At 43.6% G+C, this 288358-nt stretch overlaps 6 protein-coding genes and 2 non-coding genes across 11 annotated transcripts in view; 7 read left to right on the plus strand and 1 right to left on the minus strand.

The window, feature by feature from the left end:
* Positions 1-6200, minus strand: part of maff (v-maf avian musculoaponeurotic fibrosarcoma oncogene homolog F) — a 7457-nt gene extending 1257 nt beyond the window's left edge. The window contains exons 1-3 of the mRNA XM_029699219.1: positions 5996-6200; positions 1080-1166; positions 1-969 (exon numbers count right to left, since the gene is read on the minus strand). The exon at positions 1-969 is cut by the window's left edge and continues 1257 nt beyond it. Of these exons, the coding sequence (XP_029555079.1) occupies positions 526-969; positions 1080-1112 (477 nt within the window). The 5' untranslated portion in view covers positions 1113-1166; positions 5996-6200 and the 3' untranslated portion in view covers positions 1-525. The remainder of the gene's footprint in view (positions 970-1079; positions 1167-5995) is intronic.
* A 784-nt stretch (positions 6201-6984) lies between these two features.
* On the plus strand, positions 6985-9458 carry tomm22 (translocase of outer mitochondrial membrane 22 homolog (yeast)). The gene is made up of 4 exons (XM_029699220.1): positions 6985-7074; positions 7576-7694; positions 7815-7932; positions 8242-9458. The coding sequence occupies exons 1-4, from the start codon at positions 6985-6987 to the stop codon at positions 8314-8316; spliced, it is 402 nt and encodes a 133-aa protein (XP_029555080.1). The 3' UTR covers positions 8317-9458.
* A 6294-nt stretch (positions 9459-15752) lies between these two features.
* On the plus strand, positions 15753-17743 carry LOC115152701 (meiotic recombination protein DMC1/LIM15 homolog). Its single transcript, XM_075074239.1, is given in 9 exon segments — positions 15753-15756; positions 15906-15978; positions 16168-16259; positions 16549-16622; positions 16824-16839; positions 16842-16937; positions 17111-17171; positions 17301-17416; positions 17573-17743. Coding segments are annotated over 9 exon segments (603 nt in total). The 3' UTR covers positions 17644-17743.
* A 172-nt stretch (positions 17744-17915) lies between these two features.
* gspt1 (G1 to S phase transition 1) lies at positions 17916-39233 on the plus strand. Its single transcript, XM_029699221.1, has 14 exons — positions 17916-18320; positions 18657-18698; positions 21551-21820; positions 21954-21987; positions 22167-22244; positions 22365-22545; positions 22878-23032; positions 31482-31622; positions 33677-33770; positions 35325-35405; positions 36258-36431; positions 37987-38076; positions 38277-38445; positions 38592-39233. The coding sequence occupies exons 1-14, from the start codon at positions 18122-18124 to the stop codon at positions 38642-38644; spliced, it is 1761 nt and encodes a 586-aa protein (XP_029555081.1). The 5' UTR covers positions 17916-18121; the 3' UTR covers positions 38645-39233.
* Positions 39234-39506: 273 nt separating this feature from the next.
* Positions 39507-51578, plus strand: rsl1d1 (ribosomal L1 domain containing 1). 2 transcript variants are annotated; one of them, XM_029699223.1, is made up of 10 exons: positions 39507-39601; positions 40124-40263; positions 40432-40570; positions 46964-47112; positions 47442-47543; positions 47789-47882; positions 48253-48387; positions 50348-50470; positions 51062-51088; positions 51143-51578. In XM_029699223.1, exons 1-10 carry the CDS (start codon positions 39560-39562, stop codon positions 51263-51265), a joined length of 1074 nt encoding a protein of 357 aa, XP_029555083.1. In that variant the 5' UTR covers positions 39507-39559; the 3' UTR covers positions 51266-51578. The 2 variants fall into 2 exon arrangements, with proteins under 2 accessions (XP_029555083.1, XP_029555082.1); XM_029699222.1 differs by having other exon boundaries at positions 51062-51578.
* LOC115153666 (small nucleolar RNA SNORA55) lies at positions 46716-46843 on the plus strand. Its single transcript, XR_003867724.1, has one exon. It is a non-coding gene; the product is annotated as a small nucleolar RNA SNORA55 (small nucleolar RNA).
* Positions 47580-47707, plus strand: LOC115153667 (small nucleolar RNA SNORA55). The gene has a single exon (XR_003867725.1). It is a non-coding gene; the product is annotated as a small nucleolar RNA SNORA55 (small nucleolar RNA).
* A 17507-nt stretch (positions 51579-69085) lies between the features above and the next one.
* Positions 69086-224984, plus strand: LOC115153606 (sorting nexin-29). 3 transcript variants are annotated; one of them, XM_029699225.1, is made up of 21 exons: positions 69086-69595; positions 77469-77533; positions 78112-78164; positions 78244-78368; positions 89672-89852; positions 89962-90032; positions 93399-93668; positions 93845-94223; positions 94409-94527; positions 95585-95672; positions 97671-97759; positions 100771-100834; positions 100997-101113; positions 111294-111382; positions 173967-174073; positions 184919-185035; positions 187771-187826; positions 190827-190908; positions 211890-212030; positions 221650-221789; positions 223169-224984. In XM_029699225.1, the coding sequence occupies exons 1-21, from the start codon at positions 69589-69591 to the stop codon at positions 223296-223298; spliced, it is 2490 nt and encodes an 829-aa protein (XP_029555085.1). In that variant the 5' UTR covers positions 69086-69588; the 3' UTR covers positions 223299-224984. The 3 variants fall into 3 exon arrangements, with proteins under 3 accessions (XP_029555085.1, XP_029555084.1, XP_029555086.1); XM_029699224.1 differs by having other exon boundaries at positions 69087-69595; positions 100985-101113; XM_029699226.1 differs by lacking the exons at positions 69086-69595; positions 77469-77533; positions 78112-78164 and having other exon boundaries at positions 78315-78368; positions 89698-89852; positions 100985-101113.
* Positions 224985-288358: the final 63374 nt, after the last annotated feature.

Genomic DNA, 288358 nt, shown 5'->3' on the forward strand with positions numbered 1-288358 from the left:
AGAAGAAGCGGTGGAAGAGTCTGATTAACCCAGACATTGTGTAGCAGGGCTGCATGCCATACCAGAAGGCAGAGAGCTAGCTGGCTCGGCCTGTTGAGTAGCAGTTACAGAGAGCACCAGCAGCAAGACTGGCTTTGTCCACGGATGGTGTCTGTGTCCCTGTTTTGCACGTCTGTCGTGCTTTAGTTGGATTCGTCAACCGTCGTGTTTCCTTAAGTCCACGCCTGTCTGAGTGTGTGTTGGCTAGGTTTAGAGACTATTTGTCACTGCCTGTGAACACCGTATGTCTGTGTGTGTGTGTGTGTGTGTGTGTGTGTGTGTCATCCAAAGCGCATGAGCTTCATAAGTGCCTATTTGTCCAATTCCTCCAATCCTCCTGCTCTCTCCAAGCGGGCATGTGTCTACCTGTGTGTGTGTGTGTGTGTGAGATATATATATATATATATATATATATATGAGAGCCTGTGTGTGTATATGAGAGGGCATGTACAAGCATTTGTCCGTCCCCAGCCCGGTCGGTTCCTCCTAGGACCCCCCCTGCTCTCTCTGGACGTGGGCCTGTGGCGGGGTCTTCACTATGGTAATGACAGAGGCTGTGTTGAGGCGTGGGGCTGTAGCCAGGAGGTTGCCCCCTCCAGACTCTAACCCACGGGCGAACCTCTGCAGGGCTGCCAGCCTGGCCCCTAGGCCCTCCAGCTCTCTCCTCATCCCTGCGTTCTCCACCCCCAGCCTCTCCACCTCCCTCTGGAGCTCCTTCTTCTGCTGCTCCAGGGCCTCGCGCTGGGACACGCGCTTCACCCGGCAACTGGCAGCGTAGCCGCGGTTCTTCAGAGTGCGCCGGCGCTGCTTGAGCTTCTGGACCTCCTCGCGGGACAGACCCCGCAGGTGCAAGTTGAGCTCCCGTACAGACAGGGACATGAGCTCGCTGTCCGACAACACCGGAACGTTCTCACCACACTCCCGCTTTACCTGGAGAGGGAAGGAGAGTTTTATAATTTTATTTTAGAGAAAGTGCGTGTAAAATGCACTTTAAAATTGAATGAACTCCAAACGTTATCATAAATGTATTCTAATTCTACCTTCAGGGCTTTGCTGCTTCTTTCTGACGTCATGATATGGCTTTATCCTGTGTCTCCGACACCAATAAACACAGATTTATAGACGGTCTACAAGAGAGTGAGGGAAAGGACATGATTACATTTGAAGCATTTGAGAGACATTCATCTAATGAAGTTCATGTGTTACCCTATATACACACACACTACTCAGTGTAGTAGGATATAAAGACATTCCATCTTGGACTGAAGACCTTCCCTTGAAAAAAAAAAACATCCACCACACTTCTGCAGTCTATCATTCAAATGTCTAAGTGGGAGTAAAGTGAGGTTTTGAAAGTTTAAGATTTCTCCCCTGACTGGAATAGTGAAGGGAAGTTAAGTTTATCATGTGCCCATCCCACATTGCTCAAATCAGGTGTTCCCCTCAAACACAAGTAACCACTTCCTAACAATCACAGCAGAACTGAACTAGTATGAATACAGTTATAACCTAACAGATTGGGCATATTGTGCATTTCCAAATGCTCAAACTATGGGGGCTGGGTTCAGTGGCGGTCGGTGCCATTGAAGATGGGGGCGTGCTTTTTTTATGAGCATGGCCTTATTTCTATTACAGCATACTGTCATTCATATTCCATTCACCCAGCTCAATGTAAGAGTGATAGGTTCAGGCTACTACATGATACTCAAATTTTCCCTGTACCCATGAGGTTGCTACAACCTAGTCTATGAATGAAAGTTTACAACGTAGGTGCACAGGTCGTTAGAATTGTGAGTAATCAAGGTGACAGACAGTGACACATTCAATAAACGCCTTGCACACTCATGCCTGCATCTAGCTGATCTAGGGTGTAATCATTAGTCCAACAGTTGCAAACGTGAATTTCTATTTGACAAATTAATCTATTTTAATACCTGTTATGTTCACTTCAGTCTAACTTAAAAAATTTTTTTTACCAGAATCAGCAGAATGAAGACACGATGACACGCAAACAGAGTTCCCTTTCATAGCAGCCACATATACAACGAGCAAAGGGATCATGCTGTTTTTATATCAAATGAAATTATATTTGTCACATACACGTTTAGCAGATGCTATTAAGGGTGTAGCAAAATGCTTGTGTTTCTAGCTCCAACAGTGCAGTAATATCTAACAATTAACAACAATACACACAAGCTAAAAAAGTACAAGAATGGAATTTAGGAATAATTCAATATTAGGATGAGCAATGTTGGAGTGGCATAGACTAAAATAAGGTATAATAGAATACAGTTTATACATGAGATGAGTAAAGCAAAAATATGTAAACATTAACGTGACTAGTGTTCCATTATTAAGTGGCCAGTGATTTCAAGTCTATGTATATGGGGCAGCAGCCTCTAAGGTGCAAGGTTACGTAACTGGGTGGAAGCCACCTAGTGATGGCTATTTAACAGTCGGATGGCCTTGAGATGGACAGAGAGAAGCTGTTTTTCAGTCTCAGCTTTGATGCACCTGTAGCAGGAAGAACAGGCAGTCGCTCAGGTGGTTGTTGTCCTTAATGATCTTTTTGGCCTTCCTGTGATGTCGGGTGCTGTAGGTGTCCTGGAGGGCAGGTAGTTTGGCCCCGGTGACGAGGTGTGCAGACCGCACTACCCTCTGGAGAGCCCTGCGGTTGCGGGCGGTGCAGTTTCTGTACCAGGCGGTGATACAGTCCAACAGGACTCAATTGTGCATCTGTAAAGGTTTGTGAAGGTTCTAGATGCCAAGACAAATTTATTCAGGCTCCTGAGGTTGAAGAGGCGCTGTTGCGCCTTCTTCACCACACTGTCTGTGTGGGTGGACCATTTCAGGTCATCAGTGATGTGTACACCAAGGAACTTGAAGCTTTCCACCTGCTCCACAGCGGTCCCGTCGATGTGGACAGAGGCGTGCTCCCTCTGCTGTTTCCTGAAGTCCACGATCAGCTCCTTTGTTTTGTCGACATTGAGTTAGAGGTTTTTTCCTGGCACCACACTCCCGGGGCCCTCACCTCTCTGTAGGCTGTCTCGGCATTGTTGGTAATCAGGCCTACTACTGTTGTCGTCTGCAAACTTGATGATTGAGTTGGAAGCGTGTGTGGCCACGCAGTCATGAGTAAACATGGAGTACAGGAGGGGGCTGAGCACACACCCTTGTGGGGCCCCTGTGTTGAGGACCCTGTGTTGAGGATCAGCGGAGTGGAGGTGTTGTTTCCTACCTTCACCACCTGGGGGCGCCTGTCAGGAAGTCCAGGAACCAGTTTCAAAAGGCGGGGTTCAGACCCAGGGCCCCAAGCTTAATAAGGGTACTATGATGTTGAATGTTGAGCTATATTCAATGAACATCATTCTTATATAGGTATTCGTCTTGTCCAGGTGGGATAGGGCAGTGTGCAGTGCGATGGCGATTGCATCATCTGTGGATCTATTGGGGGCAGTAAGCAAATTGAAGTGGGTCTAGGGTGTCAGGTATGGTAGAGGTGATATGATTTTTAACTAGCCTCTCAAAGCACTTCATGATGACAGAAGTGAGTGCTACGGGGCAATAGATCAGTTACCCTTGCTTTCTTAGGTACAGCAACAAAGGTGGACATCTTGAAGTGGGGACAGCAGACTGGGATAGGGAGAGATTGAATATGTCCATAAACACTCCAGCCAGCTGGTCTGCGCATGCTCTGAGGACACGGCTAGGGATGCCGTCTGGGCCGGCAGCCTAGCGAGGCATAACACGCGAAAATGTCTGCCATGGAAAAAGGAGAGCCCACAGTCCTTGGTTGCGAGCCACGTCGGTGGCACTGTGTTCTCCTCAAAATGGGCGAAGAGGGTGTTTAGCTTGTCCGGAAGCAAGACGTCAGTGTCCGCGATGTGGCTGGTTTCCCTTTGTAGTCTTGCAACCATCTACGTGCTCTCCTCTTCTCACCTTTCCCCTTCGCTTGTGGACTTCATTGCACATCAGCTGTCTATGGCCAGGCACAAAAACCTTTCCAAGCCAAACCTTCATACCATGACCGCTAACCGTTACACACTGCCAACATCGTTGTCACGCCATTGTCAACATAGCTACTAGAACTGACGCGTAAGTAAACCCGCTTTAATCATGCAGTACAGTGCAGTCAGAAAGCAGTTCAGCAGTTACACCGGCAGGCCCCGGTGACAATAAAATAAAACCAAAAGCTTACCTTGACTTGGAAGAGTTCCACTATTTGATAGCCAGCTAGCTAACATTGCATCCCTCTCTTTTTGAGCTGGGTGTTTGAGTAGGCTAAAACTAGCGAGCTGCATTCGCTTGCTAAGTGAAAGTTAAAATTAAAAAAAATACAACCTCACTTCTTAATTTGGAAGAAATTAATTTGTTCAACTATTGGTCTCTCTATCTTTCAGTCAACTACTCACCACATGTTATGCACTGCAGTGCTAGCTAGCTGTAGCTTTCAGTACTAGATTCATTCTCTGATCTTTTGATTGGGTGGACAACATGCTAGTTCATGCTGCAAGAGCTCTGATCAATTTGGAAGTTGTCATAATTACTGTGTAAGTCTATGGAAGGGGGTGAGAACCATGAGCCTTCTAGGTTGTGTTGAAGTCAATGTACCCAGAGGACAAAGGAAGATAGCTGTCTTCCAGCTACACCATGGTGCTACCCTTGTGCTGCTGAGGCTACTGTAGACCTTCAATGCAACAGTGTGTTTTAAGCAATTATTTGGTGACGTGAATATATGTAGTATAGTTTTATCTAAAAAGGTTAACTTTAATGTTTCCTTTATTTTCACGAAATTCACTGAGGATGATGGTCTTGCCCTTCCTCCTCTAAGGAGCCTCCACTGGCTGGGTTTGGACTCTTCCATGTGAAACTTGGTATTTGGAGGATCTCTTTTACATTTTAATATTTTATCTATTCTGGACAAGTGGCAGCTATGTTTTGAGTGTTATTTTAGAAGTTATTCTTGTGTTTGATGTGGGTTATCACAATCATTAAACAATAAAATCCCCTTCCCCCAATTAGGATAAGGAACGAGATCACAACAAGAACTGGCTAGATGTAAAATAGAATGATGACTCAGCTCTAACATTGACGTCTAGACTGGATTATAATTATTGTTCTAAATAAAGGCTCTGGTGAGTTTATGGTGGATCCCTGACCTTACTGTTTCCCGAAATACGTGGGAAGTGACCTTACACTCAAAAACGTCTGTCCTACCACGAGGCGCCGTTGTAAACCGATGTGACCATTTCATAAAGTCATAGTGATTCAGCAATAAGCTGCCCACCGCTAGTTTCTAACGGGCGACTACACTCTCTCGTCCATGTATTGTGTCAATAAAACCTCACTAAATATTGAACGATACCCGTCTCCTAAATTCTGCATTTAAAGCAGTATTTTGTGCCCAATAGTGTTATAACACAATTCAGTTAACGTTATGACGTTAGTTGTAACGTATAATCCAATTAACCGATAAGCAGAAACACAACGCTATATTTACCTTTCAAATTATATTGATGTTTCATAAGCTAACTTTCATTATTAACAGATTCACATTTAAGATTTGTGCCCATGTAAACATTTAATTCTCAATAGAAATCCACCAATTTCCTTAAACTGGAAGGGAGCTGGCTCAATGCGATAGTAAACACACGGCCATCGCAACTGCGCAGGTCGCCATCCATTTTTTTTCTTAGCAACGATTAAATAACTCCTTTTAATCTTTAAAAATGAGAACCTATACAATGTTATACAAAACACCACATATCGAGAACAATACCCGACATGCATCTAAGATATGTAGATAGTGAATATGTGGTCGTATCATTGTTGCCAAATTGTAGCAATTTTGCAAGGCTAGCTAAACAACATGCTAGTAGCATTAGCCAACAACACGGATTAGCCAATGCTAGCTAGATGGCTGGCTAACTCGAAAAGCAAACAGCTGCCTACTTACTTGTCCTTAGCTGTGTCGTTGGAGAGTACCAACTGCCAGTCTTTGAGAAGTCGACACAATTGTATAAATAAATGTTTAAAAACACGGAGAAAAGTCAAATACTGTGTTCAGTCGAAGTGAGATAAGCGACAAAATGTCAGTCCGCCTTTTCCCGGAGTTACTCTGTTCGTTGGGGTTAGATTCTTTCATTCACAAAAAACACAGTAACAATGACGTAAGCTCGAAGGAATGAGGGTGGATCCCGCCCGCCCCCACAGCGTACGAGCTGGAAGCAAAGGATCGGGATGTAAACAATAAGGAATCCATGAGTCCCAAACTTTTCCATGATGATGACCTGCGTCTCCTTTCATATTCTTATTGATTTTGACAGGCGATGTAGGGAAAAGGAAAATAGATTAGGGAAAAATTACATTCCAAATATATAGTCAGCTGCACACCTAGTGAATGTAGGTGAAAATGACTTTCATGTTTATATAAAGGTGAAAAAAAAGCAACAGCCCTGAAATTACAATTATACTTATATTGTAGAAAGGGAGAGTCTGACTCCTTGCTCCAATACATTGCATTTTGAAATCACAAATGTTGAGGCTCTCTCCTTATAGTGGATTACTAGCCAAAGATCAGCATGCACCATACATAAATACTATAAACGGTATCTTAATATTAAACACAATTTTAAAAATTACAGTTGTTTTGTTGAATCATTAAACACTCTATAAGACATCTCGTACGACAGAGGGCGCCATTTATTTTAGAGTCAGGCAACTGACAAATTTTCCCGTCATCCAACGCACATGTAGCTTACCCGAGTGACCTCAGATTGTCGCAGGACCAATGCACGCCTCTTCTGTCCAACATTTATGCAAGCCGGGGCAAAAGCAATAATTAAACGATAAAACGTTAAATTACTGATTCACCTTTCCACCGATTGAGGTACATTTTGAGTTGCTAATCACACCAGCTGGTAAGAGGCGCGAGAACAGTTTCCCATGGCTGGAATCGAGGAGCTATCACCGGCTGTGGGCCCAGTCGATACCCGGCCCCCAGAAGGCGAGATCGACGAAGATGAAGATGAGGAGGTATTGATGAATGGCAACTTGACACATGTCACCCCGTAACTGTCATGAACGATCATACATACAATTTAATTTGAATGGCTATGCCTATTTAGCTAGTTACATCTGAGGGTCAGTCGTTATGCTAGTAATTGCTCACCGGTGTTAGCATGGTAGCTAGCTAGCGAACTATCACGTGCACAACTAGGATAGCTGTTTTACATGTAACGTTACCTGTACTGTAATTGGCTGTACTTTAAATGTAACTCCATAAACAAATCTAAACAAGATAACTAAGCTAGAAGTCCCATGGTGGGGGCACATACATTGTAGGAATTGTCTAAAACTGTAATTTGTCATTCAGTAATCTGAAGGTTTTCAATAATAGTTAGTACCTCAACAGAGCTGGTTACTTTTTGGACTTGAAAATCCTTAATTAATGTAGTTACTATATACCTCCATTCTCCGTTGGGTCTAAAATAAGCATGTTATCAGTGTTGTAGTAACTTGTCTCCCTCCCCTCAGCTGGATGAGACTTTTATTGAGAGGCTGTGGGGTTTGACTGAGATGTTCCCTGATACACTGCGTTCTGCGGCTGAGGTGACCGTATCAAGCTCAGTCACGATGGCCAAGAAGCTGTACAGGTGAGCGTTCTCCTGAAAACTACAGTAGAGAGGTTTCAGACGTTATCTCATCATGTCTGTTTGTTATTTAACCCCCACCTTTCCCTCTCATCTCACCTCCTGTCGCCATGTCTCTTCCAGTTTCTCCCGCGCTGCCCTGTGGGTGGGCACTACCTCGTTCATGATCCTGGTTCTTCCGGTGGTGTTTGAGACTGAGAGACTACAGCTGGAGCAGCAGCAGCTACAGCAGCAGAGACAGGTACTGTACTATCCCACTGAGAGACCATATTCAGTTCCAAATACACCACTAGCCTCTACCACTATGTCCTAGCTAGGCTCTTGTTCTTCAGAAATTAAAGCAATATGGCTAAAGGTATTAGCATTTCAGACAGTAAGGTGGATATATAATCATATAGCCTATACCTATCCTATACTTTTCAATCTACGTGAAAAGCCTTTGGGGCTTTGATTTGGAATTGGGTAAATCATTATTTCGTTATGTCAGAATCTGCGGTGTTGTCAATTAATAAATTAACTAATGTTTTTGTAATGCCCCTTCCTTGTGTAGATCCTGTTGGGACCCAACGCAGGGATGTCAGGTGGGATGCCAGGGATGATGCCTCCCGCTCCAGTGAAAATGTGATGAAGATGTCACTCAAACAGCCTTAGAGCTTTAACCAACGAGGGGAAAGGGGAGGCTCGGAAGGAGAGAGAGAGACAAAGAAGAGGGAGGAAGAGAATACAAAGCTGCATCTGGTCAGCACACATGCTCATTCCAACATCCAGGATTGGTCATTTAAGGAGGTTAGAGGAGGAGGAGGATGATGTCACGTCCTGGGTGTTGCAATAATGAACGTCCCTCTCGCTGTCTCTCTTACTCAACATCCTGCAGAGACTGACTTCTGAGCACTGTCCTTTTAATTCATTTCTTTTTTTATATGTATAGCGATATAAATATGTATGTGTTCCACAGAGTTTGGACCAGGTAGATAATTGAAGAAATTGGGATATTAGTGCGGTTATAAGAGGTTACCAAGAGTGTGTGTGGTCTGAAGAACAATGTTTTAATGTGGGTGTGTAGCTACATTTGGCCTCAACTATTGTTACCTGCTTGGTTTGGGAATGTGTTCATTCCACTTGTAAGTGGGAAAATCATGGTAGACTAGACATGACTGTCATCATAGATCTGTCATATTCAGTCACAGCTGGTCATTGAGATCGATCTAGTCTGCTGATTTTCGTTGTACCTCTACATCAAGAACAGGCTTACACTAGAGAAGCCAGGTAAGGTGACCATGCCCATTGAGTTGGTGACTTCTTGGAATATGCATCTACTCAGATGCAACAAAAGCCAGCAGGCCAGAAGACTCTGCAAAGACTAAGCCATAGATAGGGTATTATAGTGTTCTTTGTTGTGAGTGTTAAAATTCCCATTGAACAACTGCACAGGGATACCCAATTGAAAAAGTGTTCCTGATCAGAGAATGTCACGTGTTGCTTGAGTCTTGATTTCATTTGGGCATTAAAGCCAATCTATCACAAAATATGCATCACAAAAAGTATATTTTGTTAAGATTCAAACAGCAGTTTCCCTACATACAGTATAAATCTGTAAATATATTATGTCAATGTACACATAGTCCTGTCAGGCCTGAGAGAATGTCAGTTACTTTTCTCTGTTATCACTCCCTATGGAATGTATGGTCTCTTACCTCAGCTTCCAGAGCTAATTCTACGTCTGTGTTTTCGACATGATTGCAGGAATAAAAACACCAACGAAATGGACATTAACGTGTGCTGCTTTGCCTCCTTTACAGTTAACTTGTTTGAAATGATTTACATGTACCTGACTTTCCTCTGAGACATTACATTTGTATACCGTAGTAAAGTACAGGTATCTTAGAGATAAATACTAGAAATTGACTTTGTAACTTGCATCAAGATCAATCACTCCTAAATATTGTTGCTGATGAGAGCAGAGCATGAGAGCATCTCAAGCATACAATTTGACAGTTTACTTGATTGTTGCTGATGGGAGCATCTCGAGTGTAACACTTTTGATTGACAGTTCTCAACTTTCAAACACGAGCGTGATAAAGGACTTCTGTTAAACTTTCCCGCCACCTGAATAATAAATCTCAGGTGGCAAGTAATTTTTCATATTGATAAGCTGAAGGTCATCATCATTAGCTTTGCAACATCATGTCGAAGGAGTGCCTTTTATTTTGACAGCCTGCACATACCCAGTTTGACGCGAGAAGTCCGTTAGACCCGATGACGTGTTTCACCTCATTCGTTTATGCTACGTTCACTTTCTTGTCAAAACTAAGAAACTTCGACATTTCCGACTTGCTAACTGGTTGAAACGTGACACGTGTGTATTAATTACAACCCGTGTGTATTAGTTACAACCAGCAAGTCAGAAATGTCCTAGTTGCCGACAAGCACCCGAACGCGGCATTAGATAGCCAAAGTCGCCATGACGTCGCCTACAAGTGGGGATTTCTATTTTAGAAATTGAATTAATAGAACGGACGACAGCATTTAAAGCAATGATGTCATAATGGGTGGACTGGCGAGTGTACCCATAGGAGCAAATCAGGAATTAAAATCAGGAAATGTACCCATCAATCTGTGATGTGATATTTTGAATCAACTCAACTGACATTACAAAAATTACATTACATTAAATTGCATGAGCCACATCAGCTAGCATCATTTGAATGAACATTCTACATTACCATGGAAATGATTGCATCACAATGGAAACGATTGTCACAATAATAGGCAGCCATTGCCAGTGTACCCATGAGTTTGTCAGCCAAATCGCAAGGGTTAGTGGATCCAAGCCCATTCTATTTCTATGATTTCTTAGAGCTGGCCAGGTTGTAGTTCTAAAACCCGGAAATGAGTGACCTCTGGTTTGTTCAGCCATCCCTAATGGAAGAATGAATTGGAAAATAATAGGCTTTTGTAATAAATGCCCGAAAATAAGATCTGAGGTTAACACAGGCATAAGAGATCTTATACATTTTGTTATATGAGATAAAAGCAGTCAGTTAACATGACCTTTATGAATTATGAAGCCTTTATGTGCTTTATGCATAACCGTGGGAAATAGGGGTGCCGAGGGTGCTGCAGCACCCCCTGAAAAATCTGAATAAAAAAAATAATGAATATAAAATATATATTATTTTTTGAAAAATATATTGTTTCACAAAAGTAGTGCACTGGGCCTTTACTAGCATTAGTGGACCGATATAGAGGTCTGTAGTGCAGGCAAAACATTTTTTTCAACATCTCAGCTTTGGCAAAAAAGGTAGTTGTATAATGAAGAACAATATCTTGCAGGATTCAATAGTTAGAATTGTAAGAGTTGTTGCCCTGACCCTGTTGCTGCGATTGTCATTCAAATAGGATCCAGAGAGAACAAAACCCTGTCTGTCCTCAAACATTTACATCAAAAGGTGCAAAGTTATGGGCAAAGACACAAAACATCCACATCAAATTACATATTTCTTCTTCTTGATCAAATAACATGGAAAACAACCATTTTTTGTGCAGTATTAATTTACCATCCACTTAATGTAAATGTACATTACTGTATTGTACATAGGCTGGTTATCTAGGTTTGTACCTGTAGACTTTCCATCACCATGAAGAAAAACAATGCACAATACAGTAATTGAGTATATTGAGACATCAAGTGGTTTGTGATGATGTGATGATATGATGATGTGGCTAAGTTGGTAGAGCATGGCATTTGCAATGTTAGGGTTGTGGGTTCCATTCCCATGGGGGACCAGTATGAAAATGTATGCACTCACTACTGTAAGTTGCTCTGGATAAGAGCTTCTACCGAAAAGGAATGAATAGACCATTTCAGTTAACACATAGAAATAAGTTGCGTTTGCAAAGTATTTAAAGAAACTAGAAAACATACTGTATATCAAACAAGTATTTTCATATTCCACAAGTATTATCAGATACTACACCGGCTCTAATCGTACTACACTCAGATGCTCGTCGGATGTGTCAGGGCTTGCAAACTATTACAGACTACAAAGGGAAGCACAGCTGAGAGCTGCCCAGTGACACGAGCCTACCAGACGAGCTAAATAACTTCTATGTTCGCTTCGAGGCAAGTAACAGTGAAACATGCATGAGAGCATCAGCTGTTCCGGACGCCTGTGTGATCACGCTCTCCGCAACCGATGTGAGTAAGACCTTTAAATAGGTCAATTAAACAGGTCAACATTCACAAGGCCGCAGGGCCAGACGGATTACCAGGACGTGTACTCCGAGCATGCACTGACCAACTGGCAAGTCTTTACTGACATTTCCAACCTCTCCCTGTCTGAGTCTGTAATACCAATATGTTTTAAGCAGACCACCATTGAAAGGTTGGTCATGGCTCACATCAACACCATTATCCCAAAAACCCTAAACCCACTCCAATTTGCATACCGCCCCAACAGATCCACAGATGATGTAATCTCTATTGCACTCCACACTGCCCTTTCACACATGGACAAAAGGAACACCTACAGTTGAAGTCGGAAGTTTACCTACACCTTAGCCAAATGCATATAAACTCAGTTTTTCACAATTCCTGACATTTAATCCTTGTTTAAATTCCCTGTCTTAGGTCAGTTAGGATCACCACTTTATTTTAAGAATGTGAAATGTCAGAATAATAGTAGAGAGAATGATTTATTTCAGCTTTTATTTCTTTCATCACATTTCCAGTCGGTCAGAAGTTTACATACGCTCAATGAGTATTTGGTAGCATTGCCTTTACATTGTTTAACTTGGGTCAAATGTTTAGGGTAGCCTTCCACAAGCTTCCCACAATAAGTTGGGTGAATTTTTCTATAGGATTGAGGTTAGGGCTTTGTGATGGCCACTCCAATATCTTGACTTTGTTGTCCTTAAGCCATTTTGCCACAACTTTGGAAGTATGCTTGGGGTCATTGTCCATTTGGAAGACCCATTTGCGACCAAGCTTTAACTTCCTGACTGATGTCTTGAGATGTTGCTTCAATATATCCACATAATTTTCCTCCTCATGATGCCATCTATTTTGTGAAGTGCACCAGTCCCTCCTGAAGAAAAGCACCCCCACAACATGATGCTGCCAACCCTGTGCTTAATGGCTGGGATGGTTTTCTTCGGATTGCAAGCCTCCCCCTTTTTCCTCCAAACATAACGATGGTCATTATGGCCAAATAGTTCTATTTTCTTTTCATCAGACCAGAGGACATTTCTCCAAAAAGTATGATCTTTGTCCCCATGTGCAGTTGCAAACCGTAGTCTGGCTTTTTTTTGGCGATTTTGGAGCAGTGGCTTCTTCCTTGCTGAGCGGCCTTTCAGGTTATGTCGATATAGGACTCGTTTTACTGTGGATATAGATACTTTTGTACCTGTTTCCTCCAGCATCTTCACAAGGTTGTTTGCTGTTGTTCTGGGATTGATTTGCACTTTTCGCACAAGTATGTTCATCTCTAGGAGACAGAACGCATCTCCTTCCTGAGTGGTAAGACGGCTGTGTGGTCCCATGGTGTTTATACTTTCATATTATTGTTTGTACAGATGAACGGCCCCTTCAGGCGTTTGGAAATTGCTCCCAAGGATGAACCAGACTCGTGGAGGTCTACAGTTTTTTTTCTGAGGTCTTGGCTGATTTCTTTTGATTTTCCCATGATGTCAAGCAAAGAGGCACTGAGTTTGAAGGTAGGCCTTGAAATACATCCACATGTACACCTCCAATTGACTCAAATTATGTCAATTAGCCTATTTGAATCTTCTAAAGCCATGACATCATTTTCTGGAATTTTTGTAGCTGTTTAAAGGCACAGTCAACTTAGTGTATGTAAACTTCTGAACCACTGGAATTGTGATACAGTGAATTATAGGTGAAATAATCTGTCTGTAAACAATTGTTGGAAAAATGACTTGTGTCATGCACATAGTATGTGTCCTAACCGACTTGCAAAAACTATAGTTTGTTAACAAGAAATTTGTGGAGTGGTTGAAAAACGAGTTTTAATGACTCCAACCTAAGTGTATGTAAACTTCCGACTTCAACTGTATGTGAGAATGCTATTCATTGACTACAGCTCAGCGTTCAACACCACAGTGCCCTTGAAGCTCATCACTAAGCTAAGGACCCTGGGACTAAACACCTCCCTCTGTAACTGGATCCTGGACTTTCTGACGGGCCGGCCCCAGGTGGTAAGGGTAGGTAACAACGCATCCGCCACGCTTATCCTCAACACGGGGGCCCCTCAGGGGTGCTTTCTCAGTCCCCTCCAGTACTCCCTGTTCACTCATGACTGCATGGCCAGGCACGACTCCAACACCATCATTAAGTTTGCCAAATACACAACAGTGGTAGGCCTGATCACTCACTCATCACCACAATGATGAGACAGCCTATAGGGAGGAGGTCAGAGACCTGACCGTGTGATGCAAGGACAACAACCTCTCCCTCAACGTGATCAAGACAAAGGAGATGATTGTAGACTACAGGAAAAGGAGGACCGAGCACGCCCCCATTTTCATGGACAGGGCTGTAGTGGAGCAGGCTGAGAGCTTCAAGTTCCTTGGCATCCACATCACCAACAAACTAACATGGTCCAAGCACACCAAGACAGTCGTGAAGAGGGCACAACAAAACCTATTCCCCCTCAGGAGACTGAAAAGATTTGGCATGGGTCCTCAGATCCTCAAATAGTTTTACAGATGCACCATCGAGAGCATCCTGACGGGTTGTATCACTGCTTGGTATGGCAAATGCTCGGCCTCCGACCGCAAGGCACTACAGAGGGTAGTGCATACGGCCCAGTACATCACCGGGGCCAAGCTTCCTGCCATCCAGGACCTCTATACCAGGCAGTGTCAAAGGAAGGCCCTAAGAATTGTCAAAGACTCCAGCCACCTTAGCCATAGACTGTTCTCTCTGCTACCGCACGGCAAATGGAACCGGAGCGGCAAGTCTAGGTCCAAAAGGCTTTTTAACAGCTTCTACCCCCAAGCCATAAGACTCCTGAACTTGTAATAAAATGGCTACCCAGACTATTTGCATTTGCCCCCCCCCCCTCTTCTACGCTGCTGCTACTCTCTGTTATTATCTATGCATAGTCACCTTAATAACTCTACCAACATGTACATATTACCTCAATTACCTCAACACCGGTGCCCCCGCACATTGACTCTGTACCGGTACCCCCTGTATATAGCCCCGCTATTGTTATTCACTGCTGCTCTTTAATTATTTGTTATTATTATCTCTTACTTTTTTAGGTATTTTATTAAAACTGCACTGTTGGTTAAGTGAGTAAGCATTTCACTGTAAGGTGAATACCTGTTGTATTCGGCGCATGTGACTAATACATTTTGTTTTAGATTAACTGTTTTGTACAGATAATTATTAGACTCAAGTTGCAAATGCTGGTAAACATTCAAATACATTTAGTTATTTTTAAATCACAAAACAAGTTCACTGTGCCTTTACTAGTCCTGTATTAGCGGAACGATATTAGCGGACTGAGTGCGGGAAAACATCTTTCCTCCAAAAACGACAAATTCGCCATTCATTTCCCCCATAGGCTTTGTACAAACAACCATGGTGGAGGTAGTGCTTACAAAAAGACACCATTACTATTTATCTTTATTGGAGAAGCAGTGTTTGCCTATCTTCATACTGCACAGCCACTAGCCATCTCGTAGCTACTACTAGCATAATTTTAGGTTTTTCTTGGTAGAATGGATTGTTGTAGCTAGGAAGTTAGCTACCACTCTTTGATAATCATTGATAACAAACAACATAGCTAATATATTTTTTGGTGATGGTAACTTCCATCTGGCCTAAGTGGTGTGTCAGACACAGTCAGATCAACATGGACTTCAAACTGAGGTTGTTTTGTCATGTTCTTTACCCCCAGGAGTCCTTTTTCCAAGACGTAGACGTCCTACAGAAGCATGGAATTGTGAATATATCTGAAAACAAGGTCAAGGACAGTGGTTAGACAGCCCTGACCCTTGACAGAGTGTATAATATGTTATAGATACTTAGTCATGGGTAGGTAGATAGACCAACTCAAGATTACACCTCAAAACAAGATTATTTTTGGCAGTCCCAGTTAGGTTGTACTGTCTTGGAAGTCAGGTTTCAGAAATGTTCAGATGTTCTTACATTGTCATTTAGTCCGTGTCTCTGTTGTTCTCCAGTCACAGCCCAGCTTCCTGGAGAGGATAGCTACACAGGAGGAAAAGTAATCTTCATCGACACAGAGAACACTTTGTATCCTAATTTACCTGAGCTCTAATCTATAAAGTCAGATTTGCATCAGTCTAAAATCACCCGTACCTTTGCAAGTATTTCTGAGGATACAGGGTCATAAGTATCACAGTGTTTTTTTATTCACATGACTCAGCCAATAGAGTCTCTTATGAAATCCTATGTTTTCCTTAACCTGATGTGACCCTCTAGTCGTCCAGACAGACTGAAGGACATAGCAGACAGGTTCAACGTGGACCATGATGCTGTGCTGGACAATGTGTTATACGCCCGAGCCTACACCAGTAAGACATCTAACTTACTCATTAAACAGTACCTCTCTATCGTTACTGCCTAAACCTGAGAACATATTGTCTGAGGAAAGCTGTTTCACAATGTTCGATAGAAATGTTAAGTATACATTTTGAGTCTGTTGTTTGTACATTTTTTACTGTATACATTTGAGGATGACTTCTGTGTTTTCTAATGGGTACTTATGACATCAGAGGATAAGGCTTTTGTATGGTTTGGACCTTGCATCTTGGATTTACTGTACTGCACTGTATTATGTACCTAATTAGGTTTCAACTTCAGGTGAACACCAGATGGAGCTGTTGGATTTTGTGGTGGCCAAATTCCACGAGGAGGGAGGCATCTTCAAACTTCTGGTATTAAATGAAAATAAAATATAAACAACATCACCTGTCACATTGTTTTATGTTAGTATTTTTTTCTTAGTGTCAACTTCTATCACTGTACTTATCTTTCGGTAACACTTTAGTTAATGTCGACAGATATAATGCATTATTATGTGTAATAAGCATTTATAATGTCTTGTGTCTCTATGTCTTTCCCATTCCTGCCCTCAGATCATAGACTCCATCATGGTCTGTTCCGGGTAGATTTCTCTGGCCGAGGGGAGCTGGCAGAGAGACAACAGAAGCTGGCCCAGATGCTCTCTCGTCTGCAGAAGATCTCTGAAGGTCTGGCCACAACTCTTGCAGATTTTTATGGGAACTATGGAAATAATACATGTACATCGCAGCAGAATAACTCTGCAGAATCTCTTGACTTTTGCGTAAACCTTGGATTGATGGAGATGGGATATTTTTTGTTTTTTAATATTAATATTATATTCATGTCTTCCTCTCCCTAGAGTACAACGTTGCAGTGTTTGTCACCAATCAGATAACTGCAGACCCTGGAGCTGGGATGTCGTAAGTGACTAACCTGATTTAGGGACTAGGGGTCGGTTTGGAATTGGACGGAAACTCACTCACTTGGCTAAAGTTCTAACAGGTTTTGGCCTGTAATTCTGATCTGAGGGTTTCTCTTGTCTCTGTCAGGTTCCAAGCTGATCCCAAAAAGCCGATTGGAGGGCACATCCTGGCGCATGCGTCCACCACACGAATCAGCTTGAGGAAAGGACGTGGAGAGTTGAGAATTGCCAAGATCTTTGACAGGTAATTTGTCTTAAAGTTCACTTACTCAATATATGTTGTTCTCATTATTCCTTAGTAATAAATCATTGTAAAGAAGTGGTCAAATAGTATTTTCTCACCTATAGAGAAAGATCTACCTCCTCTCATAGATTCATTATTTTCCATGGTCTCCTGCTGTCCTGATATGCCTGAGAACGAGGCCACTTTCGCCATCACTCCAGGGGGAATTGCTGATGCCAAAGAGTGAAAGACCCTCATGGATTCACCAGTAGGCAGCTTTTTTCAAATCATAACTGATTTGAATACTTATACTGTTTATCTGTACTATTTAATGTTAGAATTTTTTGTTGTTGAGTTTAGTAAAATAAAGGATGTGTATACTCTGATTAGTATACTGTTATTAATGTTAATATTGACCGGTTTACTGAGTGGAGATAGACAGCTTTACGTTCAACCCCATCTTCCAGAATGCATTGTTCTGTAGTTCCAGGGTTACCCCCTCGAGGAATCCTCCTAGCGGTTCGTTGTGGAACTGTAGGTTTACGTCTCTCTCTCTCTCGTCGGTCTCGTCTCCGTGAGACACCGGCTCACCATATGCCTCCCAAAACAAGACACAGTGAAGCATCGCGAATTATTTTAACATAAGTAGTAAGATAACAGAACGGACATCAAGCCAGTTGCGTTATTCACAGTCAAGCCAGCTAGCTAGCTTAGCTAACTCTGCCATGGACCCGCGAGACACAGCCCCGGATTCGTGGGAGCAGGAGGAGGATGCCGAGGCCCGAGCCGCCGCGGGACTCCAGTCCGCTCTCGCGGCTCTCAACGTCAATGCCAAGCCGTTTGTCCCGAATGTCAACGCGGCGGTGTTTGTACCGACATTCTTTCAAAGCAGCCCCACGGAAATCCCAATATCTGACGGTCACGGTAGGTTAGTGCGTGATGTTGTGGAGTGTTGTAATAACGGGATTTTGACAGCTGCTCTTATTGCCTGGGGTTAGCCAGGTTAGCTACAGTAGCTAGCTAGATAACGTTAGCTATCTTGGGGTTGTAACGTTAGCTAGCAAGCTCACTAGACTAGTGTATGATATTGCTCAACCCTAATGTGACTGTTTTGACATGATGGTGCAACGTTTATAGCTAGGCCTACTGCTCATGATGCTATTATTATTGTTAAGCCATCACCCATACTGGATTCATATTCCAAAAGCTCCAATGTCCATTTAATGCCAATGATAAACGCAACAACTTGTCTCTTCACAGGTGCTGAGCCAGTTGCCAGCATGGAGCTGTCAGAAACAGTTGGTATGTGTTTTGTGTTTATTACTATATTATTATGTAGCTAACTATTCTTCCATCTTTTACTTCCCTTTGCCACTCAGGTGTGTTGCACTTTACACAATGTTATTGTTTTGGACAATCACAGACGGTATCAGATTGTTTGTTAAAGATATGTATCACAGGTGTTTTTTAAAACCTTTAGGTCTCAATCGTTATTTTTTACTTGCAGAAGGTTGCCTTGCCAACTCCCACCCAACTCATTCCAGCAGAGATTACAAATGTCCATCAGTCAGTATTGTCTGCCATACATTCAGACATTGAAACATCTCTTCAGGCCTACTGCTCACTGGGAGGTAGCCTAGGCCTGAAGGCCAGTTCTGGGAGACATGACAAGGTCCAACTGGGAGGATTGGCAGGCTCCCATTCCCTACATGCACATCTATAGCATGATGCAACATCACAGGCCTATGCCTAAAATATACTAGTACATTGGAACACGTGGAAACGGATATGACGTTTGTTAGACTGGTATAACCAAATCGGGCAGTCCAGTTGTTGTATTTTCAGGGAATGTTGCTGTAGAGGTACTATATTGACCAGCCCTATATGTTTTTGACATTTGGCCAGAGAACACTGCCGCTGTGCACATCTACTCAGGTTACATACGCCTGATTTATCTGTTAGTGTGACACCTGGCTGAAACTGTAGCCTGCCAGAGAGGGAGAGAGAGAGAGAGAGAGGACACGAGGGGAACTGAGTTCTGAGTGACTGTTGAAGTTACCTCGTGGGTTTATAGTTCAGAACACAGATGCCGTTTTTGTAATGTGTAGTTTATTTTTTCTGTGGTGTTGCATGCAATGTAAGCATGCCTCTGAGTAGTTGTCATCATGACCTTCTCCAGATTGTGAATGGCAAGTGTTGAGAAGGGAACAGGCATTGTACATGTTTAATTTCATGGATGAGGAGGTGAAGGCCTTGTTTATATGCTGCTATGGGAAGAGTTTTTCTGAAGCACTAATCTGCATCAGTGCTAGATTAACTAGAATTTCTTTAAAGAATTCATTTAAAGTTCAATATACAGTAAAGTTATCTAGCTATCACTACTATCGCTACAAAGCTATATCACTATTAAATAAGGATATTGAACATCCATAGTATACAGTGCCTTCAGTGCCTTCAAGTATTCACACCCCTTGACTTTTTCAACATTTTGTTGTGTTACAGCCTGAAATTAAAATGGATTAAATTGGGATTGTGTGTCACTGGCCTACACACAATACCCTATAATGTCAAAATGGAATTATGTTTTTAGAAATGTTTACAAAGTCATTAAAAATGAAAAGCTGAAATTTCTTGAGTCAATAAGTATTCAACCCTTTTGTTATTGCAAGACTAAAATAAGTTCAGGAGTAAAAATGTGCTTAACAAGTCACATAATAAGTTGCATGGATTCACTCTGTGTGCAATAATAGTGTTTAACATGATTTTTGAATGACTACCTCATCTCTGTACTACATACATTCAATTATTTGTAAGGTCCCTCAGTTGAGCAGTGAATTTCTAACATAGATTCAACCACAAAGACCAGGGAGGTTTTCCAATACATTGCAAAAAAGGGCACCTATTGGTAGATGTTGAAAAAGAAAAGAAGCCAACATTGAATATCCCTTTGAGCATGTTGAAGTTATTAATTACACTTTGGATGGTGTATGAATACATCCAGTCACTTCAAAGATACAGGTGTTCTTCCGAACTCAGTTGCCAGAGAGGAATGAAACCTCTCAGGGATTTTACCATGAGGCCGATGGTGACAGAGTTACAGAGTTTAATGGCTGTGATAGGAAAAAACTGAGGATGGTTCAACAACATTGTAGTTACTCCACAATACTAACCTAAATGACAGAGTGAAAAGAAGGAAGCCTGTACAGAATACAAATATCCCAAAACATGCATCCTGTTTGCAATAAGGCACTAAAGTAAAACTGTAAAAAATGTGGCAAGGAAATTAACTTTATGTCCTGAATATAAAGCGTTATGTTTGAGACAAATCCAACACAACACATCACTCTTCATATTTTCAAGCATGGTGGTGGCTCCATCATGTTATGGGTATGCTTGTCATTGGCAAGTTTTTTTAGGATAAAAATAAATGTAATAGAGCTAAGTGCAGGTAAAATCCTAGAGGCTGGTTTAGTCTGCTTTCCAACAGACACTGGGAGACATATTCACATTTCAGCAGGACAATAGGCCAAATATACATTGGATTTGCTTACCAAGACGACATTGAATGTTCTTGATTGGTCTAGTTACAGTTTTGACTTAAATCGGCTTGAAAATCTATGGCAAGACTGGAAAATGGCTGTCTAGCAATGGACAGCTGTAATCGCTGCAAAAGTGGATTCTAACATGTATTGACTCAGGGGTGTGAATACTTATGTAAATGAGATTGTTAGAATTTCTAAAAACATGTTTTCACTTTGTCATTGTGGGGTATTTTGTGTAGATGGGTGAGAAAAGGTTTGAATTAATTTTGAGTTCAGGCTGTAACACAACACAGTGTGGAATAAGTCAAGGTGTATGAATACTTTCTGAAGGCACTGTAGGTGACCACAACTATGTAATAAGCCAATTTCAGTGTCATAGTGTATGAGGTCAGAGATCAAAGAGCATTGTTTGAAGAGAACGTGCAGTCACCGTGCAGTTCCGCACACAGTTTAGATTAACAGTGTGCCGGTACTCTCCTGTCTGTTCACAAGCTATCTCATATACCCATCATGCACCTGTGAAATCTGCTGGATGTGCGGACTACCTTCAACAAAAGAGCATTGTTTCATGGTCTACATCAGTGGTAAACAAGTGCCGCTTTTGTCCTTTAGCTCCAGTGGAGAACGGAGGAGGGACAGAAGCAGACATGATGGTGGAGGTGGAGACGTGGGAGCAGAAAGAGGAGCCCGGGGAAGGAGAACCAGGAGGAGGGGGAGCCCTGGGAGGAGAGGGGGGTTCCAGTGAGGAGGTGCAGGGAAAGGAGGAGGAGGAGATGATGGAAGAGGAAGAGGAGGAGGAGCTGCCCATGCTCAAAGTAATCCCCCTCCCACCAGACGCCCCGAAGAAGGAGCATGTCAATGTGGTGTTCATCGGGCATGTGGGTGCGTTCCTACTGTATATTAATACCTCATGGTCTTCTTTACTACATAATTTTTTTATTCCTGGACAGAGAGCAAGTGCTGTTAGAAATTGTCTATATTCATTTGGATTGAAGACCAGTTTTCTTTTTTTCAGATGCTGGTAAATCAACTATTGGAGGTCAGATCATGTGAGTAATAACATGGTTATCAATAACTATTCCTAGATTCAGGTTACTGAAGATGGCTTAACATTTTCTTCTACGGTATGATCCATTGCTTGCTACTAATGCCATGGCAATCTAGAAATAAAATGTTCTCTCCTATATTCATCAGATCAGGCAATCTCTGTTTATCTTTCTTATTGGAGGTATTTGACAGGAATGGTGGAGAAAAGAACCCTGGAGAAATATGAAAGAGAAGCCAAAGAAAAGAACAGAGAAACATGGTGAGCTTACCTTCTGGTGTGACTAGATTCAGTTATGTATATGCTTGGAAATAACAAAAATGGCTCTGAAAAACCTTTTCATATGACTTTTTCATCTTGTATCCGTATCTTGCTCGCCAGGTACCTGTCCTGGGCTCTGGACACCAACCAGGAGGAGAGAGACAAGGGGAAGACGGTGGAGGTGGGGAGAGCCTACTTTGAGACAGAGAAAAAGCACTTTACTATCCTGGACGCCCCCGGCCACAAAAGCTTTGTCCCCAACATGATCGGTGGGGCGTCACAGGCTGACCTGGCAGTGCTGGTGAGTTTTCCCAAACAATGCTTAGTGGAAGGCATTTCACTGGCCACTTTTCATATCTGCTGCGTCGAGGCAAAACAGGCCCCTGTGTCCCAGATAGTTGTATTGTTGCCAGTAGACAAGTTGACTGAGACTGCATTTGTTTAGCAATGGATTTTGTATGATAAGAAGAGGACTGACTTAACTATATAATGAGAGAGTATTTTCTAACATGCATTCTAGTCCTGAAAAGTCTACACAGTAGATAATGTACAGTACCTGTTAGGTGTACCCTAGTGTTTATCATTATCTTCTGCACCCTATCCTAGTCTAACGTATCCCTATGTTGTGGTCAGGTGATCTCGGCCAGAAAAGGAGAGTTTGAGACAGGCTTTGAGAAGGGAGGTCAGACACGGGAACACGCCATGCTGGCCAAGACGGCTGGAGTCAAACACCTCATCGTCCTCGTCAACAAGATGGACGACCCCACTGTCAACTGGAGCTTGGAAAGGTCAGTCAGTACAATGTACAGTGCATTCGGAAAGTATTAAGACCCCTTGACTTTGTTCCCATTTTGTTACATTACAGCCTTATTCTAAAATGGATTAAATATATATACTGCTCAAAAAAATAAAGGGAACACTTAAACAACACAATGTAACTCCAAGTCAATCACACTTCTGTGAAATCAAACTGTCCACTTATGAAGCAACACTGATTGACAATAAATTTCACATGCTGTTGTGCAAATGGAATAGACATCAGTTGGAAATTATAGGCAATTAGCAAGACACCCCCAATAAAGGAGTGGTTCTGCAGGTGGGGACCACAGACCACTTCTCAGTTCCTATGCTTCCTGGCTGATGTTTTGGTCACTTTTGAATGCTGGCGGTGCTTTCACTCTAGTGGTAGCATGAGACGGAGTCTACAACCCACACAAGTGGCTCAGGTAGTGCAGCTCATCCAGGATGACACATCAATGCGAGCTGTGGCAAGAAGGTTTGCTGTGTCTGTCAGCGTAGTGTCCAGAGCATGGAGGCGCTACCAGGAGACAGGCCAGTACATCAGGAGATGTGGAGGAGGCCGTAGGAGGGCAACAACCCAGCAGCAGGACCGCTACCTCCGCCTTTGTGCAAGGAGGAGCAGGAGAAGCACTGCCAGAGCCCTGCAAAATGACCTCCAGCAGGCCACAAATGTGCATGTGTCTGCTCAAACGGTCAGAAACAGACTCCATGAGGGTGGTATGAGGGCCCGACGTCCACAGGTGGGGGTTGGGCTTACAGCCCAACACCATGCAGGACGTTTGGCATTTGCCAGAGAACACCAAGATTGGCAAATTCGCCACTGGCGCCCTGTGCTCTTCACAGATGAAAGCAGGTTCACACTGAGCACATGTGACAGACGTGACAGAGTCTGGAGACGCCGTGGAGAACGTTCTGCTGCCTGCAACATCCTCCAGCATGACCGGTTTGGCGGTGGGTCAGTCATGGTGTGGGGTGGCATTTCTTTGGGGGGCCGCACAGCCCTCCATGTGCTCGCCAGAGGTAGCCTGACTGCCATTAGGTACCGAGATGAGATCCTCAGACCCCTTGTGAGACCATATGCTGGTGCGGTTGGCCCTGGGTTCCTCCTAATGCAAGACAATGCTAGACCTCATGTGGCTGGAGTGTGTCAGCAGTTCCTGCAAGAGGAAGGCATTGATGCTATGGACTGGCCCGCCCGTTCCCCAGACCTGAATCCAATTGAGCACATCTGGGACATCATGTCTCGCTCCATCCACCAACGCCACGTTGCACCACAGACTGTTCAGGAGTTGGCGGATGCTTTAGTCCAGGTCTGGGAGGAGATCCCTCAGGAGATCATCCGCCACCTCATCAGGAGCATGCCCAGGCGTTGTATGGAGGTCATACAGGCACGTGGAGGCCACCCACACTACTGAGCCTCATTTTGACTTGTTTTAAGGACATTACATCAAAGTTGGATCAGCCTGTAGTGGGGTTTTCCACTTTAATTTTGAGTGTGACTCCATATCCAGACCTCCATGGGTTGATAAATTGGATTTCCATTGATTATTTTTGTGTGATTTTGTTGTCAGCACATTCAATTATGTAAAGAAAAAAGTATTTAATAAGATTATTTCTTTCATTCAGATCTAGGATGTGTTGTTTAAGTGTTCCCTTTATTTTTTTGAGCAGTATATTTTTAATCAATCTACACAATACCCCAAAATGACAAAGCGAGAACAGGTTTTTAGACATTTTTGCAAATGTATAATAAATGAAAAGATAAATACCTTATTTACATAAGTATTCAGACCCTTTGCTATGACCCTCGAAATTGAGCTCAGGTGAGTCCTGTTTCCATTGATCATCCTTGAGATGTTTCTACAACTTGATTGGAGTACACCTGTGGTAAATTCAATTGATTGGACATGATTTGGAAAGGCACACATCTATCTATATAAGGTCCCACAGTTGACAGTGCATGTCAGAGCAAAACCAAGCCATGAGGTCGAAGGAATTGTCCTTAGAACTCCGAGACAGGATTGTGTCGAGGCACAGATCTAGGGAAGGGTACCAAAATATTTTTGCAGCATTGAAGGTCCCCAAGAACACAGTGGCCTCCATCATTTTTAAATGTAAGAAGTTTGGAACCACCAAGAGTCTTCCTGGAGCTGGCCGTCCGGCCAAACTGAGCAATCGTGGGGAAAGGGCCTTGGTCAGGGAAGTAACCCCAGAAAATCTCAAGTGTTATTACACACAGACAGGAAGAACTATTGGATATTAAAGCGATGTCAATTTACCATAATTACGACCGGGAATACGTCTTTCCTGAAGTGGATCCTTTGTTTGGACTTTCACCCTGGACATGCGATCTTATCCCAGAGGCCGACCCAAAACAACGTGGTCGCAGCAGGAGAGGGAGATGGAGCGGCCTACTGGTTGTCCTGCGTGGCTCAGTTGGTAGAGCATGGTGTTTGCAACGCCAGGGTTGTGGGTTCGATTCCCACGTGGGACCAATACGGAGAAGAAAAAAAAAATGTATGAAATGTATGCATTCACTACTGTAAGTCGCTCTGGATAAGAGTGTCTGCTAAATGACTAAAATGCAAATGGTTGTTCCCTCTGTGACCATTAAAACCTTCCCTAACCAGAAAACGTGGATTGGTGGCAGCATTCGCGCAAAACTGAAAGTGCGAACCACCGCTTTTAATCATGGCAAGGCGACCGGAAACACGACCGAATACAAACAGTACAGCTATTCCCTCCAAGGCAATCAAACAAGCAAAGCATCAGTATAGAGACAAAGTAGAGTCACAATTCAACGGCTCAAACACGAGACGTATGTGGCAAAGTCTACAGTCAATCACGGATTACAAAAAGAAAACCAGCTCCGTTGCGGACACCGACGTCTTGCTCTCAGACAAATGAAACAACTTCTTTGCTCGCTTTGAGGACAATACAGTGCCACTGACACGGCCCGCTACCAAAGCCTGTGGGCTCTCCTTCTCCGTGGCCAACGTGAGTAAAACATTTAAACGTGTTAACCCTCGCAAGCCTGCCGGCCCAGACGGCATCCCTAGCCGCGTCCTCAGAGCATGCGTAGACCAGCTGGCTGGTGTGTTTGAATATGTCTGTAATCTCTCCCTATCCCAGTCTGTTGTCGCCACATGCTTCAAGATGGCCACCATTGTTCCTGTTCCCAAGAAATCTAAGGTAACGGAACTAAATGACTATCGCCCCATTGCACTCACTTCTGTCATCATGAAGTGCTTTGAGAGACTAGTCAAGGATCATATCACCTCCACCCTACCTGATACCCTAGACCCACTCCAATTTGCTTACCGCCCCAATAGGTCCACTGACGATGCAATCGCCTGCACACTGCCCTATCCCATCTGGACAAGAGGAATACCTATGTAAGAATGCTGTTCATTGACTTCAGCTCAGCATTTAACACCATAGTACCATCCAGACTTGTCATTAAGCTCGAGACCCTGGGTCTCAACCCCGCCCTGTGCAACTGGGTCCTGGACTTTCTGACGGGCCTCCCCCAGGTGGTGAAGGTAGGAAACAACATCTCCACCCCGCTAATCCTCAACACTGGGGCCTCACAAGGGTGTGTTCTCAGCCCTCTCCTGTACTCCCTGTTTACCCATGACTGCGTGGCCTTGCACGCTTCCAATTCAATCATCAAGTTTGCAGACGACACTACAGAGGTAGGCTTGATTACCAACAACGACGAGACAGCCTACAGGGAGGAGGTGAGGGCCCTCGGAGTGTGGTGTCAGGAAAATAACCTCTCACTCAACGTCAACAAAACAAAGGAGATGATCGTGGACTTTAGGAAACAGCAGAGGGAGCACCCCCCCATCCACATTAACGGGACAGTAGTGGAGAAGGTGGAAAGTTTTAAGTTCCTGGGCATACACATCACGGAAAAACTGAAATGGTCCACCCACACAGACAGTCTGGTGAAGAAGGCGCAACAGTGGCTCTTCAACCTCAGGAGGCTGAAGAAATTTGGCTTGTCATCTAAAACAACTTTTACAGATGCACAATCGAGAGCATCCTGTCGGGCTGTATCACCGCCTGGTACGGCAATTGCACCGCCCTCAACCGCAAGGCTCTCCAGAGGGTAGTGCGGTCTGCACAATGCATCATCGGGGGCAAACTACCTGCCCTTCAGGACACCTACAGCATCCGATGTCACAGGAAGGCCAAAAGGATCATCAAGGACAACAACCACCCGAGCCACTGCCTGTTCACCCCGTTATCATCCAGAAGGCGAGGTCAGTACAGGTGCATCAAAGCTGGGACCGAGAGACTGAAAAACAGCTTCTATCTCTAGGCCATCAGACTGTTAAACAGAAATCACTAACATAGAGAGGCTGCTGCCAACATACAGACTGAAATCACTGGCCACTTAAATAAAATAATAAAGGTATCACTAGTCACTTTAAATAACGGCACTTTAATAATGTTTACATATCCTACATTACTCATCTCATATGTACAGTTGAAGTCGGAAGTTTACATACACCTTAGCTAAATACATGTAATCTCAGTTTTTCACAATTCCTGACATTTAATCCTTGTAAGAATTCCCTGTCTTAGGTCATTTAGGATCACCACTTTTTTTTAAGAATGTGAAATGTCAGAATAATAGTAGAGAATGTGATTTTTATTTCAGCTTTTATTTCTTTCATCACATTCCCAGTGGGTCAGAAGTTTACATACACTCAATTAGTATTTGGTAGCATTGCCTTTAAATTGTTTAACTTGGGTCAAATGTTTCGGGTAGCCTTCCACAAGCTTCCCACAATAATTTGGGTGAATTTTGGCCTATTCCTCCTGACAGAGCTGGTGTAACTGAGTCAGGTTTGTAAGCCTCCTTGCTCGCTTTTTCAGTTGTTCCCACAAATTTTCTATGGGATTGAGGTCAGGGCTTTGTGATGGCCACTTCAATACCTTGACTTTGTTGTCCTTAAGCCATTTTGCCACAACTTTGGAAGTATGCTTGGGGTCATTATCCATTTGGAAGACCCATTTGCAACCAAGCTTTAACTTCCTGACTGATGTCTTGAGATGTTGCTTCAATATATCCACATAATTTTCCTCCTTATGATGCCATCTATTTTGTGAAGTGCACCAGTCCCTCCTGCAGCAAAGCACCCCCACAACATGATGTTGCCAACCCCGTGTTTCACGGTTGGGATGGTTTTCTTCGGCTTGCAAGCCTACTCCTTTTTCCTCCAAACATAACGATGGTCATTATGACCAAACAGTTAAATTTCTGTTTCATCAGACCAGAGGACATTCCAAGTACGATCTTTGTCCCCATGTGCAGTTGCAAACAGTAGTCTGGCTTTTTTATGGCGGTTTTGGAGCAGTGGCTTCTTCCGTGCTGAGCGGAATTTGGACTTTTACTGTGGATATAGATACTTTTGTACCTGTTTGGACTTTTACTGTGGATATTGATACTTTTGTACCCGTTTCCTCCAGCATCTTTACAGGGTCCTTTGCTGTTGTTCTGGGATTGATTTGCACTTTTCGCACCAAAGTACGTTCATCTCTAGGAGACAGAACGCGTCTCCTTCCTGAGTGGTATGATGGCTGCGTGGTCCCATGGTGTTTATACTTGCGTATTATTGTTTGTACAGATGATCGTGGTACCTTCAGGCGTTTGGAAATTGCTCCCAAGGATGAACCAGACTTGTGAAGGTCTACAGTTTTTTTTCTGAGGTCTTGGCTGATTTCTTTTGATTTTCCCATGATGTCAAGCAAAGAGGCACTGAGTTTGAAGGTAGGCCTTGAAATACATCCACGTGTACACCTCCAATTGACTCAAATTATGTTAATTAACCTATCAGAATCTTACAAAGCCATGACATCATTTTCTGGAATTTTCCAAGCTGTTTAAAGGCACAGTCAACTTAGTGTATGTAAACTTTTGACCCACTGGAATTGTGATACAGGGAATTATAAGTGAAATAATCTGTCTGTAAACAATTGTTGGACAAAATTACTTGTGTCATGCGCAAAGAAGATGTCCTAACCGACTTGCCAAAACTATAGTTTGTTGACAAGAAATTTGTGGTGTGGTTGAAAAACGATTTTTAATGACTCCGACCTAAGTGTATGTAAATTTCTGGCTTCAACTGTATATACTGTATCCTACACCATCTACTGCATCTTGCCTAGGCCGCACGCCATTGCTCATCCATATATTTACATTTTCTTATTCATCCCTTTACATTTGTGTGTATCTGTGTGTATAAGGTAGTTGTTTTGAGTTTGTTAGATTACTTGTTAGATTTTACTGCATTGTCGGAACTAGAACCACAAGCATTTCGCTACACTCGCATTAACAGCTGCTAACCATGTGTATGTGACCAATAACATTTGATTTGAACCAAGAACAAGATGATCACTCTGACAGAGATCCAGAGTTCCTCTGTGGAGATGGGAGAACCTTCCAGAAGGACAACCGTCTCTGCAGCACTCCACCAATGAGCTCTTTATGGTTGAGTGGCCAGACGGAAGCCACTCCTTAGTAAAAGTCACATGACAGCCCGCTTGGAGTTTTCCAAAAGGCAACAAGATTCTCTGGTCTGATGAAACCAAGATTTACCTCTTTGACCTGAATGCCAAGTGTCACGCCTGGAGGAAACCTGGCACCATACCTATGGGGGAGGCATCATCATGCTGTGGGGATGTTATGCCAGCTGCAGGAACTGGAAGACTAGTCAAGACTGAGGGAAAGATGAACAGAGCAAAGTACAGAGAGATCCTTGATAAAATCTGCTCCAGAGCGCTCAGGACCTCAGACTGGGGCGAAGGTTCACCTTTCAACAGGACAACGACCCTAAGCACACAGCCAAGACAACGCAGGAGCGGCCAAGTCTCTGAATGTCCCTGAGTAGCCCAGCCAGAGCCCGGACTTGAACCCGAACGAACATCTTTGGAAAGACCTGAAAATAGCTGTGCAACAATGCTCCCCATCCACCTGACAAAGCTTGAGAGGATCTGCAGAGGAGAATGGAAGAAACTCCCCAAATACAAGTGTGCCAAGCTTGTAGCGTCATACCCAAGAAGACTCGAGGCTGTAATCACTGCTAAAGGTGCTTCAACAAAGTACTGAGTAAGGGGTCTGAATACTTTTGTAAATGTGTTATTTCAATTTTTTTATTTGTAATAAATGTTCAAACATTTCTACAAACCTGTTTTCGCTTTGTCATTATGGGCTATTGTATGTAGATTGATGAGGATTTAAAAAAAGATTTGATCCATTTTAGAATAAGGCTCTAACGTAAAAAAAATGTGGAAGAATTCAAGGGTTCTGAATACTTTCCGAATGCACTGTATATACATGCATCTTGGTAGAGATAGCCAAATGCAGAGTCTACAGTATCCCATCTAATGTGTTGTTTGACCCTGTAACGGCTGTCGTAGAGAGGGGACCAAAGCGCAGCGTGTTGATTGCTCATGATGAATATTTATTTTAACTCAGAAAAATAAAGACAAAATAACAACCCAACAGCCAACAGTTTTGTCATGTAACAGATAACTAAACTTAAAATAACTACCCACAAACACAGGTGGAAAAAAACCCTACTTAAGTATGATCTCCAATTAGAGACAACGAGGACCAGCTGCCTGTAATTGGAGATCATCCCAAAAAACAACATTGAAATTGTCACAACAATCATCGTCTTCAGAAGAAATAGAAAAGTCCTCGTCAGAAAAGATAGACCAATACGCAGCGGAGGTCGTGTTCATCTTTGAATTTAATAAATCTCTAACGTGAACACGATACAAAAAAAAACAATAAACAACGATAGTGCAACAGTTTTACAGGCTACAAAAACACGCAATGCAAAAACAATCTCCCACAAAAGACAAACACACCCTCATATATGGGACTCTCAATCAAAGGCAAATAGACAACACCTGCCTTCAATTGAGAGTCCCAACCCCAATGAACCCAAACATAGAAACAGACACACTAGACTCAACATAGAATTCATGAAACTCAAACAGTGCCCAAAAACCACCGGAATACTAAATCAAATGCCCTTACAACAAAAACACCACCCTGAACCACATAAAACAAATACCCTCTGCCACGTCCTGACCAAACTACAATACCAATTAACCCTTATACTGGCCAGGACGTGACAGAAATAGAAAAACTAGAACCTAAACATAGATATACAAAACCTAGAAAAACACAAAACACCCCCTGTCACGCCCTGACCTACTCTACCATAGAAAATAACATCTTAATATGGTCAGGACGTGACAGACCCTCATGCTGCATGGCTGGTTATGACAGACAGTCATAGAATAGGAAAGATATAAAAATGGAGATTGTGTTCCTCAATTAGTCAACATTGTAACATTGATATTGATATTTAACACAGTAAAATTACCCATCCTCCTCCCTCTCCGCTACAGGTATGAGGAATGTAAAGAGAAGTTGGTGCCATTTCTGAAGAAGGTGGGCTTCAACCCAAAGAAGGACATCTACTTCATGCCTTGCTCTGGGCTGACGGGAGCCAACCTAAAGGAGCCCATAGAGGAGTGCACATGGTACACGTAAGTCAACCTCCCCTCAGTTCTCTGCAGAAAGTACATGTAAGCCAACCTCCCCTCAGTTCTCTGCAGAAAGTACAGGTAAGCCAACCTCCCCCCAGTTCTCTGCAGAAAGTACACGTAAGTCAACCTCCGCTCAGTTCTCTGCAGAAAGTACACGTAAGTCAATCTCCCCTCATATCTCTGCAGAAAGGACAGTTGAAGTCGGAAGTTTACATACACTTAGGTTGGAATCATTAAAACTCGTTTTTCAACCACTCCACAGATTTCTTGTTAACAAGCTATAGTTTTGGCAAGTCGGTTAGGACATCTTCTTTGTGCATGACACAAGTAATTTTGTCCAACAATTGTTTACAGACAGATTATTTCACTTATAATTCCCTGTATCACAATTCCAGTGGGTCAGAAGTTTACATACACTAAGTTGACTGTGGCTATAAACAGCTTGGAAAATTCCAGGAAATTATGTCATGGCTTTAGAAGCTTCTGGTAGACTAATTGATATAATTTGAGTCAATTGGAGGTGTACACGTGGATGTATTTCAAGGCCTACCTTCAAACTCAGTGCCTCTTTGCTTGACATCATGGGAAAATCAAAAGAAATCAGCCAAGACCTCAGAAAACAAGTTGTAGACCTCCACGAGTCTGGTTCATCCTTGGGAGCAATTTCCAAACGCCTGAAGGTACCACGTTCATTTGCATAAACAATAGTACGCAAGTATAAACACCATGCGACCACGCAGCTGTCATACTGCTCAGGAAGGAGACGTGTTCTGTCTCCTAGAGATGAACATACCTTGGTGTGAAAAGTACAAATCAATCCCAGAACAACAGCAAAGGACCTTGTGAAGATGCTGGAGGAAACAGGTACAAAGTATCTATATCCACAGTAAAACGAGTCCAAATATCGACATAACCTGAAAGGCCGCTCAGCAAGGAAGAAGCCACTGCTCCAAATACGCCATGAAAAAGCCAGACTACGGTTTGCAACTGCACATGGGGACAAAGATCATACTTGAAATGTCCTGTGGTCTGATGAAACAAAAATTTAACTGTTTGGCCATAATGACCATCGTTATGTTTGGAGAAAAAAGGGGGAGGCTTGCAAGCCGAAGAACACCATCCCAACCGTGAAGCACGGGGGTGGCAGCATCATGTTGTGGGGGTGCTTTGCTGCAGGAGGTACTGGTGCACTTCACAAAATAGATGGCATCATGAGGAGGAAAATTATGTGGATATATTGAAGCAACATCTCAAGACATCAGTCAGGAAGTTAAAGCTTGGTTGCAAATGGGTCTTCCAAATAGACAATGACTCCAAGCATACTTCCAAAGTTGTGGCAAAATGGCTTAAGGACAACAAAGTCAAGGTATTGAAGTGGCCATCACAAAGCCCTGACCTCAATCATATAGAAAATTTGTGGGCACAACTGGAAAGGCATGTGCGAGCAAGGAGGCTTACAAACCTGACTCAGTTACACCAGCTCTGTCAGGAGGAATGGGCCAAAATTCACCCAACTTATTGTGGGAAGCTTGTGGAAGGCTACCCTAAACATTTGACCCAAGTTAAACAATTTAAAGGCAATGCTACCAAATACTAATTGAGTGCATGTAAACTTCTGACCCACTGGGAACGTGATGAAAGAAATAAAAGCTGAAATAAATCATTCTCTCTACTATTATTCTGACATTTCACATTCTTAAAATAACATGGTGATCCTAACTGACCTAAGACAGGGAATTCTTACTAGGATTAAATGTCAGGAATTGTGAAAAACTGAGTTTAAATGTATTTGGCCAAGGTGTATGTAAACTTCCGACTTCAACTGTACATGAAAGTCAATCCCTTTGTGGGTGCTGAGTGGCGGTTGCTTGTCAAGTCTTTATTTTCATAACAGTCCATCAAATCAATGTATATTTTTTCCTCCTCCACAAAACAGCTTTGCTAACTGCTATGAAGCTATCAAAGTTCTCTCTGTTCCCGTAATAATTGATAATCCATAAATGTATTATTAGAAAGGATAATAATTGATTGTCCCAATTGTTCTTCGTTGCCAGGGGGTTGCCATTCATCCCACATCTGGACAGCCTGCCAAGCTTCAGCAGAATCACAGATGGCCCTGTCAGATTACCCATCGTAGACAAATACAAGGTGAGCTCAACTGCTGTCATGAGTTATCCCAGTTACGTATCTCTAGCTCTGTATTGTACTCAACGGCATAACTTGCATACTTTTTAACCAAGCCATCTTATTCTGTAGTAATTAATAATCCATTATGAATACATTATCTCAGAGTTTGAAAAAGGCTTATGAAATGAATGCTAAAAGACAAAGATAATGCAGCACTGTGCAGCTGCTACACACACGCACATACACATACACACACACACACACACACTGGCCTTCCCACATCACATCCAGATGAGGTCCTCTGTTCCGTTCTGGGTGTCCTTCCAAGCCCTCCCTACTGTAGCCAAGGACAGCAGAGCACAACCATTTTCTCCACAAGATAATTTAGCTTTCTGGCACCGGTTTCACCAGCGGGTGTTTTGGAACAGGTTAGAAGGAAGGAAATTATATTGTATAGCTTTCTCAGCAGGTCTTCCGCACACACACACACCCGCACACACACCCGCACACCCGCACACACACACACACACACACACACACACACACACACACACACACACACACACACACACACACACACACACACACACACACACACACACACTGCTGTGGTTGTGTAAGAGGGGTGTTATGAAACCCAGGAGCTCTAACTAGATCTGCTATTCAGTTGATATAATGGGATTACAGTCCAGTTAATTGGCGGCTGGTTAGGTTGTTAGACTAGCTGGCAGTGGGGATCAACAGCTTAGCGCTAGACGCTAGTACACTCAATGAAGTCATCTTAGGTGGGAGCATAGAAGAGAAAAGAAACAACCATTTTAATTGACTAGACAGAATCCGTTTTTGTTTTTTCATTCATTCAATATAAGTGCTAATTTTCTCTGCTAACCTAGTGTGAGCAGAATCCGTAGTAAACTGCAGTGTCCTTCCTAACCCTTAGTACCACTTCCTTTAACTGAGGGGGGTGCTGATGAGCATTTTTCTCTGCTAATACAGGAGTAATAAAGGCCTATTTCACTAATTTTGTGGATTTAAGCACCATCAGAACCCCTACTTTCCGAGCCAAAAAGGTGAAAGATCTTTCTGTGCCCTTAAGCAAGGCACTTAACCCAAATTGCTCCAGGTTCGCTGTTGATAATGACTGACCCTGGCCGTGACCCCACTCTCCGAGGTTTATAAAAACCTCTTAGATCGGAGCAGAGGATGAGAAAGGAAGCAAAGGATATAGTGTAATAATACAATTTTCTTTAACTTGTAGTAAGTAAGTAGCTTTGAGCCGGAACGGCTCATAGGAGCAGGAGCCTATCTCCTGTTTCTGTAGCGTGAGGCAGCTTGACGTACATGTACAACGCCCCCTGGACAGGACACTCGTCTATCGCAGGACCTTACCCCCAAACTATCTCCTTAATGTTGAGTGCCGAGCAGAGACGCATCGGGTACCATTTTTACAGTCTTTGGTATGACTTGGCCGGGGATCGATCTCCCAATCTCAGGGTGGACACTCTAACCACAAGGCCACTGACTGTAACTGGTAGAATAACCTTTAACCTGGTCTTGGTTGTGCTCTGTGTTCAGGATATGGGCACTGTGATCCTGGGGAAGCTGGAGTCTGGGTTCATTGCCAAAGCCCAGCAGCTGGTCATGATGCCTAACAGGGTAAGGCTGTCCATAGGTCGTTCATCTGTCCTGGAGAGTATACATTACACAAGTGTACAGGAGACCCTTTCACAATTTACATGTACTTTTTAATTCCTTTGGCAGATGCTCTGCAGAAAAACGTCTGCTAAATAATTAAAATGTAAATTGTGAAAGGGACTCCAGACTTCCAACATTACCATGTAGTTCAGGTTTGGATTCCAACATGTACGCATCTGTGTTAAATACTTTACTTCAGGTTCTAATGTTATATTTCCCTTCCCAGCCCCAGTTTATCTTGCCATTTAAGATTACTAATATAATAATTGTTGTATAACATATAGACTGAGTGTACAAAACATTAAGAACACCTTCCTAATATTGATTAGCACCCCCTTTTGCCCTCAGAACAGCCTCAATTCATCGGGGCATGGACTCTACAAGGTGTTGAAAGCGTTCCACAGGGATGCTGGCTCATGTTGATTCCAATGCTTCCCATAGTTGTCAAGTTGGCTGGATGTCCTTTGGGTGGTGGACCATTCTTGATACACACGGGAAACTGTTGAGCGTAAAAACCCAGCAGCTTTGCAGTTCTTGACACTCTCAAACTGGTGCGCCTGGCACCTACTACCATACCCTGTTCAAAGGCACTTAAATCTGTTTTGCCCATTCACCCTCTGAATGGCACACATACACAATCCATGTCTCAATTGTCACAAGGCTTACAAATCCTTCTTTAACCTGTCTCCTCCCCTTCATCTACACTGATTGAAGTGGAATTAGTGACATCAAAAAGGGATAATAGCTTTTGTTTTGTATACTCAGTGTATATACAGCACTATGATACATGTGATGTGTTATCCCCACCCCCAGCACACAGTGGAGGTGCTGAGCCTGCTGTCTGACGAGGTGGAGACAGATGAAGCTGTTCCTGGAGAGAACCTGAAGCTAAGGCTGAAGGGCATCGAGGAGGAGGAGATCCTGCCTGGCTTCATCCTCTGTAACGCTGAGAACCTCTGCCACTCCGGACGCACTTTTGACGCTCAGGTGGGCTACGTTCCTTAGGACATGACTAAGGTCGTTTTAGATCGGTTGGTAGAGCATGGTGCTCGCAACGCCAGGATAGTGGGTTCCATTCCCGGACCACCCGGCCGTAAAATGTACAGTGTATGCACACATAAGTTGCTTTGGATAAAAGTTTCTGCTAAATAAATGGCATATGTTATCATTGTCTAGGATTAGTTTACAAAGATACACTGCATCAGAGAAATGCTAAATGATAGCGATGCTAGGTTGGGTTGACTAAATACAGTTGAAGTCGGAAGTTTACATACACTTAGGTTGGAGTCATTAAAACTCGTTTTTCAACCACTCCACAAATGTCTTGTTAACAAACTATAGTTTTGGCAAGTCGGTTAGGACATCTACTTTGCATGACACAAAGTAATTTTTCCAACAATTGTTTACAGACAGATTATTTCACGTATAATTCACTGTATCACAATTCCAGTGGGCCAGAAGTTTACATACACTAAGTTGACTGTGCCTTTAAACAGCTTGGAAAATTCCAGAAAAGTATGTCATGGCTTTAGAAGCTTCGGATAGGCTAATTTACATAATTTGAGTCAATTGGAGGTGTACACGTGGATGTATTTCAAGGCCTACCTTCAAACTCAGTGCCTCTTTGCTTGACATCATGGGAAAATCAAAAGAAATCAGCCAAGACCTCAGAAAAAAAAACTGTAGACCTCCACGAGTCTGGTTCATCCTTGGGAGCAATTTCCAAACGCCTGAAGGTACCACGATCATCTGCACAAACAATAGTATGCAAGTATAAACACCATGGGACCACGCAGCATCATGTTGTGGGGGTGCTTTGCTGCAGGAGGGACTGGTGCACTTCACAAAATGGATAGCATCATGAGGAGGAAAATTATGTGGATGAATTGAAGCAACATCTCAAGACATCAGTCAGGAAGTTAAAGCTTGGTCGCAAATGGGTCTTCCAAATGGACAATGACCCCAAGCATACTTCCAAAGTTGTGGCAAAATGGCTTAAGGACAACAAAGTCAAGGTATTGGAATGGCCATCAGAAAATCCTGACCTCAATCCTATAGAAAATTTGTGGACAGAACTGAAAAAGCATGTGTGAGCAAGGAGGCCTACAAACCTGACTCGGTTACACCAGCTCTGTCAGGAGGAATGGGCCAAAATTCACCCAACTTATTGTGGGAAGCTTGTGGAAGGCTACCCAAACCGTTTGACCCATGTTAAACCATTTAAAGACAATGCTACCAAATACTAATTGAGTGTATGTAAACTTCTGACCCATTGGGAATGTGATGAAAGAAATAAAAGCTGAAATAAATCATTCAACTATTATTCTGACATTTCACATGCTTAAAATAAAGTGGTGATCCTAACTGACCTAAAACTGAATTTGGATTAAATGGATTAAATGTCAGGAATTTTGAAAAACTGAGTTCAAATGTATTTGGCTAAGGTGTATGTAAACTTCTGACTTCAACTGTATGTAAACTCCAGTACTTGCACCTCTGCTAATTTCTCTGGTGTTTAATTTATTTATTACTTTGTTTTCAGATCGTCATCATTGAGCATAAATCCATCATTTGCCCAGGTTACAACGCAGTCCTACACATCCACACCTGTATTGAAGAAGTACAAATCACAGTGAGTTACTAAGTTACATTAGCTTGTTAACAACTCTTAACCTAATCACAGTGAGTTACTACGTTTCATTAGCTTGTTAACATCTCCTAACCAAACCGGGTCTCTATCCAAGTATAGCCTGCCCACCACAGCTATCTTCTCTGTCAGTGAATAATGTTCATTAGTAAATAAACCTGTATTCAAGTCAATTCTCTCCTCAGGCCTTAATCTGTCTAGTGGACAAGAAGACCGGTGAGAAGAGCAAGACGCGACCTCGCTTTGTCAAACAGGACCAGGTGTGCATCGCCCGGCTACGTTGTGCTGGAACCATCTGCCTCGAGACCTTCAAAGACTTCCCACAGATGGGGAGGTTCACCCTACGAGATGAAGGTTGTGTGTGTGTGTGTGTTCCTGTGGGATTGTTTTATACCATGTTTTGTTTCTATTGATGAATATGAAAAAGCTTTAAACAACAAAACCAGTGCCAAATGGAGTACTAAAGGTTTTTATACGTATGGAATTGTTTCCCTTTTCAGGCAAAACCATTGCTATTGGCAAAGTGCTGAAGCTGGTACCAGAGAAGGACTAATGTGAAGCAGCATGGAATCCTGGGACAGTTGTCATGAAAGAGGAGGAAGCTGCTGACGCCTACCTAGCCAGCCATCCTCTTACATAACACTATCTGTTGAAGACGAGGAGGAGAACAAATCATGTTTGAAAATAAAGAAGAAACTTTAAAAAGTGACTGAATCAGTTTTTATGATGAACAATGTTAATGAAAGACAAGTCCAGTGTGTCAGCTTTCTCATATTGAGAGCTCAGCTATGCCACTAATGTAGCCACTACCCTTTCCCAGGCCAACCTCACTCTGTGCTGGTCCACCTTTTGTTTTGGAAATGGGAATGTATGCGTTGTTACTTTGTTTGGAAAGGAAGGGACTAGCGTTGCATCCGGTTGCATCACGTTTGGACCATAATTAGCTAGTTATACGCATTCAAATCCAAAATATTATACCAAAATGGTAATATTTTGGTTGTAGGTATCGCCATACCAAAATCCTAATCTGGTATGTTCACACGCACACAATCAAACAAACATGGTTCCTGTTGTGAACGTGTGTTGTCATGTTACCAATCAACAATGAAAATAAAGTATCAAACTGAGAGAAAAAAATTAAAGGCTCTGTTTTTCTCCATTTCTTACAATGTTCATTTGGCCTTTCGGAATGGTTTCCACTAGTTATCACAGCCACAAAGTCAAAATTGTTCTTCATTTAAGGTTATGGTTAGGCATAAGGTTAGCAGAGGGGTTGAGGTTAGGGTCAGGTTAAAATCAGATGAAATTTTAGAAATAGGCGGGGTTTATGACTGGCGGTGTTAACTCGTGACCTTTTTGAATTGTCCTCAAACTGTTTGCAAATAAAGTTGGGAAGTTTCAATTACAAGAGTGACGTGGGCCAATCGATATGCGCATGCGTTACCCCGGATAAAACACGTGAAGAAGCATGGCAGACAAATCTGAGGAGTTGGTGCTGGATCGGGTGCAGGTAATGTCTAAAAATCACTTTGATAATGTCTTCTTCAACAAAGTGTAGTTATATGGATGCCAGGAAAAGTGGGGTGATATCAGTAGGTTATGTTTTGTAAGCCACCTTTCTCTGGAGCTAGCAACCAGCTGGATAGCAAGCTAGTTAGCGTTAGCTTGTGCGGTCGGATAGTTCGCAACACGAGGCAAGTCACTTATTTTCTGTAAATTAACTGGGAACGCTGTGAACACTTTCAGAATTGTCTACAACTCCTTCCATTGGTTCTTGGTAAAACTGCCATTGGAAAAATATCGACCCTTTACTAGTCCGACTTTTGTAGGTTAAAAGTGGAAAAGGTTGTAACGTTGGCTAGCTATCGTTCGCTTTCTCACCTGAGCTGACTTGTTCAGGACAATTTGGGTAACTTAGTTAGCAAACCTAATGCGGCTAGTTATTTGCATTTAGTTCATGTCTATTTTAACAAAATTACAGATTAATTTCACTGTTTTTACATTAATTAATAACGTCTCATTGTGTTCCCAGGTAAAGAAGGCAGTTCAAGCACTGCAGGCTTTCCTGAAGACTAAGTCTACCCCAGACTCTCTGCTCCTGGATGAGAGTCAACACCTATCCCTCCTCTTTACACTATGGAAAATTCCCAAGCAGGCCCAGACCATCCGCATGTGAGTCCCTCTGCCAACACTGTCCAGAGCTACAAACCAACATGGTTACATAATACATGCATAGCTATAGACAAATAAATTGAATGTGTAGCCCAAGCAACCCCTTGTCCTGCAGTATAGTGGTGAAACTGTCCAGTAATAACCACAAGTCTTCTGTTTCTCCCTCAGCCCCTTGCCTCATGGCATCCGCACCGACACAGATGAGGTGTGTCTCTTCACCAGAGATGAGCCCAACATGACCCCTGACCAGACCCAGAGGTTCTACAAAAAACTACTGGCTGAGAGAGGTGTCAAGAACGTCACAGAGGTATTACTAACACCACTAATAATATTCATTATTATTGATTGTGTTTGGTTTTCTAGACACCCGAGGGGCTTACCTCATCCTCCTATGCATCTCTTCATCTGATTTACTTTAGTCTGTAGTAGAGGTCGACTGATTAATTGGAATGACCGATTAACTTCTCAGGGCTACGTGGGCCACCCACGGTTCACACTATTCAACAGCCAGTGAAAAATCAGAGCGCCAAATTCAAAACAACAAAATGTCATAATTCAAAGTTCTCAAACATACAACTATTTTACACCATTTTAAAGATAAACCTCTCCTTAATCCAACCACATTGTCCAATTTCAAAAGAGCTTCACGGCGAAAGCATAAAGTTAGATTGTTAGGACAGTGCTAACACAAGAGAAACCACAGCCATTTTCCAAGCAGGAGAGGGGTCACAAACCATAAATACAGCTAAAAGTAAGCACTAACCTTTGATCTTCATCAGATGACACTCCCAGGACTCAATGTTACAAAATACATGCATGTATGTTTTGTTTGATAAAGTTGATATTTATATCCAAAAACCCCATTTTACATTGGTGCATGATGTTCAGAAAATATTTTAACTCAAACTGCTAGTGAATCAGCACAACAATTTACAAAAATATTCATCATAAACGTTGATAAAATATTAAACTTATTCAAAGAATTATAGATAAACATCTCCTGAATGCAACCGCCACTTTGGAGTCATCTAAAATCATAAATAGCATTAAATATTCACTTACCTTTGCTCTTCATCAGAAGGCACTTCCAGGTTTCCCAGGTCCACAAATGTTTTGTTCGATAAAGTCCATAATTTATGTCCAAATAACTCGCGTTCAGTAAACTACGCCAAATGTAGGAAGCGCGCCGAAAATTTCACGACAAAGTCAAAAGTTCTATTTACGTTCGTTGAAACATGTCAAACATTGTATAGCATCAATCTTTAGGGCCTTTTTAACATAACTTAAATAATATTCCAACCGGACGATTCCAATGTCTTGAAAAACGTTATGGAACACAGCTACCTCGTAAATGCGCACCAATGAACTCATGTCATTTTCTAAGTCTCCAACTTCCCGGCCTTCTTGTTCGGTCTGTTCACTGCAAAAGCCTGAAACAAGGTTCTAAAGACTGTTGACCTCTAGTGGAAGCCTTAGGAAGTGCAATGTGAACCCTAAGTCACTGTTAGATAGGCAATGACTTGAAAAGACAACAAGCATCAGATTTCCCACTTCCTGGTTGGATTTTTCTCAGGTTTTTGTCTACCATATGAGTTCTGTTATACTCACAGACATCATTCAAACAGTTTTAGAAACTTCAGTGTTTTCTATCCAAATCTACTAATAATATGCAAATATTTGACTCTGGGCCTGAGTATTAGGCAGTTTACTCTGGGCATGCTTTTCATCCCAAATCAAAAATACTGCCCCCTACACCTTGACAGGTTAATTAGGGCTGATTTCAAGTTTTCATAACAATCGGTATTTTTGGATGTCGATTTGCCAGTTTAAAAAAAAATAAAAAAAATATGTAAAACAATTTTAACTAGGCAAGTCAGTTAACCTCTCTTGGAAGTGGGAAGCTAGGGTTCACACTATTCAACAGCCAGTGAAAAATCAGAGCGCCAAATTCAAAACCACAATGTCATAATTCAAAGTTCTCAAACATACGACTATTTTACACCATTTTAAAGATGCACGTCTCCTTCATGTAACCCCACATTGTCCGATTTCAAAAAGGCTTTACGGCGAAAGCTTAAAGTTAGATTATGTTAGGACAGTTCCAACACAAGAGAAACCACAGCCATTTTCCTAGCAAGGACAGGCGTCACAAACCAGCTAAAATGATGCACTAACCTTTGACGATCTTCATCAGATGACACTCCTAGGACATCATGTTACACAACACATGCATTTTTTGTTCGATCAAGTTCATATTTATATCCAAAAACAGCATTTTACATTGCCGCGTGATGTTCAGAAAATGTTTTGCCTCCAATACTGCCGGTGAATCAGCACAATTTACAAAAATACTCATCAAAAACGTTGATAAAATATTAAACTGTTATTCAAAGAATTATAGATGAACATCTCCTTTATGCAACTGCTGTGACAGATTTAAAAAAAGGTTCACGGGGAAAGCACACTTTGCAATAATCTGAGTACTGCGCTCAAAGACATCAAGCAATACAGATACCTGCCAGTTTGGAGTCATCTAAAATCATAAATAGCAATACCAATGTCTTGGGGGGGGGGGGGGGAAACGTTTTGGAACACAGCTACCCCTCATGTAAACGCGCGCCAATGAACTCATGTGATTTCCTGAGTCAACAACTTCTAACTTCCTCTGTTTGCTCTCTGTTCACCATAGATGCCTCAAACAGCTTTCTAAAGACTGTTGACAGCTAGTGGAAGCCTTAGGAAGTGCAAAATGAACCCTAAGTCACTGTTGGCTAGGCAATGACTTGAAAGGACTACAAGCACCAGATTTCCCACTTCCTGGTTAGATTTTTCTCGTTTTTTTGCCTGCCATATAAGTTCTGTTATACTCACAGAGATCATCATTCGAACAGTTTTAAAAACTTCAGTGTTTTCTATCCAAAACTACTAATAATATGTGTATTCTAGTTCCTGGGCCCGAGTAGTAGGCCGTTTATTTGGGTACGTTTTTCGTCCAGCCGTGAAAATACTGCCCCCTACCCAAGAGGTTAAGAACACATTCTTATTTTCAATGATGGCCTAGGAACGGTGGGTTAACTGCCAATGTTCAGGGGCAGAACGACAGATTTTTTCCTTGTCAGCTCAGGGATTCAATCTTGCAACCTTACAGTTAACTAGTCCAATGATCTAACCACCTGCTTTACATTGCACTCCACGAGGAGCCTGCCTGTTACGCAAATGCAGTAAGAAGCAAAGGTAAGTTGCTAGCTAGCATTAAACTTATCTTAAAAAAAACTAGCAATCATAATCACTAGTTAACTTTCACGGTTGATATTACTAGTTCATTTGGCCTGTCCTGCATTGCATATAATCGCTTAGGTACACGTTGCTCCAACCATAAACATCAATGCCTTTCTTAATCAATACACAAGTGTATATTTTTAAACCTGCATATTTAGTTAATATTGCCTGCTAACATGAATTTCTTTTAACTAGGGAAAATGTGTCACTTGTCTTGCAAACAGAGTCAGGGTATATGCAGCAGTTTGGGCCGCCTGGCTTGTTGCGAACTGTGAAGACTTTTTCTTCCTAACAAAGACAGCTGACTTCGCCAAACGGGGGATGATTTAACAAAAGCGCATTTGCGGGGGAAAAAAGCACTATCATTGCACGAATGTACCTAACCATAAACATCAATGCCTTTCTTAAAATCAATACACAGAATTATATACACTGCTCACAAAAATAAAGGGAACACTTAAACAACACAATGTAACTCCAAGTCAATCACACTTCTGTGAAATTCAATTGTCCACTTAGGAAGCAACACTGATTGACAATACATTTCACATGCTGTTGTGCAAATGGAATAGACAACAAGTGGAAATTATAGGCAATAACCAAGACGCCCCCAATAAAGGAGTGTTCTGCTGGTGGTGACCACAGACCACTTCTCAGTTCCTATGCTTCCTGGCTGATGTTTTTGTCACTTTTGAATGCTGGCGGTGCTTTCACTCTAGTGGTAGCATGAGACGGAGTCTACAACCCACACAAGTGGTGCAGCTCATCCAGGATGGCACATCAATGCGAGCTGTGGCAAAAAGGTTTGCTGTGTCTGTCAGCGTAGTGTCCAGAGCATGGAGGCGCTACCAGGAGACAGGCCAGTACATCAGGAGACAGGCCAGTACATCAGGAGACAGGCCAGTACATCAGGAGACATGGAGGAGGCCGTAGGAGGGCAACAACCCAGCAGCAGGACTGCTACCTCCGCCTTTGTGCAAGGTGAAGCACTGCCAGAGCCCTGCAAAATGACCTCCAGCAGGCCACAAATGTGCATGTGTCTGCTCAAACGATCTGAAACAGACTCCATGAGGGCCATACGTCCACAGGTGGGGGTTGTGCTTACAGCCCAACACCGTGCAGGACGTTTGGCGTTTGCCAGAGAACACCAAGATTGGCAAATTCTTCACAGATGAAAGCAGGTTTACACTGAGCACATGTGACAGACGTGACAGTCTGGAGACGCTGTGGAGAACGTTCTGCTGCCTGCAACATCCTCCAGCATGACCGGTTTGGCGGTGGGTCAGTCGTGGGGTGGCATTTCTTTGGGGGGCCGCACAGCCCTCCATGTGCTCGCCAGAGGTAGCCTGACTGCCATTAGGTACCGAGATGAGATCCTCAGACCCCTTGTGAGACCATATGCTGGTGCGGTTGGCCCTGGGTTCTTCCTAATGCAAGACCATGCTAGACCTCATGTGGCTGGAGTGTGTCAGCAGTTCCTGCAAGAGGAAGGCATTGATGCTATGGACTGGCCGGCCCGTTCCCCAGACCTGAATCCAATTGAGCACATCTGGGACATGTCTCGCTCCATCCACCAACGCCACGTTGCACCACAGACTGTCCAGGAGTTGGCAGATGCTTTAGTCCAGGTCTGGGAGGAGATCCCTCAGGAGACCATCCGCCACCTCATCAGGAGCATGCCCAGGCGTTGTAGGGAGGTCATACAGGCACGTGGAGGCCACACACACTACTGAGCCTCATTTTGACTTGTTTTAAGGACATTACATCAAAGTTGGATCAGCCTGTAGTGTGGTTTTCCACTTTAATTTTGATTGTGACTCCAAATCCAGACCTCCATGGGTTGATAAATTGGATTTCCATTGATTTATATTTGTGATTTTTGTCAGCTCATTCAACTATGTAAAGAAAACAGTATTTAATAAGATTACTTCATTCATTCAGATCTAGGTTGTGTTATTTTAGTGTTCCCTTTAATTTTTGAGCAGTGAATTTTTAAACCTGCATATTTAGCTAAAAGAAATCCAGGTTAGCAGGCAATATTAACCAGGTTAAATTGTGTCACTTCTCTTGAATTCATTGCACGCAGAGTCTATGCAACAGTTTGGGCCGCCTGGCTCGTTGCGAACTAATTTGCCAGAATTAACGTTGAAGGTTGTGCAATGTAGCAGGAATATTTAGACTTAGGGATGTCACCCGTTAGATAAAATACGGAACGGTTCCGTATTTCACTGAAAGGAAACACGTTTTGTTTTCGAGATGATAGTTTCCGGATTCGACCATATTAAGTTAATGACTTAAGGCTTGTATTTCTGTTATTATATTATAATTAAGTCTATGATTTGGTAGAGCAGTCTGACTGAGCGGTGGTAGGCAGCAGCAGGCTCGTAAAGCATTCATTCAAACAGCACTTTTCGTGCTTTTTGCCAGCAGCTCTTCGCTGTGCTTCAAGCATTGCGCTGTTTTATGACTTCAAGCCTATCAACTCCCAAGATTAGGCTGGTGTAGCCGATGTGAAATTGCTAGCTAGTTAGCCGGGTGCGCGCTAATAGTGTTTCAAACGTCACTTGCTCTGAGACTTGGAGTAGTTGTTCCCCTTGCTCTGCGTGGGTAACGCTGCTTCGAGGGTGTCTGTTGTCGATGTGTTCCTGGTTCGAGCCCAGGTAGGAGTGAGGAGAGGGACGGAAGCTATACTGTTACACTGGCAATACTATAAAGTGCCTATAAGAACATCCAGTAGTCAAAGGTATAAGAAATAGTCCTATAATAACGACAACCTGAAACTTCTTACCTGGGAATATTGAAGACTCATGTTAAAAGGAACCACCAGCTTCCATATGTTCTGAGCAAGGAACTGAAATGTTAGCTTTTTTACATGGCACATATTGCACTTTTACTTTCTTCTCCAACACTTTGTTTTTGCATTATTTAAACCAAATTGAACATGTTTCATTATTTGAGGCTAAATATATTTTTATTGATGTATTCTTAAGTTAAAATAAGTGTTCATTCAGTATTGTTGTAATGTCATTATTACAAATAAATAAATAAAAATCGGCCGATTTAATCAGTATCGGCCCTTTTTGGTCCTCCAATAATCGGTATCGGCATTGAAAAATCATAATCGGTCGACCTCTAGTCTGTAGCTAGTGTTTGGTCATCCAATGTGAATAAGTGCACCTCAGCAAACCTTGTCCTCCTGTCTGTGTTGGCCTTGGCCAATGATGGTGCCATAGTGACTCAAAGTATATCCAGATGGACCTCCCTCTCTATTGGAGTCTGTCTCTACAACTTTGACACAGTTACCTACTGTCATACTGTATACGCATGTAATAATGATCAGAGCTTGTCGTTTTTTTTTTTTTATATTGTCCTTTACTTGTTGGTGCATGACTCACCCATGCATATCCCTGTCTTTCTATAGGTGATCCCTTACAAAACGCTGAGGACCGAGTACAAGCCCTTTGAGGCCAAACGAAGGCTGCTGGGGAATTTTGACATGTTCCTGTCAGACGACCGTGTTCGTCGCATGCTGTCCTCACACATTGGCAAGCACTTTTACGAGAGGAAAAAGTACGCTTGTAAATGTTTTATTGGTTGATCAACTTGTCTATTTTAGTCAAATGAAATCTATTTTCACTTATTTTGCATTGGTTCGGAACCTGTTTCACTCTCAGTATGAATTTTGGTTTAAATCCAGTGCTATATGAACCTCATTCCAGTGAGGCAGGGGAGTGGTGTCCTTTTTGTGCCGTCTCCCTGTTCACTCTCTGGGAACATCAACATAGCCCCAAGTGCTGTTCCCTGGCTTTGAAATGCATCAAATCACATAAGTTGAAATGCGCTTTCAAGCTAGCCCTTCTGGCGTTCTAATCTAATGGTGTTTTCTCTCCTCTGCTTAGGGAGCCTTTGTCAGTAAACCTGCAGAGCAAGAAGCTGGCCTTGGACATCCAGCGAACCATCCAGGGAACAACCATCTCCATTTCTAAGAAAGGCTGCTGCTGGTGAGGCCTGCTCCCAGCTTGACTTGATGAATAAGTGCACCCCAGCAAACCCTGTCCTCCTGTCTGTGTTGGCCATGGGCAATGATGGTGCCATAGTGACTCAAAGTATATCCAGACGGCCCTCCCTCTCTATTGGAGTCTGTCTCTACAACTTTGACACAAAATGGCAAGTGTCTAATATTGTTAGTGTTCATAGAATTCATTAATTCACACTGCCTCTTGTATCATGTAATTGATTGTTTTAGCATGGCTCGTGTGGCCCACTCTGGGATGGCTGCAGATGAAATAGCCGAGAATATCGAATCGGCTGTTAGCACCGTTGTGACCAAACTACGCATGGTGAGTTTGCTGCCAGGGATCCTCTTGAGCTCACTAATGACTTGTATCCAGTCACTACAGATATTTACACTTATTATTGTCAGGTATACTCAATGTTAAATGTTTGGGCCCAGTCAAATGCTTTCAAGAACTGTTGTCTGGGGTGAGTTTACTGGGCCTGTATTACTGTGGTACATTAAACCCATGTGCCTCCCACACCCCAACAAAGCAAGGCCTTTGACAAGAGGCCACAATCAGATGCTATACACAGGATGGCAATGCTTTTGGCTGTACCATTAAATGTTTTTCGCAGAAATGAAGTTGACCTAAAAAAGGTATGCGTGAAAGTACATGTTTGAGACTAGATGGCTGCTCTCTTACTGCTTTGCAGAAAGGACCATTGATAAAGATCATCCACCTGAAGAGCCAGTCATCAGTAGCTCTGCCCATCTACACCTCTAACATGAACCACCTGACCCTCTTAGAGGAGACACAGAAACAGGCCCGCGCAGCCATGGATGCCAAGGTAGGAGTGCTACACACAAATGATTGTAAATAGTATTTTAAGATTATAATGTAAGTCATATCTATTTTTGTCAAATTGAATCTTTCAAAGGACTTGTCTTTGCACTGGTTCGGAATCTGGTTCACACAGTATGAATTTTGGTTTTAAATCCAGTGCTATATGAACCTCGTTCCAGTGAGGCAGGGGAGTGGTGTCCTTTATGTGCCGTCTCCCTGTTCACTCTCTGGGAACATCAACATAGCCCCTAGTGCCACATGGACAATGGAGGTCAATTTCGTGTGTGTGTATATGTGTATATGTGTATATATATATATATATATATATATATATATATATATATATATATATATATATATATATATATATATATATATATATATATATTACTGCTCAAAAAAAATAAAGGGACCACTTAATCAACACAATGTAACTCCAAGTCAATCACACTTCTGTGAAATCAAACTGTCCACTTAGGAAGCAACACTGACAATAAATTTCACATGCTGTTGTGCAAGTGGAATAGACAACAGGTGGAAATTATAGGCAATTAGCAAGACACCCCCAATAAAGGAGTGGTTCTGCAGGTGGTAAGCACAGACCACTTCTCAGTTCCTATGCTTCCTGGCTGATGTTTTGGTCACTTTTGAATGCTGGCGGTGCTTTCACTCTAGTGGTAGCATGAGACAGAGTCTACAACACACACAAGTGGCTCAGGTAGTGCAGCTCATCCAGGATGACACATCAATGCGAGCTGTGGCAAGAAGGTTTGCTGTGTCTGTCAGCGTAGTGTCCAGAGCATGGAGGTGCTACCAGGAGACAGACCTGTACATCAGGAGATGTGGAGGCCGTAAAAGGGCAACAACCCAGCAGCAGGACCGCTGCCTCCGCCTTTGTGCAAGGAGCACTGCCAGAGCCCTGCAAAATGACCTCCAGCAGGCCACAAATGTGCATGTGTCTGCTCAAACGGTCAGAAACAGACTCTATGAGGGCCCGACGTCCACAGGTGGGGGTTGTGCTTACAGCCCAACACCGTGCAGGACGTTTGGCATTTGCCAGAGAACACCAAGATTGGCAAATTCGCCACTGGCGCCCTGTGCTCTTCACAGATGAAAGCAGGTTCACACTGAGCACATGTGACAGACGTGACACAGTCTGGAGATGCCGTGGAGAACGTTCTGCTACCTGCAACATCCTCCAGCATGACCGGTGTGGGGTGGCATTTCTTTGGGGGGCCGCACAGCCCTCCATGTGCTCGCCAGAGGTAGCCTGACTGCCATTAGGTACCGAGACGAGATCCTCAGACCCCTTGTGAGACCATATGCTGGTGCGGTTGGCCCTGGGTTCCTCCTAATGCTAGACATGTGGCTGGAGTGTGTCAGCAGTTCCTGCAAGAGGAAGGCATTGATGCTATGGACTGGCCCGCCCGTTCCCCAGACCTGAATCCAATTGAGCACATCTGGGACATCATGTCTCGCACCATCCACTAATGCCACGTTGCACCACAGACTGTCCAGGAGTTGGCGGATGCTTTAGTCCAGGTCTGGGAGGAGATCCCTCAGGAGATCATCCGCCACCTCATCAGGAGCATGCCCAGGCGTTGTAGGGAGGTCATACAGGCACGTGGAGGCCACACACACTACTGAGCCTCATTTTGACTTGTTTTAAGGACATTACATCAAAGTTGGATCAGCCTGTGGTGTGGTTTTCCACTTTAATTTTGAGTGTGACTCCAAATCCAGACCTCCATGGGTTGATAAATTGGATTACCATTGATTATTTTTGTTGTCAGCACATTCAACTATGTAAAGAAAAGTATTTAAGATTATTTCATTCATTCAGATCTAGGATGTGTTATTTTAGTGTTCCCTTTATTTTTTTGAGCAGTGTATATGAGACAGACAGACCCCACATCCTCCTGCTCATAGAGAATACCTATAACATTTTTGTTTGTGAATTCCAGAGAAATTCAAGCAAACAGAAATCTGCTAAGGAACAGAAGTCTACAGAAAGAAACACTGGTACTGAGGAAGAGATTCCACAGCTTGTTCCCATAGTAACACCAAGCAAAAAGGCTAAACTGGAGGTCTGTACCACATGTGTCAAACCAAATGCATTTTAATTAGATTCTATTTTTAGTTGGATCAATTTGTCTTTGTCAAATTACATACTTGCTGACTTGTCTTTGCACTGGTTCGGAATCTGGTTCACTCTATGAATTGTGGTTTAAATCCAGTGCTATATGAACCTCATTCCAGTGAGGCAGGGGAGCAGTTTCCTTTTTGTGCCGTCTCCCTGTTCACTCTCTGGGAACACTGATAGACTGAGGTTAATTGACACTTTGTATCAGTCCATTCTCTCTCTCCTGGCACACCAGAGGTGGAAACAGCTTCCCCCTGAAGCTAGGATAGCAGTCCCTGCCCATCTTCTGAAAACATCAGAATACCAACCTCTACAAACTATCTTAAATAATCTCTCCCCCCCAGCTCTGATTTTACTGATGGCTGTTATTGAAGAAAAATGTACTTTCTATGCATGGTTGTCCAACCTAGCTGTCTTAAAGATGAATGCACTAACTGTAAGTCGCTCTGGATAAAAGCATATGCTAAATGACTAATGTATCTATGGAAGACTCCTCTCAGTACTGTGCTAATTGATTACTCATCTCTGCCTGTAGAAACAGACCAAGAAGGGACTTGAGAAGGCTCCCAACCCGACAGGGGGGAAGAAGGCTCCCAACCCGACAGGGGGGAAGAAGGCTCCCAACCCGACAGGGGGGAAGAAGGCTCCCAACCCGACAGGGGGGAAGAAGGCTCCCAACCCGACAGGGGGGAAGAATGCTATGAAAAGAAAAAGCAAAAGGACCAAGAAGGCTGTTTAAAGGAAAGTGCCTCAATCTTGATGCCTGTTTTGTCTTGACAACTCAATGAACAAAGCGTTCCTCTCCATTAATGTCTGTGTATTACTCCCCCTTTCTCTACATGGAACTCTGACTACATCACACTGATTATAAAGGACTGGTTTATAAATATAGGACTGTTAACATTTCAGTTTGACTTGATCCAAGGACAAACTCAAATGAGCTGCAATTGTCTGTCTGCCTCAAAGGGTTTTGTTTAAAATCATCTTGTGTAAGCTCAACTTGTAAATTAAAAATAAATACTACCAAAGTATGTTGAATTTGTTATACAAAATGGGCTCACTGTCAATATTTAGTGAATATGTAAGATTTGTATGTGATGTAAACCAATTAAATTAGGCTCTTTAGTGTGGTCGCTCTGGATAAGAGCGTCTGCTAAATGACTTAAATGTAAATAGTTCCTGATGCATTATTCTTGAGGTGTGTTTACCATGGTGAACTCAGTCAGAATACAGTAGTCTCAGGTGACGAGGCTATTGTTGAGAGCAGGCCGTGTTTACCTTTCTAATGTCAGACTGGGTTCACTATTGTGCTATTTTCAGACTAGTGGTCTTACTAATGTTTAACATAAATTCTTGAAATATTTCTGTATTATCCATTTGATGCCAAGTCAATTGTTCACTGTCACATGAATTTCAAAGCTGCTGCAGTTTAGTGAGTTGACAATCCACACCTACTAGTGGTCCACATCTGTCTAGTATTGACCCCTCCTCCCTGGGGTGTGGCTAACCGAGTGGTCAGCTTTAGGAACCAAAGAGCTGTCAGGCTCACGTAAGTAGGGAGGCTGCTGTCAGTAAACAGGTAGCCTAGTGGTTAAAAGCATTGGGCCAGTAACAAATGTTGATGTTTTGAATCCTGGGGCCGACTAGGTGAAAAAGCCTGCCCTTGAGGAAAGCGCAACCTTAATTGCTCCTGTAAGTATTCAGTGCATAATATGACATGTCACTCTGGATAAGCGCATCTAGTAAAGACAAAACAATTATATTGCAGAAGAAGTATACATGTTAATTCATGAGGTGAGATGCAAACTGTATTCATCTCGTTCACTTTGAGGAAAATGGCAGTTCCGTAAGGGCAGCTTGTCACTTGAGGGCGGAGTCTGACAAGACGGTCATTGCATCATCCTTATGAGGATGGCGTCGGCCTCCTAGAACAAGATGTGAGGAGAGTCTTGTGTCCAGAACTAGACCCAAACACTCCAGAACCACATTGCTGGGCCTACATCCACAAACCAGCCATGGTGATGGGAGCCCTGATGCTGGGTGCAGTGCTGATCCTCCACTCTGGTGTGAGTATGCCCAACATGCCACTGCCCTGGTCTACCTTTCCGTGAGGAGGATGTGTGTGGTGGAGGGGCTGGTCCTGATACCCGTCATGAAGCGCAAGCAGAGACGGTTGGGTCAGGAGCAGGTCCATCAGCAGTATGTAATGGGCAGGAATTAATTTATCACATTCTGTTGGAATAGTGTGGTTGGATCCTAATTGTCTTTTAAATAATGATATATACTTTTTTTTTAAAGTATTTATTTAGAGACCCTTGGATGTTTTTGAATAGGCTGCATCTCCTGTCAGGTATTCAGCTGCCTTTATTGTTCTCGAGGGAACTTCAGAAAATACCATTCCTTGCCTATTTTAGATGGACCCTAAAATAATTTCTAAATATTTGCATGATAAAGTATCCAAGAAGATGTCTTCAAGCTGTCTTGAAAACCAAAAGTTACAGTACTTAAAAATGTTTTACTGTGCGCTTTCAGCATGTGTCTCTGTGTGCGCACTGTGCTCTCCAACAGACCAAAGGCTTCAGTGCACAACACCTGTGTACCGACCTGAATCCACCACTTTTGGAAATTACATGACTTTCTGGACCTTAAACAACTTTTGAAAATGATTGATTTGTGGACTACAGGAAAAACAGGACCGTGCACAAAGTATATGTCCTAACCGACTTGCAAAAACTATAGTTAACAAGAAATTTGTGGAGTGGTTGAACAATGAGTTTTAATGACTCCAACCTAAGTGTATGTAAACTTCCGACTTCAACTGTATGTGAGAATGCTATTCATTGACTACAGCTCAGCGTTCAACACCACAGTGCCCTTGAAGCTCATCACTAAGCTAAGGACCCTGGGACTAAACACCTCCCTCTGTAATTGGATCCTGGACTTTCTGACGGGCCGGCCCCAGGTGGTAAGGGTAGGTAACAACGCATCCGCCACGCTTATCCTCAACACGGGGGCCCCTCAGGGGTGCTTTCTCAGTCCCCTCCATTACTCCCTGTTCACTCATGACTGCATGGCCAGGCACGACTCCAACCCCATCCTATAGGGAGGAGGTCAGAGACAAGGACAACAACCTCTCCCTCAACGTGATCAAGACAAAGGAGATGATTGTAGACTACAGGAAAAGGAGGACCGAGCACGCCCCCATTTTCATGGATGGGGCTGTAGTGGAGCAGGTTGAGAGCTTCAAGTTCCTTGGCATCTACATCACCAGCAAACTAACATGGTCCAAGCACACTAAGACAGTTGTGAAGAGGGCATGACAAAACCTATTCCCCTCAGGAGACAGAAAAGATTTGGCATGGGTCCTCAGATCCTCAAAAGGTTCTACAGCTGCACCATCGAGAGCATCCTGACTGGTTGCATCACTGCCTGGTATGGCAACTGCTCGGCCTCTGACCGCAAGGCACAACAGAGGGTAGTGCTGCTCTTTAATTACTTCTTACTTCTATTTCTTACTCATATTTTTTTTTAACTGCATTGATGGTTAGGGGCTCGTAAGTAAGCATTTCACTGTTGTATTCACTGCATGTGACTAATAATTTGATTTGACTTCCATTTTCATGACGCAAATATAAGTAAAGGACGTGAAGGTCGTGGAGAGGAGATATCACTGTAAATGCCATTTGGTTTGCGGTCGTCCACGAAATAGTTGGAGTGTTCATATTGTTGACCGGGTGGTTGCAGACATATCCTGCAACGATTTATTCATCTATGCAGGGGCCGTCATAATCATCCTCAGTCTCATTTGGTGGGTGTTCTGGTTGGTGGGGAACATCGAGGTGCAACCAGAGGGACAGGAAGATGGCGTTAACTTGGTCAAACTAAGGAACAAAGGGATCAGCAGTGTTGTCAGGAAGGTGTAAAACAGTTAATAATGATTCCGATGGAACGGGAGGGCCAACAGAGAAGGGCCCTGAACGACGGTTAGAAATGTTACCGCTAACGGGCAGCAAGCACTCTGTACATTAATTATCAGTACACCACATCAGCTCCATCTAATGAACTTACCAGAGAGACACTGAGAATATGATTTGACAGACATAATAATGAAGCAGTCTTGAATAGTGTTCAGTTATAATCAATTATGTATGATGCTATGTATTGGCCATTGAGAGGCTTTGAAGCCACTGGTCAGCCATATTGCAACACAGCCCGGGATCGAACTTGAATCTGTAGTGACGGCTCTAGCATTGTGATGCAGTGCCTTAAAATGTGATGTGCCACTCGGGAGCCCTAAAAATTATACTTAAGGAAAATGTTTTAATATATTTGTTTCATGTTTTATTTGTGTTATTAGCTCACATAAAATACTTTAAAAGAATGCAAGTACTTACAATATGAGTGAAATAGTTTTCCTTCCAAAAATTGTAGTTATGTAAAAAAGCAGCTTTTCTGTATTGGAATGTTGTGGCCATATATCGGTCATAAAAAATCTGAATGCAGGTAGACCGCTGATTAGCCAGCTCATCATCCTCTAGACCTCTGATTTGCCAACACATCTTCCTCAGGAGTATGACATCATACTCTATGAGGAAAGAGCAAGCAATTGTTAAACCTTCTGTTTGAGATACAAGTTTGAGGAGGGTTTGTTTTAAGTGTTTTTTCCCCCCAATTAATGCTTTGCCACAAATACGAGTATAGAATGAGTCAACAACCTTATTTGGGTATGAGTTAACAGAGTTTGAACTTTTAAAAGTTTGATTTTCACTGGATAATTACTTTAAATGTTTGAATTGAATGTAAATCTATATTTACCTACTATGTGTGATGAATAACACCCTCCTGCTGTGAGTATAGTTCCTCTCTCATTCTGAAATCTCACCAGTCTGTGTGTGGCACAAGGACTAATCCCTACATTACTCATTACACTCTAAAAATAAAAATGTTCATGGAGTATCCTTTAGGGGTTCTTGAAGTTGAAACTGTGGGGGAACATCAATAAGTTCCCTCGAAGAAGCCTTTAAAGGTTTAAAGACAATATAAATTGTTTTTGTTGTTGTTGTAGTAATCTCTAAAAAGTATAATGAGAGAGAGAGAGAGACAGCTGCATGTGAGCTCTCACATTTTCCAACATGTTTTTACAAAAATATAGACTTTTTTGGGCAGGGACTTATTCAGGATGCTACAAACCTACAACCTAATTTTGGATAAAATTACCTGGAAGGATTACTACTACCAAGGATTCCTTTTCCCAAGCTATATAGAGGGTGCTCTGGCAAATAAACAGCAGAGACCTGAGGACACCATCCAACCTGGAACTGAAACAGACCAGATACAACTTCACTACAAGACTACAAGAAATATGCTTCCAGAAATAAAAGCTTCTCCCAAGTGGGTGTGTCACCTACTCCCGTTGCCTGCTGCACTGCTGCTTGGTTCCACCTGGCGATGTGTTCACCGTCTGCCCTGGCCTGTCTCCCCCTGTCTGATACAGGTACCCCCACCACACTTCCCCCTCTCTCCTGAGCTATCGCTCGCCTCCAGCACACACGCATTTACATTTACATCATTTAGCAGACGCTCTTATCCAGAGCGACTTACAAATTGGTGCATTCACCTTATGATATCCAGTGGAACAACCACTTTACAATAGTACATCTATATCTTTTTTTTTGGGGGGGGGGGGGTAGAAGGATTACTTAATCCTATCCCAGGTATTCCTTAAAGATGTGGGGTTTCAGGTGTCTCCGGAAGGTGGTGATTGACTCCGCTGTCCTGGCGTCGTGAGGGAGCTTGTTCCACCATTGGGGTGCCAGAGCAGCGAACAGTTTTGACTGGGCTGAGCGGGAACTGTGCTTCCGCAGAGGTAGGGAGGCGAGCAGGCCAGAGGTGGATGAACGCAGTACCCTTCTTTGGGTGTAGGGACTGATCAGAGTCTGAAGGTACGGAGGTGCCGTTCCCCTCACAGCTCCGTAGGCAAGCACCATGGTCTTGTAGCAGATGCGAGCTTCAACTGGAAGCCAGTGGAGTGTGCGGAGGAGCGGGAAGGTTGAACACCAGACGGGCTGCGGCGTTCTGGATGAGTTGTAGGGGTTTGATGGCACAGGCAGGGAGCCCCGCCAACTGCGAGTTGCAGTAATCCAGACGGGAGATGACAAGTGCCTGGATTAGGACCTGCGCCGCTTCCTGTGTGAGGCAGGGTCGTACTCTGCGAATGTTGTAGAGCATGAACCTACAGGATCGGGTCACCACCTTGATGTTAGCGGAGAACTACAGGGTGTTGTCCAGGGTCACGCCAAGGCTCTTAGCACTCTGGGAGGAGGACACAATGGAGTTGTCAACCGTGATGGCGAGATCATGGAAAGGGCAGTCCTTCCCCGGGAGGAAGAGCAGCTCCGTCTTGCCGAGGTTCAGCTTGAGGTGATGATCTGTCATCCACACTGATATGTCTGCCAGAAGGGGGAAAGGAGAAGATTAATTGTGTGTCGTCTGCGTAGCAATGATAGGAAAGACCATGTGAGGATATGACAGAGCCAAGTGACTTGGTGTATTGCGAGAATAGGAGAGGGCCTAGAACTGACCCCTGGGGGACACCAGTGGTGAGAGCACGTGGTGCGGAGACGGATTCTCGCCATGCCACCTGGTAGGAGCGACCTGTCAGGTAGGACGCAATCCAAGAGTGAGCCGCGCCGGAGATGCCCAACTCGGAGAGGGTCGAGAAGAGGATCTGACGGTTCACAGTTGGTGAACCATCACCAACTGATGGTCGCACTGTTGGGGCGAGTGACTCTGCACTTATAAAGTTGTTATAAACTCAGCAAAAAAAGAAACGCCCTCTCACTGTCAACTGTGTTTATTTTCATAACAAGATTCAACAACTGAGACAAACTGAACAAGTTCCACAGACATGTGACTAACAGAAATTGAATAATGTGTCCCTGAACAAAGGGAGGAGGGGGGGTCAAAATCAAAAGTAACAGTATCTGGTGTGTCCACCAGCTGCATTAAAAACTGCAGTTCATCTCCTCCTCATGGACTGCACCAGATTTGCCAGTTCTTGCTGTGAGATGTTACCCCACTCTTCCACCAAGGCACCTGCAAGTTCCTGGACATTTCTGGGGGGAATGGCCCTAGCCCTCACCCTCCGAGCCAACAGGTCCCAGACGTGCTTAATGGGATTGAGATCCGGGCTCTTCGCTGGCCATGGCAGAACACTGACATTCCTGTCTTGCAGGAAATAACGCCCAGGATGAGCCTGAGCCTGCAGGAAGGGTACCACATGAGGGAGGAGGATGTCTTCCCTCTAACACACAGCGTTGAGATTGCCTGCGTGTGATGTTCGGATGTACCGATCCTGTGCAGGTGTTGTTACACGTGGTCTGCCATTGTGAGGATGATCAGCTGTCTGTCCTGTCTCCCTGTAGAGCAGTCTTAGGCGTCTCACAGTACGGACATTGCCATTTATTGCCCTTGCCACATCTGCAGTCTTCATGCCTCCTTGCAGCATGCCTAAGGCACGTTCACACAGATGAGCAGGGACCCTGGGCATCTTTCTTTTGGTGTTTTTCAGAGTCAGTAGAAAGGCCTCTTTTAGTGTCCTAAGTTTTCATAACTGCGACATTAATTGCCTACCGTCTGTAAGCGGTTAGTGTCTTAACGACCGTTCCAGAGGTGTATGTTCATGAATTGTTTATGGTTCATTGAACAAGTATGGAAAACAGTGTTTAAACCCTTTCCAAGTTATTTGGATTTTTAGGAATTATCTTTGAAAGACGGTGTCCTGAAAAAGGGACGTTTTTTTTATATATATATATATATTTAGCTATTTCCCTCATGACTCCTGCATGCTTTGTTGACTATGAACGTTCTTGTTTACCCAACTGTGGGACAGACTGTTTGTTCCCACACTCGGGACTCTGACTCTATTGGCTACACAGACTTTTGGCCTCCCATCCTATTCTAACCACCTCTCGCCGGCTTTGTAGTCATGTTTACTGATGAAATTGCTGTACAATATGACGCACATTCAAACATCATAAATCAACACTGCAGAGCTCTCCCTGTCCTCTGCCGTGCCTTGAATGTATTACTGTTGATGATATCTGGAAATGTGCATGTACACCCTGGCCCATCTACTGTTGCTAGCCCCAATTCTGATTCGTGCTTTGATATCTGCTTCACTGATTTATGCTCTCGTAAAAGCCTGTGTTTTCTGCATGTTAACACTAGAAGCTTATTGCCTAAAAGTAATCAATTTAAAGTGTGGGTTCACAGCTCCAATCCAGATGTGTTGGTCATTACTGAGACGTGGTTAAGGAAGACTGTTGTGAATACTATCGTTACCTTTCTGATTATAACCTTTTTCGGCAAGACAGATCCTCCAAAGGTGGTGGAGCGGCAATCTTTACCAAGGATCACCTTCAGTGCTCGGTTGTCTCCACCAAGTCTGTCCCCAAACAATTTGATTTGCTGGTTTTAAGCAGTAAACTTTCAAATAGCTCTTTGTTGATTGTTGCTGGGTGCTATCGTCCTCCATCAGCACCGGCCTGTACCCTACCTGCCCTAAGCGCTCTCCTGGCACCTTACACTAAGTCTGAGTTTGTCCTGCTAGGTGACCTGAACTCGGACATGTTTAAACCACCTGACCAAGTCCCAAAGCAATGGCTCCCTAAAACTTTCTCAGATTGTTACCAATCCCACAAGGTATGACTCCAGAACACCCAGAAAGGCTACTCTCCTCAATGTTATCCTCACAAATAATCATGATAGATATCAGTCTGGTGTTTTCTGTAATGACCTTAGTGATTGATTACTGTTTTACAGCCTGTGTTTGTAATGGCTGCTCAGTGAAACGACCTGTCCTGATTTGTCATTGACGCTTGCTAAAAAACTTTAATGAGCAAGCCTTCCTTCATGAACTGGCCTCTGTAAAATGGTATAGAATCAGCTTGATCCCCTCTGTTGAAGATGCTTGGACCTTCTTTTTTGATATTTTCAGTGTTATTGTTAACAAACACGCCCCCGTAAAGAAAATGAGATTTAAAAACAGGTTCAGCCCCTGGTTCGACTGTGATCTTGCAGAGTTACCCCACCTCAAGAATTGCATTTGGCGAAAGGCTCGGCAGACGCATACTTAGGCTGACTGGCTCTCGTTCAGGCAAATGAGAAATAAGTGCACTCAGGCTATCCGGAAGGCCAAAATGTGTTACTTTAAGGAGCAGTTCTCTCTCTGTGTGTCTAACCCCAAGAAGTTCTGGAAAACGGCTAAAGACCAGGAGAATAAACCCTCCTCCGTACAGCTGACCATGTCCCTTAATGCTGATGTGGTTGCTACTGACAAGAAGCACATGGCTGAGCTCTTTAATCACCACTTCATTAAGTCAGGATTCTAATTTGACTCTGCCATGTCTCCTTGCCCGTCCAATATTTCCTCATCTCCCACCCCTTCTAATGCGACTAGCCCCAATGCTCCTCCCTCTTTTTCCCCTGCCCAGCTACAAAATTTCTCCCTGCAGGCAGCCACTGAGTACGAGGTGCTAAAGGAACTCCTTAAACTTTACCCTTTAGACCCTTTCTTCTTTAAGGTTGCTGCCCTTATCATCGCCAAGCCTATCTTTGACCTTTTTAACCTGTCTTTCCTCTCTGGGGAGGTTCCCATTGCTTGGAAGGCAGCCACTGTTTGTCCTTTATTTAAAGAGGGAGATCAAGCTGATCCTAACTGTTATAGGCCCGTTTCTGTTTGTCCTGTTTATCAAAAGTGTTGGAAAAACTTGTCAATAATCAACTGACTGGCTTTTTTGATGTCTGTAGTATTCTCTCTGGTATGTAATCTGGTTTCCGCTCAGGTTACGGATGTGTCACTGCAACCTTAAAGGTCCTCAATGATGTCACCATTGCCCTTGATTCTAAGCAATGTTGTGCTGCTATTTTTATTGACTTGGCCAAATCTTTTGATACGGTAGACCATTCCATTCTTGTGGGCCGGCTAAGGAGTATTGGTGTCTCTGAGGGGTCTTTAGCCTGGTTTGCTAACTACTTTACTCAAAGAGTGCAGTGTATAAAGTCAGAACATCTGCTGTCTCGGCCACTGCCTGTCACCAAGGGAGTACCCAAAGGCTCAATCCTAGGCCCCATCTTCTCAATTTACATCAACAACATAGCTCAGGCAGTAGGAACCCTTCTCATCCATTTATATGCAGATGAAACAGTCTTATACTCAGCTGGCCCCTCCCCGGATTTTTTGTTAAACACTCTACAACAAATCTTTCTTAGTGTCCAACAAGCTTTCTCTACTCGTAACCTTGTTCTGAACACCTCGAAAACAAAGGTCATGTGGTTTGGTAAGAAGAATGCCCATTTCCCAACATGTGATTACTACCTCTGAGGGTTTAGAGCTTGAGGTAGTCACCTCATACAAGTACTTGGGAGTATGGCAAGACGGTATACTGTCCTACTCTCAGCACACATCAAAGCTGCAGGCTAAAATTAAATCTAGACTTGGTTTCCTCTATTGTAATCGCTCCTCTTTCACCCCAGCTGCCAAACTAACCCTGATTCAGATGGCCATCCTACCCATGCAAGATTACGGAGATGTAATTTATAGATTGGCAGGTAAGGGTGCTCTCGAGCGGCTAGATGTTCTTTACCAGTCGCCATCAGATTTGCCACCAATGCTCCTTATAGGACACATCATTGCACTCTATACTCCTCTGTACACTGGTCATCTCTGTATACCCGCCGCAAGACCCACTGGTTGATGCTTATTTATAAAACCCTCTTAGGCCTCACTCCCCCCATCTGAGATACCTACTGCAGCCCTCATCCTCCACATACAACACCTGTTCTGCCAGTCACATTCTGTTAAAAGGTCCCCAAAGCACACATATCCCTGAGTCACTCATCTTTTCAGTTCACTACAGCTAGCGACACAAACTGGACAGTTTTATTTCAATCTCTTCATTCAAAGACTCAATCATGGACACTCTTACTGACAGTTGTGGCTGCTTTGCGTGATGTATTCTTGTCTCTACCTTGTTGCCCTTTTGGTGTTATCTGTGCCCAATAATGTCTGTACCATCTTTTGTGCTGCTGCCATGTTGTGTTGCTACCATGTTGTCGTGTTGTGTTTCTACCATGCTGTGTTGCTGCCATGCTATGTTGTTGTCTTAGGTCTCCCTTTATGTAGTGTTGTGGTCTCTCTTGTTGTGATGTGTGTTTTGTCCTACTACAGTGGGGGAAAAAAGTATTTGATCCCCTGCTGATTTTGTACATTTGCCCACTGACAAAGAAATGATCAGTCTATAATTTTAATGGTAGGTTTATTTGAACAGTGAGAGACAGAATAACAACAAAAAAATCCAGAAAAACGCATTTCAAACATTTTAGAAATGATTTGCATTTTAATGAGGGAAATAAGTATTTGACCCCTCTGTAAAACATGACTTAGTACTTGGTGGCAAAACCCTTGTTGGCATTCAGAGGTCAGATGTTTCTTGTAGTTAGCCACCAGGTTTGCACACATCTCAGGAGGGATTTTGTCACACTCCTCTTTGCAGATCTTCTCCAAGTCATTAAGGTTTCGAGGCTGATGTTTGGCAACTCGAACCTTCAGCTCCCTCCACAGATTTTCTATGGGATTAAGGTCTGGAGACTGGCTAGGCCACTCCAGGACCTTAATGTGCTTCTTCTTGAGCCACTCCTTTGTTGTATTGGCCGTGTGTTTTGGGTCATTGTCATGCTGGAATACCCATCCACGACCCATTTTCAATGCCCTGGCTGAGGGAAGGAGGTTCTCACCCAAGATTTGAAGGTCCATGGCCCCGTCCATCATCCCTAGGATGCGGTGAAGTTGTCCTGTCCCCTTTGCAGAAAAACACCCCAAAGCATAATGTTTCCACCTCCATGTTTGATGGTGGGGATGGTGTTCTTGGGGTCATAGGCAGCATTCCTCCTCCTCCAAACACGGCGAGTTGAGTTGATGCCAAAGAGCTCCATTTTGGTCTCATCTGACCACAACACTTTCACCCAGTTGTCCTCTGAATCATTCAGATGTTCATTGACAAACTTCAGACAGGCATGTATATGTGTTTTCTTAAGCAGGGGGACCTTGCGGGCGCTGCAGGATTTCAGTCCTTCACGGCGTAGTGTGTTACCAATTGTTTTCTTGGTGACTATGGTCCCAGCTGCCTTGAGATCATTGACAAGATCCTCCCGTGTAGTTCTGGGCTGATTCCTCACCGTTCTCATGATCATTGCAACTCCATGAGGTGAGATCTTGCATGGAGCCCCAGGCCGAGGGAGATTGACAGTTCTTTTGTGATTCTTCCATTTGCGAATAATCACACCAACTGTTGTCACCTTCTCACCAAGCTGCTTGGCGATGGTCTTGTAGCCCATTGCAGCCTTGTGTAGGTCTACAATCTTGTCCCTGACATCCTTGGAGAGCTCTTTGGTCTTGGCCATGGTGGAGAGTTTGGAATCTGATTGATTGATTGCTTCTGTGGACAGGTGTCTTTTATACAGGTAACAAACTGAGATTAGGAGCACTCCCTTTAAGAGTGTGTTCCTAATCTCAGCTCGTTACCTGTATAAAAGACACCTGGGAGCCAGAAATCTTCTGATTGAGAGGGGGTCAAATACTTATTTCCCTCATTAAAATGCAAATAAATGTCTAACATTTTTGACATGCGTTTTTCTGGGTTTTTTGTTGTTGTTATTCTGTCTCTCACTGTTCAAATAAACCTACCATTAAAATGATAGACTGATCATTTCTTTGTCAGTGGGCAAATGTAGAAAATCAGCAGGGGATCAAATACTTTTTTCCCTTGGCTTTTGTGATAAATTTGAATGAAAAAAAAATAAATAATTGATAATGGTTTTCATACACATACCTTGTAAATATATGGTATATTCATTGAAGAGGTAAGGGAGGAGGATGGTACATATGATCTGCATAACATACCATAACAATTGACATACCTTTGTATGTCTTCTCGTCTGTATACCTGCAGACACAGACACAAAAGTGAGCAGTTGAGTCATCTGCAACCAATACAGCTAGTCTTCAACATATTCTTATAGCCTACAGTACATATTCTTACCTTTGTTGATTGATATCCGTTTAATTGTGTCCATTTTCTATTTTAGAAAGATTTGCACAAATATGGAAAGATAGATGGTATCATCATAAAACAATATCAATTTAGATCATATAAAGGACAAACCTTACCTTTAATTGAGGAGATCTTTACATTTGTCAGTTAAGTGACTGCAACTGCTGTCCTTTCAAATCCAAACATTTCAGTTCGGCAGTTAGGTTCTTGCAAGAACCCCCACCAACTAAGGAGGTTCCTCGATGAACTCCACCTCCTATGGGGTTCTTGGAAGAACCTTTTGGGGGCAATTTTTATTGCCAAGAACCATGAGGTTCTTCAAAGAACTTTGAGGATCTTAGAAGAACCCTTGTTGAACCCCTAATTCTTTGAGTGTATTTACACTCTTAAAACCAGGCCCCCATAACTGCCCAGTCAATCTCACTCACTGAAACTGGAAAGTAAACCATTTTAGATCTTATTCTTGATTGTCTTATATTGTATTGCTATGTCAGAAGGACAGTGTGGATACTATTATGATTGGCTAGTCTAGGAATGTAAACAATTGCATCTTAAATAACATTCACCGCCCAGGGTATGTATAACATACTGTACCCAATGTAAATACAATACTGTTTTTAAATGTCTAACATTTGACAATGAGTCCTGAAAGTCGTTAAAAAGTATAATGCAGATGTATGAATAAACATGAATCATTTAAAATTACTTTTTTAAATAAAATCTGTTCTAGTACTAGGGCTTTGCTCCTGGAGCGCTACCGTCCTGTAGGTTTTCACTCCAACCATAATCTAGCACACCTGATTCTAATAATTAGCTGGATGATAAGCTGAATCAGGTTAGTTACAACGGAGGTGGGATCAAAAACCTACAGGAGTGTAGCTCTCCAGGAACAGGGTTGGAGAGCCCTGTTATACTATAGCATTGTTATAAATATTGGCATTAGAATTGTTATGTGAAACATTGTATTGTTAGCCTTTACACTCAAGAAAAGGAAGCATAGACAAATTCAGCTGGCCCAGTGAATCTGTAAGATATAGTATGAACATTATGGACATATTTCTTTCTGCTGTTACTCTGTCCAGCATCAGAGATCAAAGCCCTTGAGCCATTCAACGTTCGTCTGACCCTGGTCTGGCTGTTTGTGTTCCTGTGTGCTTTTACTACTCTGCTGCAGGTACTGAGGAAGAAGGCATGCAGATGTTTCCCAATGAAAAAAAGTAAGATAGAGCCCAAAGAAGCATAGGGAGGTAAGATGTGGTTATAAAGTGACGGGTTGTTATCAGCAGTCGGGTTACCTGTCTGTCTAGGGCTTTTAAGGATGACCGACCATATTACCGCCACAATGGGCCACGAGTCATGACCGCAGTCAAATTCCACGTGGCCATTTAGTCAGGGTAACTAGGCTTCTCCAAAACTGCACTCGGATGTTGCTGATGGTCACAACAATACACACAAATCTAAAAGTATTATTAAATATTATATTAAGATGAGCAATGGATGCCAGGCTTCCCAAAAAATGTTACAAAAAAATATATAAAAATATAATAACAGTAATCATTGTCTCTCGTCACTTTTTGTTTGATAATTTTCTTTACCTTAGCAAGAAGCTGAATGTATCTCACCAGAGAAAGCATCAGAGTGAGCAAAACAGCACCCCTCTGTCTCTGTGTGTGTAGGCCATCAATCTGATGCTATCTGGTCCAAAAGAGTGGCATTGTAGCCACCAGTAGCATTGAATGCAAGGGAAGCCAGCAAGCATTTGGCCTCCCTTGATAAAGTATAAAATAATGGCCAATCAACATTGAGCTAAACTGAGTGAGCTCAACTGTGAATGGTCCTGGCACACCAACAACAACAAAAAAGTGTCAAGGGAAGCAAGTTTGAATTTGGAGTCACTCCTATCAAATCGCATCGAGAGCGTATGTCATTGACAGAAACAACTTTAATTGTTGCATCTCGTTGTGTTGTTGTCCTCAAGCTAGCTAAAAAGGGTCCCTTTCCTAAATTAGCCATGGATGGAGATAGGGATTTGGACTTGTGGTTTTACTTAATTCTCCGTACTGGCCAATGATTATAACGCCGATTCTGATCCAACCATTAATTCGTACATTATGCCCCTGTCCTGAGAGGATGGAAGTTCAATATGTAGCTAGACGTAGAAGGCTAATGTTAACTAGCTAAAGTTACCCATGAAATGGAGTTAGGTTAGCTGACATGGGCTAGTTGATCTGGACATTTCTGACAAGTCATAAATAGCTCTGTAAGGTATGCAAAGACTAACATGACAAAAGGAACTGATGATACACTACTCAATTTCGAAATAGCACCTTGTGTATTCTACTATTACAACATTCAAGAGTAAGTTTAAAACCAGAGTGAGTTCCTTTAAAATAAATGAATAGTCTCATAGTTCGGAAACCACTGTCCTAAGACAAAAATGTTAAGGGTGTACTGTATGACAGAGTGATAGACCATTTCATCAACATGGAAGCGAGGAGGATGGCATTACCATCTCTCTACAAGTAGGGTGAGTCAACATGTTTTTACTACTTGCATGCACACACACACACACACACACACACACACACAGTAATCAGAAACATGGACAGTCACATCATATTTAGCTTACATAGATTGGACTAAATTGTTTTTGGTATCTTTTAGTTGTCACTGTATTAGACTAAGCATAGGCAGGGTTGCTTTTAGCATGTAAATCTTGGTGGGGCAACAACAACAAAAAAACATGCCCACAATCTGTTAGGGCCTACATAAAGCTGTCCCAACAGCAGAGTCACAACATCTTACCACTGCTATACCTGGCTATCAGCGGAGCCTTGTCTGGCAGCGAAACAGTCCATTCAGCCTAATTTACTGCCTTTTAAAAAAACAAAGCTAATATGGCTGACTTGCTTAAACAAATGTGGTTTCTATTGACAATTGAGATGTAGAAACTATGGCATAAGGGGACGACAAGCAGATAAGAGGCAATCCGTAATTTAGATTAAGACATTAATGAGCGAGTTAGGACGGACATCGTCAATAGAACTATTTGTTCAGCACTTTTGAAATGTACAGCAACAGAATTCAGGACATGGGCCGTTCTTACAGTGTTCTCCCTGTACACCAAGTCAGAACCCTAGGATAAATAAAGGGGGCAATGCATGCTTTCACATTTCACATGATGGGAAATTAGGGATGGCTGTTGTCAGCAGGCACACAGGTGATTGATTCACTGATTTTCCTCTCCATTCATAACAACCTGTGACTATTCTGTGAAGAACTACTCTTTTTCCAACACTTAATTAATGTAATGCATATCCTTGTGACTATACCAAATACATTGCCTAACCCTTATGCTTATATCACTATCAATTAAATTACATTCAAGGGGCTTTATTGGCATAAAGTGAAATAGATCAACAAAAGTAAAATTAACAAAAGTGAACAGTAAATATTACACTCACAAGTTCCCCAAAAAGAAAAACATTTAGTGTCATATTATGTCTATATACAGTGTTGTAGTGATGTGCAAATAGTTAAAGTACAAAGTGAAAATAAATAAATATGGGTTGTATTTACAATGGTGGTTGTTTTTCACTGGTTGCCCTTTTCCTTTGGCAACAGGTCACACATCTTGCTGCTGTTTTTGGCACACTGTGGTATTTCACCCAATAGATATGGGAGTTTATCAAAATTGGATTTATCATGTGTAACTGGTGTCATCGTCATCTCCCAGTGTTCCGACTTCAGGAAGCAGAGTGTCCCAGGACTGAGAGGGTCTCTGATTATGTCCCTGAGCAGACCATGGTTATCATGGGTCAGAACAGCATGACGAGTGGAGCTGAAACCCAGGGGCGGAAATCCCGGTGGGGACACGACCCCCCCATCCTGGGAAAAATATGATTTGTCCCCCCCAATATATCACTGAAACATAACTATGTAATTTAAATAATATTAATAATACGCAATGAAAGCAATTGTGCTGAATATAGACACTTAATAGCGCGTTTTTAAGTTTCAAAAGATTGCGACCCCCCCACCCTTTGCCTCACAATGGTTTGATCCACTGCCAGTTCCTTAGTTGGCAAGGTAACAGAGGGGTCGTATCTACTGTCTGAAAGGCACTCAATGAACGTAACTGACGTGAGGTTAATCTAGTCAATCGCGCACACACACTAGCTGAATATGCAGAGCTAGCGCGCAAATATTAACTATTAAGCTAGCTAGTACCTATTCCATTGATGTGGCCTCGTCAAAGATGGAATCTTTGCTATCGTCAATTTATTCCAAGATCAGCATGCAGATGATGTAAGTTAGTGCAAATTCAGCTATTGTTGGAAGCCAGCCAATATGAAACAAACTATTAAAATTGCAAAAGGTTGCAGCATATGTTGTGTAAATGGTGAACTCATACAGCTGTCAACTCTTGTCATTTTAATCCGTTTCACATTTGCTAGCTACCTTTTAGATCGAAGCCCAAATAGAATGATAAAAGATGATAGAAGCCCATCTCCTACTGTAAATAACCTACACACTGTGTGTGTGTGTAGCCAGCCAGCCAGGTAGAAAAATGGCAGAAAAATAAAAGATGGACATCAGAGTATTTGTCAGTACACCAAAACGCAAAGTAAGAACCCTAGTAGCATAATATCTCAAAGACTAGTTGATAAAATGTTCATAAGAAAGAAATCAAATTCTAATGGAAATGTTTCACAATGATGTCATTAGGCAGAGCAGGCAACAGATGGCACACAGACAGCCGAGTTGGGGACAGATATGCAGGGACAGACTGGCAAAGACAGGGAGTCTCAGGTAAGTTTGTTGAGTCTTTGTTTGGCAACATTATGAAAGGTTCTCAATTTTTTTTACTTGTAAAATAGGAACATAATTGGAAAATGCCATGGATACCCCCACTCTCAACTTAAACTGGTGACTGAACTAAGATTTGTTAAAGGCAATGATATTGCTGTTGTGATTAGTTGTGTAGTTTTGGGTACCGGTAGTTAGGAGTACGGCAAACACCTTATTTCTTTGGTTCCTCAATATACATTTACCATATTACAATGTAGGCTGTGTTACAGCACTACTTTTGGTGTCCCCCTCAGGAATTGCTCTTGAGAAAATGTAATGTAATTGTCCCCTCCAAAGTTGATATCAGATTTCCGCCCCTGCTGGAACCATGATTCTCCAGGAGGGAACATACAGCCAAACTCCAGACTGCAACTCCAGCCCGCCTGTCCCTTCCACTGATGAGGGCACCACTATACTGGTCACAACTAAGACAGTACAGGTCTTTAACCACACGGAGGAAAATACAGAGGGGTTGTGGAGGTCTGGCTTTGCAGCTTGATGTCTCTAGTCTAGAGATCAGACGTGCTCTCTCTCACACACACAGCTTTTCATAAAAAGAGAACAGTCAATGCATACTGTTTTTGAAAACAAGTGAACGTTTAACCCTGATACAGATCCAAATCGCTCCTAACATGTCATATGACAACAGTGTGTCTGGTCATGTGACCTGCAGCGCCGACGTTGTTTCGCTTTGCAGGCAGTGGCACCGAAGTGTCAAAACGAATTCCTTTCATTACAGCTAAACGATTACCAGAGCCACGACAGTCCAGTCGCCGAACCGACCAATGCGGATGGGTTTGTTAGTCAACCATTTTATCTACAAATGTGACTCGGTTAAACTATATAGCGATAAACGGCTACTCGCAGGCCTCTGTAGTTCCAGCCGACCGGAGCAACAGTGGGCCACGGACCGAGGTTGTGTTGATGGGAAGAAGGGAGGGCTGCATCATGGAAGTTGTGCTTTCTGCCACCCAGGGTTCGGTTCGTACAGAATGTGATGAATCGCAATAGAATTCTGGATATCCACCAAGTCGAACCGAAGAGCCATGAACTAGTTTACATGTGGTGTGTCAACAACTAACATACTCGGACTGACAGAATGAACGGTGAGTTGTAGCTAAAAAAAAAAGTACTTTTTGTTCTACCATCACCAGTTGACACCTGGCTTTGGCTTATTGCGCGAATTTTGTCTGATTTACGCACATAGGCCTATTAAAACACTGAGGTTTAGAATGGATGACAAAGCGTCATTATCATGTGAGTTCAGGAAGGCGTGAAGGATATGACTCTTCCCGCGTTTGTCTTGAATTTCCCCATGCAAATCGAATTATTTCTTGACTGCATGACACCATAGATGTCATGAAACAAATTGTTTATCAAAGAAACCCTTCCAATTATAATAGTAAGACTTATTGTATTGCTTCTGAGTCCTGACTAGCCCAAGATGTGTTCTTACAGAGCGTAACGTTACCGTAACTCCTTAAGGTCGAAGGAACTTATTTTCATAGCTACACTGGCTGTGGCAGCCAAATACTCAATTTAAATGTGAATCGATTCTCAGTTGTTGTACGGTTCTAGAAAAATTGCATTCGTATCAAATACATTTCACAAATGTAAAATATACACTTACTGCTTTATCACAGTTGCAGACACGTTTTTTTCTTCAGTGACGTTTCTGGTGGCATCTTCCATTACACACAGGTGTTTCGAGCATGCTAAATAGATGACTTCCATAAACACGCATTGTAACATGGCGATACAGTGCCTGGCAAAAGTATTCATCCCCCTTGGCTTTTTTTCCGATTTTGTTGCATTACAACCTGTAATTTAAATAGATTTTTATTTGAATTTCATGTAATGGACATACACAAATTGGTGAAGTGAAATGAAAAAAATAACTTATTTAGAAAGAAATTATAAACGGAAAAGTGGTGCGTGCATATGTATTCACCCCATTTGCTATGACGCCCCTAATTAAGATCTGGTGCAACCAATTACCTTCAGATGTCACATAATTAGTTAGATTGCACACAGGTGGACTTGAGTGTCACATGATCTGTCACATGGTCTCAGTATATTTACACCTGTTCTGAAAGGCCCCAGAGTCTGTAACACCACTAAGCAAGTGGCACCATGAATACCAAGGAGCTCTCCAAACAGGTCAGGGACAAAGTTGTGGAGAAGTACAGATCAGGGTTGGGTTATAAAAAAATATCAGAAACTTTGAACATCCCACAGAGCACCATTTAAATCCATTATTAAAAAATGGAAAGAATATGGCACCACAACAAACCTGCCAAGAGAGGGCCGCCCACCAAAACTCATGGACCGGGCAAGGAGGGCATTAATCAGAGAGGCAACAAAGAGACCAAAGATAACCCTGAAGGAGCTGCAAAGCTCCACAGCGGAGATTGGAGGATCTGTCCATAGGACCACTTTAAGCCGTACACTCCACAGAGCTGGGCTTTACTGAAGAGTGGCCAGAAAAAAGCCAATGCTTAAAGTGTTTGCCAAAAGGCATGTGGGCGACTCCCCAAACATATGGAAGAAGGTACTCTGGTCAGATGTGACTAAAATTGAGCTTTTTGTCCATCAAGGAAAACGCTATGTCTGGCGCAAACCCAACACCTCTCATCATCCTGAGAACACCAACCCAACAGTGAAGCATGGTGGTGGCAGCATCATGCAGTGGGGATGTTTTTCATTGGCAGGGACTGGGAAACTGGTCAGAATTTAAGGAATGATGGATGGAGCTAAATACAGGGAAATTCTTGAGGGAAACCTGTTTCAGTCTCCCAGAGATTTGAGACTGGGACGTAGGTTCACTTTCCAGCAGGACAATGATCCTAAGCATACTGCTAAAGAAACACTGAAGTGGTTTATGGCGAACATTTTTATTTGTATTTATTTCTTTCACCTTTATTTAACCAGGTAGGCTAGTTGAGAACAAGTTCTCATTTGCAACTGCACCCTGACCAGGATAAAGCATAGCAATTCAACACGTACAACAACACAGAGTTACACATGGAATAAACAAAACATACAGTCAATAATACAGTAGAACAAAAGAAAACAAAAAGTCTATATACAATGAGTGCAAATGAGGCAATAAATAGGCCATGGTGGCGAAGTAATTACAACATAGCAATTAAACACTGGAATGGTAGATGTGCAGAAGATGAATGTGCAAGTAGTAGAGTAGAGGTACTGGGGTGCAAAGGAGCAAGATAAATAAATACAGTATGGGGATGAGGTTGGTAGATGGGCTGTTTACAGATGGGCTGTGTACAGGTGCAGTGATCTGTGAGCTGCTCTGACAGCTAGTGCTTAAAGCTAGTGAGGGAGATATGAGTCTCCAGCTTCAGAGATTTTTGCAGTTCGTTCCAGTCATTTGCAGCAGAGAACTGGAAGGAAAGATGACCAAAGGAGGAATTGGCTTTGGGGGTGACCAGTGAAATATACCTGCTGGAGCGCGTGCTACGAGTGGGTGCTGCTATGGTGACCAGTGAGCTGAGATAAGGCGGGGCTTTACCTAGCAGAGACTTGTAGATAACCTGTAGCCAGTGGGTTTGTCAACGAGTATGAAGCGAGGGCCAACCAACGAGAGCGTACAGGTCGCAATGGTGGGTAGTATATGGAGCTTTGGTGACAAAACGGATGGCACTGTGATAGACTGCATCCAGTTCGTTGAGTAGTGTTGGAGGCTATTTTATAGATGACATCACCGAAGTCGAGGATCGGTAGGATGGTCAGTTTTACGAGGGTATGTTTGGCAGCATGAGTGAAGGATGCTTTGTTGCGATATAGGAAGCCGATTCTAGATTTAATTTTGGATTGGAGATGCTTAATGTGAGTCTGGAAGGAGAGTTTACAGTCTAACCAGACACCCAGGTATTTGTAGTTGTCCAGGTATTCTAAGTCAGAGCCGTCCAGAGTAGTGATGCTGGACAGGTGAGCAGGTGCGGGCAGTGATTGATTGAATAGCATGCATTTAGTTTTACTTGCGTTTAAGAGCAGTTGGAGGCCACGGAAGGAGAGTTGTAATGGCATTGAAGCTCGTCTGGAGGTTAGTTAAGTGTCCAAAGAGGGGCCAGAAGTATGCAGAATGGTGTCGTCTGTGTAGAGGTGGATCAGAGAATCACCAGCAGCAAGAGCAACATCATTGATGTATACAGAGAAGAGAGTCGGCCTGAGAATTGAACCCTATGGCACACCCATAAAGACTGCCAGAGGTCCGGACAACAGGCCCTCACGATTTGACACACTGAACTCTATCAGGGAAGTAGTTGATGAACCCTGCGAGGCAATCATTTGAGAAACCAAGGCTGTCGAGTCTGCCAATAAGAATGTGGTGATTGACAGAGTCGAAAGCCTTGGCCAGGTCGATGAATACGGCTGCACAGTAATGTCTCTTATCGATGGCGGTTATGATGTCGTTTAGGATCTTGAGCGTGGCTGAGATGCACCCATGACCAGCTCTGAAACCAGATTGCATAGCGGAGAGGGTACGGTGGGATTCGAAATGGTCGGTAATCTGTTTTTGTTAACTTGGCTTTAGAAGACCTTAGAAAGACAGGGTAGGATAGATATAGGTCTGTAGCAGTTTGGGTCTAGAGTGTCACCCCCTTTGAAGAGGGGGTGACACTCTAGACAGCAGCTTTCCAATCTTTGGGAATATCAGAAGATACGAAAGAGAGGTTGAACAGGCTAGTAATAGGGGTTGCAACAATTTCGGCAGATAATTTTAGAGAGGGTCCAGATTGTCTAGCCCGGCTGATTTGTATGGGTCCAGATTTTGCAGCTCTTTCAGAACATCAGCTATCTGGATTTGGGTGAAGGAGAAATGGTGGGGGCTTTGGCGGGTTGCTGTGGAGGGTGCCGGGCAGTTGACCGGGGTAGGGGTGGCCAGATGGAAAGCATGGCCAGCCGTAGAGAGATGCTCATTGAAATTCTCAATTATAGTGGATTTATCGGTGCAGTGGGCAGCTGGGAGGGGGTGCTCTTATTCTCCATGGACTTTACAGTGTCCCAGAACTTTTTTGAGTTAGTACTACAGGTTGCAAATTTCTGTTTGAAAAAGCTAGCCTTAGCTTTTCTAACTGCCTGTGTATATTTGTTCCTAACTTCCCTGAAATGTTGCATATCACGGGGGCTATTTGATGCTAATGCAGAACGCCACAGGATGTTTTTGTGCTGGTCAAGGGCAGACAGGTCTGGAGTGAACCAAGGACTATATCTATTCCTAGTTCTACATTTTTTGAGTGGGGCATGCTTATTTAAGATGGTGAGGAAGGCACTTTTAAAGAATAGCCAGGCATCATCTACTGACCGGATGAGGTCAATGTCATTCCAGGATACCCCGGCCAGGTCGACTAGAAAGGCCTGCTCGCTGAAGTGTTTTAGGGAGCGTTTGCCAGTGATGAGGGGTGGTTGTTTGGTCGCAGACCCATTACGGATGCAGGCAAAGAGGCAGTGATCGCTGAGATCTTGATTGAAAACAGCAGAGGTGTATTTGGAGGGCGAGTTAGTTAGGATGACATCTATGAGGGTGCCCGTGTTTACGGATTTGGGGTTGTACCTGGTAGGTTCATTGATAATTTGTGTGAGATTGAGGGCATCAAGTTTAGATTGTGTGATGGCCGGGGTGTTAAGCATGTCCCAGTTTAGGTCACCTAGTAGCACGAGCTCAGAAGATAGATGGGGGCAATCAATTCATATATGGTATTGAGGGCACAGCTGGGGGCAGAGGGGGGTCTATAGCAAGTGGCAACAGTGAGAGACTTGTTTCTGGAAAGGTGAATTTTTAGAAGTAGAAGCTCAAATTGTTTGGGTACAGACTTGGATAGTAATACAGAACTCTGCAGGCTATCTTTGCAGTAGATTGCATCACTGCCCCCTTTGGCAGTTCTATCTTGGTGGAAAATGTTATAGTTAGCGATGGAGATTTCAGGGTTTTTGGTGGTTTTCCTAAGCCAGGATTCAGACACGGCTAAGACATCCGGGCTGGCAGTGTGTGCTAAAGCGGTGAGTAAAACAAACTTAGGGCGTAGGCTTCTAATGTTAACATGCATGAAACCAAGGCTTTTATGGTTACAGAAGTCAACAAATGACAGCACCTGGGTAGTGGGAGTGGAGCTAGGCACTGCAGGACCTCCTCCACATCACCAGAGGAACAGAAGAGAAGTAGGATAAGGGTACGGCTAAAGGCTATACGAACTGGCCGTCTAGCACGTTCGGAACAGAGAGTAAAAGGAGCAGATTTTTAGGCACGATAGCATAGATTCAAGGCATAGTGTACAGACTAAGGTAGGATGTGGGTACATTGGAGGTAAACGTAGGCATTGAGTAATGATGAGAGAGCTATAGTCTCTAGAGACGTTTAAACCAGGTGATGTCATCGCATATGTAGGAGGTGGAACAACATGGTTGGTTAAGGCATATTGAGCAGGGCTGGAGGCTCTACAGTGAAATAAGACTAATCACTAACCAGGACAGTAATATTGATATTAGAGACAGGCATGTGTAGCCAAGTGAACATATGGGTCCAGTGAGTGGTTGGGCTAACTGGGGACATGGCGATTCAGACAGTTAGCAGGCTGGGGCTAAACAAGCTAGCAGTTAGCAGACCGGGGCTGGCAAGCTAGCAGTTAGCAGACCGGGTTAGCAAGCAGTTGGCAGACCGGGGCTAGCATTTACATTACATTTTAGTAATTTACTCTTATCCAGAGCGACTTACAGTAGTGAATGCATACATTTTCATACATTTTTTCCCCCCCCGTAATGGTCCCCCGTGGGAATCGAACCCACAACCCTGGCGTTGCAAACACAATGCTCTACCAACTGAGCCACATGGGACCAGACTGGGGCAAGCAAGTTAGCAGACTGGGGCAAGCAAGCTAGCAGTTAACAGACCGGGGCTAGCAAATTAGCCTTTGGGGGACGTCGCGATGGGGGTAAGTCTGTTTATGCCTCTTCGTGCGGTGACGTCGATAGACCAGTCGTGGAATTAGTAGGGTTCGAAGTAGTTCTAGGTAGCTAGTAGGCCGTGGTTAGCAGAATGGGCCAAGACATTTAAATGTCTTGGAATGGCCTAGTAAAAGACCAGACCTCAATCCAATTGAGAATCTGTGGTATGACTTAGATTGCTGTACTCCAGCAGAAACCATCCAACTTGAAGAAGTTGGAGAAGTTTTGCCTTGAAGAATGGGCAAAAATCCCAGTGGCTAGATGTGCCAAGCTTATAGAGACATACGCCAAGAGACTTGGAGCTGTAATTGCTGCAAAAGGTGTCTACAAAGTATTGACTGGGGGGTGAATAGTTTTATGCACGCTGAAGTTTTTCATTTTGTTGTCTTATTTCTTGCTTGTTTCACAATAAAAAATATTTTGCATCTTCAAGGTGGTAAGCGTGTTGTGTGTGTAAATCCAAATAATACAACCCCCCCCAAAAAATCAATTTTAATTCCAGTTTGTAAGGTAACAAAATAGGAAAAATGCCAAGGGGGTGAATACTTTCGCAGGCCACTGTATGGCTGTGTGGGATCCCTAACCCTTTAAAGGTGTATCAATTTAACCTTTTTGTTTTTAGAAAATTATTTATTGTTGATCTGAAACACCGGGTCCAATGTGTGTTAATGTTCAGACCAAGCGTCGGGGCTCTTAACAAAACACCCCAGTAAAGAAGACGCCTTCCTCCAATCACTTATGTGTAATGGAACTGAGGGCGATGATCAAGGGCTGAGTCCTGACCATCCTCATGTAGCCCATAACTTTCTTCAAACTAAACTCCACTCCACTCCATGGTGAAGGAAGTTTCTGTTGAACTCCACCAACGGAGTGGAGCAGAGACCAGGCTTTGTGGAATCTATCTCTGACTACATAGATTCGCCCAAGGTCAATACTTCACATTTTTTTAATTACATTTTTTTTAAATTATGAAATGCCTACCTTGTACCTATGTTTGTCCTCTGTAGTTGAGTGCCTTTGTTTGCTGAAATCCATGCTTTCCCAATAAACGTTAATCAAATACAACCACTGACTGTTCCCATTAGGGATGCACGATATATCGGTGAACGTATCGGAATCGGACGATATTAGCTAAAAATGCCAACATCAGTATTGGCCCGATGTCTAGTTTAACGCCGATGTGCAAAACCGATGTCAAAGCTGACGTAATGACGGCACATAAAATTTTGCGCTATGTGTGCAACACAGCATTCCTAACCTAGCCTACAATGTCTGCTGTGTGGATTGAGTAGTCAACAAGTGGAGTAGTCATTTGAAAGAGTAAGAACATTTCAGCGAGACAACTCAAAGGAGAAATCCATTAACGCCAATGAATTCCATTGACAATCAACCGTTCTCTGTCGTGGGTGATGTTGGCTTTCCCTGACTGGTCGAGCACCGGTACACATGTTGCCCTACCGGAGTCACTGCTATTAGCTTCACAACATACTATGGAACCCCATTTGTGTCTTTGCGTGTCAAAAAATATATTGACGAGTCAAATAACACAGTTCATTTATAGAATGTTGTGTGTTCTGAATTTGCACATGCAAGCCAAGCGCCACCACTACTATCAGTAGCATTGTCAAAGCTGTACAAAAAAGTTTGCAAACACCGGCCACGAATGATGTTTACAGTACCGCATTGGTAATAAAGCATTATTTGTTTGACCGCAACTTCAGGGGTAGCTAGCTTTAGCTTGGTACCTAGCTAGTACCAATACAACCAGCCTGAAAACAATGACCAGTAGAAACTGCAGTCATTTTCATTATTCATAGCAATGATTTAGGAATCCTTGTAAGTATCATATTTTTCTTTGAACACATCATTGTATACATTTCTGATAAGTTTGGTGAAATTGTGGTACAGCTCTCTGATTTAGCCAGAGATGGCTCTTAGGCCAGAATTCTAAGATGAGTTTCCCAAACTGACAGACAGTCATGTTTGTAAGATTGCCCTCCTTCTCCTCCTCAGGCCCTCAGCAGAACGACGCGAAGAGACAACACCTGCTGGAGCGGCTGCTGGACTCTGTCAAACAGGTGAGGGTTAATCACAGTTAACCCAGAACAGTCTCTCGTAATTGGTCTGCTGATCGATTAAGTTTTGTGTCCATACATGTTAAGAGAAGAGAGGAATCAGGAGCTACACCCTCTCTCTTTGCAAGTTACTGTCCGAATGTCCCCTCCCCTTCCAACATTTTAAAGATGGTAACATCTGCGAAATTCGTGATTTGTCCAAATAACCCAAACGTCGGAACTACTGCTCGTTATCCCACGCATCCCATTCCTTCCAGGTTATGTGAGCCTTCCTGTACGTGACAGGCCAGGTTATGTTATCTTCATTGTTGCATTCCTTTACTATGGATAATCCCCACTGAAGAGGAGTGCATTACAGCTATGGTGAAATGAGTCATATAATCATAAACTGTCGTAATGATATGCTATTACAGTGTAATTCTATGGTTTCTACTGTTTATAAGGCATGATATGATACTGTGCCTATTGTTTTTCTAGCTGGTTTGATGTTGTGGTCTCTAGCTGGCAGGCTCCCATTGAGGAAGTAAATGTGTTGTGTCATTGTAATTTTGATAGCCATGTCATTCTTCATGTCTCTTCAGTGCCAAATCCGCTTTGGAGGAAGAAAGGAGATCGCCTCAGATTCCGACAGCAGGTACCAATGCATTTTAATATTACAAAACTGATATGATTTATTGATGTTGTGTGTGTGATGTATTGTATCTCCCCTGTAGGGTGATCTGTTTGTGTGCCCAGTTTGAGGCTGTCCTCCAGCATGGCTTGAGGAAGAGTAGAGGCCTGGCTCTCACTGCTGCTGCCATAAAGCAGGCTGCAGGCTTCACCAGCAAGACTGAAGCAGGTACAGTCACATGACCTGGAAACAGATTAGTCAGTGATATGTAAAATACACTTTTTCCAGGAGGTACTGGTAATCTTCATCTGCACATTCTTAAAATTAGGTTTGTATTTGGTGTAAAAAAAAATGTTTTATGTAAAGAATGTAGAAAATAAATATGATATATTAAAACAAATATTGGGTCAGAAAAGAGCTATATGACTGAGTCAGACCATTAGAACCACTAGTGACAGCTCAGGGTTACAGACTAATATTAAAAGTTCAAAAGCTGCTCTCACTCAAACCATGAAAAGGAATAACGAAAGGAGGCAGCGATGCAAAAATAATATACTTAATTTAATCCATGCTCAAAAGAATATACAAGGTGAAAGTTCAATGTGCTATGAAAACAAAAAAAGGAGCATGCCAAACATTATCCTGGGAAACTGGAGACCTGAGAAGACTGTACAGTCGTGGCCAAAAGTTTTGAGAATGACACATATTAATTTGAACAAAGTCTGCTGCCTCAGTTTGTATGATGGCAATTTGCATATACTCCAGAATGTTATGAAGAGTGATCAGATGAATTGCAATTAATTGCAAAGTCCCTCTTTGCCATGCAAATTAACTGAATCCCCCAAAAACATTTTCACTGCATTTTAGCCCTGCCACAACAGGACCAGCTGACATCATGTCAGTGATTCTCTCGTTAACACAGGTGTGAGTGTTGACGAGGACAAGGCTGGAGATCACTCTGTCATGCTGATTGAGTTTGAATAACAGACTGGAAGCTTCAAAAGGAGGGTAGTGCTTGGAATCATTGTTCTTCTTCTGTCAACCATGGTTACCTGCAAGGAAACACGTGCCGTCATCATTGCTTTGCACAAAAAGGGCTTCACAGGCAAGGATATTGCTGCCAGTAAGATTGCACCTAAATCAATCATTTATCGGATCATCAAGGACTTCAAGGAGAGCGGTTCAATTGTTGTGAAGAAGGCTTCAGGGCGCCCAAGAAAGTCCAGCAAGCGCCAGGACCGTCTCCTAAAGTTGATTAAGCTGCGGGATTAGGGAACCACCAGTACAGAGCTTGCTCAGGAATGGCAGCAGGCAGGTGTGAGTGCATCTGCACGCACAGTGAGGCGAAGTCTTTTGGAGGATGGCCTGGTGTCAAGAAGGGCAGCAAAGAAGCCACTTCTTTCCAGGAAAAACATCAGGGACAGACTGATATTCTGCAAAAGGTACAGGGATTGGACTGCTGAGGACTGGGGTAAAGTCATCTTCTCTGATGAATCCCCTTTCCGATTGTTTGTGGCATCCGGAAAAAAGCTTATCCGGAAGAAGACAAGGTGAGTGCTACCATCCTAGCATCCTGAGACCATTCATGTGTGGGGTTGCTTCTCGGCCAAGGGAGTGGGCTCACTCACAATTTTGCCTAAGAAAACAGCCATGAATAAAGAATGGTACCAACACATCCTCCGAGAGCAACTTCTCCCAACCATCCAGGAACAGTTTGGTGACGGACAATGCCTTTTCCAGCATGATGGAGCACCTTGCCATAAGGCAAAAGTGATAACTAAGTGGCTCGGTGAACAAAACATCGATATTTTGGGTCCATGGCCAGGAAACACCCCAGACCTGAATCCCATTGAGAACTTGTGGTCAATCCTCAAGAGGCGGGTGGACAAATAAAAACCCACAAATTCTGACAAACTCCAAGCATTGATTATGCAAGAATGGGCTGCCATCAGTCAGGATGTGGCCCAGAAGTTAATTGACAGCATGCCAGGGCGAATTGCAGAGGTCTTGAAAAAGAAAGGTCAACCCTCCAAATATTGACTCTTTGCATTGACTTCATGTAATTGTCAATAAAAGCCTTTGACACTTAGGAAATGCTTGTAATTATACTTCAGTATTCCATAGTCACATTTGACAAAAATATCTAAGGACACTGAAGCAGCAAACTTTGTGGAAATTAATATTTGTGTCATTCTCAAAACTTTTGGCCACGACTGTACTCGCATCACTAGGAGAGAACGGCTGTGACGAGTGTCTACTCTCCACCCAGGAAATAGAGGCTGTGGGACGACTGCTAGAGAAACAAGGTGCAGATGCTGGCTATGAAAACAGAGGGTTATGCAGATTTAGTATTTAGATTTAGTAAAAAACGTGAAGAAATAGAAATCTGCTCTCTCTTTCTGAGGGAAGCCCAGCACCTGTTGGGGTTTCTTAAAATAATCAGTGGTACAATTCCAACAGACAATGACGATTTATTTAGTTAAGTTATACTGCTTTAGTTCGTCCTCTTGCTGGTACTTGGATGACTGAAAAGGTTTTCTTTAAGCTGCAATACATTACTTTTTGGTCAACCTGACCAAATTCACATAGAAATGTGAGTTATAGATCTGTCATTTTAATTGAATGCAAGTCTAAGAAGTGGTAGATTTGTTCTAGGTGTGTTATTTCTATGCTTCCCATTCTTAAGTTTTGTTTTTGCGTGTTTTTGCTTAGCAATGTTATGTTCATTTAGAATGCACACTTTCTTTAACCTAATTGTCAACTTGTGTGGATTATGTATTTGGGATGTTTTCAGAGTATTTTGAACGATTTCAGACAATGCGATTAATCACGATTTAAAAAAAGAACTTGAATTAACTGATTAACTCTAGTTTTATCCAAGGGAGAGAAATTACAATACTTCAAGTTCATAGATACAGTATGATGTAAAGATGATACTTAAAAAATAAACTTTATTGGGCCTCTCCCTTAGCCCGTCCGGTCCTAGTTAACAAAGCCTTGGTGATGATAGAGAGAGAACTCTGGGACACAGCTAACATAATGAGTGTTTAATAAGCCCAGTTCTACACACTGAAATGGGCTGTTAACAGATCTGTGATCTTAATTTGAGCCAGTTTGCTCCAGCAGGAGAATAGTCTTGCAGCAACAGGAAATGCAAATTATTATGTGGATTTTAATTCCTGGATATTTTTGTAGGGGTTGTTACATTTTTTTGTAAGGGAAAATCAAGTCTGAAATTGCAAAGTTCAGAAGCCTTTTTAAACCTCAAAGACACTACAAGTTTTAAATGTCCTGCATTGCAGGAAAGTTCTCCTGCAACAGTGTGATCAAATTAAGATCCTACATCTGTAACACCATTGTTCTAAGGCCATATGGAAATGCTATGCTATAGAGAGACCTCCATAGCAGTTATTCACACTAATTATCAAGCACTTGAAAACTTAGGTGAGGTGTTGGGTGACTCTATCCTCTGGGGTGTTGCTGAGGTCTTGATGAAAAAATGAGGAAAATTAGGAAGCTGTGAAGCACAGCTAATGGTTGAGTTGGATTTACATGGCCCGGTGCCATGGGTGGGCGGAGTTTGCTTATTTTAGACCATTTCATTGGTCCTTAAGTGAAATCTCCACCCACCCAGGGCACCGGGTCATGCAAAATGAACTCCACACATTAGTCAGGGGATGAAAAGGACTGTTTAAAACTCTGCATAGATGGTCTTTTACTGGCTGCTCTCTGACCTTTGACATGGCCTTCAGAAGCTTCAATTGTTATGAAATGGCTTTAATGTTGTGGAGTTTAAAATCATTTCTATCTGTGTTAGAGGATATAAATCTAACTTGGAATTAGCAAGCAGTGAGTGGACATGAACTTTCTTTTTGGTGCATCTCTCTCTCTCTCTTTCTCTTTCTCTCTCTCTCTTTCTCTCTCTTTCTCTCTTTCTCTCTCTCTTTTTCTCTTTCTCTCTTTCTCTCTTTCTCTCCTCTTCTCTTCTCTTCTCTTCTCTTCTCTTCTCTTCTCTTCTCTTCTCTTCTCTTCTCTCACTCAATTCAATTCTTTATTGCCATGGGAAACATATGTTTACATTGCCAAAGCAAGTGAAGTAGATGTGAAATAAAAAATGTACAGTAAACATTACACTCACAGAAGTTCCAAAATAATAAAGACATTTATAATGTCATATTATGTCTATATACAGTGTTGTAACGATGTGCAATAGTTAAAGTACAAAAGGGAAAATAAATATGGGTTGTATTTACAATGGTGTTTGTTCTTCACTGGTTGCCCTTTTCGGCAACAGGTCACAAATCTTGCTGCTGTGATGGCACACTATGGTATTTCACCCAGTGTGTGTGTGTGTGTGTGTGTGTGTGTGTGTGTGTGTGTGTGTATATATATATATATATGGGAGTTTATCAAAATTGGATTTGTTTTCAATTTATTTGTGTATCTGTGTAATCTGAGGGAAATATGTGTCTCTAATATGGTCATACATTTTGGCAGGAGGTTAGGAAGTGCAGCTCAGTTTCCACTTCATTTAGTGGGCAGTGTGCACATAGCCTGTCTTCTCTTGAGAGCCAGGTCTGCCTACTGCGGCCTTTCACAATAGCAAGGCTATGCTGGCTGAGTCTGTATTGTTGTGAATTGTTCAACATTTTATTTTTATTTCACCTTTATTTAACTAGGTAGTCCAGTTGAGAACAAGTTCTCATTTACAACTGCGACCTGGCCAAGATAAAGCAAAGCAGTGCGACAAAAACAACAGAGTTACACATGGTATAAACAAACGTACAGTCAATAACACAATAGAAAAATCTATGTACAGTGTGTGCAAATGTAGTACGATTAAGGAGGTAAGGGAATAAATAGGCCATAGAGGCAAAATAAATATCAATTTAGCATTAACACTGGAGTGATAGATGTGCAGATGATGATGTGCAAGTAGAGATACTGGGGTGCAAAACAAAATAAATAAATAACAATATGGGGATGAGGTAGTTGGGTGGGCTATTTACAGATGGGCTGTGTACAGGTACAGTGATCGGTAATGTGCTCTGACAGCTGATGCTTAAAGTTAGAAAGAGAGATAAGACTCCAGCTTCAGTGATTTTTGCAATTCGTTCCAGTCATTGGCAGCAGAGAGCTGGAAGGAAAGGCGGCCAAAAGAGTAGTTGGCTTTGGGGATGACCACTGAAATATACCTGCTGGAGCGCGTGCTACGGGTGGGTGTTGCTATGGTGCTTTACCTAGCAAAGACTTATAGATGACCTGGAGCCAGTGGGTTTGGCGACGAATATGAAGCGAGGGCCAGCCAATGAGAGCATACAAGTCGCAGTGGTGGGTAGTATATGGGTCTTTGGTGACAAAACGGATGGCACTGTGATAGACTACATCCAATTTGTTGAGTAGAGTGTTGGAGGCTATTTTGTAAATTACATCGCAGAAGTCAAAGATTGGTAGGATAGTCAGTTTTATGAGAGTATGTTTGGCAGCATGAGTGAAGGAGGCTTTGTTGTGAAATAGGAAGCCGATTCTAGATTTAATTTTGTATTGGAGATGCTTAATGTGAGTCTGGAAGGAGAGTTTACAGTCTACTCAGACACCTACGTATTTGTAGTTGTCCACATATTCTAAGTCAGATCCGTCCAGAGTAGTGATGCTCGTTGAGCGGGCTGGTGCGGGCAGCAATCAGTTGAAGAGCATTTATTTAGTTTTACTAGCGTTTAAAATCAGTTGGAGGCCACGGAAGGAGTGTTGTATGGCATTGAAGCTCGTTTTGGAGGTTTGTTAACACAGTGTCCAAAGAAGGTCCAGATGTATACAGAATGGTGTCGTCTGCGTAGAGGTGGATCAGAGAATCAACAGCAGCAAGAGCGTCATCATTGAGATATACAGAGAAAAAGAGTCGCCCCGAGAATTAAACCCTGTGGCACCCCCATAGAGACTGACAGAGGTCCGGACAACAGGTCCTCCGATTTGACACACTGAGTTCTATCTGAGAAGTAGTTGGTGAACCAGGCAAGGCAATCATTTGAGAAACCCAGGCTATTGAGTCTGCCATTAAGAATGCGGTGAATGACCGAGTCGAAAGCCTTGACCAGGTCGATGAAGACGGCTGCACAGTACTGTCTTTTATCGATGGTGGTCCCGATTCTCTAGCCCAGCTGATTTGTAGGTATCCAGATTTTGCAGCTCTTTCGCAACATCAGCTGTTTGGATTTGGGTGAAGGAGAAGTGGGGAGGAATTGGGCAAGTTTCTGCGTGGGGTGCAGAGCTGTTGGCCGGGGTTGGGGTAGCCAGGTGGAAAGCATGGCCAGCTGTAGAAAAATGCTTATTGAAATGATATATTATTGTAGATTTATCTGTGGTGACGGCGTTTCCTAGCCTCAGTGCAGTGGGCAGCTGGGAGGAGGTGCTCTTATTCTCCATGGACATTATAGTGTCCCAAAACTTTTGGGAATTAGTGCTACAGGATGCAAATTTCTGTTTGAAAAAGCTAGCTTTAGCTTTCCTAACTGGTTCCTGACTTCCCTGAAAAGTTGCATATCGCGGGGGCTATTTGATGCTAATGCAGTACGCCACAGGATGTTTTTGTGCTGGTCAAGGGCAGTCAAGTCTGGGCTGAACCAAGGGCTATATCTGTTCTTAGTTCAATTTTTTTTGAATGGGGCATGCTTATTTAAGATGGTGAGGAAAACACTTTTAAAGATTAACCAGGCATCCTCTACTGACGGGATGAGGTTAATATCCTTCTATGATACCCGGGCCAGGTCGATTAGAAAAGCCTGCTCGCTGAAGTGTTTTAGGGAGTGTTTGACAGTGATGAAGGGTGGTTGTTTGATGGCAAACCCATTACGGATGCAGTCAATGAGGTAGAGATCGCTGAGATCCAGAGGTGTATTTAGAGGGCAAGTTGGTCAGGATGATATCTATGAGTGTGTCCATGGTTATGGTCTTAGGGTTGTACCTGGTAGGTTCCTTGATAATTTGTGCATCTAGCTTAGATTGTTAAGCGTATCCCAGTTTAGTTCTCCTAACAGTACGAACTCTGAAGATAGATGGGGGGCAATCAATTCACATATGGTGTCCAGGGCACAGCTGGGGGTTGATGGGGGTCTATAACAAGCGGCAACAGTGAGAGACTTATTTCTGGAAAGGTGGATTTTTAAAAGTAGAAGCACAAACTGTTTGGGAACAGACCTGGATAGCCTGCAGAGTTCTGTCATGCTATCTTTGCAGTAGATTGCAACACCGCCCCCTTTGGCAGTTCTATCTTGGCGGAAAGTGTTGGATGGAAATTTCTGAATTTTTAGTGGCCTTCCTAAACCAGGATTCAGACCCGGCTAGGACATCAGTGTTGGCGGAGTGTGCTAAAGCAGTGAATAAAACTGTGTGAGGAGGCTTCTGATGTTAACATGCATGAAACAAGGCTTTTATGGTTGCAGAAGTCAACAAATGAGAGCGCCTGGGGAATAGGTGTGGTGCTGGAGGCTACAGTGCCTGGGTTAACCTCTACATCACCAGAGGAACAGAGGAGGAGGAGTAGGGTAAGGGTACGGCTAAAGTCTATAAGAACTGGCTGTCTAGTGCTTTGGGAACAGAGAATAAAAGGAGCAGATTTCTGGGCGTGGTAGAAAAGATTCAGGGCATCATTTACAGACAAGGGTATGGTAGGATGTGAGTACAGTGGAGGTAAACCTAGGCATTGAGTGACGATGAGAGCGGTTGTGTCTCTAGAGGCACCAGTTAAGCCAGGTGAGGTATCCACATGTGTGGGGACAAAAGAGCTATCTAAGGCGTGTTGGGCGGGGCTGGGGGCTCTACAGTGAAATAAAACAATAACTAACCTAAACAGCAGTAGACAAGGCATATTGACATTAGGGAGAGGTAGGTGTAGCCGGGTGATCATAGGGTCCAATGAGCAGCAATAGGTGAGTCAGGGAGACGTTCGGTAGTTGCTACTACGCTAGGCGAGCTGGAGACACGGTGATTCAGAAAGCTAGTGGGCCGGGGCTAGCTGATGGGTCTTCGGCAAAGTCGCAACGGAAAAGCCTGTTGAAACCTCCACGGACGGTTACGTCAGCAGACCAGTCGTGATGGATTGGCGGGGCTCCGTGTCGGCATTTAAGGGTTCAGGCCAATTGGCAAAAGAGGTATTGTAGCCCAAGAATTACCTGGTATACCTCTTCGGCTAGCCAGGAGATGGGCATAGCTCGAGGATAGCTCAAGGCTAACTGGTGCTTGCTTCGGGACAGAGGTGTTAGCCAGCATTAGCCACTCAGGTTGCAGCTAGCTAGCTGCGATGATCCGGTGTAATGGTCCAGAGCCTGCGGTAGGAATCCGGTGATGTGGTGGAGAAAAATAAGTACGATATGCTCTGGGTTGATATCGCGCTGTGCGGACTGGCAGGTATTGACCGAGCTGAAGCTGGCTGGTATCCGAGTTAACTGACTACTAGCTAGTTCGCTGGCTAGCTTCTGATGGGGGTTCCAGTTCTACTGTATAAAAATAGCAGATCCGTACCACATTGGGCGAGGTGGATTGCAGGAAAGTATATTCAGTCCAAAAAAAAATTGGAAAATTACTTTTTACACGGGACAAGACAAACACGTTCGACTGCTACACCATCTTTGTTTACTGCACTGTTGGAGCTAGAAACACAAGCATTTCGCTACACCTGCAATACCATCTGCTAAATATGTGTATGTGACCAATAAAATGTGATTTGGTGCTGATGTTTAGGCCGAGGAATGTATAGTTTTTTGTGTGCTCTAGGGCAACGGTGTCAAGATGGAATTTGTATTTGTGGTCCTGGCAACTGGATATTTTTTGGAACACCATTATTTTTTGTCATAGTGACATTTACTGTAAGGGCCCCGGTCTGACAGAATATGTGCAGAAGATCTAGGATGCTGCTGTAGGCCCCCCTTGGTTGTGGACAGAAGCACCAGATCATCAGCAAACAGTAGACATTTGACTTCAGATTCTGAACTCAGCAAAAAAAGAAACGTCACCTTTTCAGGACCCTATCTTTCAAAGATAATTCGTAAAAATCCAGAACATGTTCATAAACAATTCATGAGCATGCACCTTTGGAACGGTCGTTAAGACAGTAACAGCTTACAGACGGTAGGCAGTTAGGGTCACAGTTATGAAAACTTAGGACACTAAAGAGGCCTTTCTACTGACTCTGAAAAACACCAAAAGAAAGATGCCCAGGGTCCCTGTTAATCTGCGTGAACGTACCGTAGTCATGCGGACTGCAGATGTGGCCAGGGCAATAAATTGCAATGTCCGTACTGTGAGACGCCTAAGACGGCGCTACAAGGAGACAGGACGGACAGCTGATCGTCCTCGCAGTGGCAGACCACATGTAACAACACCTGCACAGGATCGGTAGATCCGAACATCACACCTGCGGGACAGGTACAGGATGGCAACAACAACTGCCGAGTTACACCTGGAAATGCACAATCCCTCCATCAGTGCTCAGACTGTCCGCAATAGTCTGAGAGAGGCTGGACTGAGGGCTTGTAGACCTGTTGTAAGGCAGATCCTCACCAGACATCACCGGCAACAACGTCGCCTATGGGCACAAACCCACCGTCGCTGGACCAGACAGGACTGTCAAAAAGTGCTCTTCACTGACGAGTCACGGTTTTGTCTCACCAGGGTGATGGTTGGATTTGCGTTTATTGTCGAAGGAATGAGCATTACACCGAGGCCTGTACTCTGGAGTGGGATCGATTTTGCAGGTGGAGGGTCCGTCATGGTCTGGGGCGGTGTGTCACAGCATCATCGGACTGAGCTTGTCATCGCAGGCAATCTCAACACTGTGCGTTACATGGAAGACATCCTCCTCCCTCCTGTGGTACCCTTCCTGCAGGCTCATCCTGACATGACCCTCCAGCATGACAATACCACCAGCCATACTGCTCGTTCTGTGTGTGATTTCCTGCAAGACAGGGATGTCAGGGTTCTACCTTGGCCAGCGAAGAGCCCGGATCTCTATCCCATTGAGCATGTCTGGGAACTGTTGGATCGGAGGGTGAGGGCTGGGGCCATGCAGGTGCCTTGGTGGAAGAGTGGGGTAACATCTCACAGCAAGAACTGGCAAATCTGGTGCAGTCCATGAGGAGGAGATGTACTGCAGTACTTAATGCAGCTGGTGGCCACACCAGATACTGACTGTTACTTTTGATTTTGACCCCTCCCCCCTCTTTGTTCAGGTACACATTATTCCATTTCTGGTAGTCACATGTCTGTGGAACTTGTTCAGTTTATGTCTCAGTTGTTGAATCTTGTTATGTTCATACAAATATTTACACATGTTAAGTTTGCTGAAAATAAACGCAGTTGGCAGTGAGAGGACGTTTCTTTTTTTGGTTTAGTAGGGTGAGGCCGGGTGCTGCAAACTGTTCTAGTGCCCTCGCCAATTCATTGATTTTGTGTGTGTGTGTGTGTGTGTGTGTGTGTGTGTGTGTGTGTGTGTGTGTGTGTGTGTGTGTGTGTTGAAGAGGGTGGGGCTTAAGCTGCATCCCTGTCTCACCCTGTGGAACGAAACTTGTGTTTTTGCTAATTTTAATCGCACACTTGTTGTTTGTGTACATGGATTTTATAGTGTACATGGATTTTATAGTGTATGTTTTTCCCCCAACACCACTTTCCATCAATTTGTATTGCAGACCTTCATGTGAAATTGAGTCGAGCTTTTTTCAAATCAACAAATCATGAGAAGATTTTGCCTTTGTTTTGGTTTGTTTCTTTGTCCATTTGGGTGTGCAGGGTGAATACGTGGTCTGTCGTACGGTAATTTGGTAAAAAGCCAATTTGACATTTGCTAAGTATATTGTTTTCACTGAGGAAATGTACGAGTCTGCTGTTAATGATAACATTTACAGACCACAAATTCCAATTTGCTATACTAGGAGACAAACTTGACCCCAATCACTACCGTGGGATATTCGTGAACAGCAACCTTGGGAGGATCCTCTGCATTATCAATTACATTGTGCTGATTTCTGATGTGCTGTTCCTTTTTTTCCGTAGTGTATTTCTGTATTGTTTTAGTGATTCACCATAGTGAAGGCATACACGCAGGTTTTCTGGGTCTCTATGTTTTTGGTTGGATAGGTTTCTCAATTTCTTTCTTAGGTTTTTGCATTCTTCATCAAACCATTTGTTTTTGTTTAATTTTTGTAGGTTTTTTGCTTGAATTTATTTATTTTTGATAGGGAAGCTTACAGGTTTTCTACTGCCAAGTTACACCTTCATTATTACAGTGACACGTTTTGTCCAGGAAGTTGTCTAAAAGGGATTGAATTTGTTGTCTAATAGTTTTTTTGGTAGGTTTCCACACTACTTTCCTTTCATCTATAGCATTTCTTAATATTATTCAGTTCCTTTGGCTTTGATGCCTCGTGATTGAGTATTGCTCTGTTCAAGTAGTGTTATTTTGCTGTGATCTAATAGTGGGCTGACTGTGAACGCTCTGAGAGACTCTCTTTTTTTTATTTATTTTTTTATCTTTCGGTCAGAGCTGACGTTCTGGTTCTATGTGAAGGAATATCTGAACCGCCATGAGCTGCAGCGGTTCTACTCCCTGAGACACATCTCCTCTGAGTTGGGCCGCGGCCGAGCCTGGCTCCGCTGTGCCCTCAATGAACACTCACTAGAACGCTACCTACACACGCTGCTTGCAGACCGCATGCGCCCCGGGTAAGTGCGTGTGTATTTATCTTAGGTCAGTGTGTGTGTGTGTGTGTGTGTGTGTGTGTGTGTCTGGACCTTTCCTGGCAGTATAGCTTTTTTTCTTTGTGTTTTCTAGAACCTTCTATGAAGACTGGGCGTTTATTCTGGATGAGGAGCGAGCCAGCATGCTGCCAACCATGGCTGCAGGTGAGCGCATGACTCTGATTCTTGTGGTGAAACTTATTCATATCTCTGCCATTCAGAGAGATGCTTTACAGTAAGCGATGAGTCACAGTTCAGTCACTCATTCCCTGTGTGATGTGAAGAAAAATAGAAACGCAACGTGTAAAGTTTTGGTTTCATCGCACTCTTGCGACTCCTTGTGGTGGGCCGGGTTCCTGCAGGCTGCCTCGGTCATCAGTTGAACAGTGTTTCCTCTGACACATTGGTGCAGCTGGCTTCCGGGTTAAGCAGGCGTTTGTTAAGAAGCGCAGCTTGGCGGGCCATGTTTCGGAGGACGCATGACTCGACCTTTGTCTCTCCCGAGCCCGTTGGGGAGTTGCAGCGATGAGGAAAGATCGGAAGAATAAGGTGGGTAAAAATTACAAGGAAAAAGAGGGCCCCATGGTGGGGTTATGTATGGGAAGGCATAAGCTTCAGAGAACGAACATAATTGCATTTTATCTATGGGAATTTGAATGCACAGAGATACCGTGACGAGCTCTTGAGGCCCATTGTCGTGCCATTCATCCTCTGTCTTCACCTCATGTTTCAGCATGATAATGCACGGTCCCATGTTGTAAGGATTTGTTAACAATTCCTGGAAGATGGCCTGTATACTCACCAGACATGTCACCCATTGGGCAGGTTTGGGATGCTCTGGTTCGATGTGTACATCAGCGTGTTCCAGTTCCCACCAATATCCAGCAATTTCGCACAGCCATTGAAGTGGGACAACATTCCACAGGCCACAATCAACAGCCTGATCAACTCTATGTGAAGGAGTTGTCGTGCTGCATGTGGAAAATGGTGGTCACACCAGATACTGACTGTTTTTTTTATCCATGCCCCTACCTTTTGTTAAGGCAATGGTTCTCAAACTTTAAACATTCAACCTCCAGCTGCGTACCCCCTCTAGCACCAAGGTCTGCGCACTCTCAAGTTGTTTTTTGCCGTCATTGTAAGCCTGCCTCACACACACTATACAATACATTTATTAAACATAAGAATGAGTGAGTTTTTGTCACAACCTGGCTTGTGGGAAGTGACAAAGAGCTCTTATAGGACCAGGGCACAAATAATAATAATAATAATAATAATAATAATAATTTTGCCCTTTTATTTAACCATCTTACATATAAAACCTTAATTGTTTATCGAAAATTGTGAATAACTCACCACAGGTTAATGAGAAGGGTGTGCTTGAAAGGATGCACATAACTCTGCAATGTTGGGTTGTATTGGAGAGGGTCTGTCTTAAATCATTTTCCACACAGTCTGTGCCTGTATTTAGTTTTCATGCTAGTGAGGGCCGAGAATCCACTCTCACATAGGTAAATGGTTGCAAAGGGCATCCGTGTTTTAACAGCGCAATTTGCCAAGGCAGGATACTCTGAGCGCAGCCCAATCCATAAATCTGGCAGTGGCTTCTGATTAAATTCAATTTTCACAGAACCGATTTGTTGCAATTTCGATGAGGCTCTCTTGTTCAGATATCGGTAAGTGGACTGGAGGCAGGTCTTGATAGGGTTAACAAATCCAGTTGTTTGTGTCATTTGTTTCGGGAAAGTACCTGCGTAATTGCGCACCCAACCCACTTAGGTGCATTGCTATATCACATTTGACATTGTCCCTAAGCTTGAGTTCATTTGCACACAAAAAATCATACAGTGATGGAAAGACCTGTGTGTTGTCCTTGTTAATGCAGACAGAGAAGAGCTCCAACATCTTAATTATAGCCTCAATTTTGTCCTGCACATTGAATATTATTGTGGCGAGTCTGTCAGGATTCACCTACCGGTCATGATTTGGGGCTGTACAAATGTTTGATGTACTAGGCATAATCAATTATTCTATATGATATTAATAGAAGGGGAGGGGTTATAGGGTCCTAGACTCTATATATATGAGTTTTAGAATTGGTCCACAGTTGTTTGCTTTCTTTCTCTCTCTTATAAAGAAGACCCATCTTAGAAATGTGTGACTGAGACAGAACTCTGCAGGGGAGTGTGGGAGATAAGAGACTACTCAGACATTCCACAATAAATCAACTTTGGGGAGGGGACATTTTATTGCCTAGCTTTTAGATAAACACTATGTTTATATAGCTATGGATGCAGGGTTTTGGTCTCAGGAGTAAAAAGGTAATGACGTAGTCAGTGACATCACTACGGCGGGACTTCGGTTTAATAAAACAACTTGAGACCTTTTGTTTGATGCAGAACTTACTCGGAAACGTGCGTGCTATGTTCCTGATTGTCAACTTCTGTCTGCAATTGCATTAATAAAGATTTTGAATGATTTAATTAAATATATTGTCATAATGCTAATTTCACCAATGATGATTGACAAGGAGGAAAGGAACAAGTCTCTGTAATCCTAGATTCAGATCATTCAGGCGAGGAAAAAACATCATCCAGATAGGCCAATCGTGTGAGAAACTCGTCATCATGCAAGCGGTCAGACAAGTGAAAATTATGGTCAGTAAAGAAAACATTAAGCTCGTCTCTCAATTAAAAAAAAAATGTGTCAATACTTTGCCCCTTGATAACCAGCGCACTTTGTATGTTGTAAAAGCGTTACATGGTCACTGCATGAGAGTTGAGGGGCCTTGCTTTAACAAATGTAACAATTTTCACTGTAGTGTCCAAAACCTCTTTCAAGCTGTCGGGCATTCCCTTGGCAGCAAGAGCCTCTGCAGTGTACCCAAGTGGCGTCGGGAGCAACTGGTTGCACCCGCGTTACCACTCCACTATGTCTCCCTGTCATGGCTTTTGCGCCATCAGTACAGATACCAGCAGCAGCTACGTTTGTCTACATATGGATCATTAGTGGAATTCCCGCGAGATGTTAATTATTTGACTAGGCTACCTGTATTTGACGTTGTTATTTTGCTGAACTCTAAATGGTTTAATTTTATTTTTGGCAGTGAAACGTGGCCACTCAGGCGAGGGGGGGGGGGGAACTTACCCAAATGTGAAGAAAAAAATAATAAATATATTTTTGTATTAAAAAAAACCCAAATGAACATGTGAATCATATTTTTATTTGGCGTACCCCCGACAGAATTGCAGGTGTAAGCGTACCCCAGTTTGGGAAAACCTGTCTTATGCAGCTGTTGGTCACAGATACCTTATCTCTTTTCCCAGTCATGTGAAATCCATAGATTAGGGCATCATTTATTTCAGTTGACTGATTTCCTAATATGAACTTTAACTCAGTCAAATCTTTGAAATTGTTTAATGTTGTGATTTGATATTTTGGTTGGGAGGAACCAATTCACCTTATCCGCTAGTGCTCTAACTAGGCTGTGCTGTGTGAATGACTTCTAACTAGACCCTCTTTCTCACACAGGACTAAACTCCATCCTGTTTGCCATCAACATCGACAATAAGGACCTAAATGGTGTGATCCGAGCAGGCGGCCCTGCCTCCTCCGTGAGCCACCTCCTGAAGGAGTCCACCCAGGGCATAGGGAGCTTATGGAAGGAGTCTACCCAGGGGGTGAGCACTCTGCTCAGGGAGATCAGCACCGCCACCACTGTGGTGCCAGGCTTCACCCCCACCCACCGCCCTGACGGCTCCACAGACCCACTGCCTGTCCTGCCCCGCAGCGCCTCCGCAGGTAGGGAGGAGAAATTACAATCAACTTGGATACAGAAGGGGGACAGTGGATATAACCAATTATTTATATTCAGTTCTATTCATATTCTTACTAAGGTGATGATGATGGTGATGATGATGATGATAAGCCCAAAAACATGGAGATGAAACTGACTACTTTTTCTCTCTCCTCTCCAGACTCTGGCCTGAGGAAGGAGCGACGGAAGAAAAAGAAAATCACCAACATCATCTCTTTCGATGACAACCTGGATGGGGGAGCAGAGGACGAGGATGAGGAGGTGGGGGGGCGTACTGCCACTCTCAGGAAGAGCACCACTGCTCCTCAGGTCAGTCTGGAGGAGGGCATTGACCCACTGGAGCCCTCCTTCTCCCTCTCGCCTCCCCAGAACGGGATGCCCGAGCCTGGGATAGTCAGCTGGGCCGGGTCTCCTCCTTTCTCCAGGGCTCTGCCAGACTCCAAGATTATTGATAATGATGAGGAGGAGGAGGAAGAGGAGGTGTACAAGATCAGACCACAGCCACAGAGCCCCCTCCATGACAGGGCCAGCACTAACCAGTGAGTAACCATAGAGACTAATGATTACACATAATCTAGCACTTTCTTAACCATACAGTAAGCATGGTGGGAAACTCTTAAACAATGATTGATATAAACAGGTGTACTTGCTGTGGTATATGTATGTATGTGTGTGTGTGTGTGTGTGTGTGTGTGTGTGTGTGTGTGTGTGTGTGTGTGTACAGAGTGGTAGTGGGGAGCCTATCCAGTGTGTCCACGTGTAGCCCTCTGCAGGCCATGACTGATCATGACAGTTCAAACATCCTCATTGCTGTGGCCTCCAGCCACTCCTACTCTCAGCCAGGTGAGCCAGGCTCCTCTCCTCTGTTTCTCAACCCAGTCCTCTGGGCTCACCAGTCATTTCTTACAGGCTCCTCTCCTCTGTTTCTCAACCCAGTCCTCTGGGCTCACCAGTCATTTCTTACAGGCTCCTCTCCTCTGTTTCTCAACCCAGTCCTCTGGGCTCACCAGTCATTTCTTACAGGCTCCTCTCCTCTGTTTCTCAACCCAGTCCTCTGGGCTCACCAGTCATTTCTTACAGGCTCCTCTCCTCTGTTTCTCAACCCAGTCCTCTGGGCTCACCAGTCATTTCTTACAGGCTCCTCTCCTCTGTTTCTCAACCCAGTCCTCTGGGCTCACCAGTCATTTCTTACAGGCTCCTCTCCTCTGTTTCTCAACCCAGTCCTCTGGGCTCACCAGTCATTTCTTACAGGCTCCTCTCCTCTGTTTCTCAACCCAGTCCTCTGGGCTCACCAGTCATTTCTTACAGGCTCCTCTCCTCTGTTTCTCAACCCAGTCCTCTGGGCTCACCAGTCATTTCTTACACATTCACAGTAGTTTGGTTATAGCGTGTTGGCTCATAGTGTTCATTTTTGGAGATTGTTTGTATAGAAACGGCAGACTGGTGTTAAAAGAGAATAGTGTGCGACGTTACTTAGAGGTAAATATACAGTACCAGTCAAAAGTTTGGACACACCTACTCGTTCAAGGGTTTGTCTTTATTTTTACTATTTTCTACATTGCAGAATAATAGTGAAGACATCAAAGCTATGAAATAAATATATGGAATCATGTAGTAACCACCCTTTGCCTTGATGACAGCTTTGTACACTCTTGCCACTTTTTTGGTTACTACATGATTCCATATGTGTTATTTTACCGTTTTGATGTCTTCACTATTATTCTATAATGTAGAAAATAGTCAAAATAAAGAAAAACCCTGGAATGAGTAGGTGTGTCAACTTTTGACTGGTTCTGTACATTTACTAAGCTTCTGTTGAATATGGGAAGCATATTCTTAAAGCAGACAGATTTGACCCAAAACATTCCTTATCATTGTTTGCACTTTCATTTTGTTTCAGTTGCTTCAGTGGAGGATTCAGCTGCATTTCCTGTACAGACAGATTCCACAGGCGACCACGAGACGACCAGAACCCAGCTGCAGTTCAAGTATGTTGTCAGTCAATTTTACATGCACATGATCTTAACAAGGGAGGGAAGAAAACCGCACTCACTTCAATATTTCATAGTTTTGATTTTAACAAAGCAAATTTGAGGACAAGGCTACCTAAATCCTATCAGCATATTGACTGTAGCACTCGTGCGGGCAATACACTCGATCACTGCTACTCTAACTTCCGCAATGCATGCAAGGCCCTCCCCCACCCTTCCTTCGGCAAATCCAGCCACGACTCCATTTTGCTCCTACTGTCCTACAGGCAGGAACTCAAACAGGATGTACCCGTGACTAGAACTATTCAACGCTGGTCTGACCAATCAGAATCCACGCTTCAAGATTGTTTCGATCACACGGACTGGGAAATGTTCCAGGCAGCCTCAGAATAACATCGATTTATACGCTGATTCCGTGAGTGAGTTTATAAGGAAGTGCATCGGCGACGATTAAATCCTACCCTAACCAGAAACCGTGGATAGATGGCGGTATTCGCTCAACTGAAAGCGCAACCCACTGCATTCAACAATGGAAAGATGACTGGGAATATGGCCGAATATAAACAGTGTTGTTATTCCCTCCAAGGCAATCAAACAAGCAAAATGTCGGTATAAGGACGAAGTGGAGTCGCAATTCAACGGCTCAGACACGAGACGTATGTGGCAGGGTCTACAGGCAATTACGGACAACAAAATGAAGAACCAGCCACATCACGGACACTGACGTCATGCTTCCAGACAAACTAAACACCTTCTTTGTCCGCTTTGAGGATAATACCGTGCCACCGACGTGGCCCGCTACCAAGGACTGCGGGCCCTCCCTCTCCTCCTCCATGGCCGACGTAAGACATTTTAAATGTGTTAACCCTCGCAAGCCTGCCGGCCCAGACAGCATCCCTAGCCGCGTACTCAGAGCATGCGCAGACCAACTGGCTGGTGTGTTTACGGACATATTCAATCTCTCCCTATCCCAGTCTGCTGTCCCTACATGCTTCAAGATGGCCAACATTGTTCCTGTACCCAAGAAGGCAAAGGTAACTGAACTAAATGACTGTCGTCCCGTACACTCACTTCTGTCATCATGAAGTGCTTTGAGAGACTAGTCAAGGATCATATCACCTTACCTGCCACCCTAGACCCACTTCAATTTGCTTACCGCCACAATAGGTCCACAGACGATGCAATCGCCATCACACTGCACACTGCCCTAACCCATCTGGACAAGAGGAATACCTATGTAAGAATGCTGTTCATCAACTACAGCTCAGCATTCAACACCATAGTACCCTCCAAGCTCATCATTAAGCTTGACGACCAGGGTCTCAACCCCGCCCTGTGCAATTGGGCCCTGAACTTTCTGACGGGCCACTCCAGGTGGTGAAGGTAGGAAACATCATCTTCTTTTCGCTGATCCTCAACACTGGTGCCCCACAACGGTGCGTGCTCAGCCCCCTTTGTACTCCCTGTTCACCCATGACTGCGTGGCCAAGCACGCCTCCAACTCAATCATTAAGTTTGCAGACGACAACAGTAGTGGGCTTGATTACCAACAACGACGAGACAGCCTACAGGGAGAAGGTGATCCACTTTAAAAAATGGATCACTATACACACACACACACACAGAGCTTTAATAATACCACTTTAATGTTTACATATCTTGCATTACTCATCTCATGTATATACTGTATATTATACCATCTATTGCATCTTGCCTAAGCTTCTCGGTCATCGCTCATCCATATTTAAATGTACATATTCTTATTCCATCCCTTTACTTAGATTTGTGTGTATTAGGTAGTTGTTGTGGAATTGTTAGATTACGTGTTAGATATTACTGCACTGTCGGAAATAGAAGCACAAGCATTTCGCTACACTCGCATTAACATCTGCTAACCTGTGTATGTGACCAATAAAATTTGATTTCAATAGTCTTGAGAGTTATTGGATGGAGATATGTGCGTAACATTCTCTCTCTCTCTCTGTGGTGTTGCAGCTTGGAGGCCAGCCCGCCGGTCCAGAATGCACCTCTCTCCAGTGTCCTGCCCAGTGCCAACCCCGGTCTACCAGAGTCCATGTCAGTGGGTGAGTGTGTGTGGTATACTATACATGTGTTTTAAGAAGGGAATTCAGTATGATGAGAAATTCAGTATGATGAGAAATTCTTTATTCAACCAGGAGATGGCACTGTTAATTCAGTATCAGTGTGCCCTGTGTGTACTCAAACGGTAGTCTCCAGTTTATAGGACTGAAACAGAACGGTACCCTCAGAAAAGCATGTCTTCTTCGATAGATCTCATTTCTCTACACAACACACCCCAGTCATCCACATTTCTTCCGCTCTATTTTTTTCCAAAACTTCCTGGAATATAAAATACCCTGAACCAGCCAACCGTTTACACGCTGTCTGTGTTTTCGCCTCTAGGACGTGATTTGTGTAATTCTCTAAAGCTTAGCAGAGGTTAGCCCTGCTGATGCTCATATTGATGTTATGTGTTTCCTGTGTGTGGATCTCACCAAGCCTGTAATGTTAGTCAGGGTGTCAGGGCTGGGGATCCAAGTGTGACGGTCTGCCTTTAAGCACTGTGGAAGACCCACAGTCACGTCTATAGTTGTAACTCACGTCTATAGTCAAACACTCAAAAGATTAGCAGCTCTCAAAAGAGGAGTGCTCTGTGTGTGTGTGTGTGTGTGTGTGTGTGTATAGATAGAGAACATTGTGTGCAGTATAATGAACATAAGCCAAGGTCCACCATTATGTTAGTGTCTGCCACACACACACACTATACAGCTCGTTAATGGATCGCCGGTGCTGTTTTCCCTTGGTGAACGCACGGTTGTCGAAATGTTACACATATTTCTGGAGCAGTGATGTGGAGTTGGGAGCTCCACATATAATGGTTCTGTCCTCTCCTCCTCTAGTGCCCATCTTCATCCTCCTCTTCTTCACCTCAACCAGCCACTTGGCCGAGGCTTTGGGTTGTAGACCTACCTTTTGAAACGCGTCCGGGGCCAAAACACGCTCCACTTCTAAGCTTCGTGGCTGTTACTAGCCAACAGCTGATCTGTATAATTTATTTGCTTTTAATTGAGTAAATACTTTGGTATTCATAAGGCCTTGGCACTTGCCACTTTTTCCATAGGCCTACTTCTCCCAGTGCAGTACTATGTATTAGCCTATATCCGTCATGTGAGTAAAGAGCTGTGCTGTGACTGTATGTTGATGAAGTGTATATGTATCTGGGCCGAGGTGCTATTTTAGTAGCCTGTCTGGTCCCTTGCGCAATGTCAAGGCTATTCAACTATGTTCTAACGGGGGCCAGATTTGAAAAAGTTCATTGACAGGGGGGCAAGACATTTTCTTCATGGGATTACTAAAACCGGTATTAAAAAAACAATGCAAAGACACATTTATGATGTTTATAAAGCACTTTTATTCAAATCAAATGTTGCTCTAAGTTCATTTTAAGTGCTTTAAGATTAGCCTAATTCAATGCATACATTTTTTTTAAATAATGGAACACATTTGTACACAGTTGACCTGCATCACATTCATTTATACTTTCCTGTCTGTTTTACAGACATAACTTCATCTTTAGTTTTTTTTTTTTACACACAAACCTTTTATGCATGGCATCTCAGTTGACTAGCTTTTGTGGAGGTCTCTCTCCCCCTGTATCAGTAGAGAACGGGTCCCTATAATAAACTGCACCACCTCTGTAGGGACTTAAACTCATCAAATCTCGTTGCAAAGTTAAACTGAAAGCTATCTAGAAACTCCAACATTACGGGATTGATCTGTGCTGATGATGACTGAATAAAATTGCGCAGTTGTAGGGAAAGGAAGCGTTTTGTTTGAGCTCAAATCAGAGGGGGAAATAACACTTCAATTTCAGTCATGTCAACAACTGTTTTATCTCTCCCTTGTAGTCCCAAAGTGAGTTTGAGTTTATTTGTATTTTTACAGGGACAGTGCACATTTTAATCAACCTTTCAGTAAAAGTGACTCTTTTAGGCAGCCGGGCTAATTTTCAACCGCAGTCCCTGGGCCGGTTATTAAAAACAATCACAATAAAAATATTGATTAACAATGAGCAGTGAGCACATGCAGAGCAACATAGGACAAGCAACACATAGCATGCAGACAGACAGAGCAAAATAGGACAAGTAGCACGCCGACAGACAGAGCAAAATAGGACAAGTAGCACGCCGACAGACAGAGCAACATAGGACAAGTAGCACGCCGACAGACAGAGCAAAATAGGACAAGTAGCACGCCGACAGACAGAGCAACATAGTACAAGCAACACGTAGCACGCCGACAGACAGAGCAAAATATGACAAGCAACACGTAGCACGCCGACAGACAGAGCAAAATAGGACAAGTAGCACGCCGACAGACTGAGCAACATAGGACAAGCAACACGTAGCATGCAGTCACCTCATGGCAGACCTTGTGGATCTGCTGCCGTGGGTTTTTCTGTTTGACTGACGTACTAAGTGGAGGGGGGGGGGCAGGCCATTAGGATCTTGAATACAAGACATGCGTCGGTGTATTGCACAAGATTTTCTCCACTCAGTAGCTCATGCTGTCTGCGGATATAACAGTGATGTCTACTCTATCCAGCACTTTCAGAGCCTGTTGTACACACACTGAATGGGTTTTAATGTTGTACAGCAAGCTTGGGCCCAACCAGTCAAGCAGTATGTTAAGTGGGTGAGTATCAGATTCTCCAATTGAAGAATATTGAAAGAGGGCTCCTTTTTCGTACTAAACATCAGGTTTTTGCATACATTTTACAACATTTACAAAAACTATGTTCAGAATTGATCAAAGGGCCATTCTAAATTGAATAAAAGAGCCCTATCTGGCCCGCGGGCCACCATTTGAGTAGAAGAGTTGGCTACAGGCAGCAGCACATGCAGTATGAAACCAGTTTAGTATTTCATGTATCACTCAGCTCAGTGGCACCGTAGTGGTAGTGATGAGACTTCAATATGAGCTGAGTAAAAGAAATGTGAACAATAACCACTTTTTCAGATGTAGTTTTTGGCATCTGTGTGTTTGTCTGTGTTTAACGGTCTCTCATCCACAGTGGAGCTCCGCCAGGCCATAGTAGCCATGATGAACAGGAAGGATGAGCTGGATGAACACAACATGTGAGTTCCTCTCTCCTAATGTTGATGGTATGAGTTGATCTTTGACATGTTGTGGAATTTAGAGCTATGTGTATATGTATGCAAGTTTTCTGAGACTGTTTTTTGTGATTGTATGGTAACAGTATTGTGTTGTGTCTTCCGGGACACGAGGTCCCTGCGCAGCCTGCTGGATGGGGAGATGGAGCACTCTGCAGGGCTGAGGCAGGAGACAGACGCCCTGAGGAGACGCCTGGATGAGCTGGAGGAGAGACACACAGCCAAGGTCCAGGCTCTGGGCAGGTGGGTGGTGGTGGTTGTTCCCAACGGCAGCTTCCCATGGCTCAGTTGGTTTCCTATCCCTGTGCTACAATAAATCAGCAGATATCACAAAGTGCTTCTACAGAAACCCAGCTTAATACCCCAAAGAGCAAGCAATGCAGATGTTGAAGAACGGTGGCTAGGAAAAACTCCCTAGAAAGGCAGGAACCTAGGAAGAAACCTAGAGGAACCAGGCTCTGAGGGGTGGCCAGTCCTCTTCTGGCTGTGCTGGGTGGAGATTATAAGAGTTCATGGCCATTAAGTCCAGATCGTTCATAGATGACCAGCAGGGTCATATAATAATCACAGTGGTTGTAGAGGGTGCAACAGGTCTGCACCTCAGGAGTAAATGTCAGTTGGCTTTTCATAGCTGAGTATTCAGAGGTAGGGAGAGGGTTGAAAACAGCAGGTCCAGGATAAGGTAAGCATGTCCAGTGGACAGGTCAGGGCTCCTTAGCGCAGGCAGAACAGTGGACCATTGGTGGTTAGAAAAGGAAAAACATGGATCTCAATGGAAACAGTCTTTAGAAGTTCAATATGAGCGAGTGTGTTTTTTGGGTGGCGTCTTAACTTTGAGTTGAGTATGCTGCGAAGTGCCCTTAACATTTGAGCCACTTAGTCACACTTTTTTAGAGTGTTCTATCTTAGCCAGCCCAGTCCTTCTACCTCGCTACACTTTTAAGCCAAACAGGAAACTCCAGCCAGCCACTCACACTCAAATGCTATCCTCCACCCAAATCTGATCAATAGTCTCTAAAAATACTGGAATTGGTAAGTAAGCCCTTTCTTGTGTGTGTCTAACAAAGCCCCGTGGATGTGAGCTGGACTAAGATCCTCTCATAGATTTACCCACATTGATTCATCACAGTGAGAGGAGTGGGTACTGGGCTGGTTAAGACGTAGGCCGCACACTGACTGAGGCAGTGCTTCTGACACGCATGTATGTAACGCTGACTGACTGAGGCAGTGCTTCTGACACGCATGTATGTAACGCTGACTGACTGAGGCAGTGCTTCTGACACGCATGTATGTAACGCTGGCTGACTGAGGCAGTGCTTCTGACACGCATGTATGTAACGCTGACTGACTGAGGCAGTGCTTCTGACACGCATGTATGTAACGCTGACTGACTGAGGCAGTGCTTCTGACGCGCATGTATGTAACGCTGACTGACTGACTGAGGCAGTGCTTCTGACACGCACGTATGTAACGCTGACTGACTGACTGAGGCAGTGCTTCTGACACGCATGTATGTAACGCTGACTGACTGAGGCAGTGCTTCTGACACGCATGTATGTAACGCTGACTGACTGAGGCACATGTTTGCAAGCACACACGGACGCACAGAAAGCCTATTCCCTACCAGCGTGGAGCTCGGGCCGTTCTTCCCGTGATGTGAGCAGAAATGAGATCTCACCCAGGAAGGTGGCTGGGCAGGCGGCCAGGAGAGAGTGGGCCTGGCCAAAGAGACACTGGTCCTCTGCTCGGTTTGGAGGAAACACACACTGAGAGATTATTCTTTCTTCTTACTTGGCACTGAGCGTTTCCTGAAGGTGGTTGAGAATGGGATATTGATGTACTGTAAAGACCCCTCCTAAGGTTTGGCTGGTTTTACTCTAGTTGTTGAGAGGATTTTAGTTGTTTTTGCTGCTTTGTGAAGTCAATTATCTAGCTGTCTCAAGGGGCTACTGTACAGTTGAAGCTCCAACTTTTAACAGTCTTCTACTCTACTCCATCTGCCTACTGTGCTGTGGGCACAGAGGAAGAAGGTTTCTGAAGGGAAAACCACACTAAATGTTTGAAGTATTGTTTGTAGAGCCTCTAAATGGCACTCGGGAGTATTACACGTAGACGTCCTTTATTTTATCCTCTGAGTGTTTTACTGTAATGTTTTCTCTAACTGGGGCAGGTTTATACTCTGTTTTTTACTGTCAAATCCAAATCAAACCTCTGGGACTGCACTCTTCCTGCCTCTTCCTCTCTCTGATATCTTCCTCTCTCAGCTGATTCAATTTCACTAATGGGCATATAGACCGTCCATTTAGACTGAGGTTTTTGGGTGGAATACCCCCATGTTAAACTCCCTCAACGACACATGCCGGTTGTACAATACACAGCAAAGTTAGTGCTGTAGGATGCCTTTGAAACTTTCAGGGATACTTGTAATGTAGAATGATGAGCCCATTATAAAAAGGACTGTCTGGGACATATTCTCCAGTTCCAGTTGTCAGTCTGTATCTGTTCAGGGAATTGAATCTGGACAGATGCTGTAGATTTGGGTGTGGCTTGTGTAAGAACACAGCCCCTACATTATCCTCCTAGGTCGTTCTCTACATTGTCTTTCCTTCAGTGATACCTTCATATTACCCTATAGTACAATAGATGGCTACACCATACTCTCACTGTACAAAACATTAGGAACACCTTTCTAATATTGAGTACCACCCCCCTTTGCCCTCAGAACAGCCTCAATTCATCGGGGCATGGACTCTACAAGGTGTTGAAAGCGTTCCACAGGGATGCTGGTCCATGTTGACTTCAATGCTTCCCATAGTTGTGTCAAGTTGTCTGGATGTTGTTTGGGTGGTGGACCATTCTTGATGCACAGGAAACTGTTGGGCATGAAAAACCCGGCAGCATTGCAGTTCTTGACACGAACCGGTGCGCCTGGCACCTACATCCATACTCCATTCAAAGGCACTCCAATTTTGCCCATTAACCCTCTGAATGGCACACACACACAATCCATGTGTCAAGGTCAGCCTGTGTCGATACAGTGCGATCCGTGTGCACTGTTGGCCAGAGAACTGATCTCTCTGCCTGCCTGCCTGTTCCCTGCCTGCCCTGCTCTGTCTCTCCCATTCTGGTACAGGTGCCCTTGCCACCCTCTCTATCCCCGGAGCTTTGCTCGCCTACATCATACGCAGACATCACTGACTTTTGATTGATCTGTGGTTGGACTATTTGATTAGTGACTCTTAGGGCAATGAACAAATATTTTGCTGTTGTCTACCCTTGGCTTTTACAATGTTGGCGATACTTTTAGAGCCTGTTGCTCTGTGAATGAGGAAATATATGACTGTTTCTCCCTCGAGTTTTGTGAGAAACACCACACTTGCTCCGGAAATGCACGTGAGAACTATGCACATTTCTCCCAAACAATATGGGAGAAATCAGACTCATGCGCTTACATGTCAGGACTGTTCTCTTGGTACTTAACCATGTCTCTGGACTTTACACATCTCCTGAAATATGTGGCGTTAAAGACTCTGGTGACTATGGATTCTCGTTCAAGTGCTGTCTGTAAATCGAAATGTTGTAGCCCTCGATCTAGACTTGCCATTATCTTGCTGCTTCTATTGTCTGGAAATGTGCAATCTAACCCAGGTCCTGATGTTCTTACCCCTGCCCAATTAAGTAGTCAGAGTGGCCTGAAGTTTCTGCATATGAGTGTAAGAAGTCTTCTGCCGAAGCTTGATTTTTGTGGATTTATGGATAAAAACTGCCGACCCTGATGTATTTATGGCTCAAAAAAATCTATTACAGACTAAAATATTGGCATAAATGGTTACAATGTTTTTCGTACAGATCGTAATTCTAAGGGTGGTCAACAGTAGCAGATGGAGGTCTATCACAACAATATTTAAAGATGAGCCAAGGTTTAGGTTCAAAGACAGATATTCAATTGCTTAGGTTTAGTAACAGAAGTCAGAACAACCACCGAGAACTTGTCTTTTACGCTCTCTGGATTGTATTTTCAAATTGTTATCACAGAATGTCAACTCGTGAGTTTGTCCTGATGGGTGATCTGAATCAGGACTGGCTAACATCTTGCTCTGATCATCTCTAAATTCTATGCAATACCTATAATCTCACTCAGATTGTCAACAGTGTAATAACTAGGTTGAATATAAAATGTCCTCTTTTGATTTGACCTTAACCAATACTCCTCATCGTTTTAATGCTTCTGGTATTTTTGCAAATGACATAACTGATCACTGTGCTATTGCCTGTGTGAGATGGTAAAATACCTAAAAAATCTCCAAGTGTCATTACGAAAAGAAACTGGAAACGGTTTGATATTCAAGGTTTTTTACATATTGTATCTAGCATAGAATGGAATTAATCCCTGATGTTGAACTAGCCTTTTCTTACTTCCACAACGCATTCCAGGATGTATGCAATAGGCATGCCCCTTTTAAAAAATTCAGGATTAAGGGCAGAGAGAACCCTTGATTTACTAAGGAACTTACTAAAATCATAAGGAAACTAAATGCTATGTGGGCTAAAGCAAGAGGGTCTGGTTCGGGAGATGATTGGATGGCTTTTAAACGTCTTCAAAATATGGGTGTGGCTATGATCCGTAAATTGAAAGCAGACCACTACCTGAAATATACTTCAGATCATTTAAATAATCCATCCAAATTTTGGCAAGTAGTGAAGGGTTTGCAGTGCAGAAAAGATACACAGCTTCCTAAACAATTGTTGGTAGACACACAGATTGTAACTGAGAGAACCTCTATTCTAAAAGCCTTGAATACTTTTTTAGATGCAGGCAGTTTATTTGAAAAGGTCAAAGGTATAATTGAGCCCCCTATGAATTTACCTGACACCCCTGTGCACTCCTTCACCAGGTTCCCCTTTTCATCCTTCTCTGTTTCAGAAGTATGTAAAGCCCTGAAAGAAATTGATGGAAAATATCCCCCTGATGAACTAGACCCCTGCTTCCTACACCTAGCTGCAGACATCATTGCTCCCCCTTAACATGTATTTTTAACCTCACGCTTGATGTTAAGGAAATCCCCAAGTTATGGAAATCTGCTTTTGTACTGCCTCTCCTGAAAGGTGGAGATCCTTCGCTACTTGACAACTATCGACCCATATCAAAATTGTCTGTACTATCAAAGGTACTGGAGTCCTTAGTTAGTAGGCAGCTAAAGGCCTACTACCAAGAAAACAACATCTTAAATGGAATGAAATCAGGTTTTAGGTCTGGCCACAGCACTGTTTCAGCAACATTGAAGGTTTTAAATTACATCCACTGTGCTCTTGATAAGAAGTTACATTGTGTGTGTGTCTTTATTGATTTGTCGAAGGCATTTGACACCGTGGACCATGCTGTGTTAGTGCAAAGGTTAAAATGTTGTGGAATTACTGGTCATGCTCTAGATAGGTAATTTATAAACCAATCAAATCATACACAATGTGTAATGGTGGATGGTTATAAATAGGAGTCCAGAGAGGTGTGCTCAGGTGTTTTTTGGGGCCCACTGTTGTTCATTTTGGATATCAACAACATTGGGGATCTTATTGAGACAGCGGATGTTCATTTTTATGCAGATGATACTGTTCTTTATTCAAGTGGTAGTAGTTTATCTTTAGCTTTTGAAGATGACCAAAGAGCATTTAACATCATACAACAGAATCTTTATGATTTTAAAGCTGGTTCTAAATTCGGGTAAAACAAAATGCATGGTATTTTCAAATGCCAGGCATGTTAGTAATCATGTCATTGCTACGTTGGCTGGACATACTATAGAGCAAGTTAAAGTGTACAAATATTTTGGTGTGTGGGTTGATGATAAGCTTCACTGTGCATGTAGAGAACTTGATAATGAAGCTCAAGCTGAGAGTAGGTTTTTATTACCGGCATAAGGCTTGATTTTCTTTGGAGGTCAGGAAGGAGCTGGTACGATGTACATTACTGGCGGTTTTAGATGTGTGTGTGCAGTCCTCAACCACTACCCCGAGAGCACTTGATTCAGTGTATCATGCAGCCCTCAGGTTCATTACAAATCAGAAACGTCTAACACATCATTGTGATCTCTACAGCGCTGTTCGCTGGTCGTCATTGACCTTGCGTAGGCTTAAATATTGGTATACACTGATTTATAAGGCCATATTGGGTAAAATGCCATTTTATCTCTGTTCATTTTTTAATCAAGTCGGTAAATAAATATCAATTACGGTCCCATTCTCATTTGCTTCTAACAGTACCAAAAATTAGAACAGGTCATGGTAGAAATAGTTTTAGTCACTCAGCTGGTCCTGAAATTCTCTCCTGAACATTTAAAAATGTGATGATCTAGTCTCATTGGTGGAGTTTAAACACTTGACCGATGTAAATATCATAGAAGAGTGTAATTGTCTTTAGGACAGCTGTTTTTTAGTTGTTGTACTGTATGTGTGTTTATAGTTTTGTTTAATGTTGTGTTAGTGTATGTAAGTTGTTTTGTCTGAAACTTTGTTCCCTCTGCTGCTATTGGACCAGGTCTCTCTAGGAAAAGTGATGTTATCTCAATGAGATACCTGTATAAATAAAAGTAAAATTAAAAAAATATAATGGAAAGAGCAGGTGTTCTTAATGTTTTGTACACTCAGTGTAGCTCTGCTGCATAGACACACTGCCAATAGTTTGCTCTTATTAAATAGATATGCATGTCTGTCTATATGGCATCTCTCTCTGTTTCTACAGTAGGGCTGACCCCATTTAGTCGACTGGTCGATTGTTTGGTCAAAAGGCTGTTGGTTGGTCAACCGAAGTGTCTTTAGTCGAGCAGTCAATTTTAGTCTCATAGCAAAGGGTCTGAATACTTATGTAAATACGTCTTTTTTTTATTCTATTTTTTATTTATTTTTTTACCCTGTTTTCGCTTTGGCATTATGTATGAGGTATTGTGTGTGGATTTGAGGAAAACAATTTTTTTAATCAATTTTAGATTAAGGTTGTAACTTAACTAAATTTGGAAAAAGTCGAGGGTTCTGAATACTTTCAGAATGCACTGTCGGGTACAGCCCTAATATACAGTGCTTTCAGAAAGTATTGAAACCCCTTGACTTTTTACACATTTTGTTGTTACAGGCTGAATTTAATACGGATCAAATGGATTTATTTGATCTTTTTCTCCCCAATTTCGTGATATCCATTTGGTAGGTAGTCTTGTCCCATCGTTGCAACTCCTGTACGGACTCGGGAGAGGCGACGGTCGAGAGCCATGCGTCCTCCACAACATGACCGTGCCAAGACACACTGCTTGCTTAACCCTTAATGTGTCGGAGGAAATACCCTACAGCTGGTGACCGTGTCAGTGTGCATGCTCCCGGCCCGCCACAGGAGTCGCTTGAGCGCGATGGGACAAGGACGTCCAAACCCTCCCCTAACCCAGACGACGCTGGGCCAATTGTGCACTGCCTCTTGAGTCTCCCAGTCATGGCCAGCTGCAACACTAGGATCGAACCCGGATCTGTAGTGACGCCTCTAGCACTGTGATACAGTGCCTTATACCGCTGCGCCACTCAGGAGGCCCAAATGTTGTTATTTTATTTATCTAGGCAAGTCAGTTAAGAACAAATTCTTATTTACAATGACGGCCTACCCCAGCCAAACCTGGATTACGCTGGGCCAATTGTGCTCCGCCTTATGGGACTCCCAATCATGGCCAGTTTTGATACAGCCTGGAATCAAACCTAGGTCGGTAGTGACGCCTCTAGCACTGAGATGCAGTGCCTTAGATTGGTGCGCCACTCTGGAGCCCTGGCCTACACTGGTCTACACAATACTCCATAATAAACTGACCATCCTACCGATCCTCGACTTCGGTGATGTCATCTATAAAATAGCCTCCAACACTACTCAACGAACTGGATGCAGTCTATCACAGTGCCTTCCGTTTTGTCACCAAAGCCCCATATACTACCCACCACTGCGACCTGTATGCTCTCGTTGGTTGGCCCTCGCTTCATACTCGTCGCCAAACCCACTGGCTACAGGTTATCTACAAGTCTCTGCTAGGTAAAGCCCCGCCTTATCTCAGCTCACTGGTCACCATAGCAGCACCCACTCGTAGCATGCGCTCCAGCAGGTATATCTCACTGGTCACCCCCAAAGCCAATTCCTCCTTTGGTCATCTTTCCTTCCAGTTCTCTGCTGCCAATGACTGGAACAAACTGCAAAAATCTCTGAAGCTAGAGACTCATATCTCCCTCACTAGCTTTAAGCACCAGCTGTCAGAGCAGCTCACAGATCACTGCACCTGTACATAGCCCATCTGTAAACAGTCCATCTATCTACCTACTTCATCCCCATACTGTATTTATTTATCTTGCTCCTTTGCACACCAGTATCTCTACTCTACTACTTGCACATTCATCTTCTGCACATCTACCATTCCAGTGTTAAATTGCTATATTGTAATTACTTCGCCACCATGGCCTATTTATTGCCTCATTTGCACTCATTGTATATAGACTTTTTGTTTTCTTTTGTTCTACTGTATTATTGACTGTATGTTTTGTTTATTTCATGTGTAACTCTGTTGTTGTTGTATGTGTCGAATTGCTTTGCTTTATCTTGGCCAGGTCGCAGTTGCAAATGAGAACTTGTTCTCAACTAGCCTAACTGGTTAAATAAAGGTTAAAGAAATAAAAATGTCAGTGGCAAGCCTAAATATTTGTTATGGCAAGCCTAAATATGTTCAGCAGTACAAATGTGCTTAACAATTCACACAAGAAGTTGCATGGACTCACTCTGTGTGCAATAATATTGTTTAACATGATCTCTGTACCGCACACATAATTATCTGCAAGATTCCTCAGTCGAACAGTGAATTTCAAACACAGATTCAACTACAAAGACCAGGGAGGTTTTCCAATGCCTTGCAAAGAAGAGCACCTATAGGTAGATGGGTAAAAATAAATAAAACAGACATTGAATATTCCTTTGAGCATGATGAAGTTATTAATTATATTTTGAATGATGTATCAATACACCCAGTCACTACAAAGATACAGACCTGCTGCCTAATTCAATTGCCGGAGAGGAAGGAAACTGCTCAAGGATTTCACCATGAGGCCAATGGTGACTTTAAAACAGTTAGAGTTTAATGGCTGTGATAGGAGAAACCTGAGGATGGATAAACAACATTATACTAACCTAAATTACAGAGTTAAAAGAAAAACCTTGTTCATTCTTCTGTGGATTTTTTTTATATGGCAGTTGGCAACTAAATTTACGGTGCATTATCGCCATCAACTGGACTGCAGTGTGGACCTCATTCATCTCTCAATCACCCACATGGGTATATGCTTGTAAAAACCAATGAGTAGAGAGGCGGGACTTGCAGCGCATCAAGCCTCTAAAATGGAACCAGGTTCTAAGTTATATTTCAGTGCCTGGCTATGCAGACGCCTGTTGAGACACACCAGCAGTTTGGATGAAATGATTCAATAACATGTACTGTTTGTGAACATTTATTTTGCAACGGTCACGCACGCAACGTGGGTGGTCTGGTTAGTGTGTAAAACAAAAAATATGTAGAAAAGATAAAGGCGCTATATATTTTTAAATAAGATCATCTTTGATAACTAACAGTCGCCAATAAAAACTAGACGGTCAGAGAGAATCTGTTATAGTCACTAAGCATAAGAACACGGTGTAAGCCATGGCAAAATGTGTAGAATTGCAGGAAATTCTGTGGTTAAAATCTTAGGGAAAAACACTGTAACCGCGCGCGTCCACGCGGGAATGCTAACCTGCCTGTTCCGTAGCAGGAGGGCACATTGGGAGTGATCAATGAGGCACACCTGAGCCGTGGAATCCCCTCCCTTGCCTCTGGAACGCCAGACATTTATTACCTTTAATTAAATCGCACCGGAATTGTGTCTCAGCTTGCCAACTCGGATAACAACGGCCCTATCGTCCCTCCGAGAGCTCATCAGCCGGCTTTTTGAGCTCTCCCGTCCCGGGTGTCCTTTGTGGGGTGGAATGGGAGGCGATAAGCAGGGTACAATGAGAGCAGGGAAGGAAGGCAGGGGTTGTTGTTGTTGTTAACAGCACCGTAATTCTCTTAGATTCTGATTTCCCCCCCAAAACCAACAGTAAGCGTCCGCACAGGCCCCGTAAACACACGTACCGCTACACACACACTTCTTCTGAGCATACACACGCTTGTGCCTCCCTTGTGCATAGAGTCTGTAGTGACAGTAAACAATCACATGAAACCTGTAAGGCTGCATGTATAATCCTGCTCCAGAGTTAGGCTGGGGTTTAGAAGGCTGTAAGCCTTGAGGTTTACACACACACTCACACACACACTTACTGGTCCAGTCTGATGCGCTTTCTCTCTCTCTGGGCCTTGATTCTGTTGTGTGTCTGTGTCTGCAGAGAGAACGAGGTCCTCAAGGTCCAGCTGAAGAAATATGTGGGGGCTGTTCAGATGCTGAAGAGAGAGGGGAGCCAGGGCAATGACACCGGTAAGACACCACGCACGCTCGCTCAGTGCTCCATATCTAAACAGGGCAGGAAAAATGTATTCTCTTATGCATGACAAGGTCAGTGTTGAGCCACCACTCAAGGATGTAGTAACTGAATAATAAGCCTGGTTTGAGACATGCCTTTATGAAACATAATTAGTCCCCCCTTTGTTACTTAGTAATTTTGTGGAATTTGGATTAAAGTGGCTTTCTCTCCTGTTGCTTGGGGATATATCCACGCTGTGCAAAGGGTACAGATATAAGACTGTTATATCAAAGGCAAACGGAATGGACATGGCAATTTAGGGAGACAGAATGCCTAATGACATTTTCGGGGTAGAGACTGGTTATCAGTACTGATCTCGGTTTCTGTGGACACTATCTCCCTCCTACATGGTTTTGACTAGATGGGATACAGCTTTTGTCAGATTTGACTTTTCACAGCAAGATGACGCCGTCAGACATGGCAGCTCTGCTTCTAGCACCTAAGCAATGTTGCATTTTTATTTTTGTGTTATATTTCTTACATTATTAGCCCAGAAAGTTTTTTTGTGTTATTACATACAGCCGGAAATAACTTTTGGATATCAGAGTGGCGGTAACTCACCAGCATTACGAACAGGAATACGACTTTCCCGAATTAGAACCTTTGTTCGAACACCCCAGGGCAATTGAACTTATCCCAGAGGCTGCTCCAAGACGCCACTGGCAGAGGAGAGGTATTCGGAGTGGACTTCTAGTCCGACTCAGGAGGCAGGCACACCATCCACCACTTCCGAGTATATTACTTCCTAATGTTCAGTCTCTGGACAATAAAGTAGACGAGCTCAGGGCGAGGATCTCTTTCCAGAGAGACATCAGGGACTGTAACATACTCTGTTTCATGGAATCATGGCTCTCAGGATATACTGTCCCGATCCATACAGCCAGCTGGGTTCTCAGTTCATCGCACAGACATAAATAAAGAACTCACCGGGAAGAAAGGCAGGGATGTATGTTTCATGATTAACTGCTCATGGTGTGATTGTGATAACGTACAGAAATTATTTTATTTACCCAACCTAGAACACTTTACAATCAAATGCTGACCATGTTACCTTCCAAGAGAATTCTCTTCTGTTACAGTCACAGCCGTGTATATTCCCCCTCATGCCGATACCATGACGGCCCTCAAGGAACTACGCTGGACTTTATGCAAACTGGTGACCACATATCCTGAGGCCACGTTTATTGTAGCTGGGGATTTTAACAAAACAAATGAGGAAAAAACGACAAGTTTTATCAACACATTGACTGTAGTACTCAATTAGGAAAACCATTAGATAACTGCTACTCGCCTTTTCAAAACGCCTACAAGGACCTCCCCTGCCCTCCCTTTGGCAAATCAGATCACGACTCCATTTTACTCCTCTCTTGGCTAGATAGCAGCTTTCGCAAAACTGAAAGCGCTAACCAACGCATTTAACCATGGCAAAGTGACTGGGAATATGGTTGAATACAAACAGGGTAGTTATTCCCTCCGTAAGGCAATCAAACAGGCAAACCGTCAGTACAGAGACAAAGTGGAATCGCAATTCAACGGCTCAACCATGAGACGTTTGTGGCAGGGTCTACAAACACTCATGAATTACAAAGGGAAATCCAGCCACGTCCCGGACACCGTCTTGCTCCCAGACAAGCTAAACACCTTTGCCCATTTTGAGGATAACATAGTGCCACCGACGCGAACCGCTCCCAAGGACTGTGGGCTCGTGTTCTCCGTGGCCGACGTGAGTAAGTAATTTAAGCGTGTTAACCCTCGCAAGGCTGCCAGCCCAGACGGCATCCCTAGCTGCGTCCTCAGAGCATGCGCAGACCAGATGGCTGAAGTATTTACAGACATATTCAATCTCTCCCTATGCAAGTATGTGGTCCCCACTTGCTTTAAGATGTCCACCATTGTTCCTGTGTCCAAGAAAGTAAGTGTAACTGAACTAAATGAATATCACCCCGTAGCACTCACTTCTGTCATCATGAAGTGCTTTGAGAGGTTAGTTTAAAGATCATATCATCTCCTTACCTGACACCCTAGACCCACTTCAATTTGCATACCGCCCCAATAGCTCCACAGATGATGCCATCGCACTGCACACCGCCCTATCCCATATGGACAAGAGGAAGACCTACGTCAGAAGGCTGTTCATTGACTATGGCTCAGCCTTCAACACCATAGTACCCTACAAGCTCATCATTAAACTTGGGACCCTGGGTCTCAACCCTGCCTTTTGGAACTGGGTCCTGTACCTCTTGACTGGCGACCCCCAGGTGGTGAAGGTAGGAAACAACACCTCCACTTTGCTGATCCTCAACACAGGGGTCCCACAAGGGTGTGCGCTCAGCCCCCTCCTGTACTCCCTGTTCACCCATGACTGCGTGGGCATGCACGCCTCTAACTCAATCATCAAGTTTGCAGACGACACAACAATAGTAGGCCTGATTACCAACAATTACGAGACAGCCTACAGGGAGGAGGTGAGGGCTCTGGCGGAGTGGTGCCAGGAAAATAACCTCTCCCTCAACGTCAAGAAAATGAAGGCGCTGATCGTGGACTTCAGGAAACAGCAGAGGGAGCACGCCTCTATCCACATCGACGGGACCACAGTAGAAAAGGTGGAAAGCTTCCAGTTCCTCGGCATACACATCACTGACGAACTGAAATGGTCCACCCTCAAAGACAGTGTGGTGAAGAAGGCGCAACAGCGCCTCTTCAACCTCAGGAGGCTGAAGAAATTCAGCTCGGCCCCTAAGACCCTCAAACTTTTACAGCTGCACAATTGAGAGCATCCTGTCGGGCTCTATCACCGCCTGGTACGTAAACTGCAACTGGAGATCTCTCCAGAGGTTGGTACGGTCTGCCCAACGCATCACCAGGGGCAAACATACTGCCCTTCAGGACACCTACAGCCCCCAATGTCACAGGAAGGCCAAAAAGATCATCAAGGACAACAACCACCTGAGCCACGGCCTGTTCACCCTGCTATCATCCAGAAGGCGAGGTCAGTACAGGTGCACTAAAGCAGGGACAGAAGCTGTTTTTCAGTCTCTCAATCTCAAGGCCATCAGACTGTTTAAATAGCCGTCACTAGCCGGCTACCACCCGGCTACTCAACCCTACACCTTAGAGGCTGCTGCCCTATATACATAGACATGGAATCACTGGCCACTTTAATAATCAAACACTAGTCACTTTAATGTTTACATACTGCTTTACTCATCTCATAAACTCACCAAAAAAAGAAACGTCCTCTCACTATCAACTGCGTTTATTTTCAGCAAACTTAACATGTGTAAATATTTGTATGAACATAAGATTCAACAACTGAGACATAAACTGAACAAGTTCCACAGACATATGACTAATAGAAATGGAATAATGTGTCCCTGAACAAAGGGGGGGGGTCAAAATCAAAAGTAACAGTCAGTATCTGTTGTGGCCACCAGCTGCATTAAGCCCTCACCCTCTGATCCAACAGGTCCCAGACGTGCTCAATGGGATTGAGATCCAGGCTCTTTGCTGGCCATGGCAGAACACTGATATTCCTGTCTTGCAGGAAATCACGCACAGAATGAGCAGTATGGCTGGTGGCATTTTCAAGCTGGAGGGTCATGTCAGGATGAGCCTGCAGGAAAGGTACCACATGAGGGATGTCTTCCCTGTAACACACAGCGTTGAGATTGCCTGCGATGACAACAAGCTCAGTCCACTGATGCTGTGACACACTGCCCCAGACCATGACGGACCCTCCACCTCCAAATTGATCCCGCTCCAGAGTACAGGCCTCGGTGTAACGCTCATTCCTTTGACGATAATCGCAAATCCGACCATCACCCCTGGTGAGACAAAACCGCGACTCGTCAGTGAAGAGCACTTTTTGCCGGTCCTGTCTGGTCCAGCGACGGTGGGTTTGTGCCCATAGGTGACGTTGTTGCTGGTGATGTCTGGTGAGGACCTGCCTTACAACAGGTCTACAAGCCCTCAGTCCAGCTGCTCTCAGCCTATTGCAGACAGTCTGAGCACTGATGGAGGGATTGTGCGTTCCTGGTGTAACTCGGGCAGTTGTTGTTGCCATCCTGTACCAGTCCCGCAGGTGTGATGTTCGGATGTACCGATCCGGTGCAGGTGTTGTTACACGTGGTCTGCCACTGCGAGGACGATCAGCTGTCCGTCCTGTCTCCCTGTAGCGCTGTCTTAGGCGTCTCACAGTACGGACATTGCAATTTATTGCCCTGGCCACATCTGCAGTCCTCATGCCTCCTTGCAGCATGCCTAAGGCACGTTCACGCAGCTGAGCAGGGACCCTGGGAATCTTTCTTTTGGTGTTTTCAGAGTCAGTAGAAAGGCCTCTTTAGTGTCCTACGTTTTCATAACTGTGACCTTAATTGCCTACCGTCTGTAAGCTGTTAGTGTCTTAACGACTGTTCCACAGGTGCATGTTCATTAATTGTTTATGGTTCATTGAACAAGCATGGGAAACAATGTTTAAACCCTTTACAATGAAGCTCTGTAAAGTTATTTGGATTTTTAAGAATTATCTTTGAAAGACAGGGTCTTGAAAAAGGAACGTTTCTTTTTTTGCTGAGTTTATCTGTGTGTGAGCAATAACATTTTATTTTATTTGAATTTATGCAGCAGGTTAGGATTATTTAAATAGCAGGTTAGGATATTTAGTTTACGTTAGGAAAAGAGTTTAAAATATTTCTACTTTTGACATTCATTTGAGAAGCTGTATCCCTTCTAGCCATGACCCTCCTACAGCGACAGAGATTCTCCTCAGGTGTCCCACACAGTGTGTGTGGGACACCTGTAAGGCACAGAGATGCCTAGGATATCAGGAGCATTGCTTTTGTGTAAGTGTCAAATATACATGGCCAGGATTGACAGGCACTGTGTGGGACAGCTGTAATTGACAGACCTCCTGCGTGGGGGTAATACTTTTTATTCTAGTTTGTTGGTTTGAATGTATTGGTTGGTTTTAATGCAATGTTTTTTTCTTTGACTTGGCTTCTGGCACTACTTAAGGGGAAACATGCACACAAGGGTTAGAAAAACATCCCAGACACATTGCACCTCATCTCTCAGGTCTCAGTAACGACTCTAGCAGTCAGAGTCGTCAAATCTCCAACATGGATGTTTGTCTATGGTGACACACAGAGCAATGCTCTGGGACACTGACAACATGGAATGATGAATGGATTTCCGGAAGGCTGTAGAATCCTGACAGAGTTTCCACACTAATTAAGGGCCTCTGCACAGCCGCCGCCTTGTGAATTACCCACAATCCTCCTCAGCCTTTCATGGTCCCCAGTGGAGTCAGGCCACACAGTGTACATAGTGACGCTCTTGATGTAAATATCCCAATTTGGCTTTCCCTTGTTCTCTTTCGCCTGTTCTTCTCCCTCTCTTTGTGTATCTGTCTCTGTCTGTCTAAAGTGTAGAAGACAGGCATTCTGAGTCTAAATGATTTCCACCTGCATCCCTTCAGTCCCTATTGCTAATGATGTGCCATACTCCATCAGGCTTTGGTGTTGAGTTGCAGCTGAAAGAGACGACAGGGGAAACACTGAATTGATACACAAGCGCTACAATGCATGCTTTGTTTCATCATGTCCTGTCAACGCTGTTTGCCTGATCATCGCACAGCCTTTTGAAACTCCTCTGATGATACAGCTCAATACAGATGTGATCTTCTGAACGCAGCTCAGGCAGAGACAGGCTACTAACAACCCCTCTGAAACAGCTTTCCGCTCTGGATAAACTCCAACACTGTTTTCTCTTCCCTCCTGCTGATGTCTCGTCTATCCACGTTTGTTTGGATTGTCCCCAGCTGTTGTCGCAGATTGGGGGTGTGTTTGTGTCACGGTGTCTGTGTTATTGCTGTGTGACTGATTGAACGTGGTGTGAAGGGAAAGCACAGCAAACTGTTCCCATGTATATCATTATGTATGGTTATGGGATGAGTCAGCGTATGGTATCATTAGTACGGTGTATATTCTCTTCCGATATACTTCAATTTCTGAGTTTGCAATAAATATGAACACTGTATTTCTATACAGAATGCTTAGCTCGCTGTAGGCTTTAGAGATGCAGCATTTTTGCAGTGATTCCCCAAACTTTCAAGTATCAAATACAATCAAGTAAGCAAAATCCAGTACTAATAAACCGTGAAACGCTGGTCACAAAGGCATGATAAATGGGGGTCAACTTTCTCTGGCTGTAGGTCAGGATTCAAGCTCCTTCATGTAATCTTTTTTATTCTCTCCTTCCTTCCTGTTTACATTTAACACATTCATCTGAAATTCATATTTCCTCCTTTTCTCCGAAATTTGATTCAGGCTCTCTCTGACCCCTGCTAGATTAGTCTAATAAAGCGTCTCACTTCATACACTTTAATACGGCGGTGATTAAAACATGAATCAACACATAGTGGAGTCGTCACTTCTCCTGCTCATTTGACAGACAGACATGCTACCTAATGAGTGAAGCAACCAGCCGCATTTTCCACCTACGCGACTCAGGCTGCCAGAGAAATGTTAATAACACCATGTTACTAATTCATTACACACACACACACTGACGTATTTATCTGTCCTTCCTCAGAGCCGTAGGGTCAGCAGCAGCCGTCGTGGTGTGTGTGTTTGTGTGCGCCCACGTATGTGTAATGGTGTTTATGGTGACCGTCAGCTCCTGGAGGTTGGGATGGGACGAGTGTTTATTAAACAGAAGGTGTGTGTAGGTGAGACTGGGATTTGTGCCATGGAGCCAGTGGTGTTGAGTGTGTGTTTTATGAGTAGGTGTGTGTATCTGGTTTTGCTTGGATAGGTCTTCATCAAACATATAGTTTTTGTATTTGGTAGTTGCGAGAAGAGAGGTGTGAGAGGCTGGTTTATTAAACCAGAAGGTGTGAGCGTTGGGGGTTTGTGAACGTTGGGGGGGGGGGGGGGGGTGTTGTTGTCTGAGCGTTTGGGGGGGTTGTCTGAGCGTTGGAGGGGTGTGACCGAGACTGACGAGCCCAGATGGTCAGCAAGAAGGGGGCGGAGCAGCAGGTCTCATCACTTAATTAACGATCACATCTGACTCATAATGTACTGCACCACCCTACCTGACCAATCTCATTAACCCCTGGTCGGGCCATCCAGCGAAAAATCCTATCGCCATTAGCATAACAATTTTATTTATTATTATTTTTTTTTTCTAATATAGGACTATGTTATATCGTTTTATAGATACACCTCTCCTGAATCGAACCACGTTGTCCGATTTCAAAAAGGCTTTACAGCAAAAGCAAAACATTACATTATGTTAGAGGAGTATATCGTAAAAGTAGCCACATAGCCATTTTCCGACCAACCACATGCATCACAAATAACCAAAAAACAGCTAAATGCAGCACTAACCTTTGACAATCTTCATCAGATGACACACCTAGGACATCATGTTACACAATACATGCATTCCTTTGTTCGATAAAGTTCATATTTATATATAAAAACAGCATTTTACATCGGCGCGTGGCGTTGACTAACTATTTTCCCTCAAATGCATCCGGTGAAACAGCGCTACAATTTACTAAATTACTATTCGAAAACATTTTTAAAATGTAATATTGTCATTCTAAGATTTATAGATAAATATCTCTTGAAAGCACCTGTAATGCCAGATTTAAAAATAACTTTACTGGGTAATCACACTTTGCGATAAAAGGGGATGTGATACTCAGAAAAATAAGCTACCGTTACAGGTCAGCGCCATCTTGGAACAATCGCATATCAAATCTACTCTTGTATACTATTGTCAATAATCCCTTACCTTTGATTATCTTTATCAGAAAGCACTTCCAGGAATCCCAGGTCCACAACAAATGTATTTTCGTTCGAAAAAGTTAATCCTTTACGTCCCAATAGCTTGTTCTTGTTAGCGCGTTCTGAAGGCTGCTCCAAAACTTCCGTCGGCTGCGGGACTTCTCTCTCAACAATTTTTTATTTATTTTTTAATTTAGGTTCGTTCAAACATGTCAAACGTTGTATAACATAAATCTTTAGGGCCTTTTTCAACCAGAGTTCCAATAAGATTCAAGGGGGACGATTGCATTGTGTTTCAAAACGTTTCGAAAGGGGATGGTAGCCAGGGGCGCCGGCGTCATAATGGTGATGGCCCTCTCCGTGTGACCACGTTCCACTGCGTCTCATTCATTCAGTTTTCACAGTAGAAGGCTCAAATCACTTTGTGAAGACTGGGGACATCTAGTGGAAGCAATAGGAAGTGCTCAATGAACCATTGCTCACGGTGTGATTTATAGGCAAGGTGCTGAAGTTGAGTCCGCAATTCAGAATTCCACATCCTGTTACGATCGGTCTCGGGGTTTTGACTGCCATATGAGTTCTGTTATACTCACAGACACCATTCAAACAGTTTTAGAAACTTTAGGGTGTTTTCTATCCACAAGTATTAATTATATGCATATCCTAGCGTCTGAGTTTGAGTAGGAGGCCGTTTTAAAATGGGCACGATTTTTTTTCAAAAATCGCTGTAGCGCCCCCTATCCTAGACGACCGTCAAGAGGTTAAGGGCTTCAGTAAAGGTGAGGGGGCAGAGGGGTTGGCTGAGGGGGAGATGATTGAGAGGAGAGGGCTTCAGGCTTCTGCAGGGAAACACACATGAAGGGATTACATCTGGCTCCAGTCTAGTGTATTAAAAGGGTAGCCAGTCATTTACTACATGACTGCCCAGACTGATAAAACACACAGCTCCCATTGATACTGCAGAGGAGAGGAGGGCCAAACACTATTCACCTATTGCTGCTCTTTTGACCCTATGATCACTCGGCTACACAGCTGATGCCCCCTGTCCTGTTTCAATAACACGGTACTTCATTTTGTTTACCTGTCGGCCCCAGCCTCAAACTCAGGTCCTGTACGTACCTAACTGACCCGCTCTGCCCATTCATCGCCATTTACCCGTTGTTGTCTTAGCTCTCCTGATCAACACCTGTGATTGCATTATGCCTCTCTCTAATGTCAATATGCCTTGTCTACTGCTGTCTCGGCTAGTTCTTATTGTTTTATTTCACTGTATAGCCCTCAGTCCCGCTCAAAATGCCTTCGATAGCTCTTTTGTCCCACCCCACACACATGCGGAGACCTGACCTGGCTAAATGAGAACTTGTTCTCAACTAGCCTACCTGGTTAAATAAAGGTGAAATAAACTGGTGCCTCCAGAGAGGAAACCTCTCTCATCATCACTAAACGCCTAGGTTTACCTCCACTGTACTCACATCCTACCATCCCATTGTCTGTACATTATGCCCTGAGTCTTTTCCACCATGCCCAGAAATCTGTTCCTTTTAATCTCTGTCCCAACGCACTAGACGACCAGTTCTTATTGCCTTTAACCATACCCTTATCCTACTCCTCCTCTGGTGATGTAACCCAGGCCCTGTAGCCCCCAGTTCGACTCCTATTCCCCAGGCGCTATCATTTGTTGACTTCTGTAACCGTAAAAGCCTTGGTTTCATGCATGTTAACATCAGAAGCCTCCTCCCTAAGTTTGTTTTATTCACTGCTTTAGCACACTCCACCAACCCTGATGTCCTAGCCATGTCTGAATCCTGGTTTAGGAAGGCCACTAAAAATTCTGATATTTCCATCCCCAACTACAACATTTTCCGCCAAGATAGAACTGTCAAAGGGGGTGGAGTTGCAATCTACTGCAGAGAGAGCCTGCAGAGTTCTGTCATGCTATCCAGGGCTGTGCCCAAACAGTTTGAGCTTCTACTTTTAAAAATCCACCTTTCCAGAAATAAGTCTCTCACTGTTGACGCTTGTTATAGACCCCCATCAACCCCCAGCTGTGCCCTGGACACCATATGTGAATTGATTGCCCCCCATTTATCTTCAGAGTTTGTATTGATAGGTGACATGAACTGGGATGTGCTTAACATCCCGGCCGTCCTACAATCTAAGCTAGATGCCCTCAATCTCACACAAATTATCAAGGAACCTACCAGGTACAACCCTAAATCCGTAAACATGGGCACCCTCATAGATGTCATCCTAACTAACTCGCCCTCCAAATACACCTCTGCTGTCTTCAACCAGGATCTCAGCGATCACTGCCTCATTTCCTGCATCTGTAATGGGTCCGTGTTCAAACGACCACCCCTCATCACTGTCAAACGCTCCCTAAAACACTTCAGTGAGCAGGTCTTTCTAATCAACCTGGCCCGGGTATCCTGGAAGGATATTGACCTCATTCCGTCAGTAGAGGATGCCTGGTTATTCTTTAAAAGTGCTTTGCTCACCATCTGAAATAAGCATGCCCCATTCCAAAAAATGTGAACTAAGAACAGATATAGCCCTTGGTTCACTCCAGACTTGATTGCCCTTGACCAGCACAAAAACATCCTGTGGCGTACTGCATTAGCATCGAATATCCCCCGCGATATGCAACTTTTCAGGGAAGTTAGGATCCAATATACACAGGCAGTTAGAAAAGCAAAGGCTAGCTTTTTCGAACAGAATTTTGCGTCCTGTAGCACAAACTCCAAAAACTTCTGGGACGCTGTAAAGTCCACGGAGAAGAAGAGCACCTCCTCCCAGCTGCCCACTGCACTGAGGCTAGGAAACACTGTCACCACCGATAAATCTACGATAACCGATAATTTCAATAAGCATTTTTCTATGGCTGGCCATGCTTTCCACCTGGTTACCCCTACCTCGGCCAACAGCTCTGCACCCCCCACAGCAACTTGCCCAAGCCTTTTCTCCTTTTCCCAAATCCAGATAGCTGATGTTGTGAAAGAGCTGCAATATCTGGACCCCTACAAATCAGCTGGGCTAGACAATCTGGACCCTCTCTTTCTAAAATTATTTGCAGCAATTGTTGAAACCCCTATTACTAGCCTGTTCAACGTCTCATTCGTATCGTCTGAGATCCCTAAAGATTGGAAAGCTGCTGCGACACTCAAGACACAAACTGTTACAGACCTATATCTATCCTACCCTGCCTTTCTAAAGTCTTTGACAGATCACCAACCATTTAGAATCCCACCGTACCTTCTCTATTATGCAATCTGGTTTCGGAGCTTGTCATGGGTGCACCTCAGCCACGCTCAAGGTCCTAAATGATATCATAACCGCCATCGAGAGACAATACTGTGCAGCCGTATTCATCGACCTGGCCAAGGCTTTCGACTCTGTCAATCACCACATTCTTATTGGCAGACTCGACAGCCTTGGTTTCTCAAATGATTGCCTCGCCTGGTTCACCAACTACTTCTCAGATAGAGTTCAGTGTGTCAAATCGGAGGGCCTGTTGTCCGGACCTCTGGCAGTCTCTATGGGGGTGCCACAAGGTTCAATTCTCAGACCGACTCTTTTCTCTGTATATATCAATGATGTCGCTCTTGCTGCTGGTGATTCTCTGATCCATCTCTACTCAGATGACACCATTCTGTATACATCTGGCCCTTCTTTGGACACTGTGTTAACAAACCTCCAGACAAGCTTCAATGCCATACAACACTCTTTCCGTGGCCTCCAACTGCTCTTAAATGCAAGTAAAACTAAATGCATGCTCTTCAACCGATTGCTGCCCGCATCCTCCCACCCACCCGTCTAACGTCACTACTCTGGACGATTCTGACTTGTAGAATATGTGGACAATTACAAATACCTAGGTGTCTTGTTAGACTGTAAACTCTCCTTCCAGATTCACATTAAGCATCTCCAATACAAAATTGAATCAGCTTCCTATTTCGCAACAAAGCATCCTTCACTCATGTTGCCAAACATACCCTCGTAAAACTTACTATCCTACCGATCCTTGACTTCGGCGATGTCATTTACAAAATAGCCTCCAACACTCTCAGTGCCATTCATTTTGTCACCAAAGCCCCATATACTACCCACCACTGCGACCTGTATGCTCTCGTTGGCTGGCCCTCGCTTCATATTCATCGCCAAACCCACTGGCCCCAGGTCATCTAAGTCTTTGTTAGGTGAAGCCCCGCCTTATCTCAGCTCACTGGTCACCATAGCATTACCCACCTGTAGCATGCGCTCCAGCAGGTATATTTTACTGGTCATCCCCAAAGCCAACTACTCCTTTGGCTGCCTTCCAATTCTCTGCTGCCAATGACTGGAACGAATTGCAAAAATCTCTGAAGCTGGAAACTCATATCTCCCTCACTAACTTTAAGCAACTACCTCAACCCCATATTGTTATTTATTTATCTTGCTCCTTTGCACCCCAGTGTCTCTACTTGCACATTCATCTTCTGCACATCTATCACTCCAGTGTTTAATTGCTAAATTGTAATTATTTTGCCACTATGGTCTATTTGCCTTACCGCCCTAATCTTACTACATTTGCACACACTCTATATAGATTTTTCTATTGTGTTATTAACTGTTATTAACTGTACATTTGTCTATCCCATGTGTAACTCTGTGCTGTTGTTTTAGTCGCACTGCTTTGCTTTATCTTGGCCAGGCTGCAGTTGTAAATGAGAACTTGTTCTCAACTGGCCTATCTGGTTAAATAAAGGTGAAATAAATGATACAGATGAGGGAAACCGTAGTGTAGACAGGTAGGATCTTTTTTGCTCCACTTGTTTTGTCCTTGTCATAAAGTCACTGGGTGGTGTGTGTGTGTGTGTGTGTGTGTGTGTGTGTGAAGGAACCAATTCAATGGTGCGTTTGTGTGCATGTACTCTGTGTTTGTGTGTCTACTCTGTTTGTTTGTATGTACTCTCGCTGTGTGTGTGTGTGTGTGTGCTCTTTTATTTTTTCATTGAACCTTTAGTTAACTGGGCAAGTCCGTTAAGAACAAATTATTATTTACAATGACGGGGCTGGGATTAGAAATTAAATAAAAAATACATGACAACAACATGGTAGAAACACATCATGGCAACAGCACAACGTTGTAGCAGCACAAAACATGGTACAAACATTATTGGGCGCAGACAACAGCACAAAAGTCAAGAAGGGAGAGACAACAATACATCACGTGAAGCAGCCACAACTGTCAGTAAGAGTGTCCATGATTTGAGTCTTTGAATGAAGAGATGGAGATAAAACTGTCCAGGTAGAGTGTTTTTTGCAGCTCGTTCCAGTCGCTAGCTGCAGTGAACTGAAAAGAGGAGTGACCCAGAGATGTGTGTGTGCTTTGGGGACCTTTAACAGAATGTAACTGGCAGAATGGGTGTTGTATGTGGAGGATGAGGGCTGCAGTAGGTATCTCAGATGGGGGGAGTGAGGCCTAAGAGGCTTTTAATAAATAAGCATCAACCAGTGGGTCTTGCGACGGGTATACAGAGATGACCAGTTTACAGAGGAGTATAGAGTGCAATGATGTGTCCTATAAGGAGCATTGGTGGCAAATCTGATGGCCGAATGGTTAAGAACATCTAGCCACTCGAGAGCACCCTTACCTGCAGATCTATAAATTATGTCTCCGTAATCTAGCATGGGAAGGATGGTCATCTGAATTAGGGTTAGTTTGGCAGCTGGGGTGAAATAGGAACAATTTACGGTAGAGGAAACCAAGTCTAAATGTAACTTTAGCCTGCAGCATTGATATGTTCTGAGAGAAGGACAGTGAACCATCTAGCCATACTCCCATGTACTAGTATGAGGTGACTACCTCAAGCTCTAAACCCTCAGAGGTAGTAATCACATGTTGGGAAATGGGCATTCTTCTTACCAAACCACATGACCTTTGTTTTGGAGGTGTTCAGAACAATGTTTAGAGTAGAGAAAGCTTGTTGGACACTAAGAAAGCTTTGTTGTAGAGCATTTAACATAACATCTGGGGAGGGGCCAGCTGAGTATAAGACTATCATCTGCATATAAATGGATGAGAGAGCTTCCTACTGCCTGCGCTATGTTGAGTAAATTGAGAAGAGCTTGGGGCCTAGGATTGAGCCTTTGGGTACTCCCTTGGTGACAGGCAGTGGCTGAGACAGCAGATGCTCTGACGTTACACACTGCACTCTTTGAGAGAGGTAGTTAGCAAACCAGGCCAAAGACCCCTCAGAGACACCAATACTCCTTAGCCACCCCACAAGAATGGAATGGTCTACCGTATCAAAAGCTTTGGCCAAGTCAAAATAGCAGCACAACATTGCATAGAAACAAGGGCAATGGTGACATCATTGAGGACCTTTAAGGTTGCAGTGACACATCCATAACTTAAGCGGAAACCAGATTGCATACCAGAGAGAATGCTTTAGACTTCAAGAAAGCCAGCCAGTTGATGATGACAAGTTTTTCCATAACTTTTGATAAACATGGCAAATTAGAAATTGGCCTATAACAGTTAAGATCAGCTTGATCTCCCCCTTTAAATAATGGATGCACCGTAGGTGCCTTCCAAGCAATGGGAACCTCCCCAGAGAGGACAGGTTAAAAAGGTCAGAGATGGGCTTGGTGATGATAGGGGCAGCAACCTTAAAGAAGAAAGCGTCTAAACCATCTGACCCAGATGTTTTTTTGGGGTCAAGTGTGTGTGTCTGTCTGCGTGTGTCTTCCAAGACAGTGTTTTAAATCACAGCGACAGCTGAACATTTCAGCCACTTGCAGTCATCTGCCGATCTCAGATTTAAATTCAACTTCAGAGGCCCTTGCACGGTGCCACTGCAAAGCACTCTGGGGCAGCTCGCCAGGTGGTCGGACTTAGTGATGTCACAGAGACGTCAGAGGCTATGCTCGGCTGGGCGGAGACAGTGATCAAAGCTGATTGGTGCTCGCCGTGGCGCCCAACTGGTCCAATACTTGTCACACAGGGACTCAAAGATATGTGATAATGAATTCTTGAAGAGACCATGCTGCTTGCCCCTCCCTGTGGATTCACTTTAGTCTACTTCTAAAGTGATTTAAAGGGAAGGAGTGTGGACACACTTATGATGATGATGATGATGATGGCTATTGCTTAGAGTTGCTTCAAGGCTTATTTGAAGTGCTGTGATTGGCACCGCCTATAAAAGTGGCACTTCAAATATAAAAATCTCCTCCAGCAAATCTCTATGTACCTTTTTGCTTTAAAAAAAATACTTCCTAAAAAGAGTCTTACTCTTAGGAGAATATTTTTCTGTGTGATAACCGTAAGACACCTAAGCATAAATAACTGAGTCTTTCTTTTCATGTGCTCAGAAAGGAAAATGTACTGAACCTGAGCAGAGAGCCCTCTCACTCCCTCTCTCTCACACACACACCCTTTCTCGAGCTCTCACTTTCTCCCCCTCTCTGGTGTGAATCAGAAGTTAATAACAGGATTCGGAGGTGTGGGTCAGGTAGTTAATGACAGGGTTGGGAGGTGTGGGTCAGGTAGTTAATGACGGGGTTGGGAGGTGTGGGTCAGGTAGTTAATGACGGGGTTGGGAGGTGTGGGTCAGGTAGTTAATGACGGGGTTGGGAGGTGTGGGTCAGGTAGTTAATGACGGGGTTGGGAGGTGTGGGTCAGGTAGTTAATGACGGGGTTGGGAGGTGTGGGTCAGGTAGTTAATGACGGGGTTGGGAGGTGTGGGTCAGGTAGTTAATGACGGGGTTGGGAGGTGTGGGTCAGGTAGTTAATGACGGGGTTGGGAGGTGTGGGTCAGGTAGTTAATGACGGGGTTGGGAGGTGTGGGTCAGGTAGTTAATGACGGGGTTGGGAGGTGTGGGTCAGGTAGTTAATGACGGGGTTGGGAGGTGTGGGTCAGGTAGTTAATGACGGGGTTGGGAGGTGTGGGTCAGGTAGTTAATGACGGGGTTGGGAGGTGTGGGTCAGGTAGTTAATGACGGGGTTGGGAGGTGTGGGTCAGGTAGTTAATGACGGGGTTGGGAGGTGTGGGTCAGGTAGTTAATGACAGGGTTGGGAGGTGTGGGTCAGGTAGTCCATCCCCTCTGTTGTTTAGACCGAACACTGCTGATTGAAAGAACTGAGTTCCCTGATGATCCTTTGGTAACTGACTGGACTATGATGCAACACAGGTTGTCGAACTAGACTGTATAACATACTTTTCCCCCACAGATGACTACATATACATTTACATTTAAGTCATTTAGCAGACGCTCTTATCCAGAGCGACTTACAAATCGGTCACATCACTAAAAGTATGTAGACACCTGCTTATCGAACATCTCATCAAAAATCATGGGCATTAATATGGAGTTGGTCCCCCTTTGCTGCTATAATAGCCTCCACTCTTCTGGGAAGACTTTCCACTAGATGTTGGAACATTACTGCGGGGACTTGCTTCCATTCAGCCACTAGCATTAGTGAGGTCGGGCACTGATGTTGGGTGATTAGACCTGGCTCGCAGTCGGCGTTCTAACTCATCCCAAAGGTGTTCGATGGGGTTGAGCTCAGGGCTCTGTGCAGGGCAGTCAAGTTTTTCCACACCGATCTTGACAAACCATTTCTGTGTGGACATCGTTTTGCGTACGGGGGCATTGTCATGCTGAAACAGGAAAGATCCTTCCACAAACTGTTGCCACAAAGTTAGACACACAGAATTGTCTAGAATGTCATTGCATGCTGTAGATTTAAGATTTCCCTTCACTGGAACTAAAGGGCCTAGCCCGAACCATGAAAAACAGCCTCAGACCATTATTCCTCCTCCACCAACCTTTACAGTTGGCACTATGCATTCGGGCAGGTAGCGTTCTCCTAGCATCCGCCAAACCCAGATTCGTCCATCGGACTGGCAGATGGTGAAGCATGATTAATCACTTCAGAGAACATATTTCCACTGCTCCAGAGTCCAATGGGGGAGAGCTTTACACCACTCCAGCCGACGCTTGGCATTGCGCATTGGTGGCTTGTGTGTGGCTGCTCAGCCAAGGAAACCCATTTCATGAAGCTTCCGACGAACAGAGGCAGTTTGGAACTCAGTAGTGAGTGTTGCAACTGAGGACAGATGATTTTTACGCGGTATGCAATTCTGCATTCTGCGGTCCTGTATTGTGAGCTTGTGTGGCCTACCACTTCACGGCTGAGCCGTTGTTGCTCCTAGACGTTTCCACTTCAAAATAACAGCACTTATAGTTGACCGGGCGAGCTCTAGCAGGGCAGAAATTTGTTGATCTGCCTTTTTGGAAAGGTGGCATCCTATGACAGTGCCATGTTGAAAGTCACTGAGCTCTTCAGTATGGGCCATTTTACTGCCAATGTTTGTCTATGGAGATTGCATGGCGGTGTACTCAATTTTGTACACCTGTCAGCAACGGGTTTGGCTGAAATAGCCTAATCCACTAATTTGAAGGGGTGTCCACATACTTTTGTATATTTACTGTATCTGTGAGAGTGTAATGAAATGCGCAGCTGTGATTAAACATGTGCTTCATCATGTGATTCATAATCTGATAATATGAAACATGCTGTACATGTTACACTCCTAATATAGGTTACATCTGCTGGCTCTAGAAATGGGCTGGCTGTTCTATATTTCTATGTATTAATCAGTGATTTGTTGGTAAAATAGTTCTTGTTATGTTCATGAATTTTTAAACCTGACATTTTGTTACGGTGTTATCAGTTTTAATTGAGTGTGTTTGATAGTCTGGCATTGAGCCAAGCTCTTTGGTTTATACATCATGAAGGGTTGGATTATGAACAGATTTCTCATCAGAACAGGGATCATTCTTTTGGTTCAACTGGATTCTGTTCATGTATATCACACCATGTTCAGGGCTTTGCAGAATATCTGGAAAAAAGGTGTATTTTTTTAACTGGGATTATGAGAGAACTTCTAAAAACTGAGACCAAATAATAAAGATACTGTATCTCAGTTGGAAAGAGTTCCATGGTGTGAAATGTTCAATTCCGCTCACAGACTCCCGCTGTGTTCACCAACTAAAAAAATGGCCATATGTTTCCACCGTGACAGGAACAGAAAAAAGTGAGTTTGGCTTCAAGTTCAAAAGCATTACTTGATATAGGACAGAAATCAAATCTCTGATTTGAAATATTCAACACTAGAAACTGGCCCATGAAATCCCTGTCGTCCGTTTGAAATGGGCTGCATTAATAATACACGTAATGGTGGTTGTAGGGAGAGTCAATGTTTTTATATTTACTTGTTTGTCTTTAGGCCGACCTCTTGACTTAATAGTCAGGCTGGATTTGAGTGACCAGCCTCTGGAGAGGTGGAGAGGGAGAACACCAAATCATGAGAGAACTAAAAGATAATTACTTGACACATTGGAAAGAATTAACAAAAAAACTGAGCAAACAAGAATGATATTTGGCCCTAAACAGAGAGTACACAGTGCCAGAGTGACTGACCCTAAATTAAGGAAAGCTTTGACTATGTACAGACATAGTGAGCATAGCCTTGCTATTGAAAATGGCGGCCGTAGGCAGACCTGGCTCTCAAGAGAAGACAGGCTATGTGCACACTGCCCACAAAATGAGGTGGAAACTGAGCTGCACTTCCTAACCTCCTGCCCAATGTATGACCATATTAGAGACACATATTTCCCTCAGATTACACACTCAAAGAAATAAAAAACAAACCCAATTTTGATAAACTCCCATATCTATTGGGTGAAATACCACAGTGTGCCATCACAGCAGCAAGATCAGTGACCTGTTGGCACAAGAAAAGGGCAGCTAGTGAAGACACCATTGTAAATACAACCCATATTTATGTTTGTTTATTTTCCCTTTTGTACTTCAACTATTTGCACATAATATGACATTTGAAATGTCTTTTATTCTTTTGGAACTTCTGTGAGTGTAATGTTAACTGTTAATATTTGTTTTTTTCACTTTTGTTTATTATCTAGTTCACTTGCTTTGGCAATGTTAACATATGTTTCCCATGCCAATAAAGCCCCTTGAATTGAATTGAGAGAACAAATAAGAATAAATAGGGAGTGAGAACAAAGTAGAGGGAGCGAGAACAGAGGGAGCAGAATGAGTTAGGTACAGAATACCTGGATTTTTAGCTGTGGCAAAAGCAACGTTCCTTTCATCCTCGCAGTAAGAGAAGTCTGTGCCTGTGAAAGCTCCTTTCAGTATTTGTGTTAGTTTGAATATGAAACCCTGTTGGGCCAGCTGTTGATACCAGCACAACACTTCCTCAAACTTGAGTGGATAGTGAACGTGTGGCTGCCAACACAAGGCAGGAAATATGAAAGGAAAGGGGGATTCCTTGTCAGTTGTACAACTGAATGCATTCAACTGAAATGTGTCTTCTGCATTTAACCCAACCCCTCTGAATCAGAAAGGCTGCTGTTGGAAAACAGGATCTTAATATACACTGAACAAAAATATAAACGCAACATTTGAAGTGTTGGTACCATGTTTCATGAGCTGAAATAAACAAATCCCATAGAGCAGTGTTACTCACTGTTTTTTGGGGTTGAGACAATCATTCAGAGGGCCGCACAGATCTGGCATTTGTTGTACTTTTTCGCCAATATTGTCAATTGAGAGCAAATTCAGAATAATAAAGCACATGCAATTGATTTGATGTACAGCACATCACAAATGTATAGACACATCAAATAGGCTACATCACATGTATAAGACCCATATATATTAAGGGTTACCTCTAGTTGGATGAGCGAAAATGTCCCTTCTGCTACTTGACTGAATTCATTCCAAATGTATATTATTTTGTTGCCATCCTTGTGAGCCAATCCAGTGTGTATTGCTCAGTCTGTTTCTCTGTTTTTGTTTCACAATGTTCATTGTTGAAAATGTTGCTTCACATGAGTAAGTGCTGACAAAAAATGCCAACTGCTTCAGAAGTGGATAATCTGTGTCTGACACAAGGCTCCAGAAATGGGTAACACCTGATCTTAGTTCACCTTGCAATGTGTCATTTGCCTATAGTGCCACTATCTCAGTCTCTGGCACATGAAAGGGGTTCTCAATGAAATGTAAAAACTCCTTGTACTCCATAATATCCTTGAATCAAACTCCAACTTCAACTCTTCCAACACACGCACAAATGCGTCATAGCTAAAATGTTGCAGTCTGTCTGGGTTGAATGTGGTGACTGTTCGGAGTTTTGGGAAATGAACGAACTGTCTGTCATATGAACACTGTGGTGATTTTATTTTGAAATGCTGTGACCACATGCAGATTCACCGTGTTCAGGTGATGTCAGTTAAAAAAGCCAGCTTTAATATCCACTGTGGATCATCTAGCTCTGGCGCTTTTCTCCCCTTGCTTACAACAAATTCACGGATTTGAGGGAGGAGAGAAATCTTTCCAAATCTCTGCCATCTTACCTCATTGTGAAATATCAAGTCACCGTATTCTGTCTGGTATTCCTCCAACAACTCGCAGAATTGCCGGTGATTCAGTGCCCTCGCAATAATAATGTTCACCATGCACACAACTTGCTGCATCACATTCTGTAAGTCTCAGTCTTTGAGTTTAGCCACAAGTGCTTCCTGATGAATGATACAATGAAACGTAACAAATCCAGGAATATACTCTCTTTCTCATCAGGCCTATGAGTCCCTTCTCCTTCCCTCGCATGTTTGGGGCGCCGTCAGTGCACACAGATGGCAGATTTGACTAGTCAATATTATTATCAGCAAAAAATGTAATAAGGGCTTTCAGAATATCCTCTCCTTGTGTTGGTCCCTGAAGGGGCAGTAAACATAAAAGCTCCTCTCTGAACGACTCGTTTTGAAGGAAGCGGACCCAAACACATAATTGGGAAATTACATCAGTGTTTTCGTCAAGCGCAATACTAAAACAGTTAAAAAACTTAGTCAGTTGCTTAGTGATGTCTTCTATGTGTCTTGTTATGGTTAGGTCTGAGAGTTGTCCCTTATTTGCTTTAAAATAGCGTCCTTCTTTGTGAACTCAGCATACAATATTTTGGCTGAGGCCCAAAAAAATTATTTGACAATCTCCACGTCTGTGTAGGCCGCCTTGTTTCTCGTGTAGGCCTTATTGTTTCTCGAGAGTATCCAAGCAATCTTAAATGTTGCCTCTGTTGTTTTCTCTGCAACAGTGCTAGAACTGTCCATCATTTGTTGTTGTCCTTTGAGCTGTCCTTTGAGTTGCGCTATTTTGTTGTTTCTGGGGTTGCTTTGTGGCAGATGTGTTTTGTCAAAGTGGGCAGGGTGTGACTGGAAATGTTGCTCTAAATGTTCTTGTTTAAAACAATTGACTGCCTTCTGACAAAAGACAAAGTGAGCTAGTCCTAATCATGCAGTACAAAAAATACTTGTCTGTCCATTTCTCTGAAACTTTGTGTTCTTTTTGAATCGACCGTATCCTTCTCTTAGCCACCGCAGCTGCATTAGTTACGTAAGCTAGCTGCATTTCCCTGCCGCCATCTTCCGGATTTTTCCTGGTTCTCCGGTGGTTGTTCGTTCATAAACTCAGCAAAAAAAAGAAACGTCCCTTTTTCAGGACCCTGTCTTTCAAAGATATTCGTAAAAATCCAAATAACTTCACAGATCTTCATTGTAAAGGGTTTAAACACTGTTTCCCATAAACAATTAATGAACATGCACCTGTGGAACGGTCATTAAGACACTAATAGCTTACAGACGGTAGGCAATTAAAGTCACAGTTATGAAAACCTAGGACACTAAAGAGGCCTTTCTACTGACTCTGAAAACCACCAAAAGACAGATGCCCAGGGTCCCTGCTCATCTGCATGAACGTGCCTTAGGCATGCTGCAAGGAGGCATGAGGACTGAGATGTGGCCAGGGCAATAAATTGCAATGTCCGTACTGTGAGATGCCTAAGGCAGCGCTACAGAGAGACAGGACGGACAGCTGATCATCCTCGTAGTGGCAGACCACGTTTAACCACACCTGCACAGGATCGGTACATCCGAACATCACACCTGCGGGACAGGTACAGGATGGCAACAACAACTGCCCGAGTTACACCAGGAACGCACAATCCCCCCATCAGTGCTCAGACTGTCTGCAATAGGCTGAGAGAGGCTGGACTTGGGGCTTGTAGGCCTGTTGTCTGGCGAGGACCTGCCTTACATCACCGGCAACAATGTCGTCTATGGGCTGAAACCCACTGTTGCTGGACCAGACAGGACTGGCAAAAAGTGCTCTTCACTGACGAGTCGCGGTTTTGTCTCACCAGAGGTGATGGTCGGATTCGTGTTCATCGTTGAAGGAATGAGCGTTACACCAAGGCCTGTACTCTGGAGCGGGATCGATTTGGAGGTGGAGGGTCCGTCATGGTCTTGGGCGGTGTGTCACAGCATCATCGGACTGGGCTTGTCATTGCAGGCACTCTCAACACTGTGTTTCAGGGAAGATATCCTCCTCCCTCCTGTGGTACCCTTCCTGCAGCCTCTTCCTGACATGACCCTCCAGCATGACAATGCCACCAGCCATACTGCTCGTTCTGTGTGTGATTTCCTGCAAGATAGGAATGTCAGTGTTCTGCCATGGCCAGCCTAGAGCCTGGATCTCAATCCCATTGAGCACATCTGGGACCTGTTGGATCGGAGGGTGAGGGCTGGGGCCATTCCCCCCAGAAATGTCCGGGAACTTGCAGGTGCCTTGATGGAAGAGTTGGCTAACATCTCACAGCAAGAACTGGCAAATCTGGTGCAGTCCATGAGGAGGAGATGCACTGCAGTACTTAATGCAGCTGGTGGCCACACCAGATACTGACTGTTACTTTTGATTTTGACCCCCCCCCCCCCCCTTTGTTCAGGGACACATTATTCTATTCATGTTAGTCATATGTCTGTGGAACTTGTTCAGTTTGTCTGTTGTATTTTATGTTCATACAAATATTTACACATGTTAAGTTTGCTGAAAATAAACGCAGTTGACAAAGGCTGTTTCTTTTTTTGCTGAGTTTAGCTGTCACGTTGTTCTCTAGCTCTTCCCCCTCATTTTCTTTGTCATTATATTTACGTTTATTTTTTACAATAAATCGATCCATGTCGGCCAGTGATATGTGTTGGTCGCTGTAGCTGAGCAGTTGCATTCTATTTTGGCAAACGTTCTATTTCAGCCTTTCTGTTCAACAGCTGCGCTATACTGCCATCTGTCTGCCGTCCAGGGAACAATAGATATATTTTATGAAGTGATTCAGGCCTGCATTAAACACATTGAATTGAAATTGTATCATTGTTATGTATTATAAATGGAAAATCACTGCGAGCCGCAAATTAAGGGCTCTCGGGCTGGAGGAGAGCCTAATGAATTTATTTAAAGTGAATGATTTCCTTATGTGAACTGTAACTCAGTAAAATTATTGAATGTTGCATTTATATTTTTTTTCTGTGTGTTTATTATGTAATCCACAAACTAGCATAGATCATTTAACAGACATGTCTAAGTAAATACCGAGACAGGTAGTTAAAGAACTAACTATCCGGGATATGACAAATTAGCCTAAATACTCAGTAGTTTATCAACAGAATAGCTGGGTAGATTTCACAAACAGTGGAGTTTGTTAACCATATCTACTCTTAGTTGCTTTTGAAACTTTCCTGTCCTAGTGGTGTCTGGATGTGGGGTCCAAAATGATTGAAACCCTTGATAAAACTGAGCAATAATGACTGTAGAAAATAAATAATTCAAATACTGAGGTATATTGTATGTTTACAAAGATTTTAAATTATTTTTATACTAATACAATTGCTCAGAAGAATCGATTTTGTTTAACAAAAATAACTTTTTCTCAGAAAGGTAGGCGTCAAAGTTATTGGAACCCTAAAGATTCTTATAAATAAAGTAGTCAAAAGTTTAGTATTTGATCCCATATTCCTAGCACGCAATGGGCTACATGATGCTTGTGACTACAAACTTGTTGGATGCATTTGCTGTTTGTTTTGGTTGTTTCAGATTATTTTGTGCCCAATAGAAGTTAATGGTAAATAATGTATTGTCACTTTTATTGTAAATAAGGATATATGTTTCTAAACACTTCTACATTAATGTGGATGCTACCATCATTATGGATAATCCTGAATGAATCATGAATAATGAGTGAGAAAGTTAGGGTCTCATCGTACCGCCAAGACACGCTAACCTCCCCTACTATTGGAAGTGTTTAGAAACATATTCTATTCTTATTGACAATAAAGTCATTGAAATGACTACGTTCATTTGTATTGGGCACAAAATAATCTGAAACGCAGCCAAAACAAACTATTTGGTCCCATGCTAGGAATATGGGACCAAATGCTAAACCTTTGACTACTTTATTTATAAATATATTCCGGGGTGTCATTCAATTTGACCCCTACCTTTTTTGAGAGAAAAATACACTACATAGCCAAAAGTATGTGGACACACCTTCAAATGAGTGGATTCGGCAATTTCAGCCACACCCATTGCTGACAGGTGTATAAAATCGAGCACACGGCCATGCAATCTCCATAGACAAACATTGGCAGTAGAATGGCCTATACTGAAGAGCTCAGTGACTTTCAACGTGGCACCGTCATAGGATGCTACCTTTCCAACAAGTCAGTTGGCACATGTCTGTCCTGCTAGTGCTGTCCCAGTCAACTGTAAGTGCTGTTATTTTGAAGTGGAAACGTCTAGGAGCAACAACGGCTCAGCCGCGAAGTGGTAGCCCACAAGCTCACAGAACGGGACCGCCGAGTGCTGAAGCTCGTACTGAGTAAAAGTCACCAGTCCTCGGTTGCAACACTCACTACCGAGTTCCAAACTGCCTCTTGTTACGCATGCCTCTAGAAAGAGGGAACGCAACACCCTGCTACAACTTAACTCTCCGTGTTGTGAAAAAGGTAGGGAAGTGTAGGTGTGAGCAAGGATGACAAATAGGCAGAGAATACCGTTAACAGGGAATTTATTCCTTCACGCGGTAAGGTTGGGAAAAGGGGCTGGACGGAACCAAAGCAAAGAAACGAAATATCAAAGCCCCCTCTCCTACCTTACCTGCCTACCCACTACTTACCTAACTAACACCACCTGGTGCACTAACCAAAATACAGGGGATGGTCCGCCCAGGTCTTTCCTAGTGTGCATAGACAAATTACTACGGGTATATGTATGCCCGCGGGCCTCTTGCCTAAGCACTCCCTAGGTGCCTTCCCCTTCCCCCCTGGGAACAAATGAAACAGAGTTACACAAATGTACAAACTACTTTACAACAAAACCTGAGAAAACACTAACCCAGGACATTAAAGAAAACTCTCTGAGCACTAAACACAGAACAATAAGCTTACTCAGCAACAACTAACTAAGTACATACCCAATTCTCTTTCTGAGAAACAACCAACATACACACATATATATATATATATCTATAACCCTCTGCCATCAACCTCCTCTCTCAGCAAAAAATCTGTGTCTCTCCCTGAGCAACAGCACACTGGCTTATATTGGGGTTGTTAATTGAGACAGCTGCGTCCTGACGAGGGGGCGGGGTCAGCTCTCCAATCAGCAATGGGGCCGACCAATCAGCTGCTTGGAGAACTTCAGGAAGCCATTACCTGAAACACACTCACAAATATACAAACTACAACACAGAAACTGGGGAACGTAACACCTTTGGAAGCAACTTCAGCACAATAACTGTTCGTCGGAAGCGTCATGAAATGGATTTTCATGGCTAAGCAGCCGTACACAAGCCTAAGATCACCATGCGCAATGCCAAGCGTCATCTGGAATGGTGTAAAGCTCGCCACTATTGGACTCTGGAGCAGTGGGAAAGTGTTCTCTGGAGTGATGAATCAGGCTTCACCATCTGGGTTTGGCAGATACCAGGAGAACGCTGCCTGCCCGAATGCATAGTGCCCACTGTAAAGTTTGGTGGAGGAGGAATAATGGTCTGGGGCTGTTTTTCATGGTTTGGGCTAGGCCCCTTAGTTCCAGTGAAGGGACATTTTTATGCTACAGCATACAATGACATTCTAGATGATTCTGTACTTCCAACTTTGTGTCAACAGTTTGGTGAAGGCCCTTTCCTGTTTCAGCATGACAATGCCCCCGTGCACAAAGCGAGGTCCTTACAGAAATGGTTTGTCGAGATTGGTGTGGAAGAACTTGACTGCCCTGCACAGAGTCCTGACCTCAACCCCATCGAACACCTTTGGGATGAATTGGAACGACAACTGCGAGCCAGGCCTAATCATCCAACATCAGTGCCCGACCTCACTAATGCTCTTGTGGCTGAATGGAAGCAAGTCCCCACAGCAATGTTCCAACATCTAGTGGAAAGCCTTTCCAGAAGAGTGGAGGGTGTTAAAGCAGCAAAGAATGGACCAACTCCATATTAATGCCCATGATTTTGGAATGAGATGTTCGATGAGCAGGTGTCCACATACGCTTGCCCATATAGTGTAAGTTGTTAAACAAAATCTTGCTCTAAGCAATTGTATTATTATAAAATATTTTTAATTTTTTTAAGCATACAATATAGCTCAGTATTTTAATTATTTATTTTATACAGTCATTATTGCTCATCTTTGTCAAGGGTGTCAATAATTTCAATAATATAAACATTTCTTCTCCCACCTTGATAATGAATGGATCGATCCTGCCTACCATCCTGACGGCTCTGCTCTACCTTTAACCCATAGGTGGCAGTGTTTCCATGACTCCATATGAGCCCTGTCCTGTATGGTGAGGTGTGAAGCTGGGGAGCAGAGCAGCTCTCCCTAATGTAGATTTACCATAATGTCCTCGTAGGAAATGAGATGAATAGTGTTACATAGTTTGGAAAGACCTCTTGCTCTGCTGCCGTGCAGTGACCTTGCTGTAGAGCCACCACGGACTGGAATAAACTTTTTCCTTTAACGATCCGACGAGAAGGATGTCCTGCTTTCACTGGAACAGGCCCAGATCCACGCCGTTTCCGTGAAGAAAAGACGGCGGAAAAGGGGACGCAGATCGGGGGATCCTTCTGAGAAGCCGGAGGTCGAGCGAGTGAACTCCCAATGCCTTCCATTCTCTTTGCTAACGTGCAATCGCTAGAATATAAAACTGATTACCTGTTATTAAGATTATCCTACCAACGGAACATTAAAAACTGTAACATCTTATGTTTCACCGAGACATGGCTGAACGAAGAAATGGACAATATAGAGCTGGTGGGATTTACCATGCACCGGCAGAACAGAGACGCTACCTCTGGTAAGACGAGGGGTGGGGGTGTGTGTCTTTTTGTCAATAACAGCTGGTGCCCGATGTCTAATATTATGGAGGTTGCGAGGTATTGCTTGTTTGAGGTTGAGTACCTTATGATAAGTTGTCGGCCACACTATCTACCAAAGAGAGCTCTCATCTCTATTATTCGTAGCCATCTATTTACCACCACAAAGCGAAGCTGGCACTAAGACCGGTCTCAACCAACTCTATAAGGCCATAAGCAAACAAGAAAATGCTCACCCAGAAGCGGCGCTCCTAGTGGCATGGGACTTGAATGCAAACTAAAATCAGTTTTAACACATTTTTACCAGCATGTCACATGTGCAACCAGGGGAAGAAAATCCTAGACCACCTTTACTCCACACACAGAGATGCATACAAAGCTCTCCCCCGCCCTCCATTTGGCAAATCTGACCACAATTCTATCCTCCTGATTCCTGCTTACAAGCAAAAACTAAAGCAGGAAGTACCAGTGACTCGCTCAATACGGAAGTTGTCAGATGACGCGAATGCTACACTACAGGACTGTTTTGCTAGCACAGACTGGAATATGTTCCGGGATTCATCCAATGGCATTGAGGAATACACCACCTCAATCAATGGCTTCATCAATTAGTGCTTCGAGACGTCGTCCCCATCGAGCTAAAGGCTAGAGCTGCTGCTTTCAAGGAGCAGGAGACTAATCCGGACGCTTATAAGAAATCCCGCTATGCCCTCAGGCAAACCATCAAACAAGCAAAGCGTCAATACAGGATTAAGATTAAATCCTACTACACTGGCTCTGATGCTCGTCGGGTGTGGCAGGGCTTGAAAACTATTACGGAAAGGGAAGCCTAGACGCAAGCTGTCCAGTGACGCGAGCCTACCAGACGAGCTAAATGCCTTTTATGCTCACTTCAAGGCAAGCAACACTGAAGCATGCATGAGAGCACCAGCTCTTCTGGATGTCTGCGTGATAACGCTCTCGGTAGCCGATGTGACAGATCAACATTCACAAAGCCGCTGGGCCAGACGGATTACCAGGACGTGTACACAAAGCATGCGCGGACCAACTGTCAAGTGTCTTCACTGACATTTTCAACCTCTCCCTGACCGAGTCTGTAATACCTACATGTTTCAAGCAGACCAACATAGTCCCTGTGCCCAAGGAAGCAAAGGTAACCTGCCTAAATGACTACCGCCCCGTGGCACTCACGTCAGTAGCCATGAACTGCTTTTAAAGGCTGGTCATGGCTCACATCAACAGCATTCTCCTGGACACCCTAGACCCACTCCAATTCGCATACCGCCCCAACAGATCCACAGATGACGCAATCTCAATCGCACTCCACACTGCCCTTTCTCACCTGGACAAAAGGAACACCTATGTGAGAATGTTGTTCATCGAATACAGCTCAGCGTTCAACACCATAGTGCCTACGAAGCTCATCGCTAAGGTCTCTGGGATTAAACACCTCCCTCTGCAACTGGATCCTGGACTTCCTGACGGGCCGCCCCCAGGTGGTAAGAGTAGGCAACAATACGTCTGCCACGCTGATCCTTAACACTGGGGCCACTCAGGGGTGTGTACTTAGTCCCCTGCTTTATTCCCTGTTCACCCACGACTGCGTGGCCATGCACAACTCCAACACCATCATTAAGTTTGCTGACGACACAACAGGGGTAGGCCTGATCACCAACAACGATGAGACGGCCTATAGGAAGGTCAGAGAACTGGCAGTGTGGTGCCAGGACAACAACCTCTCTCTCAATGTGAGCAAGACAAAGGAGCTGATTGTGGACTACAGGCAAAGGCGGGCCAAACACGCCCCCAATAACATCGACATTGCTCTACTGGAGCGGGTCGAGAGTTTCAAGTTCTTTGGTGTTCACATCACCAACGAACTATCATGGTCCAAACAATCCAAGACAGTCGTGAAGAGGGCACGACAACACCTTTTCCCCCTCAGGAGACTGAAAAGATTTGGCATGGGACTCTAGATCCTCAAAAAGTTCTACAGCTGCACCATCGAGAACATCCTGACTGGTTACATCACCGCCTGGTATGGCAACTGCTCGGCATCTGACCGTAAGGTGCTGCAGAGGGTAGTGCGAACTTCCCAGTACATCACTGGGGCCAAGCTCCCTGCCATCCAGATGGCGTCAGAGGAAAGCCCATAAAATTGTCAGGAACTCCGGTCACCCAAGTCATAGACTGTTTTCTCTGCTACCGCACGGCAAGCAGTTCTGGAGCGCCAAGTCTAGGCCCAAAGGAAAGGCTTCTTAACAGCTTCTACCCCCAAGCCATTAGACTGCTGAACAATTCATAAAAATTGCCACCGGACAACTTACATTGTCCCCCCCCCCCGCCTCTTGTACACTGCTGCTACTCGCTGTTTGTTTGTTACCTATGCATAGTCACTTTGCCCCCACCTACATGTACAGATTACCTCAACTAGCCTGTACCCCTGCACACTGACTCGGTGCTGGTGCCCCCTGTATATAGCCTCGTTATTCTTATTGTGTTACTTTTTATTATTACCTTTTATTTTAGCCTACTTGGTAAATACTTTCTTCTTCTTGAACTGCACACTTGTAGTTGGCGCATGTGGAAATAAAGTTTGATTTGACCAACCACAACATTTCAGACTGCTTTTGAGTAATGACAGTAATGATTGGGACCAGAAAATTCAATATTTTCACTCTCCGACCCCTCTGATCAGAACCTGTTGATAATTTCATATTTAGTTTGACTGGACAGAAATGACTTTGGAGTCGTATTTCCTTTAACAGCTCACCTCGACTCTCCTCTGTGCTTCTTCCCTTTGTGGTCTCTCAATTAAACCTTCCTTTGTTTCAGCAGCCATAGAGATTCAGTGATCTGTGAAATTTCTCTTCATACATTATTTATTTGCACGAAGAGGAGGCATAAAGGTTTTCTTTTTGAAAGGAAATGTCATTCTCTATAGAGGGCAGTTAACATTAAGTGGTCCGTGCAACTGCGCTGTCAGAAGTTCCATGTCTCTTTGTGATGTAACGGGCTGATGACGGCAAACAGAAGTTTTAGGAAAGTTCTACCAGCAGGTCGCATCAGATCATATCAGGTCAGCAGCCTCAGGTCAGATCAGAGCAGCATCAGATCAGGTTAGCAGCATCAGATCAGGTCAGCAGCATCAGGTCTGGTCAGCAGCATCAGATCAGCAGCATCAGGTCTGGTCAGCAGCATCAGATCAGCAGCATCAGGTCAGGTCAGCAGCATCAGGTCAGGTCAGCAGCATCAGGTCAGGTCAGCAGCGTCAGGTCAGCAGCATCAGCTCAGGTCAGGTCAGCAGCTTCAGGTCAGGTCAGCAGCATCAGCTCAGATCATCAGATCAGGTCAGCAGCATCACATCATCAGACAGGATGTTTAGGTCCAGTAAATAACACATTTTATTAGATGAGGACATGCATTAGTAGTCTGAGATTCACACCTACGGTCACACACACTACTCTCCGAGGGTGTCTTAGGGAGAGTTGGGATATGCAAAAACCACATTTCCAATTCACACATGCGTATTCATACACACTTGTAAAAAATAGGACAAATATAAGCACCCACCAAATGATTATTATTGTTATTATTACTATTTGAAGTGTGTGTGTGTGTAATGCCCTCTCCAGGGTGACAGGAAAGGTCTTCAGTCGCATGGTGCGTGTGTGCATATGTGTGTGTTTGAGAAAGACACTCCTTGCTCTCAAAATAGCCTAGTGAAAGCATCAGAATATCACACAGCCCTCTGCCAGCCCTGATAGCACTCATCTCTCTCTCTCCCAGTCTCTCTATCTCCCTCTCTCTCTCAATTTCAATTTAAGGGTTTATTGGCATGGCAAACATATGTTAACATTTCCAAAGCAAGTGAACTAGATAATAAACAAAAGTGAAATAAACAATAAAAATGAACAGTAAACATTACACTCACAAAACTTCCAAAAGAATAAAGACATTACAAATGTCACATTATGTGCAAATAGTTAAAGTACAAAAGGGAAAATAAAGAAACATAAATATGGGTTGTATTTACAATGGTGTTTGTTCTTCACTAGTTGCCCTTTTCTTGTGGCAAGAGGTCACACATCTTGCTGCTGTGATGGTGCACTAGTATTTCACCCAATAGATACGGGAGTTTTTTCCCCAATTTATTGTATATCTGTGTAATCTGAGGGAAATATGTGTCTCTAATATGGTCATACATTTGGCAGGAGGTTAGGAAGTGCAGCTCAGTTTCCACCTCATTTTGTGTGCAGTGTGCACATAGCCTGTCTTTTCTTGAGAGCCAGGTCTGCCTCCGGCGGCCTTTCTCAATAGCAAGGCTATGCTCACTGAGTCTGTACATAGTCAAAGCTTTCCTTAAGTTTGGGTCAGTCACAGTGGTCAGGTATTCTGCCACTGTGTACTCTCTGTTTCGGGCCAAATAGCATTCTAGTTTGCTCAGTTTTTTTTCTTTTTTTCTTTCCAATGTGTCAAGTATTTATTTTTTTGTTTTCTCATGATTTGTTTGGGTCTAATTTAGAGGTCGACTGATTATGATTTTTCAACGCCGATACCGATTATTGGAGGACCAAAAAAAGCCGATACCGATTAATCGGCCGTTTTTTTTATATATATAAAAGATATAATGAACACTTATTTTAACTTAATATAATACATCAATAAAATCAATTTAGCCTCAAATAAATAATGGTTTTGGTTGGTTGGTTTTTTGTTGGTTTTGGTTTAAATAATGCAAAAACAAAGTGTTGGAGAAGAAAGTAAAATTGCAATATGTGCCATGTAAGAAAGCTAACGTTTAAGTTCCTTGCTCAGAACTTGAGAACATATGAAAGCTGGTGGTTCCTTTTAACATGAGTCTTCAATATTCCCAGGTAAGAAGTTTTAGGTTGTAGTTATTTTAGGAATTATAGGACTATTTCTTGCTATACGATTTGTATTTCATATACCTTTGACTATTGGATGTTCTTATAGGAACTTTAGTATTGCCAGTGTAACAGTATAGCTTCCGTCCCTCTCCTCGCTCCTACCTGGGCTCGAACCAGGAACACATCGACAACAGCCACCCTCGAAGCAGCGTTACCCATGCAGATCAAGGGGAACAACTACTCCAAGTCTCAGAGCGAGTGACGTTTGAAACACTATTAGCGCACACCCCGCTAACTAGCTAGCCATTTCACATCGGTTACACGCAAGAGAAGTGACACAATTTCACCTGGTTAATATTGCCTGCTAACCTGGATTTCTTTTAGCTAAATATGCAGGTTTAAAAATATATACTTTTGTGTATTGTTTTTAAGAAAGGCATTGATGTTTATTGTTAGGTACAGTCGTGCAACGATTGTGCTTTTTTCGCAAATGTGCTTTTGTTAAATCATACCCCGTTTGGCGAAGTTGGCTGTCTTTGTTTGGAAGAAATTGTCTTCACACAGTTCGCAACGAGCCAGGCGGCCCAAACTGCTGCATATACCCTGACTCTGTTGCAAGAGGTGACACATTTTCCCTAGTTAAAAGAAATTCATGTTAGCAGGCAATATTAACTAAATATGCAGGTTTAAAAATATATACTTGTGTATTGATTTTAAGAAAGACATTGATGTTTATGGTTTGGTACACGTTGGAGCAATGACAGTCCTTTTCCCGAATGCGGACCACATCGATTATATGCAATGCAGGACAGGCTAGATAAACTAGTAATATCATCAACCGAGTGTAGTTAACTAGTGATTATGATTGATTGTTTTTTTATAAGATAAGTTTAATGCTAGCTAGCAACTTACCTTGGCTTCTTACTGCATTCGCGTAACAGGCAGGCTCCTCGTGGAGTGCAATGTAAAGCAGGTGGTTGGAGCGTTGGACTAGTTAACCGTAAAGTTGCAAGATTGAATCCCTGAGCTGACAAGGTAAAAATCTGTCGTTCTGCCCCTGAACAAGGCAGTTAACCCACCCTAGGCCGTCATTGAAAATAAGAATGTGTTCTTAACTGACTTGCCTAGTTAAATAAAGGTGTAATTTTTTGTTGTAAATCGGCAAATCGGTGTCCAAAAATACCGATTACCCATTGCTATGAAAACTTGAAATCGGCCACAATTAATCGGCCATTCCGATTAATCGGTCGACCTCTAGTCTAATTGTGTTGCTGTCCTGGGGCTCTGTTGAATTTGTTTGTTTGTGAACAGAGCCCCAGCTTGCTTAGGGGACTCTTCTCCAGGTTTATCTCTCTGTAGGTGATGGCTTTGTTATGGACGGGTTGGGAATCGCTTCCTTTTAGGTGGTTGTAGAATTTAATCGGCTCGCTTCTGGATTTTGATAATTAGCAGGTATCGGCCTAATTCTGCTCTGCATGCATTATTTGGTGTTCTACCTTGTACACGAGGATATTTTTGCAAAATTCTGCAAGCAGAGTCTCAATTTGGTGTTTGTCCCATTTTGTGAATTCTTGGTTGGTGAGCGGACCCCAGACCTCATAACCATGAAGGGCAATGGGTTCTATAACTAATTCAAGTATATTTAGCCAGATCCTAATTGGTATGTTGAATTTTAAGTTCCTTTTGATGGCATAGAAGGCCCTTCTTGCCTTGTCTCTCAGATCATTCACAGCTTTGTAGAAGTTACCTGTGGCAGTTACCTGTGGCAGTTACCTGTGGCAGTTACCTGTGGCGCTGATGTTTAGGCCAAGGTATGTATTGTTTTTTGTGTGCTCTAGGGCAACGGTGTTTGGATGGAATTTGTATATGTTGTCCTGGCAACTGGACCTTTTTTGGAACACCATTATTTTTGTCTTACTGAGATTTACTGTCAGGGCCCAGGTCTGACAGAATCTGTGCAGAAGATCTAGGTTGCTGCTGTAGGCCCTCCTTGGTTGGGGACAGAAGCACCAGAACATCAGTAGACATTTGACTAAAGATTCTAGTAGGGTGAGGCCGGGTGCTGCAGACTGTTCTAGGGCCCTCGCCAATTCTTTGATATACAGTTGAAGTCGGACGTTTACATACACTTAGATTGGTGTCATTAAAACTTGTTTTTCAACCACTACACACATTTCTTGTAAACATACTATAGTTTTTGCAAGTCGGTTAGGACATCTAGTTTGTGCATGACACAAGTAATTTTTCCAACAATTGTTTACAGACAGATTATTTCACTTATAATCCACTGTATCATAATTCTAGTGGGTCAGAAGTTTACATACACTAAGTTGACTGTGCCTTTAAACAGCTTTGAAAATTCCAGAAAATGGTGTATGGCTTTAGTAACTTCTGATAGGCTAATTGACATCATTTGAGTCAATTGGAGGTGTACCTGTGGATGTATTTCAAGGCCTACCTTCAAACCCAGTGCCTCTTTGCTTGACATCATGGGAAAATCAAAAGAAATCAGCCAAGACCTCAGAAAAAGAATTGTAGCCCTCCACAAGTCTGGTTCATCCTTGGGAGCAATTTCCAAATGCCTGAAGGTACCACGTTCATCTATACAACCAATACGCAGGTATAAACACCATGGGACCACGCAGCCGTCATACCGCTCAGGAAGGAGACGCGTTCTGTCTCCGTGAGATGAACGTACTTTGGTGCGAAATGTGCAAATCAATCCCAGAACAACAGCAAAGGACCTTGTGAAGATGCTGGAGGAACCAGGTACAACAGTATCTATATCCACAGTAAAACGAGTCCTATATCGACATAACCTGAAAGGCCGCTCAGCAAGGAAGAAGCCACTACTCCAATACCGCCATAAAAGTGCCAGACTACGGTTTGCAACTGCACATGGGGACAAAGACCGTACTTTCTGGAGAAATGTCCTCTGGTTTGATGAAACAAAAATAGAACTGTTTGGCCTTAATGACCATTGTTATGTTTGGAGGAAAAAGGAGGAGGCTTGCAAGCCGAAGAATACCATCCCAACCGTGAAGCACGGGGGCTGCAGCATCATGTTGTGGGGGTGCTTTGCTGCAGGAGGGACTGGTGCACTTCACAAAATAGATGGCATCATGAGGGAGGACAATTATGTAGGTATGTTGAAGCAAAATCTCAAGATATCAGTCAGGAAGTTAAAGCTTGGTCGCAAATGGGTCTTCCAAATGGACAATGACCCCAAGCATACTTCCAAAGTTGTGGCAAAATGGCTTAAGGACAACAAAGTCAAGATATTGGAGTGGCCATCACAAAGCCCTGACCTCAATCCCATAGAAAATTTGTGGGCACAACTGAAAAAGCGTGTGCGAGCAAGGAGGCCTACAAACCTGACTCAGTTACACCAGCTCTGTCAGGAGGAATGGGCCAAAATTCGCTCAAATTATTGTGGGAAGCTTGTGGAAGGCTACCGTTTGACCGAAGTTAACCAATTTAAAGGCAATGCTACCAAATACTAATTGAGTGTATGTAAACTTCTGACCCACTGGGAATGTGATGAAAGAAATTCTGAAATAAATAATTCTCTCTACTATTATTCTGACATTTCACATTCTTAAAATAATGTGGTGATCCTAACTGACCTTAAACAGGGAATATTTACTGGGATTAAATGTCAGGAATTGTGAAAAACTGAGTTTAAATGTATTTGGCTAACGTGTATGTAAACTTCTGACTTCAACTGTATATGTTGAAGAAGGTGGGGCTTGAGCTGCATCCCTGTCTCACCCCTCGACCCTGTGGAAAGAAATGTTTTTTTTTGCCAATTTTAACAACACACTTGTTGTTTGTGTACATTGATTTTACAATGTCCTATGTTTTTTCCCCCAACACCACTTTCCATCAATTTGTATAGCAGACCCTCATGCCAATTTGAGTCAAAAGCTTTTTTTAAATCACCAAAACATGATAAGACTGCCTTTGTTTTTGTTTGTTTGTTTGTCAGTTAGGGTGTGCAGGGTGAATATGTGGTCTGTTGTACGGTAATTTGGTAAAAAGCCAATTTGTCTTTTTCTCAGTACATTGTTTTAACTGAGGAAATGTACGAGTCTGCTGTTAATGATAATGCAGAGGATTTTCCCAAGGTTGCTGTTGATGCATATCCCACAGTAGTTATTGGGGTCAAAATTGTCTCCACTTTTGTAGATTTGGGTGATCATCAGTCCTTGGTTCCAAATATTGGTGAAAATTCCAGAGCTGAGGATGATATTAGAGTTAAAGTATAGCCAATTGGAATTTGTGGTCTGTATATTTTATAATTTAATTGAGGACACCGTCAACACCACAGGCCTTTTTGGGTTGGAGGATTTGTATTTTATCCTGTAGTTCATGCAATGTAATTGTAGAATCCAGTGGGTTCTGGTAGTCTTTAATAGTTGATTCTATGATTTGTATTTGACCATGTTTTTGCTGTTTGTTCTTTGTTATAGGGCCAAAAAGAATGGAGAAGTGGTTTACCCATACATCTCCGTTTTGGATAGATAACCCTTCGTGTTGTTTGTTTCGTGTTTTCCAATTTTCACAGAAGTGGTTAGTCTATGGATTCTTCAGTAACATTGTGCTGATTTCTGACTCGCTGTTCCTTCTTTTTCCGTAGTGTATTTCTGTATTGTTTTAGTAATTCACCATAGTGAAGGCATAGACTCAGGTTTTCTGGGTCTCTATGTTTTTGGTTGGATAGGTTTCTACATTTTTTGTTAGGTTTTTGCATTCTTCATCAAATAATTTTTCATTGTTGTTCATTTTCTTCTGTTTGACATTTTTAGATTTGATAGGGAAGCTGAGAGGTCAAATATGCGGTTAAGATTTTCTACTGCCAAGTTTACACCTTCACTATTACAGTGGAACGTTTTGTCCAGGAAGTTGTCTAAAAGGTATTGAATTTGTTGTTGCCTAATTGTTTTTTGGTAGGTTTCCACACTGCTTTCCTTCCAACTATAGCATTTCTTAATTTTATTCAGTTCCTTTGCCTCGTGATTGAGTATTGCTCTGTTCAAGTAGTGTGATTTTACTGTGATCTGATAGGGGTGTCATTGGGCTGACCTGTGAATGCTCTGAGAGATTCTGGGTTGAGGTCAGTGATAAGGTAGTCTACAGTACCACTTCCAAGAGATGAGCAATAAGTTTACATACTATAGGAGTCCCCTCGAAGCTTACCATTGACTATGTACATACCCAGCGTGCGACAGAGCTGCAGGAGTTGTGATATGTTTTTGTTGGTTATGTTGTCGTAGTTGTGCCTAGGGGGCATATGGGGGAGGGAATGCTGTTAACTCCAGGTAGGTGTTTGTCCCCCTTTGTGCTGAGAGTGTCAGGTTCTTGTCCAGTTCTGGCATTTAGGTCACCACAGATTAGTACATTTACCTGGGCCTGGAAATGGTTGATTTCCCCCTCCAGGATAGAGAAGCTGTCTTCATTAAAGTATGGTGATTCTAGTGGGGGGAATATAGGTAGCACACAGGAGGACATGTTTCTCTGTTGAGAATTTCCTTTTGAATTTCAATCCTAATGTAAAATGTTCCTGTTTTCATTAATTTAATAGAGTGAGTTAGGTCTGCTCGATACCAAATTAGCATCTCTCTCTCTCTCTCTCTCTCTCTCTCTCTCCCTGTCTCTCTCCACATGCCACCCTCTTCCTCCCCTTCTCTCTAAAAATAGGAAATGTCTAAATTATACTTCCTAATAGGATGCTGCGGCGGCTTGTCTAATTCTGCGTCAGGGACAGAGCACATTCTGCGTCAGGGACAGAGCACATTCTGCGCCAGGGACAGAGCACATTCTGCGCCAGGGACAGAGCACATTCTGCGTCAGGGGCAGAGCACATTGTACGTCAGGGACAGAGCACATTGTGTGTCATTGAGCATCAGAGCACGTTTCATTTGATACCAAATTAAAAGCTTTTTCTTAGCCACTGTTGAAAAGGCGAGTGTTGAGTGAACGGGAGGAGTGTGTGAACTTCAGTTGTATGGTGTATATACAGCCAGCTCCTCTCATCCTCTCCTCTCATCTTCTCTAGTGGATGTCACTCCATCCTTTTTAAACAGATGGGAGCATCAATAGTTAATGTCCACTCTGCGTAGCTAAAGTAAATGGGTCTTTCTATAAACTAGGGTGTCTTTGTGGATTTCCTACACTGGACAACTTGTTACAACTGTTGATAAGTCATTGATAATAATCTGACAATTTTTTCATGTCATTACACAAAGAAATAAGAGGGGTATCATGGCTATATTCAATAAAATTCACGAGTTGATTTAAAACCTACGCTTAATGCTTTATCATGGTTGGTGTCTTGACCGATTTGTCCAAAATCGTGACATAAAACATGATTTTCTGTCTTTGCATTTGTGGCAGTGTAAGTTGTCATTATATCATATATTAAGCAATAAGGCACAAGGTGTGGTATATGTTCAATATACCATGGCTAAGAACTGTTCTTATACACAACGCGGAGTGCCTGGATACAGCCCTTAGCCGTGGTATATTGGCCATATACCACAAACCCCGAGGTGCCTTATTGCTATTATAAACTGGTTACCAACATAATTAGAGCAGTAAAAATACATGTTTTGTCATACCTGTGGTATATGGTCTGATAGACCACAGCTGTCAGCAAATCAGCATTCAGGGCTCGAAACACCCAGTTTATAATAAGCATTAATCTATTAAATTAGACGTTGAACTTGAACCCTGTAAGAATCCTGGCTCTAGCCGTCGGACAGTTTTTTGTATAGAGATCTCACATATGCAGTGTAACTACATAACATTTCGTGTTTCCTTATGTTACGGGGTGAAAACAGTTTTCATTGGCAAACAAATCCAAAATAATAAATGCAATTGACAGAGTCACCTTACCTTGATACTTAACCTAAATCGATGTTGCATCAATATGTTTTGACTATGATAGTTTACAATCCAGGGTTACTCCAAACAGTTTAGTCTCCAAAACTTGCTAAATTTACACACTATTCATTACAATATTTAGTTGAGATTCAGGGTTTAATGAATGATTTGTCCGAAATGCAATGCTTTTAGTTTTTGAAATATTTAGGACTAACTTATTTCTTGCCATCCATTCTGAAACTGACTGCAGCTCTTTAAGTGTTTCATTGATTTCACTCGCTGCAGTAGCTGACGTGTATTGTGTTGAGTCATCCGCAAACATAGACACACAGGCTTTACTCAGAGCCAGTGGCAGCTGCCCTGTGGAATGCCTGACTTTACTGGGATTATGTTGGAGAGTTTTCAATTAAAGAACACCCTCTGTGTTCTGTTATAGGTAACTCTCGATCCACAATATACAGGGGTGCAAACTAGTCACCTTTCGGTGAAATTCGCCGTTTTGAATCCAAAATAGGTAACCTATGTGATTCGTGTAGATCCGATGACAAAGGTTTCGGCGGGGAGGGGCTTTGGATCATTACTGTCTGTAAGCGAACGAGTGATGCGTGTTTGGAGCAATACTGGCTGTATTCAAGGCTAAGCCAATCGTTCACATAACAACAGAATGCAGCACGCAAATGAAGAGAGAAGAGACAACTAATTTGCTAGTTACAGCATCATTGTGCGCTTTGGAAAGACAGGGGCGAGTGGAAAGGCAGTTTGCCAGTTACAGCAGCGCGTTCCCTGAATGATAACGAAGAGGTGGGTGAGAAGCCTGACCACGGAAATGGGGGTGAGAAGGTGATGAAACGTACTTCATGAGCTGAATCCGAAAAACAACTGGCATTTGGAAAGTTTGAGGTGAGGGTGCAAGTGTGGTGGAACAAGAATTGTTTAATATTTTGCTAGCTGGATCAAATTCTCTGTTAGCCAGCCAGAGAAATGTTGAGCAACATTAGCCAACTTAGCTGATCAAATAATTCAGTGTATGGTGTGAAAATTAGCTGGCTAACAAATGTAGACAGCTAGCTAGCTAACGTTACAACGTCAGATGAGCTAACATTAGTAAACCTAACCAATTCGCCATAGTATTAACTGGTATATGACTCCTTGCCGTTCCTCAAGTTATAACATTAGTTGCTTACTGGACCCTGTGTGAAATGTTAACAAACTAATGTTTTCCCTCTACAGTATGTGGTTTATTTTCAGAATGACAGATTTAGGTGAAAATGAGGCCCTTTGGGACTCCCAATCACGGCCAGATGTGATGCAGCCTGGATTCGAACCAGGGACTGCAGTGACGCCTCTTGCACTGAGATGCAGTGCTTTAGACCGCTGCGCCACGCGGGAGCCGTAACACAAGTTTTTCCAGCAGCAGATTATGATTGATAATGTCTAAAGCCGCACTGAATTCTAACAAAACAGCTTCCACAATCTTTTTATTATCAATTTTTCTTATCCAATCATTAGTCATTTGTGTAAGTGCCGTACATGTTGAATGCCCTTCCCTATTAGCATGCTGAAAGTCTGTTGTCAATTTGTTTACTGTGAAATGGCTCTGTAGCGGAATGACTTTTGCTTCCCTCCAGGCCTGAGGGCATACACTTTCCTGTAGGCTTATGTTGAAGAGCTGGCAAATAGGAGTGGCAATATCATCTGCTATCATCCTCAGTCATTTTCCATCCAAGTTTAAGACCCAGGTGGCGTGTCATTGTTGATAGACAACGAAAAATGTTTCACCTCTTCCACACTCACTTTACGGAATTCAAAATTAGGATAGACTATTGCGCAACACCCAACGCTATTCTATTCATCATTCTGGATATAATGACAACAAATTACGTAGCCTAGTGGCCTTATTCACGATATGATCTGGTAATGAAATAACATGACAAGTACAGTTTTCCATGTTACACCATTCAATTTTAAACAATACAAGGGGCTTGAAGTAGCCTACTTGAATTTGGAGCTCATAAATTCAAGTACTGGATTAGGTTTACCTTGAAAATAGAACATTTCTTCAATTTGGTGCTTGAAAAGTCCTTGCAATCATTGTAGCCAATTTATAAGTTCTCCTACTCCCTTTTATAATTACCTGTGATTTCATTGATCAGTTTTTGTGATTGTTGCAGATTGAAGGGTGTTGCAGGGTGTTGTGCTACTCTGTTGCGTTAAAACCACATGCGGTTATTATGAGGACGACGTCTAATGTTGGCTTCAATTTGGCTTTCCATACAAATCCTTCCATTAAAAAGGAACCTGGTTTTGGTCACTTTCTTATAAAAACATCAATGGTGAAATGAATGCTACTGCTATTCATGGCTTTATTGTGTGTGCCTAAGTGGGCCACAGAGGCTACAGAAAAATCATTATGCATGCATCCAATCAAGCAATCTCCACATTATTCTCACATATTTTTGAATGTAATAAAAATTTGAATATCAATGCATTGGCAAGGCATAAAAATTGTATTCGTATTTTTTTCTATATTAATGCAATTACTGTATATAAATTATACAATTGTAACATTGAGGTCATTGAAAATTACAATGAAGGCCTTGAATTTGACTTGCCAATGTCTGTATGAACCCTGCTTTTAAAGTCCTAGACCTATGTTGTATACCTGGAGTTATGGGTCGATTTGCATATATTCACTTTTATTCCTCTATGTACACATGGAACTGCTTGAAAATCATTTTAATTTTTGTTTCAATCCATTTTGACATTTTGATCCCAATGTCACACATTGGTCACATTTATTTATAGAAAGACCCAAACAGCACCACTAACATCAATCCCAGTCACTTAGAATGTACTGTTTAAACTGAATACAATACACACTGGCAACTCTGGCCTTGCTTTTGTTTCCTATGATGCAATATACTTAGCTATGTTCCCGAAAACGTTTTATTGTCTGCAGAATGTTGTCTGGTTCTTCTCTCATCAGAATACATTGCAGACGCACAGTGAAGTTCAATCATGGTTCACTGTAGCCTAGGTTGTGTTGATGGATTCTTGACTGGGAGCCATGACTGGGATTCCAGACATGTTAATTTCTTAGGAAACACCTTCCGTGTGTAGAAGACATACAACATGACTATCATAGCATGCACACACACACAGCCATATTCATATGATCAATCACCAACCTCATAGTTAGCAGCCATCACTGTGTGTACTGTGGGAATCTGATATTGGAGCACAGTAATGACCTTCCACGCTAGATATGACATACAGGCACTCTTGGAAGAAGATTTAACTTGAATGGAAAATGTCTGTCATTAAAAACCAACACATTGTTTAAATCCTTATTAAGGGTGTTTATTCAGGGTGATCAATCACCAGCCATCCCAATCCCATGCTTCCCTACCCTTCCTCCTCTGTTTGTACAGTATGAGACGAGTCTATGCTACGTTTGAGGTTGAAGCACCATGACAGCGTTTGTCTTCAGCACTAGACGGAGGAATAATTGATTTGACCCACTTCAACATTTGTCATTAGTCATCTGCTGCCTTGCGTTAAATTATGGCGGAGAGGCAAATTAATTGCCTGTGAGATCCTCTCTCTCAGGGAGGGTGGGCCTCCCTTTCCACAGAGTCGACTATTAACAAAATAACCAAAACGCAATTGGATTGACTTTTGAAAATGGCAGTAAATTAACGATGCGGTGACTGCGAGCATGGCAGAGCAGGGAGGGAAATCAATTAACGATGTGGTCGCTGTAAGCATCGCAGAGCAGGGAGGGAAAACTACGGCGCTTGTTCTCTGACAAAGATGCAGCTTGCTGCTAATGAGAAAGGCAGTTTGTTTCTGTGATGCTGGCCGTTTACTCATCGTCTAAGTGGCCAGAGCAAAGCATGCTGGGTCATCACTGTCCAAACCGTTATTGATGTTGTTGTTGTGATCTTCCAAAAAACCCTTTGAGTGGGTGTGGAGACGATCAACACAATAACCAAAACGCAATTTGATTGACTTTTCAAAGTGGCAGTCAATTAACGCAGCAGCGAGCATTATAAAGTGGGGAGGGGAATCTACGGCTCTCGCTTTCCTGCGAAGAAGCAGCTTCTCACTAATGAGAGATTCCGGTCGTTCACTCATTGTTTAAGTGGTGAGAGCAAAGCATGCTGGGTCATCGCTGTCCGAACCGTTATTGATGACGTTGTCACCAGTGACGACCTCAAGACCTCATTGGTCAAGAAATTAACCTTTTGTTTGAACTGGAGCAAAAGTCGTGTCATGTCATCTGATCTGTTAGACATGTAATTATTAGATTAGAGTTATCTCAGCTGCATTCCCAAAATTAAAATCTTACGTAATTGCCTCAGATGCTTGATCAAGTTCTGGCTGAGATGTTGAGAGAAAGATGCTAACACAATTTGCGTAGTCTCCACCCCCCTAAACAGAAATTCTCTGCAAGTTTCAGGAATAATGTAGTAACAAAAGAAAAGTGTTAAACAAATCAAAATACGTTTTAGATTTTAGATTCTTCAAAGTAGCCACCCTTTGCCTAGATGACAGCATTGCACACTCTTGGCATAAATGTTTTGAGCCGGGATTGGAACCAAAATTATTTTCCAATCGCTCTGTTTGGAACGGAACCATTATTTTTTTTCGTTCTGTACTGTACCACTGTTCCGACCAGTAAAATAAAGTTCTGAAACAGTTAGAACACCCAAAAAGTACTGGTTATATCGTTCCTTTTTAAACCTCAGAAATATATGTATATATTTTTTACATTTAGCTCAACATTAAATTACTTCACTAATCAGTGTGGATAGAGCAGCTTGCTATGGAGCAGGAAGGCTATTTAATCTGTATAGGAAAGTCGATAAGAGCAAATTGTATTTTGCCGTAACAGCATGGTTATTAAATCATGATGAAAGACAAACACAGACACTGTGCTGCCAGTCACAGTGTAGGGAGTGATATGCAACTGATATTTTGAGGGTGAGGATGGAGGAAGCTTGCCTTGAAGCGCTGGGCATCTTGTTGGGACATGCATTTTCTGAATTAGGTCCACAGAATTATACCTACGGAGGAGCGGCTTCTATGGAGGAACTTTGAATGTCTTTGAACTGCAGAGCTGGTTTAAAGTTGGACCAGAGCAAACGTTAGATAGCTATTGTGTGTGCAGAGCAGCACTAGAATAAAAAAAACACGTCTTACCTTTTTGTAGTTAATAAATCCAATGTGAAACGTGATAACTATCGTATCCTTAACAGCATTGAAAAGTCAATATATTCTTCTCTAATTAAACATCTCTCCCTAATTTCTGAATTACACTTGTAAGGTCGTCAATAGGCTACGGTAACCTATGCTTCAGAGGGGAGTGGCAGGTAGCCTACACACGCACACCCACTGGCAAAGATTTCCAGCTGGCAGGCAGACGCTGGAATAAGTTTGACAGAGTGAGGGCGTTACATAGGCACTTGGTTGCGATTTTTGTGGGACTGGAAAAAAGATTGCTGCAACGTAAAATAAAGTTTATTAATCGGTTCCCATGCTTTTAAAATAACGGTTCTGTTCCGGAACAGTATAGATCACTTTCATTTTTGGTTCGGGTTCCCTGAAACGGCTGCAACACTTGGTTTTGGGTGACCAGTGAAATTTCTCACAAAAAGATGGGCGTGCCATTGGTAGACTTTCCTGCAGTACCTGGTAATAGAACAAGTACAGTCGTGGCCATAAGTTTTGAGAATGACACAAATATTAATATTCACAAAGTCTGCTGCCTCAGTTTGTATGATGGCAATTTGCATATACTCCAGAATGTTATGAAGAGTGATCAGATGAATTGCAATTAATTGCAAAGTCCCTCATTGCCATGCAAATGAACTGAATCCCTAAAAAACATTTCCACTGCATTTCAGCCCTGCCACAAAAGGACCAGCTGACATCATGTCAGTGATTCTCTTGTTAACACAGGTGTGAATGTTGACAAGGACAAGGCTGGAGATCACTCTGTCATGCTGATTGAGTTTGAATAACAGACTGGAAGCTTCAAAAGGAGGGTGGTGCTTGGAATCATTGTTCTTCCTCTGTCAACGATGCTTACCTGCAAGGAAATACGTGCTGTCATCATTGTTTTGTTCAAAAAGGGCTTCACAGGCAAGGATATTGCTGCCGGTAAGATTGCACCTAAATCAACCATTTATCGGATCATCAAGAACTTCAAGGAGAGCGGTTCAATTGTTATAAAGAAGGCTTCCGGGCGCCCAAGAAAGTCCAGCAAGCGCCAGGACCGTCTCCTAAAGTTGATTCAGCTGCGGGATTGGGGCACCACCAGTACAGAGCTTGCTCAGGAATGGCAGCAGGCAGGTGTGAGTGCATCTGCACGCACAGTGAGGCGAAGACTTTTGGAGGATGGCCTGGTGTCAAAAAGGGCAGCAAAGAAGCCACTTCTCTCCAGGAAAAACTTCAGGGACAGACTGATATTCTGCAAAAGGTACAGGGATTGGACTGCTGAGGACAGGGGTAAAGTCATTTTCTCTGATGAATCCCCTTTCCGATTGTTTGGGGCATCTGGAAAAAAGCTTGTCCGGAGAAGACAAGGTGAGCGCTACCATCAGTCCTGTGTCGTGCCAACAGTAAAGCATCCTGAGACCATTCATGTGTGGGGTTGCTTCTCAGTCAAGGGAGTGGGCTCACTCACAATTTTGCCTAAGAACACAGCCATGAATAAAGAATAGTACCAACACATCCTCCGAGAGCAACTTCTCCCAACCATCCAGGAACAGTTTGGTGACGAACAATGCATTTTCCAGCATGATGGAGAACCTTGCCATAAGGCAAAAGTGATAACTCAGTGGCTCGGGGAACAAAACATCGATATTTTGGGTCCATGGCCAGGAAACTCCCCAGACCTTAATCCCATTGAGAACTTGTGGTCAATCCTCAAGAGGCGGGGGACTAACAAAAACCCACACATTCTGACAAACTCAGGATGTGGCCCAGAAGTTATTTGACAGCATGCCAGGGCGGATTGCAGAGGTCTTGAAAAAGAAGGGCCAACAATGTAAATATTGACTCTTTGCATCAACTTCATGTAATTATCAATAAAAGCCTTTGACACTTATGACATGCTTGTAATTATACTTCAGTATTCCATAGTAACATCTGACAAAAATATCTAAAGACACTGAAGCAGCAAACTTTGTGGAAATTAATATTTGTGTCATTCTCAGAACTTTTGGCCATGACTGCACTCAACACAGGTTGTTTAAGGAAATATATATATTGACATGTGTGATTAACTAGCTTACTAACATTTACAAATATGGGAGTAATGATTAATACATGGTGACCAAACGGTTTGTAAATGCCTTTATGAATGATTTTAAATGGTTTATTAAGGACCCTTAATATAGTGTTAGCCTAGGGTGTTGCTGAGCCCAGCACAGGCAGTGTGGTCCCCTGGTCTTCTGCTCCCAGTGATGCTAGGTAGGCTTAGAGCAGAATTTTCCCAGTCCTCCCCTGGCTCAAGCTACAGTATTTGTAGCTACTGTACCTCTGCTCTGTTATGTACAGGAACAGTAGAGTTGTATGAGCTTGTTCAAGTGTGTCTGTCTGCCTGTGGGGTTTGTGTGGTGGTGGGTATTGTGGGTGTGTGCCTGTATGTATGTGAATGTCAGTGTTTCCCCTAGGATTGTTTTCAGTAGCAGTGGTAAAGGTAGCTTCTTTCTTGGGGAGTCCGGGGGCAAGCCCCCCGGGGGGATTTTTTTGTAGAACGACTGTGAGAAGGTTACTTCTGGTGACTTTTCAAAGGACATTTTACAACAACGTGAATGAAAATTAAATTACGTTGACACCGCCACTGCAATGTAGGTAGATGATGAGGACCAAGCAGTGTTTGTGCTTGCGGCTCTCATTCACACCTACTGTTCACTTTTCCACAAATAAACATTGCAGCTTTTCAGGGATAAGAGGAGATTTTGGTAATCAAGCCCTTTTTCTATACTGAACGATAATATAAATGCAACATGCAGCAATTTCAAAGATTTTACTGAGTTACAGGTCATATGAGGAAATCAGCCAAGTGAAATAAATTCCTTAGGCCTAATCTATGGATTTCACATGACTGGGAATACAGATATGCATCTGTTGGTTACAGATACCTTTAAAAAATGGACCTCACAATGGGTGTTAGCTGGACTTATGGTTCATGAGAATACGTTTTTCAAAGTTTTAAAAATATGTCCAAAATGTAAGAAAATCTATTCATGACGACCTTAAGGCACATTTTGAAAGAAAAAAAGTTACCAGTCTATGCTTGAGTTATTTGACCACGTCAAGAAAATAAACCCATCTAAGAATAATAATAGGTTTCAAAGCTTCGCTGTGAACCCCTAATAATAATTTAAATCATATTTTTTGGAGTGGCAGCAACGATTTAGCAGCGTTGGTGCTCGGCTGCTAAATGAATATAGGGGAAACACTGAATGTGTGTGTGTGTGTGTGTGTGTGTGTGTGTGTGTGTGTGTGTGTGTGTGTGTGTGTGTGTGTGTGTGTGTGTGTGTGTGTGTGTGTGTGTGTGTGTGTGTGTGTGTGTGTGTGTGTGTGTGTGTGTGAGAGGGAGAGACAAGATGTGAATGCTTAACTCAATTTTAACAGGTTGCAGCAGGATGAGCTCTGATGTTTTTCAACAGAGAGGTTTTTGGGTCAAAATCTTTTAATAATTGCTTGAGAATAATTAGGTATTCTTTATTCTCTAAAACAGTACACACACACAGTAACTAACACCACACACACACACACACACACTGACATGCCATCAACACACATTGACAGAATACACATGTAGGTACAAACATAGAAGCACATTTAACATCTCTCTCAGTCCCAGTGTGGTAAACAAGTGAAGAATAGGAGATCATTATTGGGTGAGGTATTTATTTAAAATGCATATTTCATAATCCACAAAGGCACAATAATAAGGATTGTAAATAGCAGTGTCGTGACTTTACTTTCATTCATCTGATGACTGTTTATTTATTTAATCCACTAACTAGGCTTAATTGTTACCCCATTCAATTAATTACCTCATTACCTCTTATCATATCATCATTCTGAACAGTCGTAACCTCATGCATCTGCAAAAACCCTTTCTCATTATTGAGTACTAGACAAATTGGTTTAATTATTTATTTACTAGCTAACTAAATAATATCACAGGATAAACACACACATAGATTATTGACTAGAAACTTAATACGATGGAAACAGATCCCTAGCGGACTGACACAATATTACGGCTTGTTACAACAGAGATGGGGGGAGAAAAAGGGACACTTATCGTGGATATATTTTAGAACTATTCTCACATTAGTCATATACTTTGCACACAAACCGCCACCCGTTTGGAATTAGAAATCATTCATGTATTTACGTCAAACTGGCCCAGTTCCCTCCTCCTCTCTTCTGTGGGTGAGAGAAGGTCTGTTTATTGCCAAGCTGATCTGACCCATTGTGATCCTCACAGGACAGTCATGACAGCAGCCTCCACATCGCAATGTAAAAAAATATATGCTTTCTCCTCAAATGTACAACTCAACAGTTCAGAGAATCCAAACTCTATTTCAGATAGGCCTCCAAATAGACTACAGTATGCATACAGTAGCTTTGACTTATAAAACCAAATTCAATTGCTTTTCGTTGCATTTTCATAGGAGCAGCAATCACAGGTTTAGATTAAGTTTTCTTAAGGCATGAATAATTGTACAACTCCTTGATACTGATTTGGTTTCTGGGATCTCATCTGTACTTGTGAAAATGAGCAGTTGATAATGCAGAAAACTCTGAGTAGTTTCAGTAGCTCAGCGGCTCTGAAGAAGAGACAAATACTATTTTCTCTATAATTGGGAACCATTTTACTACAGAGGCATTGGTACCTCAGATACCCAATAATATCCAACTCACCATTGGCAGGAGTGTAACATAGCGACGGTACCTAATTTCCCCACGTGGTTACTTGCAGTAGTGAAGCACCACTTGTAGATGATTGAGATGCATTGACTGTGCTCATCATTTCTCTATCCGATTTAAACCAAGTAGCTCAGCTACTTCTCTCGTCCTCTCTCTGTAGGACAAGTGGCTCAGCTACTTCTCTCGTCCTCTCTTTGTAGGACAAGTGGCTCAGCTACTTCTCTCGTCCTCTCTCTGTAGGACAAGTGGCTCAGCTACTTCTCTCGTCTTCTCTGTAGGACAAGTAGCTCAGCTACTTCTCTCGTCCTCTCTCTGTATGACAAGTGGCTCAGCTACTTCTCTCGTCCTCTCTGTAGGACAAGTGGCTCAGCTACTTCTCACGTCCTCTCTGTAGGACAAGTGGCTCAGCTACTTCTCACGTCCTCTCTCTGTAGGACAAGTCACTCAGCTACTTCTCACGTCCTCTCTCTATAGGACAAGTGGCTCAGCTAATTCTCACCTCATCTCTCTGTAGGACAAGTAGCTCAGCTACTTCTCACCTCCTCTCTGTAGGACAAGTGGCTCAGCTACTTCTCTCGTCCTCTCTCTGTAGGACAAGTAGCTCAGCTACTTCTCTCATCCTCTCTCTGTAGGACAAGTGGCCAGTCCGTCAGTATGAAAGGTGATGTATTCACACAAGTAAATGGCCTCTGTGATGCACTGGGTAGTGTCGTGGATGGGACTATTTCAAAAAAAAGTTTCTTGACAACGTTTCGATCCCATTCCCCTAATAGTATATTTCCCCCCCGATCAGTTTCCCTAAGGCCAGATGAGTAGATAAAGGATAGGGCCAGACAGCGCGTAGAGCGCGAGATTCTGTATATATAGTAATGCTACATGATGGAGCTTCAGACCCATAACAGCCCGTCATGATAAATGGGCCTGGCTGGACATTATTGCTGTCACTTAATTTCTCACCCCGACAACCAGTCACTTGGCGTCTCTCTCCCCCTTGATTAACACTCAGCACTCATTTATTGAAACGCACTTTACATTTCCCCCCAAAATCACCACAACAACACACACACACCCTGATGCACTCCTCTGTAAATGGGGAGTGATTGCTTGTGAGATGTCCTGGGAAAATGTGTATTTTGACAAGGGTATTTGACGTTCCTGGGTTGACTGACTGAACGTGTGTGTGTGTGTATTTGTGTAGGGGGATAACTGAACATGAGAAGGGCTTTGAAATTGTAGTGGATTTTTTTATTTTATTCTTCACTTGTTCTTCCCTCTGATTCATCCTGCCCCTCTGGAGTTGAAACGTTTCTGGAGTTGAAGCCTCTCTGGCGTATCTACTGGTATAGAGTGGCCATCTTTGAATCCATCAACCTTATTTTCTCAAACTCTTTAGGGACTCTTGTGATGAGTCCAAAGACCAAATTCTGAGTGAATATGACCTGTAGTTCATGAGATTTTTTATGATTATTTTAAGCATTAGCGTTACTTAATCGTTAAGTTTTCTTATTTTTTAAGATATTAATACAAAAGGTAACATAGTTCATCATGGTCATGTCTTTGATGACCCTAAAAAGTTTAATGTTCATAGGCCATTGTGAAGTGGATTTAAAAAAGGATTTAAATGCATATGTCAAACCAGATTTCCTGATTTATCAATCCCTTATCATTTCTCAAGCTAAGAAGCCTCTCTGGAGTTATAACGGTGAAACACACTGATGATGCTGTATGATAAACAATTGACATGATAATGTACTGTAGAAGTAAACAGGATGTTTGGGGAGGCCCAAATACAGTAGTAGTTGGTAAGATACACTATAATATATATACAAAAGTATGTGGACACCTCGTGCACAAAGCGAGGTCCATACAGAAATGGTTTGTCGAGATCGGTGTGGAAGAACTTGACTGGCCTGCACAGAGCCCTGACCTCAACCCCATCAAACACCTTTGGGATGAACTGGAACCCCGACTGAGAGCCAGGCCTAATTGCCCAACATCAGTGCCCGACCTCACTAATGCTCTTGTGACTGAATGGAAACAAGTCCCCGCAGCAATGTTTCAACATCTAGTGGAAAGCCTAGCAGCAAAGGGGCACCAACTAAACTCAGCAAAAAAAGAAACGTCTTCAACTGCGTTTATTTTCAGCAAACTTAACATGTGTAAATATTTGTATGAACATAAGATTCAACAACTGAGACATAAACTGAACAAGTTCCACAGACATGTGACTAACATAAATGGAATAATGTGTCCCTGAACAAAGGGGGTCAAAATCAAAAGTAACAGTTAATACAGCTGGTGGCCACACCAGATACTAAGTACTGCAGTGCATCTCCTCCTCATGGACTGCACCAGAGTTGCCAGTTCTTGCTGTGAGATGTTACCCCACTCTTCCACCAAGGCACCTGCAAGTTCCCAGACATTTCTGGAGTGAATGACCCTAGCCCTTACCCTCCGATCCAACAGGTCCCAGACGTGCTCAATGTGATTGAGATCCAGGATCTAGGCTGGCCATGGCAGAACACTGACATTCCTATCGTGCAGGAAATCATGCACAGATCGAGCAGTATGGCTGGTGGCATTGTCATGCTGGAGGTTCATGTCAGGAAGAGCCTGCAGGAAGGGTACCACAGGAGGGAGGAGGATGTCTTCCCTGTAACACACAGCGTTGAGAGTGCCTGCAATGACAAGCCCAGTCCACTGATGCTGTGACACACCGCCTCAGACCATGACGGACCCTCCACCTCCAAATCGATCCTGCTCCAGAGTACAGGCCTCGGTGTAACGCTCATTCCTTCGACGATAAACACGTATCCGACCATCACCCCCGGTGAGACAAAACCGCGACTCGTCAGTGAAGAGCACTTTTTGCCAGTCCTGTCTGGTCCAGCGACAGTGGGTTTGTGCCCATAGACGACATTGTTGCCGGTGATGTAAGGCAGGTCCTCACCAGACAACAGGCCTACAAGCCTTCAGTCCAGCCTCTCTCAGCCTATTGCAGACAGTCTGAGCACTGATGGAGGGATTGTGCGTTCCTGGTGTAACTCGGGCAGTTGTTGTTGCCATCCTGTACCTGTCCCGCAGGTGTGATGTTCGGCTGTACCGATCCTGTGCAGGTGTTGTTACACGTGGTCTGTCACTGCGAGGACGATCAGCTGTCCGTCCTGTGTCCCAGTAGCGCTCTCCAGGCGTCTCACAGTATGGACATTGCAATTTATTGCCCTGGTCACATCTGCAGTCCTCATGCCTCCTTGCAGCATGCCTAAGGCATGTTCGTGCAGATGAGCAGGGACCCTGGGCATCTTTCTTTTGGTGTTTTTCTGAGTTAGTAGAAAGGCCCCTTTTTAGTGTCCTAGGTTTTCGGAACTGTGACCTTAATTGCCTACCGGCTGTTAGTGTCTTAACGACTGTTCCACGGCTGCATGTTCATTAATTGTTTATGGTTCATTGAACAAGCATGGGAAACAGTGTTTAAACCCTTTACAATGAAGATCTGTGAAGTTATTTGGATTTTTACAAATTATCTTTGAAAGACAGGGCCCTGAAAAGGGACGTTTCTTTTTTTGCTGAGTTTACATATTAATGCCTATGATTTTGGAATGAAATGTTCAACGAACAGGTGTCCACATACTTTTGGTCATGTAGTGTACAACCCCTTGAAAAAGCTGTACCAGTAAAAATCCTCTGTAGCTTTGACAGTGGTTTTTATGTGTTAGCATAGCTATGATATGGACTCAGTTTCAACTCTGTTAGAAGTCCAGTCTCACCTGACGTAGCTTATCAGTATACACTGGTCAGCCAAACAGTTTGATTGATGTCATCAGAGCATGTTAAGTGGTGATTTTAACGCATTCACTCATGGGTTGTTGTTTTAACGGAATAGGACAAAGTGTGTGTGTGTGTGTGTGTGTGTGTGTGTGTGTGTGTGTGTGTGTGTGTGTGTGTGTGTGTGTGTGATTTCATGCATGCGGATCAGATTCGCCTGCTCTTGTAATTCGGGGCCATCAGTGCAGACACAGTCTGGCCCGATTCAAAAACTAAACACACACACAGAGAGTTATCTGGAGGAGCGATTCAGGAAGCAGAGTGTGTGATGGGACTATGAAAGGAGATTGCTTTGATTACCGTGTTAATTAACCTAGCCTCTCCTGCCTCCCCTGTGGATGGGTGTGTGTGTGTGTGTGTGTGTGTGTGTGTGTGTGTGTGTGTGTGTGTGTGTGTGTGTGTGTGTGTGTGTTGGCCCCCAATGCTTATTGAGTGATTCTTAGAGAACATGTGGAAATTGCCACTGACGATGGTAGTAATACATTTTTCCATTTGACACGACACCCACTGCCTGTGGTGCAGAACAGAGTGAAAGTGAAAACATTGTCAAAAGAAAAGGGATTTCTGATGTTAATTACCTTCATAATAGACTCCACTTCATTACGCATAAAGAACACAAACATTTTCCTGAATGTTTAGCGCCGAAAGACAAGGACAAACCTTTTGTGGAAAAAAATATATACTGGATTTATATTATTTACACTCCTGCTTGACAGCTTCCACTGGTTAACACTTACAGCTGGAGGAATCACAGCTAGAGAGCCTTTCCATGGAAACCTTACACACAAACACCACACACAGCTGGGACTTCCTGTCTAGTTTAGAACCTCCCTATAGGGATCCTAGGGGATCTGTTCGTTTTCTATGATGTTTGATGGATGTCCTGCTCCTTCTGTCTTCTCTCGTTATTTAAGAACCCGCCTGTCTCAGAACATAACTCTTATATCAGTTATGTTCTTGGGGCTCCCGAGGGCCACCGAGGTCTAAGGCACTGCGTCTCAGTGCAAGAGGCATCACTGCAGTCCCTGGTTCAAATCCAGGCTGCATCATATCTGGCCGTGATTGGGAGTCCCATAGGGCGGCGCACAATTGGCCCAGCGTCGTCTGGGTTTGGCCGGGGTAGGCCGTCATTGCAAATAAGAATTTGTTCTTAACTGTCTAGTTAAATTTAAAAAATCTAAATATCACACACGCCCTTGTTAATTCAGTTATTACAGACCAGCTGCCTTCCGAATTTCTTTGAGTTTTAACATCTGTGCCAGTGGGCGCACACACACACTTAGCTATTCACTATGCCTCTGCTGTTTTATTAAGACCCTATTGCCGTGACAGGGAACAGAAATCCAAGTGAAGGAGAAACTCTGAGCTGAGGTAAATTGGTTTGTAGCAGCGGTTTTACTGACGGAGGCATCGTGTGTGTGTGTGTGGGGGGGAGAATGTCTGTCCCTCCGACCAGACACACACTGCCCTTTATCACTATTAGGACAGATTAGGCCGATATCTCATCAAATTCAACCAAAAACTAAAACAACTTAGGCCGGACAAAGTTGAATTACTGTCTAACGGGTTCCCTGCCTTTCTTTTCTCCACACCCTTTGATTGTCTCGTCTGGCTGCCACGAAAAGCCCCCACCTTGGAGATAGTCGATCACAATATGCCAAAGCAGCAGCTACTCTTCCTGAGGTCCAGCAAAATTAAGGCAGTTTATACAGTTTTATAACATTACAATACATTCACAGATTTCACAACGCACTGTGTACCCTCAGGCCCCTACTCCACCACTACCACATATCTACACTACTAAATCCATGTGTATGTATAGTGCGTATGTTATCGTGTGTGTGTGTGTGTGTATGCATGTGTCTGTGCCTATGTTTGTGTTGCTTCACAGTCCCCGCTGTTCCATAAGGTGTTTTTTTAATCTGTTTTTTTTTATCTATTTTACTGCTTGCGTCAGTTACTTGATGTAGAATAGAGTTCCATGTAGTCATGGCTCTATGTAGTACTGTGTGCCTCCCATAGTCTGTTCTGGACTTTGAGACTGTGAAGTTACCTCTTGTGGCATGTCTTGTGGGGTATGCATGGGTGTCCGAGCTGTGTGCCAGTAGTTTAGACAGACAGCTTGGTGCATTCAACATGTCAATACCTCTCATAAATAAAAGAAGTCATGAAGTCAATCTCTCCTCCACTTTGAGCCAGGAGAGATTGACATGCATATTATTAATATTAGCGCTCTTTGTACATCCAAGGGCCAGCCGTGCTGCCCTGTTCTGAGCCAATTGCAATTTTCCTAAGTCCTTTTTTGTGAGACCAGCCACACTACTGAACACTAGTCAAGGTGCAACGAAACTAGGGCCTGTAGAACCTGCCTTGTTGATAGTGTTGTTAAGAAGGCAGAGCATCACTTTATTATAGACAGACTTCTGCCCATCTTAGCTACTACTGCATCATATTGTTTTGACCATGACAGTTTACAATATAGTGTTACTCCAAGCAGTTTAGTCATCTCAACTTGCTCAATTTCCACATTATTTATTACAAGATTTAGTTGAGGTTTAGGGTTTAGTGAGTGTTTTGTTCCAAATACAATGCTTTTAGTTTTAGAAATGTTTAGGGCTTATTCCTTGCCACCCACTCTGAAACTAACTGCAGCTCTTTGTTGAGTGTTGCAGTCATTTCAGTCGCTGATGTGTATAGTTTTGAGTCATCCGCATACATAGAAACTCTGGCTTTACTCAAAGTCAGTGGCATGTCGTTAGTAAAAATTGGAAAAAGCAAGGGGCCTAAACAGCTACCCTGGTGAATTCCTGATTCTAACTGGATTATATTTGATAGGCTTCCATTAAAGAACACCCTCTGTATTCTGTTAGACAAGTAACTTTTTATCACATTAGAAAAGGGAGGGTAAAACAATAACACATACGTTTTTCAGCAGCAGACTATGATCAATAATGTCAAAAGTTGCACTGAAGTCTAACAAGACAGCCCCCACAATCATTTTATTATCAGTTTCTCTCAGCCAATCATCAGTCATTTGTGTAAGTGCTGTGCTTGTTGAGTGTCCTACCCTATAAGCATGCTGAAATTCAGTTGTTAATTTGTTTACTGTAAAATAGCATTGTATCTGGTCAAACACATTTTTTTCCAGAAGTTTACTAAGGGTTGGTAGCAGGCTGATTGGTCGGCTATTTGAGCCAGTAAATGAGGCTTTACTATTCTTGAGTAGCGGAATGACTTTAGCTTCCCTCCAGGCCTGAGGGCACACACTCTCTAGTAGGCTTAAATTGAAGATGTGGCAAATAGGAGTCCGCTATTATCCTCAGTAATTTTCCATCTAAATTGTCAGACCCCGGTGGCTTGTCATTGTTGATAGACAACAATAATTCTTTCACCTCTTCCACACTGACTTTACTGAATTCAAAAGTACAATTCTTGTCTTTCATAATTTGGTCAGATATACTTGGATGTTTAGTGTCAGCGTTTGTTGCTGGCATGTCATCCCTAAGTTTGCTTATCTTGCCAATGAAAAAGTCATTAAAGTAGTTTGCAATATCAGTGGGCTTTGATGAATGAGCCATCTGATTCAATGAATGAAGGAGCCAAGTAGGCTTTCTCTCCCAAAATGTCATTTAAGGTGCCACAAAGCTTTTTAGTATCATTCTTTATATAATTTCTTTGTTTCATAGTGTAGATTCTTTTTATTTAATTTAGTTACATGATTTCTTAATTTGCAGTATGTTTGCCAATCAGTTGGGCTGCCAGACTTAACTGCTGTAACTTTTTGCCTCATCCCTCTCAACCATACAATTTTTCAATTCCTCATCAATCCAAGGGGATTTAACCGTTTTTACAGTAATTCTCTTAATGGGTGTGTGCTTATTAGTAACTGGAATAAGTAGTTTCATAAATGTGTCAAGTGCAGCGTCTGGTTGCTCCTCATTACACACCACAGATCAGCAAATATTCTTTACATCATCAACATATGAATCACTACAAAACTTCTTGTATGACCTCTTATATACTATATTATGTCCAGCCTTTTGGAACTTTGGTTTTCCTAGATATGGCTATTATATTGTGATCACTACATCTTATGGATTTGGATACTGCTTTCAAGGAAATATCTGCAGCATTAGTAAAAATGTGATCAATACACGTTGATGATTTAATTCCTGTGCTGTTTGTAATGTGAGAAGCCAAAAGCAAGCTGTCTAAAGAAGAACAGCATTACTTACTTACTTACTGACTTTATTGTCCCCATGGGGATATTTTGTTGCAGTGTCATGTACAGGTTTAAAGTGGCGTTTAAATATAAAACAAAACTGACAATACAACTTTCATAACAGTTACATACCAATACATTTAAAAAAAAAAAAAATAGACTAGCCTGCTGGCCTTACTGAGTCGATAGGAACATTAGCCCGAGCTATTTAGGAGGGATATCACACCTGGCACAAATGATTGTCTAGTTCTGTTTTTCCTGCTGAGGGGTGCCCTATACCTGCGTCCAGATGAGTAGTTCAAAGTCCGGGTACAGGGGGTGGCTTGGGTCTAAAATGATTTTGTGAGCCTTGCGGACGGCCCTGACATTAAAGATCTCATCCAGGCCTGTCTGTTTGACTCCAAGTACCTTGCTTGCTGAGGTGATAATCCTTCTCAGCATATTTCTCTGGCTGACAGTGGCATTGCCAAACCAACAAACAATACAAAAAGTTAAAATGCTCTCAATGAAAGATTTGTAAAACAGAATCAGTATACTACAGTCGACATTAAAAGATCCCAGCTTTTTGAGAAAGTACAGTCTCTGGCTCTTTTTGTAGATCAGGTCTGTACATTTACTCCACTGAAGCTTATTGTCCAAGAGAACACACAGGTATTTGTATTCCTCTACAATCTCTACTGTATATTCTGACCTCTGATAGATGTTGCAGAGGTAGGTGTTGTACACTTCCTGAAGTCCTGAAGTCCAAGTCTCTTTGGTCTTGTTGGTATTGAGGACCGAGTGTGATTCCTCACACCACTCTACACAGTCATCTAGGACCGGGCCATGATGTTCCTCATCATCATGCAACTGATCAAGGCAGTGTCATCAGCGAACTTAACGAGGTGTCTATCAATATGGGAACTAGTACAACTATTAGTGTACAAGATGTACAAGAGTGGGGACAAAACACATCCCTGAGGAGAGCCTGTGTTGGTGGTGGAGTGGGGACAAAACACATCCCTGAGGAGAGCCTGTGTTGGTGGTGGAGTGGGGACAAAACACATCCCTGAGGAGAGCCTGTGTTGGTGGTGGAGTGGGGACAAAACACATCCCTGAGGAGAGCCTGTGTTGGTGGTGGAGTGGAGACAAAACACATCCCTGAGGAGAGCCTGTGTTGGTGGTGGAGTGGGGACAAAACACATCCCTGAGGAGAGCCTGTGTTGGTGGTGGAGTGGGGACAAAACACATCCCTGAGGAGAGCCTGTGTTGGTGGTGGAGTGGGGACAAAACACAACCCTGAGGAGAGCCTGTGGTGGAGTGGAGACAAAACACATCCCTGAGGAGAGCCTGTGTTGATATTGCGTATGTCTGACACGTGGGGACCTATTTTTACTCGCTGTGAGTGTTGACTCAGGAAGTCCAACAGCCACAAAACCAGCCCCCCATCTAAGGAGAAGTCCCAAACGAGTCTCTGCCAGAATGTAGGGCTGGATTGTGTTGAAGGCAGAAGAAAAGTCAACAAACAGAACCCTGACATAGGATTTGGCACCCACTAGATGTCTATAGACCATGTTAAGGAGGGTACACCCACTAGATGTCTATAGACCATGTTAAGGAGGGTACACCCACTAGATGTCTATAGACCATGTTAAGGAGGGTACACCCACTAGATGTCTATAGACCATGTTAAGGAGGATAAGAATGGCATCATCAACTCCTCTGCTGGGCTGATAGGCAAACTGAAATGGATTGAGGAGCTTCTGGGTGACACTGAGAATATGACTTCACAATTGTCTCAAGGCATTTCATTACTAAGGATGTCAAGGCAACAGGGCTGTAGTCATTCAACACAGAGGGACTAGATGCTTTAGGAATTGGTATAATTATTGAGTTTTTCCACAATACTGGCATGTGTTGCTGGTCGAGTGAAAATGTCTGTAAAAACATCAGCCAATTGTTCAGCACAGTGCTTTAACACATGTCCACTTATTTTGTCTGGGCCTGGGCTTTTGTATGTGCTACATCCCCTGAACAACTTTTAAACATCAAACTGTATAATAACAACTCTCTCAAACATTTGTAATGATGCTTCCATTTGTTTTACCTCTGACACCAAGTTGTCTGATTCAAATCTTGAGAAGAAAACATTCAGTTCGTTAGCCATGTTCTGGCCCTCATGTCTCCCAAGGTCAGCATGGTTTTTCCCCTGCCTATGTGAGGAGCACTAGACATGAATTTAATCCCTTGCCAGGCCACCCTTGCGTTTCCTGAGGAGAGGGTTGGGGATGAGAACATTTTTACATGTGGTTCAGAGCTTTTCCAAGAAGACAATCCATATCACGAGCAGATCGTTGCTTTCAAGGGGCTAACCTGTGGAATGCAAGTGGAGACGCAGTATTTCTCAGCAATCACAGTGTCATTCCCAGATGTTTGTGTCCATTGTGGATGTCCAGATGTTCTTGAGGGTGAAGAGGTGGTGAGGCTCAAACAACAATTCCAACATGTCCGGCCAAAGTGCCCAGTGTGTTAGCAAGAAGGGAAGCAGTTCATTATGAGAGCTCCAATAAAAAATAAAAAAAAGAACACTCTAGAGACCAGAATAAACAACAAATAAAGGGCAAAACAGACTATGCTGTTGAACAGTAAAAAGCAGCAGGTGATTGTGCTATTAATTCTGACCACAGAACATTGGCTATAATTTTCATTTCAGACGATTCTACATGTTGAATCGTTATTGTTTGTTGACACCTAGTAGGTGATTTACTGCACACGGCCAACTTTAGTTATGGTGTCTTGTGAAGCTGTTCTTGATTTTTATCAGAGATTTTTTTTAAATCAGGAATAAAGACACTGTCACAAGTTATACTTCCCATTGTGTTTCATTTCTCATGGTTATAACTACATTGTAACATCTGTGTTCTTTTTAAGAAAAATAGTGTAGGTTTTCACATGGAATAATATAACTCTTGAAGCTCACATTAGGCCTAGAGCCTGCATAAGTTCCTACTGTAGGACAATGTGGTCAAGTACTGTTATTCCTTATCCACTTAATATATATATATTTTTTTTTTGCTCACTCGCCTCACTTTTCTGGGGGAAAAATCCATTAAACAGTGAATCAATTTTGTCTGGCCTTAATCCTATATATTTTGGCCTATGTGGATTATAATTTTTTTATTTTCTGAGACATTTGTGTGATCATGTATACACGCACGTGTGTGTGCTTGACTATGTGGAGAGAGATTTCTCTCTCCATCTTTGTCGCCCCAGTGCTGTGTGTGTGTGTGTGTTTCTGCCTGATTTTTGAGTGTGTTATCTAACCTAGTGTGGGACCTGATATAAAGGTATTAATCCAGTTTGCAGTGAGGAGAAATGATCCTTCTTCCCCTGTAGGAGCCACTGCTCCTCCAAGTCTAACTTCTGTTCTCCCTCCTACAGTGAGGGGAAAAAAGTATTTGATCCCCTGCTGATTTTGTATGTTTGCCCACTGAAAAATAAATGATCAGTCTATAATTTTAATAGTAGGTTTATTTGAACAGTGAGAGACAGAATAACAACAAAACAATCCAGAAAAACTAATGTCAAAAATGTTAAAAAATGATTTGCATTTTAATGAGGGAAATAAGTATTTGACCCCTCTGCAAAACATGACTTAGTACTTGGTGGCAAAACCCTTGTTGGCAATCACAGAGGTCAGACGTTTCTTGTAGTTGGTCACCAGGTTTGCACACATCTCAGGAGGGATTTTGTCCCACTCCAATTTGCAGATCTTCTCCAAGTCATTAAGGTTTCGAGGCTGACGTTTGGCAACTCTATGGGATTAAGGTCTGGAGACTGGCTAGGCCACTCCAGGACCTTAATGTGCTTCTTCTTGAGCCACTCCTTTGTTGCCTTGGCCGTGTGTTTTGGGTCATTGTCATGCTGGAATACCCATCCACGACCCATTTTCAATGCCCTGGCTGAGGGAAGGAGGTTCTCACCCAAGATTTGACGGTACATGGCCCCGTCGATCGTCCCTTTGATGCGGTGAAGTTGTCCTGTCCCCTTAGCAGAAAAACACCCCCAAAGCATAATGTTTCCACCTCCATGTTTGACGGTGGGGATGGTGTTCTTGGGGTCATAGGCAGCATTCCTCCTCCTCCAAACACGGCGAGTTGAGTTGATGCCAAAGAGCTCCATTTTGGTCTCATCTGACCACAACATTTTCACCCAGTTGTCCTCTGAATCATTCAGATGTTCATTGGAAAACTTCAGACGGGCATGTATATGTGCTTTCTTGAGCAGGGGGACCTTGCGGGCGCTGCAGGATTTCAGTCCTTCACGGCGTAGTGTGTTACCAATTGTTTTCTTGGTGACTATGGTCCCAGCTGCCTTGGGATCATTGACAAGATCCTCCCGTGTAGTTCTGGGCTGATTCCTCACCGTTCTCATGATCATTGCAACTCCACGAGGTGAGATCTTGCATGGAGCCCCAGGCCGAGGGATATTGACAGTTCTTTTGTGTTTCTTCCATTTGTGAATAATCGCACCAACTGTTGTCACCTTCTCACCAAGCTGCTTGGCGATGGTCTTGTAGCCCATTCCAGCCTTGTGTAGGTCTACAATCTTGTCCCTGACATCCTTGGAGAGCTCTTTGGTCTTGGCCATGGTGGAGAGTTTGGAATCTGATTGATTGATTGATTGATTGCTTCTGTGGACAGGTGTCTTTTATACAGGTAACAAACTGAGATTAGGAGCACTCCCTTTAAGAGTGTGCTCTTAATCTCAGCTCATTACCTGTATAAAAGACACCTGGGAGCCAGAAATCTTTCTGATTGAGAGGGGGTCAAATACTTATTTCCCTCATTAAAATGTAAATAAATTTCTAACATTTTTGACATGCGTTTTTCTGGATTTTTTGTTGTTATTCTGTCTCTCACTGTTCAAATAAACCTACCATTAAAATGATAGACTGATCCTTTCTTTATCAGTGGGCAAACGTACAAAATCAGCAGGGGATCAAATACTTTTTTCCCTCACTGTATAACTAGATTACTCCATGTTAATAGCTGATGTGGATTCGCTGTAAACTCAGTACTGATTACTTTAGCCAGCTAGAACGTAGTAGTGATGGACCACCGTTTTGGGAGTGTGTGGGAGAGCCAAGCAGTGTGGCAGTTTGATGGAATGGTGTCAGGTTTTGAGAAACAAAATAAATATATATTTTTTACATGAATATTGGTGCAAAAGACAGTAATTAGAGAAAATGGTTGTCATAATGCCAATGTCTACTTGTTTACGTCTCCTGGTAGACACAGCGGGTTTGATACCTTAGAGAAGATGCTGTTTTAAAACTTTCCAGGAAGTAACCCCTCTGCTATTTGGCCCATACCTCCAACAGACAATTAAAACTGTGTGATAAACCGGCTCTTACTTTAACTACCGACAAGACAATACTCCTCTGCATAATATTCAAATGATAATGGTGTGTGTTTGTTGCCCCAGGCATATCAAACACATTATTAATATTGATCATTATGTTGGCTGGCAGTTACTGAAAGGTCGGCTCTGGGATTCAAACTGGTGACAAGGTGAAAGATCTTTCTGTGCCCTTAAGCAAGGCACTTAACCCTAATTGCGTATAAAACACAATTGTACATGTGTGGAACAGGACAAATATAAGCACCCACGAAATGATTATTATTGTTCCCTAAGTAACTGTTTGCTTCTCTCCCCACCTCCTCCTCCAGCTCTCCCCATGGTGAGGAACTGTGATGGTTCTACTCTGCCCCCTCAGAGCAGGTCTATGGGGGATGTGGAGGAGCTGGCTGCCAGCTACGAACGCAAACTCATAGAGGTAGGTAGAGGCTGCATTTACTTTATGTTCGTCATTATTATTGTTGTAGCATTTTCGAGAAGGAAACTGGAAGTACTGTAAGCATGTCGTTGGATGGTGTATACCATTTGCATCCTGTACATACGACTAATAAAACTTTAAACTATCTACACAGTCATCACTGATCAGTGACGCAAGAAGATTGATTTCACCAATCCAGCCTGGTCAGATCACTCAGTAATTACTTTGAGAGGATTTCTAAAGTATTTCAACAGAGCCATGGAGTTTTGTAGGTAGCTGATGCACAGTTCCAACTCTGTTGTTACACATGGTGATGCAGCCTCAGTCACTCAGACACAGAGACAAGGAGTGGGTGGTTCTGGGAGTTCTTGGCATGCTTGGTACAGTAACTAATGACCAACTGACGGTGTGACACTCTGAGCTGAGTGACAATGACATAAAAAAAGAAAAAACACCGCCCGCCTCTATTCTAATGAGGTTTGCCATCAATTATTCCTAAGTGTTTTATATTTATTTTATAATAAATAGTTCTGCTATTTTTTTCACTTATTTCTGAACTGTCTTATTGATGCGATCATTTACCTGCTTGTCGGTCTCAATAGGGCTTCCCTAAGCATACTGGGATGTGGACAGTACATTTATTGATGTTACCAACTGGTTTGCCTGTTTATGCTCTCTCTGAAGTTGTAGAAACACTCAGATGGTTAGCTAGTGCTGTTGTCTGTTGCTATTGACAACGGGTTTTAAGTTCCACTGGGGCCACAGTAAAATGGTATAGTATTGGATATGGAATAACCACCTGTATCTAAAGTCTTTATAATACATCTTTATAATACATCCCATTATTGTAAGGTACTGTTATGGGATGTATTAGTGATTTTGTGGAGGAGAGATGTGTGTGATAACAGTATGATATGGGTCGGAGACTCCTTTGGGATCTCTGGATCTTTTGATGTGTTCTCTCTCTCTCATATTAATTATCCAACGGCAGAAACACCACAACAATTATTAACAGTCTTTCTGTTCAGTTTAGAAAAGACTCACAATAATACCAGTCTATGCCTGGAAACATGCTTCACTGATGCCACTCATATATTGATCTTAAATATGAATAAGAAGGATGGATTAAATAAGGCCCAACAAATTGCCAATTTATGTGTGTGTTTGTGTGCCCATCTGAGTGGAGTGGACAGCTCAGCATGAGGTGTGCCCCACCCCCCCGCCCGGGTGACTTCCTGTTTGTAGTGATTTCTGGGTAAAGTGAGTCAGTGAGAGAGGGACTGTGTGCACCCAGGCACTGACACCAATCTCTCCCCTATTTTCCTCCCTCCTCTGAGGGAAAGCTAAGCCTGTCGTCTCCTCTTTCCGCTTCTCTCCGCTCTCTCTTTAGACTCGTTTCACATCCAATTACTTGTGTTAGAGAGCAGGTCAGCTACGGTGGCCGTTTCTGCTTGGGATGGTACTCCCAGCTCAGCATCAGCACATCCTGGGGAGGGGGGGGGGAGGAGGAGGAAGATAGGATGGAAGGTAGAGATGGAGGGAGGGATGGAAGAGAGAGAGGGAGGGAGGGGAGAGAGAGGGAGGGCGGGGAGGGGAGGGAGGGATAGATAGATAGATAGGGAGGGAGGGAGGAGAAGAGGGAGGGAGGGATATGGAGGAAGAGAGGGGAGGAAGAGAGAGGGGGGAGGAAGGGAGGGAGGGAGGGAGGGGAAGAGAAAGGGAGGGAGGGCGGGAGGGGAGGAAGAGATAGGGGAGGGCGGGAGGGGAAAGATAGGGGGGAGAGAGGGAGGAGAAAGAGAGAGGGAGGGAGGGGAGGAAGAGAGAGAGGGTAAAGAGGGGGAAGGGAGGGAGGGGAGAGAGGGAGGGCGGGGAGGAGAGGGAGGGGAGGAAGAGAGGGAGGGGGAGGAAGAGAGGAGGAGGGAGGGAGGGAAGGAAGAGAGAGCGGGAGGGAGGGGAAGAGGGAGGGAGGGAGGGAGGGAGGGAGGAAGAGAGAGGGGGAGGAAGAGAGGAGAGGGAGGGAGGGGAAGAGAAAGGGAGGGAGGGGAGGGGGGAGGAAGAGAGGAGGGAGGGAGGGGAGGAAGAGGGGGGAGGGATAGGGAGGAAGAGAGAGGGAGGGATAGGGAGGAAGAGAGGGGTGGAGGAAGGGAGAGGGAGGGAGGGAGGGGAAGAGATAGGGGGAGGGAGAGAGGGAAGGAGGGAAGGAGAGGGAAGGAGGGGGAGGGAGAGAGGGAAGGAGGGGAGGAAGAGAGAGGGAGGGTAGAGAGAGAGGGGGAGGGCGGGGAGGAGGGATAGAGAGGGAGGAATAGGGAGGAAGAGATGGGGGGAGGGAGGGAGGGAGGGTTGGAGGGAGAGAGAGGGAGGGATAGGGAGGAAGAGAGGGGTGGAAGAAGGGAGAGGGAGGGAGGGGAAGAGATAGGGGGAGGGAGAGAGGGAAGGAGGGAGAGAGGGAAGGAGGGGGAGGGAGAGAGGGAAGGAGGGGGAGGGAGAGAGGGAAGGAGGGGGAGGGAGAGAGGGAGGGTGGGGTGGGGAGGGTAGAGAGAGAGGGGGAGGGCGGGGAGGAGGGATAGAGAGGGAGGGATAGGGAGGAAGAGATGGGGGGAGAGAGGGGGGGATAGGGAGGAAGAGAGGGGTGGAGGAAGGGAGATGGAGGGAGGGGAAGAGATGGGAGAGAGGGAAGGAGGGGGAGGGAGAGAGGGAAGGAGGGGGAGGGAGAGAGGGAAAGAGGGGGAGGGAGAGAGGGAAGGAGGGGGAGGGAGAGAGGGAGGGAGGAAGAGATAGGGAGAGAGGGAAGGAGGGGGAGGGAGAGAGGGAAGGAGGGGGAGGGAGAGAGGGTAGGAGGGGGAGGAAGAGAGGGAAGGAGGGAGGGGGAGGGAGGGTGGGGAGGGAGAGAGGGAGGGAGGGTGGGGAGGGAGAGAGGGAGGGTGGGGAGGGAGAGAGGGGGGGAGAGAGGGAGGAAGAGATAGGGAGAGAGGGAAGGAGGGGGAGGGAGAGAGGGAAGGAGGGGGAGGGAGAGAGGGAAAGAGGGGGAGGAAGAGAGGGAAGGAGGGGGAGGGTGGGGAGAGAGGGAGGGTGGGGAGGGAGGGAGGGTGGGGAGGAAGAGAGAGGGAGGGTAGAGAGGGAGGGAGGGAGGAAGAGAGGGGGAGGGAGAGAGGGAGGGAGGGTGGGGAGGAAGAGAGAGGGAGGGTAGAGAGGGAGGGAGGGAGGAAGAGAGGGGGAGCGAGAGAGGGAAGGAGGGTTGGAGGGAGAGAGGGAAGGAGGGGGATGGAGAGAGGGAGGGAGAGAGGGAAGGAGGGGGAGGGAGAGAGGGTGGGTGGGTGGGGAGGGAAGGAGGGGGAGGGAGAGAGGGAGGGAGAGGGGGGAGGGAGAGAGGGAGGGAGAGGGGGGAGGGAGAGAGGGAGGGTGGGGAGGAAGAGAGAGAGGGGGGAGGGCGGGGAGGAGGGAAAGAGAGGGAGGGATAGGGAGGAAGAGAGGGTGGGATAGGGAGGAAGAGAGGGAGGGATAGGGAGGAAGAGAGGGGAGGGAGGGGTAGAGAAAGGGAGAGAGGGAGGGGAGGAAGAGAGGGAGAGGGAGGGAGGGGAGGAAGAGAGAGGAGGAGGGAGGGGAGGAAGAGAGAGGGAGGGGAGGAGGAGGAGGAGGGAGGGAGGGAGGGAGAGAGAGGGATGGAGGGGAGGAGGAGCGAGGGGAGGAAGAGAGAGAGGGGAGGAAGAAAGAGGGAGGGAGGAAAGAGAGGGAGGGAGGAGAGGGAGAGGGAGGGGAGGAAGCGAGAGGGAGTGAGGGGAGGAAGAGAGGGAGGGAGGGGAGAGAGGAGGAAGAGAGGGGGGGAGAGAGCGAGAGGGAAGAAGAGAGAGAGAGGGAGGGAGAGAGAGGGAGGGGAGGAAGAGAGATGGGGAGGGAGGGAGCGAGGGGGGGAGGGAGGGAGAGAGAGCGGGAGGGAGGAAGATAGGGAGGGAGGGGGAAGAGCGAGATTGGGAGAGGGAGAGGGGAGGAAGAGAGGGAGGGAGGGAGGAGGGGAGGAAGAGCGAGAGAGAAGGGAGGAATAGAAAGAGAAGGGAGGGAGAGAGAGGGGGGAGGGAGGGAGAGAGAGGGAGGGGAGGAAGAGAGAGGGGGAGGGGAGGAAGAGGGGGACCGAGAGAGGGAGGGAGGGAGGAGGGGAGGAAAAGCGAGAGGGAGGGAGGGGAGGAGGCGAGAGAGAGAGAGAGAGGGAGGGGAGGAAGAGCGAGAGAGAGGGAGGAGGGGTTGGGCGAGGGGAGGAAGAGAGGGAGGGTGGCAGAAAGGCAATGAGGGTGTAGGAGAAAGGAGGAGAGAACTGTCAGGATCACCTGCATCACAATGATGCCATATAGAACTGTCACAAGCAGAGAGTGCCTGGGTCAGGAAACAGATTTTTACTGTTAAGTTAGTTTGTAGGTCCAATAGAACTTACCATAAACCTAAACTAACTCTGCTTTCAATAAGATTCATTGCTATTTCTGAGAGTTTTGAAGGAAAGAGCTGAAATACACAAGCACAATTGACAATGTTTCTAAATTAAAACCCAGTTAAGCAAAACATTGAATGCATGAATGCAGTGACTTGGTCCTTTCTTCCTGACCAGTGCTGCATTGTGGGTTTTGAGGTTGGAAGTGTGGAAGTCAGCCATGTGTAAACTCCTTGCCTTTTAACCAAATTGGGAGTGCTAGCCTAGCACGTGGCTGCGGTGGGCTGGAAATACACCTCTGTGCAAATCAGCCTGCACGGCCTCGGAGAAAACTTATCTCCCTCTCAATGAGAATGAATTGGTTTCCTTCACGCTTCAAATTAATTCTCTCTTTTTAATGACCTATTAAATAAAGAGGTGATGAATGGATGGAATGTGATGAATGGATGGAGTGTTCCGGAATTTTCTGATGTTCTGGAATGGTCTGATATTCTACACTCTGGGTTGATATTCACATAACAATAAGGAATTCCCCTCAAGCCCACAAATTGTGGAAAACAAACATTATTTCCCATTGACCCCATTATAAAGAGCCAACTTTGTTGTAGATTTTTAGTTATTCCGAAATGACAAAACATGCCGAAAAGCTGCTGTGTTGTCCAATGTAGCTAGGTCACAAATCCCGACCTACGGTTTGCAATGCTCCCACGTAGGGAACCGGAGGCTGTGAGTGAGTGGGCCTATGCCCTCCCAGGCCCACCCATGGCTGCGCCCCTGCTCATTCATTAGGCCCATAAATTAGGGCCTAATGAATTTTTCAATTGATGGATTTCCTTCTATGAACTGTAACTCAGTCAAATCTTTGAAGTTGTTGCATGTTGTGTTAATATTTTTGTTCAGTATAGTTTTGTAATTGACTAAAACAGACAATAATTTTTTTTGCTGTAAGCCAATGGGGTAACCTAGGTAAACTCCGTTTGTTTCCCCCACAGGTGGGCAGGGCCACGCCATTCTGTCTAATACCGACTGGGTCTATCAGTGAGTTTTGTTGTTCAGAGGTGGTAGCTAGGAACCTTTCTGTGTTATTCAGTGTTCCCCACAGGGAGGCTGTCAAAGGTGACGCGGCTGTGTTGGACCCCGCTGTCGGTACTGATGGTACCCAGCCTGGCCTTTTCCAAATGCCAGCTGAGTCGTGTATGTGTGTGCATGTCACTGTTGTGCTTATTTCAGAATTTGGGAATTGACCACACCCCACAGGATATAACATTTCAGTTTGAGTGACAGAATTTAATTCTGTACAATTCAAAGAAATTCCACTCAGTCGTAGAACATGAGAGTTTCATTGAATCTGACAGGTCACACTTCCAGATACCAAAGAATGTAACTTTTCTGTGGAAACAATGTTCATATATACAATTGTAACCTTAGTGCTTAGAATAGCCAATTACACTGAGTGTACAAAACATTAGGAACACCTTCCTAATATTGAGTTGCACCCCCCCAAAAAAGAAAAAGCCTACATTTGTCGGGGCATGGACTCTAAAAGGTGTTGAAGCATTCCACAGGGGTGCTGACATTTTGACTCCAGTGCTTCCCACAGTTGTGTCAGGTTGGCTGGATGTCGTTTGGGTGGTGGACCATTCTTGATACACACGGGAATCTGTTGATCCTGAAAAACCCAGAAGCGTTGCATTTCTTGACACACTCAAACCAGTGCGCCTGGTACCTACTACTATACCCTGTTCAAAGGCACTTAAATCTATTGTTTTTGCACATTCACCTACGGCTTTGCGATATTGAGAAAATATAATATCACAGTATTTTTTTTTTTATTATTACGGTATTTGACAGTGTTTTGTTTCTGAATAATCAAAGTTGTACATTTGAGCAGTGTGTGATCCTAGGGTGGCAACACATGTATTCTACATGATTTCAATGGGTCTTTCTCCATTCTGATTGGTTTATACTGTTCAATTCAACTTCAACCTAAAATACTTTTCAGCATTTTCCTCAATTTCTGCATTTCCTGCACTCATTTTAGATAAGTTCCACACTGCCACGTCGGGCTGCACGATATGGGCAAACAATTTAGGCCTAATTTCTTACCAAATGTTGCAATTGTGGTTTAGAGCAAAACACGTGGGTGAACTGTTGGAATCATGGAAATAGAATGATTATTCTAATTATATAGTTAGAATATAATAGTGGGCACTTTGAATACAGTGTTGTTTGTTTAACATGACAACAAATGAAAATGCCAGGGAGGAGTAATTGTGACAGGGTAGGAACCAAAGTGATGGTCAGTGTTTCCTGGAGGACCCTATAACCTTTGGCTGCATTTAATGTTTTCTCTTAGCTACTTCATGTAGCTAACCTATTCATGCTTCACGTATTCTTTTTTGATTTAGAAGAAACTGTTGCACAAACCAAATGCTGATTTAGGTCGCACCATCCCTGTTATTATCAGGCTGTATTAGCTAGCTTCATTTGCTCTGACTCAGTACATGTATTAGCTAGTTAACCAGCTAACTAACGATTAGCATTAGTGGCTAACACGATTTTGGCCCAACTTGCTAAGAAAAGACAAACTAGCCACTTGCAGATGTAAGAAACACTAACTAATAGTGTAATTATATAGTGCATTTATATTAAGAAACAAAGTGAAAACTGCATCGTCATCAACATTTTTGCATGTGTTGCATTGACCATGCAGACTGAACGCAAGTCGTGGTCAAGCAAGTTGAGTGACGGGGCGGGACTAGGTCTGTGTGGAAAGCGCCATGGAGAGAGAGGACTCGAGTAGCAGAGTAAACTATACAAGTGGACGTTACACACAGCCTATCACATTTAACAAACTAAACATTAAAATACTGTTATAGAAGGTAAAGTAAAAACCCAAATCGGTCTGTGCATCAATACCGGTATATAGTAAAATACTGTATACTGCCCAGCCCTACATTCACCCTCCAAATGGCACACATACACAATCCATGTCTCAATTGTCTCAAGGCTTAAAAATCCTTCTTTAACCTGTCTCCTCCCCTTCATCTACACTGATTGAAGTGAATTTAACTAGTGACATCAATAAAGAATCATAGCTTTCACCTGGATTCACCTGGTCAGTCTGCCATGGTGTTCCAAATGGTTTGTACACTCAGTGCATATTTCCACCAACCTTTTTATTTGTTTGGCTTCTTTTAAGGCTTTAGGGTGTGCTTGCACGTGCAGTGGTGTAAAAATACTTTGAAGTACTATGTAAGTATTTTTTGAGGGTATCTGTACTTTACGTAATATTTTTGACAACTTTTACACCATAACATTACTTAAGAAACATGTAATCTTTACTCCCATACATTTTCCTTGACACCCAAAAGTGCTTGTTACATTTTGAATGGCCAGGTCGCAGTTGTAAATGAGAACTTGTTCTCAACTAGCTTACCTGGTTAAATAACGGTGGGGGGAAAAATGCTCAGGCAGGACAGCAATATGGTCTAATTCTCACACCTATCAATATACCGTGTTGTCATCACTACTGCCTCTGATCTGGCGGACTCACGAAGAACAAATACTGCATTTGTAAATTTTTTACTTTTTAATTTCACTCAAGAATGACAATTGATTACTTTTTCCACCACTGCATTTAACCCTTGTGTAGTCTTAACACTCTGTATACTCCCCTTGTCCTAAGGGTAAAAAAAATGACCCTCCTTCACTAAACCCCTAAAATAAAGCAACTTAATTTTATTTTAAACCACAAATCTATTTTGCATGAAGAAACAACCTGTCATTCCTCACAAACTTTGTGAATATCTGGGTTTTCCCTCTTCACAATGCAGAAAGACTGCATTTAATCAGTGGACACCACTCCTTTTTATTACATCACACCTGTCAGAATTGTTTTTCTTAATAAAGTAGAGATTTATTATTATAATTATTATTATTATTATTGCTAAAGGTACTGCATAGGTATAAACACTTTTTTAGCAAGAGATAGCTTCTCACTTCCCACTTCTCCCAGACTTCTCTTATGGCCGCCAGTTTGTCTCTCACACGTCTTGCAGGTCTTGAGAAAGTGTGAAGGACTTTCAGTGGCATCGTGGGACGGAAAATCGCCCTTCCACTCTCTGCATCCCAAAGACTACATGTAGCCTCGCCTCGGGACCTATACACACCCGCTAAGAATAGCAGCCCTATGTAGGCACGCAGGTCAATCTCATCCATCCCTTTCCAGTTGTCTCTATATTTACGGAAACCCTCCAAATGTGTCATCTCTGGGATGATTTTTTCGATGGCTGGTGTGATGAACATGTAGAATGTTGAGGTGATGTCCTTGGCATGGGCAACTGCATGTCTTGTGGGCTCTGGGGTCATCCTTATGACATTTTGTGCTGCCATCCTGCCCTGGTTCTCATATGGTGACAAGGACCATGTTATTTTGCTGTTCTTTGACAAAAATGTCTCTCTTTCAGCTTGGGGGATTTCTTCTTCATCTGAAGATGATGCATCATGCTCTGGGTTGTATTCTTCCCCATCTTCTTCTTCAGATACCTCTTCCTCTTCTAAATCATTGTTCTCTTGTTCCTCCTGGACATCTGAAAAAATCAGATCTACGACCTGTTGGGCACTGAAACGTGCACTCATGGCTTCAGCAAAGAGAGAACTGGTTGGACTGTCATCTGCAGCACCTTTATAGCCTCTGACTGCATTCCCCATTAGTAAACAATGCTTTCAAGAAATGTTTATATTGTCTGAAACTGTTTTTATTTTGTCTGTGAACTTGAGTCATGTGTGGGGTCATGGAGGGGAGATGCTGCACATGCACAAGAAAGTTCAATCAGTAGTACACAATCTCAATTTCTCATTGTGTGTGTGTGTGTGTGTGTGTGTGTGTGTGTGTGTGTGTGTGTGTGTGTGTGTGTGTGTGCAAATGATTTTATAACTGCCGGGTAAAAATGACCCTAAGACAATCTTTGTACCCTGGTGGTGTACAGCTTTCACGGAAATATGAACAAAGGCGATGTTTCACTTTTTCAAATGTTGGGGTCACTCTAGGAAAGTCATCAAATTTCAAGTTGAAAATATATAATTTAGGGGGTTTTCTCTGCTGTTAAACATAGTGGCCCGTCATTTTTGACCCTTAAGACAACACAAGGGTTAAGTAGATTTAAAACCAAATACTTTTACTCAAGTAGTATTTTACTGGGTGACTTTCACTTTTACTTAAGTCATTTTCTATTAATATATCTTTACTTTTACTCAAGTATGAAAATTGGTTACTTTTTCCACCACAGCACATGCGTGCTTGTGTGTGTGTGTTTGTGTGTATTCACATCATTCACTATGCCCTTTGTATCTCCCAGTCTCTGTAGAGTTAGACGACTTCAAGGAAGCTGCGGGTTCACTCCTGAAATGGGAAAGTTGAATGTTGAGTGCATTTCAAAGTAGAAACAGTGGAAGCAGGACTTGATGGTGCTGCCTTCAAAGATGTCAAGTTCTGCATTTTAATGTTCAACTCTCTCTACCTGGTCCTGAGGTCACTGTGTTTGAATTAATTCTAAAGTCTGGAAAGTTAAAAACGAGTCTATGTATTAATAGTGAACTAGAAAGCCAGGTGAATGTTGCAATGTTAGCTAACTATGAGATAATTATAGCCAAGCTGGAAAACTAACAAACGTAAAGTTTGTTTCCTCACTTCTCCCAAATGCCATGTTGAGGTTCGTTTTCAACTTTGTACTATAAGATAAGGATTGTCTGGACTCTTACTCCCTCATAACAAAGAGCCCTCTTAAAGAAACCATTCTTTAACTAGTCTGATACTGAAGCAAATTCCTTGATCGTTTTCATGCCAAACATTCCAAAACAGACAACCAGGCTAGAACATTGAGTCTCTAAATGTGTAGGATCATAACCCAGTGTGTTTGAGGTGGTATTCTTCATGTATTGGGGTCAGTGATAGGTACAGACATCAGAAATGACATCATTCACCTGTCATACACAGTCGTCCCTTTCCTCAATCCACCCTGACACCTGATGTCCTCAGACAAATGAATGCATGTCACAGCTGTCTAGCTGTCTCTGTTCGTGACACGCTGGTGGCAGCAACCTATCATCCTGTCCAGGTCTGTTAGGGACACTGAAGGCTGATGTCACAAGCAGCCTGGACTCAACCACCCTGTGTGTGTGTGTGTGTGTGTGTGTGTGTGTGTGTGTGTGTGTGTGTGTGTGTGTGTGTGTGTGTGTGTGTATGTGTATGAGCATCCTTTTAGCTAATTGTACTTCCTTGCCAAACTGTCCATCTTACAGCTCCACCATGTATCATTTTTGACTGTTATTTGGAGTCTGTCATTTTAGTTCATATACAGCTGCAAGGATCAGGTGGGTGTGTGTTCCAGACCGTAACTAACCCTTTGTGTGTGTGTTTTTCCTAGGTGGCTGAGATGCATGGCGAGTTGATAGAGTTCAATGAGCGTCTGTACCGTTCTCTGTTGGCCAAGGACCACCTCATCATCCAGATGAAACAGGAACTCATCGACCTCAGAGGACCAGTGAGTTACCCTCTACATGCACGCACACACACACACCCAGGGGGACATTGTTGGCCACTCGGTTATAAATCAACTACCCTAGGCTACAGATACCACCTCTTATTCTAGAGCTCAAGCCCTCATCTGCTGGCCCAGCTCTGCTGCACACTGGCTGGCTGACCAGGCAAGCTGTGTGAGTGTTCCTCTGGTCCCCTGGCCCTCTGGTCTCCTGGTCATTAAAACCAATAGAAGTTCGATCCTCAAATCACTTCCATCATATATAATCTTCTTCTTGATTGTCAAGTAGTAGAGGACTTTCTTTGACAAAGTAGATAGTAGCGCTGACGTCATCCAAGAATCCCTCTGAAAAACTCCTGATGGCACATGACGCCGGAAGGATTTGAATGGCATCCAAAAAATCACTAAGGATCATGGTGAAAGTGTACGTAACTAGCATACGATCATAGTTTACGTCATCGTTTTCATCTTGCCTGAGAGAGTCACCTGGCAAAGAGCCTCCTCGTAGCCTACCAGCCCATGATTGGTCTGTGCCAACACATGGTCCTGTGTGACGACAATTTAGTAGTCAGAATGGATCACTATTTCATTAAATATGTCAATTTGTAGCGAGCTTTGAAATAATTCAGCGTGGGGATCGAACTTGATCATAATAAACACATTTTAGAGCCCAAAACATGCGTCTAAAAATAATGTTTGGACGTCTTTGCGTTCGTAACTTACAGTTGAAGTCGGAAGTTTACATACACTTAGGTTGGAGTCATTAAAACTCGTTTTTCAACCACTCCACAAATGTCTTGTTAATAAATTATAGTTTTGGCAAGTCGGTTAGGACATCTACTTTGCATGACACAAGTAATTTTTCCAACAATTGTTTACAGACAGATTATTTCACTTATAATCCACTGTATCACAATTCCAGTGGGTCAGAAGTTTACATACACTAAGTTGACTGTGCCTTTAAACAGCTGGGGAAATTCCAGAAAATTGTGTCATGGCTTTAGAAGCTTCTGATAAGCTAATTGACATCATTTGAGTCAATTGGAGGTGTACCTGTGGATGTATTTCAAGGCCTACCTTCAAACTCAGTGCCTCCTTTACTTGACATCATGGGAAAATCAAAAGAAATCAGCCAAGACCTCAGAAAAAATGTGTTGACCTCCACAAGTCTGGTTTATCCTTGGAAGCAATTTCCAAATGCCTGAAGGTACCACGTTCATCTGTATAAACACCATGGGACCACGCAGCCGTCATACCGCTCAGGAAGGAGACGCGTTCTGTCTCCTAGAGATGAACGTACTTTGGTGCGAAAAGTGCAAGTCAATCCCAGAACAACAGCAAAGGACCTTGTGAAGATGCTGGAGGAAACCGGTACAAAAGTATCTATATCCACAGTAAAACGAGTCCTATATCAACATTACCTGAAAGGCCGCTCAGCAAGGAAGAAGCCACTGCTCCAAAACCGCCACAAAAAAGCTAGACTACGGTTTGCAACTGCACATGGGGACAACGATTGTACTTTTTGGAGAAATGTCCTCTGGTCTGATGAAACAAAAATATAACTGTTTGGCCTTAATGACCATTGTTGTGGGGGTGCTTTGCTGCAGGAGGGACTGGTGCACTTCATAAAATAGATGGCATCATGAGGATGGAAAATTATGTGGATATATTGAAGCAACATCTCAAGACATCAGTCAGGAAGTTAAAACTTGGTCACAAATGGGTCTTCCAAATGGACAATGACCCCAAGCATACTTCTAAAGTTGTGGAAAAATGGCTTAAGGACAACAAAGTCAAGGTATTGGAGTGGCCATCACAAATCCCTGAAACCTGGGAATGTGATGAAAGAAATTAAAGCTGAAATATATCATTCTCTCTACTATTATCTTGATATTTCACATTCTTAAAATAAAGTGGTGATCCTCACTGACCTAAGACAGGGAACTTTTACTAGGATTAAATGTCAGGAATTGTGAAAAACTGAGTTTAAATGTATTTGGCTAAGGTGTATGTAAACTTCCGACTTCAACTGTACATAGGCTTTCTAGGGCAGACCAGAGATTTTGGCACCACTAGGTTGCTATGCAGTAGCCAACCAGCAGAGCTTGTGACTTCACATTCCAGACCTGACACAGGGGGCTGGGGCTGGAGGGGAGTAGAGGTGATGTGGCCCACTCTATCCCAGCCCTGTGGCCCTGTCTCTGGGGTGTGACAACCCAACTTCATCCTCTCTACACCAGACCATTCTCTTCTCGCATAGACACATTGAAAATGAAAGACAAAAGGGTGTTGACACACACACACACAAAGGATTACCCCTGCATGTGTCCCAGGGCCATGGGGGATTTAAGGAGAAGAAGCAGACAGATTATTGGGATCCCTTACAGCCATGCTGGGTAACAGTATCCTCCTCTGCTGCTGGAGCTCCCTCCAATCCAGGGATTAACAACAACAAGAGGCCCTATGGGGTCACACACTGAGCTTTACTAGTGTGTACAGTACGTTGATGTGATGGGGATGGGGGGGCAGAGTACAGTAATGTCATGGTGCTCTGCTTCACTAGTCACACAGACAGACACCTCCCTCAGGGTCTTCCCAACCCTGTAGCGCAGACACACAGGGGTGTGTAGAGGGTTGCTGACGTGACATTTTCTATAAACAGTGACATTTTGATTTTTCTCTCGCTCTCCCTTTCTCCTTCTCTCGCTCTCCATCTCTCGCCTTGCTTTTGAATAAAGGTTCCTGGTGACCTGAGCCAGACTTCTGACGACCCCAGCCTATCAGATTTTGAGACGTAAGCAGCTTCTCTTATCACATGAGTGGTGTCCCTACTATATCTATGTGTATGTCTGGCCCCATGTCTCAGCTTGATCATTATCGTCTGTATCTCCATCACCTCAGGTGAGGGAAGGTAGGGGACAGTTTACAGACATCTCTGAAAATGTCTTTCTTCCTCTCTTACTCCTGGTTTCTCCCTCTACCTCTCTCTTTGAAAACCTCTGACAGTGGCCAACCCCAGCCCTGTAGCTCCCCAGTCAGAAGATACTAAACCACTTGATTATTCCTAGTACGCTATAAACTCGGTATACTGTAAACATACACATGGCCAAAAGTATGTGGACACCCCTACATTTTAGTGGATTTGGCTATTTCAGCCGTTGCTGACAGGTGTATACAATTGAGCACACAGCCATGCAAGCATAGACAAACATTGGCAGTAGAATGCCCCGTACTGAAGAGCTCAGTGACTTTCAACCTGACAGCGTCATAGGATACCACCTTTCCAACAAGTCAGTTTGTTACATTTCTACCCTGCTAGAGCTGCCCTGGTCAACTCTAAATGCTGTTATTGTGAAGTGGATATGTCTAGTAGCAACAACGGCTCAGCCACGAAGTGGTGGGCCACACAAGCTCACAGAACAGGACCGCCGATTGCTGAAGCCCGTAGCATGTATAAATCGTCTGTCCTCGATTTCAACACTCACTCCCGAGTTTCAAACTGCCTCTGGAAGCAACGGCAGCACATTAACTGTTATTTGGGAGCTTCATGAAATTGGTTTCCATGGCCGAACAGCCACATACAGGCATAAGATCACCATGTGCAATGCCAAGTGTCGGCTGGAGTGGTGTTAAGCTCGCCACCATTGAACCCTGGAGCAGTGGGAATGCGTTCTCTGGAGTGATGAATAGCGCTTCACCATCTGGCAGTCCGACGTATGAATCTGGGTTTGGCGGATGCCAGGAGAACGCTACCTGCCCGAATGCATATTGCTAACTAACATTTGGTGGAGGAGGAATAATAGTCTGGGGCTGTTTTTCAGGGTTCGGGCTAGGCCCCTTAGTTCCAGTGAAGGGAAATCTTAACGCTACAGCATACAATGCTATTCTAGATGATTCCGTGCTTTTTGTGGCGACAGTTTGGGGAAGGCCCTTTCCTGTTTCTAATTGCCTAACATCAGTGCCCGACCTCACTAATGCTCCTGTGGCCGAATGGAAGCAAGTCCCCGCAGTAATCTTCCAACATCTAGTGGAAAGCCTTCCCAGAAGAGTGGAGGCTGTTATAGCAGCAAAGGGGGGACCAACTCCATATTAATGCCCATGATTTTGGAATGAGATGTTGGACTACTTTTGGCCATGTAGTGTACATTACTGTGTATATGCAGGTGTTGTACTAACTGCTAATACAACCTGGCTAGTACTTTATGATAACTACTTTGAGGTAAAATTGTACTTACTATGACTGTGGTATTTGTCCGTCTCACCCAGCTATCTTAAAGGGCAATTCCACCACTTTTCAACCTAATTTTCATTATCTCCAGTACAGCACCAGTGTCTACATGTGTGAAAACGGCACATTTCTACCATTTTGTAGATGACATCATCAAAAGTTAAAACATTTTAGAAACAGTGACTTTCAAACTATGAGATTCGCAGTGACGAGGGGAGCAAGGAAATACCCTACCTCTGGCTAGAAATACCCTACCTCTGGCTAGAAATACCCTACCTCTGGCTAGAAATACCCTACCTCTGGCTAGAAACTTGTTCTGTGATGTCAGAGAGAAGCATTTTTTAGGACTATATGTTTTTAACCACGGATCATAAAAACACGTCATTTTCACACTGCTATGATGCTGGAGATAATGAATAGGAGGTTGAAAAGTGGCATAATTGCGCTTTAAGATGAATGCACTAACTGTAAGTCTCTCTGGATAAGAGCGTCTGCTAAATGACTCCAATTTTCACATGTGTAAATGTCTAGTTGTAAAGAAAGTCTGTTGACACTGCAGTAGCTCTCCTGATCCAGGGATGACCCTTGTCTCATTAGGAGAGGAGTGGTAAAACACAGTTGAGCTGAGGTGGTCACCCTCATGATGACTGTCCTCGTTTGTTCCGGTGAATAGAGAGAACAGTTCAACCTTTGTGATGAGAGAGGGAGGGAGGCTGTTGCTATGTCACCGTGCTGTCACCGTGCTGCATATGGAACAGGACTAGAGGTTTAGAGGGCTGTAACACCTGGCTATTACTGGGTGCCTGAAATGGCAGCCTATTCCCTATATAGTGGACTACTTTTGACCAGGGCCCATAGAGCTCTAGTCAAAAGTAGTGTACTATATAAAGGGATAGTTTCAGATTTTGGACACACCCTGTGTGTCTGAAACAGTGTGTCCTCTGGGTAACAATTTATCTCCCTTAGGGTTCTTTCCATTTCCTTAATGAAAGGTCTCCGCATGGAGTTTTAATGTAGGTAGTAGCCCTTTTTTAAATGACCTGCTGCCCCTGGGACACTGAGGTAAAAGTTATCATGGTTTTATACTCTACTTGCCAGACAACTCATCCTGAATTGAATTCTGCTGCTCTATCAATCTCTCCATATATTCATCATGGAGAAGAAACGTTAGTGGGGATGGCGTTTGATCGAAGAGATGTGGATGGGTAGCCAGGCAAATATTGTTGCACTTCATGGTTATTATTCCTGACTGAATAATCTTCGTATAAGCATAGTAATAGTAGTGAATTCTTGACATGTCTTAAAGACCCTCACTTTACATTTTTTTTTACATTTTAGTCATTTAGCAGACGCTCTTATCCAGAGCGACTTACAGTAGTGAATGCATACATTTCATTAAAAAAAATTCTCCGTACTGGTCCCCCGTGGGAATCGAACCCACAACCCTGCCGATGCAAACACCATGCTCTACCAACTGAGCCATAGTAGTATTTGGAATGAATGATAGCTTTCCTGCCATGAATACTACAGTGTCTTTACCCTCTACTGTGTACTTCTCTACCCCAGGGCTCACCGTGCTCTCATCAATGTCTGGATTCCCTCCGTGTTTCTGCAAGGCCGTGCTGCCAACGCTTACCATGTATACCAGGTAAAGGACACACTAACACTAGATCCTAGTGTACTAAACAAACACAAATTAAATTTGCAGATCAAGACATCCTAGTTTTTCTTGGATCCCATTTCTGTGTTAAGTTGTTGAGTGAAGTAACTAGTAAACTAACACCCAACATATGCCCTGGCCTAGATAACTGTTTTTTGTTGTACCTAGCACATTGACTAGGTGAGAAACCTTCCTTCCTGTTCTCCCCTGAGGGGAAACATGTCACTGCCCTACTCGGTTCCACTCCACTCTGTCAGTAAGCGGAGCCACAGTGTATCAAGGTGAAACCAGAAATGATGGGACACGACAGGTGACACGACCTCAGCAGAGAGATAGTCGAGCTTGTTTGGCTGGCTCCCGAACTTAACTTAGATACAAGTCTGTTCTTGTATCTCTGCCACTGCAGTGTGGTGACATAACATGCACCCCTGGTCAGAGTAGTACAGGCCTGGGCAGCTGGCTCCAGATGTGTACCCCTGATAAGTAGCGACAGGATGTTGTTATTGGAGAGCAAAGTAATGACTGATATGACATCAATGATCCGATTGGTAGAGAAAGGAATCAGAGGTCATTCAATGTTTTGCTGGGAAGTTCAGTTGATGGATTTAGCATTGAACTTCTATATTCTAGCTAAATGGTTACATAAATACATTTTAATTGATTTAATGACACCTGTTATTACTAGTGCATAGTATAGCCTCAGACCATGGCTGTATCCTGTATAGTCTTTGTTGTCTATGTGGTGTGTTCTCAGGGTTCTGTTTGTCTAATAGATCACTATGGAAACATGACTATTATTCTTAATGGACTAGATTGATGAGTACTGTTTGCCATTGTTGGCTGTGTATGAAAGGGGCTTTGTGTCTTCCTCTCCAAGACTTAAAAACACAGATTTGATGTATCACTGTGTGCGAGATACGTAAAAATAGGTATTTCTGATACAAAAGGTCCATGGACCTGTTCTTCAATAGCATTTAAAAGAGAGACTACTGGTATTAAAGAAATGGAGTTCTAGAATGTTTTTAATAAACACAATGTTCCAATTTACAACCAGCCAACCAGGTCACAGCAACCCTGGGCCAGTCATTCCAGACTTCCTGATCCTGTACTGTTCCGATGGCAGCAGGGCCTGAAAATCATCACCACCCGGCAGGAAACACCAGAATCACGCAGCTCTGTTTCACTCTGTGCTGAAAATGATGGAGAAGAAAAATATATAGAGAGAGGGATAGAGAGAGATGAGAGACAGAGCAGCGCAGCATTCTTCTCCGGCACTAGATTATAGGACATTTATGGAGGAGGCAAATTGCTTGTTCTCCATTCCCTGTCTTTGCCTTTCTCAAAAGCCACTTTTCTTCTCCGTTGGAAATGACTCTCCATGCAGACAGAACAAGGCCTGGGATGCCCATAGAGTGAGAGAGAGAGAGAGGCCGTGATTGAGTCTCTCTATTATTACTCCTGTTTTGTTCTCCCCACAGATGAGCTCCCCATCCCTCCCCTCTCTCCCTGTCTCACTCCTTTCATAATGAGAGACTATAACGGCAACTGCAAATTATTGTTGCCTTCTCATACAATACCAACAAGAAGTTATTATAGAAATGTGTGTCATGGAAAAAAGAATAAGAATAATGTCATTTCCAAACTGCCAGAGAACAAACACAGAGTAGTTACAGATTTTACTTTTTAATCTGTGTGAGTTAGAGTAGTAGCCTCCAAGCTGTGGAGCCCTTCTGAGGTTATTCTCTTCTACCTCAGAGAAAAGTAGGAAAGAAAACAAAATATACTGAACAAAAATATAAACGCAACATGCAACAATTTCAAAGAGTTACAGTTCATATAAGGAAATCAATAAATGCATTAGGCAGGGGTCTGAAAACTTTCCGAAGGCACTGTATCTGTATTCCCAGTCATGTGAAATCCACTATGGATTTCACATGACTGGGAATACAGATACAGTGCCTTCGGAAAGTTTTCAGACCCCTTGACTTTTTCCATATTTTGTTACATTACAGCCTTATTCTAAAATGGATTACATTTTCTTTTAAATCCTCAGGAATCTACACACAATACCCCATAATGGCAAAGTGAAACCACATTTTTAGAAATGATAAAAGGTCTGTAATACCTACATGTTTCAAGCAGACCACAATAGTCCCCGTTCCCAAGAAGTGAAGGTAACCTGCCTAAACGATTACCGCCCCATAGCATTCACGTCGGTGGCCATGAAGTGCTTTGAAAGGCTGGTCATGGCTCACATCAACAGCATCATCCCAGATACCCTAGACCCACTTCAATTTGCATACCGCCCCAACAGATCCACAGACAACGCAATCTCAATCGCACTCCACACTGCCCTTTCCCACCTGGACAAAAGGAACACATCCTGTATGTGAGAATGCTGTTTATTGACTACAGCTCAGCATTCAACACCATAGTGCCCACAAAGCTCATCACTAAGCTAAGGATCCTGGGACTTAACGGCTCCCTCTGCAACACATATGCCACGCTGATCCTCACCACTGGGGCCCCTAATGGGTGCATGCTTAGTCCCCTCCTGTACTCCCGGTTCACCCAGGACTGCGTGGCCAAACACGACTCCAACACCATCATTAAATTTGCTGACGACACAACAGTGGTATGCCTGATCACCAACAACGATGAGACGGCCTATAGGGAGGAGGTCAGAGACAACAACCTCTCCCTCAATGTGAGCAAGACAAAGGAGCTGATCTTGGACTACAGGAAAAGGCGGACCAAACAGGCCCCCATTAACATCGACGGGACTGTAGTGGAGCTGGTCGAGAGTTTCAAGTTCCTTGGTGTCCACATCACCAACAAACTATCATGGTCCAAACACACCAAGACAGTCATGAAGAGGGCACAACAACACCTTTTCCCATTCAGGAGACTGAAAAGATTTGGCATGGGTCCTCAGATCCTCAAAAGGTTCTACAGCTGCACCACCGAGAGCACCCTGACTGGTGGCATCATCACCTGGTATGGCATCTGCTTGGCATCTGACCGTAAGGCGCTACAGAGGGTAGTGCATACGGCCCAGTACATCACTGGGGCCAAGCTTCCTGCCATCCAGGACCTCTGTACTAGGCGGTGTCACAGTAAGTGGTACCAGAGCGCCAAGTCTAGGACCAAAAGGCTCCTTAACAGCTTCTAGCCCCAAGCCAAACGACTGCTGAACAATTAATCAAATAGCCACCCGGACTATTTACATTGACATTTGTTTTTACATTGCTGCTAATCGCTGTTTATTATCTATGCATAGTCACTTTACCCCTTTCTTAAAACGTACAAATTACCTCGACTAACCTGAACCCCCCCAGCATTGACTCGGTCCCGGTACCCCCTGAACTGCATTGTTGGTTAAGGGATTATAAGTAAGCATTTCATGGTAAGGTCTACTACACCTGTTGTATTCGGCGCATGTGACAAATAAAGTTTGATTTGATTATCAAAATGAAACATGAGGTGATGGCGGCGGTTAAATGGCACAACAATGGACCTCAGGATCTCGTCACGGTATCTCTATGCATTCAAATTTTCATTGATAAAATGCAATTGTGTTCATTGTCCGTAGGTTATACCTGCCCATACCATAACCCCACTGGTTGTGCGGTTGTGAGGCCGGTTGGACGTACTGCCAAATTCTGTAAAACAACGTTGGAGGCGGCTTATGGTAGAGAAATTCAATTCTCTGGTAACAGCTCTGGTGGACATTCCTGCAGTCAGCGTTCCAATTGAACGCTCCCTCAAAACTTGAGACATCTGTAGCGTTGTGTGACAAAACTGCACATTTTAGAGTGGTCTGTATAATAATCACGCCGTTTAACCAGCTTCTTGATATGCCTGTCAGGTGGATGGATTATTTTGGCAAAAGAGAAATGCTCACTAACTGGGATGTAATCAAATTTGTGCACAACATTTTAGAGAAATAAGCTTTTTGTGCGTATGGAACATTTCCGGGATCTTTTATTTCAGCTCATAAAACATGGGACCAACACTTTACATGTTGCGTTTCTATTTTTGTTTAGTGTAATAACAAAAGCTGAAGCCCTTTAATTGCCAGGCGGAGATGATGGATACACTTTGGTAGTGATAACGCCCTCGCTCCCTCCATCCTCCCTCTCCAATTCTAAACCAGTTGTTTAACTTTCCCAGAGGAAGTCTCCTATCAGAGAGGTGCTCCAAATGTATCCTACTGTATCTATATGAATCTGACAGAACCAACATATCAAATCCACATTCCCAGCGTACCAACAACAACAAAAAACAACTCCTAGACACATTGCTCAAAGGAAAGTAAAAGCAATGTTATGATTCATGGGCAAACTCTTTGCTTAGTTGAACAGACACACTGAATACACACACACATTTATTTTACCTTTGGTGGGCTGATGCAAAGCGGAGAGATGACATGGTAAAGCCCTGTACCCTAGATGAGCCCCAGCACCAAGAATTCACTGGGTTTTATTCTAAATGAGTGATTCCCTTTGATCAGCAGAAAGCTGCTGAGCCAATCGCTTCCACACAAAGTCAGGCGCGCTGCAAACTTTCCCATGTTTTTATAACACTAATGAGATTTGATAACTGTGTTTTTCCCCCCTCTCTTTCCTCTCTTCCTTCCCGTCTCCCTTTTATTTCAATTCCAAATGTTCCGTGATACCTGATACGACTGTAGTTCCTCAGAGGCAAGCTGAGAGAGGGAGAGTGTGTGTGTGATTGAAATCGAGTCAGACACACTTATCGAGGTGAACCCAGGTGAAAGCTATGATCCTTTATTGATGACACCTGTTAAGTCCACTCCAAATCAGTGTAGATGAAGGGGAGGAGACAGGTTAAAGAAGGATTTTTAAGCCTTGAGACAATTGAGACATGGATTGTGTATGTGTGCCATTCAGAGGGTGAATGGGCAATACAGATTTAAGTGCCTTTGAACGGGGTATGGTAGTAGGTGCCAGGCGCACCGGTTTGAGTGTGTCAAGAACTGCAACAGTGCTGGGTTTTTCACGCTCAACAGTTTCCCATATGTATCAAGAATGGTCTACCAACAAAATACATCCTGCCAACTTGACGAAACTGTGGGAAGCATTGGCGTCAACATGGGTCAGCATCCCATGGTCAGCATCACATGCCCGATGAATTGAGGCTGTTCTGAGGGCAAAAGGGGGTGCAACTCATTACCTTTGGCTTCCTGTTGGAGCCAAACCCTTGGACATGCACATACTGGGAGAATAAAGTGGCCATTACAAAGCATCCAATGTGCGCTCGCTCCCAACACATAGATCCCATAGGTCCCCTTCCCCAGAGAGGTGCACTGTGGGAAAAGTGTTAATGATGATAATCCATATATTGCAATTGACTTCCCAACGCGGTGAGGGGATTCATACAATGGTGTGCTGGAGGGTTTACATAATTAAAAAAATATATATATTTGTACCTTTATTTAACTAGGCAAGTCAGTTAAGAACAAATTCCTATTTACAATGACAGCCTACCAAAAGGCCTCCCGCACTACGGGGGATTAAAAATCTAAAATACAATAAAAATATAGGACAAAACACATCACGACAACACTACATAAAGAGAGACCTAAAGACTAGGGCTGGGTGATATGGCCAAAATATCATATCCTATGGTATTTTTCAAATTTGACGGTATTTTATGTTTTTGATTAATAGAAGTTCTACATTTTCTTTATGAGTAGTGCGTGACCCTAGGGTGGCAACACGTCACGGAAATAGAAATCACGTCACGGAAATATAGTTACATAAATAATAGTGGGCACTTTGAATACAGTGTTGTTTGACATGACAATGAATGAAAATGCCATTGAGTTATTGTGACAGGGTAGGAACCAAGTGATGTTCAGTGTTTCCTAGGGGACCCTATAATCTTTGGCTACATTTACTCTTTATTCATATAGCCAATATATTCATGCTTTGCTTATTCATCTTTGATTTAGAAGATACTGTTGCGCAAACAACATGCTGATTTAGGCCTCCACCAGCGCTGGAATCGGGTTGTATTAGCTAGCTACGTTTGCTCTGACTCAGTACTTTTATTAGCTAGTTAGCTAGTCTGCTAATTAGCGATTAGCATCAGTAGCTAACACGATTTAGCTTTACTTGCTAAGAAAATTGAAAAACTGTTTGCAGATGTAAGAAAGACAAACTACTATTGTAATTATAGAATGCTTGTGGATTTATATTAAGATCAAATTGGAAACAACATTGTTATCATCAACAGTGTTGCATGTGCTGCATTGACCATGCAGACTGAGCGCAAGTGTCTCTGGTCAAGCAACAACAAATGTGCTCCTTGAGTGACGGGGTGGGACCAGGTCTGTGTGGAAAGCAGCGTGGAGGGCGAGAGCGGAGAGGGATGACTCAAGTAGCAGAGTGAACTATAAAAATGGACGTTACACACAGCGTATCACATTTAACAAACCAAACATTAAAATACTGTTATAGAAAGTAAAGTAAAAACCCAAACCGGTCCATGCATCAATACCGGTATATAGCAAAATACGGTATACCACCCAGCCCTACCTAAGACAACACACTAGCATGGCAGAAATACAACATGGCAGCAGCACAACGTGGTAGTAGCACCAAACATGGTACAAACATTTTTGGGCACAGACAACAGCACAAAAGGCAATAAGGTAGAGACAACAATACATCACGTGAAGCAGCCATAACTGTCAGTAAGAGTGTCCATGATTGTGTCTTTGAATGAAGAGATGGCGATAAAAATGTCCAGTTTGAGTGTTTCTTGCAGCTCGGTCCAGTCGCTAGCTGCAGCGAAGGGAAAGGGGGATACCTAGTCAGTTGTACAACTGACTTCCTTCAACTGAAATGTGTCTTCCGCATTTAACCCAACCCCTCTGAATCTGAGCAGTGCGGCCGGCTGCCTTAAACGACATTCACATCTTCGGAAAGAGGATAGTTCAGTCTGCAGACTCTTTGTGTGTGTGTGTGTGTGTTAGGCCTATCAGTCGGCCAAATGATCACATGGGTCACCTTTCTAATAGCAAAAAAAAATCTACAAAAAAAAACACTTAAAAGAAAAATGGTTTTGGCAGATATTTTATTTTCATGACTGTCTCATCCTGAACCGTCGCTTACACAGTAGGCGTCCCAGCTCTAGTGTGTGTGTGTTTATTTTGCCAAAGCCTGAGACTGTATCTCATGGGCTTCTTTGGCTATGTAGATGAGGGATATCATATATACCATTTTTACTATTTTCTACATTGTAGAATAATAGTGAAGACATAAACTATGAAATAACACATAGAATCATGTAGTAACCAAAAAAGTGTTAAACAAATAAAAAATATATTTTATATTTGAGATTCTTGATGATAGCTTTGCACACTCTTGGCATTCTCTCAACCAGCTTCACCTGGAATGCTTTTCCAACAGTCTTGAAGGAGTTCCCACATATGCTGAGCACTTGTTGGCTGCTTTTCCTTCACTATGCGGTCTAACTCATCCCAAACCACCTCAATTGGGTTGAGGTCGGATGATTGTGGAGGCCAGGTCATCTGATGCAGTGCATAAGAAAATATTTACTAAATAACTGAAGTGAAAAATTACGTAACAATAACAGGGCTATATACAGGGGGTACCGATTCCGAGTCAATTGTGGGGGTACAGGTTAGTCAAGCTAATTTGTCTGGAGGAGGGGATGGGGTTGATTGGGCAGGTTGTCGGGCGGCCAAACATTCACTGGTCGCAGGATTTCATCTGGAGGATGGTGCCAGGTTTCAGTCCAGACATGACGCTTGGCATTCAGGCCAACAAGTTCAATCTTGGTTTCATCAGACCAGATGTCTTTTGGCAAACTCCAAGCGGGCTATCATGTGCCTTTTACTGAGGAATGGCATCCGTCTGACCACTCCACCATAAAAGGCTGATTGGTGGAGTGCTGCAGAGATAGTTGTCCTTCTGGAAGGTTCTCCACAGAGGAGCTCTGAATCTCTGTCAGAGTGACCATCGGGTTCTTGGTCACCTCCCTGATATTTGTGGGCAGAACTGAAAAAGCGTGTTCGAGCAAGGAGGCCTACAAACCTGACTCAGTTACACCAGCTCTGTCAGGAGGAATGGGCCGAAATTCATCCAACTTATTGTGGGAAGCTTGTGGAAGGCTGCCCGAAACGTTTGACCCAAGTTAACCAATTTAAAGGCAATGCTACCAAATACTAATTGAGTGTATGTAAACTTCTGACCCACAGGGAATGTGATGAAAGAAATAACATCTGAAATAAGTCATTCTCTCTACTATTATTCTGACATTTCACATTCTTAAAATAAAGTGGTGATCGTAACTGACCTAACACAGGGAATTCTTCCTGGGATTAAATGTCAGGAATTGTAAAAACTAGAGTTTCAATGTATTTGGCTAAGGTGTATGTAAACTTCCGACTTCAACTGTAGGCCTGTAGCCTATACTATAGGCTATTTATCTTTTAATGCAGTCATCTCGGTTTTCATTTGAAGTATCTTTTTATCCTCCGCTTGTTTGTAGCCTAACAATTGCAAAGACATTGACAACTTTGTATTTGTTGTCAACTTCATTATATTTTGCAGAGATCTGTGTATAAAGTGACGCTGTAGGGGGGAAAAAATGCATCTAATGACAATGCTTTTGGGAAACCGGGCGTTGGTTAGCCAACTGCTCTATCACTCATGGTGATTTATTTTTGAACAGTAGTATGAATCACGGATAATGAATCATAAACCAGTGGGTCATTTTGCAGACTCATCCAGCAGGATGACTAGACAGATTATGGTTTTAGCATGATGTAAGAGGACACTATCATATTTACATTTTCCCATTGCCAGCCAGCCTTAGTCATCTCTGTTATTATGATGATAGACTAGTATCCTTACATTTAGTGTCAATGGCAAGCGACTATTTTACTTAAAGGGATAGTTTGGGATTTTGGCAATGAAGCCCTTTATCCACTTTCCCAGAGTAGGCTCACAAAACTACCTCTAAGTCCAAAACCCTGAACTATCCCTTCAAACGAAGCAGTAAAAATAGGTTTAATGACACTGGGAAGGGTATCACTTCCTCCCTCCAACACGCACACACACCCAGAGTACTGCTGACAAATCTTCTGCTGAAGATTCTCTCCTTATACGCTCTTATCACTCCTCGTCCTCCTTCCTTTCTGCAATTCTCCAAATGGATTCTATTTTCTGCCTAATTTGGCAAATGTGTCCCAGAGTGGACAGAGACAGAAAGAAAGAGATGGAGGGATGACATAAGCACTCCAACTCCCTGCATGTCCTTGTCTTAACTTTATCCCTCACACATTAAATATGCACTACGCAGGAATCGCTCTGCCATTTCCAGGTCGCTAAAATTCTAGTTTGTGACAAAACAAGCAAGTATAGTGTAGAGCAGGTAATCCCAAACTGAGGTAGGGTACGCGCAATGCCGTCTGGGGTACGCCAAATAAAAATGTGATTCACTTTTATATATATATATATATATATATATATATATATATATATATATATATATATATATATATATATATATATATACATACATACAAAATTCTTCCCATTTTTGAATAGTCCTTTTAGTAAGGCCCGCATACATATAGACACATACCAGCTCTACTGGTAGTACTGCTACTACCAGCAGTACTACACCTGCTCCTGTCGACAACACAAGTTGTTCTGATTCCATGAGCACATCCAATGCTAGCATCAGTAATTCCACATTTGTTGTTAGCCCAGCTAGCATGGACTCTGACAGTTGTGAATCTGATGCAGCCGAAGAGCTACTTCCCCCTTACCTGGGAAAGCACCGAACAACAGACAGGGCTGTTGAACCATCAAAGAGGGGCACGTGTGATGAGAACTACACAAGAACACAATGGCAACCTGCCTAAATGACTACAGACCTTTAGCACTCACGTCCGTAGCCATGAAGTGCTTTGAAAGGCTGATAATGGCTCACACCGTTATCCCAGAAACCCTAGACCCACTCAATTTGCATACCGCCCAAACAGATCCACAGATGATGCAATCTCTTTTGCACTCCACACTGCCCTTTCCCACCTGGACAAAAGGAACACTTATGTGAGAATGCTATTCATTGACTACAGCTCAGCGTTCAACACCATAGTACCCTCAAAGCTCATCACTAAGCTAAGGATCCTGGGACTAAACACCTCCCTCTGCAACTGGATCCTGGACTTCCTGACGGGCCGCCCCCAGGTGGTGAGGGTAGGTAGCAACACATCTGCCACGCTAATCCTCAACACTGGAGCCCCCCAGGGGTGCATGCTCAGTCCCCTCCTGTACTCCCTGTTCACTCATGACTGCATGGCCAGGCACGACTCCAACAACATCATTAAGTTTGCAGACGACACAACAGTGGTAGGCCTGATCACCTACAACACAACAGTGGTAGGCCTGATCACCGACAACGACGAGACAGCCTATAGGGAGGAGGTCAGAGACCTGGCCGGGTGGTGCCAGAATAACAACCTCTCCCTCAACGTAACCAAAACTAAGGAGATGATTGTGGACTACAAGAAAAGGAGGACCGAGCACGCCCCCATTCTCGTCGACGGGGCTGTAGGGGAGCAGGTTGAGAGCTTCAAGTTCCACATCGCCAACAAACTAGAATGGTCCAAACACACCAAGACTGTCGCGAAGAGGGCACGACAAAGCCTATTCCCCCTTAGGAAACTAAAAAGATTTGGCATGGGTGCTGAGATCCTCAAAAGGTTCTACAGCTGCAACATCGAGAGCATCCTGACTGGTTGCATCACTGCCTGGTACGGCAATTGCTCGGCCTCCGACCGCAAGGCACTACAGAGGGTAGTGCGTACGGCCCAGTACATCACTAGGGCTAAGCTGCCTGCCATCCAGGACCTCTACACCAGGCGGTGTCAGAGGAAAGACCTAAAAATTGTCAAAGACCCCAGCCACTCCAGTCATAGACTGTTCTCTCTACTACTGCATGGCAAGCGGTACCAGAGTGCCAAGTCTAGGACAAAAAGGCTTCTCAACAGTTTTTACCCCCAAGCCATAAGACTCCTGCATGGCTACCAAATGGCTACCTGGACTATTTGCATTGTGTGCCCCCCAACCCCTCTTTTACACTGCTGCTACTCTCTGTTTATCATATATGCATAGTCACTTTAACTATACATTCATGTACATATGTACACACTACCTCAATTGGCCCGACCAACCAGTGCTCCCTCACATTGGCTAATCGGGCTATCTGCATTGTGTCCCGCCACCCACCACCCGCCAACCCCTCTTTACGCTACTGCTACTCTCTGTTCATCATATAGTCATAGTCACTTTAACCATATCTACATGTACATGCTACCTCAATCAGCCTGACTAACCGGTGTCTGTATGTAGCCTCACTACTTTTATAGCCTCGCTACAGTTTTTCATTGTCTTTTTACTGTTGTTTATTTCTTTACTTAGCTATTGTTCACCTAATACCTTTTTTGCACTATTGGTTAGAGCCTGCATTTCACTGTAAGGTCTACACCTGTTGTATTCGGCGCACATGACAAATAAACTTTGATTTGAACTAAAATTGATTTGGGGTTCACTTATATTGGGAGTAGTGCCTTTCCTCAGCCACAGTGTGTTATACGTGCAAATGTACTATCTCACAACTCGATGAAACCTTCATTCTTGCACAGACATTTAGAAACAAAATATGCCAATTTGAATAATAAGCCACGGGAGTTCTTTGTGCGAGAATTAAGATGACTTACCGAGTGGCTAGGACAGGCAAGCCCCATACTATTGTGAAGGTCTTAATTCTTTCTGCTGCCGCGGATATGGCTGGGATAATGCTGGTGGTAAAGGCCAAATAAACTATACAGACAATGCCTTCATCAAACAACACTTTTGTGTTGAGATGTTTTGAAACAAATACTGCTTTGCATACAAGCCAGTGAATTCTGTGTGTTACAGCTGGATGAGTCAACAGACGTGGCGGGCCTGTCACAGGTCCTGGTATATGTCCGTTACGTTTATGGGGGGTCAATTAAGGAAGACATCCTCTTCTGCAAATCACTGGAAACCAGGACAACAGGAGAGGATATTTTTTAAGTACTGGACAGCTTTGTGACATCAAATAGACTTTGGTGGTCAAGATGTGTTGGTATCTGTACTGATGGCGCAAAAGCCATGACAAGGAGACAATGGAGTGGTAACGTGCGTGCAAGCATTTTCTCCCGATGCCACTTGGGTATACTGCAGCATCCACCGAGAGGCTCTTGCTGCCAAGGGAATGCCTGACAGCTTGAAAGACATTTTGGACACTACAGTGAAAATGGTTAACTTTGTTAAAATAAGGCCCCTGAACTCTTGTGTATTTTCTGCACTATGCATTGATATGGGCAGTGACCATGTAGTGCTTTTACAACATACAGAAGTGCGCTGGTTATCAAGGGGGAAAGTATTAACACGTTTTTTTGAATTGAGAGAAGAGCTAAATGTTTTCTTTACTTATCATAATTTTCACTTGTCTGACCGCTTGCATGATGACGAGTTTCTCACACGACTGGCCTATCTTGTCTGACCCTGGTGCTAGAGGGGGTACGCAGCTGGCGGTTGAATCTTTGAAGGGGTACGGTACTATAAAAAGTTTGGGAACCACTGGTGTAGAGGATTATTGTACCATCTAAACCACTGTAAAATATATTTTCCATAACCAAAATATTGTATTTTCAGCTGCCAAAGTAAAAAGACACAAAAACTAAACTTAAGAACAGCAAGCATAGAAATTGCGCACATAGAACATATCTACCGCTACTTAGACTTGCTTTCAATCAGAATGACAGTAAAGATGAGGTGAAGCGTATTGCCTGTCTTGTGAGTTGGAGGGGATTCAGAAAAGGTGAGGTCAAAAGAGGCAAGGAGAGGAAGAGAGAGTTGGGAAGAAATTAATCGAAGGTAGACGTTACAACGTTGAAGTCGCCAAGTACGAAGAGCGGTGTCCCATCGTCAGGAAATTAGCTTATCAAGGTGTGAAGCTCATTGAGGAACTTTCCAAAGGCACCTGGTGGGCGATTGATGACAATGTTAATCTTGAGTGGACAAGTGACAGAGACAGAATGGAATTCAAATGAGGAGATTGAAAGGTGAGAGAGGGAGAAAAGAGAATCTTCAGTTAGGAGAAATTAGTAGCCCTGTGCTACCACTGTGATGACCGGATGCTCTTGGACTATGAGAGAAAACGTAGTCGGATGAAGAAAGAGCGGCTGGAGTAGCAGTGTTCTCTGGGGTGATCCATGTCTCCGTCAGGGCCAACAAGTCAAGGGACTGAAGGGCAGCATAGGCTAAGATGAACCCTGCGTTCTTGTCCGCAGATCGGCACTTCCAAATGCTGCCAGAGACCCAGAATTCCACATGGGTTGTGCGCGCAGGGTGCACTAAATTAGAAGGGTTGCAACCAAGGGGTGGGGAGCGTCTGTAAAGTCTACAGGGAGAGGAGCGAACAGGTATAGAAAACACACACATAGTTGCCACAGCCACAAAAGAGCAAAATGAGCAAATATCTAGGTAAGATACTTAAGTGAGAGAGTGGTGTGGTGCCTTCCTCGAAAAGCTCATCAGAACTGTCTTTGTTTCAGCGACGGACTTAGTTTTGTTGTCGAGTCCAACACTGACACGACTGCCACTGAGAAACCAGGGGAGGCTGAATTACTAACACTAATTTCCTAGGAGAGAAGAAACCACTCCCCCTCCAATGCAGCTAATGACTACCTTAACAAGTCCCTAATTGCCCTGCTCCTTGATCCTGGTTGATGTGTCAACAATAATCTGCAAGTTATGAGCAGTCAGCAGTTCACACACCAAGTAGGCTACTGGGAAGACAGGCAGCACTTAAAGTAGACGGCCTTATCTAGCAAAAAGACAGTACTAGACAACAGATAAGGACAATTCTACCTAGCACTCCTGGATATATCAGGAGTCATCTAGCTATAGAATGATGCACATTCTGTGTTTAATTTCATGGCTGAAAGTCAAGGATAACAGGCAAGGAGTTTTTTCCAACTACTGTAGGTGATCTGACCACGAAAAACTGGGCCCTGGAAGTTTAAAAAGAAGCTGGACGCTCTTTTAAATCAAGGACAAGATCATATCAGTGATATAGCTTAGCATACAGCCTGCTTTGAAAGTGTCTTAGCTGGAGAACAGAATGTTCCAATGCTGTTGTTAGAGCCCATACACACACACACACACACAACATCTTATTACAACGTCTGCCCACCTACAGTGCTTCTACTTCTTCCACTCATTATGGTAAAACTCACATCCCGACTACATGGGAACCCTGGTCCGTTGTCAGCTATTTGGTGCTGCCTGTACTGTAGTTGCAGTGTTGTCCCACTGAGCAGGAGGCCTCATTCTCCATAAGAGTTTTCTGAGAGGAAGAGGTGAGCAGGAGGCCTCTTTCTCCATAAGTTTCCTGAGAGGAAGAGGTGAGCCTATTGCTTTTACCACAGCTGGTAACCTACAATTACCCTGCCTGTCAGGAGAAAGCTGGCTATGCTAGCCGACCAGACTGTAGCTCATACTTACGTACTTCAGAGAGAGAGAGGGAGTACATAGTAAATTGCATTATTTACTAGATAGATTACAGTACAGTTGTATGTATTTAAATGTTTTATTTAACGTTTATTTAACTAGGCAAGTCAGTTAAGAACAAATTCTTATTTACAATGACGGTCTACCAAAAGGCCGCCTGCCTTTCGGGGGCTGGGATAAAAAAAATATATATATATATATATATATATATAGGACAAAATACACATCACGACAAGAGACAACACTACATAAAGAGAGACCTAAGACAAAAACATAGCAAGGCAGCAACACATTTAACAACACAGCATGGTAGCAACACAAAACATGGTACAAACATTATTGGACACAGACAACAGCACAAAAGGCAAGAAGGGAGAGACAACAATACATCGCGCAAAGCAGCCACAACTGTCAGTAAGAGTGTCCATGATTGAGTCTTTGAATGAAGAGATTGAGATTAAACTGTCCAGTTTGAGTGTTTGTTGCAGCTCGTTCCAGTCGCTAGCTGCAGCGAACTGAAAAGAGGAGCGACCCAGGGATGTGTGTGTTTTGGGGATCTTTAACAGAATGTAACTGGCAGAACAGGTGTTGTATGTGGAGGATGAGGGCTGCAGTAGATATCTCAGATAGGGGGGAGTGAGGCCTAAGAGGGTTTTATAAATAAGCATCAACAAGTGTGTCTTGCAACGGGTATACAGAGATGACCAGTTTACAGAGGAGTATAGAGTGCAGTGATGTGTCCTATAAGGAGTATTAGTCGCAAATCTGATGGCCGAATGGTAAAGAACATCCAGCCGCTCGAGAGCACCCTTACCTGCCGATCTACAATAAAGAAAGCCAGAGCCTCAAAGTAATAGCGTTCCATATTTAAATACAATAATGGGTGTGCTTCTAGCACTGTGCCTGATTGAAGTATAAAACGCTGAGTTAGGGCTGCACAATTCATCTAAATCACACTGAAATTGCAATATTGACATGTGCAATATCCATATCGTGAAAGATCCATATTGCATGCAATATTTTGAAATGTCAGCCGCGTGTCACGTCCGTTTTTACAGTTTAGTCCGTCGTCTCTCTACCTAGCTCCTCTGGTGGCTGCTTCCCACACACACCAAGCCCCGCCCCCGGCCAGTCAAGCAGCACAGTTCCTCGTTGTTATATTCACTATTAGTTTGCATGCTCTTCTGTTAGGTCTTTTGCAGTCAACAGATTGTTCCAAACAAGAATGATGCTGCTTTCCACTTTGCTTCTTAATATACAGGACCAGTCAAAAGTTTGGACACACCTACTCATTCAAGGGTTTTTCTTTATTTTTACTATTTTCTACATTGTTCGATAATAGTGATGACATCAAAACTATGAAATAACACATATGGACTCATGTAGTAACCAAAAAAGTGTTAAACAAATCAAAATATATTTTATGTTTGAGATTCTTTAAAGTAGCCACCCTTTGCCTTGATGACATCTTTGCACACTCTTGGCATTCTCTCAACCAGCTTCATGAGGTAGTCACGTCAGCTCAATTAATTGTTAGTCAAATTGCTATATTTGTTTTTTGACCATATCGTGCTGCCCTACCCTGAGTCATACTGTGGTGCAGCCCTACCCTGAGTCATACTGTGGTGCATCCCTACCCTGAGTCATACTGTGGTGCATCCCTACCCTGAGTCATACTGTGGTGCAGCCCTACCCTGAGTCATACTGTGGTGCAGCCCTACCCTGAGTCATACTGTGGTGCAGCCCTACCCTGAGTCATACTGTGGTGCATCCCAACCCTGAGTCATACTGTGGTGCATCCCTACCCTGAGACATACTGTGGTGCAGCCCTACCCTGAGTCATACTGTGGTGCAGCCCTACCCTGAGTCATACTGTGGTGCATCCCTACCCTGAGTCATACTGTGGTGCAGCCCTACCCTGAGTCATACTGTGGTGCATCCCTACCCTGAGTCATACTGCGGTGCAGCCCTACCCTGAGTCATGCTGTGGCGTAGGCTTACCCTGAGTCATGCTGTGGCGTAGACCTACCCTGAGTCATGCTGTGGCGTAGGCCTACCCTGAGTCATGCTGTGGCGTAGGCTTACCCTGAGTCATGCTGTGGTGCTGCCCTACCCTGAGTCATACTGCGGTGCAGCCCTACCCTGAGTCATGCTGTGGCGTAGGCTTACCCTGAGTCATGCTGTGGCGTAGGCTTACCCTGACTCATGCTGTGGCGTAGACCTACCTGAGTCATGCTGTGGCGTAGGCCTACCCTGAGTCATGCTGTGGCGTAGGCTTACCCTGAGTCATGCTGTGGCGTAGATCTACCCTGAGTCATGCTGTGGTGTCGGCCTACCCTGAGTCATGATGTGGCGTAGACCTACCCTGAGTCATGCTGTGGCGTAGGCTTACCCTGAGTCATGCTGTGGCGTAGCCTTACCCTGAGTCATGCTGTGGTGCTGCCCTACCCTGAGTCATACTGTGGTGCTGCCCTACCCTGAGTCATACTGTGGTGCTGCCCTACCCTGAGTCATACTGCGGTGAAGCCCTACCCTGAGTCATGCTGTGGCGTAGAATTACCCTGAGTCATGCTGTGGCGTAGCCCTACCCTGAGTCATGCTGTGGCGTAGGCTTACCCTGAGTCATGCTGTGGCGTAGATCTACCCTGAGTCATGCTGTGGTGCTGCCCTACCCTGAGTCATACTGTGGTGCTGCCCTACCCTGAGTCATACTGTGGTGCTGCCCTACCCTGAGTCATACTGCGGTGAAGCCCTACCCTGAGTCATGCTGTGGCGTAGGCTTACCCTGAGTCATGCTGTGGCGTAGCCCTACCCTGAGTCATGCTGTGGCGTAGATCTACCCTGAGTCATGCTGTGGCGTAGGCTTACCCTGAGTCATGCTGTGGCGTAGATCTACCCTGAGTCATGCTGTGGCGTAGCCCTACCCTGAGTCATGCTGTGGCGTAGCCCTACCCTGAGTCATACTGTGCTGTAGCTTTCCTATGATCAAAATCCACATGTTGTTGTGAGATGTATTTTGGCCATGTTTCTCAATTCTTTGCAAATCATTTGCACCATTGTAGGAAAAGTGCTAACTTTCAGATTACCCAGAATCATCTCAGCATGGGTGTCTGCTTAAATGAGCTAAACTTCTCAGTTCCCCTCTCTAAAACATTCCTCTGTCTGTCTCTGTCTCTGCCTCTTTCCCTCCCTCCTTCTTTTAAATGATTTGGTCTGTCTCTGATAGGCAGTACAGTAATGAGCAGTTGTAATGCCACTGGTGTTGTAAATGACAGAATTTCCTCTCCCAGTCTATCTGGCTGTTGATGAATCACTCGCTGCTCCTTCTATCTGACATTAAGACTATTGATGAGTCACTCTCTGCTCCTTTCAATAGCTGTGTTAGTCTACAATAACACATTAACCGCCTGTTCAGGCTGAATTGAAAGAGGTGGTGAGAACACACAACAAGTAAAGCAGGGCCAACTTGCAGTTATCTATCTTGTTTGTGTTAAAGGGTGAAGCTTTGAATTTGACCCCTAGATTTATGTTGTTTTAATGATAATTATTATATTCTCTGTACCAGGGGCTCTGTACTCAGGGCTGCCTCCCTTGAAGACAATTTGAGAGCGGAGAGAATTGATTTATTTTGACTAACTGAAAGATCAGTCAACAATATTCTATAAAGTTGTGCCTGGCCTTGAAATAGAGTTTGAGAAACACTGTTCAAATATATTTTTACTCTCCATGTACAACAAAAACATGTCACTATAATTTCTGTGACATTTTATAATAGTTGCAATTTGAAATTCATTCATGATACAGTAATAGTGTTTTTGAATTGTAAGCTTGCTACTTTCGATGTACGAAAACAGTGACTAGTTGAAATACAATGTAATCAGAATAGTTTGGATCGGACCCAGGCCACGGCTGTCACATTTGAGGATCGAGCTGTTTTTTTCTAATGCAGAGTGTTGGATTTAAGCAAATATTTTGTGAAAGATAATGAAATAATTAATTGCCAGTTACTGAGGAGGATGCAATAGCTGCTCTGTGGATCATGTGTTGCCATAAATCCGTATGATAATGAGCAAGTCCAAAGTGGATTAAGTTTGCTCTAGTACACTGTGAGCCTGGTGTTTAATGTCTAGGAGGAGGCTGGCAGTGGGACTACAACCTTAATCATAGTGTGTGTTGCAACATTTTACCTTGTGTCTGTGTGTACAGTGAGTTTGAATGCATTGTCTTTGTGTGTGTGTGTGTGTGTGTGTGTGTGTGTGTGTGTGTGTGTGTGTGTGTGTGTGTGTGTGTGTGTGTATGCGGGAATGCAGTGTGTGTGTGTATACATTGTTCCTGTGCATGTATGAATGCATTATGTGTTTGTGTGTATGCGGGAATGCAGTGTGTGTGTGTGTGTGTGTGTGTGTGTATACATTGTTCCTGTGCATGTATGAATGCATTATGTGTTTGTGTGTATGCGAATACAGTACAGTGCCTTGCAAAAGTATTCATCCCCCTTGGCATTTTTTCTATTTTGTTGCATTACAACCTGTAATTTAAATTGATTTTTATTTGGATTTCATGTAATGGACGTACACAAAATAGTCCAAATTGGTGAAGTGAAATGAAAAAAAATTGCTTGTTTCAAAAAATTCTAAAACGGAAAAGTGGTGCGTGCATATGCATTCACCCCCTTTGCTATGAAGCCGCTAAATAAGATCTGGTGTAACCAATTACCTTCAGAAGTCACATAATTAGATGAATAAAGTCCACCTGTGTGCAATCTACGTGTCACATGATCTGTCACATCAAATCAAATGTATTTATATAGCCCTTCTTACATCAACTGATATCTCAAAGTGCTGTACAGAAACCCAGCCTAAAACCCCAAACAGCAAGTAATGCAGGTGTAGAAGCACGGTGGCTAGGAAAAACTCCCTTGGTCCAGGTTGGCCAGCCGGCCACCTTCTTGCCCTGTTTCACCCGAACACTTTGATCGCACACACATAACATACACACACAAGTGCATACACACACACATTCCCCCTTGAAAACTACAGTAACGAACAAACAACAGGTTAATCTTCAGACAGTTTAAAATCCTGACGATGTTGTTTTCTCTTTACTCTACAGCATGTCCCTCACTTCCTCTATAATTGCACACTTGCCAGATAATAAATGAAAAAAGTGTCCCATGAGAAAGAGGCGTCCTGGGCCAAAGCTTCAGTGTTTCCTGTGCTGTGTGTTGCTGGGATCTAAAATTCAGCAAGTACTGTACTGTATTAGGAAGTAATGAGGTGATAAAGTAGAAGGAAATACTGTATTAGGAAGTAGAGAGGTGATAAAGTATTAGGAAGTAGATAGTTGATATAGTATTAGGAAGTACTGTATTAGTAAGTAGAGGTGATAATTTATGAACATTTGAACATCTTGGCCATGTTCTGTTATAATCTCCACCCAGCACAGCCAGAAGAAGACTGGCCACCCCTCATAGCCTGGTTCCTCTCTAGGTTTCTTCCTAGGTTTTGGCCTTTCTAGGGAGTTTTTCCTAGCCACTGTGCTTCTACACCTGCATTGCTTGCTGTTTGGGGTTTTAGGCAGGATTTCTGTACAGCACTTTGAGATATCAGCTGATGTAAGAAGGGCTATATAAATACATTTGATTTGATTTGATAAAGTAGCAGGAAGTAGAGAGATGATAAAGTAGCAGTAAGTACTGTCTTGTATTAGGAAGTAGAGAGATGATAAAGTAGGAGGATGTACTGTATTAGGAAGTAGAGAGGTGAGAAAGTAGCAGTATTCCATTAGTGGAAACCGAGACTGTTCTCAGGGCAGGTCTGCCGGTTTTGACTAGCAGAAGTGACTTTTCGTAGCATGTTAGGAGAACTTACGCAGCAGGTTAGGAGAATTGGGTTAAGGTTAGGAAACGGGTTAGGGTTAGCTAAAATGCTCAAATTGTCCCCGACTCAAACATATCTAGCTACAGCCATGTCTTTCTCTCGCGCTCTCTCTCTCTTCCCTCTCTCTTCCTCCTCCAGTTGTAATTGCCTCTCTTATCCTCCCCGTCACAATCCCCAGTGTCTGCCTGCAGCTGAACAAAGGAATCCAATGCGCTACTTTAATAATGCATGAAAATAGCAACAAGTCACAGGCAGAGAGTGGAAGAGTATGTTTTACTGTCATACTGTATATTACAATATTATTGAGAATACAGAAGAACCTTGAGACGTTATGGTTGGCTAATTTCCTCCTTTCTGTTGACTGAGTGGTTTTGCAGGAATTTTGTAAGAGTAGGATTTCTACCCCAGAAAATGGCATATTCTGATTGTGTTGTTGTTGGTGTTTGTTGGTGTTGTTGTTGGTGTCGTACCTGTTCCGTAGGTGTACATCCGTATCCTGGACAACGAGTGGAATGTCTACAGACGCTACACAGAATTCCGGGCGCTCCACAACCACTTACGCTCACAATTCCCACAGGTCGACACCTTCAGCTTCCCACCCAAGAAAGCCATAGGGAACAAGGTATGCACGGTCAGGAAAATCACATGGTCGCCCTCTGTCAATGTTGTTTTGAATGACCTGTAGTCAAATGTATTGAATCTGAATGTATTTTTAAGTCATATTTTGGTCACTTGTCCATCACTTGGATCGACAGGCTTAGATGTTAGCAACAGTAGCCCCTAGCCAACATTACCTCTCTTTATCTCCTGCCTTCATCTCTCTAGCTCTCTTTATCTCCTGCCTTCATCTCTCTACCTCTCTCTATCTCCTGCCTTCATCTCTCTATCTCCTGCCTTCATCTCTCTAGGTCTCTTTATCTCCTGCCTTCATCTCTCTAGCTCTCTTTATCTCCTGCCTTCATCTCTCTAGGTCTCTTTATCTCCTGCCTTCATCTCTCTAGCTCTCTTTATCTCCTGCCTTCATCTCTCTAGCTCTATCTCCTGCCTTCATCTCCTGCCTTCATCTCTCTATCTCCTGCCTTCATCTCTCTAGGTCTCTTTATCTCCTGCCTTCATCTCTCTAGCTCTCTTTATCTCCTGCCTTCATCTCTCTATCTCCTGCCTTCATCTCTCTAGCTCTCTTTATCTCCTGCCTTCATCTCTCTAGCTCTCTTTATCTCCTGCCTTCATCTCCTGCCTTCATCTCTCTATCTCCTGCCTTCATCTCTCTATCTCCTGCCTTCATCTCTCTAGCTCTCTTTATCTCCTGCCTTCATCTCCTGCCTTCATCTCTCTATCTCCTGCCTTCATCTCTCTATCTCCTGCCTTCATCTCTCTAGGTCTCTTTATCTCCTGCCTTCATCTCTCTAGCTCTCTTTATCTCCTGCCTTCATCTCTCTATCTCCTGCCTTCATCGCTCTAGCTCTCTTTATCTCCTGCCTTCATCGCTCTAGCTCTCTTTATCTCCTGCCTTCATCTCTCTAGCTCTCTTTATCTCCTGCCTTCATCTCTCTATCTCCTGCCTTCATCGCTCTAGCTCTCTTTATCTCCTGCCTTCATCTCTCTAGCTCTCTTTATCTCCTGCCTTCATCTCTCTAGCTCTCTTTATCTCCTGCCTTCATCTCCTGCCTTCATCTCTCTATCTCCTGCCTTCATCTCTCTATCTCCTGCCTTCATCTCTCTAGCTCTCTTTATCTCCTGCCTTCATCTCTCTATCTCCTGCCTTCATCTCTCTATCTCCTGCCTTCATCTCTCTAGGTCTCTTTATCTCCTGCCTTCATCTCTCTAGCTCTCTTTATCTCCTGCCTTCATCTCTCTATCTCCTGCCTTCATCGCTCTAGCTCTCTTTATCTCCTGCCTTCATCGCTCTAGCTCTCTTTATCTCCTGCCTTCATCTCTCTAGCTCTCTTTATCTCCTGCCTTCATCTCTCTATCTCCTGCCTTCATCGCTCTAGCTCTCTTTATCTCCTGCCTTCATCGCTCTAGCTCTCTTTATCTCCTGCCTTCATCTCTCTAGCTCTCTTTATCTCCTGCCTTCATCTCTCTAGCTCTCTTTATCTCCTGCCTTCATCTCTCTATCTCCTGCCTTCATCTCTCTAGCTCTCTCTATCTCCTGCGTTCATCTCTCTAGCTCTCTTTATCTCCTGCCTTCATCTCTCTACCTCTATCTCCTGCCTTCATCTCTCTAGATCTTTTTATCTCCTGCCTTCATCTCTCTACCTCTCTATCTCCTGCCTTCATCTCTCTAGCTCTTTTTATCTCCTGCCTTCATCTCTCTACCTCTCTATCTCCTGCCTTCGTCTCTCTAGCTCTTTTTATCTCCTGCCTTCATCTCTCTAGCTCTCTATCTCCTGCCTTCATCTCTCTAGCTCTCTCTCCTTCCTATCTTGCTCCTTTTCTCCCTCCCTCTCACTCTCAGTTCCAGAGGGAGGGAATCCGTTTAAGTCTCTCAGTAGAGTAGAGGGTGCTGTGGGTGCTTCTGTTACAGAAGTTGTAGAGTAACTTGACATGGAAGCACAAAGGAGTGCACTAGGCCTGGGGGCAGCGTTTAAAACTAGAGAGGGTGTTTGGGAGCTTACAGTAAAGATGCAGGGGGGATATAGAGACAGGATTGTGTTGGTAATTGAGTGTGTGTGTTTGGGTAGGTGAATGTGTGTATGCATTTGAGAGGGTAGTGTGTGTGTGTGTGTGTGTGTGTGGTGTAATCATTATGTCTGCTGAGCTGAAGTATCTGTCATGTATTTTTAATCCCCTCATTGTTTCTTCTGATTCCCTCCCTGCTTCCCTCCCTCTATCCTCTCAGAAGGAACACTTTGTAGAGACGAGGCTTAGTTCTTGTCCCAACAGGTGAAGCGGGGTGCACTGGCATAACCCCCCCACCCCATCTGATCTCCTCTGATGGAGAGAGTTATGCTGTTACTTGTCCTTTAACAGCACTGTAGTCAAACAGATCAACTGTTCCCTTTATATCACTGACAGGGGACGTACGTTCAGGTCTCTCTTTTCACAGAACACAGCATCCTTGCAGCTAGGGAAAGTTCTATTCTAAAGTAGACTGAGCGATGCTGGGGCTTACGTGTTGAATGTGTTAGTTAATGATGGAGGAATGCTAATGCTACTGTGATCAGTGATCATGAGGAGCCTCTCCAAACCCTTTTTAGTATAGCATAGACGTCTGCTACGGCATGGATGAAAGGGGAGAGTTGTCACAGGTGATGGGGAAACAGGAAGGAACATAGACACACACACACATACATACGCAAACACACACTGTGCCTCAGATCCATCATGGTTATCCTCATTGGCAAGCCAGACCTAACAACGTTACACACCGAGGACCCTGGCTCATCATGCCTGCTAAACACACACACACACACGCAGAGCACCTGGTCCAGAGAGAGACGCTGAGCTAATTTTGTCAGTTGGCTAAAGCTACTGTATCGGACTGTATAGAAAGCTAATCGTAGTACCACAGTACCTACAGGATGTATCGGCGTTAGCTTGCGGCGTTAGTAGCGGATCCGCTCTCTCCACTGGCTTCCAGTTGAAGCTCGCATCCGCTACAAGACCATGGTGCTTGCCTACGTAGCCGTGAGGGGAACGGCACCTCCGTACCTTCAGGCTCTGATTAGTCCCTACACCCAAACGAGGGCACTGCATTCATCCACCTCTGGCCTGCTGGCCCCCCTACCTCTGAGGAAGCACAGTTCCCGCTCAGCCCAGTCAAAACTGTTCGCTGCTCTGGCACCCCTATGGTGGAACAAGCTCCGTCACGACGCTAGGACAGTGGAGTCATTCACCACCTTCCGGAGACACCTGAAACCCCACCTCTTTAAGGAATACCTGGGATAGGATAAAGTAATCCTTCTAACCCCCCCCTAAAAGATATAGATGTACTATTGTAAAGTGGTTGTTCTACTGGATATCATAAGGTGAATGCACCAATTTGTAAGTCGCTCTGGATAAAAGCGTCTGCTAAATGACTTAAATGTAAATGTAAAAATGAATACAAGTAGTGTTGTGTGATGAAACTGTAATAAATCTCAGTTTTGTGATATGTCAAGCACCATAACTGCAAGTGTACGTAAGAATCCCAGCTCAATGTATTACCACGGCAACAGTATCTGAGCATCACTCGGCATCCTGCTGTATCTGAAAATCTCCTAACTGCATTGACACACACACACACACACACACTCCCCCCTGCCACTGACAGCTCCTAAACAGCTGATTTGTCAAGGGCTCGGTGGGCAAACACGCTAAATGTTCCCGAGCGCGCCCGTCAAATCTGTCCTGATGGCCACGCCATCACCACAACTGTGGGAGGAAGAATGATGACATCAAAGGCTGGGACTGTCTGTCTGCTCTGCTCCCTCTGCCCAGAGTTTAACTGTCAGGGTGTCTCTCCTCTGATTCACAGAGAATTGTTATTGCTTTGGAGGTTTTCTCTCTATATATTTATATCCCTCGCTCTCTCTCTCCATCTTTCCCTCCTGTGTTACTTTCATTTGAATCAAATCACTCCACTTTCCGATCGCTGCTATCTTCTTCCCATGTTAGACTGCTTTGTAGAGGCAGTGTTAGGGGGTTCCACCCAATCACAGAGCACTTCCTCCCCTGTTAGACTGCTTTGTAGAGGCAGTGTTAGGGGGTTCCACCAAATCACAGAGCACTTCCTCCCCTGTTAGACTGCTTTGTAGAGGCAGTGTTAGGGGGTTCCACCAAATCACAGAGCACATCCTCCCCTGTTAGACTGCTTTGTAGAGGCAGTGTTAGGGGGTTCCACCCAATCACAGAGCACTTCCTCCCCTGTTAGACTGCTTTGTAGAGGCAGTGTTAGGGGGTTCCACCAAATCAAAGAACTGTTAGTTGTTTTTTAAACAACATCTTTCTGATGATAACAATATATAAGATTGTTAATAATTAATGAATCTTTTATGTTGTGTTCACATATAATATGCATGTAACGCCTTTAATGATGACAAAGAGCGACATTGTGGAGGTCTTGAACATTCCTGAATGACTTGTGATCTTTTATGCATTACTTGTGACATAGTTTGCCTTGTTTCGTAACCATATAGTTCACATTTTGTTGTTTACATTATGTATCTTCCACGTTAAAAACGGTGTGTTTGTCTCATGGCTTGATTGGCATACCCTATGGCTGATACGTTTTTAGTCACTAAACCCGTCACAAGCTTTGCATTTCGGTTCCATCACAAACAACTCTTTTGAACTTCACAAATCTGTTGATGGTCATGATCCTTTGCTGGAGCGGTGTTGGCCTTCCTCTGTCAGGACTACTCACATCTGCATCAGCTCTCTGTGAAGTGGCATGGCTGTGCATACTGCTCTATGTACTGTTCCCACCATGTCCTCATGTCTGTCTCACTAGGACTGTGGTCCTCTTGTGTCACCATGTCCTCATGTCTGTCTCACTAGGACTGTGGTCCTCTTGTGTCACCATGTCCTCATGTCTGTCTCACTAGGACTGTGGTCCTCTTGTGTCACCATGTCCTCATGTCTGTCTCACTAGGACTGTGGTCCTCTTGTGTCACCATGTCCTCATGTCTGTCTCACTAGGACTGTGGTCCTCTTGTGTCACCATGTCCTCATGTCTGTCTCACTAGGACTGTGGTCCTCTTGTGTCACCATGTCCTCATGTCTGTCTCACTAGGACTGTGGTCCTCTTGTGTCACCATGTCCTCATGTCTGTCTCACTAGGACTGTGTGGTCCTCTTGTGTCACCATGTCCTCATGTCTGTCTCACTAGGACTGTGGTCCTCTTGTGTCACCATGTCCTCATGTCTGTCTCACTAGGACTGTGGTCCTCTTGTGTCACCATGTCCTCATGTCTGTCTCACTAGGACTGTGGTCCTCTTGTGTCACCATGTCCTCATGTCTGTCTCACTAGGACTTTGGTCCTCTTGTGTCACCATGTCCTCATGTCTGTCTCACTAGGACTGTGGTCCTCTTGTGTCACCATGTCCTCATGTCTGTCTCACTAGGACTGTGTGGGCCTCTTGTGTCACCATGTCCTCATGTCTGTCTCACTAGGACTGTGTGGTCCTCTTGTGTCACCATGTCCTCATGTCTGTCTCACTAGGACTGTGGTCCTCTTGTGTCACCATGTCCTCATGTCTGTCTCACTAGGACTGTGGTCCTCTTGTGTCACCATGTCCTCATGTCTGTCTCACTAGGACTGTGGTCCTCTTGTGTCACCATGTCCTCATGTCTGTCTCACTAGGACTGTGGTCCTCTTGTGTCACCATGTCCTCATGTCTGTCTCACTAGGACTGTGGTCCTCTTGTGTCACCATGTCCTCATGTCTGTCTCACTAGGACTTTGGTCCTCTTGTGTCACCATGTCCTCATGTCTGTCTCACTAGGACTGTGGTCCTCTTGTGTCACCATGTCCTCATGTCTGTCTCACTAGGACTGTGGTCGTCTTGTGTCTGTACACACACGTGGATAAACATGCCTGTGTGCATCTGTCTTAGTTGTCTTCCACTCTTCTAGCAATGTCTCCATGCATCTGTGTCTGTGCCCTCAGTGTTGATGTCCATGCTGCCTGAGTGTGTACATATAAACATGCACGTTCTCCATAGTCTCATCTCAGTGTTGATGTCCATGCTGCCTGAGTGTGTACATATAAACATGCACGTTCTCCATAGTCTCATCTCAGTGTTGATGTCCATGCTGCCTGAGTGTGTACATATAAACATGCACGTTCTCCATAGTCTCATCTCTGTGTTGATGTCCATGCTGCCTGAGTGTGTACATATAAACATGCACGTTTCTCCATAGTCTCATCTCAGTGTTGATGTCCATGCTGCCTGAGTGTGTACATATAAACATGCACGTTCTCCATAGTCTCATCTCAGTGTTGATGTCCATGCTGCCTGAGTGTGTACATATAAACATGCACGTTCTCCATAGTCTCATCTCAGTGTTGATGTCCATGCTGCCTGAGTGTGTACATATAAACATGCACGTTCTCCATAGTCTCATCTCAGTGTTGATGTCCATGCTGCCTGAGTGTGTACATATAAACATGCACGTTCTCCATAGTCTCATCTCAGTGTTGATGTCCATGCTGCCTGAGTGTGTACATATAAACATGCACATTCTCCATAGTCTCATCTCAGTGTTGATGTCCATGCTGCTTGAGTGTGTACATATAAACATGCACGTTCTCCATAGTCTCATCTCTGTGTTGATGTCCATGCTGCCTGAGTGTGTACATATAAACATGCACGTTCTCCATAGTCTCATCTCAGTGTTGATGTCCATGCTGCCTGAGTGTGTACATATAAACATGCACGTTCTCCATAGTCTCATCTCAGTGTTGATGTCCATGCTGCTTGAGTGTGTACATATAAACATGCACGTTCTCCATAGTCTCATCTCAGTGTTGATGTCCATGCTGCCTGAGTTTGTACATATAAACATGCACGTTCTCCATAGTCTCATCTCAGTGTTGATGTCCATGCTGCCTGAGTGTGTACATATAAACATGCACGTTCTCCATAGTCTCATCTCTGTGTTGATGTCCATGCTGCTTGAGTGTGTACATATAAACATGCACGTTCTCCATAGTCTCATCTCAGTGTTGATGTCCATGCTGCCTGAGTGTGTACATATAAACATGCACGTTCTCCATAGTCTCATCTCAGTGTTGATGTCCATGCTGCCTGAGTGTGTACATATAAACATGCACGTTCTCCATAGTCTCATCTCAGTGTTGATGTCCATGCTGCCTGAGTGTGTACATATAAACATGCACGTTCTCCATAGTCTCATCTCAGTGTTGATGTCCATGCTGCTTGAGTGTGTACATATAAACATGCACGTTCTCCATAGTCTCATCTCTGTGTTGATGTCCATGCTGCCTGAGTGTGTACATATAAACATGCACGTTCTCCATAGTCTCATCTCAGTGTTGATGTCCATGCTGCCTGAGTGTGTACATATAAACATGCACGTTCTCCATAGTCTCATCTCAGTGTTGATGTCCATGCTGCCTGAGTGTGTACATATAAACATGCACGTTCTCCATAGTCTCATCTCTGTGTTGATGTCCATGCTGCCTGAGTGTGTACATATAAACATGCACGTTCTCCATAGTCTCATCTCAGTGTTGATGTCCATGCTGCCTGAGTGTGTACATATAAACATGCACGTTCTCCATAGTCTCATCTCAGTGTTGATGTCCATGCTGCCTGAGTGTGTACATATAAACATGCACGTTCTCCATAGTCTCATCTCAGTGTTGATGTCCATGCTGCCTGAGTGTGTACATATAAACATGCACATTCTCCATAGTCTCATCTCAGTGTTGATGTCCATGCTGCCTGAGTGTGTACATATAAACATGCACGTTCTCCATAGTTTCATCTCTGTGTTGATGTGTCGGGAGTGTAATGTGAGGTCTACTATAGGAACATGAGACATCTGGAACAAACAGGTTAGGGACGGTGGCAGAAAAATTACTACGGAGCGAGAGAGTGAGACACTAATTGTAATTACTCTTCTACATGAAGGAAAAACACACTACAACAACCTATTCAGCCCTTAGTTACTCACGTACACAAGGATTGTGTGTGGTAGTAGAGGAGACAGTCAATACATGTTACAATCACCTTTGGCAGCGATTACATCTGTGAGTGTTTCTGGGACTCGAAGAGCTTTCCACACCTGGATTGTACAATATTTGCCTATTATTATATTCAAAATTCTTCAAGCTCTGTCAAATTGGTTGTTGATCATTGCTAGACAACCATTTTCAGGTCTTGCCATAGATTTTCAAGTAGATTTAAGTCAACACTGTAACTTGGCCACTAAGGAACATTCACCGTCATCTTGGTAAGCAACATCAGTGTATATTTGGCCTTGTGTTTTAGGTTATTGTCCTGCTGAAAGGTGTATTCATCTCCCAGTGTCTGTTGAAAAGCAGACTGAATCTCCCTGGTCTTTGTAGTTGAATCTGTGTTTGAATTTCACTGCTCAACTAAGGGACCTTCCAGATAATTGCATGTATGTAGTACAGAGATGAGGTAGTCATTCAAAAATCATGTTAAACACTATTATTGCACACAGAGTGAGTCCATGTAACTTATTGACTCAAGACATTTCAGCTTTTAATTTTTAATGAATTTGTAAAAAATTATAAACACATAATTGCACTTTGAAATTATGGGGTATTGTGTGTAGGTCAGTGACAAAATCTCAACCTAATCCATTTTAAATTCAGGCTTTAACACAACAAAATGTAGAAAAGGTAAGGCATGGTATATACCTAGCATTCTGATGAGGAGAGAGATGTCATGGCTATGAAGAATCCTACAAGTGGATATGTGTGTAGAGTAGGAAAGGGAAGAGCTGATAAGTGTGTAGGGTAGGAGGGTGGAGAAGAATGCCGGCTGTCAGATTAGATATGGTCCCATCTGTCATGTCTCATTTAATGGTTTATTTACATTGAGATGCCATCCTGGTTTTAAGATTCATGACATATGAATCATACTCTGGAGAAGAGTATTTCTATGTATTATGGTTTCCCGTTAGCAGCTACTCTTCCTGGTGTCCAGCAAAAATTGAGACCGTAATATACATAATATAATTTTTTTACATTAAAATCCATTTTACATTTTTGTTGTGTTAAAGCCTGCATGTAAAATTTTGTCACTGACCTACACACAATACCCCATAATTTCAAAGTGCAATTATGTGTTTAGAATGTTTTACAAATTCATTAAAAAGGAAAAGCTGAAATGTCTTGAGTCAATAAGTTACATGGACTCACTCTGTGTGCAATAATAGTGTTTAACATGATTTTTGAATGACTACCTCATCTCTGTACATATAATTATCTGTAAGGTCCCTCAGCTGAGCAGTGAAATTCAAACACTGATTCAACACCAAAAGACCAGGGAGTTTGTCTGCTTTTCAACAGACACTGGGAGATGAATTCACCTTTCAGCAGGACAATAACCTAAAACACAAGGCCAAATATACACTGATGTTGCTTACCAAGACGACGGTGAATGTTCCTGAGTGGCTGAGTTCAAGTTCTGACTGAAATGGTTGTCTAGCAATGATCAACAACCAATTTGACAGAGCTTGAAGAATTTAGAAAATGCTCTCTCCCCCCTCCCTATGTACAGTATTAACGTCTACCTCTCCTCTGTCCTCTCCTGTCCTCAGGATGCCAAGTTTGTAGAGGAGCGTAGGAAACAGCTGCAGTCGTATCTGAGGATGGTGTTGAACAAGCTGATCCAGACCCTGCCAGAGTTCTCTGCTAAACCCACCAAGGAGACCCTGCTGCAGCTGCTGCCCTTCTGCCTGTGAGTGACCACACTGTCTGTCTGTGTACGTGCATCTGAGTTTGAATTGTCAGATGGGGTAAACACACATATTACAAAGTGCTTCCTAATAATATATTGCCTGACACATCTGAGTCCTCTAGATAATGCTAGTTGTTCAGTAAACACCTTCAAAGTGGCTTGTTGTGCCAGCCCAGTTATAGCATCCAGTCATTTACTGCGTTGTTCACACCAATTCCCACACCAGTAGAGGCTGTGACCTCTCAGTGAGTGCGACCAATCGCAGATCCCGACAAGAATCTCATTTCCTGTTCTGGCAGCTGATAGTCATAACACCGAGGTTCTAAAACTGAGATCAAATAAAGAGCGGAGTTGATCTATCCTCTGATATCTACATTCACGTTAGGCTGGATGACCCATCCAAAATGGTGACCTCTCTGAGCAATTCCTAGTGTGGCCGCCATGTTGTTAACGGGCCCCTGGTTAGGAGGGGGCTGGGATGGAGAGAGGAAGAAAGAGAGAGCGACGAAAACCCGATTCGTCAAAAGTTGCACTTCATCACTTCTCTTGGGAGGGGACTCAGTCTCACCCCAAAAGTGGCCCCTTAGTTTCAGCAGTCGTCACGTTCTGCCCAAAATGGCACACAGAAAACAGAGTTCTAGCCTTGTTTATAAATATTGTGTAGAAACTATTCTAAAATACTACTTACGAACGGAATTTAGAATGTTGTATAAATAGTGTGATTTGTCAAACAATCCTACGAGCGGCGAATGCATATAGGAAATAACCATTGACAAATACCAACTGTTCTCAGCCTCAATGCTTATTCGTGACCTTGGCTATTTGCATTTCAAAACACCCCTAATTAACCAAATGGTCAAAATCATCCCTTTAAAGCCTGTGGGTATATACACTGAGTGGACAAAACATTAGGAACACTTTCCTAATATTGAGGTGCACCCCCTTTTGCCCTCAGAACAGCCTCAGTTCGTTGGGTCATGGACTCTACAAAGTGTTGAAAGCGTTCCACAGGGATGCTGGCCCATGTTGACTCCAATGCTTCCCACAGCGTTGTCAAGTTGGCTGGATGTCCTTTGGGTGGTGGATCATTCTTGATACATACAGCAAACTGTTAAGCATGAAAAATCCAGCAGCGTTGCTGTTCTTAACACAAACCAGTGCGCCTGGCGCCTACTTCCATAACCTGTTCAAAGGCACTTCAATATTTTGTCTTGCCCATTCACCCTCAATGACACACATACACAATCCATGTCTCAGTTGTCTCGAGGCTTAAAAATTCTTTAACCTCACTCCTCCAAGTGACATCAATAAGGGATCATAGCTGCGTTACTAACCTCTGGTTTCCTTTGCTGACCTCTTGACCTTTTGTCTCCCCCCAGGGACATTCCAGTGGCCAGCGAGGGGAGCAGTAAGACGGCCCGGTCCAAATCCTCGTCAAGCTTCCCCATACTTGGGCGCAGCCACAACCAGGAGGGCCGCAACCTCGAGCCCCAGAGCGGCGACCTCTAACCTTTACCCACTGACCTGTGACCTCTGACCTCTTCTTTGATTGGATTATACAGAGGAGTTTGTTGGTGCTCCTCCTGGATGGATTATGAGCCATAGAGGGGGACAGAATGACAGTGAAGGCTATGCAGGCGAGAGGCATGACACTGCTCCTCCTTTAGGCTTTCTACAGGTTTCCAACAGCAGGACATTATATCCTCCCTCTCTGGGATCTACAGAGGCAGACTCTTCCTTCTCTCTGACCCTGCCTGAAGATTTACTCAAAGACCACACATGGAATAGCTGGGTCTACAACAGACATTGAACCAAGATGGGAGGGGCTGTTTCCTAATTTTACTCAGTTTTGTAGTGAAACTGTGTCATGGTCATGGTGCCTACAGTGTTTTCTAGCTTTTTTGCAGTGAGGGGAGGGGACATATAAAAATGTTTTTTTCTTGGCGAATGTCAGCATTTTGGTGGCATTTTTGATTTTGACATCATCCCTTTACCTGACATTAGCCAAAGCGATGGGCGTTCATCTTTTATATTTCTGTTACCAAACTGTTACCATACGATAATCTGCACAATGTCATATTCCATCACACAATTTAAGGATTTTATCAATGCAAATAAGTCTGCTGGATTGACTCTCCAGCCGTTCCAATGATTGTGAACTGAATGTAACTTAGCAGGAGACTTAACAGTGAATAGATCGTAGATGAACGCTTGAAGAGAAGCTTGATCAAGTGCATGAAACGTGTACACTGCTTTAACTTAAATACATACAGTACATATTACTCAAGAATAGAGATTACTGGACTTGGAAAGAAAATAAGAGATTACTTGGCAAAAATTTGATGGAAGTTGTTCTTGTGACTGCCCCCAGTCAGCTGTCCAATCAGAACTGTTAAAATAAGACGTAAACAGGAAGTAGCAGATGATAACCTAGAATGTAAATCAGTTTGTACACATCAATAATATGAGCAAATTACAAAATGATTACCACTCTTCTTTTGAAGCACAATAATCAAGTATTAATGATAAACAAGAAACATTTTTCATTAACTACGACAAACAGTGCTGGTGTTGCATATTGTATGTTACACATTTAATGGAGAAACAGTTATCATAATGTCTGCAATCATGGACCCTGGTTATAGACACAACAAAACGCTCAATTGATCTATTCTTTCTACTCAGGCGTTAAGCGACGTTATCTTGGCCACTCTTTTACAGTACCAGAGAGGATGAGGTCATCTTTGCCACTACTAAACCAAGGTTAATTACTGTTCCTGTCACATGGCTAGGACCAGGAGTTTTCCCCAGACCATGTGACCTGACCTGGAGAAACTCCAGACCCTAGTTGTAGACTGTAACTAGAGCCCAGAGTATTTCCTGGTCATTTAATTTCTAAGACTGAGAGGGTTTCCCTGTCAGATCACATGGTCAGGAGAAGGAAAAACTCCTGGCCTTCCACAGCACTCCTATCTTTAGAGGGCTTCTCTTGTACCTTCGTTCCTAGCTTTTAGCCCAACAGTCTGCCTTACATCACTGTCAGTGGCACAGAGAGACTAATGAATAAAGGGGTTCATACTGTACGTACGTACGTACCAACGGTGTTGTGTTGTTGTGGTGTTCTACATCATTCTAAAGCAGTAACAGAATGGGACAAAGTTTGTTCTTGATGATTAATTCAGGGCATCAACATTAGAAATGTAAATAAAATCGGATGGATGTACATTATGTATACTTAAGCAATAAGGCACGAGGGACTGTGTTATATGGCCAATATTCCATGGCTAAGGGCTGTTCTTGCCACGACGCAATAAGGCCCCGAGGTGCCTTATTGCTATTATAAACTGGTTACCAACCTAATTAGAGCAGTAAATATAAATGCTTTGTCATACCCGTGGTATACGTCTGTCAGCCAATCAGCATTCAGGGCTCGAACCACCCAGTTTATAAATTAGTGTACATACTGTGTCCGGTATATGTATGGTGGATAGATGTGTGTATGGATTAAAATTAATATATATACAGTACCAGTCAAAAGTTTGGACACACCTCATTCAAGGGTTTTTCTTTATTTTTACTATTTTCTACGTTATAGAATAATAGTGAAGACATCAAATTTATGAAATAACATATATGGAATCATGTAGTAGCCAAAAAATATTTTATATTTGAGATTCTTTAAGGTAGCCACCCTTTGCCTTGATGACAGCTCTGCACACTCTTGCCATCGCCTAGCTACTTTGAAGAATCTCAAATATAAAGTATTTTTTAGATTTTTTTGGTTACTGCATGATTCCATATGTTATTTCATAGTTTTGATGTCTTCGCTATTATTCTGAAATGTAGAAAATAGTAAAACTAAAGAAAAACCCTTGAATGAGTAGGTGTGTCCAAACTGTTGACTGGTACTGTATATATACACACACAGTCATTGGCCAGTTTATTAGGTACACCCATCTGGTCCGACATGCTGACGCGTTGATATTACGCAATTGCTGCAGATTGGACGGTGGTACATTCACGCTGCGAACAGACCGTTTCATCTAATCTCAAAGACGCTGCATTGGGTTGAGGTCTGGGGAATAACCAGGCCACTCAAGTAAACTGAACTCGCTGTCATGTTCCAGGCGATGTTTTTCCACTCCTCAATTGTCCAGTGTTGCTGATTTTTTGTTGTTGTTGCGGTCTTTATTTTCCAATCTTTTGTTTACTAAGACACACTGCCTTTCCAGGAGTGTGTTTGTTTGGTACCGTGGAGAACGAGAGTGTGCTTAGTGTCTATTGACCAGAAAATTGTGTACATGCCCAGTTAGGATGTGGAGTGCTCACGGCGATGCAACACCTGAGCGGATACAGGCATACAATGATTATGCATATCCATGAATACAGTTCTCTCACTGACATGAAGGCTCAGTATTGTGGGATAGGATTGTATATCAGCATGCTTTTACCTTTTTTCCCCAAGGGCATGAAGGCAACAGTGACCTCCGTTAAGACGAGGTCACAGCATGAACAGATCTTCACTAACATAGACTGGTTGTGCTTTTTATACAGTAATAGCCCACACCATTTGAATACCAGAAAGCGTAGTTTTCTTTTTTACATTGACATGAAAGGCAAGAAAAGGTAAGACTGTATAGTTTGTGAACTTAATGAATGGGGAATCTGTGAGGCTTGGAATTTAAAGCTAGGGATTTTGCATGAATCTTAGTGGGGATTCTAGCAGTATATTATGCCATTATTTACCATTGCTGCTTCCCCATCTGATTATAGCTTGGCAGGTCTGTGTAGGCAGCCTGTGTAACTGTTGGTGTGATGGAGTGGCCATCTTGTGGCCACCTATTCATTGTGTTGGAAAACCAAGGTTCCCTAGACCGGATAATACTTTACTGTTCTTCTTACTTGACTCAAAGGTGGGCGGCAGGGCAGCCTAGTGATTAGAGCGTTGGACTAGTAACCAAAAGGTTGTAAGATCGAATCGATCTTACAACCTTACTTTGAGTCAAGTAAGAAGAACAATAAAGTATTATCCGGTCTAGGGAACCTTGGTTTTCCAACAAAAAGAATAGGTGGCCACTGGCCAAGATGGCCACTCCATCACACCAACCGTTACACAGGCTGCCTACACAGACCTGCCAAGCTGTCGGTCTGCCACTGAACGAGGCAGTTAAACCACTGTTCCTAGGCCGTCATTGAAAATAAGAATTTGTTCTTAACTGACTTGTCTAGTTAAATAAAGGTAAAAAAAAAAAAAAAAAACAAAGGTTACATCCCAAATGGCACCCTATAGAGTATACTACTTTCAACCAGAGGCCAAAAGTAGTGCACTATATAGAGAATATAGCCTCAGACTCCCTGGCTGTAGATAATTGCCAGTAGCTCGTCCATCCATAGTTCTCGGCTGGCCTAGTACACGTCACAAAGTGCTCAAAGCCTTAACAATAGGCCCAGTGGCTCTTTTGATCAAGCATCCACCTGTGATCTAATCACTTTGAAAATCTATGGAGCTACTACCGTCTATGACGGCAGAAGCTAAGTGAACTTTTATTGTTAGCTGAGCTGCGTGTAGAACTGTAGGGCTCCACCTCTCTCTCCAGCCTGTATCAAGCTGTGCGGGTATAGTACTGTAGGACTCTCCAGCTAATCTTAACCACAGAGATGTGCTCTGGTCTCAGTCCAGAGTGATTGAAATCTCCTCTATTGTGTCGAGGAGGAAGCCGGTCTCAGAACCTAATTGGCGAGTTAATCTCATCAAATTGGGTGGGATTTGAGGACTGATGCCCTGAGGGAGGGGAGAGAAATGGGGAATGATTCGGACCGCAACAAGACATTGGCCCAGATATTGAAACTCAATTAACACACTTTAACGCAGTCGCATCTGTTCTGTTCCTTCACGAGTCCAGTTTTATAACTTGGGGCGGCAGGTAGCCTAGCGGTTAGAGGTGAGCCAGCAGCTGGAGGGTTGCTAGTTCAAATCCTAGGTCTGATGGGAACAAATATGGTGGAAAGTGAGCTGGCAACTGGAAGGTTGTCTTTCAAATCCTAGATGCCATTGCCTGTCATTGTACCCTTGAGCAAGACACTGAACCTGTATGTGCGTCTTTCGGAGGGGTTGGGATAAAGCAAAGTCACATTCCAGTTGGAACTTGTGAACAATTGACCAATAAAGTGATCTTAATCTTAGTAAAGTCAGTGCAGATGAAGGAAAGAGACCAGGAGATATTGTATTGTGATGCATCCTTAAACACACACAATTACATTTGACATTTTAGTCATTAAGCAGACGCTCATATCCAGAGTGACTGGATTCATCTTCAGATAGCTAGGTGAGACAACCACATATCACAGTTAATGCATTCATCTTCAGGTAGCTAGGTGAGTTAGAAACCAATATACACAGGCAGTTAAAAAAGCCAAGGCTAGCTTTTTCAAGCAGAAATTTGCTTCCTGCAACACAAACTCAAAAAAGTTCTGGGACATTGTAAAGTCCATGGAAAATAAGAGCACCTCCTCCCAGCTGCCCACTGCGCTGAGGATCGGAAACTCTGTCACCACCGATAAATCCACTATAATTGAGAATTTCAATAAGCATTTTTCTACGGCTGGCCATGCTTTCCACCTGGCAACCCCTACCCCGGTCAACAGCACTGCGCCCCCCACAGCAACTCGCCCAAGCCTTCCCCATTTCTCCTTCTCCCAAATCCAGTCAGCTGATGTTCTGAAAGAGCTGCAAAATCTGGACCCCTACAAATCAGCCGGGCTAGACAATCTGGACCCTTTCTTTCTAAAATGATCTTCCGAAATTGTTGTAACCCCTATTACTAGCCTGTTCAACCTCTCTTTCGTATCGTCTGAGATTCCCAAAGATTGGAAAGCAGCTGCGGTCATCCCCCTCTTCAAAGGGGGGGGGGGGACACTCTAGACCCACACTGCTACAGACCTATATCTATCCTACCCTGCCTTTCTAAGGTCTTCGAAAGCCAAGTCAACAAACAGATTACCGACCATTTTGAATCCCACCGCACCTTCTCCGCTATGAAATCTGGTTTCAGAGCTGGTCATGGGTGCACCTCAGCCACGCTCAAGGTCCTAAAGGATATCTTAACCACCATCGATAAGAAACAATACTGTGCAGCCATATTCATTGACCTGGCCAAGGCTTTCGACTCTGTCAATCACCACATTCTCATCAGCAGACTCAATAGTCTTGGTTTCTCAAATGATTGCCTCGCCTGTGCCAAATCGGAGGGCCTGTTGTCCGGACCTCTGGCAGTCTTTATGGGGGTGCCACAGGGTTCAATTCTTGGGCCGAATCTTTTCTCTGTATACATCAATGATGTCGCTCTTGCTGCTGGTGAGTCTCTGATCCACCTCTACACAGACGACCCCATTCTGTATACTTCTGGCCCTTCTTTGGACACTGTGTTAACAACCCTCCAGACAAGCTTCAATGCCATACAACTCTCCTTCCGTGGCCTCCAACTGCTCTTAAATACAAGTAAAACTAAATGCATGCTCTTCAACCGATCGCTGCCTGCACCTGCCCGCCCGTCCAGCATCACTACTCTGGACGGTTCTGACTTAGAATATGTGGACAACTACAAATACCTAGGTGTCTAGTTAGACTGTAAACTCTCCTTCCAGACTCACATCAAACATCTCCAATCCAAAGTTAAATCTAGAATTGGCTTCCTATTTCGCAACAAAGCCTCCTTCACTCATGCTGCCAAACATACCCTCGTAAAACTGACCATCCTACCGGTCCTCGACTTCGGCGATGTCATTTACAAAATAGCCTCCAATACCCTACTCAATAAATTGTATGCAGTCTATCACAGTGCCATCCGTTTTGTCACCAAAGCCCCATATACTACCCACCACTGCGACCTGTACGCTCTTGTTGGCTGGCCCTCCCTTCATGCTCGTCGCCAAACCCACTGGCTCCAGGTCATCTACAAGACCCTGCTAGGTAAAGTCCACCCTTATCTCAGCTCGCTGGTCACCATAGCAGCACCCACCTGTAGCACGCGCTCCAGCAGGTATATCTCACTGGTCACCCCCAAAGCCAATTCCTGCTTTGGCCGCCTCTCCTTCCAGTTCTCTGCTGCCAATGACTGGAACGAACTACAAAAATCTCTGAAACTGGAAACACATCTCCCTCACTAGCTTTAAGCACCAGCTGTCAGAGCAGCTCACAGATTACTGCACCTGTACATAGCCCATCTATAATTTAGCCCAAACAACTACCCCTTCCCCTACTGTATTTATTTATTTTGCTCCTTTGCACCCTATTATTTCTATTTCTACTTTGCACTTTCTTCCACTGCAAATCTACCATTCCATTGTTTTACTTGCTAAATTGTAATTACTTCGCCACTACGGCCTATTCATTGCCATACCTCCCTAATCTTACCTCATTTGCACACACTGTATACTGTGTACACCTGTGTTGTTGTTTGTGTTGCACTGCTTTGCTTTATCTTGGCCAGGTTGCAGTTGTAAATGAGAACTTGTTCTCAACTGACCTACCTGGTTAAATAAAGGTGGAATCTTTTTTTTTTAAACATCCAAGGGCCAGCCGCGCTGCCCTGTTCTGAGCCAATTGCAATTTTCCTAAGTCTCTTTTTGTGGCACCTGACCACATGACTGAACAGTAGTCCAGGTGTGACAAAACTAGGGCCTGTAGGACCTGCCTTGTTGATTGTGCTGTTAAGAAGGTAGAGCATCGCTTAATTATGGACAGCCTTCTCCCCATCTTAGCTACTGTTGTATCAATATTTTTAATCATGACAGTTTACAATCCAGGGTTACTCCAAGCAGTTTAGTCACCTCAACTTGCTCAATTTCCACATGATTTATTACAATATTTGTTTGATTTAGGGTTTAATGAATGATTTGTCTTAAATGCAATGCTTTTAGTTTTTGAAATACTTTACTTAAAGCCAGTACCATTTCACTAGTAAAGATTGAAAAATGTAAGGGGCCTAGACAGCTGCCCTGTGGAATTCCTGATTCTACCTGGATTATGTTGAAGAGGCTTCCATTCAAGAGCACCCTCTGTGTTTTATTAGACAGACAAGTCTTTATCCACAATATAGCAGGGGGTGTAAAGCCATAACATATACGTTTTACCAGCAGCAGACAGTGATTGATAATGTTAAAAGCTGCACTAAAGTCTAACAAAACAGCTTCCACAATATTTTAATCATAATTTTCTCTCAGCCAATCATCAGTCATTTGTGTAAGTGCTGTGCTTGTTGAATGTCCTTCCCTATAAGCATGCTGAAAGTTTGTTGTCAGTTTGTTTACTGTAAAATAGCATTTTATCTTGTCAAACACAAGGGTTGGTAACAGGCTTATTGGTCGGCTATTTGAGCCAGTAAAGGGGGCTTTACTATTCTTAAGTAGCGGAATTACTTTTGCTTCCCTCAAAGCCTGGGGGCTCACACTTTCTAGTAGTCTTAAATTGAAAATATGGTAAATAAGAGTGGCACTTTACGGAATTCAAAATTACAATGCTTGTCTTTCATAATTTGGTCAGATATACTTGGATGTGTAGTTCCAGCGTTTGTTGCTGGCATATCATGCCTAAATTTGCTAATCTTGCCAATGAAAAAAATCATTAAAGTAGTTGGCAATATCAGTTGGTTTTGTGATGAATGAGCCATCTGATTCAATGAATGATGGAGTTGAGTTTGAATTTCTTCCCAAAATGTAATTTAAGGTGCGTAGTGTAGATTCTTCTTCTTTTTATTCAGTTTAGTCACATAATTTCTCAATTTGCAATATGTTTGCCAATCGGTTGTGCAGCCAGACTTATTTGCCATGATCACTTACAGTGGGGGGAAAAAGTATTTGATCCCCTGCTGATTTTGTACGTTTGCCCACTGATAAAGAAAGGATCAGTCTATAATTTTAATCGTAGGTTTATTTGAACAGTGAGAGACAGAATAACAACAAAAATATCCAGAAAAACACATGTCAAAAATGTTATAAATTGATTTGCATTTTAATGAGGGAAAAAGTATTTGACCCCCTCTCAATCAGAAAGATTTCTGGCTCCCAGGTGTCTTTTATACAGGTAACGAGCTGAGATTAGGAGCACACTCTTAAAAGGTGTGCTCCTAACCGCAGCTTGTTACCTGTAAAAAAGACACCTGTCCACAGAAGCAGTCAATCAATCAGATTCCAAACTCTCCACCATGGCCAAGACCAAAGAGTTCTCCAAGGTTGTCAGGGACAAGATTGTAGACCTACACAAGGCTGGAATGGGCTACAAGTCCATCGCCAAGCAGCTTGGTGAGAAGGTGACAACATTTGGTGCGATTATTCGCAAATGGAAGAAACACAAAAGAACTGTCAATATCCCTCGGCCTGGGGTTCCATGCAAGATCTCACCTCGTGGAGTTGCAATGATCATGAGAACGGTGAGGAATCCGCCCAGAACTACACGGGAGGATCTTGTCAATGATCTCAAGGCAGCTGGGACCATAGTCACCAGAAAACAATTGGTAACACACTACGCCGTGAAGGACTGAAATCCTGCAGCGCCCGCAAGGTCCCCCTACTCAAGAATACATATACATGCCCATCTGAAGTTTGCCAATGAACATCTGAATGACTCAGAGGACAACTGGTGAAAGTGTTGTGGTCAGATGAGACCAAAATGGAGCTCTTTGACATCAACTCAACTCGCCATGTTTGGAGGTGGAGGAATGCTGCCTATGACCCCAAGAACACCATCTCCACCGTCAAACATGGCGGTGGAAACATTATGCTTTGGGGGTGTTTTTCTGCTAAGGGGACAGGACAACTTCACCGCATCAAAGGGATGATGGACGGGGCCATGTACCGTCAAATCTTGGGTGAGAACCTCCTTCCCTCAGCCAGGGCATTGAAAATGGGACGTGGATGGGTATTCTAGCATGACAATGACCCAAAACACACGGCCAAGGCAACAAAGGAGTGGCTCAAGAAGAAGCACATTAAGGTCCTGGAGTGGCCTAGCCAGTCTCCAGACCTTAATCCCATAGAAAATCTGTGGAGGGAGCTGAAGGTTCGAGTTGCCAAACGTCAGCCTCGAAACCTTAATGACTTGGAGAAGATCTGCAAATAGGAGTGGGACAAAATCCCTCCTGAGATGTGTGCAAACCTGGTGGCAACTACAAGAAACGTCTGACCTCTGTGATTGCCAACAAGGGTTTTGCCACCAAGTACTAAGTCATGTATTGCAGAGGGGTCAAATACTTATTTCCCTCATTAAAATGCAAATCATTGTATATCATTTTTGACATTAGTTTTTCTGGATTTTTTTGTTGTTATTCTGTCTCTCACTGTTCAAATAAACCTACCATTAACATTATAGACTGATCATTTCTTTGTAAGTGGGCAAACGTACAAAATCAGCAGGGGATCAAATACTTTTCCCCCCACAGTACTGTATCACTCCACCTTGTTTTCACCCTGAAGTTAGTCCTCACTGTGTGTGTGTGCGTGTGTGTGTGGGTACTCTTGTGTGTGTGTCTGTGTTTGTGTGTCTCTAATTGCCTTTCAGTACCTCAGCACTGGTGACTGCTGCTATTTCTATTTCCTGAAACATCACACCATCTCAGTTCTGCTCATAGCGATGCAGATTCACAGGAAAACTGCTTAACTTCACTGCCCTGTGTTTTGAAATAAACTAAACTTAAGGAATATGCAAAGTATGCTAATCATGTAGAATGGGGAAGATTCATTTTATTCTGGAAATGTTGGCTTATTTGGTAGAATGGCTTGAGTAGGATACATATTGCGTATTATGACATATTGTATACCCCCACCCCATACACACTCCGCCTGCTCCCCTTCTCAATGGCAGCAGTTGTTAGTCTGTCTGTCTGTCTGTCTGTCTGTCTGTCTGTCTGTCTGTCTGTCTGTCTGTCTGTCTGACAGGTGGTTAGGTTAGAAGCTGTGGGGGAAGTTAGGAGCTGTCTGTCTGACAGGCAGTTAGGTTAGAAGCTGTGGGGGAAGTCAGGAGCTGTCTGTCTGACAGGCAGTTAGGTTAGAAGCTGTGGGGGAAGTCAGGAGCTGTCTGTCTGACAGGCAGCTAGGTTAGAAGCTGTGGGGGAAGTCAGGAGCTGTCTGTCTGACAGGCAGTTAGGCTAGAAGCTGTGGGGGAAGTCGAGAGCTGTCTGTCTGACAGGCAGTTAGGCTAGAAGCTGTGGGGGAAGTCAGGAGCTGTCTGTCAGACAGACGTTTAGGTTAGAAGCTGTGGGGGAAGTCAGGAGCTGTCTGTCTGACAGGCAGTTAGGTTAGAAGCTGTGGGGGAAGTCAGGAGCTGTCTGTCAGACAGACGGTTAGGTTAGAAGCTGTGGGGGAAGTCAGGAGCTGTCTGTCTGACAGGCAGTTAGGTTAGAAGCTGTGGGGGAAGTTAGGAGCTGTCTGTCTGACAGGCAGTTAGGTTAGAAGCTGTGGGGGAAGTCAGGAGCTGTCTGTCTGACAGGCAGTTAGGTTAGAAGCTGTGGGGGAAGTCAGGAGCTGTCTGTCAGACAGACGGTTAGGTTAGAAGCTGTGGGGGAAGTCAGGAGCTGTCTGTCTGACAGGCAGTTAGGTTAGAAGCTGTGGGGGAAGTCAGGAGCTGTCTGTCTGACAGACGATTAGTTTAGAACATAATGTCAAAAGCCACACTTAAGTCTAACAAAAGAGCGCCCCCAATCTTTTTATCATCAATTTCTCTCAGTCAATCAGTCATTTGTGTAAGTGCTGTGCTTGTTGAGTGTCCTTCCCTATAAGCATACTGAAATACAGTTGTTAATTTGTTTTCTGTAAAATAGCATTGTATCTGGTCAAACACATTTTTTTCCAAAAGTTTACCAAGGGTTGGTAACAGGCTTATTGGTCGGCTATTTGAGCCAGTAAATGAGGCTTTACTAATTCTCAGGTAGCGGAATGACTTTTGATTCCCCCCGTGGCCTGAGGGCACACACTTTCTAGTAGGCTTAAATTGAAAATATGGCAAATAGGAGTGGCAATATTGTCCGCTATTATCCTCAGTAATTTTCCATCCAAGTTGTCAGACCCAGGTGGCTTGTCATTGTTGATAGACAAAACTTTTTTCACCTCTTCCACACTCACTTACGGAATTCAAAATTACAATGCTTGTCTTTCATAATTTGGTCCGATATACTTGGATCTGTAGTGTCAGCGTTTGTTGCTGGCATGTCATGCCTAAGTTAGCTAATCTTGCCAATGAAAAAATCATTAAAGTAGTTGGCAATATGAGTTGGTTTTTAGATGAATGAGCCATCTGATTCAGTGAATGATGGAGCTGAGTTAGATTTTTTTCCCAAAATGTAATTTAAGATGCTCCAAATCTTTTTACTATCATGCTTTATGTCATTTATCTTTGTTTTATAGTGTAGATTCTTCTTCTTTTTATTCAGTTTAGTCACATGATTTCTCAATTTGCAATACGTTTGCCAATCGGTTGTGCAGCCAGACTTATTTGCCATTATCACTTATCACTCCAACTTGTTTTCACCTTGAAGTTAGTCCTCACTGTGTGTGTGTGTGTGTGCGTGCGTTTGTGTGTGTGTGTGCATGTGTACGCTTTTGTGTGTGTCTGTGTTTGTGTGTCTCTAATTGCCTTTCAGTACCTCAGCACTGGTGACTGCTGCTATTTCTATTTCCTGAAACATCACACCATCTCAGGTCTGCTCATAGCGATGCAGATTCACAGGAAAACTGCTAAACTTCACTGCCCTGTGTTTTGAAATAAACTAAACTTTGGAGGAATATACCAATTATGCTAATCATGTAGAATGGGGAAGATTCATTTCCTTCTGGAAATGTAGGCTTTTTTGGTAGAATGGCTTGAGCAGGATACAATATACAATATGCATATTATGGCATATTGTAGACCCCCTCCCCCCACCACATACACACTCCTGCTCCCCTTCTCAATGACTGCAGTTGTTAGTCTGTCTGTCTGTCTGACAGGTGGTTAGGTTAGAAGCTGTGGATGAAGTAAGGAGCTGTCTGTCTGACAGGCAGTTAGGTTAGAAGCTGTGGATGAAGTAAGGAGTTGTCTGTCAGACAGGCAGTTAGGTTAGAAGCTGTGGAGGAAGTAAGGAGCTGTCTGTCAGACAGGCAGATAGGTTAGAAGCTGTGGATGAAGTAAGGAGCTGTCTGTCTGACAGGCAGTTAGGTTAGAAGCTGTGGATGAAGTAAGGAAATAGAAGCAGCTGGGGAAAGTACCAGGCGTTGACGTTGGCTCTCCCACAAAGCAGCTTGACGTTGGCCTTCCCACAAAGCACCTTGACTGGCTGAGTGTAATCAGACTCCTTTCTGCTGCCAGACCCCAGAGCTCAGAGAGACAAGTCCTACCCGCCTGAGCCGAGCCGAGGTAGAGAAACAGAGGGAGGACTCTACTGCACAGAGGTGATGGGAGAGAGAAAGGGAGAGGTGAGGTTGTTTGGTTGAAAATAGATTTTAAAGCAAGAAGGTGGGCAATGGTAGACGAGAATGTTCTTAAGTTGTGATACAGTTTTCACACATCCAAAGAAGCTTTTCCAAATGCTGGATTGTGTGTGTGTGTGTGTATGTGAATGCACTTGCTTGAGTGTGTGTGTCCTATGTGAGTGTATGTGACCAAGCTTTCACTTAGCCTCATAATATCACCAGTGTGACAGCGGCTGTGCTTTTCCCATCGTTGTCAGTCTTCTCTGATTACATAAGCTTCTAGGCATGAACCTGGTGTTCCCTGATAGGACCAGGACTCCATTGGTGCTGTTGTTCTGCTGCAGTAATCCCCTGTGTGTTTGTGTGTGTGTGAATGGTAGAAAGTGTGTATCCATCCCCCTGCTCCAGTGGATCCCAGGCAGCTGGGTGGCCTATTTGTTCAGTTAGTAGTTTATTCATAGCGAGAGGAGAGGGAGCGATACAGAGTTAGGATTTGCCTGGTTTCGGTGCTCCGCTCCAGTGTGGTTGTTTGGCAGCACACCCCTCCACAACTCCAGCTACAGTTGGTAATTACATAATGCTCAGGGCTCTGTGTCTCCCACTTTCTGTTCTGGAGAGCATACATTTCACAGGCCACAGTGTGGATACTGCTCTCAGTGCCACAGCTGCCTGCTGCACTAACATGCTGTAACGGTATGGGGGACTGTGGGTATTGGCACTGTATGCTATGGAAGTCTATGGGAAGAACAGGTGGACAGTCCGTTTTTTTTGTCTGTCTGTCTCTCTGTCTGTCTCTGTCCGTCCCAGAGGACTGCCATGTGTTTATGGTTTATTATTAGGGAGCTTTTAACTCAATATAACCCGTCCCCACGGCAACCAGGCCTTTTATTCCACAGTACTGTACATCTCCATGGCAACTTACAGGTAACTGCCAAAATAAAGGAAACACCAACATAAAGTGTTTTAATAGGGCGTTGGGCCACCACAAGCCAGAACAGCTTCATTGCACCTTGGGCATAGATTCTACAAGTGTTTGGAACTCTACTGGAGGGATGCGACACCATTCTTCCACAAGAATTTCCATCATTTGGTGTTTTGTTGATGGTGGTGGAAAACGCTGTCTCAGTCGCCACTCCAGAATCTCCCATAAGTATTCAATTGGGTTGGGATCTGTTGACTGAGACGGCCAAGACATATGGTTTACATCATTTTCATGCTCATCAAGCCATTCAGTGACCCCTCGTGCCCTGTGGATGGGTGCATATAGCCATGGTAGCCAAAATAATGGCCTACCCAGCATTTTTTTAAATGACCCTAAGCATGATGGGATTGCTTTATTAACTCAGTAACCACACCTATGTGGAAGCACTTGCTTTCAAAATACTTTGTATCCCTCATTTACTCAAATGTTTCCATTATTTTATCAGTTACCTGTAGTTTCAATGTGTGCATATGTGTGTGTAGCGGGGCTATAGGTCGAGAGCATTCTGAGCATTGCCGAAGTAATTCATGTGTTTCATTATAAATGAGCAACATAGTGTAGATGAGCATCATATGCCAATCTGCCTGATGAACACAGAGGTTAATATGATTCCTGGGGTGTTCAAGACATCGGTCCATCTGTAAGGCTGTGTTCCAAATGGCAATCTATTCCCTATTATACTGTAGTTCACTACTCTTGACCAGGGCCCTATACAGGGAATAGGGTGCCACTTGAGACACATCCTAATGTATGGGCTGATCCAGCTTCACCCTGACTTCACCCATCATAATGAGGCCCTGCTCTGAACGCTACAATCCTGCTGGGACACAGCTATGTTTATCTATACCATGGGGTGAGAGAGTGAGAGCAAGCGAGCGAGAGAGATGGAATATGTAAAGTTGTAGCAGAGAAAGGGAGGGAGAGAGAATGGAATATGTAAAGTTGTAGCAGAGGTATACATAACATTGATTGCTCGGCAACCATCTGAGATTTGGGAAAGATTGCTTATTCCGTCCTGCCTGGTGTTGCAGAGATGGGCTCTTCCTATCTCTACCTGTGGATTTGTGGGTAAAAGAGGCAGTTACAGTACGTCACAATTCTGCTGATGGTCAGAGGTATTCTACAGGTGTGATACAATTCCCATGTTGTGATTACAGCAGGATAAAATATGACAGGGACACTGGGTGCATCTCAATTAAGTCTGACCTGGCTTCCTCTCCTTTCCTTCCTGATTTTCACTGATGTTAAAGAACCTGTCCTGTGTCTTAAAATGTGTGTAAATGTAGGAGAGGAAACTCACATGACTGACTGTCCTATCCTTATTTTCAGTGTACTTCTATCCAGCCTTGTGAATCTCTGGTCATACCCTGCTTCTGCAGTAGTGCTGGTAATCATCTACACGCTCCCAGTAATTACAGATTTGTCCAGAGGGGTTTGTGTGCGACAAAGGAGAATGCTACGAAAACTCCCTTGGTCTGATTAAGGACATTTTATTCCTCACAGGCTCTCACATCAGGAGAGACCTTGATGCTTTTTGTTTGGAGGATAGCACATCAGGAGAGACCTTGATGCTTTTTGTTTGGAGGATAGAGAGTAATTCCCTCCATAGTTTAGAGTCTGATACACTGGGTGTTGGGAGGGAGAAAGTGTTGAAGAAATGTATGAGGGCAGGTATCCTAGCAGTTAAAAGCGTTGGGCCGCCTCCCGAGTGGCGCAGCGGTCTAAAGCACTGCACCGCAGTGCTTGAGGCGTCACTGCAGAGCCAGGTTCGGTCCCAGGCTGTGTCACAACCGGCCGTGACCGGGAATCCTATAGGGTGGCTCACAATTGGCCCAGCGAAACTACAGGTTAGGGGAGGGTTTGGCCGGGGGGATTTACATGGCTCATCGCGCTCTAGCGACTCCTTGTGGCGGGGTGGGCGCCTGCAGGCTGACTTGGTCATCAGTTGAACAGTGTTTCCTCCGACACATTGGTGCGGCTGGCTTCCGGGTTAACCCAAGCCCGTTGGGGAGTTGCAGCGATAAGACAAGATTGTAATTGGAAATGATGAAATTGTGGAGAAAAAGAAGAAATCAACCGATGTTCAGGAGTCTTATGGCTTGGGGGTAGAAGCTGTTAAGAAGCCTCTTGGACCTAGACTTGGCGCTCCGGTACCGCTTGCCGTTCGGTAGCAGAGAGAATAGTCTATGACTAGGGTGGCTGGAGTCTTTGTCAATGTTTAGGGCCTTCCTCTGACACCGCCTGGTATAGAGGTCCTGGTGTGCAGGTCCTGGTGTACTGGGCCGTACGCACTACCCTCTGTAGGGCCTTGCGGTCGGAGGCCGAGCAGTTGCCATACAAGGCAGTGATGCAACCAGTCAGGATGCTCTCAATGGTGCAGCTGTAGAACCTTTTGAGGATCTGAGGACCCATGCCAATGTCTCCTGAGGGGGAATAGGGTTTGTAGTGCCCTCTTCACCACTGTCTTGGTGTGCTTGGACCATGTTAGCTTGTTGGTGATGTGGACACCAAGGAACTTGAAGCTCTCAGCCTGCTCCACTACAGCCCCTTCAGTGAGAATGGGGGCATGCTCGGTCCTCCTTTTCCTGTAGTCCACAATCATCTCCTTTGTCTTGATCACGTTGAGGGAGAGGTTGTTGTCCTGGCACCACACGGCCAGGTCTCTGACCTCCTCCCTATAGGCTATCTCATCGTTGTCGGTGATCAGGCCTACCACTGTTGTGTCATCTGCAAACTTAATGATGGTGTTGGAGTCGTGTCTGGCCATGCAGTCATGAGTGAACAGGGAGTACAGTCTTCTGCAGGGAGTACAGGGGGGGATTTCTAGTTTAGATTTTAGATTTTATGTTCTAGTTTTGTATTTCTATTATGGGCTTTGTTTGGAATGATCTCCAATTAGAGGCAGCTGGTCATCGTTGTCTCTAATTGGAGATCATACTTAAGTAGTTGTTTTTCCCACCTGGGTTTGTGGGAGATTGTTTTTGAGTTAGTGTATGTTTCACCTCTGCGTCACGGTTTGTTGTTTTTTGTATGTATTGCATAGTTTCACAGTTTAATAAAGAAAATGTGGAACGATACACACGGTGCACTTTGGTCCGCTCCTTCATCTTACGACAACCGTGACAGGGATAGTGTGGTTGTTACATGGAGATAAACACAATTTCATGAATATTTCCTCTACTAAAGGATAATGTGAGAAGGCTAACTGTGCTTCCTCACGAGTCCCAATCCACAGTATGCATGGTGATATAGTAGCTTGGACACTTCACCAAATATTCATTTAGGTTGAGTGCGTCACCAGTGTCTGATTTATTCAAAATAATTTCTAAACATTGAATATAAATTACAGAAGGCATGAGAAGTAAATCCGATAAAGTCTAAAGAATAACTATTTGCCCATCTGAAGCAGAACTTTTTGCCCGTCTAAAGCAGAACTATTTTCCAGTCTAAAGCAGTACTACTGGCCAGTCTAAAGCAGTACTACTGGCCAGTCTAAAGCAGTACTACAGGCCAGTCTAAAGCAGTACTACAGGCCAGTCTAAAGCAGTACTACTGGCAGGTCTAAAGCAGAACTATTTGCCAGTCTAAAGCAGTCCTATTTGCCAGTCTAAAGCAGTCCTATTTGCTAGTCTAAAGTAGTACACCCCTCACAGGTGGCCATGGTCTGCTCATTAAGAAGGGACACTACTAATTGGGGGGGGGGGGGGGGGTCCTGCTCTAGTCCAGTGCTTTAAATGGCTGTATTGTGCAGATTATAGTATTTAAACTGTTATTGTTTACTTTTCAAGTGTTTATTGGCTTAGTTTGCATTTAATTACAAGTGTTTCCTGTTTCCTGTCACCTAGTCTCTACCAGGTTATAAATGCTCAGGTGTAGAGCTTTATGGGAGATTAAGATGACCACCTGTCTCTGCAGGGGTTAGTTAGGGTTGTTCTGAGCCCTAGGGGTTAGTCAGACTGAAGATCAGTCTTTATATTCATTTGAAATCAGTTTATTAATTACTTTGAGCCTTGTCTAGCATCATGTTGAATGATTTGTTTATTTTTTAAATACCTGCACCTGCTCCAAGAGACTTTAAATAAAAATATTGTATTGAATCTTCTGCTTCCTGCCTCTCCTTGCTCACCAACATCAGCCAGACAGCTTGAACCATCCAGGGCAAGCAAGTAAGGGGCATACTATCCACCCTTACAGACACATTTATGGGGCTCTTTGTAGTCGTTCTTGGTGTGGTTTAGTATGTGATGCATATTACAGTATATTGGCTCTATCAAACCGAATGGTGTGTAAATTATGGGCTTTGCACCCCTCTGGGACTGATGCTCGTCTGTGTGTACGTCGCTCTGTGTGTCTACCTTGTGTGTGTGTGTGTGTGTGTGTGTGTGTGTGTGTGTGTGTGTGTGTGTGTGTGTGTGTGTGTGTGTGTGTGTGTGTGTGTGTGTGTGTGTGTGTGTGTGTGTGTGTGTGTGTGTGTGTGTGTGTGTGTGTGTGTGTGTGTGTGTGTGTGTGTGTGTGTGTGTGTGTGTGTGTGTGTGTGTGTGTGTGTGTGTGTGTGTGTGTGTGTCTGTGGAGTGTGTCTGGGGAGTGTGTGTGTCTGGAGAGTGTGCCGCTGTAACTATAATAGTCTAAATTCCAATTTCCCAGCCTGCCCTTGCTTTTAGTGGGGTTCAAGTCTCTGATGCTAATTTGTTTGCCTGGCTGTTGAACGCTTGGTGCTCAAGTAGCAGGGAGCAGGGCTGACTCTAGCCTTTTGGGGGCCTTATTGATTTGGTTGGGCGACCACACCACCTCTTGCGCAAAACATTTAAGTTGCCCCCTTCTAGGAGGTGGAGAGGACAATGTGCAGTTTTAAAACTTCTTCAGGATTGGTGGGTCCCCTGCGGGACGATTGAGCTAACGTAGGCTAATGCGATTAGCATGAGGTTGTAAGTAACAAGAATGTTTCCCAGGACATAGACATATCTGATATTGGCAGAAAGCTTACATTCTTGTTAATCTAACTGCACTGTCCAATTTACAGTAGCTATTACAGTGAAAAAATACCATGCTATTGTTTGAGTAGAGTGCACAGTTTTGAACATGAAAAGTTATTCATTAAAAAAATTGGCAAATTTGGGCAGTCTTAATTCAAAATTTTGAACAGAAATGCAATGGTTTATTGGATTACACTAAAACCTTGCACATGCACTGTTGCCATCTAGTGGCCAATATCTAAATTGCACCTGGGCTGGAATAATATATTACGGCCTTCCTCTTGCATTTCAAAGATGATGATACAAAAAAAAAAATGTTTTATTTTTTCTTTGTATTATATTTTACCAGATCTAATGTGTTATATTATCTCCTACATTCCTTTCACATTTCCACAAACTTCCAAGTGTGTCCTTTCAAATGGTACCAAGAAAATGCATATCCTTGCTTCAGGGCCTGAGCTACAGGCAGTTAGATTTGGGAAAAAAAGGGGTTGATCCTTAAGAGATTTTAAAGCACATTTCATGCAATTTCGCTGAGTATAGAATGGCGCTGGAGGGGATGGCTCCTGTTTTACGGACTCCTAACCAATTGTGCTATTTTGTGTTTTTTGTTGTATTGTTTGTAGCATATTTTGTACATAATGTTGATGCTGCCATCTCTTATGACCGAAAAGAGCTTCTGGATATCAGAACAGCGATTACTCACCTCGAACTGGACAACATTTTTTCTTTAATGAGACGGATGCAAAGGATATAATGTTGCTCCCAGACAAGGTCCAAATCCTCGTCATTCGCATGAAGAAGAGAAGGAAATACAGGGGGCGGAGATCAGAGTGCCTTGTGAGAATTCGCCGGCTAGTGGGTAACCCTCCTCTACCATCCGTTCTATTAGCCAGTGTGCAATCACTGGAGAATAAACTGGATGAGCTCCGTTCGAGACTATCCTACTAACGGGACATTAAAAACTGTTTCACCAAGTCATGGCTTAACGACAACATGGAAATATACAATTGGCTGGATTTTCCATGCATCGGTAGGGCAGAACAGCTACGTCCGGTAAGACGAGGGGTGGGGGTGTGTGTCTATTTGTCAATAACAGTTGGTGTGCGATGTCTAATATTAAGGTAGTCTCGAGGTATTGCTTGCCTGAGGTAGAGTACCTTATGATAAGCTGTAGAGTTTTCATTCATATTTTTCATAGCCGTCTATTTACCACCACATACCGACGCTGGCACTAAGGCCACACTCAACGAGCTGTATAAGGCCATAAGCAAACAAGAAAATGCTCATCCAGAAGCGGCGCTCCTAGTGGCCGGGGACTTTAATGCAGGCAAACTTAAATCCATTTTACCTCATTTCTATCAGTATGTCACATGTGCAACCAGGGGGGAAAAAAACTCTAGACCACCTTTACTCCACACACAGAGACTTGTACAAAGCTCTCCCTTGCCCTCCATTTGGAAAATCTGACCATAATTCTACCCTCCTGATTCCTGCTTACACGCAAATACTAAAGTGACCAGTGGCTCACTCAATACGGAAGTGGTCAAATGATGTGGATGCTTCGCTACAGGACTGTTTTGCTTGCACAGACAGGAATATGTTCCGGGATTCATCCAATGGCATTGTGGAGTATACCACCTCAGTCATCGGCTTCATCAATAAGTGCATTGACGACGTCATCCTCGCAGTGACCGTACGTACACATCCCAACCAGAAGCCATGGATTAAAGGCAACATCTGCACCGAGCTAAAGGCTAGAGCTGCTGCTTTCAAGCAGCGGGACACTAATTCGGACGCTTATCTGATATGAGAATGGTAGCTCCTATCTGCAAAAGCAGGGTGTCTGCAGAAAGCTGAGTATCATGGCTATTGATTGGTGCCTTCAAATCTTTTGTGCGACTTAATACCATATATGGGCATACAATTGTATAATGGCAGGCCGAGCCAGTGACCTCATTTCAAGATGGCTACTAGCTACATTCTGGTTAGCGTTGTGAAACAAACAAACAAAATAAACACAGAATACGCCTGTGAACTACCGTTATTGATCACCAGCCCGAAAGTCAAAATGTTTATTTCACACAAAACAGCAAACATCTTACAAAGTAAGCTTCCATTTGGTCTGTGTTTGAGCTATAGCTACATGGGGGGTATCAAATAAATCCGTAGGTTGGTAGGAACAAATCTAGCCTATTGCCAATGTCATCTGATGATGTATAACTTAATAGTAACATTGAATATCCACCGAGTGACTATATCTTTGGCCATCAAAAATATGATGTTGCCTGCTTATGCGCAGTAGGCATCCATTACACAGGGGATTGGCTACTATGGCACCTTGACAGTCTTGTAGCCAATGAGATAAGCTTTCCAGAGATATGTAGTTGACCTGGGTGGGACAATGCAAGGCATATAATCTTTTATGCGTAATGCAAACTATTGCTACCTGGCTCAGAGACTACCTGACACCACTTAATAAAACATCTGCTCATTTCTAGTTAGGTCTATCAATCCCATTTTTCCCCCTGATATTGTTCACATGTTGTGGAAGCGATCTGATGTGTTTCCAGCTCCAGTCATCAAGAATTCACTTATAGCTTGTCAATGAAAATTCTGAACTACGTAACTCCTATCTTCTGATCATTTCCTCACAATCTCCCAGATGTCTTCTTTCCAAATGTACATTGAGGGAAAAAAGTATTTGATCCCCTGCTGATTTTGTACGTTTGCCCACTGAAAAAAAAAAGATCAGTCTATCATTTTAATGGTAGATTTATTTGAACAGTGAGAGACAGAATAACAACAAAAAAATCCAGAAAAACACATGTCAAAAATGTTATAAATTGATTTGCATTTTAATGAGGGAAATAAGTATTTGACCCCTCTGCAAAACATTACTTAGTACTTGGTGGCAAAACCCTTGTTGGCATTCACAGAGGTCAGACGTTTCTTGTAGTTGGCCACCAGGTTTGCACACATCTCAGCAGGGATTTTGTCCCACTCCTCTTTGCAGATCTTCTCCAAGTCATTAAGGTTTCGAGGCTGACGTTTGGCAACTCGAACCTTCAGCTCCCTCCACAGATTTTCTATGGGATTAAGGTCTGGAGACTGGCTAGGCCACTCCAGGACCTTAATGTGCTTCTTCTTGAGCCACTCCTTTGTTGCCTTGGCCGTGTGTTTTGGGTCATTGTCATGCTGGAATACCCATCCACGACCCATTTTCAATGCCCTGGCTGAGGGAAGGAGGTTCTCACCCAAGATTTGATGGTATATGGCCCCGTCCATCGTCCCTTTGATGCGGTGAAGTTGTCCTGTCCCCTTAGCAGAAAAACACCCCCAAAGCAAAATGTTTCCACCTCCATGTTTGACGGTGGGGATGGTTGTTTTGGGGTCATAGGCAGCATTCCTCCACCTCCAAACACGGCGAGTTGAGTTGATGCCAAAGAGCTCCATTTTGGTCTCATCTGACCACAACACTTTCACCCAGTTGTCCTCTGAATCATTCAGATGTTCATTGACAAACTTCAGACGGGCATGTATATGTGCTTTCTTGAGTAGGGGCACCAACTGTTGCCACCTTCTCACCAAGCTGCTTGGCGATGGTCTTGTAGCCCATTCTAGCCTTGTGTAGGTCTACAATCTTGTCCCTGACACCCTTGGAGAGCTCTTTGGTCTTGGCCATGGTGGAGAGTTTGGAATCTGATTGATTGATTGCTTCTGTGGACAGGTGTCTTTTATACAGGTAACAAACTGAGATTAGGAGCACTCCCTTTGAGAGTGTGCTCCTAATCTCAGCTCGTTACCTGTCTAAAAGACACCTGGGAGCCAGAAATCTTTCTGATGGAGAGGGGGTCAAATACTTATTTCCCTCATTAAAATGCAAATCAATTTATAACATTTTTGACATGCGTTTTTCTGGATTTCTTTGTTGTTATTCTGTCTCTCACTTCAAATAAACCTACGATTAAAATTATAGACTGATCATTTCTTTGTAAGTGGGCAAACGTACAAAATCAGCAGGGGATCAAATACTTTTTTCTCTCACTGTACCAAGTTTTTGCATGTCAGAATCATGTAATTATACATGAATAGCAGTTACTTTTGGGTTTGTCTGTTTAGGCAGAAATCTACATTTTGCCATTTAATTTATTAAAGAGGTCAACATTCACAATGCCGCGGGGCCAGATGGACTACCAGGACGTGTACTCAGAGCATGTGCGGACTAACTGTCAAGTGTCTTCACTGACATTTTCAACCTCTCCCTGACCACCATAGTCTCGGTGCCCAAGAAAGCAGAGGCAATCTGTATAAATGACTACCGCCCCGTGGCAATGACGTTGGTAGCCCTTAAGTACTTTGAAAGGTTAGTCATGGCTCACATCAACACCATCATCCCGGAAACACTAGACCCACTCCAATTCGCATACCACCCCAACAGATCCACAGATGACACAATCTCAATCGTACTCCACACTGCCCTTTCCCACCTGGACACAAGCAAAACCTATGTGAGAATGCTGTTAATTGACTACAGCTCAGCATTCAACACCATAGTGCCCTCATAGCTCATCACTAAGCTAAGGACACTGGGACTAAACACCTCCCTCTGCAACTGGATCCTGGACTTCCTGACGGGCCGCCCCGTGCTGATCCTCCACACGGGGCCCCTCAGGGGTGTGTGCTTAGTTCCCTCCTGTACTCTCTGTTCACCCACAACTGCGTGGCCAAGCACGACTCCAACACCATCATTAAGTTTGCTGATGACAACGGTGGTAGGCCTGATCACCGACAACGATGAGACAGCCTATAGGGAGGAGGTTGGAGATCTGGCAGTGTGGTGCCAGAACAACAACCTCTCCCTCAACGTGAGCAAGACAAACGAGATGATTGTGGACTACAGGAAAAGGAGAGCCAAACACGCCTGCATTCACATCGACGGGGCTGTAGTGGAACGGCATCTAGAGTTTCAAGATCCCTGGTGCCCACATCATCAACAAACTATCGTGGTCCAAACACACCAAGACCGTCGTGAGGAGGGCACGACAATGCCTTTTCCCCCTCAGGAGACCGAAAAGATTTGACATGGGTCCCCATATCCTCAAAGTTCTACAGCTGCACCATTGAGAGCATCCTGACCGGTTGCATCACCGCCTGGTATGGCAACTGCTCGGCATCCGACCTTAAGGCGCTACAGAGTGTAGTGCGTACAGCCCAGTACATCACTGGGGCCAAGCTTCCTGCTGCTACTCGCTGTTTATTATCTATGCATAGTCACATTACCTTTACCTACATGTACAAATTAATTACTAACCAGTACCCCCGCACATTGACTCGGTACCGGTACCCCCCGTATATAGCCTTTGTATTGTTATTTTATTGTCTTACTTTTGAAATATTTGTTATTTTTTACTTTAGTTTATTTAGTAAATATTACTCTATTTTCTTAAAACTGCATTGTTGGTTAAGAGCTTGTAAGTAAGCATTTCACAGTAAGGTGAAACATTATGCAGTTTTAAAACACATTTTTTTTCAATTGTTGACTAATGCCATGTCTATATGAAGTCTGAGTGAGAGTGACAAAATCAATGAGGGCCCCCTGGTCAGGGCCCTGGTCAGGGCCCTGGGCAGGTGTCCTGTGTGCTCGGTCGCTAATGTAGCCATGACTGGCTAGACTCACTTACCTGGTAATCTAAAGCATGCTCGCTGGCATGGCTAATTGATTGACTGTTAGTGACTGACAAAACGAGAAGAACTGCTGATGCAATACCAAGTTTTGAAATTTCACCTTGTGTATTCTACTATTCTAACTCTCAACAGTAAGTTGAGATCCTGACTGAGCCTTCACTGGAGGACAGGACAGGAGAGGAGAGGGGATGAGGAAGACATGAGAGGAGATGGAGGAGAGGAGAGGGCTGGGAAAGAGTGGAGAGGAGCCGGGGACGAGTGGAGAAGAGAGGAGTTGGGCCGAGGAAGAGCGGATAGGAGCCGAAGAGGAGAGGAGCTGCTGAGGAGAGTGGACTAGGAAGAGTGGTGAGGGGCCGGGGAAGAGAGGAAGGAGAGTGGCCGGAGAAGAGTGGCCGGAGAGGGGCCGGGGAAGAGAGGAAGGAGAGGGGCCGGGGAAGAGAAGAGGGGAGAGGAGCCGGGGAAGAGAAGAGGGGAGAGGAGCCGGGGAAGAGAAGAGAGGAGAGGAGCCGGGGAAGAGAAAAGAGGAGCTTGGGAGGAGAGTGGCCAGGGAAGAGAGGGGAGGAGGTGGGGGGGGGAGGAGAGGGGCCCGAGGAAGAGAGGAGCTGGGGAAGAGGAGAGGAGCTGCTGAGGAGAGTGGTCTAGGAAGAGAGAAGAGGGGCTGGGGAAGAGAGGAGAGGGGGAAGAGAGGAGAGGAGGAGAGGGGCCTGGCAAGAGAGGAGAGTGGAATGGTTGCGGTGGCTTGGCACAGATACATTTGAATGGAAACAAACACATGGTGTGTTTTGGTGGGGACCAGGTGGTTGGGGTGGGATGAATTTGGTCGTCTTTTGTAGAATAAATGTGTTTCAGCATGTTGTTGACTGGGTGGGATGCATAGGGATGCATACAGGTTCATTCTCACTCCAGCCATGCATACCAGAACAAAACAAATGTTATGTTTTTAGGCGAGCAACACAGAGATAAATCAAAGGATTCATGACTTCTTAGAGCATGAGAGAACCACTACATTCCACAAGTGCTCCAGTATTTCCACACAATTGTATTTCACTTGTGCCTTGCCTTTTTTTTTTATGGATTTGATATTCCTCACCAAAAGAAATCACTGCATCTTTAAATATCGCAGTTGCCACAGCAACCAGAATGTCGGGCACTACTTGTTGCCTGAAAAGCCTAGGCTGTGAGTATTGGTTATGATGACTATAAACCAGGCTCAATCTGAAATGACAGCCTATACCCTACATAGTGCACTGATTTTAACCTCAACTTGCGCAAGACAAATGAGATGATCGTGGACTACAGGAAAAGGAGGGCCGAGCACGCCCCCATTCACGTCGACAGGGCTGGAGTGGAGCAGGTTGAGAGTTTCAAGTTCCCTGGTGCCCACATCACCAACAAACTATCATGGTCCTAAACACCAAAACAGTCGTGAAGAGGGCACGACAATGCCTTTTCCCCCTCAGGAGACTGAAAAGATTTGACATGGGTCCCCATATCCTCAAAGTTTTACAGCTGCACCCTTGAGAGCTTCCTGACTGGTTACATCACCGCCTGGTATGGCAACTGCTCGGCATCCGACCATAAAGCGCTACAGAGTATAGTGCGTACGGCCCAGTACATCACTGGGGCCAAGCTTCCTACCGTCCAGGACCTACAGTTGAAGTCGGAAGTTTACATACACCACGCCAAATACATTTAAACTCAGTTTCACAATTCCTGACATTTAATCCTAGTAAAAATTCCCTGTCTTAGGTCAGTTAGGGTCACCACTTTATTTTCTCCCTTACCTCACCTCGCTCATCAACTCATCCTTGACCACTGGCTACGTCCCTTCCGTCTTCAAGAGAGCGAGAGTTGCACCCCTTCTGAAAAAACCTACACTCGATCCCTCCGATGTCAACAACTACAGACCAGTATCCCTTCTTTCTTTTCTCTCCAAAACTCTTGAACGTGCCGTCCTTGGCCAGCTCTCCTGCTATCTCTCTCAGAATGACCTTCTTGATCCAAATCAGTCAGGTTTCAAGACTAGTCATTCAACTGAGACTGCTCTTCTCTGTGTCACGGAGGCGCTCCGCACTGCTAAAGCTAACTCTCTCTCCTCTGCTCTCATCCTTCTAGACCTATCGGCTGCCTTTGATACTGTGAACCATCAGATCCTCCTCTCCACCCTCTCCGAGTTGGGCATCTCCGGCGCGGCCCACGCTTGGATTGCGTCCTACCTGACAGGTCGCTCCTACCAGGTGGCGTGGCGAGAATCTGTCTCCGCACCACGTGCTCTCACCACTGGTGTCCCCCAGGGCTCTGTTCTAGGCCCTCTCCTATTCTTGCTATACACCAAGTCACTTGGCTCTGTCATATCCTCACATGGTCTCTCCTATCATTGCTATGCAGACGACACACAATTAATCTTCTCCTTTCCCCCTTCTGATAACCAGGTGGCGAATCGCATCTCTGCATGTCTGGCAGACATATCAGTGTGGATGACGGATCACCACCTCAAGCTGAACCTCGGCAAGACGGAGCTGCTCTTCCTCCCGGGGAAGGACTGCCCGTTCCATGATCTCGCCATCACGGTTGACAACTCCATTGTGTCCTCCTCCCAGAGTGCTAAGAACCTTGGCGTGATCCTGGACAACACCCTGTCGTTCTCAATTAACATCAAGGTGGTGACCCGTTCCTGTAGGTTCATGCTCTACAACATTCGCAGAGTACGACCCTGCCTCACACAGGAAGCGGCGCAGGTCCTAATCCAGGCAATTGTCATCTCCCGTCTGGATTACTGCAACTCGATGTTGGCTGGGCTCCCTGCCTGTGCCATTAAACCCCTACAACTCATCCAGAACGCCGCAGCCCGTCTGGTGTTCAACCTTCCCAAGTTCTCTCACGTCACCCCGCTCCTCCACTCTCTCCACTGGCTTCCAGTTGAAGCTCGCATCCGCTACAAGACCATGGTGCTTGCCTACGGAGCTGTGAGGGGAACGGCACCTCCGTACCTTCAGGCTCTGATCAGGCCCTACACCCAAACAAGGGCACTGCGTTCATCCACCTCTGGCCTGCTCGCCTCCCTACCTCTGAGGAAGTACAGTTCCCGCTCAGCCCAGTCAAAACTGTTCGCTGCTCTGGCACCCCAATGGTGGAACAAACTCCCTCACGACGCCAGGACAGCGGAGTCAATCACCACCTTCCGGAGACACCTGAAACCCCACCTCTTTAAGGAATACCTAGGATAGGATAAAGTAATCCTTCTAACCCCCCCTTAAAAGATTTAGATGCACTATTGTAAAGTGGTTGTTCCACTGGATATCATAAGGTGAATGCACCAATTTGTAAGTCGCTCTGGATAAGAGCGTCTGCTAAATGACTTAAATGTTAAATGTAAATGTTAAGAATGTGAAATGTCAGAATAATATTAGAGAGAATTACTTATTTCAGCTTTTATTTTTTTTGTCACATTCCCAGTGGGTCAGAAGTTTACATTTTTAACATTTTAGTCATTTAGCAGATGCTCTTATCCAGAGCGACTTACAGTAGTGAATGCATCCATTTCATTTCATGCATTTTTTTTTGTACTGGCCCCCCTTTGGGAATCAAACCCACAACCCTGGCATTGCACACACCATGCTCTACCAACTGAGCCACAGGGAAGGCCTGTTCCCTGTTTACATACACTCAATTAGTATTTGGTAGCATTGCCTTTAAATTGTTTAAAACTTCTTATGGCTTGAATCCCGTTAGCGGGATCGATATGACAACAGCCAGTGAAATTGCAGGGCGCCAAATTGGAGCGTTATGTTCAGTAATGTTTTGCCTCCAAAACATCTGGTGATTTTGCAGAGAGCCACATCAATTTACAGAAATATTCATCATAAATGTTGATGAAAATACAAGTGTTATACATGGAACTTTAGATAAACTTCTCCTTAATGCAACCGCTGTGTCAGATTTCAAAAAAGCTTTACCGAAAAAGCAATAATCTGAGTACGGCGCTCAGACACAAAAACATGCCATACAATATATCCGCCATGTTGGAGTCAACAATAGTCAGAAATAGCATTATAAATATTCACTTGCCTTTGATGATCTTCATCATAATGCACTCCCAGGAATCCCCGTTCCACAATAAATGTTTGTTTTGTTCGATAAAGTCCATCCTTTATGTCCAAATACCTCATTTTTGTTCGCGCCTTCAGTTCACAAATTCAAATTCACGACGTGCAGGTCAGACGAAAACTCAAAGAATTCAATTACAGTTCGTAGCAACATGTCAAACGATGTATAGAATCAATCTTTAGGATGTTTTTATCATAAATCCACAATAAAGGTTCAACCGGAGAAATCCTTTGTCTTCAGAAATGCAATGGAACTGAGCTACCACTCACGTGAGCATGCATGGCTGAGGCTCATGCCCTGCTGGCAGTCATCTGACTCCAGGAGCTCTTATTAATCCCCACTTCACAGTAGAAGCCTCAAACAAGGTTCTAAAGACTGTTGACATCTAGTGGAAGCCTTAGGATGTGCCAAATGACCCCACAGACACTGTAGTTTGGATAGACAATCACTTGAAAAACTACAAACCACTTCCTGTTTGGATTTTTTTTCCAGGTTTTTGCCTGCCATATGAGTTCTGTTATACTCACAGACATCATTCAAACAGTTTTAGAAACTTCAGAGTGTTTTCTATCCAAATCTACTAATTATATTTATCTTAGTTTCTGGGCATGAGTAGCAGGCTGTTTACTCTGGGCACGTCAGTCATCCTGTCACGCTCTTACTTATGAGTGCTGTTTTTTTCTCTGTTTAGTTAGGTCAGGGTGTGATATGGGTGCGCATTCTATGTTTTTTATTTCTATGTTTAGTTCTTGTTTTTCTATTTCTATGTTGGAGTTTTGGGATGATCTCCAATTAGAGGCAGCTGGTTCGCATTGTCTCTAATTGGAGATCATATTTAAGTTGGGTTTTTTTCTATTGTGTTTTGTGGGTAGTTGTTTTCCGTTTTTTTGTCTGCTGCCTGACGGAACTGTTTGCTGTCGTTTTGATTCTTTGTAGAAGTGTTTAGTTTTCATTAAAGAATAATCATGAGCACTCAACACGCCGCGCCTTGGTCCCCTCTATACGATGCACGTTACACATCCAAGCTACTCAATACTGCCACCATTCATAAGAAGTTAATTAACTTGGGTCAAACGTTTCAGGTAGCCTTCCACAAGCTTCCCACAATAAGTTGCGTGAATTTTGGCCCATTCCTCCTGACAGAGCTGGAGTAACTGAGTCAGGTTTGTAGGCATCCTTGCACGCACATGCTTTTTCAGTTCTGTCCACAAATGTGCTATAGGAAGGAGGTCAGGGCTTTGTGATGGCCACTCCAATACCTTGACTTTGTTGTCATTAAGCCATTTTGCCGCAACTTTGGAAGTATGCTTGGGGTCATTGTTTATTTGGAAGACCTATTTGCGACCAAGCTTTAACTTCCTGACTGATGTCTTGAGATGTCGCTTCAATATATCCACATAATTTTCCATCCTCATGATGCCATCTATTTTGTGAAGTGCACCAGTCCCTCCTGCAGCAAACTACCCCCACAACATGATCATCCCAACCGTGCTTCCCCCTTTTTCCTCCAAACATAACGATGATTATGGCCAAACAGTTCTATTTTTGTTTCATCAGACCAGAGGAAATTTCTACAAAAAGTACAATCTTTGTTCCCATGTGCAGTTGCAAACCATAGTCTGGCTTTTTTTATGGCAGTTTTGGAGCAGTGGCTTCTTCCTTGCTGAGCGGCCTTTCAGGTTATGCCGATATAGGACTCGTTTTACTGTGGATATAGATACTTTTGTACCCGTTTCCTCCAGCATCTTCACAAGGTCCTGTGCTGTTGTTCTGGGATTGATTTGCACTTTTCGCACCAAAGTACCACACGTCTCTAGGAGACAGAACGTGTCTCCTTCCTGAGTGGTCCCATGGTGTTTATACTTGCGTACTGTTGTTTGTACAGGTGAACCTAGTACCTTCAGGTGTATGGAAATTGCTCCCAAGGATGAACCAGACTTTTGGAGGTTGACAATTTTTTTCTGAGGTCTTGGCTGATTTCTTTTGATTTTCCCATGATGTCAAGCAAAGAGGCACTGAGTTTGAAGGTAGGCCTTGAAATACATCCACAGGTAAACCTCCAATTGACTCAAATGATGTCAATTAGCCAATCAGAAGCTTCTAAAGCCATTACATAATTTTCTGGAATTTTCCAAGCTGTTTAAAGACACAGTCAACTTGGAGTATGTAAACTTCTGACCCACTGGAATTGTGATACATTATTTCACTTATAATTCACTCTGTCTGTAAACAATTGTTGGAAAAATGACTTGTGTCATGCACAAAGTAGATGTCCTAACCGAGTTGCCAAAACTATAGTTTGTTAACAAGACATTTTTGGAGTGGTTGATAAATGAGTTTTAATGACTCCAACCTATGGAAACCTTCGACTTCAACTGTATATACTAGGCGGTGTCAGAGGAAGTGTCACAACGTCTTTTGACACAAAAAGTGCCAAGTCTAGGTCCTAAAGGCTCCTTAACAGCTTCTACACCCAGGCCATAAGACTCCTGAACAATTAATCAAATGGTCACCTGAACTATTTGCACTGACCCCTTTGTCTTTACACTGCTGCAACTCTCTGTTTAGTATCTATGCAGTCACTTTACCACTACCTAATTTAGCCATGATTACTACAAGGTGTAAATAGCTGGCTAGACTCACTTACCTGGTAATCTAAAGCATGTTCGTGCCCATGGCTAATTGAGTGACTGTTAGTGACTGACAAAACAAGAGAAAAACTGCTGATGCAATACCAAACTTTGAATACAGGGTTCACTCTCACTCCAGCCATGCATACCAGAACAAAACAAATGTCATGTTTTTAGCCGAGCAACACAGAGATAAATCAAAGTATTGATGACTTCTTAGAGCATGAGAGAACCACTACATTCCACAAGTGCTCCAGTATTTCCACACAATTGTATTTCACTTGTGAGTTTGTAAAATGGGTTTGATATTCTTCACCAAAAGGAATCACTGCAACTTTTAACATCGCAGTTGCCACAGCAACCAGAATGTCGGGCACTACTTGAAAAGCCTAGGCTCAATCTGAAATGACAGCCTATACCCTAAATAGTGCACTGATTTTAGCCTGAGCCATATGGCCCTTTGGCCAAAAGTGCACTTTATAGGGAGGGAATAGGATATTATTTGAGATTGAGCCACAGTAGGCCACAATAGAACTAGCTTGGCTAGCCAAGGGCTGGTGTCCAGGCAGCAGCTGTAGAAAAGACTGCTAATGGCTCGTTGACAACTTGGAGATAGTTCACTGGCCTCTCTCTCTGTTGGTTTTTGATGCCATAAATGCAACATGGTTGTATGATTAGCAGTAATTCTGGGAGAGAAGAGCACAACTCCAGTCATTACAGTTAAGTAACTAAACACTAACTGAAATAACGAGGAGGGAAGTGATCAGAACAGATGCAGTCCACAAGCTCTCTCTCTCTCCCCCCTTTTTTCCTCCCACTCTAGTTCAGCTGATACTCTATATTTCCTAATATTGCTTGGCAGTTCAGCAGAGCTGTGTAGAGCCGACTTGCACCCTGTAATCAGAATAACTGGTTTTGGAGGAGAGAGTTCCTCACTCACCCCGAGGCAGTTGAGAAACACCACTGGCAATTTCTCCTAACCCTCTTTCTGTAATCAACTCATTCTACATTCTGTTAGAGGTTGGCCTTATTCATCTGAGGACTTCAGTGAGATATGGAAGTCATACATAAAAAAAAGATATTAAGATCTACTATACCTCTCTCTCTCTCTTTCCTCTCGATTGCCTTTCTTCTGTCTCTCAATCTTTGTCTGCCTCTCCCTTCCTCCCTGTTCCCCTTCTCTTCCCCCTCTCTCCGTATGTCGCAGTGATTGTCATACATCTCGTTTCTGTCTGATACTGCCCGTCCATTTGTCAATAAATTACTCTGCAGTGTGGATCAGAGGTCCGAGGAAAACCTCCTCTAAACATATACACGATATATACAAAAGTATGTGAACACCCCTTCAAATGAGTGGATTCGGCTATTTCAACCACACTCGTTGCTGACAGGTGTATAAAATCGAGCACACAGCCATGCAATCTCAATAGACAAACATTGGCACCTTTCCAACAAGTCAGTTTGTCAAATTTCTGCCCTGCTAGAGTTGCCTAGTGCAAGTGCTGTTATTTTGAAGTGGAAACATCTAGGACAAACAACGTCTCAACCGCAAAGTGGTAGGCCACACAATCTCACAGAACGGACCACCGAGTGCTGAAGCGCGTAGCGTGTAAAAATTGTCTGTCCTCTGTTACAACACTCCCTACCGAGTTCCAAACTGCCTCTGGAAGCAACGTCAGCACAAGAACTGTTCCTCGGGAGCTTCATGAAATAGGTTTCCATGGCCGAGCAGCCGTACACAAGCCTAAGATCATCATGCGCAATGCCAAGCGTTGGCTGGAGGGGTGTAAAGCTCGCCACCATTGGACTCTGGAACTCTGGAGCACTGGAAACACGTTCTCTGGAGTGATGAATCACAACTCCTCATCTGGCAGTCCGGTGGACAAATCTGGGTTTGGTGGATGCCAGGAGAATGCTACCTGCCCCAATGCATTGTGCCACCTGTAAAGTTTGGTGAAGGAGGAATAATGGTCTGGGGCTGTTTTTCATAGTTTGGGCTATGCCCTTTAGTTCCAGTGAAGGGAAACCTTAAGGATCGGTGTCCCGTTGGCGGGACAACTTCCGGTGAAACTGGAGGGCGCGTAATTCAAATAAATTCTAATAGTTATTATGGATTTTAAACATTTAGGTACATATAAGTGTCTTATATCGCCTGAAAGATTAAATTCTTGTTAATCTAATGGCACTGTCTGATTTATAGTAGCTATTACAGCGATAACATGCCATGCGATTGTTTGAGGACGGCGCCCCACATCAAAATATTCTTCCACCGGCACAGGTTTCATACATTCACATATAAAGATTATTCACTTACTTTTTGAAAATCTTCCTCTGATTTGTCATCCAAAGGGTCCCAGGTATAACATGTAGTGTAGTTTTGTTAGATAAAATCCTTTTTTATATCCCAAAAAGTCTGTTTAGTTGGCGCCATCGATTTGTGTAATCCACTCGTTCAACTTGCAGAGAAAGGAATCCAAAATCTACCCCTAAACTACCCCTAAAATAAGTTTCTATTTACTCCTCAGACACCCTAAAATGTAATCAAACTATAACATTTATTTTGGAAATAAGTATGTTCAATAGGAAACCAATTTTAGCAGGTGCCCAACTTCGTCACAGCGTACAGAAACACGGATTTCCAAGACTGTGTCCTCTTATTTCTTATTTGTTTTGAAGTTACAAGCCTGACACCTTGAACGTAGACGGCTGACACTCTGTGGAAGCCAGAGGAATTGCATCCAGTGAGATATTTTACAATATGACCTTTCTCTTGCATTAGAAATCCTTTCCTGTTTCAGCATGACAATGCCCCCGTGCACAAAGCGAGGTACAGAAATGGTTTGTTGAGATCGGTGTGGAAGAATTTGACTGGCCTGCACAGAGCCCTGACCTCAGCCTCATCGAACACCTTTGGGATGAATTGGAACGCAGACTGTGAGCCAGGCCTAATCGCCTAACATCAGTGCCCGACCTCACTAATGCTCTTGAGGCTGAATGGAACCAATTCTCCGCAGCAATGTTCCAAAATCTAGTGGAAAGCCTTCCCAGAAGAGTGGAGGCTGTTTTAGCAGCAAAGTGGGGACCAACTCCATATTAATGCCCATGATTTTGGAATGAGATGTTGGACGAGTAGGTGTCCACATACTTTTGGTCACATAGTGTAGATATAGTCTCACCTATTAATCACAACACCTAATTCTCTCACTGCCAGTTATCCAACCCTCCCACTTTGTCCTCCTCTCCTTTTTTCTTCCACTACACTGTGCCTTCTCTGACAGCCTTCTCCAATGTCACCCCATGATGTCCCAGGGTAGATAGTTTCATAGACTGCCCCTCTAACCATTTTTATCTCTGGTGTCCCAAAACACCAAGATCACTGTTGTGCAACCATCTGGTTGTAACATAAACAATTTGTTTACCCGTGGATTCCGAGCACCCAGTTGCATACAATCAGTTCAAACCAAAGTCAAATGGTTTAGACAGACACAGAGGTAACCTGAAGTTCTGTATGTATGGACGGAGAAGGAGGGGACTCTTTCGGATGGGTCTGGGTCTGGGTTTTAATTGTGTTGGTGCTGTGGAGACTGGTGCTGTGGAGACTGGTGCTGTGGAGCAGAAGAATGGTAGCGCTGCTGGGTGTCATTGAGACATGCCAGTCCCAACAGATGTGCCAAATGGAGCAGAACAGCCGACCTGGTATCGCACCGCCACCTCAGCCACATAGCATGGCTTTACAGAACACAGCCACCCAGGGAAAGGAGGGAGACGGCGAGAGGACAGAATTAGAGGAAGGCTCTGAGAAGGGAGGGAGGGAGGGAAGGAAGGAGCAGGGAGGCGACGAGGCCAGGAACAATGGGGGAGTTGAGGACAGGACGAAAAATAGTTTTTGAGTGGGGGGAAGTGGGGAGAGAAGGAGAAGATGAGAGGCGGAGGTGGTGTGCATGTGTGTTGGGGGAGGGGAGGGGGAAGGGAGAGGAGACGGTGAGGAGAAGATGGGAGGTGGAGGTGGTGTGTGTGTGTGGGGGAGGGGAAGGGAGGGTGGACGGGGAGCAGGTAATGAGGCATGCAGCCATGTCAAGTAGACCTGAAGGACTTCACGTCTCCTCCTCTAATTTCCCTCGTGTTTTCTTACCTATCCTTGAATGTCCTCTCCACTTCTGTCCTCTTGTTTTGTTTCATATCCTCTCATCAAATCTCTAGATTCTCTTCCTCTCCCTCCTTCAAAGTATCAACGTGGAGACCTGGGCAACTGGATCCAAAATATTTATGAAAAAAAATGCTTTCTGCCGTATTTTAAATTATTGATAAATCAACTTGGAACAGTTCCTTGCTGTGTTCTATAACATTTTGGAATGTACCTCCGCTGTGCATTTCATCCCCTGCCAGCAGCCAGTCATGTTTATAGCCAGAGCCTCATTAGAATGTAGTCTGTAGATATTAAAATGATTAATTTCTACTCGCTGAGCATCCATTATGCACACATTTTCTAGTTTAGCTCCCCTCTCGCGTCTTGAAATGTCCTATTCATGCTGGTGCTCCCCATTGTGTGTGTGTGTATTCTCACCCAGGGAGAGAAGGAGAGAGGAAGCTGTGCCTCTTTGAATCCTAGGCCTCAGACTGCCTGCTGGACACCATTCAGGAATCCATTCTCCTGCCTGAACAATACCTAGCCCAGCTTCCTAGCTTACCATTTCACACGCGCTACAATGCTCCCGTCTCGCCCAGCCAGCAAGGCTCTCCTCACATTTACACTATATCTCCCATTTTCTGACACTTTGCATTTGCTTTCTGAGAGAATTGTTGATTCATGATCGAATCATTCCTGTCCCAGTGGCTCTGCAGATATTCTGGCATTGTAACCATGGAGATCACACTCAGATAAGATCAGATGTGACAAATGACCATGTGAATTTATTTAGTGCTGTCTCTAGGGTTACATGTTTAATGCTGTATTACATGAAACATTCCATTAAACAAATTACATATTTCTTCACATTTATTTGAATGAGCTGGTTTGAGAGGATGGTTGGTCTGTGTGATAAGTAAAGTATTTCTGAGTAGCAGTATGCTAATAACATTTGAATGTGCATGTTTGAGCTGATGTCTTGAAATCAAAGGGAAACGGTACCCTCGACCTCATCTTCTGTCTGACAGTTCAACGCAACGTGTGATTTCACATCACTAATTGGACACCAGTCTATCTTAATTGGCTGATTGCATTGTGTTTAGTCATGAAAACTAGTAGTGGTTGTGACCCAGTCGTTGAGGGGATGGTACGGTCAGTAAGCACCAAGAGAGAAGAGAACAGCAACACAACAACAACAGGCGGAAAAAAGAGAGGGAGGAATGTTTTAGCAAATGAAAACAAAGCACTCTAGGCCTTTTGAGCAGCCACACACAGGCGAGTACTTAATGATGCATATTAAAGAGGAGATTTATTAAGGAATGTGCAAAGGCCATTAGCTGGGGCTTTGATTTATTCATCACAGCCACACTTCAATAAATATGGAAATAGCTTCTGCCCTTTTTGGGGCATGAAGGCGCTGAGTGGAATAACAGAATATAAGGTTATATCTAAGGCTATGAGTTTCGCCTTACCTAGGTGACCGACCAGAAGAAAACCTCCAAGCCCTTGTTCTAGTTGTATTCTATGACTTTCGTAGTCAGTTCAGCTTCAAACTTAGTGCCCTATATAGAGCCACAGAAAGCATTATTGATTGAGGCCTACACTAATTACCGGTAGAATATCATTCAATAATGGTTATGTGATACAAAAATACATGAAGCTGGCTTGATGTATTCACTTTCCCACACCACTAGTACATTAAGTATGCATTTTATTACTGCAGAATTCATAATGTTGTTTTCCTATCTATCCAGCCTTTGGAATATTCATGAATTTCATTGGATGGCAGAGGTAAAATAAGGTAATGCATTTATTTGAAAAGTATCAAATGTAAATGTGCATTCTCTCTCTGTTTCTCTTCTCCAGTCCTCAGAAGTGGAAAAGAGAAATCATGTTTAAAGATTTCCTCCCTGTCTTTACCATGACTCAAGTTTTGCTTCTTCAAGCCAATTCTTGCCTACTCATGTCAACTGTGGTCAACCTAAATCTGATTATAAAAGCTGCTAATTCTTTAGAGAACTATGATTTTGGACAATCCTGTTTACAGGGTAGATTGATTTCCTGAGAAAACAGGCCAAAGTGTTATTTTAGCTGTTTTCTAACAGCCTCCAGCTTATATCCCATTTCAGCACCACGGACAGTTCCATGTGGTTTCAGCACCACGGACAGTTCCACATGGCTTCTGTATCTCCCTGGATGGGGAGGCAATGATGAGACTACCTTCAGCAGTTTTCATTTATCCTTGCATAATTTAGGGTTAGGGTAAGGGCTAGGGTTAGAATTGTGGCTGAGGTTAGGGTTGAATCGGGATGTGGACATAGACTTATGGTTAGGGTTAGGTTGTGTGGCTGTAGCTAGTGTCAGTGTTAGGGTTACAGGTGGCTTCAGCACTCTCTCACAGTCATGACAATGCATTACAGAAGCCATTGATGAACTAGTATGACTCGTACAAACACCTACAGAACAGAGCAAGGCTGTGATATATGGGACTGTAACGATATGTGAATATAGAGTGAATAAAATGCTTTATTGATAAATATGGGATTTACAAATCACTGTCTGAATGTCAGCCTGTACATCTTTCAGCATCATCCTTATATAATGTGCTGGGATAACAAGGGACTTTTTCCTTAGATCAGCACAACTGAGATACTTTACTTCATCCCCAAACACAGAGGAACAAACAACGCATGTTCTTGAATAGATATTGTGTTAGCATGTCTTTAGATGCTGTAACCAACAAAGAAGTAACTGCCAAAATATAGGAAACCCCAACATAAAGTGTCTTAATAGGGCATTGGGCCACCAAGAGCCACCAGAAAAGCTTCAATGCACCTTGGGCATAGATTCTACAAGTGTCTGGGACTCTATTGGAGAGATGTGACAAAATTCTTCCACAATAAATTATATAATTTGGTGTTTTGTTGATGATGGTGGAAAACGCTGTCTCAGGCAATGCTCCAGAATCTCCCATACGTGTTCAGTTAGGTTGAGATCTGGTGACAGACACACAGTCTTGCGCAGCTAACCTTATAGAGGCATACAATTCAGTCCCGTTCAAAATTCTATTTTTCCTTAAACCCTAACCCGTACCCTAACCCTAACCTTAACCCAAAAACCTAACCTTAACCCTAAGCCTAAACCTTTCCCAAGCTCCTAACCCTAAAACTAACCCTAGCTCCTAACCCTAGCTCCTAAACCTAATTCTAACCCTAACACTAATTCAAACCTTAACCCTAAACCACCTAGAAATGGCATTTGACCATGTGGAGACCAACAAAATGTCCCCGGTTGGTCAAATGTTTGTTTGTTTGTTTGTTTACTATTCTTGTGGGGACTACTGCTTCCCACAAGTATAGTTAAACATGTCCACACACACACACACACACACACACTGTGTGGAAGCACTTGCTGTCAACATACTTTGTATCACTCATTTACTCTGCAGCAGAGGTAACTCTGGGTCTTCCTTTCCTGTAGCGGTCCTCATGAGAGCTAGTTTCATCATAGCGCTTGATGGTTTTTGCGACTGCACTTAAGAAACTTTAAAAGTTCTTGAAATTTTTCGAATTGACTGACCTTCATGTCTTAAAGTAATGACGGACTGTCGTTTCTCTTTTATCAAATAGGGCTATCTTCTGTATACCACCCCTACCTTGTCACAACACAACTGATTGGCTCAAATGCATTAAGAAGGAAAGAAATGCCACAAATGTACTTTTAATTAGACACACCTGTTAATTGCAATGCATTCCAGATGACTACCTCATGAAGCTGGTTGAGAGAATGCCAAGAGTGTGCAAAGCTGTCATTGAGGCAAAGGGTGGCTACTTTGAAGAATCTCAAATATAAAATACATTTTCATTTGTTAAACACTTTTTTGGTTACTGCATGATTCCATATGTGTTATTTCATAGTTTTGGTGTCTTCACTATTATTCTACAATGTAGAAAATACAAAAAATAAAGAAAAACCCTTGAATGAGTAGTTGTGTACAAACTTTTGACTGGTACTGTATATATTTTGTTTGTCCCCCATCTGACAGTTCAAACTCAGATGCGCACTCTAATGCATGTACAAAAAACACACACACACACACGTATGCACAAAAACACACTAACACACAAACCAGAACCCTTCAGCTGAGGATATTAATTCTGTGTGTAATAATGCCAGTAATGCCAATACAGACAGAACTGAGAACATATGGTCCAGAGAGACAGTAGCACATGAAAGGAGAATGAAACGCTATATATGTGATCGTGTGTGCATCCAGCAGGCTATAACTCTGTAATCAAATGAATCCTATCTGGGTCTGCTTTTGTTCTGTGAGAGTTATAAGGTCCGTCCGCACCAAGAACAATTACTATCACAATAAATACAAAGATAAAAAACGTAATCTGTTCTACTTCAAGTGAACGGGAACGTTCACACTACAACGATAACTACGAAAAGAGTGGAGAACGATTCCACACCATGCTGGCCAAAATGTATAGTTATGTATAATTTCTTGTTATAGTTACCGTCCTTGGTGCAGATGGCCCTTTATGTGTATACAGCACATACTGTGCTTTAATCAAATACAAAACAACACAAGAGATAACTTTCGCCTGTTCTGAGTGACTCAGATGTCATATCAATGTGATGTCACAATGGAGTAGGCCTTTGTAAGGATTTTCACAGGGATAACACACCTAACTAAACAAAAGACGAATAGTAATCTACGCCCAAACATTCTTTCCACTTTGACCCTTATGTTAATCTATGAATCTTACTCATGAAAAGTGTAAGATAAACAATTATATGGTTTACCTGTTGCAGGGTTATAAACAATTATAACCATGCAACAGACAGGCACCACCTGAACAAGAACACTCCTGTGGCGTACGACATTGCGATATCAAAAACAGACAATACACCTGTAATTTCAAGGATACGTGAACAAACACAATGTTTATTTACACATCGCTCAAAGAGCTGGATGCTCTGGCTGTTTCCACTGCTCCATACCACGTTGCTGATCTGATCCAGAAATGGATAGCATTTACTTGCGTCGTGCCTTGGGGATGGAGCATGTTTACAAATGCATATGCAAATCCCACATGGCTCCCCCCAGCGGAATGGATCCAGCTGCTCTCCCTCCCTCAGCTACAGATGTGCTTTCAGGGTGACCATCATGTCATGCTCACCGGCAATATATCACTCCCCTCATGTAGCTTACATTACATTCCTCATCATGGATTGGGAGGGAGGGGGGGTTTATTGATATAGGCCTGTGACTCACACATTAGGGAAACTCTCAGTAGAATAAATCATGGAATGGACTTTATTCACAGTGAATATTTGAATGCTAAAAACATCTTATACTGACAGGCAAAGTCTCTTTTTTTATTGCTAATCAACACGTTTAGAGAGACGTTTTGTAGAATAAATTAACTTTGTTTTAGGGTTGGCAAATTGGCAGTCAAAACCCTTCTATCCTGGATTTCAAATCAATATTACCAAGGTGCAAATAACATACATTTACTCAATATTTTCATGTTAGAATGTAGAGAGTTCTAATTCTCTGAAGCCTGTAACATATACGCGTCAGCAGGGTCTTATCTGAACAACAAACCAGCTGGATTGGACTGCAGACTGTGATTTAATTGATGTCTGTCCTCTTTGCAGAGTTGATGACATCTATCTATAATTCTGTCTGTTTTATTCCAGCAGTAACTGAGATAGAAGTCCAGTCCAGATTTTGTCCAGCGTTCATTCTTCTCAAGATTTCAGTCTTTATCCTTAGCCCACCATTCACCATTTGGGAAACACTGGTCAGCTATGTTTAGACAAAAGTCTATACCCTCAAAAGGTACCGAATTGTATTTTAAAGGGGTACAAACACTTTCGCTGTAGTGGTAGCCTGTAAAGTACATCAATTGTACCATTAGTTATAGGTACATAATTGTACCCTAGAAGTTCTTACTGTAAAACATTTACAAATTTGCCTTTTTAGGGTACCACCACAGTGACAAAACTGTTTGTTCCTATTAAGTAGCAAAACTGTACCTCCTATTTATAGCAAGTCCCTCACATGTACACACCTCTCCACCATCCCACAGCAATGTAGCAAATTCAGGAGGTACTGAAGCCCTGACCGGGACTCGAACCTGGGTTCAGCAATTGTTAAGCCAACACCTTAACCCTTACGCCATGAGATAATATCTGTACCTCTACTTTTGTACACCAGGGAAAAATACTGTACCCTAACCGTACAATATTTTTCTGAGACTGTAGCACAGTCCCAAAGTCCTCGTGTACAATGTGAGTGTACTTTTCATGTTGAGATTAAGGTGAAATAGACTTCTAGGAGAGCAGCAGAAAAGCAAGTGGACCAACTCAATCATTACACATTCTTTGCCATGCAAATAACCTCTGAAAACCTTTCTGTTCTTACTGATCAAAGGTACAACCAGTGACTAAAGAACATCCATTTAAGTCAATAGAGCTCACTGTGGGAATAGAGTTGCACACTGTGGCTGTTTGATAAGTCACTGACAGCATCAACATAATGCAGACGGGACTGATTTCACATAATTGCATCATGTGTGTAGCTTTGTTGACTTAATGAGTCTCTGTTGGGCTGCTACAACTATGGAACCATGCAAGCCAAGTGTGAGAAAAAGGAAGCTGTGCATCTTCAGTGAAACAGGTTTCTAAATGATTTGTCTGCTACCTATTTTAGGGCTTCTCCCTCTATCTGAAGGTGTTTTTGTATGTGTCATCATAACACATTTATCAAATGCCCACAGGACTGTATGCTTTATGTACAGATGTAGGATCTTAAATTGATCCCTCTTTTGCTGCTGAGAATTTTCCTGCGCAAACTTGTAGTGTATTCTAGGTTTAAAAAGGCTTCTAATGTTTGTATTTTGCACTTTAAAATGTCAGACTTGATTTACCCTCCCGAAAACATGTATAAACCCCTACCAAAAAAATAAATTTATTATAATCCACATTATAATTTCCATTTTGTGTTGCTGCAGGATTATTTTCCTTCTGTAGCAAACTGTCTTAAATTAAGATCCTACATCTGTATGAAACATAGTAGCACCAAGAATATCAAGCTCATCATTTTATCCAATATTAATCTGTAAAATAAGCTTACAGTAATCACAGTATTGGATCTTCAATACTGAGATAACACTGAATTAACGAGATGTATGATTACACCACTACAGATGTAGGATCTTCATTTGAGCCAATTTGCTACAGCAGGAAAATAATCCTGCGGCAACAAGAAATTGTAACGGTTGTCGTACTGTAGAGAAGACCAAGGCGCAGCGGATTGCATGCTCAACATCATAATTTATTAAATAATGAGAACACGGAAAAACAAGAAAATAATGAAGGACAAACCGACAGTTCTACAGGCTATATAGATACTTACAGCAGTGCAAAATAAACAACCCTCAACCCCAAGAGAAAAACACACACCTAATATATGACTCCCAATCAGTAACAACGATATCCAGCTGTTCCTGATCGGGAGTCACACAGACTAACACAGAAACAGAACAACTAGAAACTACATACAACACACAACTTCTGCCACGTCCTGACCAAATACTAAACAACTACTCCCTCTGCTGGTCAGGACGTGACAGAAATGTTAATTATTATGTGTGTTTTTTTCATATTACATTTTTCATCGGGGCAAATCATGTTTGATATTTTAAAGTGAAAATGACAGTGCCTTGCAAAAGTATTAATCCCTCTTGTCATTATTCCTATTTTGTTTCATTACAACCTGTAATTTAAATTGATTTTTATTTGGATTTCATGTAATGGACATACACAAAATAGTCCAAATGGGTGAAGTGAAATGAAAAAAAATGTCAAAACGGAAAAGTGGTGCATGTGTATGTTTTCACCCTCTTTGTTATGAAGCCCCTAAATAATATCTGGTGCAACCAATTACCTTCAGAAGATACATAATTAGTTAAATAAAGTCCACCTGTGTGCAATCTAAGTGTCACACGATCTGTCACATGATCTCCATATATATATATATATATATATATATATATATATATATACCTGTTCTGAAAGGCCCCAGAGTCCGCAACACCACAAAGCAAGGGGCACCACCAAGAAAGCAGCACCATGAAGACCAAGGAGCTCTCAAAACAGGTCAGGGACAAGGTTGTGGAGAAGTACAGATCAGGGTTGGGTTATAAAGAAATATCTGAAACTTTGAACATCCTACGGAGCACCATTAAATCCATTATTAAAAAATGGAAAGAATATGGCACCACAACAAACCTGCCAAGAGAGGGCTGCTCTACAAAACTCACGGACCAGGCAAGGAGGGCATTAATCAGAGAGGCAAAAAAGAGACCAAAGATAACCCTGAAGAAGCTGTAAAGCTCCACAGCAGAGATTGGAGTATCTGTCCATAGGACCACTTTAAGCTGTACACTCCACAGAGCTGGGCTTTACAGAAGAAGGGCCAGAAAAAAGCCATTGCTTAAAGAAAAAAGTAGGCAAACACATTTGGTGTTCGGCAAAAGGCATGTGGGAGACTCCCCAAACACATGGAAGAAGCTACTCTGGTCAGATGAGACTAAAATTGAGCTTTTTGGCCATCAAGGAAAACGCTATGTCTGGCACAAACCCAACACCACTCATCACCCCGAGAATACCATCCCCATGGTGGCAGCATCATGCTGTAGGGATGTTTTCATCGGCAGGGACTGAGAAACTGGTCAGAATTGAAGGAATGATGGATGGAGCAAAATACAGGGAAATTCTTGAGGGAAACCTGTTTCAGTCTTCCAGAGATTTGAGACTGGGATGGAGGTTCACCTTCCAGCAGGACAATGACCCTAAGCATACTGCTAAAGCAACACTCAAGTGGTTTAAGGGGAAACATTTAAATGTCTTGGAATGGCCTAGTCAAAGCCCAGACCTCAATCCAATTGAGAATCTGTGGTATGACTTAAAGATTGCTGTACACCAGCGGAACCCATCCAACTTGAAGGAGCTGAAGCAGTTTTGCCTTGAAGAATGGGAAAAAATCCCAGTGTCTAGATGTGTCAAGCTTATAGAGACATACCCCAAGAGACTTACAACTATAATTGCTGCAAAAGGTGGCTCTACAAAGTACTCACTTTGGGGGGATGGATAGTTCTGTTTTTTTGTCTTATTTCTTTTTTGTTTCACAGTAAAAAATATTTTGTATCTTCAAAGTGGTAGGCATGTTGTGTAAATCAAATGAGACAAACCCCCCAAAAATCTATTTTAATTCCAGGTTGTAAGGCAACAAAATAGGAAAAATGCCAAGGGGGTGAATACTTTCGCAAGCCACTGTACAAACTTTAGATGCCTTTTTAAATTTGAATACACTACACGTTTCTATTTCCTGCTGTAAATCCATTTTGCCAGTTGTCTGTTGAACCATAAAAACTACATCATCTTTAAAGGCAGGTCTTCTTTAGGTACAATTTACAACTCTCACGGGAGAGGAGATACTCTCACTTTCAATTAAATTCCACCCATGAGTGTGTGTGTGACTTTTAGAGTGTATGTGTGTATGGTCACTCAATCTCGTCAAAGCCCTCTACAGTTTGAAAGTTTGTGTGATTTCCGACAGGTGCTTTGATGTAGAGGTTTTAATCATCCGCCAACCTGAGTGAAAACTTTCATCATCATCTCTTTGGCTTCTGTTCCATTATGAAAACACCCAACTTTCTAACACGACATCTATTGTGTCAAAGTGGTATGTGCGGAATACTAAAAAGACAGGTTTGACAGAGGTTTGACAGCAAGCTGAAGTAAATGAAGATGGGATAGGACTAATTCTGTAAATGCTGGCTTTGTGTACCACTGGAAATATGTGACCATAAGTTATCCAGGATTTAGACACTAGGAAGAAAATGTTTGGAATAGTTAATAATTTGAACATCTTTTTGTTTGCCTTGCCTTGTGATTGTGACATTCAGACACCATACAAGGAAGTTCTATATGTCAGATTTCCCCGACAACAGAGCCTCTTTGTAATGCGCCCCTACTAACCTTTTTTCTCTCCATTGTTTTCTGTCTCATCCCTCCGCCCCTGGTCTCTAGGGTTTATTTTGGTCCCAGATTGACCCACTCTGCAGCAAGATGAGACGCTAGCTCCAGCTGTTGCTTCAGCATGCCACGCAGTAAAGACCTCTTTGTCTTCTGCTTGGATTCACCAAGCCATTCATATGTACGTCTCATGTATGTTTCTTGTTCCATAAAACCCACTAGAATCCATAATGCTACATTTTTTATCAATTTTTATGCCTTCATCTGTGTCTGCTAGAATTTTGATCTGTCTTGAAACACATTCCAGAAAGATAAGTGGCTTTTGAGAGAATCATGACATTTACAGCACACAAACTGGGGGTTGGAATTTCACCCACATCTATCACAAACCTTTCTGCCATTATGTGAATAAAGAGAAGGAAGAGAAAAATGTCAATACTGGTAATAATCTTAATTTATTTACTTCTATTTTCCCACTTTTACGTGTTACTGTAATTTAAATAGGTCTACAGTCAATGCCTTTTCAAAAAGTAGTTCTCAAAACATAAATACATTAATCAAAACTATATTATACCGTCAAAATTGCAAAGAAATGAATCAAAAGAACAAGACTACCTGCAAAAAAGATTAACGCAACCATACTCATCTCTTGCGTCAAAGCAGACAAAAACAAGAGTAAGAAGAAGAAGAAGAAGAAGAAGAAGCACATTGTGTGTAGGATTCATTCATACATGTGATCACAATCCAATTCCATGTATTCAAGACAAAGGCTGGGTTGCTCATAGTTTTGTAGACTTTCCATTGGCACGCAGAAACACAATCCACAATAGAAATAAGGAAAGGTGAATACAATGGAGCAACACAACTGAGGCCTCAATCCACACCAAAGCAAAGCTCTATAATGGAAAGTCACAATGTTGGAGATGATGACTTAGGAGTAAACCAAAGTTACGTAGAAGTAACTCAACTTCACTTTCTGTGTCTCTGCATGTCCACAATATTGTAAAAGAAATCATAACAATTAGACAGTCTCCATTGCCCAGTTTCCATATATTGTACATGGTATGACACTGATGGGGTGATTTAGCATGTCGTGCAGTAGTATTTACTGATTGATGGAAACAGTGAAGACAATAACACACATTTCTCTTCTGATGAAAATAATGTGTTAATATTCTGCGAACAAAACAATCAATAACAGTGAATTTTGATGACATTTGTATTTAATGTTTTGTAAAAGGTGGTCTTAGATATGCAAGTCTGGTACTAGAGCAAGAAAATGATCAGAAGTTCTGTAAAGGTATTTAGCATTTGATCATTACTGCTCTGCTATACATTTCAACACAGATCCAAAAATTGCTTACACGACTGAGAAAAACTGTAAATCAAGATTAGCTCAGGGATTTATCAATCTGAGACTCAATCTTTCCAAAAGGTCATCCTGATTTATCTTCAAGGCTGGTGATTTATTGTTTTATTAATTTTGTCTGTGGAGACTTCCCTCCTAAATCAAAGGCAGGATATGAGGTCTACTGGGTCCAGCCACGCTACTTCATCTGCTTCTAGCTTTAATCCTCCATGTGTAATAACTCCTCCAGCATTTCAACACTACATTACTACAATCTAGCATCTCCGTCTAGCTAAAGCTGCAGCTGAATCATTACAACGCCTGCTGCCTCCACACACACAACACTGATAGATGAAGTAATAGATGACTACCTGAAACTAATACATTCTCCTCGCTCTTATTACAAAAATGTCATGCTGAAATAAGCTTTCACATCATTTTTGGGTTTACTTGTAAATGTGGTGTTATTTTTCACCCTGGGAAGCAGAAGCTGGTTGTAATTATTGTAGAAACTGCGTCCTGGAAAAATAAGAATCTTTCATTTTCATAATGGAGTGTTCTGATTTAGTGCTGTAATGCTTTTCAAGATTTAGGGCCATTTATAGATGAAGAATGTGAGGAAGAGTGTGTCGCGTCGTTACACAGATGTGGAAAACACTGTGCTTCAGGAGAATTGTGTGTGTGTGCATTGTGCCTGTGCGTGTTTGTTTGTGTGTGTGTGTGTGTGTGTGTGTGTGTGTGTGTGTGTGTGTGTGTGTGTGTGTGTGTGTGTGTGTGTGTGTGTGTGTGTGTGTGTGTGTGTGTGTGTGTGTGTGTGTGTGTGTCTTTGTCTGTCTGGCTGTCTGTCTGTCTGTCTGTCTCTGTAAAAAGCTGGAATAAAGCTTGAATACTGCCACTTGCTACGTGCATGGAGAGAATCCATGTGTTTATTAGCATGTTGGAGTGAGATGGTGTGAATAACTGTAGAGTAACAGCATGATTCTCCCTCCACCTCAGTGACCACTGGTGGGGATGACATTGCATCATTCATTACAGTTTGAACCGGTGATTACTGACGGTACTGTAGTTATGATGAGATTAAATCTTTTTTATTTATTTTTATTTCACCATATTTAACCAATTAGGCCAGTTGAGAACAAGTTCTCATTTACAGCTGCGAGCTGGCCAAGATAAAGCAAAGCAGTGCGACAAAAACAACACAGAGTAACACATGGGATAAACAAGCGTACAGTCAAAAACAAAATAAAAAAATCTGTATACAGTGTTTGCAAATGAAGTAAGGAGGTAAGGCAATAAATAGGCCGATAGTGGCGAAGTAATTACAATTTAGCAATTACCACTGGAGTGAAATATGTGCAGATGAGGATGTGCAAGTAGAAATATTGGTGTGCAAAAGAGCAGAAAAACAAAAACAAATATGGGGATGAGGTAGGTAGTTAGTTGGATGGGCTATTTACAGATGGGCTGTGTACAGCTGCAGCGATCGGTAAGCTGCTCTGACAGCTGACTCTTAAAGTTAGTGAGGGAGATATAAGTCTCCAACTTCAGTGATTTTTGCAATTCGTTCCAGTCATTGGTAGCAAAGAATTGGAAGGAAAGGCAGCCAAAGCAGGTGTTGGCTTTGGGGGTGACCACTGAAATATACCTGCTGGAGCGTGTGCTACGAGTGGGTGTTGCTATGGTGACCAGTGAGCTGAGATAAGGCGGAGCTTTACCTAACAAAGACTTATAGATGACCTGGGGCCAGTGGGTTTGGTGACAAATATGTAGCGAGGACCAGCCAACGAGAGCATACAGGTCGCAGTGGTGGGTAGTATATGGGGCTTTGGTGACAAAACGGATGGCACTGTGATAGACTGCATCCAATTTGCTGAGGAGAGTGTTGGAGGCTATTTTGTAAATGACATCGCCGAAGTCAAGGATTGGTAGGATAGTCCATTTTACAAGGTTATGTTTGGCAGCATGAGTGAAGGAGGCTTTGTTGCGAAATAGGAAGCCGATTCTAGATTTAATTTTGGATTGTAGATGCTTAATGTGAGTCTGGAAGGAGAGATTACAGGCTAGCCAGACATCTAGGTATTTGTAGTTGTTCACATATTCTAAGTCAGAACCGTCCAGAGTAGTGATGCTGGACGGGCGGGCGGGTGCAGGCAGCGATTGGTTGAAGAGCATGCATTTGGTTTTACTAGCATTTAAGAGCAGTTGGAGGCCACGGAAGGAGAGTTGTATGGCATTGAAGCTCGTTTGGAGGTTTGTTAACACAGTGTCCAAAGAAGGGCCAGATGTATACAGAATGGTGTCGTCTGCGTAGAGGTGGATCAGAGAATCACCAGCAGCAAGAGCGACATCATTGACATATACAGAGAAAAGAGTCGGCCAGAGAATTGATCCCTGTGGCACTCCCATAGAGACTGCCAGAGGTTCGGACAACAGGCCCTCCGATTTGACACACTGAACTCTATCTGAGAAGTAGTTAGTGAACCAGGCGAGGCAGTCATTAGGGAATTCAAGTCTGTTGAGTCTGCCGATAAGAATGTGGTGATTGACAGTCAAAAGCCTTGGCCAGGTCGATGAAGACGGCTGCACAGTATTGTCTTTTATCGATGGCGGTTATGATATCGTTTAGGACCTTGAGCGTGGCTGAGGTGACCAGCTCGGAAACCAGATTGCATAGCGGAGAAGGTACGGTAGGATTCAAAATGGTTGGTGATCTGCTTGTTCACTTGGCTTTCGAAGACTTTAGAAAGGCAGGGCAGGATAGATATGAGTCTGTAACAGTTTGGGTCTAGAGTGTCTCCCCTTTGAAGAGGGGGATGACCACGGCCGCTTTCCAATCTTTAGGAATCTCAGACGATACGAAAGAGAGGTTGAACAGACTAGTAATAGGGGTTGCAACAATGGCGGTGGACAGTGGGGGAGGGAGACGGAGGGAGACGGAGGGGAGGGAGGAATGGAGGGAGAAGGAGATGTCTAGTGGGTGTCATCACAGTCATAACAGCCATCACAGTCACATGTGGCTCATTTAGTTATTGTACATTCATCTACACTGATGAGGAAGATTTTGAGCCCCCTCTGGGAGGGAAGACTGGTCCGAGCTGACTGGGTCCTGCTGTGTCCAGTGACGTGAGGCTCCCTTTAAAATGGCTCCCTATCTGGGCTCTGATCAAAAGTAGTCCACCATTTGAAGTGTCATCTAAAACATGCCCTACGTAGGCCTCCTGTACTGTGTTGGTTGAATTAGAACAGTAACAGAGCTGGCGACAGAAAGTGAAGAGACTTAAGGAGTTTTAAACACAGATTTCCATGGGGATTTATGTACTTTATTCACTTACCCGGTAATCTTTTTCAGGGGAGGGGATTATGATGATGAGTGTTCTGATTTGGGAGGAGAGTAATTGGGTGCAGCAGTGTGGATCATCGTTTTGGAGAGGTTTATCCATGCTGAGATCTGATTGGCTAAGGTTATATGTGTTATAAAAGTCTGTGGGCTCGCCGCCGCCACCTGGCTGTGAAGCATGACGGGGTCCAGTTGTGGAGACCGATGTGTCAGTTGGAGAGATGTGAAGGGGAATCGTGTACTTTTAATCAGACTTCTTGCTGAAAATCTAATGTTTACAAGTCAGTATTAACATGCTTTGGTCCTTTGATTAATGTTAACATTGGTCACTTATCCACAGGGCCACATCAAGATACACAATACAACTATAGGAGCATACCGTTTGATAAAGATACTAGACACCATAAGGTAGCTTCCCTTAACAAGTTTGTGAGTGTGTCTCTTTGAGCCAAGGCTGAGCACTGTTAGAGGACTAAACTGGCATTCACATGTCATTTAACATAGAGACAGGCGCTTCATCATTGACACACACAGCCATCTGTGAACCCTGGCCCTGTGCCCAGAGCAGGGTGGCAGGGAGGAGAGACCAGGCCAGGGAGGAGAGACCAGGACAGGGAGGGGAGCCCAGCATGGACAGGCTGGCCCCGGCCAAAGGGTGAGAATGATAAAGATTAATCTGAAATGATCTGGAATGACCTTAACCGTTGTGGAATGACCTTAAGCGTTGTGGATCTGTTACAAACTCCCCTGAGGGGGATATCTTTGGGTTGTGGCTGGGCTTGTTAATTCGTGCAGGGTTTTTCTGGACACCCCTGAATGTTAGGTCATCTGAAATGAAGACAGAAGTAAAAGTGCATTTTTGAAGAACAAGAAATGTGGCAGAGGAAAAACTAGCATCACAAAATGCATTTTTAAGGAGCAACAGCACAACCAGAGATGTCCCTTTTCCTAAGGCACGCTTGCATCATGTAAAACCATGAGCACTTGCCTTTGTTATTCTTAACCTCTGGTGTAGTGTGAATATCAGACAAGCCCATAGACTTCATTATAATTAAGATGGTTTTCTTTACCTAGGGCTACTTGACAAGCCTATTAAGAAGGCAGCAGAGAAGGAATACCTTGAATTACTTTCACATAAAGTTTGAGCTCAGAAATACTGTATCTTTTCAGTTGTGTGGGTCTGTCAGTCAGAGAGGACTATACAGTTAGGCCCAGAGTTTTTCCTGGCCAGGTGAATTTAACAGGATAATTTCTGAGCCCTAGTGATAGCGAATACTCAGTTTTTCCAAATCAGTTGTTCAAGAAAAATGACTAAGTTTAGTATACCTACCTGTGCTTTCTATCCTAATGTCATTGTCGTGTGTGTAGGTGGCAGGGAAGTCAGGCGCAGGAGAAACCAACGTGGTGTAACTGGAGTAGTTTAATAATTTTAAAACAAACTCCAAGAAACCAACGTACACAAAAAATAAACATGGGTAAACAAACCCGTCGCACACCTATACAAAATACACGAACACATAACCACAAACAATCTCCGACAAAGACATGAGGGGAAACAGAGGGTTAAATACACAGCATGTAATAAATGGGATTGGAACCAGGTGTGTAGGAAGACAAGACAAAACCAATGGAAAATGAAAAATGGATCAGTGATGGCTTGAAGACCGGTGACGTCGACCACCGAGCACCACCCGAACAAGGAGAGGCATCGACTTCGGCAGAAGTCGTGACACCTAATTTGTACTCTCTCCACTCTGAGATATTTCATTGTCCAGTGTGAGCACTGGAATCTCTGTTCTTCTATTTGGTCGTCAGGTTTACCGATTCAATGGGAGCATAGTGTGTGACTTTATTTCTATAACCCGTTTTCTATCAAACTTTGCACAAGTTAAGAATATAAGTCAAACTGAACAATGATGTTAGTTTTCTCTGAACCTGAAAAGTGTACATGTGTTTTCTCTCTCTGCTTGACAATGGTAAGTGGATGTTAAAATATGCAGTAGGGGAAGCAGACTCGTACACTCGTGTGTGATAGTAATGTACCTACACTGTAGCTCCTGGCATACTAAATGTAAGGCAGTGTTTCTACGGTACACTGGGGAGAATTTTCATGCTTTTAAAGCCCTATGCATTCCCCCTTGAAACTAATGTGCTGGTGTTGTTATCTGCTAACTGATATCTGTAAGCTATTTATGGAGTTTTTCCTTCAGCTTACTGTAAGCACAATGTCTGGAAGAATGTGTGGAAGAGTGTGTAGCGTTGTTACACAGATGTGGAAAACACTGTGCTTCAGGAGAATTGTGTGTGTGTGCGTGTGTGTGTGTGTGTGTGTGTGTGTGTATGTGTGTGTGGTGGTAGAAAATGCATGCGTTTCTAATTGCCCCACTAAGCACTGAGTCCCGGTGGAATAACACTTGACTTTCACTCTGTGCTGAGCTGAGCATTAGCTGGTCCCCACCATTAGCTACTGAGCAAAAATTAAGAGGGATGGGGATTGTGTGTATATATGTGTGTGTTTGAGTGCATGTGCCAATTCCTCCTTTGGCCGCCTTTCCTTCCAGTTCTCTGCTGCCAATGACTGGAACGAACTGCAAAAGTCACTGAAGCTTAAGACTCATATCTCCCTCACTAACTTTAAGCATCAGCTGTCAGAGCAGCTTACAGATCATTGCACCGGCACATAGCCCATCTGTAAATAGCCCACCCAACTATCTCATCCCCATATTGTTATTTTGTTTTTTGCTCCTTTGCACCCCAGTATCTCTACTTGCACATTCATCTTCTGCACATCTATCACTCCAGTGTTTGATTACTAAATTGTAATTATTTCGCCACTACGGCCTATTTATTGCCTTACTTCCCTAATCTTACTTCATTTGCACACACTGTAGATAGACTTTTCTAATGTGTTATTGACTGTGCGTTTGTTTGTTCCATGTGTAACTCTGTGTTGTTGTTTGTGTCGCACTGCTTTGCTTTATCTTGGCCAGGTTGCAGTTGTAAATGAGAACTTGTTCTCAACTGGCCTATCTGGTTAAATAAAGGTGAAAAAAAATTATAAATAAAAAATACTCTATACATGTCACGACTCCTGCCGAGGGTGACTCCTCTCCCTGTTCGGGTGGCGCTCGGCGGTCGTCGTCACCGGCCTACTAGCTGCCACCGATCCCTTTTTTCCCTTTTCTGTTGGTTTTGTCTTGATTGTTTGCACCTGTGTATGATTAGTGTTTAGTTTGGTATTTAAGCCCGTTTCCCCACCTGTTCTGTGTGCGGGCTTACTTTCTGTTGTTGTCTGTTGTTTATGCAGTGGTACGTGTTATCGGATCCTTGTGTTTGTTGGATCAAACCCAGTTGTGTTTTCGTGGGTGTACTTTTCTTTTACTGTGCAATTCATTAAAAGCCCATTAGCAACTACTCCTGTTTCCTGCGCCTGACTCCACACCCACTACTGCAAGCGTTACAATACACTATACAGTCGTGGCCAGAAGTTTTGAGAATGACACAAATATACATTTTTCTGCCTCCGTTTGTATGATGGCAATTTGCATATACTCCAGAATGTTATGAAGAGTGATCAGATGAATTGTAATTAATTGCAAAGTCCCTCTTTGCCATGCAAATGAACTGAATCCCCAAAAAACACTTCCACTGCATTTCAGCCCTGCCACAAAAGGACCAGCTGACATCATGTCAGTGATTCTCTAGTTAACACAGGTGTGAGTGTTGACGAAGACAAGCTGGAGATCACTCTGTCATGCTGATTGAGTTCGAATAACAGACTGGAAGCTTCAAAAGGAGGGTGGTGCTTGGAATCATTGTTCTTCCTCTGTCAAACATTGGTTACCTGCAAGGAAACACGTGCCATCATCAATGCTTTGCACAAAAAGGGCTTCACAGGCAAGGATATTGTCACGTCCTGGCCAGTATATAAGGTTAATTGTTTGTAGTTTGGTCAGGGCGTGACAGAGGGTATTTGTTTTATGTGGTTCAGGGTGGTGTGTTTGGTTTAAGGGTGTTTGTTTTAGTAATTCCGGGTGTTGGTTTGTCTAGGTATTTCTATGTGGAGTCTAGTATGTCTGTTTCTATGTCTGGTGAATTGGTGTTGGGACTCTCAGTTGAAGGCAGGTGTTTTCTATCTGCCTTTGATTGAGAGTCTCATAAATGAGGGTGTGTTTGTGTTTGTGTTTTGTGGGTGAATGTTCTGTGTAAGCACTATGCTTTGACAGACTGTTAGTCGTTCGTTTTCGTGTTTTGTTGTTTTGGAGTGCTCTTTGGTAATTTAAATAAAAGTCAAAAAATGAGCATACACGTACCTGCTGCGTATTGGTCTACATTTTCCGATGACGATTTCGTTATATCGTCAGAGGACGAAGACAATCGTGACAGAATCACCCACCACTCAAGGACCAAGCAGCAGAGGAAGGAGCAGAAGGCGTTCGAGTTGGACTGGCGGGAGAAGTGGACTTGGGAAGAAGTTCTGGAGGGGGCCGGACCTTGGCATCAGGCTGGGGAGTATCGCCGCCCGCAGTGGGAAATAGAAGCAGCCAAGGCAGAGAGGCGTTGGTACGAGGCCAGAGTGGACGCGCTGAAGGAGATGCACGAGAGGCACCCCCAAGAAAATGTTGGGGGGGGGCACACGGGTAGTTTGGCTAGGCGAAGGAAGAGCCGGAAGCCAGCTACCCGTGGTTATATGGAGGAGCGTATGAGGTGGGGAGCGCCATGTTTCGCTGAGAAGCGCAATATCTCACCCATACGCACGCACAGTCCGGTGCAAGTTATTCCAGCCCCTCGCAGGTGCCGTGCTAGAGCGGGCATCCAGCCTGGTAGGAGGATGCCTGCGCAGCGCATCTGGTCGCCGGTACGCCTCCGAGGACCAGGCTACCCAACTCCCGCTCTACGCACGGCTACCATCAAGCCCCTGCACAGCCCAGTCTGCCCTGTACGAGCACTCCGCTCGTGCAGGGCTACTAGTTCCATCGAGCCAAGGCGGGTTGTGCAGGAGGTAAGATCTAGACCGGCTGTGCGCCTCCATAGCCCTGGGTTTCCAGCTCCTGTCTCTCGTGCGGACCCGGAAGTGCGTCCACCCAGTCCGACTCGTCCTGTTCCCGCTCCCCGCACTAAACGGCAAGTGCGTAAACCCAGCCTCGCCAGTCAACAGTCGTCGGAGCTGCCCGCCAGTCAACAGTCGTCAGAGCTGCCCGCCAGTCAACAGTCGTCGGAGCTGCCCGCCAGTCAACAGTCGTCGGAGCTGCCCGCCAGTCAACAGTCGTCGGAGCTGCCCGCCAGTCAACAGTCGTCGGAGCTGCCCGCCAGTCAACAGTCGTCGGAGCTGCCCGCCAGTCAACAGTCGTCGGAGCTGCCCGCCAGTCAACAGTCGTCGGAGCTGCCCGTCAGTCAACAGTCGTCGGAGCTGCCCGTCAGTCAACAGTCGTCGGAGCTGCCCGTCAGTCAACAGTCGTCGGAGTGGTCAGACTGCGCTGAACTGCCGGAGTGGTCAGACTGCGCTGAACTGCCGGAGTGGCCAGACTGCGCTGAACTGCCGGAGTGGCCAGACTGCGCTGAACTGCCGGAGTGGCCAGACTGCGCTGAACTGCCGGAGTGGCCAGACTGCCCTGAACTGCCGGAGTGGCCAGACTGCCCTGAACTGCCGGAGTGGCCAGACTGCCCTGAACTGCCGGAGTGGCCAGACTGCCCTGAACTGCCGGAGCTGACAGACTGCCCTGACCTGCCGGAGCTGACAGACTGCCCTGACCTGCCGGAGCTGACAGACTGCCCTGACCTGCCGGAGCTGACAGACTGCCCTGACCTGCCGGAGCTGACAGACTGCCCTGACCTGCCGGAGCGGCCAGACTGCCCTGAACTGCCGGAGCGGCCAGACTGCCCTGAACTGCCGGAGCGGCCAGACTGCCCTGAACTGCCGGAGCGGCCAGACTGCCCTGAACTGCCGGAGCGGCCAGACTGCCCTGAACTGCCGGAGCTGACAGACTGCCCTGAACTGCCGGAGCTGACAGACTGCCCTGAACTGCCGGAGCTGACAGACTGCCCTGACCTGCCGGAGCTGACAGACTGCCCTGACCTGCCGGAGCTGACAGACTGCCCAGACCGCCCCGAGCTGACAGACTGCCCAGACCGCCCCGAACCGCCAGACTGCCCAGACTGCCTGGAACGGCCAGAACCTGAGCCGCCTCCAAGATAGGTGGGTTGGGGAGGGGGGGGTGTAGCACAGTGCCGTCGTTGACGGCAGCCACCCTCCCTTCCCTCCCTTTAGTAAGGGGGAATTTTTCTTTTAGGTATTGTTTGGGGGTATTTTTTTTTGTTTTTAAGGTGCTTCTGGGGTAGCACCTTTAAGGGGGGGGTACTGTCACGTCCTGGCCAGTATATAAGGTTAATTGTTTGTAGTTTGGTCAGGGCGTGACAGAGGGTATTTGTTTTATGTGGTTCAGGGTGGTGTGTTTGGTTTAAGGGTGTTTGTTTTAGTAATTCCGGGTGTTGGTTTGTCTAGGTATTTCTATGTGGAGTCTAGTATGTCTGTTTCTATGTCTGGTGAATTGGTGTTGGGACTCTCAGTTGAAGGCAGGTGTTTTCTATCTGCCTTTGATTGAGAGTCTCATAAATGAGGGTGTGTTTGTGTTTGTGTTTTGTGGGTGAATGTTCTGTGTAAGCACTATGCTTTGACAGACTGTTAGTCGTTCGTTTTCGTGTTTTGTTGTTTTGGAGTGCTCTTTGGTAATTTAAATAAAAGTCAAAAAATGAGCATACACGTACCTGCTGCGTATTGGTCTACATTTTCAGACGACGATTTCGTTATATCGTCGGAAGACGAAGACGACAATCGTGACAGATATTGCTGCCAGTAAGATTGCACCTAAATCAACCATTTATTGGATCATCAAGAACTTCAAGGACAGCGGTTCAGTTGTTGTGAAGAAGGCTTCAGGGCTCCCAAGAAAGTCCAGCAAGCGCCAGGACCGTCTCCTAAAGTTGATTCAGCTGTGGGATCGGGGCAACACCAGTACAGAGCTTGCTCAGGAATGGCAGCAGGCAGGTGTGAGTGCATCTGCACGCACAGTGAGGCGAAGACTTTTGGAGGATGGCCTGGTGTCAAGAAGGGCAGCAAAGAAGCCACTTCTCTCCAGGAAAAACATCAGGGACAGACTGATATTCTGCAAAAGGTACAGGGATTGGACTGCTGAGGACTGGGGTAAAGTTATTTTCTCTGATGAATCCCCTTTCTGATTGTTTGGGGCAACCGGAAAAAAGCTTGTCCAGAGAAGACAAGGTGAGCGCTACCATCAGTCCTGTGACATGCCAACAGTAAAGCATCCTGAGACCATTCATGTGTGGGGTTGCTTCTCAGCCAAGGGAGAGGGCTCACTCACAATTTTGCCTAAGAACACAGCCATGAATAAAGAATGGTACCAACACATCCTCCGAGAGCAACTTCTCCCAACCATCCAGGAACAGTTTGGTGACGAACAATGCCTTTTCCAGCACGATGGAGCACCTTGCCATAAGGCAAAAGTGATAACTAAGTGGCTCGGGGAACAAAACATCAATATTTTGGGTCCATGTCCAGGAAACTCCCCAGACCTTAATCCCATTGAGAACTTGTGGTCAATCCTCAAGAGGCGGGTGGACAAACAAAACCCCAAAAATTCTGACAAACTCCAAGCATGAGCCTCCACACAGTCATTCAGTGTGGGAACGTGAACATTGCACCTAAGATTGAGATACAACTGGCTGGGCAGTTAAAACCTGCCTGATGTTTCTAAAACAAGGTTGGGCGATTGTGTACCAGTCTACATCGCCCGATTGCGCCCCATAGCGATCCTCGATAGTCGATCACTATGGAAATATAATGTTTATTTGGAAAGTAATAAATATATAGATATTTTTAAAAGCATTCATGATTTGCGTAGATGTAAAATACTAACTATTACTCTTGTTAAAAATATGAAATTGTATTACATTTGGTGAAGAGCACATTATGACTTGTTCAGGACTCAACTCAAAGTTAAAGACTTGAGACTTGACTTGATACTTGACGGTCTTGATTTGAGACTTGACTCGGACTTGCCTGTCTGGACTTGGGACTTGACTTGGGACTTGAGTGTTAAGACTTGAGACTTGCTTGTTGTGACTTGTAAAACATGACTTGGTCCCACCTCTGCTATGCACTATACTCTATACACTATACATAGTACTCTATGCACTATACTATATACATTATACATAATACTCTATACACTATGCTCTATACACTATACATAATACTATGTACTCTTCACACTATACATAATACTCTATACACTATATGCACTATACAACATACTACAGTACCAGTCAAAAGTTTGGACACACCTACTCATTCAAGGGGTTTTCTTTATTTTTACTATTTCTACACTGTAGAATAATAGTGAACACATCAAAACTATGAAATAACACATATGGAGTCATGTAATAACCAGAAATGTGTTAAATAAATCAAAATATATTTTATATTTGAAATTCTTCAAAGTAGCCACCCTTTGCCTTGATGACAGCTTTATACACTATGCTCTATACACGCTACACTATACATGCTACACTATACTCTATACACAATACTCGATTCAATTTAGACCTTACTCTATACATGTGGTGGAAAAAATACTCAATAGAGTAGGCCAGAAGGCGAAACTGAAAAACCTAACCTCTATCAAATAAAAAGATGGCGGAGCCACAAAAGTACTTCTGTGCAAGGGTGTTTATTTACATAGTGATTCCAGAACGAAAACAACAGTACTGCCATCCAAAGTATCCATTATGGGGACAGCTTAAAAACAATGCTGCTGCCCCCCCCCCCCCAATCTTTACCAGGGATCACCTTCAGTGCTCGGTTGTCTCCACCAAGTCTGTCCCCAAACAATTTGATTTGCTGGTTTTAAGCATTAAACTTTCGAATGGCTCTTTGTTGACTGTTGCTCCATCAGCACCGGCCTGTACCCTACCTGCCCTAAGCTCTCTGCTGGCCCTTTACACTAAATCTGAATTTGTCCTGCTAGGTGTCATGCCCTGACCTTGGAGATCCTTCATTCTCTATTTTGGTTAGGTCGGTGTGTGACTAGGATGGGCATTCTAGTTTCTTTATTTCTAGGTTGGCTTGGTATGGTTCCCAATCAGAGGCAGCTGTCTATCATTGTCTCTGATTGGGGATCATATTTGGGCAGCTTTTTCCCACCTGTTGGGTGTGGGATCTTGTTTGTGCATAGTTGCCTTGAGCACTGCATAGCTTCACGTTCGTTTTGTTCTTTATTGTTTTGTTTTTTGCCGGTTCACATAATAAAGATGAGGAACCCTAACCACGCTGCATTTTGGTCCGATTCTTACAACAACGACCCTGACACTAGGTGACCTAAACTGGGACATGCTTAAACCACCTGACCAACTCCTAAAGCAATGGGACTCCCTAAAACTTTCTCAGATTATTACCAATCCCTCAAGAATGACTCCAAAACACCCAGAAAGGCTACCCTCCTTGATGTTGTCTTCACAAATAATCCTGATAGGTATCAGTCTGGTGTTTTCTGTAATGTCCTTAGTGATCACTGTTTTACAGCCTGTGTTCGTAATGGCTGCTCAGTGAAACGACCTGTCCTGATTTGTCATTGACGCTTGCTAAACTTTAATGAGCTTCCTTCATGAACTGACATCTGTATAGAATCAGCTTGATCCCCTCTGTCGAAGACACTTGGACCTTCTTTTTTGATATTTTCAGTGTTATTGTTAACAAACATGCCCCCATAAAGAAAATGAGATTTAAAAACAGGTTCAACCCCTGGTTCAACCCCTGGTTCAACTCTTGCAGAGTTACTCTACCTCAAGAATTGCATTTGGTAAAAGGCTCGGCACACGCATACTCAGGCTGACTGGCTCTCGTTCAGGCAAATGAGAAATAAGTGCACTCAAGCTATCCGGAAGGCCAAAGTTAGTTACTTGAAGGAGTAGTTCTCTCTCTGTGGGTCTAACCCCAAGAAGTTCTGGAGAAACCGTTAAAGACCTGGAGAATAAACCCTCCTCCGTACAGCTGCCCATGTCCTTTAATGTTGGTGATGTGGTTATTACTGACAAGAAGCACATGGCTGAGCTCTTTAATCACCACTTCATTAAGTCAGGATTCCTATTTGACTCAGCCATGCCTCCTTGCCTGTCCAACATTTCCTAATCTCCCAACACTTCTAAAGCGACTATCCCCGATGCTTCTCGCTCTGTTTCCCCTGCCCCGCTACAAAGTTTCTCCCTGCAGGCGGCCACTGAGTCCGAGGTGCTAAAGGAGCTCCTTAAACCTGACCCCAAAAAACATCAGAGTCAGATGGTTTAGACCCTTCATTCTTTAAGGTTGCTGCCCCTATCATCGCCAAGCCTATCTCGGCCTTTTTTAACCTGTCTCTCCTTTCTGGGGAGGTTCCCATTGCTTGGAAGGCAGCCAAGGTTTGCCCTTTATTTAAAGGGGGAGATCAAGCTGATCTTAACTGTTATAGGCCTATTTCTATTTTGCCCTGTTTATCAAAAGTGTTGGAAAAACTTGTCAATAATCAACTGACTGGCTTTTTTGATGTCTGTAGTATTCTCTCGGGTATGCAATCTGGTTTCCGCTCAGGTTACGGATGTGTCACTGCAACCTTAAAGGTCCTCATTGCCCTTGATTCTAAGCAATATGCTGCTATTTTTATTGACTAGGCCAAAGCTTTTGATACTGTAGACCATTCCATTCTTGTGTGCCGGCTAAGGAGTATGGGTGTCTCTGAGGGGTCTTTGGCCTGGTTTACTAACTACCTCTCTCAAAGAGTGCAGTGTATAAAGTCAGAATCTGCTGTCTCAGCCACTGCCTGTCACCAAGGGAGTACCCCAAGGCTCTTCTCAATTTACATCAACAACATAGCTCAGGCAGTAGGAAACTCTCCCATCCATTTATATGCAGATAATAGTCTTCTACTCAGCTGGTCCCTCCCCAGATTTTGTGTTAAACGCTGTACAACAAAGCTTTCTTAGTGTCCAACAAGCTTTCTCTACCCTTAGCCTTGTTCTGAACACCTCCAAAACAAAGGTCATGTGGTTTGGTAAGAAGAATGCCCCTCTCCCCACAGGTGTAATTACTACCTCTGAGGGTTTAGAGCTTGAGGTAGTCACCTCATACAAGTACTTTGGAGTATGGCTAGACGGTACACTGTCCTTCTCTCAGCACATATCAAAGCAGCAGGCTCAAAGCAGCATTTAAATCTAGACTTGGTTTCCTCTATTGTAATTGCTCCTCTTTCACCCAAGCTGCCAAACTAACCCTGATTCAGATGACCTTCCTTCCCATGCTGGATTACAGAGACATAATTTATAGATCGGCAGGTAGGGGTGCTCTCGAACGGCTAGATGTTCTTTACCAGTCGGCCATCAGATTTGCCACCAATGCTATCACTCGTTCTGGCAGTCACATTCTGTTAAAGGTCCCCAAAGCACACACATCCCTGGGTCGCTCCTCTTTTCAGTTCGCTGCAGCTAGCGACTGTAACGAGCTGCAACAAACACTCAAACTGGACAGTTTTATCTCAATCTCTTCATTCAAAGACTCAAACATGAACACTCTTACTGACAGTTGTGGCTGTTTGTGTGATGTATTGTTGTCTCTACCTTCTTGCCCTTTGTGCTTTTGTCTGTGCCCAATAATGTTTGTACCATGATTTGTGCTACTACCATGTTGTGTTGCTACCATGCTATGATGTCATGTGTTGCTGCCTTGCTATGTTGTTGTCTTAGGTCACTCTTTATGTTGTGTTGTCTCTTGTCGTGATGTGTGTTTTGTCCTATATTTTTTATTTTTTTTAAAATCCCAGACCATGTTCCCTTAGGAGGCCTTTTGTCTTTTGGTAGGCCGTCGTAAATAATAATTTGTTCTTAACTGACTTGCCTACTTACATAAAGGTTAAATAATGAAAATGAAGCAAACCTGACGGCACAATTTTCTTTTTTTCTTTTTATTTACGGATAGCCAGGGGCACGCTCCAACACTCAGACATAATTTATAAACATAGCATGTTTAGTGAGTCCACCAGATCAGAGGCAGTATGGATGACCAGGAATGTTCTCTTGATAAGTGTGTGAATTAGAACATTTTCCTGTCCTGCTAAGCATTCAAAATGTAATGAGTACTTATGGGTGTCAGGCAAAATGTATGAAGTAAGTAAAAATGTAAACGTTGTCAAAAATATAAATAGTAAAGTTAAGTACAGATACCTCAAACTACTTAAGTGATACTTTCAAGTATATTTTACTTAAGTACTTTACACCACTGCTCTATACTCTATACACTATACAAGGTAGACAATATGCTTGAGCTCATCTTTATAAGAGGCTGTTTGCCTACTAATCTAACTGCAAACCCCCTCCAGATCTTTGATCACTACTGTTTCCTTTTCAGTCTCCCTCTCCACCAACCCAACCCATTCATGGGAAAGATGGTCATGCGCCATTGCAATCTTTGCTCTCTCTTCCCCACTACTCTCTTCTATCCTATTATCTGCCCCTTCTGCTAAATCCTTTTCCCTCCTGTCTCCCGATTCTGCCTCTTTGACACTACTCTCTTCCCTTTCTGCATCCTATGACTCGCACTTTCCCCTTTCCTCATTGTGAGTTTACATAGCAGGGCTACGGGCAGCTGAGCGGAAATTGAGGAAAACTAACCTTCGGGAGGACCTATCATCCTTTCACTCCCTCCTCTCTATCTTCACTTCCTTTGTATATGCTGCTAAAGCCACCTACATTTTATTTTACCCTCTTTTTCTCTCCAATTTCTATCTTGTCTCATCACTGCAATGCCCTAACGGGCTCGGGAGGCGAAGGTCGAGTCCTGCGTCCTCCGAAACATGACAAGCCAAACCGCGCTTCTTAACAACCGTCCACTTAACCCGGAAGCCAGCTGCAACAATGTGTCGTAGGAAACACTGTTCACCTGACAACCGAGGTCAACCTGCAGGTGCCCGACCTGCCACAAGGAACCGCTAGAGTGCAATGAGCCAAGTAAAGCCCCCCCAGCCAAACCCTCAACTCGGACCACGCTGGGCCAATTGTACGCCACCCTATGGGACTCTCGATCATAGCCGGTTGTGCTACAGACCGGGATCGAACCCGGGTCTGTAGTGATGCCTCTAGCACTGCGATGCAGTGCCTTAGACTGCTGCACCACTCAGGAAGCACCCTAAAGCCACTTTCTATTATTCTAAATTTCAAGCTTATACCTCTAACCCTAGGAAACTATTTTCCATCTTCTCCTCCCTCTTAATCATTCACTCCCTCTCTGCCGGCAACTTTGTCAACCACTTTAAAAAGGTTGACGACATCCGCTCCTCATTCACTCAGCCTATTGAGTCCACTTACACAGAACTACCCTACGCCTTGACCTCTTTCTCCCCTCTCTCTCCAGATGAAATCCTGCGACTATTGGATTAACTGCTTGTTAAAATAACAAAATTGAGAAAATCATTATTTTGTGTTTTGGTGATTAAACCAATGTACGCATTATATTTCAGACTTGGGGCTCTATTCAATCTGCATCGCGGAAGTTCAGCTTTACTGCTTGATTGAAATTTGTCCAAACATGAATGATGTTTACGGGTAAGATAGTCTAGCTAGCTACATTTTCAGATATTACATGTTTCTAATTTTGAGGAAGCCGTTTGCTTGGCTAGCTATAGCCTAATGTTAGCTAGTTAACATTGAACCTGGTTGGTTAGCTACCTGCAAATTCATGCAGGTGTTACGTACGCCTCTTGGAGGAGGGAACGCAACACCTGCTACATCTCAACTCCCCATGGAGTGAAAAAGTATGTGATCGTAGGTGCGGGGAAGGATGACAGAGGCAGAGAAAAATACCGTTTACAGGAAATGTATTATTCCTTAACATGGTAATGTGGGGAAAAGGGGCTGGATGGAATCAAAGCAAAGAAAGTAAAAATGAAAGGGTCCCCTCTCCTATCTTACCTGCCTTACCACTACTTACCTAACCTTTAGCACCACCTGGCGCGCTAACCAAAATACAGGGGGTGGTCCGCACAGGTCTTACCTAGTGTGCATAAACAGATTAAATACTGCGGGTTATGTATGCCCGCAGGCCTCTTGCCTAAACACTCTCAAGGTGCTTTCCCTTCCCCCCTGGGAACAAATGAAACAGAATAATTTACGTGAACAATTTCAATTAACCAAAAACACTAAGTCCTATTGGCATACACATACTTCTGAAGGAGCAGCTACAAAATAATATCAGCAAAACCTTCACTAACCAACAGAGGACATAAAAAGAAGCTCTCCTTCCTGATGAAGGAACACTGGCTTTTATCAAGCTGGAGAAGGAGTTGGTAATGAAGAGACAGCTGTATCCCCTGACGAGAGGGAGGGGTCAGAGCTCCAATCAGTGATGGGGCCAACCAATCAGCTGCTTCAGGAATCCAGGCCATTTCCTGAAATACACACACATATAAACCCACAACAACACAGAAACTGGGGAACGTAACACAGGGTTGTAACATCATGAGTTGTGATTATGGTTGATTGTTTACCTAGCTGGCTCGCTAGCTATTGTTACATGCATGACCTTATTATTTGTATCTCAGAGCCATTTGCTCAGCGTTTACCATGAATGCAGTCCCTGCTAAAGAAAAAACATTACCTTTAAATTTCAATCCATTAGTAAAGCTGAACTTCCACGATGTGGATTGAATAGAGCCCCAGTCTACAATGAAACATAATGAGTACATTGGTTTAATCACCAAAACACAAAATAATGATATATTCTGAATTTTGTTATTTTAACAAGCAGTTAATCCAATAGTCGCAGGATTTCATCTGGAGAGAGGGAGA

The sequence above is a fragment of the Salmo trutta genome, chromosome 18 (assembly GCF_901001165.1).
Source record: "Salmo trutta chromosome 18, fSalTru1.1, whole genome shotgun sequence".
Classification (NCBI taxonomy): Eukaryota; Metazoa; Chordata; class Actinopteri; order Salmoniformes; family Salmonidae; genus Salmo; species Salmo trutta.

Coding starts and splice junctions, on each gene's coding strand:
- LOC115153606 (XM_029699224.1), top strand. Junction 93,669..93,844: donor GCCCCGCAGCGCCTCCGCAG/GTAGGGAGGAGA, acceptor TCTCCTCTCCAG/ACTCTGGCCTGAGGAAGGAG. Junction 185,036..187,770: donor TCATCGACCTCAGAGGACCA/GTGAGTTACCCT, acceptor TTTTGAATAAAG/GTTCCTGGTGACCTGAGCCA.
- gspt1 (XM_029699221.1), top strand. CDS start 18,122: ATGGACCCGCGAGACACAGCCCCGGATTCGTGGGAGCAGGAGGAGGAT. Junction 21,988..22,166: donor ACTATTGGAGGTCAGATCAT/GTGAGTAATAAC, acceptor TTCTTATTGGAG/GTATTTGACAGGAATGGTGG. Junction 23,033..31,481: donor GTCAACTGGAGCTTGGAAAG/GTCAGTCAGTAC, acceptor TCTCCGCTACAG/GTATGAGGAATGTAAAGAGA.
- rsl1d1 (XM_029699222.1), top strand. CDS start 39,560: ATGGCAGACAAATCTGAGGAGTTGGTGCTGGATCGGGTGCAG. Junction 40,264..40,431: donor CAGGCCCAGACCATCCGCAT/GTGAGTCCCTCT, acceptor TTTCTCCCTCAG/CCCCTTGCCTCATGGCATCC. Junction 40,571..46,963: donor GTGTCAAGAACGTCACAGAG/GTATTACTAACA, acceptor GTCTTTCTATAG/GTGATCCCTTACAAAACGCT.
- tomm22 (XM_029699220.1), top strand. CDS start 6,985: ATGGCTGGAATCGAGGAGCTATCACCGGCTGTGGGCCCAGTCGATACC. Junction 7,075..7,575: donor ACGAAGATGAAGATGAGGAG/GTATTGATGAAT, acceptor CCCTCCCCTCAG/CTGGATGAGACTTTTATTGA. Junction 7,695..7,814: donor ATGGCCAAGAAGCTGTACAG/GTGAGCGTTCTC, acceptor TGTCTCTTCCAG/TTTCTCCCGCGCTGCCCTGT.